Source organism: Myxocyprinus asiaticus, chromosome 31 (genome assembly GCF_019703515.2).
Source record: "Myxocyprinus asiaticus isolate MX2 ecotype Aquarium Trade chromosome 31, UBuf_Myxa_2, whole genome shotgun sequence".
NCBI classification, from domain to species: domain Eukaryota; kingdom Metazoa; phylum Chordata; class Actinopteri; order Cypriniformes; family Catostomidae; genus Myxocyprinus; species Myxocyprinus asiaticus.
Genome location: NC_059374.1, coordinates 34,432,812 through 34,646,142, shown reverse-complemented (window position 1 = coordinate 34,646,142; position 213,331 = coordinate 34,432,812). Strand labels below are relative to the sequence as shown.

The window sequence follows — 213,331 nt, the reverse complement described above, 5'->3', positions numbered from 1 at the left end:
TAATTTGTGTTCTGCAGAAGAAAGAAAGTCATACACATCTGGGATGGCATTAGAATGAGTAAATGATGAGAGATGTTTTATTTTTGGGTGAACTATCCTTTTAACTATTATGTTAACTATTGTTAACATACAGTATACAGCCTTATCGTGGTATCTTGATATGTAAGATGAAATGCTAGAAGTGCAATGCACAGTAATGGCCACAAGAGGGGCTATTATTTTCATATGTGAACATTGCCACTTTTATTTCATCATTCGAGTGAGAGAAGTGCCCAGTACCTAATTTGTAAATTGCGAGGTTCCGGAACATAGCAGGGTGACCAATCCGGCAAGTGATTAGGGGAGAGAGAAGTAACAGAACATTTGAGCAATCACATTAGCGGACCAACTCAAGTGATTAACAGCTTGCATCAGTTGCTTTTATTACAGCTTGCACATGACAAACAAACCAAAAACATAATAAACAATGTAATCAACACAAGCAATGCCACATTAAGATAATGCGCATCTTACCTTTCCTTTTAGTTGTTTAAAATAGACCATAAAACAGACATTGCTTTTTCGTGTTTTGCTTCTGGTGTCTTTTGCAGTCCTGTGTCCTTTTGAAATCCATGACCTCACGTATGGAATGGGGTTAAACTGAGATAGTGGGGGTCCAACAAGGCAGAGAAACAGAAGCGATGAAATTGTGGAGGTGTGGAGAGATGCTCGGTTGACATTGCAAATTAAGTTCATTTGAGAAAAACCCTCTTCCCCCAACCCGCCAGAGCTCTCCGCAGTTGTCGACTTGTTCTGTTCCTCACAGGTTGTTTCTTGCTCTGTGTTAACATATTAGCCGATGAACTTGCACCTTTGCTATCAGTGGCATCTATAATGGCCTGTTTGGTTTCAGACGTTGGGCCCTGTCTAAAATAATCCAGTAAATGAAGATGTCTTTTCGCCATTGTTCCGCATCTCCAATTAAAAAATATGAAACTTCCCCTCACACACACACAAATCCACCAATTACAGAAGTCGTATATTACCATGGAAATAGGAATAGTTATAGTGGTAAAATTGAATCGATCACCTCCAAAACATGGCATGGCCTACACACTGCATATAGCTCATTTCTTACTTTTATTATTATTATTTTATATTTAAAAGGTATATAGCAAGTTATTGATGACATTATCATTATTATACTTGATTTTTCATTAAACATATGTAGGCTACAGGTCAGCATGAATATCTTTCAGTGCCGCATGAGATGGGGGGATCCCCAAAACAGGTGCCGGATCTAAATTCGGAGGTACCGGATCCGGCTTGTTCTGGCACAAATTAAGCCCTGGAAGTGCTGTGTAAAATGATAACCTACTCTTGAGATTAAATAACCCAGTTTTTAGATGCCGAATGTTCCTTCTTTGAACCCTCACGATGCCACACTTATTGTGAAGGCTTTGATTTTATTTTTGAAGCAAATTGATTCATTGTTAGATGTTTATCAGTTGCTGGAATTTTGAAGTTACATGACAGAAAATGAATGTCAGAACTGACAGAATTGTTGGACCTTATTGCTATCAATGGAACAATACGAAGGCTCTCATATCTATGTAGATACCTAACTGTGGCAGTAACCATAGAAGTCTAAATTACCTAGAGAGGGCTATTTGTTCACATTTCTATTCATCTCGATGGCATTTGCTCGACTTGCGCATACAGCAACGAAAGTCTGTGACCTGTTGTCTGCCATCTTTGCTTGGTGTTTTAAAAGCTGATAAGCCTATAATGTTGCAAGTTTAAATGGTTTGTTGCGCCATTTAACCCCCCCTTTGGACTTACCCAGAGAGTTTGATTCAAAACCACACCCAAACAAATGAGCATCCTTTGCCGGTCACATTTAATTGCTCCAGTGGTGCTATTCCTAATTGATCTATTTGGCCTAAACCTGCCAGTGATGTCCCTCCATACTGTTTAGCCACAGCATGGCATAAACCACCATTTCAGCAAGCTATTCACAGGTCATTTCAAGGGCCTGTGACTTCACAGAGCTGATTTTGTTAGCACACCATCGGGTGTAACAGTCCAGTCTGATAGCCATTTATGTAATTTCCTGTCTTTAAGACCCCATATTACAGCTCTCTAAAGGTAAGGTTCTGCCCAGAGCAGAGCCCGATGAAATTGGGAGCGTTGGGTAATCTAATTAGAGGGCAGGACGGGGGTCCATGGGGCCACAGGCTGTGGTAAAGCAGGAAAACACTCGCCCTAAAACTGTGGACCACAAACTGCACTGCGGTAATGTCTGAAAGGATTAATTCTTCCGCACAAAGAAAAAACAGGACCTTTCCTAAAGGGGACAGCCCAGTAGCGGTTCTAGCTTGTATGGTGCCCTGGGTGAAACCTGCTTCAACACGCCCCCAAAGTTGTTGACCCTGGGGGGTGGGGGGATAGTATGGCGCTTGGGGGGGGGGGTCTGTGTGGGTGCCTCGTGCCACCCCCCTGGCAGATGCCACCCTGGGCAACTGCCCATGTCACCCATGCCTAAATCCACCACTGGGACAGCCACATCTCATGCTCTGATGACATAGAAAAACTATAGAAGGAGCAAACCTTTGCATAGTGAATTAGTCTTTCAAGTTAAAATGATTGGGACATTGTGGAAAAGCGAAGATAAAACAGCAAACAAGGAGAGTGAGAAAGCTTAAATGATACAAAAATATACCAATACCAAATAAAAAATAATAATAATTTGTATACATTTTCTAAGTAGTTTTCACTTAAAGAGTAGAACATTTCAGTCCAGTGGTAAACCTTTGGTTTAGTGTACAAGGGACCAGAGTTCAACTCCTGACCAAATTTAGAAATGTGAATGCATGATTTCTCCCATTTTAGAAAAAAACACTTGATTCGCTGCCATTTTAGAAAAACACTTGATTCTCTGCCGTTTTAGAAATACACTTGATTCTCTTAGAAAAACACTTTTTGACCTACAAAAATAATGCACCTTAATTATCAAAGATACAAAAAAAAATTTTATGTTGCATTTAAAATTCACTTGGCTCTATAATCTGAGGGGGTGCCTCTGAGAGCGAGGGAAGGAGAAGAAAGAGAGGGAACGACAGGAATGATTTATGTCCTGCTATTGAGAAACTAAAATAAATCCAAACGCTCTGAGAGAAAAAAAACTGACTGTAAAACACAGGACATGCTCGGCCACTTTTCCTGCCTCAACCTCAGAAGCTTGCACTCCCTCTCCGCAATGTCAAAGCCAATAATTTTTGTTTTCATCCTTTCAGGACATTGTCCAAGCCGAAGAGGACATTGTTTTTCTTCAACTGAAACTTCTTGTAGAGGGAATTGTGCATTTGAATTTTGAAGGTCTGATCTGAATTATCTAATGAGCATTTTGTCAGCACTGTGAGAGAATGTCTTTTCAAACTTTTTGCAACAATTTATCAGTGTGCTCCATCTGTGGCCTAGTACTTACCTCACATGCTCCAACTAAAAATGAGTCAATTTAAGGGAGAAACAGGTGGTATTGGGTGTACAACTTGCATGTGACAATGAACAAGAAGGAAATATAGACATTATTTTGAATTTGTTGAGCAGAAAAACAAGAAAGTAACTTAAAAGTAATTAGTAATGTGATAACTTTTCAATTAAATCATCAGTAAAATAATCTGATTACAATTTTAGAGACGTAATTAGTAATTCATAGTGGATCACTTTTTTGTAACTTATCCAGCACTGTCCATTTCCATTGTTCTCAAAGGTAGTTGCTTGGCTGACAACTCAAACTGTGACATTTCTAAACGTAAATAATTAACTAAGTTCAAAAGAAATTTTTTTTTTTCTAAACAAAATAGACAAAATATCCAATTATGAAAGCTGAAATAAATGTTTTACATCAGATTGCAAATAACAGCGTGCCGCCAAAACAGCCTTGACCTGCCGAGCCGTGGACTCTGCAAGACCCCTGAAGGTGTCCTGTGGTATCTGCACCAAGAAATTAGCAGCAGATCCTTTAAGTCCTGTAAGTTGCGAGGTGGAGCCGCCATGGATCGGACTAGTTGGTTCAGCACATCCCACAGATTCTCAATCGGATTGAGATTTGGGGAATTTTCAGGTCATGGCAACACCTTTCCCGAATAATGTGTGCAGTGCAGAGTATCCTGCTGAAAGAGGCCTCTGCAATCAGGGACTTCCATTGCCATGAAGGGGTGTACCTGGTCTGCAACGATGTTTAGGTAGGTGGCACGTGTTAAATTGACGCCCGCATGAATGGCCAGACCCAGGGTTCCAGGATTCCCAGCAGAACATTGCCCAGAGCATCAAACTCCCTCCACCGGCTTGTTGTCTTCCCACAGTGCATCCTGGTGCCATCACTTCCACAGGTAAATGGCGCACATGCACACTACCTTCCACGTATGTAAAAGAAAACGGGACTCATCGTACCAGGCGACCTTCTTCCACTGCTCCAAGGTCCAGTTCCGTCGCGTGCCCATTGTAGGCACTTTTGATGGTGGACAGGGGTCATCATGGGCACTCTGACGGGTCTGCGGCTACACAGCCCCATACACAACAGCTCAGGTCTTTACTCCTGCCCATTTCTCCTGCATTCATCACATTGACTACAAGAACTGATTGTTCGCTTACCATCTAATCTACCCAGACCTTGACATGTGGCCTTGTTAGGAGATGGTCAATGTTATTCACTTCACCTGTGTGTGGTCATAATGTTTTGGCTCATCAATGTATATCTCTGAGCTGCCGAACTGCTCTCGACAGCGGTGCTTTTACATTTCATATGCTGTCAGTCATGTACATCAACGTTTAAATTATTGGACGTTTGTTGCGTAATCCCGCCCATGTGAAATTCACAATCCCAAACCCTTAATTAGCAAATATCCTGAGCTGTGTTGTCAAAAGTAGCAGGCAGGGAAGTATACACACTGGTCTCACTGTGAATTCGGTGACTGTAGGTCGAAAAGTTCAGCTGCTGAAAATCGCTTTATGCTTACCATGCTTTAAAATCACTGCCCCCAGTGGCCAAAACTGAATGCATGGGCATGTGTGAAATCCAGTTTCCAAGTGAAATGTCCACAGAGCGGCGTCAAAGGCTAGTTGTATTTTTAGTTGTAAATTATGTAATACAGTCAACAAGAATGCATATTTTATTAGCTGTAACCAAAACCCCAACCCTAAACTTAACCATCAGTGGAGTAAAAATGTACCACTCCAAGAAAAAAGGTGACTGGCAAGCTATTTTTGAATTGTCAAAGATGCTGTTCGGGTCCAGATTGTGTACTTATGACATCTACCAGCAGTGACCCCTCGGCCCTATCGTTGAGTTGTGGTGGTCATGTGGGAAAAGATACCAAATCAAAGGTTTGAATCTGGCCTGCGCCGGGTCCTGATCTCATTCCCACTCTCTTTGCCCCATAATTTCCTCTCTCAAAAAGTTGCAAACCAACTGAAGCAACCACAAATGAAAGGAAAAAAAAAAAAAAAAACCTCCATGGCTCAGAATATTGGAAACTTGCTGATCTTTGCCAGTCTAACTTTAACCAACATCCGGGTCTGCTAACTTTTAGCGGGAAAGCACTCTTGTGAGTTGATAAATGCTAAACTATAGCTCAATCTGTGATAAGCACATTTCATCTTCAGTAATCAAAAAGAAGTTCTTGCAGTCAAAAGATAAACAGGCCTGATAAATGTGATACAGCCCATTTAGAGAGAAAAATAGCAGAGTTGGACGTTTCATCAACATTATTTACACAATTTGCCACAAGTGTGGCAGGAGCATCGTGTGTTTCTAAGGCATTTGTGTCTTGGCAGACTTCGATACACACTCTCACACTCAAAGACACAGATCATTATCTTCTTCCGCCCATCTCTTTAAACAGTGTTTATTTATGGAGATGGAAGGATAATGATGTCTTGATTACACAGCAACAAGATTTGACTTCGCCTTTGTGTGCTCTGTGACTGATGTGAAAGTGTGAGAGTGCATGTTACAGTAAATAATTCAACTGCTTAATTTGTGAAACTGTCAGCGCAGTTTGTTACTCTCTCAGGACCAGACACTAGATCTGGATGGGAGAATCTGCAAAATTCTAAACTAGTATTCAGTTATGGTTAAAAATAAGGAGAGAAAAGGAAATTTTTGTGTTTCTAGAACTGTTGTTATTACAGTTTTCCTTCACACAAAAATGAAAATTCAGACATCATTAACTCACCTTCATGTTGTTCTGAACCCACATGAAACGCATAAGATGTTAGGCAGAATGTTAGTCTTAGTCACCATTTACTTTAAAGGTATAGTTGAAAATTCTCAAAAATGAAAATTCTCTCATCATTTACTTACCCTCATGCCATCCCAGATGTGCATTACTTTCTTTCTTCTGCTCAACACAAATGAAGATTTTTTGAATAATATTTCAGCTCTGTCGGTCCTCACAATGCAAGTGAATGGATACCAAAATGTTGAAGCTCCAAAATGCACATAAACGCAGCATAAAACTAATCCATAAGACTCCAGTGGTTAAATCTCTATCTTCAGAAGACATATTATAAGTGTGGGTGAAAAACAGGTCAATATTTAAATCCGTTTTAACCATAAGTTCTCCTCCCTGGCCAGTAGGTGGTGAAATGCATGGAGAATGCAAATCACCAAAAACAAAAGAAGAATGTGAAAGTGAAAGTGGAGATTGATAGTAAAAAAGGAATTAAATATTGATCTGTTTCTCACTCACGCCTATCATATCGCTTCTGAAGATATTGATTAAACCACTGGAGTGTTGTGGGTTACTTTTCTGCTGCCTTTATGTGCTTTTGGACCTTCAAAATTGCCCCAAATTACCCATTTTCTTGCATTGTATGGACATACAGAGCTGAAATATAATATAGGTGAAGTATCCCTTTAATGGCATGGAAAAAGATTCAATGTAAGTGAATGGTGACTGAGACTAGCATTCTGCCTAACATCTCCTTTTGTGTTCCACAGAAGAAGAAAAAAGTCATACTGGTTTGGAACAACATGAGGGTGGGTAAATGATCACAGAATTTGAATTTTTGGATGAACTGTGCCTAAAGTTAATTTCCAGTTCTTACCTTTTTTCTCTTCCAAGTCTTTTGGGAATCTAAAGGGACTTTGGTAGATGTTATCATGGCCATGTCACAACAAATTAACCCAACCTGTCCTTGTGGGCTCAAATTTACAGCCTGTGGTTGCCAGATGTACCTTTGTAGCTTCTTTTCACTTTTGGGTGATCATTTTTACACACGCTTCGTGATCCCCAGCATTTCCTGTAAAATGTCTTGGATTCTCAAGTTTTTATTTTCTTTTGTTCTACTGTGGAAAGAGGACTAACACATGGTTGGCAAATGTCTGTTCAAATTTCCAAAGCCAAAGAGGGAACTCTTGTTTCATTGTTTCAAAATGCAATTCTAATGAAGCACATTCACATCCCTTTGAGATCGTCCTACGCTTTGCTTTCCGGTGAGAAGTTATTTTACACCCCCTTCTGTCTGACGAAACTCCCTATTGTTCCCTAAATCGTGAATTATATTTAAAGTCAGCCAAACAACCTGACTATGAGGGATATGTCTGTGAAGTTAAGTTTCTTCTTGCTGAAACTACGCATATATTGTGGTAGTGTACCTTCGAGTTCTGTGTAAATACCATTTTGAGTTTCTGTATCATGGTGTATATCAAAGAACCATGGTGTAACCATCCTATGCCATCACTGTATTAACCATGATACTGCCACGGTACTTTATTTGTAAAGGATGGAAGGAAAAACCTATCACAAGGAAGTATTATAAGGAAAGAATCTGCACTTCATAAAATCATTGACCATCACAATCTCTCTCTCTCTCTGTTTCTCTCTTAGTAGCCAGGCAGATGTTGGGTCATACAGGAAGTTTCCTCCTCTTGCTCTCTGTCCGTAATGAATCTCTGGAGAGGGTCTGGTTTGGGGCTGGACCTGGATCTGTCTCTTCAGTTTAAACCTTAAGCATCATTCTCCCACCCTGGTTGTTTAACTCTCATAGGCTTTGAGTGAAACTAATGTGTGTAAATACTGAGGCCAGGGCAATAACAAACCAAGCGATCATATTGATTCTTATATAAGGTAAATGGGTGAAACGTCTGTCTCTTCAGTGACTGTTTGCTCATACAAAGCTTCAGATTCATGTCTTTATTTTATAACAGCTGCTTAATTGATATTTAACCCTTTGATGCAACTGTAGTGGACAGACCTTAATGGGAATGTTCCGGGTTTATACTGTACAAGTTTAGCTCAATAAATAGCATTTGTTGCATAATGTTGATTACCACAAAACAAAAAATTATTTTGACTCATCCCTTTTTTATATTTAAGCTCTTAGGGTGTTTTTAAGATTTCCTTTTTCAGTGGCATACCCAAAATGACAGGCTTATAACTCGACAAAATGTAAAAACAAGGAGGGTTAAGTGTTTGGTATCATTTTAAACAAAACGTTATTTTTTTTTAATTTTTTTATGATTTAGATTATGATAAATTCTGAGACTCTCAGCCTAAAAAAAAAAAGAAACTTGAGCCTAAAATGATTTTTTTTTCTTATTTTTCTGATTTGACATTATATATCTCAGGGTGTAGGTAAGGTAGGTCCTAAAAAATATTTTAGTTTTGTTACCAATCATGTCACCTGTAACTGAGAAAATGTTTGTGTTGATTCGACAAAGCAATAAAAAGTTATAGCATTACAAAAATAAATTCTCCTAGTGTCCAAAAACATCTCCAGGTGTCCAAAAGTCTCTCCAAACAAATAAAACATAATAATTGTACATAAGAACTAATTACACAATAATGACTAAAGGTGTGCTCTCTCTCAAAAGCATGCAGGCATGAGTAATGAGATCTTATTCAGTTCCATTCTGTGTCATTTGAGCTATCATTGAGTCTGTGTCATGTACTTTGTGTCATCTCCTGGTGGCCCTGTGTAATTGGAGTGAACGATCCTCTCTGCCAATATTTGAATGACTTCCACCTCTTGTTGCAACAATCTGAATCCTCATTCAATTGGTTTAGAATTCCATGACGCTGGACAACATACTACATCGTTTCCGATGAAGTCATCTAAACCAGGAAAGCTAACATGTTTTTAGCCAGATAGCACATTATGTACTGTGTGCACATTGTGTTCGTGTGGATCTTCTAATGATCTACGCATCTGATTACGCTGTTTGTCTGGGCTCGTTTGAAAGATAATCATCTCCTCTAAGTAATTGTATGTGATATTTTATGTTCAGTTGAAGTTATAAGCGAAAACGCAGTACATAAGCAACACCTGTTTACATGTAACATGTATGTCAAAGACATATACTTAGCTATTACTCACTAAATTTTTTTCTGTGAATAAAACAAACCAAGCTGGTTGTATTCTACTTTTTGAGAGCTTTCCAACGACATATGACACATGGCTATTTAATCAGTTTGATGTTTTACTGATTACAATAATATGCAAAATTATTAATATATTATCAAAACGGAACACTTCTCATTTGTCTGCAAATTTCAAAGCACTTGTTCAGTTTTGGTCACAATGTCTACATGCATTGCAAAGTACAGCTTTTTAAAATGTTGATAATTATTTTTATCTCAGCGGGCCCATCCAAACTTAAAGGGATATACATTAAGAGCCAGTCCATTAATGCTAAAATACACATTGTGTCAAAAGTATAGCCAAAAGAAGTAAACATTAGACATTTTAAAGGTGCACTCAGTAATTTTTTCCTAATTTAAAAAGTTTAACTCCTAAAGACATGAATTGTAATTTTGCAATATATATAAGAAATCATGATCACTCACATTAAAATGAAGACTCCAGTCACATCTGTAACCTTATAAAAGCAGTTTTATTCTGCATGGAGAGGGTTGGCACATGGGGATACCAGCCAAATACTACTCGCTTAATCTCAGTAACCGTCCTATTATTTGACACTTTCACTCATTGATTAAAGTAATCATGGCTGACTGTGAATACAAAATTTCTACAATGGCATCTGAAACTGAAAACTATTGATTTTAAATGATGCTGCATCCAAGCCACTAGGTGTCAGTCCAAAATGACACAAAGACAAAAGTTACTAGTGCGCCTTTAACATGATTTACACGCTTACTAATCTTATCTGTGTAAAGTTATATCCAGTACTAGAATTCCAAGGTTTTGTTGTCATGGCAACGCAGTTAATATTGGATATAACTTTACACACAGTCAATTAATTTTTTTATTTGTGTGTGTGTGTGTGTTTGTGTGTGGATATAAACATTATGCCACAAATGCTGTTAATTGAGCTTAATTTGTGTTGAACCTGGAACATTTCTTTAAAATAAATTTGTAACTATGGCTGACAAAGTGATAATGCACCAAATATCTCTGGAATATCTTTACCATTAATAAACATGTTCTAAATTGACATTTTTTTTTTATTATTGCAGTGCACTACGCTGTTTATTCAGCGTCTCGCGCCCTCTTCTCCATATTTTAAAGATCTCTTAAAAGGTCAAGTTAAAGGGTCAACTTTTAAAAACGTGTCTTGAGACATCTGAAATCTTTTCCATTCCTTTCTGTTCCATCTAGCAGTTTCTGAATGCAAGACTGAATCCTGTGTGAACAGCCCCTTACTCTCTCAAAATACGTAGAGTCCCAGTATAACAGAACTGCAATGTTTTTGCGATGGATTGAGATTATATTCTTGTTTTAAAGAAGAAAAAAAAAAAAAAACAATAACAAAAATGTGTAATTTTAAAAATGTATGCATCGGAAAGTTAAATATCACATTTCTGTAAGTTGTTTGATATAACGATCGATCTCACATTCTTCAGATTATTCAGATTACATTACATTACATTTAGATACATCGTAATAGCCAAGAACCTTTAAAACACAATGGGATTTACAGATATTTTCCATAGTATTTCATAATAAGTATGGATGAAAGTATTAAACTTATGGAAATATGTACAAGTCTATTAATGTTAAGCAGGCACACACTCTCTGATGCACTTTGACATCTCTTGCAGAATGCAGTCGGAGTTGACTGAATGATCTGGCAGAGGAATTTGGGACTTTCAAGTAGATGCCGAAGTGTTTCAATATCCTTCTATTGTCCTGGGCCTGCGTCATGACCGCTGCATGAGGATGGAGATGGGATGGAGATGGAGCTGGCTACCAAACCAGAGACTTGATTAGAGGATGATGGGATTGTCTTGCAGCAAAATGGGGAAATGCTCAAGAGTTCCACTTCCCACTCGCAGACAAGAACGGCCAAAGTAATGGCTCCCTTGAGAATGTCTGTGTGTATTTGTGTGCGTGTGTGTGTTTGACCCCAGTGAGTTCAAAATATGCAGGGGTCACAGAGTTCTGTTGGGCTGGAACAAAATATGACTGACAGCGTGAGGAGGTAAACCAGACATTTTAGCTTGGCTCTGTCCTCATGGGTGATTGCATGTCAGTTTAATGGAAATTATATTTGCCATAGCAAAGAGGCATTTAGTGGTACCATATTCATCACTGTGGACAAACATAATTATGTTGTCAATCAATGTATATCATAGTATTTTCTTGGTATTTTTGCTGGTTTTTATGTTGCTTGAAATAAAACAGATAAACCCTGATGAATTGAAGAAATCCACACATTTTTTTAATAATGTATTGCGTAAAAGAAATGGCATAAATAATATTATTTAAAAAATAAACATCAAGTTCTCAAAGGGATATGAGATGTAATGGTATATTGATAGGATAAATACATTTAAATTTGTGTTTGTGATTATTCAACAGCGTTTTGCATCTCAAGTTAATATGCTTTTATTTTGTATTTTTTTTCCTAAATGTAATACTTTTTTTTTTTAGTAGTAGTAAGTGAAAAGTTGAATTGAAAATTGTCATTTTTTTGTTTTTTTTTCAACTTGGCCAATTTGCTTATTTTATTGGAAATAGTGCAGAATCTTAAAAAAATCTCTTATTAATTTTATGTCATAACGGTTCTTTTTTTATGCATTTTTCAAATGCAAAAGATTTTGAAAAGATTTTCAGGTTTTAATTAGATTTTGGATCCCAGATTTTGATATGGTGTCATACTTTTGGACTGTACTGTATACTCTACCTATCATTTATAAACTTACCGGCTTCCATATTATGGTTTCAAAAAAATCTTCTTTCTTTTTTCTTTCACATTACAAACAGTGAAGAGTGAAACAGGACTAACATATACACAAGACAAAAAATATTCAAAACTCAAATAACTAAATAACATTATAACGGTTATCTTAGTCACCTTAAGTATGGCTTTTGCTATCAGGAAGTAAGATTTTCATCTAGTTTAAAAAAGTTTAAGGATTTTTTAAATTAAGTGAATTCTTAAAATACATTTTGGAGGTTTTTAAGAATGTTCCTAAGTGCAATTTATGAAGAACATTTATAAGAAGTATTTTAGGGAATACAAAATATTCTCATTTTTTGCAATTAACAAGAATTTTTTTCTTAAGATGTTTTGTGAACCTGGCCCCAGATTTAGCAGTGTAGCCTGGCAGAACCACACACCAGTAGGTGTCAGCAAGGCCATTTACACATCACTTGTACCGAACCTGGAATATTCCTTTGAAGAAGAGCCAAGCTAGGCCCATAGGTAATGTCCATCGCATGCACTTAGATTTGAATTGCACATAAACCTTGGAACATCACATGTGGGTTTTTTCTGATAAAGTTCTACCCTCATATTGAGAATTCATTGGTCTGCAATAGGAAGAAACCTTTCAAGCCCCCTATTAAGAACTGAGAGTCTCCAGCTCTCTTGGATTTGTCCTCCGTCATAAGCACCAACAGCGAGAAGGAAGCCATTAGATCATAAAATGTTGACTTAAACTTTTTTTAAATGAAAGGATTTATTAAAACAGCATGGTGGACTAGGGGTACAAAAAGACTTTTAGTGATGTAATTGGCTGTTGCAGTATTTAAACCATACTCTGCAGCCAGAGAAGCTTGTGGGTGCGACAAAACTAATTGGACCATCTGACAAACAGCAGAAAGAGACGGACTTTACAGTTAAATACTTTTATGATTTATTAGACGCAAATTGTACCACCAACCCAAAGAATAGCCTGGCTGCTTTTTACTGCGTTCAGTCAATGGAGTGAAACAGGATGGAGGGGTGTAAACCACACCTTCCAAATCATCTCTGTGGACAAATACATAATATAACTATACAGTACAGACATGGAATCCATGATTCCTGGGTTTTGTAGTGTATATTAGCGTCCATCCTAATTGGATCTGTATTGACATTAAGACGTGCCTTGTGTAAATTTCGGCTTGGTCTTGAGCATTTTGTCACACTAACCCAAACCCTAACACTAAAATCCTTTTTGCATTTTTATAATAATAATAATAAAAACTTTATTAATGGATCTTTCTTCCATATGAGGATGTCCCAGAATGTTCCCAAGGGAGGTTTTGTCAGATTTAGCTCACTTTTGAGGACAATTTTGTCCACAAACTATACGTACTACACACACACATACATATGTTGGTGCCGCTATCATTATGAGCACTCTCCATAGACATATTGATTTTTATACTGTACAAACTGTAGATTCTATTCCCTAATCCTAACCATACCCCTAAACCTAACCCTCACAAAAAACTTTCTGCATTTTTACATTTTCAAAAAACATTGTTTAGTATGTTTTATAAGTGATTTGAATTATGGGGACACTAGAAATGTCCTCATAAACCACATTTATAGCATAATACCCTTGTAATTACCAGTTTGTAATCTAAAAGAAAAGTCCTCGTAAACCACTTAAACCTGCCCACACACACACACACACACTCTCTCTCTCTACTCCCTCTATAATGTTTTTTAAACTAATGTAATATCAGTTTTAATTCCCTTAAAACGTGATGCTCTCTGGAATCCATCGCATTGCCAATCACTCTAAATTCAATTTTGTTCCATTTAATTAAAATGATTTACATTTGGATTTATTTGAATTCAAACATAATTCAGTTCAAATGGATGGTCGTTCAACAAGATAAAATAAAATAAAAGTCTTATTATAGTACAAATCTGAAGGATATTTAAATGGTCAAAAGAGGCCCACACAATTATTCAGCACTGCGTTATCATAAAACATTTGTTTTGTGCTTTTAACTTTAAATTAATCAAGCCTACCAGACAGTTGATCTTAATTAAGAAAAGGCAGGTAAACTGATCCGTGATGATACTTTATCAGGACTGAATGATTCTCAGTGTATTTTTTTTAGAATCATATCACAGTTCAGAGAGTGTGTGGTTAAACTGTCCAACAGATGCTCTCCGAGATATTTACGGAACATTAAACACTTTAGATCTTAATAGTACCATAACTGTGTAACCCGCTTTACAGAACATAATCAATATGTTTTAAAAGCTTTTCTTAAAGATCTGAAGAATTTGCATTGTGCTTTTAGAGATTTATTTTGAATTGATTGAAGTGTAAATTATGTAAATCACCAAAAAAGTTTCCTGTTTAGTGGTTTATACAATTTGGTTATGTATATTAATAAAACATTTAATATGCTATCAGTATTACATGCTACCAGTTGCCCCATAGCTTGAGTTAAATGTACAACACAAATCTGTGTAGTATTAAACTTTTTTTATCAGATTTAAATTCAGGCAACACTTTTATGAGCCAGCTGTCTTTAAAACATTATTTTCAAACAGTGTATAAAAAGCGTTCCAATTTAAATAATTGTATTACAAAAGATTCAATTACCCAATATCAAATCAAAATATGATAATTCAATAAATAACACACACACACACACACACACACACACACACACACACACACACACACACACATATATATATATATATATATATATATATATATATATATATATATATATATATATATATATAGGGTTAGGATTATATATATACAGTATCTATCTATCTATCTATCTATATTTACAGTATATATAATATGTAATAAATATATTATGAGATGTTATTTTTGCATACATTATCTAAAGAGTTTGAAGAGTGTTTATAAATTGGGGGAAAAAACATCATAAGTGGTTTTTTGTTTTTTTTTTACAAAATGAATGCACAGGTATCATGGGTGCAAGAGAAAAAAACACGTGTTCTTCATTGGAAGTGAAATTTCTATAGTCTGTAAAGTGAGCAGTTCAGGAGAGCTAGGCTTTCAGATTTCAAAATTGTATATTTTAGTGCAACAATAGCACAAATTCATCCCATTGTTAAAGTTAATAAATTGTATAATAGTAATTTCTTCTATGAAAATTATGCAACAACTTTGACAAGCAGTTGAGTGTAAAAGCTCATTAAAATATTGTATACATTCTACTATATATGCTGTAGAAAAAATGTCAGAACATATATTGTAATCACAAAAATGTTCTGGATGAAAAAATTATAATAAAAAAATAAATAAAATAATGGACATTTGAGGGCCCAGTAGATTTTTACATTGGCAAGACAATACAGAGATATGAAACATCCTTTCAAAGTCTGCTTTTAATTCCATTTACCCATTAGGACAAATCTGTTGCAGATATGTGAAGAAAACAGATGTGATGTCACTTGACAGATAAAGAGCATTAAACATAATCCTATCTGAGATAAGACATTTCAACTGTTTGTAAATCTTTATTCTGCTATGAAAATATATTATTTAGCTTAGCTTAGAGAAAGGTTCTTATCATTTTTGCATGTATATAAAATGTACAGTACAATAGGAATTTTTCAAATGTTGAAATTTCGCTATAAAGAATAGTACAGGTTTGACTTCCTTTGTTTGAAATGCTTTGCTTTTCTACTCAGATTGTAAGGGGCTAATATATTTGTTATCTTTTCATTTAAATTAAGTTATCACTCTCAATCTTTATAGATCCTTGTTAACTGTTGCACGCTGACTGATTTAGCCTGTCCGTCAAATTCAAAGAATCTGCAAATATTCTCTTTAGACGTCTTTGTAGTTAATAGACATTTATGTCTTTTCTCTCTCACCCACTTTCTTTTTCTCTTGCCCTCTGTTGTCTGTCTTCAAATGCCAATCTTTCCCTGTCTGTCATTTCAAACGTGAAAACCCCTTCAAATCATCAGTACAGATCACAGCCTTCTCAAAGTGTTCTTGTTGCTTTGTGTGAGATCAGATCAGGGCTCTGTAAACCATGCCACAGGGCACCTCCGTAAGCATGAAACCATGGTAGATAGAGAAACCACATGCGAAAACAAACCTTGTGTGAACCACATCCACGCTCCCCAGCATGATAAATTGACTGTAATGAACAAAATAAACAGAGAATTTGGAGTACTCACCCAAGACGTTGGCAGTGTGAAACCACGCTCTGAGGGATGAGAATGACCGTCTCTCTCTCTCTTGACTCTCTCTAAATAAGGCCCTGACTCCAGACTCATTCCCCCATCTGCTAAAGCTATTTCCCCCAAGAAGGCATCTGATTTCCTTTCGTTCTTTCACCCATGAGCAGAGAAAGGCCCTGCTCTCTGTGCCGTTACAACCATTTCTGTCTCTGTAGGTGAAACCTTTGGGAAATCTTGAATGATGATGCTGCTCTGTTTTGCTTGAGTAGTGTGGGCCGCAATGATTGGTTTGTTAGTTCTATTAGAACAATGATTCACTAGCACCACAAAAACAGCGAATGTTTATTCCATTAAGAAACATTTAAAAAATGTCAGTGAAAAGTTGTTGGATGCATATTTTATAAGAAATTACAATATAATACAATAATAATGCATTATAATAACTCAGATATGAATGAATTAGAAAAGTGTGAAGGAATAATCAAGATTAGCCTAATTTGGTGTTTGTAAAGTCAAAATGAAAAAAATCATGAAGATTTTATGACTTGGAATATAAAACATTTTACACTTGATATTTTACACTTGATTTATCACATACTATTAGGGCCGATTTCCATCCGTTTTCGTAAATTGCTAACATTGCAATTTAAATGTAATTCTTTATTGTCAACTGAGAATGCAATTAGAGTCAGACATAAACTGAAACCAAAAGAATGAAGTCTTTATTGTAAAAAAATAATTGTAAAAATTCTGTTTTAATATGTATCAATAGATGATAGATAACACACATTGATACTAAAATAGATCAATAACTTTGTTAAACAATAAAACAAGGATTCATCTAAGACAACTAATATAAGCAAATCATAAATAAGCTCCATAAAGCTACAGAAAAGCATTGTAAAATAAAGCAGAAGAGAGTATGTTTATTTTTAGTAATTTAAAGAATTCTATCGTCAAATTAATTTTAGCGTGTTATTATCTTTTATTAAAAATGTATGACGTGTATGTCTAAAATGTTGTTTACACTGCTTTTGAGTTATTTGATAAAGTTATGCATATTGATTATCCAGTTGGAGAGGAAGTATATTAATTTGCATCTATCTAAAATATCAAAGTAAAGAAAAAAATACCAAATGCAAACATGTAAATGCAATTTGATGATAGATAGATAGATAGATAGATAGATAGATAGATAGTAATAATCACAGATATATATTTAAGTTTCTATTTCACAGTTGAATCTTAAATTACTCAATATATCCTAAAAGAGTTCTTGACAAGTAATTTCTAACTAAATACAAGTTATAGCTGAAAACAAGTTATTTCATAATTTCAGTTGAGTGTTTAATTCTTTGTCAATGTTGTAAGGTTTGGACCGCACAAATAATATTGAGGAGCAACGCCGTGCTTGCAGTCGTACTCCCATTTTAAAAAGATCTACTGCCAAGTGGCTTCCAGCAATGGGCCCCTGTTCTCTAAATCATCTTCACAACAGTGGAGAAAGTGTGCTAAAGATCAACAATCCATTAACACTATTAACCCCACTCAGCTGCCCCTGACCTTCTCAACAAATCTCCCTTTTGTCTTCTGGAACAAAATAATTAAAAATCCAAAGCAACAGAAAGATTAAAAAAAAAAAAAAAAAGAAAAAAGAAAGAGATTTGGAAGAAGTTCTGAGGGCCAAAATCTGAATTGAACTGCCTATTATTTCCTAACCCAAGTATTTCATTTTAACAAGTATTTATATTTATCATGCTGTCGGACTGGCCGATTCTGTGCGTGTGGACTGTTGTGGCGGTTCTGTGACCCAGCCTCCCTCTCATGTTACAGCCCTATTTATAACATCTCCCACCCCTCCTTCCTCCACAGACTCTCCTTTGCAGTCCCAGCCCATCGCCCAAAACTCCAGCCACTGTTAGGAAGCACCTTTCCCTCTCAGCTGGGCCGCAGTCTACGCTAGACTGTCAGCTGAGATCCAGCTCTCATCCTCTGAGCTGTTGCTGAGCTGAGGTGCTGCTGGCAACTTTTGGTCTCGATGTGCACGGGATTATCAGACGTGCATATTTTTTTCTTTTGTTTTGTCTTTTTTTCAAGGAGACATTGTTTGAAGTGAGAAGCAGAGGAGCATTTTGTGTGACGTTTTTTGTGGTGTTTTGTTTTTAATTACCCTTTTTTTGTCGTTCCTTTGGGAAATTGTGCTGTGGTTTTTGCTTCATCCTTGCACCGGTTTCTTGCATGCAATGGATCACACTTTGTTCGGCTGTTTGCGCAGCCCCCACGCCCCTCCACAGGCCCTGCACCCTGCTTTCACCCTTCACGGACGCTCCGAGCATCTCTCCACCTACCCTGACCTCTCCACCAACTCCCCCTCTTCTACCTGCATCGTGAGTGGGTACCCAGGTGAGGAGGGGGGACTCTTTGGGGGACACGGGCATCAGCGAGGGCCACACCTCTCCCAGCAGCATCACCATCTACCCCAACCACAGCAAATGGGCTGGCACATACCCCAGGTGCCCAGCGCCTCACCCGCCAGTGCCCGCCTGGGACTAGGCATCTCGGCCCCTGATTCAGGCTCTTCAGCCATGGGTCCCGGGGGCCCGAGCCTTTGTGCCAGTACACCGAGCCTCAGTGGAGGAGTGCCTTCAGGGGCCACCTGTGTGCCCGGTGGGGATTTGGGGCATCATACGATGTCCCCAGCTGAAGCAGAGAAAAGGAATAGCAAACGGAGAAGTGACAGCTCTGGTAAGAGACAGGCTGATTTTCATTTTGATCTAAGCAATCTTAAGTTTCAAATCAAAATATACATTTTTAGATTTTTTTTCCTACTAAATATTGTCAGATTATATTCCAAAATATTGTTCAGGATATCTCTTTATGTTTATAATTAAAATAGTCAAATTATATGAAAGAATTATTAAAAACATAATAAACTAAACTTTAACTCCTTCAGAAAGTGGCATTGTCTAAAATATTTGCCTTTTATAATTTACATAAACTCAGAAGCATATTACATCATACCTTTTTTAATACATTTCCTTCTGAACGTTTTCCACAATTTCACTCATTTTGCCATCACTGATTGGTTATACATTCCCTATTAAATACAAAATATTTTTTTGTTCTTTAGAAAAATTGACCTCTTTTCCTTTTTGCATTTTATCGAGAGCATTTTACTGTACATAATGCCTTTTCTGGAATATCACTTCTTTTTCGACATCACTGATTGCTTTCTTTTTTTTCTACATTAAATATAAAAGGTTTTTATTAATGCAGCCACGTTTGTTTTTATTGTAATTAAAAGAGATTAATGAGTCACAATCCATTTTAACAGCCCTCACAATCAGGCTGAGTGCAGAACTAGTGTTTTTGGAAAATTACTCTCCCACTGTTTGGAAACGCGGAGTGTTGTTCTTGCGCGCAAGAGTTTTGTAGGTGTTGGCTGACACGCATAGAAGCAATTACTTTTGCTAGCAAAGGGAAGATTGTAACTCTTGTGTGGGCATTTAACTGCACGCATGATTCATATTGAGTCTCATCTGTTTCATCTCCTCACTTTTTTGGCAAGCAGAAAATAAGGGTTGCGGTGCAAAAACAAATGCCATGGCGTGAGAAAGAGAACATGGATGGCTGTGTTGGCATTGAACTCCAAAAGAAAAACGTTAGATGTCAGATGTGCTGCAATCAGCTTTCTGTTTGAATATAATTTGTTCATACATTTGAATATACAGTTGGGAATATACAGATACTTTATTCTTGGGCCGAGAGATATGAGGTAAATTAAAGGTTTTATGCACTGCCAAAAAAGTTGTTTTATCTGATGGGCATCAAAACCCCCACAAATCTTTTATTTGTTTTCTCTGGAATCATTGCTGCTACTGTCAAAAATAAATATAACAATGAATAAAATGGAGCATAAAATTTATTTTATGAAATTTGAACTACATTCTGCCCTTTAAAATAAAGTTCATGTCCACTTGAATGTAGATGTTGAATTATTCTCATTTGTGCCAACCCAAAATTAACATAAAATAAACACACTTGTACCTTGGCTGGAAAGGTCTCACCGAATTGGACTACACATTACAAATTCGTGCATTCAGGCCTACCTGAATCCACAGGCCTACAAAACCAGATTTATTTGAAAATAGTTATTAACATTTAATAGGGTAACTAATCAATATTCTTTACATATATATATATATATATATATATATATATATATATATATATATATATATATATATATATATATATATATATAAAAAAAAATATATAATCATCTTTGTGTATAAGCATACACTTTGTTTCGGCTTTGCCACTGTGGTTGTGAGATTTGACCATATAGTGGAGTTTAAACTACCTGCGAAATTCCAAAAGCTGATCTTGGTTGTTGCCTTTATACTGTTTATTGCTACTGTTCATTTTACTTACTTTCCCAACAAAAACTAAACTACATTAAGACCTCAATTTATTTATTATTTTCCCACAAAACTGTGCATTTGCGACTTTGCTCATCCCAAATGCAAAATGAAAATCCCATTGCTTGTGTTGGTGGCAATTGAAAAACAAATATCAATGTTGCATGTGATTTAAATAGGCCTATTTTAATATCCTCATGCTTTCTTTCAAGATGAATTGTCACTCATCTTACCAGCCATTTTTAACTGGCATAGCTACTGTAAGTGAAAGACTGTGCTTTGTAGTGTTATTATAATTCAAATGAGCATCAAACAATGAAACGAGATGATTGCTGTGAGCTTGTAATAATGAAAGTATACTAACATATTTTAAAATTAATTCTAAGACTGTCTGGTTTATAAAAAGAATGTGTAGAAATCCCACTTGACTTTGCATATCTAATAAAATAACACATGACTGGTTTAGCTAGAAGGCAACAGCCTACAAGTTTTGTTTCATGTGGGTCTGCATGATATTCATTTTGGTTTTCTTTCTTTCACCAATAAAGCACAACCACAATGTGTGTAACTAGAATATTAAATTAAATGTCTAAATTTTCTTTGTAACTGTAGTTTTTTAAATCACCTTTGAAAGCTTAGGCCATTCCACTCCTTTTCTTCCAGGTCCCTGTTTTGTTTTTAAAGGAAAGATAAAAGTTAAGGCCCAGACCTAATTGCTGTGGTGTAACTACCATGTCATAATGCCGGGAAAAAGTTGACTTAAGTTGGAGCAGCTCTGTTCACACAAAGCTGCTTGTGTTGTTTTTTCTCACTCCACAATGGCTGTGTTGAACCCGCAGTAAATTCGCCTTTCTGCGTTTGCTTAATCGAACCCACATTCATCCAAACTCTTTGCAGCCATATGCTGTGTTGGGCAAAATCACAGAAATTTCAGATGAAAATGGATAAGATGAACATAGTCATAACTGTTGCAATGGACCATATGATGCACAAACTCTCAAAGTTTACTCAGTAGTTAAAAATGTCTTAATCAAAATATTAAGCCGAGTGTCATCTGCAAACAAATAATAATGCCTTACTAGATGTTTTCTCAGAACTAACTTTACAATTATGGTCATTCTTGCAAAGTCATTACCCTTACCTAATTGAATTGAAGAAAAGTATTTACAAGAAATGTAATGTTCTTCATTCAAATGAAGTCAGTTTCATTGAGCCAACATGATTTAGTTGGATTAGGTCAAATTAATGCACTATAGTATTTTTAACTCTACTTAATTAGGTTCGTGAAAAACTCAATTCACTAAGGTTTATTTAATAAATGTTCTTATGTTGGTCCAACTTAATTTATTTAATTAACATCAGTATATGCCAGGTGAACAAGTGTAAGGACAGTGAAACTGTTGTACTATCAATTTAATAGCAAGTGCTTAGAGAGCTGAGCAGCACTCAAGTCAAGTATCACTTGAATGTCAGTGTCCATCCTCAAACTAAGCTCAAGCGCCATTCTTCACCACAATGGTAACCCACAAAACTCCAGCATAACAGACACTTTTTTTAAACCCTTTAAGCTCTGAATGTGTTTTTAACAATTTCCTGTTTCAGTGGCATGCCCAAAATTAAAGGCTTGTAACTCTACATACAACAAAACAAAGGGGCTCAATTGTTTGGTATAATTATTATATATATATATATATATATATATATATATATATATATATATATATATATATATATATATATATATATATATATAATGATATTGATAATGATAAATTATGAAACTCTTATCATAAGAAACTGCTGGAAAAATCACTAAAAACTTGAACCAAAAATTAACTTGTTTTCTAATTTTTCAGATTTGAAATGATATATCTCAGGGTGCAAATAAGGTAGCTCCGAAAAACTGCTTTTGTTTTGTTCCCAATCGTGTCACCTGTAACTGAGTAAAAGTTTATGTTGATAAGACAGAAAAATCTAAAGTTATATCATTACAAAAATTATTCATCATTGTGTCCAAAGTGTCTCACCAAACAAAACAAAAAAACATTGTAATTATACATAAGAACTTATTACGCATGCAAAGACAACCTTGACTAAATGTTATGCTCTCTCTCCAAAGCATGCAGGCATGAGTAACAAGATGTCATTCAGTTCCATTCTGTGTCATTTGAGCTATCATTGAGTCGTGTGTCATGTACTTGGTGCCATCTCCTGGTGGTCACATGTAATTAGAGTGAACGATCCTCTCTGCCCCTTATTTGAATGACTTCCACCTCTGGTTGCAGCGATCTGAATCCTAATACGACTGTTCCAGGTGTTCCATGATGCTGGAAAATGTACTACATAATTTCCAATGAAGTCATCTGATCCAGGAAAGCTAACGAGTTTTAGCCAGATAGCACATTATGTACTGTGTGCACATTATGTTTGTGTGGATTATCTAATGATCTATGCATCTGATTATGTTGTGTGTGGGCCTTTTTACTGGGAATCTCCACCTTTAAGTAGTGGTATGTGATATTTTATGTTCTGTTTATATTTCGTGAAGTTATAAGCAAAGACGTGGGTTATCAGCAACACCTGTTTATATATAACATATGTGTCAAAGACATGTACTTATCTATTACTCCCTATATTTTTTCTGTGAGTGAAAAAATAGGCTGACTGTATTCCACACTTTGAGAACTTTCCAATAACATATTACACATTGCTATTTGATCAGTTTGATGTTTTTACCAATTGCAGAAATAGCTTACAAGCTTTAAAACGATACCTATTTTGTGTTGGTCAAAACTGTAATTATTAATATTTTGATCACAGTGGGCCAATATGTGCTTAAAGGGTTAAATACCAATGTAATACAACAATAAACATTAACAAATCTCCTCCTATTCTCCTCTTACAAGTCCCCTGCCCAGTTTCATTAATGCTACATTAACACCACTATTATGTAGTAGTAATTATGTAGTCCCAACTCAAATGGATTAAGTAAACTGCCATTTTACAAATTTAAATGGATAGAATGCAATGAAATCAAGTTGTGACATAAATATTCTAGAATTGGGTTGCTTTAGTTTATTTTAATTAATTAGCTTGAACAAGCTGCCAAAATTCTTTTTTGATTGTAACAAACTCTTGCCCAGGTTATTTTTAAGGGGATGAAGTTAGCTCCCCTAAAGTTTATACAGGCACTCGGTAGAATATAAGTTCCTCTAATGTTTGACAACCAGAAAGTGTCACAATACTTTTAATTTTGAACACTATATCTATTATTTCAAACTTAACAAACTGATTTTCGTGAAATGTTTCATTTATGCAAAGTATGTCTTTAAAATAAATACCACTTGCAATAACATTCATACATTTTTAATTGTAACTTGAGTGTCAAAATACTTTTTGGGGCCACTGTACAATTCTAGGTATTTTCTCCCTCTGTCATTGGGCGCCTGGGCAAATCTCGACCTGTAAATGATACCATTTAATAACATGCCTGGCAATGTGTTTATAGCCATCATGACGTACTGTATAGCTGACAGCAGGGATTTGACACTTCATCTGTACATCCACCAACAGTGAGTCCTGCAATGTATTTGGTGTTTAAACAGTCTTATTTTGAAATATCACACTGGTTTTCTAATGGCTCTGTACTGAAATGGCAGAGCAGGTCTCGCATTTGCGGATGGGGCCTCATTAAAGTAGACTCTATTTACAGCTGGGTTTTGGATTGCCAGTTGGATTAGCGCTCACTCCACACCCAGAGATTAATTAACACAAAAGCTTTGTTGCCCTGATGTACTTTTTGCAAGTGTGGCACGGTCTCAAAAATCTACAGCGACTTCTAATCACAAGAAAAACAAGGATGTTTCTTCAGATAATGTCACTTTAGGCCTTGTGGACTTTTAGAAAATAAACATTCTTCAGTAGTTTATTTACTAGTTTATTTGTCTAGTAACAATGTCCAGGAGTGTATATACAGGCACGACAGGAGAATTCTGTCATATTTCTGAACATGTTTCCATTACATCTTACATTCTGTATTATGTTTGATAGCATTCTGTGATGGAAATTACATTTTAAACATTTTTGGAATAAAATGGCAGACTAATTTGTCTTGCTAAGGCACATATTAGCTAGCATTTTATGTACACTAAAAACACACATTTAAATAATATATTCACATTTTTGCATATTATTCAAAATTACAGCTTGATTGGAATGACACACAATATTCTGTTGACAAAATATTTTTTTTCCCTCCCACATTTCAGATTTCATCTTATGCATGCTCTTCCCTAATACTGTTGTCTCCTTGGTAACTAAGTACACTAACTGTTGATAACAGTTTATTTGTGGCAAAATTGTTAGTCATGATGGAAATGCTGCCACAACTGAGGAACAGTCGTAGTTTTTATAAAAATTTATAAAAATATTTTTATGCAATAAATATTGAAATGGTTCATGATTATTGCACTCTTTGTTAAGATTATTGTAGTAGTTTTTCAAATGTAATAATTCATATTTTTATTTTATTTATTTTTCCTATTTTTACAGTTACAAAATCTGTGTCTGGGACAAAGATAAAACAATAACTCATAAAATATCTCATAAAAGGCATCTGATAAGTCACAAAACTAAACAATTTTAATGTGACCTTTATATACAGTATATATATATATATATATATATATATATATATATATATATATATATATATATATATAAAAGCTTTAATAAAAATCAACTCATTGATGAGTTCAGTTGAAGAAACACCTGCATTTGTCTTTTTTTATTCTTGCATTTAAAAAAAGAAAAGAAAAAAGAATAATATTTCCTTCCTGTCAAAAACAACAGAAGTGAGCATGTTTCTGAGCGATAATGGTAGGATGGATTGCTGGTTTAATCTGACATTTCCTCACTGACCTTTCATGTTTCCCATTTAAGACTCGACTTAACGGAATTGAGCTCTTGTCCAACACTTACAATAACCAAATGTAATTGTATATATGCTTTAATGTGTTCATGTTCTGTCAATTCTGAAGCTAGGCAAAGTAATTCAATATAACTGATAGAGAAAGAGGAATAAGGGAATAAGAAACACTCCACTGAAAATTGTTGTGAGTTGGCAGCTTGTGAGCCCTGGAGGACGTCTGTTAAATTTTAAGGTAAATACACTAAGGAAATATATTTTTACATATCCTGCAGTACTGTTTTGTTCCATATTAAAACAATAAGGATAGCAGATTCCCTTAACAGCAAGTTAAATTAATTCTTTGGAAAGTGCTCTGGCCAGAGCCAGCTCATTTTGAGAATGTACAGTTACAGTATTTAGCAGTATAGCAGCCAGCAACAGGCACATGAAAACTCACTGCTGGGGCAGACTTTTACCAACAGCTGGTCATTAACAATAGCAGTATCGTGGGGGCCTATGTAGTTTAGCGAGTAAAGACGTTGACTACCACCCCTGGAGTCGTGAGTTCAAATCCAGGGCGTGCTGAGTGACTCCAACCAGGTCTCCTAAGCAACCAAATTGGCCTGGTTGCTAGGGAGGGTAGAGTCACATGGAGTAACCTCCTCGTGGTTGCTATATGTGGTTCTCGCTCTCGGTGGTGCATGTGGTGAGTTGTGCGTGGATGTTGCGGAGAATAGCGTGAAGCCTCCACACGCGCTATGTCTCCACAGCACCACGTGATAAGATGCGCGGATTGACGGTCTCAGACGCGGAGGCAACTGAGATTCGTCCTCCACCACCTGGATTGAGGCGAGTCACTACGCCACCAGGAGGACTTAGAGCGCATTGGGAATTGGGCATTCCAAATAGGGGAGAAAATAATAATAATAATAATAATTATAAAAACAATAGCAGTATCATAAAAGATGATTGGCAGTGTTCCTTAATCTTCTCTGCTTTCCTTTATGACATTATTGGGATTTCAACCCTGTAGTAGCCCTGCTATTTTTAAAATATGAGAGATTGCATTGAAATGTATTAAGGTTAAAGCCTGCTATCTGTGGTTAGAAAGAGCACGACATTATTTGCAAATAGTTCTGATTTGAAGATAGGTGATAGGTTGATCAGTGGTTGCTAAGGCATTACTGAATGGTTGCTTGCTGACTCAAGTCAAAAGAGACCAATCCCCAAGTCTCAATGATATCCTGATACCTGGATACGTATGGGAACCTTTTCAATGAAAGTCTATGAGAGTTTCCAATGTTCTTTCATTTCAGGTTTGATTTTTCATTACATGTACAATTTGTAAGTACTCTAATTATCATCTTATTTTACTAAAAAATAAAGGGTTTAAAACTGTAAAATAATTGCACAGTACTACCGTTCATATATAGTTAGCGCTCTTTCCAGATGAGATTGTGTTTAGTGTGAAAAACAAGACTGTGGCAATGTTGGGGAGGTGCTGAATATCTGCTGTACTCTACAGGGTCTTTCTTGACCCAAACAAAATGGTTGCTTGGAATTTTCTCCCATAAGGGTTAAATACAGTGCAGTACCATTTCAGATTAACCCCTTAAACTCTGGTGCATTTTTGGGCTGCCACCTGCAATTTTTCACACTCAAATTTAAAAGCTCACCATTCACACATACTGTGGACTAGCTGCAAGAAATTGGTCTATTTTTTTCAGAACACCTCCCAAATAAAAAATAAAAAAAGACTCCAATTATTCATAAAAACAAATATTGTATATGTTCACAATCTTATATATATATAAAAAAATATACATATATATTTTTTGTTTGTTTGCTGTTGTCCTAACTTTGTAAGCATGTAATTCTGGTTCTTTTAACTCCATTTCCCTTTAAACAGTCCTATTTTATTCCATCAGATGACAGCAAGTACTAGAAAAAATATTTTTCCTCTATCAATGGAAGCTGCCTTCTAGTGGAATAAAATAAGGCTTTTTAAAGGAAATTTCTATCACAAAATCAGATCTGAAATATAATATAGGTGGTGCTCTAACGGATTTTAGCCCTCACAGATGTGCATGTCCATAGACATTCAGTCTAATTTTCAGTTCATGCACCGCCCCCAATGTTTCATAAAATATCTCGGCCTCTGAGTGGACTAGAAGCTCAATCTAGGTGGCATTAGAAATCTGAGATCCTCCCCTTTGCGATGATATAAAACACTTTATAACCAATAGTCGATAACACATTTTTCAGATAATTTGTTTAGCAAGCTTCCTTTACTGCTGGACTGCATATTTTGTTCTGGACATCTTAGATATAACACTAGAATATTCACCCATGAAAGCTCAGATAAAGTGTTTACAGATAAGTAAAAAATGGCTCATTTTGTAGAAAACTGCCTAAGGTAAAAGCAGATATAAAATTTTTGGCTACTTGGGGCTTACAGCTGCTTTGATCGGCACATAAAAAATACTTTTGTATTTGATGTTTTACAGAAATCATAATCACTTTGTGATTTTTTTGAAAACTGTGGTATTAACTCAACAAAACAAACTGCTCTCTTAAATATGCTGGGTTAAAAATAGCCCATATTGGGTTGTTTTTAGCCCAGACGTTGTTTAAATATGGGACAGAATGCACGTTGGGCTAAACTAACCCAGCAGTTAAGTTTGTTCATTTTAACCCAGCAAATGGCTTATTTATTCAACCCAAATGCTGGTTCATTTTTACAGGAATGCTGGGTTAATTTGATAAGTGGGTTAATATTTTTAGATTGTTTTATCCTAAAACAATATTGTAAATCACTGCCCCCTTCGGCATATCGCGGCGCCGTTTTGTGGCCTGTTCTGCATAACGTGGCGGCCCATTTCAGCTTATTGTGGCCCATTCGGCCCCGTTTCGTGGCCGGCCCTTCAGGAAAAGTTCTGGTTCTCCCGATGGCCAGTCCGCCCCTGGCCATCAGAATACTGGAAGCGTGGTTAATAAATGTAAATGTTTCTATGCACCAGTTTGTGATTTTTTACACAAGTGATTGCCTCACTGCCAGGGGTGGACAAACCTTATTTCACAGAATAAATCCTCCAATTTGTCCACACTAAGAACCGCTAACTCCTGTACATGATCCAAAAAGCCCACGTCAGGTAACTCATCAGCTGGGCTGTTCTTTTTTTCATTCTTCTGACTTTAACGTTTTAAGCATAAACTTATTTCACGATATAGCTGCCCCCCCCCCTACATTGTAGGTGGTTAGTGAATAAGTGGTAATACTTTACAATAAGGTTTTATTATTTTTTCATCTTTATCTTAATGTTTTGTTTAATGTTAGTTTTTTAAAAATACAATTGATCATTGTTAGTTCATGTTAGTTCATAGCGCATTAACTAATGTTAACTTATACAACTTTTAAATAAAAAAAATTAGTTATAAGTATTAGTATATGTTGAAATTATCATTAGCAAAGATTATGAAATGAGGTAAAATTATTGTTTACTGTTTGTTTATGTTAACTAATTTAGTTAACTAATGTTAACAAATAGAACCTCATTTTAAAGTGTTACAGAATAAGTTGCAGGTTTTTTCCACTGAAGAATAAGTGGTGTAACTCTTTAGTAAATTCACCCCTTAATTGTGTTCTCTATTTCTAAAGCAAAATTTGATGTGGAATCTAATGGATTATGGCTCAAAAAGCTAGGTGACTGTTTACCATTACTGCTGTTTGTATGTCAGAATATATGGCAATATTTTCTTTTACTCTTTTGTTTTTCTTTTTTAAGAGTCCCAAGATGGGAATTACAAATCAGACGTGAGCAGCAAGCCAAGGAAAGAGCGGACAGCATTTACAAAAGAACAGATTCGAGAACTGGAGGCAGAATTTGCTCATCACAACTATTTGACGAGACTCAGGCGGTATGAAATCGCTGTAAACCTGGATCTCACGGAAAGGCAGGTGAGTCTCTGACCGCAACTTCATACTTGTTCATCTATCATTCTGTCAGAGGCAACTGTCGTTTTTATTTGGGTTGAATTCTTCTCTGTTCAGCTGTGGCTATAGAGTTGGACTATCATATTCCAGATGTTTCTACAAGAGCTCTCTTTTTGGCTATAGTCAAATAATGGGAGAGGCAAAGGAAGTTCTGTCCACCAAGTCACTTCCGCTTTCCCGCTCCATCGCACAAATTGGTCTATGTGGGAAGGCACTTCCTACAACCATATGTAAAATAAATAGCACATGAAGCTTTATTTGGAGCAAAAGAAATATGGGACGTTCGGAACTTTGATGTTTTACAGAAAAACTTTGTAATCTTATTAAACCATTGAAGTTTATTGACTCCTAAAGACATGGCTGACTTAATGTTTGCTGTTTTTGAAATGACATCATTGTCAGATCTTTCAGTCATTCTTCAAAACACCATTTATCATCTTTGAGCATTATTAACTATTCAAAGAGCCATGTGAGGACTGTATAGGACACTGAACATGGGATAAGCCAGTGATAATTGCAAAACAAGCCCAGACCCGGGGTGATCAGGACCTCGACACAAATTATCACCTCGAAGAGGTTTTATGTTATGATAATAACTGTCTGACTGTACAGTAATTCATATTATTACATGGTTACTTACCAAAAAAGTAAATAATCTGACATAAAATATTTGAAAGTTGAAATTAGTTGGAAGAAGAAAGAATAATACAAGTACTGCAAGAAACATGAGCACATTATAGGAGATTGGTTGCCAGAGTCAAAGGGTCAAATACACAGTTTGGCGGTCATTTCATAAAAAATATTTCACCACACCATTCCATAACTGACCAATCAGAAGTAAGTATTAAAGAGAAGCATGTTATAAGTTGCAGTATTCTCGGTGAAAAATTTATTTCATTACAGTTCGCCATACCTCCTAATTTTCATCAGGCTTTGAAACTTGCCCAGGATCACTCAAGGCAGTGACATCTGTGGCCTTATATTATGATACATTCTCTCGGGATACATTCCCTAGGCTTAGAATAAAAAACCTTGCCACACGACAAGTAAGCAAATCCGTCTTGTGCAACATGATCTGTGTGTGAACCTGCTGCGGAGTTCATGACTTTCGTGACAGCAGTAATATTATGACTTTATAGGGGCCACCAACACTGTGCACACTATTCACACAATAATACTTGTCATAATAATTTCACACAGCCTAATCAAAATGATCAGATCTTTGGTTAACTTTATATTTTTGGTCTGCATTTTGTCTAATGACTTGGCAAGAGGATATTAGCTAACTTGTGAGCAGTAAATTATAGGACTATAAGTCTCCAGACTGAGATAAAAATTGCAAATGATACAGGTATATTTTAAGGGTGGCGGTCTTACAGTGCTGACAGTATGGAACTTGGGTGGCCAACTGAATAAACAGTTTTCAACCATGGAGAAGACTTTAAAAAACAATTAAGTACACCACTTGTCAAAAGTTTGGACACACCTTCTCATTCTTCATTGTTGGTATTGTCCACCTTTTAATAAAGTCATCAAAATTGTAAAATAACACACATGCCAATTTCTATTTTGGTTGGAATAAACCCTTTAAGACACCAGCTCCAACAGTTTTAAAATGTTCTGAACCATCTGGTCAGCAGGAAACAGATTTGGGGAAAAAGGAAAACAATATGCCAGAATAAGACTCAACAGCAACAAATGAATGAATGAGGACAGTGCATCGGTCACTTGCTTGAGTATGGGAATTATGTAGTGACCAATTTTTTTTATATGTCTCATATTTTAGCTTCTTCAAAGTAGACACCCTTTGCCTAGATTACAGCTCTGCACACTGGACATTCTCTCAATCAACTTCTTGAGGTATCCATTTGGTATGCTAGACACTTGTTGCTTCCAACATGATCTCATCATGAGTAAGCCATTTTTTCTTAAAGTGTGGTTCGAGCACATATACATTTGCTTAGGTTTGAATAGACACTGAAACGTACAAAACTGTCGTATTGACAACATCTAAAACGTAAATCATTAAACGAACAAACAACTTTAGAGACGTACAAATGTTTACAAATCCTTATTGAATCCATTTATATTGAATTTGTGAAATTAATTGGTTTATTTTATTGTATTAATAATTAATGAGATTTAATCGGTCACATTTAACACATTTATTTCATTTGAAATAATAACGGTTTCATTCTGTTCTGTGTGATTTCTGGTGCCGTATTCGACTCATTTAGAAGGATCCCATCACTTTAACCCTTGTGTTGTGGTCGTTTGTGCTAACACCTTTTGTGTTCCGGGTCAAAAATGAATGGCCCACTAACATTGTTAATAAATCTCTCATATTGCATAAATTATCCCAAGATATTGCATGAGATCTTTTTGTCAACTTCTTTTTTAGTAATTATGTTTTTTTGAAAGTTTGTTGGAAAGGTCTCAATTAGTAAACTGCAATGAGTACATCTGTTTCACTCAGAGGCCAAACTGCAGTGAGTATTAGTGTATGAAATTCCCACTGACACACATACTGTAAATAAAATAACCAGGAGTGTCTTTTTGTCACGTTTTTCCTTATTACTTCCTGAAACATACATATAATATAGACCACGACATATTGTAACTTACAGCAGACTATCCCAGTTCAAATGAGCCCAAACACAACATAATGTGATAAGTAGATCTTGAAATATTCCTCAAAGAGTGTACATGGAAAGACGATTAAAAAAAGGGAGCTCAACACACGTTATGTGTGCGTGCGCACATGTCCAAATATATGCTCATAAAAGGATTGGGACGCTTCTGAACATTTAATATTTCTGTATTTTGTAGTCTAATCCATTTATTTCCAAATGGCCGGTCATGTTAGACCGGGAACACCACAGATGTAACAAAGTGAAACAAAACCAATCAAATTTTATAAAAATGATCTAAAAAAAAAGCATTATGTGTTCAGATGCCCTGTGTGAACAAAGTCATGGAATTTTATTCCAACTGGATGAAATAAACTAGTTTTCAATAAACAGTTTTGACTGTTAACCAAGACTAAACTTTGAAATGTTAAAATTAATAAAAATTCTGTAATTTTTAAATCATTAGTTAATTTTAAAAAAAATTATTTTACTATTATATAATAGTATAATTTTAACTAAACTTATTGAAACTGTATATTTAACTGCCTGTTTCGCTTTTTATATAGTTGAAATCAATATATTTTTTCAATCAATTTATTGCTGATCAGCCTTGGATTTAGAGGGTATGGTTAAGGGATCAAAAATACATATAAAATAGTAAAATTATTATTATAAAAATATATTCATAAATATTTTTTCAATATTTCAAAGCTGCAAATAGTAAAAAATGTCCATATTGTACGTTTCAGTGTCTATCCATATCCAAACGTACAACAGAGTATGTTTAAATGTAATGTACAAATACCTATGAATAATAATGAGATCAGGCACCAATATCTGGTCCAACTCAAAATCAAAAGGTTTTTAAGGTCACAAGAAACATTTCTGTCAAGTGAGTCCAAACTTTTGACAGGTAATGTATGTCTTAAGAGTTTTCCTTGCGAGTCCTAGAAACTTAAACTTAATGAATCATTGTGTCTACAATTTGAGTGAAAAATTTGATTTTGAATAGACTTAATGCGACAAATAGGCATCAACCATAAACTTTGATTCCTATATGGATAAGTAACTTCAAATGACATCAGTTTACGGATTTGAGCAATATTGATTCTATTCAGCCTGGTATTCCTTTAGTCTGACTACATCTGAAGCATTTAGCTTGTGATCGATGGCGAGGCACACTTCCCCCAAAACCAAACACTAACTAAGCTTCCTCATCATGTGACCCTCATCTACAACATTATACCCAGCCAAAAATAAATGTAAGTGTATGGTGGCCTGATCCCCCAACAAGCCTTACTTGCACTGCAGCGACCGTTTAAGAAACAGCCAAATCATCATTCTGGGACACGTAAATACTGGATCTGACTTAACTCATAAGGAAAAGAAGGAAACGTTTGATGCCACAGAACAGATGGGCTTAGTTTTTTAGGCCGTGCTGATCTGGAAATAACTGCCAGATGTACAGTATAGGGGGGACCTGGTCTAGTTGTCATACTTTTTACTCCAATGAACATTATTCAGGGTAGGTGTATTTTTTAAATTCATTTTCTGTGAAAGTGTATTCCAACAATCCCACTGTTACTGTCTAGGAAAAAATATTCAGTTCATTGAACACATATTGTCCTTTTTATGACCACTACATGGGGTATGTTGTCACAATAGAACTTGCCATTAAGCAGCCTATAAACAATTATGAAACGCAAACAATTCACGAAACAGCAAAAATGTAAAAGTATAATGTACTAAAATATTAAACCATTGTTTTGGCCAACAGAAAAATAGGATGATAATGAAATTTAGATTGAAATACAGTATTTGTAAAACAAATTCTCATTTAAGACAGTTTGAACCACATAGATATTTGAGACCAACATACAAAACACTGCTAGAGAAAACTCACATTTATGTAATTGAACTTTTGACTCAAAATCTTATAGTTACTTCCCTGTGTGCCAACTAGACCCAGTCACCCATATATTGGAAATCATGTTGGAACCACTAATTTCCCAAACCTTTTCAGAGAAACATGATCCACTTAGTTAACACCTTAGAATAGCAGGACAGTCAACTGATCACATGGCACATTTACACCTGATTGAGGGATATTAGCTTACTGTGGTTTAGTGAGTCATTGCCTGATCAACTTCTCTAGCTGCTTTGCCAACAACCACAGTAAACAGATCATCTGCGCCAACCAGGCACAATTTGCTGAACTATGTGGACACCCGAACACCACACTCATATGGGCTCATTGAGCATTTAATTTCAAAACAATTGGCATTTTTAATGTGTTGGTCCATTCTAACAGCTTCCACTCTTTTGGGAAAGCTTTCCACTAGATGTTGTTGGAAAATAGCTTTGGGGATTTGCACCCATTCAGACACAAGAGCATCAGTGGGATCAGGTACTGATATAGGGGAACGGAGCCTGACTTGCATTCGCCACTCCAATTCATCCCAAAGGTGTTCAGTGGGGTTCAGATCTGGGCTTTGTGTAGGCCAGTCAAGTTCTTCTTCACCAGACTCAATAAACCATTTCCTTATGGACCTCACTTTGTGAGCGGGGATTGTCATGCTTTGAAGCACACAATTCTTTAGAATGTTGTACTGAATTGAATGCTGTAGCATTAAAAATTGTCTTCACTGGAATAACTGGACCAGCCAAATCCAGAAGCCATCTAGTGTATTATGTACTCTCTCTTTCACTGAGTGGATAACACTGTTTCATAAAGCATGTCTTTCTTCCCCACTAGGTGAAAGTTTGGTTTCAGAACAGACGCATGAAGTGGAAGCGTGTGAAAGGAGGCCAGCAGGGGGCGGTAGCAAGAGAGAAAGAGCTTGTGAATGTGAAAAAGGGGACGTTGCTTCCCTCTGAGTTTTTGGGCATTCCTGGACTCCACCACACACCGGACTCTCTTGTCAACAATGAGGACAGCCACGACAGTGACCAGAGCTCTGAGCATGCTCACTTATGATACACACAGACAGGGGCGTAGATTCCAGGGGGGAGGGGGGAAACAACCCCCCCCCAATAATCAAAACAAGCAAGTACACCCCCCCCCCCCCCCCCATTATTTATACCATAATCTATGGAAACATGTAAATGCTTCACTCTGCAACCTCCTAATGTTTGAGGCAGATCTATGCCCCTTGCATACAAATCAGCCTTTTGATGCTTTTCTGTGGTTGGACTGAGTTAGGCATTATGTTAGGTGCAGAATGTACTAAGAGTACCCACGAACAAACAAGGACTGCACAGCAGACCGCACTTGCCAAATAGGAAGAACTGCACCACATCTCCTTTCAGGAGGACAGTTCCTATGAGCGCTCAAAGTAGCTAGCCTACTAACTGAGTTATACATGCTCATAAATATGTAAAAATTTACACAGGACTGATGTTTTGTATGTGTATTTGGATGATACAGAAAATGTGTGATATTTTGAAATCAGTATTTACAAAGTGAAAGTGCCTTGCTAGTAGTCTGAGAATATGTCCACATTAATCCGGATGCATTTGAAAACAGCGTTTTTGTTTTCAAAATTGTTTTGTTTTGTTTCCATCCACACTGCCGTTTTCAAGCGTTTTCCAAAAGTTGCATGTCCACATTAAAACGTATGAAAACTCTAAAATCCCCTAACTGCACATGCAAAAAATCCCCATGTCCTCATGTTCTATCGCTGAACAGCAATTCCAAGTAAACTTCCAATCGCCTTTGAAGGAATGCAATGTGAAGGTTGTACAAAGTAACATTCATCTTTAACAACACTATCAATGTGAATAGCAGGCACAACGACGCCGCTACAACGTGGGCCGCCATCTCGATTGATTTGGGTTGAATGGATCAAATGACTGCGTCACATGACAACAAATACGTCATTGTTTTCAGATATCTCCGTTTCCCCTGTCCACAATATAACTCGAAAATGTGATTTTCAAATGTATCCACTTGGGCAGGGGCGCATTAATGCACAAGCTTACACTGCCTGAAGCCCAGGGGCTCACAACTCCCAGGGGAGCCCCTTTCACCCCATTCTCCCACATCAACATTCATGGGAGGAGCGCATCTAAATGCGTTCAGTGGAAGAAGCTGTTGTAAACACAGAGATGGTGCTCAACAGTGAAAGTCATCTGTCTAGCGCATGTTTATAGAATAACAGTCCTATCCCCCCACCCACCCCCCTGTTGGTTCGACTGGCAGGAAGGCACCGTGGAACGGTGAGCCCATGGGCCCCGAAGTACCTTAATGCACCCCTGCACTTGGGAGAGCATTTTCGAAAAGCTCTTTTTTCGCTGTCAGAAATGCAGTCTCAGTGTGAACGGAAGGCCAAAACGTAGAAAAAAGGATGTGTTTTCAAATGAAAACGTATTAGTGTGGACGTATCCTGACCGTTTGCGAAGTATTAGTGTGGACGTGTCCTGACCTTTGCGAAAATTTGTACACATTTCAAATGTGCTGCCTTGAAGGTGCTTTAAGTGATATTAGCCATTTCAAAATCCCAATAGTGTCCCGCTGTCAGATTTAGTTGTGATTTTTTTATGCATCTTTAAAATACCCTTCCACTGCTTGTTTACTTGAAAGGTGGAACCTAGCAGTATTAAAAATGACTGGTTGAATCTGGTCAAAACAACATTCCGTTCCGGTGAGAGAATACAGGTGTATGTTTTAGTTTGCACTGTCGAATTCTGTGACTTAATTGATTTCTACTGTATGTTCTTATACAATTTTGATTCAATGGAAATCAATCTCTTAAGCGTGCAGGAGAGTCAAAAACATTGCAGCTAATATTATATCATGTAAATATCAATATTCATAATTTTTATATGCACACAATACCACATGCTTCAAAAATAAAACGTTCTTATGTTGCATGGATGTTTTTTTTATCTGGGGTGAGCTGGTGCAAGACATTGTTGGAAGAATGATTTTAGAAAACTGCTACCAATTACAATGAACTGTACTGACTGCCTGTATCTAATTATTGAAATCTTTATATCAGCTCAGTTTGCTCCAGTTTATGTATTTACATGAGAACATGCATTGTTTTAAACTGTGAATGAGCTTCTCTCATGGCACTCATGAACATACAATGGACATCAGATTTTCACTGAAAATAACTTAATTTTGTGTTTTTTCTCACCAAAACCTATCGTATGGCTTCAGAAGACTTGGAATATGAAGCATTAGTTGCACAGACTACTTTTTAAATACATTTCAGTGCTTTTTTATGCTTTAAAGTGAATGAGTATCATTACAATTTTTCCTTTTGTGTTCCGCATAGGAAAGAAAGTCATACGGGTTTGGGATGACATGAGCATGTGTAAATTAGACAGAATTTTCATTTCTGGGTGAACTGTTCCTTTAATGCTAGTAGTATTTGGCTGGTCGTGTGATGTCAGTATGGTGCCTCCATGATGCAGCCTACCTCCATTAAAAATTTATATGATAGGAGTCTTTTAAAAGTTTTTGGGGTTACAATCATTGTTTTATGTGAGGGTGAATGTCAATGATGATTTATGGAGACAATCTCTACAGGGGCGTAGCAGTTATTTTAAAGTGTGTGTGTGTGTGTATGTGTGTGTGTGTGGGGGGGGATGGGGGGGGGGGCACAGTTGTCAGTAGGTGGCTCGCACAGACCCAACACTTACAGTGCAGTATTAATATATTACAGTATATATTAATATATACTTATAAATATGATATAAGTATCATATTAATATATATATGTATTATTTACTTTTAATATTTGTAGTATTTTAAAGATTCAAGTATTGCAAATTAATTGCAAAACTTTGCAGAATTAGCTGCAAAAATCTTGTGAAGCAATTGCTTCTGTTTCACACATGACAATAAAAGACTGAGCACAAGCTGGTCCTGAATAAATTATTTAATCAATTACAATAATGACAATTGTGCATGTGCACAATTTAATTTTTTCCTCTGTGCTTGTGCATTGTGGGATTTGAATGTATCCAAGTGGCTCAAGTGTTTTGACTACATTCACCAAAATTCGTTCAGATCCATTTAATGATTCATTGACCATTTCTGGTGCTGCCAGAAGGTGGCGACAAATGAGTGACTTGTGTGAAATTAGTTAGTCACTGAATCAAAGATCAGAAGAACATTTTAATCCTTTAAAATGTGTATGTCTACAGACAAGGGCTGTCACGATTATGACTGACGATTAATTGTCAAACAAATAATTGCAATTATGATGATTAATTTTCTGTTTTAGGGCTGTGACAATTAATTGTCTCAGTAAGGGCTTTTACGATTAATTGTCATATAAACTGTCATATGTGCTTTTTTCTGCTTGTTTGCATTATACACCTTAAGAAGTAATTTTTACATATTTACCTTCAAATATATAAATCAAATAAGAAAATATTGATAAACTATGATTTCATTTTAAGGCTTTAAAAACATATGAGTTACATGAGTATCAAAATATTTCTGAATTAAAATATGTCACTCTTTTTGGTCAACTTTAGTTTTGGTCAATTTTAAATTTACACGTGTTTTTTAAACTCATATTTTTATAATAATAATAATAATAATAATAATAATATATAATTCTGTTTATATTCTATTTTTTATTATATTATGCAATAGTAAAATATTTATTTCCTCATTTCTTCACCTTCACACATTATTTTAATGCTCTGATTAAACCCACAAGCCCTTATTTGTCATGAAGTAAATGTCGTGATATAAATAGGACCCAGACGCAGGAGTAAAAAATAACAATGTTTAATTGTTAAAAGTGAAAAGATGAAGTAGCACAAACAACGGAACAGTCCAGAGACGAGGTGGAAGAAGATGAAGGTGAAACAGAGGTGAGTAATCCTGGTGAATGTATGATGCCGAGCTAATCAAGCAGCGGCTGGTAGTGAGCGTTGCTAGGTAACGCTGCCGCGTGATTAACTCCGCACCAGCAACAACACGAGAGAGACACACAGAAACAAACCAGAAGAATGAATCCTCCCATAACAGCAAAACCTTTGCGATTTCGTTTCATAATTTTGTCACTCCACAGAAATAGAGTTAGCATGCCTCTTCTCCTCTTTGTCATTGCGTGTCATTAACACAGCGTGTATGAACCAGGAACATTTCAGTTTATACTTCGTTCGTTTATATTTTCGCGGGAGTTTGGCCCAAGCCTCTGCTGACAGCGCGCGCAATCAGAGCGCTTCATGCACTCTTCAGGATAGGAGCTGGTTGACCTCCGCGGTGAGGCTCAGTGATGCTAGGATGCGGAGTTCAACTGAAGGACACATGTCATTAATACAGTATATTACCGGTAGCTTAAAATTCCCTTTCCCTTATTTGGCCATTAAAATGTGATTGGAATTTGAATGCCCATTAATTGCCATTGTCTCAAACAACCACGGTTAGGTCAAATAACCATGATCAGACAGTTATTTAATAATCAAGACAGGCCTACTACAGACCTACAAAGAGACTTTAGTAGAGGTTTTAAGCATTATAAGAACAAAGTCCATCATTTCCCTACAGTTTGCGAGCTGCTGAGCATGACTTTTATCAAAAGACAATAATAGTCCTATAATAATTATAATGAGTTTCAATAACGTTTGTACGTTTTCATGTATAAAAAAAGCGTATCTACATATCTGTTCACTTCTGTGTTCTAAGAACACAGCAGATCTATCTTTTTCCTACAAATTGTCAACTGCACACACACATAGAAGTAAAAAAACAGGAGCTGATATTAAAAATAGCTTTACATATTTAACATAGATCTAGTAATCTGCCTAAATTGGCAAAAACAACCAAACTATTACCTCACAAACATAATGTAAAAAGCATAACTTAATGAAGACTCGTGCGCTTATATTAACTCCACTTACAATGTGTGCTTAAAAGAAGGATTGTCCTTTGGTTTTTTCTGCAGTGCATTTCATGTAATGCTGCCAATCAAGAACAATATACCGATAAATAACTCTAATTTGTGTTCTTTATCTCTAGATTATTAATTTAGATCAACATCAATGCAGATAAAAAACATGGATAAATGAGCATTGTTGAAAGCAACTTTGTCAAAATGAACGGAACCACACTGATTAGACTGTCTGACTGACGGCCTATTACGTTAAGGTTGTTTTGGCTCATGAAACTCACCTGTGATTGGCTGGATGGTTGCTCAATCAGCCCAAAGTAACAAAATGCAAAGAAAACTGTATACAAATCCACCATTTGGACTTGGTATGGGTTTAGCATGGAAAAGTGCAGGGAACAAAAATCACCTTTTTAAAGAGTTCGGGGGACGTGTCCCTTACGTCCCCACAGCTTCTACGCTCTTGACTACCTCTAGTAGTCAGTAATCTTTTTTTTTTTTAAATATGTAAGTTCCAGTTAGAATTTGTGTCTCATAACTAGGCAATCAGTCATAGATTGGGATTGAGTCGCTTTGTATCTACCCTTACACTGATGCATTGCCAATATGCTCTCAATATCGCTTACAAAAACCACCTTGATGGGCAATAAGGAAATCTGGAGGAACATTTCTGGAGCTTAATTGCATGCAATTGGACGGGACCATATTCGCTCATACGCAACCATTGTTGTGTATTCAGCTGTTAGTCTAATATGTCAAGAAAATTGTTCTAACCCTCAGCAACTTTAAATGCCTTAAGCTGATGGTCCTATAGTGAAATTCAGGGTCTGCGACTCATCACCATGATTATGAGTCTAATATATGCCAAGACTGAGAGACAAGCTTACATGAATAAGTCATTAAGGAAGGGGCGGTGTGCTGGTGAAGGAGAGTATGCTAAATTCAGCCTCTCCTCCAGGCAGGGTCAAGACATGTGCCTTAAGTCTAAGAGGTGGGTGAGCAAATGGATCATATTCTATAACAAAATTGTGTCTGAAATATTGTTATGGCCCATTCTTGCTGTCACCACAGAGTGAGCCTGCATTCTAATTCGTAATGCAAGCCAGGAGAATCAACACACATTTGCCCACTAGGACCAATGATTTTGTAGGTCCTGCCAAAATAATCAGTTGTAGCGTCAACTGGTTTTGACAGAACAAACCACAAATATGATATTTTGTCTGAATGTTTTTGTATCACCAAGGAGATTCCTGGAACTTCATGCACAATGGAATAGAGAGGTGATACACAAAGTCATGTAACTCTTTGTGTTTTATTGCATATTAGCATATAAGCCTTTTACTGCAGTTTGACTAGGTTTTCATTCTGGACAGGAAAAGCCACATAGTCTTGTCTGGGGCCAATAACAGCAGCAGCTCCAAAATTGTTTTCTAAAATATTGCATTTAAATAGGCTATTCAATAAAATATTTCATTATGTAATAAATATTTATCTTCCAGTTTACTAAAGTACAAATACATGCACACAAAATGCTGCTTGTTTTCTCCAACATTGCACTTATAAAACCGGGTTAAAGTCACACTGGGAAGTTGTCACAAGGACTGTACAGTATCTCAGTAAGTAAATGGTTTTGAGTAAATTCCAATATAATCATATTTTCTGTAATCTATCTATCTATGGCCTAATCATGTATTGTATAGTAGTCTAATCATGTATTGTAAAATAGTCTAAATAAATATTACTGTAAAGGTCTATTTGTATACAACTACGCTTTGTCATGTGTCATGTGATTGCGTCACATTAATCTTAAGTGTTAATACAGTGATCAGAAGTTCAAAGGTCCAAACGCGTTTAGATCTACATAAAAGCCCCAGCCGACAGGAACATCTGTTTTCATCTGGCTGTGAGAGGAGTCAGTGATCTATAGTTTCACTTTAACCCCATTTACCAAAACAATGGCGCGAGTGGAAGTTAGCAGTGTTACTGTTTCCCAGGGTGTTCGTATGATGTTCAGTCTAATGACACCTAATGAATCATCATTCGCGACTCTAGAAGAGGTTCCGAAATATGTCAATCAGGTAAGTGTGACGTCATAATGTGTTACCACATTCTTGGAAAGTAGGAAAACAACTAATATAAACGCAGCAACAGCTAGTTACAACGAGTAAATGTGTTTAAAACTAGAGAGAGAGAGAGAGAGAGAGAGAGAGAGAGAGAGAGAGAGAGAGAGAGAGAGAGAGAGCAACACAGCTCGCATGTTTTCCTGTTTTTCCATCATAAGTTGTCCTCCTTCCTCTCGTTGTTTGCGTGTGTGATGTCTGTTGTCGTTCATATGTCATATGTTTTACCGCGTTTAGCAACTTTATTTACGTTGTAAACAATGTTAAAAACAAAAGTATTGTTATGCAAAAGTGTCTCGCAGAATATAAATATCCAGAAAAATAGGCGACAGCGTTATGTTCAGACCGAACGCGTTCTTGCGCCAAAACAGCTGAAGGCAATGCAACATAATGTACGTTAACAGAACAGGTGTCTCAGTTCTTTGGGGCCGTTCACACCAAACGCGTTCTTGTGTTAAAAAAAAAAAAAAAAAAAAAAAAAAAAAGGCTAGAGGCATGGCAACGAACAGAACGTCGCCGGTTACACATGTAACCTTGGTTCCCTTTGATGAAGGGAAGGAGACATTGGTAAAAGCGTTTGGGCAATTCCTCCAAGGACCTAATTGAAGCCCTTGTATAATGAGGCCAATCCTATGATTGGCAATGGTGTTTGAGCCCCACCCCTTTAGGCACAGTTGGCCTATATAAGCAGGCACTAATCACCATTTCTTCGGGATTTTCTCACTGAAGGACAAGAGTGCATGGCTCATAACTCGAAAATCTGAAGTAGTAGTAGTGTGGCCAGCTTTCACAATGTCTCGTTCCTTTCATCTCAGGGAACCGAGGTTACATTTGTAACCGAAGTTCCCTTTCGATTATGGTTCACTCGACATTGCAGTAAACACTTTTGGGGTCCCATCACGCTGCACTACATGACATCATACCCCGAGAGATACACTTGTAAAAGAATAAGTATATGAGGTCACGGGCCCATCGGGTGGTGACTTATTACAACATATTTCAAGTGCATAGAATAATGAATAACCCCACATTGTGAAAACCAGACGGGAAGTTAATCTTATGCTGAGGATATATATGAGTTATATAATACACACAGTATAATTTAACCCCTTCATAACCAGAGGTTGGGAGGGCAGTTTATTCTTTTTGGAAGTGCTTGAGACTTTAGAGAGGGTAATTTGGATAACAGCTTACATAGGCGGTTGTATGTATTAAAATTATAACAGGTAACCTGCCCGTGATAAAGGAGCTTGGGCTCACCCGCTGGGTGTTAGGATAGTAAGCTCTCTAGACAGAGAGGACTCGTGAAGAGATGGATGCCATTTCTAAACTATAAAACCTTGTTTTGTGAAGACCATCCTGCTGCAAGGCATATGTCCTTCAGGGACACACCATTTGCCCATGCCCATGAAGAGGCCATGCTTCTAGTTGAATGCGCTTTCACACCAGTAGGGCATTTCGTACCCTGTGAATTATAGGCAAGGGCGATCACGTCAATGATCCAGTGAAAGAGACTTTGCTTAGATACGGACATGCTTTTGTGCACTGTCCATAACAAACAAAGAGCTGATCTGACAGCCTAAACTGGTGGGCGTGCTCCACATTTCGCGTGTAATGCCCTCACAGGGCATAATAAATGAGCTAACTGCTCCTCATCCGAATTAAATGGTGGGGGAGAGAAAGCTTGTAGGTGAACTACCTGAGCCCTAAATGGCATGGAAAGCACCTTAGGCACATAGGCTTTTTTCGGTTTAATGGTGGCCTTTGAAAGCCCCAGTCCAAATTCCAGACATGAACTGTCAATTGACAGTGCCTGTATATCACCCACCCATTTAACTGAGGCCAGAGACAACAGAAGTGCGGTCTTTAGAGAAAGCATGCGCGCCTCAGCGGTTTCCAGTGGTTTGAACGGAGGGCTCATGAGCGCCCTCCGCACCAGATTTAAATCCCACTTTGGGACTGTAGCAGGGCGAGATGGGTTCAAGCACCTCGCTCCCCTAAGGAACATTATGATCAGATCATGTCTGTGGTGTGAAATGCTGAGATAGTCGCTACAAAGACTTTAAGCATTGATGGAGTAAGACCTGCGTCCCGCCGCTCTTGAAGGAATGTAAGAATTTCCGTGATGGAGCAATTCACATGGTCCTTCCACGTGAGGAGCACCAATCTGCAAACACGCACCATTTTAGTGCATAGAGGCGTCTTGTGGACAGTGCTCTAGCCTGCAAAATGGTGTTTATTACCAACTGAGCCAATTCTGTCTCTACACTGTGCTCCATTCAGGGGCCACACGTGTAGGTTCCACAGCTCCGGGTGGGGATGCCAAATTGTGCACTGCACTTGAGAGTGGAGATCCCTCCTCAGCGGTATTTCCCATGGAGGGCAGTCTAATATCTACATCATTTCCAGAAACCAGGACTGGTTGGGCCATTTCGGCGTGACCAACAGAACTGTTTCCTCCTCCTCTCTGACTTTGCAGAGTGAAGGAGATGTACCAGGGGAAATGCGTATTTGCGTTTTGCCGGCCACTTGTGAGCCAAGGTGTCCACCCCCAGTGGGGCTTGGGACATGGAGTACCAAACAGGGCAGTGGGTGGTCTCCGTGGAGGCAAATAGGTTGATTTCTGCTTTGCCAAATACTTTCCAAATCCTCAGAACTGTCTGAGGATGAAGTCTCCATTCCCCCACCATCAGTCCCTGGCACGACAGCATGTCTGTTCCACAGTTCAAGCGGCCCGGGACATATGCCGCTCGCAGGGAAAGGAGATGGCGCTTGTTGAGGAGGCGTTGCGCCAGGCTCATCATTGGTAGAGATCGAGTTCCGCCCTGGTGGTTTATGTACACCACTACTGACATGTTGTCCGACCGGATCAGAACATGATGATCCGCTATGTCGGAATGCCAGCAGTTCCAGGCAGTTTATGTGCCATGCCTATTTCGCACCTGTCCAGGTGCCGAAATCCAGGCTTCTGTCACACAGCGCACCCCAGCATGTGTTGGACGCATCCTTGGTCACCACTTTTGGGGAACAAAGTCTCATCCATAGTGCTAGAGCAGCCAGACAGCTGCGAGTCAAAGTGACACACATGCGCCCTTGGCGCCAGGTGTGCCGTGGTACGTGATATTTGAGCCAGCACTGGAGAGGTCTCATGTGTAAAAGACCTAACAGTATGATTGCAGATGCTGCCGTCATAAAACCCTGCATTCTCTGAAATGACTTCAGAGGAAATGCTTTCACCAGTTTGAACTGAGACAGACACTGATGAATGGTCTGAATTTGCTTGCTCATGAGGTGTGTGTGCATGCTCACGGAGTTGAGTTGAATTCCCAAAAAGGAGATTTGTTGGCTGGGAGAAAGTATGCTTTTTGCCCAGTTGACATTGAGACTCTGTGCTCGCATAACAGAGCCTCTGATCGCCAGTCGTTGAGGTAATTCAGAACGTGCACGCCGCTTATCTTCAATGGGGCAACCACCGCATCGACATATTTCGTGAATGTGCGGGGAGCCAAAGACAGGCAGAAGGGGAGGACTTTGAATTTATATGCAGTTCCTTCAAACGCGAATCTCAAGAACAGCCTGTGATTTGGTACAATTCGAACATGAAAGTAAACGTCCTTTAGATCTATTGACGCAAACCAGTCCTGTGGGCAGATGTGCGATAAGATCTGTTTCTGAGTTAACATTTTGAACGGGCATTTTTTTGCAAGCACGCGATTCAAGCTTCTCAGATCTAAAATGGATCCCGCCGTCTTTTTTTGGAACAAGAAAATAACAGCTGTAAAACCCTTTGTGGGCATGGCATTCCGGAACAATCTGTGTCACGTTTTTTGCTAGGAGATTGTGACTTTCTGCCCATAGCAGCGGTGTGTCTCGTGACGCAACTGTGGACGGTAGAATGCCGTTGAAGCAAGGCCGGTGTGCAAACTGGATCGTATAACAATGTTCTATCATTTCTTCACCCATTCTGACACACCTGTAAGAGCTTGCCTCACGTCCGCGTAGTGCATTGGTTCGCTCGCTATAGGAGATAAAGCACTGCTCGCCATAAGGAAGCGGTTGAGCATAGTGTGTGAAAAGTGTGAAGAGAAATTGAGCCCTTCCTTTGAGAATGTATATGCGTCTCGTGCAGCTGCAACGAGTGCTTTTCTCTTTTCTTTTTGAAAGCATTTTTTATCTGTACACAACAAACAGAAACAACATCTTGCATAACATCCTGGTCCCGACGAATTTCGACAAGGAGGGGGAGTGGAACAGCTTGTGTGTTGAAGCAGGCTTTCTTTGGATCTGTGCCGAGAAGAACAGCGGGCTCTAGATTCCTCTTCATGGCGTTGAGCCGGTCAGGAATGCGCCTGCTACCCGGGAGTGTTTTTTCCTTCGGCGTGGTGTTCGTGCTGAGGTGAGCGAGGCTTTCACTTGGGCCACAGTTTACGTGGTCTCACCGATGGCTCAGTGGTGGCTCTTGGCGTGAATGAGAAGAAGCGCTTCTTTTCAGCAAAAAGTAAGTGCTCAGAGATGCCTTCCATAGCATTGCCGAAAAGGCCAAGGAGGGTGGCTTTATCCACATCACGTATGTCCGTCAGCATTAACTAGACATGCTGGTCCAAAACCACCAGATTACTCATTGCTTTTCTGATGGCCTGCGCGAGATTTTTGTAGCTTGCAATGCCAAATCTGTGGCGGTGCAGAGCTCCTTAAACACTTCAGGGTTCAGGCCTTGCTCATCTATATCTTTGAGAAGCTTGGCCTGGAAGACTTGAAGCACCGCCGTGCTATGAAGTGCAGAGCCGGCCTGACCCGCTGCCGTTTAAGCTCGTCCAGTCAATGCGGACATCAGTCGACACGGCTTGTAGGGGTGGGCGGAGTGGGCGGGGCGGGACTTCCATCCCATTGCGGTAGTTGGGCAGAAATGGTGCAGTCGTCCCTCAGAATGAGGGCAACCCTCTAGCGGAGCGTCCGGAGACTCAAGCTCTCACAGTGAGGGCAGTCTGTCCCCATGAGTGCTTCTTTGGCATGGGTGTGTCATAGGTGCCAATGAATTTGAAAAGTTTTGTTTTGGGGAATTTATTAAATAATGTTTGCCAGTGTCATATGGTCAGTATACTGTTATATACCAAACATTTGTAACTGTAGTTGGCTTTGTCCAAAACTTTGACACTACACTCTGCAATGATGCTCCTTTTGAATTTAAAGGTGATTCCACCCATGTTTTCTAACATCAAATCTAATCTAATTTCATAGGTTTATGCTGTAATTGCATATTGTACCTTTAATATTGTGATTTCATAATTTTCATCAATGTGCAAAAACAGTGGACACCATGCCTGCCAAAACTGGAAAATAAGTCGGTCACCTGTTCAGGTTTTATGCCCTAAAGTGAGGTGCTATGTGCTACCTCCTCACGTTTTTAACGGACCCATATGTGTGTTTTTGGTTTGGCTGCACTCAAATCAACACATGTTTGTTATTTGAGGTAAAACACTCAGGCCTCCATAAACACATGAACAGAGAAATTGCAATCAACCACACAGCAGGAATCCTAATTGTTGTAATTCGGTCACAAACACACACTTGTTAAATTGCCTCACTCGCCATCCCAACACAACTTTATTTGAAGTTTCTTTCTCTTGATGTGTGTGGATGAAACAATAGAAATTCTCTGTTTTCAACAGTTTCTTTTCTCAGTCAATACGCAGATCTGGCCTTTGACATTTTATATGTTTTTTCCCATCAATTCAGTTTAGTAATATTGTTACACACTTTCACCCTTTTGCACCCTGTTCATGTGTCATTGTTAAAAGCAAGCTGTTCTGCAATTAATTTGTTATTTATTGCTATAAGAATAGGGCGGGGTTTACAATATTCTCATTTACTTGTTAAAAGTATTTGTTAGTAGAGTGTAAATTGAGAGGGTTTAGTTTAAAGTACATTCCGTAAAAGGATCTGTTTGGTGATTTGGCTACATTTGTGTTTTGTAAAAATAACAGCTACACGAACCATCCACAATCTGACCAAAAAAGCTAAAGAAAAACCTTAAATACTAACATCTGCTTCACAAATGCACCCCACTCCCCCCCCCCCGGTGAGATCTAAGCGCACAATCCCAGTTTTATATAAAAATATTATGAGTCTCTCGATAGTTTGTTAAAAACCTGAAATATGTTACAGTCTGGCTAATAGCACTTTTAATTTTGTTTCTCATTGTTTTGTTGATGGCACACCGAGAAAATTGTGCTACAAGTTAAAACAACTCGTCAACAAGACACAATTTTCAAACCTTCAAAATTGAGACACACATAATCTTATATTTTAGTGGTTGAAAATTGCTCAGCTTACTGATGTGAAAATATCTTATTCCAGTATGTACTGCCATAAAAGAGGGGTGAGAGTAAAAGCTATTTGGGTTGAATTTTATACAGGCTAAATTAAAGTCAGTTTGTAGGGTTCGCAAGAAGAATAAATTTCATAGAACTTGCAGCTAGCTGTTAGCTGCAACCAGATGTGGCCAGGTTTGCGTGTGATAGGGGCTCCCAAGTGGTCTGTTCTGCTCTGGTTCATATGTACAGTACACACACACACACACACACACACACACATTTACCATTCCACCTGTAGATCTACTCTATACTGTTGCACCCTGCCCACTTACAGAACTTTAGGGTGTGTGTGTTTGCATGTGAGAAGTCTCGAGTTTCACGCTGCAAAGAGTGACCCCACACTCATTGTTGAGTACTGCCAGCACCAAATACTTGACGTTTTTGATTGGTCTTCTGTGATTTTCTCCAGGTTTAATGGGTAATCCAAGTTTAAGTACACTTAAAAAACATCCTTTACATCAAATCTTCAAAGTTAAATACAACCAGTAAATGACAAAATAAGTGTAATGTTACATGCATTACTGAATCACCAAACCATTTAAACAATATGTTTGCCAGAGGAATAGAATTGTTCTTTCTAGTAATATGAAGATGTATATGATATTATAGAGGTTATGGATTTCTTTTAAGTTATTGCATTGGGAGGACAGCATTATATATCATACAACCCAAGGATCTTCCAATTCCATTCACTCTTAGGGGCGGTTCACACTGAGTGCGTTTTTGTATCGGTCTGCAAAAAATGCATAGACAGATGTCTTTGACCATTACACCGCAATTTAGTCCAGGAGCGCTGTGTTTTTGGACACCTTGTAGTTGTTTTAAAAACATGCTTTTCTAACTTTTTTAGCGCATTTTTCAGAAATGCACAGCAAAATGGAAGGAGATGACAGTGGTCCAGTATGTTGAACATTTATCACAGGGCTAGAATATTTGCGCTTAGTTTGACATATACATACTTTTGCCTGGTATACACATAAATGCACAACACTTGCAGAAAAAGACACAACCTTTTAAATTAAAGAGATAGTTTCCCAAAAATTCTGTCATCATTTACCCTCATGTCGTTTCAACCTCATATACATTTTTATTTTCTCCCCAATTTGGCATGCCCACTTCCCAAAGCACTGTAGGTCCTCATGGTGACGTAGTGACGTCAATCTGGGTGGTGGAGGACGAATCTCAGTTGCTTCCGTGTCTTGTTGAGCGCATTAACACGGAGACGTAGCGCGTATGGAGGCTCACGCGATTCTCCGCGGCATCCACGCACAACTCACAACGCGCCCCACTGAGAGCGAGAACCACATTATAGCAACCACGAGGAGGTTAACCTAACGTGACTCTACCCACCCTAGCAACCGGGCCAATTGGTTGCTTAGGAAGCCTGACTGGAGTTACTCAAATATCTCATATAATTTTCTTGCGTAGAACACAAAAGGAGAACTCAGGCAGAATTACAGCCTTAGTCACCATTCACTATATGGAAAAAAGATGCAATGAATGTGAATGGTGACTGAGACTAATATTCTCAGTCATAATATTTAATATGCCTTAACATCTGTGTGTTCTAGAGAGGAAAAAAAGTCTTGGACCAACATGATGTTGAGCAAATTATTTTTGTGTGAACTATTAAAGGCACTTAAAGTGCTAGAGTGAAAAGTACTGTATTTCCAAAACATTGACCACATAGTGACTATTATGCAATTACTAATTTTTATACGTAGTTTCTGTCTGTGCTGTTTAGGCCACACCATACTTCATTGGTTTGATGTTGTTGGAGATTGTTTTGGGATGGTTAAAAGCAGACCACCCTCGCATCAAGATCAACGACTTCATTACGTCTGTTTCAGCAGGGATGATGTCACGTCTCCCTCAGTGAGTCAACAAATACTTCTATTTAGTTTAGTAGCAAAACTCTGATTTACCTTCAGTCCCTACAAGTAGTTATAATGGCCATTGTTATGTAGCACAACCTGATTCTGTTGACATACTGAATGACAAACTGAATGACATAAGAGCAAAACTAATATTTTTTTTGTATTTCCCAATTAATTATGCAGTAAATAGATTTCATGACACGTTGTTATCTGCAGATTACCTCACTGTATAGTTTAGTTAATCCGGCTCTTTGGTTTTCTTTCTCAGGCTCATGATTAGAAGTATGGAGCTGTCAGCTTATATCTATATCTGGAACAACTTCTGTGTATATGAGCTTCCCTGGAATTCTGCTTGGACGTGGTGGCTTGCGTTTCTTGGTGTGGACATGGGATACTACTGGTTTCATCGATGTGCCCATGGTATGTGTTTTATGTGAGTTATTATGTCCGGCCATCTGCTTTAAAGTACTTCACTGAATGTTAAAACGGCTTGTCGTAAAATTCACATTTAAATGGGATGTGCAGCTCACTTATGGATTTTAAAATGACTTTTTATTTAAAGGTGCACACAGTATCTCCTCATTAAAAAAGTTTCACCCCTAAACAAATTATGAGTATTATAAATATATAATTTTTTTTTAAATAATGTACATTCGCATGAGGTGAAGACTCCAGTCATATCAGTAACCTAATAAAAGCTGTTTTATTTTACATGGAGCGGGTTGCCTTATGGGAGCCTCCATTTTGAGATCACATAAATGCAATAAATGAATCATGGTTTTCTGCGAATAGTGCATTTACACAAAAGCATCGGTAACCATAAACTAACGGTAAAGCTTCTGAGTGCATCCACATCGCTATGTGTCAGTATAAGTTAAATAATTTATAAATAATCATGGGAAATCCAAAATTTAATGTAAAAAAAAATTCGAAATGATTTAAAAGTATGAAAAACAACACAACCATACGCATAAACACAAACAAGACAATCACAAATTGCTCAGAATTAGCTTTACACATTTAGATGATTCAGTTTCATCTGCTGTAGGATACATTATTTGTTTCTAAATCAAAAAATAAGAATTTTAGTGTTATTTTATTGCTATAATGGTAGCAATAATCAAGTTCCATGATAATACTGTTTTGGCCCTCTTTTCCTTCATGCATCATCAGTCTTGCTACTTTTGTTCATAACATGGAAAAGTAAGTCATTGATGACTGTTTTTGATCGAACTCAGCAGACTCTATTGTGAATGCCTTTAATGCTGTGCATATACAGGATTTTCCCGCTACGTTCAATAAACAAATTCATATACTGTATGATTCTGTCAGCTATCCAGAAGGGGAAATTATGACTGTCTTCAAATGCTCTTTTAGCTGGGCTTGCAACTGAAATATCAATCTGTCGAGAAGTAGGAAACTGCAAAAGACACACTTTTGTGTTGCATGAGAGTTGAGGCAGAAATTTGTAAGACATGTGTTCAAACAGAAGAAAACACTGTCACAGCTGTAATCTTTGAGAGCTGTGGTGTTTTTCTTCTTCCTTCAATTGCAGCCATCACAGAACGGCATTGCCAGTAAACATACTTTGTAACCATAAGATTGTAAATCTACTTCTCAACATCTCTCTTTCTTGAGACGTTGGATCGTGAACTTGTTGGAAGCACGAAGGCATAACCCTGCTCAAAGTTAATTCCTGCATTTTATTTACCAAAATAATATGTTACAGCCCTTAAAACTGACAGGTTTTGAAGGTTCTCAATTGGGTTTTCTTCAGGATTTACCCAGATTTTACATTGGGCATCAGCTGACAACCTGAAACAGTACCAGACAGGACTGGGGTATTGATATGGATTTTCCCAATGCAATTAGATTCTAATTCAAAAGCTCTTAATTCCATTTGATTAGATTCCATTTAGCTATATTTTAGTTATAGTTTCCATTTTACTGACATATGAAAGAAATTCTCTCTCAGCTAATGCTGTTACTTAGGGACCTTATAACATAATACATTACAAAAATATTAATATTACCAATTTTATTGTATCATTAGTTTTGATCACATTTTAGCTTAATAAATATGTACAAATTCTATCAATAAAAATGTCTAGAAATTGTTGTTTATATATATTATTTATTATACTATATTGTATATACATATATTTAGTTTCATGTTTATTGTTTACATGCAAAAACAAGTATTTACATGGATATGCAGAACAAGTGCTAAAACGGTACTGTCTCTTTAAGAATAGAGACGTTTCAGCAAGCATCTCACAGAAGTGATTTGGTTGAGTGCATTTTTGTTGTTTTTGATCAACAAATGGCTTGAAATTAAAAGATCGTTATTTGAATTTTTAGAATTGATATCGGATCATTCAAAATCAATATTTATACCCAGCACTTGTACCAAAATAGTTTATTGTACAAAAGTATACAAAAATATATTTTTTAAATCAGACAATGAAGTGTATTGTTTTTAAAATATCAATATAGTATTAAATTAAATAATGACTGAATAATATTATTCTCTGCAGCCTATTGTTTGACACAAAATAATTTGTGGACGGCACAAACCATGTTTATCCTTGTTTTGTTCATGATATTTTAGGATTAGCAACCTGTTCATGTTGGTATCTACCTTATTTGGCTAGCTTCTACCAAGGGACTGATACATTTTTGCCAAAACACAATAGAGTTTGATTGGACATTTGACATCAACAACAAAAGATATTGGAAACGTATTTTCCTCCCTTTTAAAAGTTGATAAGCCTATTTATTCTTCTATCCTAACTACAGTATGCCTAGTGTTTAATTTTTGCATTGTTTTTTTCTGCGATTTTATCACAACAGTTGTGCGACCCACCAGTTGAGAACCACTGATCTAGTACATTCTCTATTACATGCGTGTTGCTCAATACTTTGCCCCATGCCCTCTTCTCTTACACAAGTAAACATCCACAGTGTGTCAGAGGCCAGAGCATGGACTTCAGTTCTTACCACTGGAAAAAGTGGAAACAGGCTACTGCCCTTTGCTTCTGCAGTTCTCTTACCATATGCTACACCAATTCCACCCATTTGAGATTTAATGTTGATACGATGGCAGGACGTTTTTAAATTACATCTCTCCAGACTTCACTTTGGACCCTAAAGTGATGAGGTGCTTGTGGCTGTCATGTTATGTTTTCCATTGTCCGGAGTTCCTGCTTAGAGAGTCGGAAATGTAATTTATGTGAGAGGTCTCCTGTGTCCAATTTGTTCTTTTTGAAGTCAAAGGAAATTATTTGTCTAGCTTTCTGTCCCATCATTGTCCATGATGACTTCTTCTGGATATTGCAAGGCTGTAATTAATCTCTAATGGCTAAAAGGACCCAGACATAATGGCCTTTCTATTCTTTAAATTCTTCAGACAGTCATTATTGCAAGATAAACCCTGACAGGATGATTAGGAAAGGTTCAGGTCTTGTATCATCCTAAAGGGGTTTATTTTGTGTTGATGACTGGCTAACTGTAAATGATCTTCCTTAAAGTGTTACAAAAATGAAAATGTTCTCATCATTTATTCACCCTCATGCCATCCCAGATGTGTACAATCTTTCTGCTGCAGAACAAAAAATGAAGAATTTTTGAAGAAAATCTCAGCTCATGAGGTCCATACAATGCAAGTGAATGGTAGCCAGAACTTTGAAGCTCCAAAAAGCACATAAAGGCAGCCTAAAAGTAATCCACACGACTCCAGTGGTTAAATTAATTGCTGCGTCTGAAACCAAAGGAAGATGTCTTATTGCCTCATTGCCCTATCAGGCAATGACTCAACAGACAGCGTTTGCGTCCGAAGGTACCTCCAGAAACTGGTTTTGGAAAGGCTACTGAGGCAGCATAATGTCACATCATTGCTAGGATACCAGCAGCTGATTATCCCCATCTGGTGTCCACTACAGGTAACACGTCTGCTTCATTCAGTCCAACTGAACCACAATGGTCAAATAATCTAGAACAAAATCAAGAGAGTTTTGGTGATAACCAAGTGTATATTTAATAACTACAATACTACTCTCTCGCTAGAAATGGAATCAAATGTAGGGAAAAGTGAATAAAAACTTACATTTATACACATATTGGCTATCAACTGCCTCTTCGGCCGCCATTTTTTCTTCTTCAGCTTAACCGCTGTGGATCCGCACTCACAGGATTGTGGGGTTGCACAGGCATCCTACTTCTATATACAGCCTCCGGAGGCAGCATTTTCCTGGTTTCGGACACAGCCAATGTCTTCTAAAGCGATATAATCACTCTGGATTAGAAACAGATCAATGTTTAAATCTTTTTTTTACTATAAATACCCACTTTCACATTCTGAAAAGTGAAAGGGAAGATTTAAAGTGAAAAAGGAGTTATATTTTGGTCTGTTCTCATCCAAAAACCGATTGGATCACTTCAGAAGACATATATTAAGCCACTGGAGTCGTATGGATTACTTTTATGCTGCCTTTATGTGCTTTTTTTGTGTCAAAGTTCTGGCCACCATTCACTTGCATGGTATGGACCTACAAAGCTGAGATATTCTTCTAAAAATCATTTTTGTGTGAACTATCCCTTTAATTCACAGCTGCAAATACATCATTAAATTAACATGGAACATTTATTTGAGTTAAAATTATTTTAGTATGTACAAAAAGAGAAACCACAGAGTGCTATGAGACACAGTATAGGGGATTGTTTGCCAGGGACAACAGTCAAATATACAGTTTAGTAGCCATTATACAAAAATATTTGACCTCAGATTTCATTGATTGACCACTGACTTGAGATGTTAACTGTAGGGCTCTATAGTTCCCAGTTCCTTATTGTTAATGATCCCTGAATAGTTTTCATACTCAGTTATGATCTAAAAATCTTAAACTCTATTCTTTTGGGACTTGTAAGCTATAAATCTTTATTTTAACATGGAGAAGAAAAAAAAAAAGAATATTTGGAGCATAACAGCAGAAATATGACCACCATAAAACTATACTGACCCTAATTAGTGTCATTGTAAAATCTGAACAATTTTTTGATCGTTTTATGAATTTCATGTTCCCTTCCAAAGGTCAAGAACTTAGAAAAGCCACTAACTGTTAGTTAACATATTAAAGTGCTTTCAAGATAAAACCCCTTCTTTTGATACTATGAACATGCTACAAATCTGTTAAACAGTTTGAAATATATAAGCATGTTAAATATTTGGAATATTGTAGTATTGGCAACCCAGTTTTTAAACAATTTATCACAACCATCTCAAATAACATTTAAAAAAAAATTCAAGATTACATTTAAAACCTATTTGTAACATAGGTGTTTTCCCCTGTCTAAAGTAGCCATTTAATATGGTTTGAAATTCATATACTCATAAATCTCAGTCAGTGCTTGGCTTTGGTAGCTTTTGATGTTGACCAGGCGCCTGCCTCTGAATGAGCCATTTGCATGCGTCTGTTGTACTCTCTTCTGTCATTCTCAGTCACATTTTTTCCACATGTTGCCTTATTTTCCAGTTGCCTACAAACCTTTATTGCAACTCTTGGTAGTGTTTGGTCTTTCCATGTCTTTATCCAAAGCAATGCCACACTCCACTATAGCGGGGATGGCTTTCCGACCGCATGTCGGTTTTGGCAACATTAGCCAGACGGGGTTTATGGTTTAGCCCGGACTAGGTTAATGGTCTTCTGGATCCTTTTACGGATCAAGGTTTTTTTTATTTTTTATCCATGGACAGAACAGTGTATTAAAATAGCTGCGGTCCCCATTGTGCAATATAGGGAATACAGACGACTGCACTGTCTGCAAGATTTGCTTTTGTAATAAAAAGAGCCATTTTGGTTATACAGCTGATATAAAAAAAATCTTGAAATGGGTTATTCCTATTATGCTGTACCTATTGAGCTCTGTATCTTGAAACAGAGCTCAAAATCAAATTTAAGGAAAAATTTATATGAAAGAGTATACCAAACTTTCAGATATATGCACTGGTCAAGCTTAGGCACTTATAATAACACAATGACAAGAAAATTAACAGGATGCCTAACAGGGTGGAATATAAAATGGATCAAATCCAGTGCTAATACGCCTACTCATTCTTTATTTTTTAAATTTTCTACATTTTAGATTATTTTATTATAGTAAAATAATAAAAATATAACAAAATTGCTTCTTAAAGGGATAGTTCACCCAAAAATGAAAATTCAGTAATTGTTTACTCACCCATGTGTTTTTATAACCCCATATGTACTCCAGTTCAAACAAATAAGGCTGGGCATAGAAATGCATCTCCTCGTCAACTTCAAACTTTTCAGACATGTTTTGTAAGTTCTGTTCTCTGGTTTGTATGCAGCTGTGTTGTGTTTTTCTGTTGTTAATATTGCTGGTGGTCTGGTTGAAGCGAAAAAAGTGGTTTCTTGCCATCACACGAGCGGGGGATGCGTGAACTGCTGCTCTCATGCACTCTCATGAACGCTCACAGGAGATCAATGGTCGTTGAGCATTTTCACTAAATAATACAATAAATTTTTTCTCTCTCCAAACCTTATTGTATGACTTAAGAACAAGGCATGAGTCGCATACAATAATTTATTAGACTTCTGAATTATACTTTTGCGTCCTCATGAAGTTTGAAGAGGTGGTCACCAAAAGCTGCCATTATGTATAAAATGTCGATTATTATATATTGATTATTGATCGGCACGTTATTTTAGCGATACATTTTTTAGGCATCAATATATATAAACATCGGCCGACATTTAAATTAGAAGCCTAATTTTGGTGCTTTCAAATTCACTGCCAGTTGAATTCCATCTCATCTGACGTAATCACTTTGGGAGACCACAAGTGGCGACATAACATTTACTTAAGCCAGTCGCAGCATGAACAAGGGACAGATATCACACACACATTATGAGCTGATGACAGTCCAAAGTTATGAAGGTTTTCGTACTTTTTCAAGAATTAACAAAGTGATGTTGATGAATTTGCAAGTTAGTGTATAAAATTGGTGTAACTGCACAAACTAAACAATAGAAATGGTGACGTATATTATGCAATTTCCCTGTATGTAGTATTGATTAGGTCTTTCATTCAAGCTGTCAAACCACAAAAATACATACTTGCAACTGAAAATATATTGTGTAGGCTCTATGAAAGGTACTTATACACAACATATCATCTAGTAATGACTAGAGTAAATAATCTATGTCCTTTGATAATGATTTGGGTCGAATTAAATGGAAAACTATGCGAGTTAAGCTCTGTGGCGTTGCAGAATTTTTAAAAGTCTCCGGAGACAGCGAGCCTGTGGTGTTTGCATATATACCTTCATAGAAAATAACTGTTCCAATTTTTAGAACGCGCCATGTCATTGGCCAGACGCGTCCGGTGCGTGACCCACTTTAATTAATTCTGCTGCTCACACTTTACCAAAGTTGTGTTGAGAAATATGTTTGAAAAGACAAGAGGTGCGTCATAAACCGCACTCTTCTGTACTATTTTACGTCATTTTGAAGTGTAAGTAGTGCGAGTAGTATGTTTACACTGAAAATGCAACAAAAAGAAGTGTATTATGAGTACCCGGATGATGCACTTTTTCAACTGTCAAAACGGAGTGTGGAATGTTGGACACTCCGTGCACTTAATGCTCGCAGCATGCTGTACATAACGGAAGGGGCGGAGATACCTGTAGCGATGGTGATCTGGCAAAACAATTGTAAATAATGGAGAATATGACAACTAGCAAAACTTCTGTAAAGACAGCACCTTACAAAAGTAAAGTTCAATGCTTTACCATCATACCATGCTGTGTGAACAGGGTTGGGGAGTAATGGAATATATGTAACGGGATTACTTATTTAAAATACAAAATATAAGTAACTGTATTCCACTACAGTTACAATTTAAATCACTGGTAATTAGAATACAGTTACATTGAAAAAGTATTATGGTGATCATGAAGAGGTTACCCTATGTGACTCTACCTTCCCTAGCAACCAGGCCAATTTTGGTTGCTTAGGAGACCTGGCTGGAATCACTCATGGATTCGAACTAGCGAACTCCAGGGGTGGTAGCCAGCGTCTTTTACCACTGAGCTACCCTGGCCCTTTAAAATGCTATTTCTAACCATTTTACATGCACGTTACCAGGGACGATCATATTTTTTTATCAAGAAAATTCACTTTAGATCATAATTTCTTTTTTTCTAGTAAGACCTTTGATATTAGGGCAAAAATCTTATTCTTGATAATAATTTTTGTATTGTTTTCCTGTAAAAATATCTAAAAATCCTTAAAACAAGATCAATTTGATTTATCTAGTTTTAGAAATAACACTGTATAAGATATTTAGGATTTTCAGAGAATGTATTTTTAACATGTGTATTTTGTCTTACTGTACTGGCAGAGTTTTTATAGTCAAAACAAGTGAAAAAATCTACCAGTGCTGAAGAAGTAATCCAAAGTATTTAGAATACGTTACTGACCTTGAGTAATCTAACGGAATACGTTACAAATGACATTTTACAGCATGTATTCTGTAATCTGTAGTGGAATACATTTCAAAAGTAACCCTCCCAACCCTGTGTGTGAATATGTATAATACTGAGATATAAGTGTTAAACTGAGGCTGGATTGCGCACTAAAGCTAGCGGCAACACGACGCTTGGGTTTGAAATGTCACTTCCATCAGCTGTTAAACCACGAACGCTTCTGTGTTGTAAAAAAACGTTAAGTGTTCCATTTGAGACGATACTACACTTTGAAAGTTCATACACTACATGGCTGAGTGCATAGTACATTTTGTAAGTTTATAGTGTATAGTGTGTCGTTTGGGATGCAGTTTAAGACTGTTGTGCAACGTGCAGCCCTATTTATTCTGGGAAAAAAATCCGGATATATAGTATATCAATAATCATTGGGAAAATCTTCCGATTATCAATAGTTGAAAACAGCATCGATCCCAAGCCTACTAAGCACAACATTTTTTCACAAAGATAATAATTTGGGGTGTAATGTATGCTAGGCTCTTTTTGGCTTTTTTTCTTTTACCATCCAGCTTATTTATTCATTGATTTATTTAGAATTATAATTTTTTTATATTTTATTTTTTATATTTAATAATTAAATAAATTTTCTATTTACCATTGCAAATACTTACTGATGTTTTCCCACAAAAATGATGTCACTTACTGAAGGATGATATCATTAAGGAACTAGCATTTGTTAGTTAAAGGGATATAACGAAAGTGACATGACAAAAATGGCAAATTCTTTTCAAACCCAAGAAATGTAATTATTTAAAATTCACTCCACTCCATAATTGTGATAATGTGCTCAAAGAAAAGTAACTAATATGATTTCCTTCTTTAAAAATTTTTAAAAGTCTAATCCAATATTTTAAGCCATATACATGAAGATGTGAAAATGTACTGCATAACAGAAAAGGACAGAAATAGAAGAGAAAGCCAAATTTATATTCATCACTGTACAGATATGGTCAGAGTTTAATTAGATTGTTTAGCTTATAGTGTATTTTTTCTAGTGTGCAATCATTAAACATAATCAGAGGCTTTACACTCACTAGCGTTGTTGTTTCTGAAGTCAGTAGGAGAGAGATACTGTAGGATGTGGCCAGCTTGCTGACAGCAGTGGTTGGTCTGTTTGCTCTCTCTCATGCAGACTGACAAACAGTGATTCTGATCCCCAGATGTTTTAATTTCCAAAGAGCTCCACCAAAACCTCAGCTCAACACTCCATTCAAGAACTCTGATGCAGCCCGATGGACAGGGTCATAGTTGCTGCTACATTAGGGTTTAATCAAGGTCTTTATTCTTTCAGACAGATGAGATGTGAGCAATGACAGATACATCTGTTGGGAAATTCAGCTTTTATTCTGTTGTAAATAACTGCACTGCCAGTCAAAAGTCTGGACATGCCTATGAATTTTTTTATTATTGTATTGTTTACGATGGTAAAGTAATAAAAAATGTAAAATAAATTTCATGAAGTATTTACCTGGGAAGCTTTTTAAACATTATTGAAGGAGTTCCCATGTATCACGTTGGCTGCTTTACCTTCTCTATCCAATACATTTATTTATGTATTTATTTTAATTTGTTTGTTTGTTAGTTTTGCAAAGAAAATCATATGTAAGCATTTACACCTAAGCCTCTAGATCAAATGTTTTTTAAGGTCATTCTGCATCGGTGGAAAATTTCATGTGAAAGAACCGTAAATGGAACCGAAAGTCATGAAAGTGATACGGTTCCGGTATTTTTGAAAAAATGGAAACGGTTCTAAACAAGAACCGTTTTTTTGGTTCCCAACACTAACCGTAGTGCTGTGGCACTATCAACCCCAGCACCCCCCAAAAAAAATACATTGCTCTGTTTCTTTTAACATCCCAAACCAGCCCGACACAGCAACACTGGCTCAACCAGTGGTGTGAGTTTGGAGCGGGACTTTCAATTTGACCCACCAATGGCAGATGGCAGTAGTGTTCGGGAAAACAGCTGTTATTTTTGCAATTCCTTTGGTGATGGAAAAGTGGCTTATATATTACCCACCTCACTTTATTTTTTTTTGTTGGTTTTTTAACTTCAGTTAGAAAAGTTATAAAAAGAAAAAAGAACGAAGCTTTCAGTTGTAGCACAAGGGTGCAGTAGCATGTGTGTTTATGTACAGTGTGTAACCTCTCAATATCGGCAGTTCAGGATACAGTGGTGGTACATGTTTAGCGTTTATCCAGACAGCAGCAGTTGTCAAGACAAACATTTCGTTGCAACACCACTGCGGGCTGTCCCAGAGGAGGCAGATACTGGATGTTATTGTTTTCAAAAGGAATCATCATGGTGGAAGGCGGCAGGGGTTAACCCCAGGCCACGGTGGCTTCATAAATCTTCTCCTGCCTCTGGAAGTCCCCGGCCGTGCAGGTTGGAGTGCGTACAAAAGAATCAGAGCGGCCAGGATGTGGAGACCGGGCTCAAAACGAGCGCCCCCGGGACCCTGCAATAATATCAACAATGTCTAGCAAATCAGCCATTTGTGTTTGTAGGTGTGTTTATTTGAGTGTGAGTGTGAGTGTGTGTGAGTGTGAGTATTGGATGAGGCCAGACCAGGCCAGGCCAGTCTGAGGGATGTCTCTTGCTGTGTGAAGTGTGTGAAACCATACATGTGTCCAAATGAGTTTTGGTTTTAGACAGAATTTTGCCATTTAGTTTGTATATTTTTTTTCCCGCCAACAAAAATAATTTGAAAAGAAGCCAAAGCATCAAGTTTTGCATGTCACCAAGCAACGCAAAAACTAGCCTATAATTGTTCTGTTTGCAGTATATATATATATATATATATATATATCATCAAATCTTAAAGTTATTAAAAAAAATTAAAAAAAACACACTTACAAAACAGAATGTACATGTTATGTGTGAACTATCCAAGTATATTCCTCCAATTAGTGACCACTTCAAATGTTTACACTAAGCTCGCTTGGGTTCTTTCCCTGATTCCTCATGTGCATGCTGTCCGACATGAAAAATATATTGAGCTGCAGATTTAACTGTGAGCGAAGACATTGTGAAGTATTGTGGTGACAGAAGCTGGTTCGGTTGTTTCGGCTGACTGTTTGTCTTGGCGTTGCTTCTTAGCCGACAGCTTGTCCGCTCTGCCCAGACATTCACAGTTCACTGATAAACTGAGTGACATGGCATGCAGTCTCACATAATGCTGAGACTCAATGGCTCATTGAGTCCTGTGCTACCATGTGGGACATAATCTGAGGGTGGCACTAGAGCTGAATATCCCCAGTACTTTGCCCAGAATCACAGACAGCATTCATGTGTTAGATGAAAAGTAAATATTACTCATTACTCCAATGCAGGTGATGAAAATTAGTTGTTGACAGCCAGCTGTTCTTGGTTCCTTACTTGGTCCCTTTATAATTAAGTTTCTGGAACGTGAAGATTTTATCACATTAAAAATGCATTAACATTTGCAAGTAGAGATCTTGTATTTAGACTTTATTGCAATTGGCCTGGATTTTATAATTGGAATATGTATCTAAAAAAAACAAAAAAACATCTAGTCTCTGATGTTTTGTGCATTTAGTGTGATACAGTTATTATTCTTAACATTTCTGAATTTTATTTTAAATGTAATTTTAGATTTTTGATATGGTGACTGTAATACACAATGGTAAAATATATTTTCCTGTTCGTTTAACCTTTCACCTTATGTAGCATGTGTGAAAGCCTCTCACCCAATTCATATCTGTAGTTACAGATGTAAAGTGACATAATTGTTCATGAGATTGTACCTTTGATTCTGTGCCTGTACTTTGTGTCTAGATTATAGATAAGCTTTGGTTTTAAGGACAGTAGACAGCAGACCCTAAACTGAGATGGTTAATATTTTTGCATGAAATATTCCTACACGTCTTGATATTAACTAATTGTTTAACCATCATGGCATTGTTTCAAATAATTTTAATGGTATAAAATAAGTTGAAAAAAGGCACAGAGTGCAACAGTGCCTGCCTTCTTTTTCAGCCATCTCGATTCCGGAAGTATTTTTCACATTCATTTCTTCCATAGTCTTTTCATAAAAGAGTTGTAAAGCATGAACCAAACCAAATAGCTCCGATGTGAATTGCAACATCCAACAAAAACTCAAAGGTACAAGTCTGTGTGCTTAACATTTTTCAAGAGGACACGGACTACAATCCTATGAAGCATTTTGATGTACTCGAATATGAAACTATGGAAATATATAAAACTATTGAAGAATAGAGACCATGTAGTTTACGTTTTTCTTTAAATATTCTAATATACACAAATATATAAATACTTTGAGAGTGCTTCCGGTCGCTTCTGGGCTTATTTCGTGAGCTTTGTTGGCCGCGGTTCTCTGATTGGTTAAGCGTTCTTTGCTGGACCATGGGTGATGTAGTTGTTCAACAGGAATTGCACTATTAACCTCCTGAGACCCCTGTGTGACTTCTGTGTGCATTTTCCATTTCCTTTTTTGATTTGTAACTAGTAGCACCTAATAAACTAGCAAAAAAAAAAAAACAAACAAACAAAAAATTCCTAATAATGTCCTCACATGTGGACAGCGGGACTAAGTTGTGAAATTTGAAGAAATACCAAGCCATAGAAAGATTTTTTTTTCATCAAATAGTTCATTATTTGTCCAGGAGTGTTGGTTATTCATGTTTTAGAGACGTTATAGACATTACAGCTGATTTTCTAGAAAGATGAATACATAAGTAATGGCCAGCATCATCAATTCACTTCCAATCATGGTAAAAATAAAATTTTGAATTCTAAAATTCTGAATCTATGTACTGATTACCATTGTCCCATGTCTGCCAAACATATTGAGTGGTCCAAACATCATCTGCAGCCTGAAACTGAACTTTTTGTTGGATTTAAGGAGTGAATGCACTTACTAATAGTGATGAATAGCACCTTATTAATCCCCCAGCCACTGGGGGATTGCGTCAGGAAGGGCATCCGGCATAAAACCTGTGCCAAGTCAAATATGCGGATCATGGATGGTCCGCTGTGGCGACCCCTAATGGGAACAGCTGAAAGAAGAAGAAAAATGAATAGCACCTTATTGTACAGTGTTAACAAACAAAAATATAACAACATTTAGATTGAGATGAAGCAAAATTACCCACAGATTTGTTACTGTTAAAAGTTATTCAAAAAACATCAGAAAAACACTCCACAGCACTCATCCGAGTACTTTGTGTTAATCAGAGCACCAAAGCATGAAAAATAAACTAAATATTTAAAGCAGCATATCAAAAGAAACTAGAGACGCTACTCTTTACAACCAAACAGGTTTCAGTGAAAAAGAGGTTTCTTGCCAGAGGCACTTTTATTGGCACTGCGCTCATAGAAGCAGTTCACGGAAATGGTGTTTGGTCACGTGACTCCGTGCATCAGAAGTTTAACCCTTAAATGACTCCTGAGAGTGTCTTGAACAGTATGCAATGGGTTTAAATGAATTAAAATTATGCGTTGCATATAGCGAATCCAAAATAGTGAGTCCTCGCATGTGGCTGTGGGGTTGCACAAGGTTAAAGGATTTTTAAACAATGAAGTTGAAATAACACAGATGGATGGCTTCAACGGAAGCATATACCATCGATGACAACCGCGGAGCTCATGATAGGTCTGTCTTTAAAGGTTTATAAGTTAGTGTTGAAAATAGATTAGTCTATGGCAGAAATGAATGTGATTTTTACTTCCGGAACCAGACTGTTGTGCTCTGTTGGCTCCACCAACAACACCAAAATAAATCTACATTTAGTTGATACAATCTTAACTTTTAGGAAAGTGTGTCTAAAAGTGATAATGTACAGTCAGCCTGTCATTATTACAAAATAATCCCAGACTTGGTGATCAGTAATAATGATCAGATATGAAATACCAGTCTTATTGCATGGCTAATTATTGTACCAAACAAATATATGGACATGAAATATTGATTTGATTTAAAGGAGACTACAGAGTGATACTACCACAGCCATTTAGGGAAGATAATGGTAGCCTGGGACAATGGTCACTTATACAGTTTAGAGATAAACATTGCTGTAGATCTTCATATAATGTCTCTCATGAGCTCATGTTAAGACCAGACTGCTGTTTTTCTTTCTCCATTTATAGTACACTACTTTCTGTGCAACCAAATGCTGTTTACCCCTTTATCCTTGAGAAAAGAGCAGAGTCTCTGTGTCTGAGCAAACCATGGTCTTCAGGCATGATGGGAAAGTCTTTTTTGTGGCATCAGTTCTCATCATTAAAGCTCTTCCCCTCTGAATTCTGCCTGCCAAACTATGCGGCTTCCAGTTGAGCCCAACACACGAGGACACGGATTGCAATGAGGCCTAGCTGTACATACTTCCTACCAGTGACACCCCACATCAATCTTACACAGCTCTGCCCTGGGAGGTGAAATCATGGGCTCACACACACTCAAACACCGAATGCACCTCTGTGGGTGTGTTTTAAGTAGTAGTATGAGATCTTGCAATACTTCATTTAAGGTTTGGAATTTCAAATGAAAATTCTGTCATCATTTATTCACCCTCATGTTGTTCCATGGAGTGGAAGGTTTGGTTTTTACGTTCTCACCATGGTGTGTTTGTTCAGCTGGATCACGGCATCCTACCTGAAACTTCACCAGCTTTTTGATTTGACGGACCTCACACCTACACAAGGACTTTGGCTTTCTCTAAGAAAAATACTATGAAAATCTCAGTGAAAGGGATGTGATACACTTTGCTTCCTCATTAAGAAATGCTACACTTGAGATTGCCCAAAATGCTATGTAGTGACAAAGGGATACATTTTTTTTTGTGCAAAATTATTTTTACATGGCTCCCTGTATGCATCACGGCAATTTTCTGGTGAAATAAACACTAGAGGGGCTACAACAACAATGACTTTTGTTTCAGTTTCACACAGATATGAGTAAAATTGCAGAATATCATCAGTACCTAAACACTTGCTATCTTATGACATCAAAACACTTTTACCAAAGCGCATGACTTGTAAGGTGGTACATTTTAAAGTTTGAATTACATAACCAACTACATTTGCAAGCTTGTTTGAAAGATGATCAAATTGCGCGGTAGCTCAACTGATAGAGCATTGCATTTGCAAACCAATGAACTGGGGTATGAGTCCTTATGAGCGTAAGTCGACACATACTGTAAGTTGAAAGTGTCATACAAGCATCACAAAATTACATGGTTGCTATAGTGATTGCATTTTTCATCTCACATTTTCTTTTTATTTTATGACATGGGTTACATTTATGGTAGGAAGGTAGGCTTTGTTGATTTAAAACTCGATATAGCATTTTGTTCATCACGTATTTGCTTTTTTTTTTACACTGTCAGTTAAAAATATCAATAAACAGTTAATAAATAAGTTTAAGGTTTAGGGGAGGGACTAGGGAGGTAGGTTTTGTTGATTTAAAACTTGACAGAGCACTACCCTTAAAAACCAAATCTTGTTCGGGAGCTTTTATAGCCACACAGTGGACATTTCACATTGGATTCGGAACTGCCGCTACACGTGTAATGAACCACGTACTGTAATATCATTTTGAATGGTTTTTTTTTTGTTTTTGTTTTTTCTTTAGATCAGGCTGTTTTTATTTGATTCAGTTTGATTTTTACTGAGAGTTTGTGAACATTAGGTCTTTTTCAAGTGTGGCACCAATTGCAGTCATTGTGTCTGGTTATTACTTGGGGTACATGTTCAGGAAGGCTTTAAGGGTCCTTTGAAATTCTTCAAGTATAATTCTTTGGGCCCAAACATGAGAGCCTGTGGACTACAGTAATTATTGTAACAGAAATCACATCACAGTGTAAGTATACGGGTGGCCTGCCATAGCAATGACAAATCTGGACCACTCACCCAAACGTTGTAGGTTTGAACCCTGAAAAGAGCAGTCCATTAACTATCACTTTGTGCCCTTGAACAAGGCACTTAACCTCACTTAATCTCTGTAATAAGTGTGCTGTCAGTCACTATGTATAATGCATCTGCTAAATGATTAGTTGCTCTTATGTTATTGAGTGACTGCCATGATTGACAGCATTTATTTTGAACCAACAAAACTGTCTCAGTGGTTCAGGAATAGCAACAGATGTCATATAGTTTTAGCACTGGTAAACTGTAGGGTGTTTGCAATTTTTGTTTTTTGCCATGGCTATATGTTTGCTTATATCAGCAATGTTTAATGACAATTGCCTTTTCTCTCTGTTTGCGTTTCAGAGTTAAACATTCTGTGGGCAGCTCATCAGGTTCATCACAGCTCTGAATACTACAATTTGTCAACAGCACTACGCCAGTCTGCCACCCAGCAGTTTTCTTCATGGGTATGAGCTGCCATCTACCTCATCTGAGTCACTTTAATCTCACTGAATGAATAGATCTCTGATTCATAAATGTTATAACCCTGAATAAAAGAAACACTCTTGTTGCAAATATGCTTATGATACCAAATGCTTAAGTGCCATACAGAGAATTGTTTAGAGGATAGATGTGATTAAAAAATAAATATTGTGTAAACTTATAAATGAAATGAACATCCTTACCACAAATGATCACAATTCATGTTTAAACTGCAATATTTTTGACATGATAGGTGATAGATCCTGTTTCCATCTATCAGTTAATGAGCTCTAGCTTATTCTTGATTATGAAATGATAATATTTTATTTTTTCAGGTGTTTTACCTTCCATTGGCACTGGTGGTTCCTCCATCAGTGTTTGCAGTGCATATACAGTTTAACCTGCTCTATCAGTTCTGGATTCATACTGAGGTTTGATATCATATCTGTTTAATTTCACTGTTTCAAAGTGTTGTTGTCTATTTCAAACCTTTTAGTGGCAGAATACAAGATAAATTGAAGTCATTTCTTTACCACTAGTCTATAAGATGATATAATGATAACCTCGTGTGACCCTGCGTATATATGCGTGGACATGGAATTTTGGCTTCGCTATACGCTATACGCAATTCATAATTTAAATTCATTTAAACCGACTGATCTCAGTTCAGGAGACTCTGTGCTGTCAGTAAATGGTTAAACTTTTGATGCACGGAGTCATGTGACAAAACAGCATGGTGCCGACCACAGTGGAGTTTGTCTTTGGGAGAAACGGCAACAAAACTATATCTGGTAAGAACGTTTTTACATTGAAACCTGTTTGAGTCAAAAGATTAGAGTCTTTAGTTTCATCCGATATGCCATTTAAAAAATGTTAGCCAAACGCCACGCTGCTAAACACAATGTGCACTAATGTGTACTTTAGCTCAGTGGTTCTCAAACTGAGAGTCACCAGGACTGGCTAGAGGTACCGCGAAATCTCTGCTCCGTTTAATATTTTAATAGCCACCAGTTGAGAGGACCGGCAGTATCGATTACTGACTCAATTCCGTACCCCCAGTCTGTTTGTCTGCAGCAGGCAGCTTTTTAAACGCTCACATGTGTATGTGCGCATGCTCTTTATAGAACGTTCGTTTCTCATTCGTTTAAATGTGCTTTTTGACATATGTAATATGTAAACAGAGACGTTAATATATTAACTTTTATTATATATATTATTTATTAACTGTTCAACGTACAATCAACATCACAACAACCCAAACTATTTGTATAGTTAAATAATTACAATGAAATCAATTGGAAAACACACACACACACACACACACACACACACACACAGAACACACAGCCAGAGCAGAAAGAACCCCCTTAAAGAGAAAACCTAGTAAATAAACAAACAAACAAACAAATAAATTAAATTAGTCCCCTCTCTAATGATGTGTCACATGACTAATAAAGCTAACCCAAACCTGCCTGTACTTTTCGTTAGTGTTACTCTCATTAGTAAGGAGATTTTGATATTGGATGATATATTCTAAACAGAAGCACAAATGTACTTTATATTAGGCATCTTAAGACTTGGTCAAGCCATTTAAAAAACTAATCTTTTATAGGCTTGTAGTTTTGCCCAATCTGTGGCTCTGAATGCAGCCCTTAATCATAACTAATGATTTTTATATTTTATGATATATTCTAAACAGAAGCACAACTTTGCTTTTACCATCTACGTGGGCTGTAGTATCAGCTTTACATTCGAGGAAATGGATTTGGAATCACTTCCATCTTGTTGAGCTCTATTAGTGAAAACAGTCTTTACGTCTCCAATTTTCTGAAGGGTATAATTTATGCTCCCTTTATAGGCTTTTTTGATGTCACATAATTTATTGGCATCGAATTCCCAGTCCAGATCCAACACTAGAACATGAGTTCAGTCATGAGGGAGCTCTTTTCATTTAACGTAAAATTCAGCTGTTGCCAGACCTCTTATTACATGAAAATAATGGCCCACTGGAATATGGTGTTCACTTACGCTGAGCTGTTTCCATTTTGCAGACGTCAAAAATCAAACACTCAAGTTAAAAACCCGATGGTCAACCCTAACACCTGGCCGATATATGCTTCACATCAAGCTCAAATGGATGTTTATATCCTGGGAAAATAGGGCTTGGTGTGTATTAGGGGTGGGAATCAGCTGGGACTTGGCAATGCAATATTATATCGATATCTGGGTTGTGATACCATAATATCGCTGTACTGTATTAAGTGTGTTGTGATTCAAAACTGTGATAAATTGTGATCTTTTTTTTGTGAATCATATTTATTTGACTTTGATGCTTTGCACAACAAGTACTGAACTTCATGCTTGACTTCATCATAAAGCCATAGAAAACACTTGCAGTCTAGCTGTACAGTGGGTCTGTACGGACATTAAACAAATTATGGACTTACATTCTTAGCTTGTTCTGAGTTTATATTTTGATTGAATAGAAAAAATAGAATGCAAGTCTACTGAATGCCTTAGTACGTTTCGTCTTCTCATGCACTTGTTTGAGTGGTGATCAAACTCCTTTTTACTAAAAATATCTAGCTAAAATATATATTCTTGGCATCACAATATCGATAAATTATTGTGAGGTAAAATATTGCGATATTGAAATATACATTTTCCAATGGCACATGTGTTTGTGGGTGTGTATTATCAGACATATTGTCTTATTCATAGTTCGGCTGCTTGACTCCAACTTAATGTTTGTGTTACTTTCAATCTATAAATATTGTTCTTTCCATCTGGAAATTTGGCCACCTCTCTATTTCCGCAGTTAGCAGAGTTTCAACCAAGCTCATCAGATAAGAAAACACTATGTATTAATGATGTCTCCCAATACATTTGCGAACATCTGAACCTTTCAAGGTTCCACCGTCCCTAAAGAGGGCATTTCTTCAGAGTCTTAAGCCAAGATAAAGACAAGGCACTCAATGGGGAAAATTAATCACATTCTGTATGTAAGACTAATATTAATATTCAGTCTGCCTGTCCACATGAAAAAATTTAAAGAGCGGACAACGGGCTAACCCGTGATCATTTGCTTTTTTGTGTTTTGTCTGTGTTTTACATTTATAAGAATGACCCTTTGCGGTTGCCCTTTTGTGCATTAAAGGAAATAGTTATTATCAAGGTTAATATAATGATATGATATTAACTGTCTTTTTAAGATGATTATCACTCACACTGAAAAAAAAATGTTTCCATTATTAGCTGGTCAAAGATCTTGGACCTCTGGAGTGGATTCTGAATACTCCCAGCCACCATAGAGTTCACCATGGTAAGTATTATTAGTCTTTAAAGGCACAGTGGGCCTAATTCACTAGCCGTGCGTCCGCATGTATCTGTGCATTAAACTTGTTTTCACTCAGGAATCATGATTCATCAATAAGTTTGTACTTAAAATTCAAAATGTAATTCTTAATTATATTCTAAATTAAGGATTAATACAAATCAAACCATGAATGTGCAAAAATCCAGACTGATTGCATTGAATTCCAAGACAGAATGTTGAAAGTTTTGCTGCTGAAATCGGACTGTGTTTACCGAAATTGGAACCACTGCCCCTAGTGGCCAAAGCTGGAAATGAAATGTCCACAGAGTGGTGCCAAAAGCAAGTTGTATTTTTAGTTGTACATGATGTAATACAGAATACTTCTTTTACTAGCTCTACCCCTTAACTCTAGTGCCAACCCTAAACCTAACTGTCAGTGGAGTAAATGTAATTTTAGAGCGAAAATACTACCTCCGAATCACTCTTACCATTATTTATGTGATTGTGATTACTTCCTGGTTTCCATGGGACCAGTAGCTGCAGAGGGAAATGTGATCACATCTGAAACAATGCAAACATGTCTGTTGGGAGATGGAGCTTGTCAGCAGTTCGGCAGAATGGGGTTAATTACAGGGTATGTGAAAATTTGAAAGCAACATGTTGATTTTCCATGTGATCATGTTGCAGAAATCTCCTGGTAGCCTTAGAAACATGGAATATGTTAAGACGAAATGTGTTTTTAAATCTATACAATATACTGTGTATATATATATATATATATATATAAAATTATTATTATTATTGATAGAAATTGAATAACTAATTGATGCTACAATTTGTCTTACCTATTTCAAAGTGACAAAAATTATGTTTGTTATAGTTCGATCTGGGTAGGTTCTGTGTAAAAATGCAGCCAATCATGTCTAGTCAAGGCTTATAATAAATCTGTTTATTGTGTTTCAATTGGTAATGTAACTTGTATTCAAGTATTACTGAATGAGACCCAGTGAGCGGTTGCCGTGATGCATTTGTGTTGCTCCGTTTTTTATTACTGTGGGTCAAGAGCGAAGCATTTATTTTCAGTTGCACTGTCATTGAGATAATTTTCTACTGCTTATCAAGTGTATTATAATGTGACATAACGCTGATAGTACTGACTGTACCCTGCATATAAGGTAAAGCATTTTACACCTGTTAACATCAATGCAGTAGAATGCCAGATAACAGTTGTTTGCTTGCTGACAGAATTCCTGGAAATTCAGGGAAAAGGGCATAGTGCTTTATGAAAATGCATGCATCTAAATCAGTGTATTCATTAAAACTGTGACTGTGCAAAGCACTATGTTATAACAGAGTATGCCTTGCAGTCTATATTTTTCAATGAATTTATACCTTGGTTTTTGCTTGTTATGATATTGCTGTATGCTCTGATTTGCTGACTAATGGTTATGTGTTTCATGTAATAAACCATTAACAAATGAATATGCATCCACAGGCCGAAACCCATATTGCATTGATAAGAATTATGCCGGTATCCTGATCATTTGGGACAGGATGTTTGGTAAGTGTCCAATAGATGGATTTTTGTGCCTGTCTGTTTTTACTTTTTAAATTATGGAGCACATGTGCTTCAAAAATTTTGAGCTGTGTTGCTCATGTGGGAGATGCAGGTTTGAATCTGACCTGTCATGTCCAGAGTCTAGTCAGCTCTTTTTCTCCACAGAATGACCTGTACTCTTTCTACTGTCTATGTTAATAAAACAAGTAAAAATGTCAAAATGTTAAAAAAAAATAATAGAAATTTTGAATATAACAAACAAATAATATAATGTAACATTACACTTGCATTTCTGTTTTGATTTGCATTTGTAAATGATTGTGAAACTGTCTACTCTTTTTACTGTCACAGGTACGTTTGCTTGGGAAAGTGATAAAGTTATCTATGGGCTAACACATCCAATCAACACATTTGAAAACTGGACTGTCCAGGTTGGTACTAATTTCTAAATCTCAATTAATAATAAGGCTAGATGCTATTTACACTTAGTGTACTTTAATGATACCAACCAAAAGCATCTTCTTTGCACTAAGTGCAAATAGTGTTAGATGCTATTTACACCCCTAATTAAATACTAACATACAGTACAGGGGCATCACTGCAGCTTCTTTATTGTGTTTATTTAGAGTACCACAGACTCCCTACACCAACCCCTACCCCTAAACCTAACTCTGTACCTCCCCTACAAAAGTTAATCATGGTTTTACTACAGTAACCATAGTATCACAATGGTATTTTGTGGTAAAATCATAATAACCACAAAAGAAACATAGTTACTATACAAACACCAAATTAATGTTGTAGTACCATGGTTAATTGCATTAAAACTATGGCTTCCGCAATAATAATAATAATTTAAAAAACATGGTTGCAACAATATTACTATAGTAAAACCATGGTCAGTTTTACCCAGAATCAAACCTTTCTCTCAGCTCGCTGACCTACCCCGTGACTAAATCACTGTGAGAAAATCCCCTTTTATATTCACTTTTATTTATTATTATAAGTAATAGTATTATAAGGGTTGTCTGCATGAAATAAAGAACATCCACACCGTCATTATACCCCACGCTACTGCAGTGACACTGTGGGTGCAGTTTGTCTTCAATTTGTATGTTTCTACTAGACTTTTGGTGTGCAAATAGTCGTGCTATGTGGCAGGTGCTGTTTAACCTAGTACAAATAGTCACTCTGTAATAATAAGCTTTTATTTTATGTAATTTATTAATCTCTTTTGGAATTTCTCAAAGAAAGGTAGTATTTAATGGGATAATTTACCCCAAAATAAAAATGTTGTCATCATTTGCTCACTGTAGGTCATAAAAGGAGATGTTAAGCAGAATGTGAACATTCACTTACTTTGTATGGAAAAAAGATGCAATGAAATTGAATAGTAGCAAATGATGCTGAATTGAGACTAACATTTTGCCTAACATCTCATTTTGTGCTCCTTGGAAGAAAGATAATCAAATGGGTTTAGCAACAACATGAGGGTGAATAAATGAGGACAGAATTTTAGTTTTTAGATGAACTATCCCTTTAAGTTAGTCTTTTATTGGGGGCTGTTTTGGGGTTATCCTTTTAACTAGTGTTGGATACTAGTGTTATTGTAACAAACATGGACTCCTCAGTGATCACTCCACACATTATATAAGCAAATTCTACACTGTACATAAACAGAATGTTTAGATTAATTTGCCCCCTCATTCTATCAAGACCTTTGACTGGTGAAAATATCAACACAGCGAATGAATTGGGTTCACGTAATGGGTTTCTAGAGTATCGGACCGGTCTAATTATAGAGATGTAAATATCTGGCCAGAGTCAATGGGAGCCGGGCCTCTCCTCACATTACTGCGCTCGTGGAAAAACCATGCTGTAACCATAACATTATTACTTCACTTTAAACAAACGGCTGAGGAGAGCTGAAAGAGTCCAGCAAAACCAAATGGAAGTTGTGTTTGATTATTTTCTCTGCGCTCTCCTGTGGCGTCCCAGAATAAGAGCGTTCTAATGTGTGTGACAAAAAGCATTTAGACGCAAAGACTAAATGACAAAATGAGTAAGAATAACCACTTATCTTACTGTGAAATATGAAGCGTGATTTTTCTATGTAAAGCTGTGAAATGATTTTTAGAGTGAGATGTCTGAAAAATGTATAATATACTAGTCAAAAGGTCATGGATAATATTTAAAGACCCTATGAAATCAAAATTAGAGTTTTGTGGCTCTTAGCCCATGTGTATTAACTTTGAGGCCATCTATATGCTAGTGTTCTCATACAAAATTGAATGAACAAAATTTTTGATGACTAACTACACTACACAGATGCACTACACAGATTTTTGTCCAGTCAAATGCTCTCTAGAATGTAAATGTTCCTCCCACTAATACCACCAGCAACCAAACAGCAAGTCAGTAAGCAAATCATTGTTCATGATGGTGAAGTAACTAAAGCCTACTGGCTATTTAAAAAAAAAAAAAACAATAGTAACAAGACCTTTAATTTATCAATATTGGAAATACGTCAACAAAGGAAAAGAAAAACAACGTTTGTCATGTGATTTCATGGGGTCTTTAAAGGGATAGTTCACCCAAAAATGAAAATTCAGTCATTATTTACTCAACGTAATTTTGTTCCAAACCTGTATAACTTATTTCCCGGGAACACAAAAGGAGATGATAGGCAGAATGACAGGCTCAGTCACCATTCACCAAGTGAATGGGGACTCTGATTAACATACTGTTTAACTTTTGTTTTCCACTGAAGAAAGAAAGTCATAGGTGTTTGGAACAACATGAGGGAGGGTAAAGGATGACAGAATTTTCATTTTTAAGCGAACTGTCCCTTTAAGTGCAGCCATTAAGTGGCTTGCTTTAATGGGTGCATGGAGTGTTTCATTTATAAACTCATTCCTCTTTTCTTTCCTCTGAAGCTCCTTAATTACCCGTACCTGTGGCAGAGGTTCTGGGAATCTGAAGGAATTTCAAATAAGCTGTCTGTCATTTTTAACGGGCCAGGCTGGACTCCAGGAAAACCAAGACTGGGGGACATTGCTGATATTCCTGAGGTGGGAAACGTATCTTTCACACTACTGTATCAATATGTTTCTTATTCTGACAGTAGACTGCAGGGTTGTGTGCAATTCAGAATTTAAAGGAATAATTTACCCAAAAATGAAAATTCTGTCATTATTAACTCATTCTCATGTCGTTCTAAACCCTTCCGACTTTCTTCAGTGAAACACAAAAGGAGCTTTTTAAAGAATATCCTGGCCATTTTTTCCATATAATGAAAATGAATGAAGACTGTAACTGTAAAGCTCCAAAATGACAAAAATTCACAATAGAAGTATTATAAAAGTGTTCCATATGACTCATGCATTATATTCCAGGTCTTCTGAAGCTAAACAATATCTTTGTATAAGAAACAGGCTGAAATTTAAGGAATTATGAAGGTCTGTTATTACCATTACTTGAAGAGACTTTCACATTTTGTTCTAAAACATAAATTACATACAGTGATACCTCAAACGTGGATTTGTTAACAAGTTGTTACTTAAAGGTGCTGTAAGTGATTTTTTTCATGGAAAGGTATGCAAACAATTGACTAGTCCCTGAAAGATATTAATGAAATAAGTGTCCTGAACAGTGTTGGGGGTAATGCGATAAAAGTGACATGCGTTACGTAATCAGATTACTTTTTCGAATAACGAGTGTAGTAACAGTATTGTTTTTTTTAGACCATAATATCAGAGTTACTTTTAAATAAAGTAGCAGAGATGAGTCACTTCTGTTTAAATGAATGGGAAAATTGGAACGCCCAACCAAGAAGCTCTGGCACCCAACAGTCAATGGATGTAGAAAGGAAGTCCCGCCTTGCATGTAAAAGAGCCAATCACCTTTTAGATACAGACGTCACCTGTCAATCAACTTGCTAACACGCATGTTCATTTAGTGTTTCAGCGTAATATGAGGTCAACATTCCATTGAGTGAAACGTGATTGATTCATGTGTTAATACACACTGCATTAAAAAGTAAACAAGTTTAGGCAGAGGGATTATAAGACTAGTCTTCCACTGGCCACGACATGATACACAGGGTGAAATACTCGCTTAATTCACTAACTTATGCAGCCGAACTGTTCCGTGTTATAGCTCCCTGTAACTGGGAGAATGGGATGACAAAAGACTCTGGATCAGTCGCTCTGGGCAACGTTCTACATCGATTGTGTATGCAGAGAAAATGTCTTAGTTTCTAAAAATATTCAAAAAAATTTTTTTATAATAAACAAGTAGTTTGATTCATGAAACAAACCGTTTTTATGACATTTTGGTAGCATAAAAAATGATTCTGTGGCAGATCAGTTCTTAATGTGGAAGACGGCAAAATCCAACCAAAAGACTTTTAATGCAACAAAACACAACCTAAAAGTGCTTTTCAGCATAACCAAAACATAAACGTGCACACGCAAACACTGCCGCATGCCTCTCTCTCTCCCTCTCTTTTGCGTCCCCGGCTGCTCCTTATCTATCTTCCACTGATTGGGGCAACTCAGCGCCAGTCATGCACCCTCACGGCCCGGCCACTTCCTCCTCTTCGTTATATACCCCCAATGCCCGATTCAGGCCAGGGAATCAACCGGGAACCTGAGTAGGACAAGGGGAGGGAGAGGGGAGAGAGAAAGAGAGTGGGAGAGCCCAAGAGAGAGAGTGGAAAAAAGTTAAGAAAAACTCTCCGGTCCTCCGGCCCTGAACACACTGTCACATGGTCCTCAGCCAGCTGTACTGCCTCCAGGCAGATGGCAGTGGGCTCCTCCTCCTCCTGGCGGATGGCAGCAGGCTCCTCCGTCACTAGGCGTACGGCAGTGGGCTCCTCCGCATCCAGGTGGACGACAGCGGCGAGTACTCCATGACAGCCCATCAATCCTCCTTCCCAGGTTTTGGCACCAATGTGGCAGATCAGTTCTTAATGTGGAAAGAGGAAGCGGGAGACGGTGAAATCTAACCAAAAGACTTTTAATTCAACAAAACACAACATAAAAGTGCTTTTCAGCATAACCAAAACATAAACGCGCACACACAAACACTGCTGCGTGCCTCTCTCTCTCTCCCTCTCTCTGATGTCCCCAGCTGCTCCTTATCTCTCTCCTGCCGAGCGGGGCAACTCAGCGCCAGGCGTGCACCCGCACGGAATGGCCACGCCCTCCTCCTCTTCACAGATTCCATTCAAGTTGTATCAACATGCGCCTTTGAAGTTGTGCCGTCTTTACGCACCGTGGATCCACTCAAAACAAGAGTGCAATGAGATGACTTAAGTGAAAAATATTAATTTATTCCTTGTACTTGTTAGGCTGGCATTCCCCACTGATTTTTATCCTGACTTTTGAAAAACATCTTAAGTTGACTCTGACATTGTCAATGGGCACAGCACATGATGATATATGATGCAGATTCAAATGTTGGACTTTGCTGCTTTAGATAAGACAGGGGTTATTCTTCATTATTCATATTGGCTGCCATGTTGATGGAAAAACAAACCATGCATATTCTTGTTATTAATTCTTTATTATAAATATGACGTGAAGACCTACTTTCTAAATATCTATTTGTTTAGTATGTTATTTTGACATGAGTGTTGTACAGTACCTAGCATGACCTGCAATGTCTCTTGTATGCAATGCATGGCTTATTTGTATGGAATGCATAGCATAGCAGAAGAGAAAGTGGCTGTGAGAAAAAAGTAATGCAAAATAATGATGCCGGTTCGGATCCTGCTCGGAGTGGGTCGAGCAGGACCAGTTACATCTGTGACAGCTCTAGACTCTGTAAACAGAAAACAAAAACGTGTCCACGAGCCGCAGACAATGACGCTTTCTGCCTGTCAATCATTTTGCGCGTTCTCATAGTATTGTAGTTTCAACTAATTATAGGCATAATGCCATTTTTATGCCATGTTGCTCATAACAGTTGTCAGTTGAGGGTGCTATTTTGCTGCTGTTGTTTTTGACAACCGTTTCTGCTCGTGTTGGTCTCAATAAAGCTAATTTGGTCTTTGGAGTCTGCCATTTTGGGAAAAGGGGGCGTGGCTAATTCAACAGCTCAGCTTGTGGAAATTCTAGAATGGCTAAAATAACTTACAGCACCTTTAAGAACTACAACAGTTGTTCAATTCATGAAAAACATAAACTCACATCTTTGCGATAGTTGTAGTCCTTATTTAGCAACTTCTCAGCAACTGTGGTTTTTTTTTTTTTTTTTTTTTTTTACAGCAGTTTAAAATTTCATGTTTGAGGTATGACTGGCTTGAATTCCAGGTTTTAGGACTACAACCGTGAATGAGATAATTGTCCTACCATTGTCCTTAATGAACTTGAGTATAGCAAGTGTTTTAGTCTAATTCATCCCTAAATGTTTGGGGGCTGAAGCTCTCTTGTTAAGAATTTTTCCTCTCCCTTTTTGCCATTTACTACCTGCAGTTTTTGTAGCAGGAAAAAAGGTCACCCAAATGACTCATTGACTTCTCATATAAAAACTGACTCACATTTCTGACGGGCTTTACAAGTGTGCGCCAATGCCAAATTAGTCTTAACTGCCTTTGCGGACTGAAGCACAATAGGCTCATTTTCACTCGTCTTTAAAAAGCCAGCTTTTTTGGGCCCGATCAAACAGCAGGCCTGCAACAAGGTTTTGAAGTCTTCTCATCAGGAGAGTGGCGGTTTGCTTTGAAATATGTCTGACTGCGCCACATATTCACAGACACACAGTTTTACACTCTGAAAAACTCTTTCTCTCTCTCTCTCTCTTTGTTGCTCCATGTCACAATGTAAGCCACCTCAAAGTGAGCCCTGGTGATCCTACACATGTGAAGTGTGCTGGAATTTGACAGAAATATCTTGAAAGGCCCTCGATGATGAAGTCTAGGGTGTGTCTGTTGTTTCTCCTGTGGAGTAGTGGAGAGAGGGAAGGGGGAAGGCGGGTCGGATGTGTTGATTTCTGAGAGAAAACAGAACACCATGGCGGTGTAGCCACTTGGGTTCTGGCGTGAGGAAAACCCACACGTGGCTGCCGCTGAGACAGATTTAAGAATGCTAAGGAAATCAACAATGATCAAATTCTCAATGATTCATGTTCCAAAAAAGCTGTGATGTATGAAGCAGAGTTGTGTTAGGTGAGGATCCAAAGAGTGACGCAGTTGTCTTATGTACCGGTACTGTGATTTATGGGAAGGTTTGGATAGTTTTAGCTCTTAGTGTAGAGCCTTAACAGTTCCAAAAGATAGTATTTCAACAGCATTAAGATATTATGAAGAGTAGGTGCAAAACCAAATTAGGTCACAGTTTCAGAGGTATGGATATAAAGTGTATCACACACATTGTACATTTGGGGTATACATTTTATCAGTTCATGCGTTCCTTGAGAATTGAACTCATGTCAGTAGTGCCATGCTTCACCAATTGAGCTCTTTACTTTACAAAACTTCATATTACATAAATCATCATATTATTTCTCCAATCAGATTACAGGAGAGGAAAAGCCACATGATCCAGCATGGTCCCCAGCTCTGCAAGCCTACGTGTTTATACAGTTCATACTTCTGCTGGATGTGTACAACAACTTGTTAATGGATCAAACGGTTTGTACCTTTTTCTGTTACTTTTCCTTTTGCGATTGATATCCACATTAGATGCAGGAATGAACTGAAAAGTGGAGGGAAACATTACAAATCTTATCAGCTTGGCTCATGAACATTAATTAGGTGATCTAATATTATGATAACACATCTATCTACCTTTTTCCCGAACATGGAAGTGTTCCATGATTCAAAACAGAAGCCTGCTATCGTTTTCCGGTCTTCAGTGTTTTCATGTGCATCTACATACGGTATGTTTTTAGCAGATAATGTGATGTTTAGAATATTCAGTTTGTAAAAATTGGCAAATAATATGTGGCTCCATAGTGCCGATACTTTACAGAGTCGCGATGACTTTTGTCTTTTGACAGTGCCTCACACGTCAAAGTTTAATGAGTGGGTAGATGACATGAAGCAATAGTATTAGGTTAGTTTTGTTGATATTATTAACTACTTTGTGATGTAATAACAGCCAAAAACTGCATAAGTTGAGTCTGATACTCCAAATAACACTTAAAATGGTGGTTCACCATCTGCATCACTTGTTACTGTAGTTTTTACTTTGCTTCTTATGGAGATTAGAACAATAAACATACCAGCGGCAGTCAGAATCATGGCGCCACCCAGTGGTTGGTCAGGAAAACTGTAGCTCGCCACTGTCTTAATGTGTCTTATAGCTCATCTTATGTCATATGTCTGCTTGGTTGTATGAAAAATGAGATGCTGTAATTTCCTGAAGGAACTTTTCGTTTTGTTAATTGATCTGCAAAGAGTAAAAATAAAAATAAACCTAACTTTGACTTTGTTCACTCAGTAGTCCACGATGAAAAGCAGTTGGTACTGGCCAAGGTAGATTTCTGCTTACATGTTCGTTTCAGTCATAGCCAGAGGCTTTTGCTGGGTCTTAAAGCAGTTGTTCTATGTGTCTACAATGTCTTCGCAATCTTTAAATATGTTGTATAATTTCCCCAAAAAGTGGGGGGATGAACTTAGAAATGTCTAAAAGTGAGGGGGAGATGTTCCCCCCAGTTATAATTTTAATTTGCTGTATGGTTAACGCTACCTCGCAAAGTCTATTATCAACCTTGGTCTCTCTCTTATTATCCTAAATGTTCCTCTAATAATATGACCTTTAATAGTAGAGTACAGGCTGGCTACTTTGAAGAAATTTTTGTCTATTATTGTTCAACCCCCCCCCCCCCCTTCAAAAACAGAAAGATGTTCGGTTACCCTTGTCCGTTATCCTTGGAAGTCTATGTTCCCCAGGCATAGTTTTGGTTAGCCAGAATGTGCGGCCCCACCCTGCCTCCCCACTGAAATAAAACGGCCCGTTTTCCTGTGATTCCTTACCTCTGCGGTGCTCCCTTAGTTGTGGCTCTCGGGGAAGTGTCCCCTGGATCCCTCTTCCTAGCTCCGCCAGCCAATAAAACAGCCGTCATTGGTCCAACAACCAATACAAATGTGCAAAGAGCCAAACTGACCAATTTACCAGCCCCTGGAAGCCTTCGTTTTGCATCAATCACCTTCCAAGGAAAACAACACACTGAGGCCTACAGGCTTCACAATAAATAATGCAAATGCATATATTTTTACCTTGGTGTACGTTTGAGTTCTTCCATTGACAAGTTATGCTACATCATAGCTTACTGGTACTTCAAAAAGAAGGAAAACATTTATTTTTAGTGTAGACCACTTTACCGTTCAGGACTATCAATCTTTGTTGTTTGACTAATTGTTAATTACGGAAGGTCTGAGCTCTGACCTCTACAGAAATGCTAATTTTTGAAGATGGTTTCCTGTTTTTTTTTCCGCCTTGCCCTCTTGCTTTGTTATTGTTGAAACTGGATATGGAAAGGCTTTAAATATTAACAAATCCAAACATGAGAAAAATGAGCTGGCCCCTAAGGGGCGAAAGTCTGGGTTCTGTCTGTTGTAAGACTGGGAAAAGTTGGTAATTGTTTGCTGGTGTCATATCAAAGACATTATAAGGTCACTCACCTGACAATAGACACCTGACCACTGCTGTGTAATTTGGGTTAGCAAGGCCAGATAAACTTCATTAACACTGTTTTACTTAAAGATTAGCTATGTTCCATGCAGAAGTCTAGATTTTGATTTTATGTCTGTAATCGGATGTATTTGCCAGACTACCATAATCAAAATAAACTGCACTTTTTTCTCATGCCCATAGAGCCTATTTTCAACATTCATCCTGTATATACTAAAAAAAAAATAGTCTTCCCTTCTAAGAATTGTATATTAGAGCAGTTTTATGCACAGTAGGACATGCAGTGGAGGTTTTATCAAATCTGCATAAGAGGGCAAAACAGGGTTGCTTTGGTGACAAACCTAAATACGAACTCATCTTTCTCCTATAGATACTTTCTGAGATGACTGTACTTCTCATGACGGCCTATGTGCTATTGTCTCTTACCTGCTTGGGCTTCATTATAGACCAGAGGTATGTTTCCTCTATCCACTAAATGCCAAACATTCATTACATCCTTTATTTTATATAACCATCATCATTTATTTTACATATTAGTTTGTTTATTTGTCTAGTTAGTTACAAGCACTGAGCACTTTATTTGGAACACGATGGTTCTGATAAACTGCCCAATGTGATCTTCTGCTGTTGTAGACCATCCCCCTCAAGGTTCGACATGTTGTGCATTCTGAGATGCTATTCTGCTCACTACAATTGTACAGAGTGGTTATCTGAGTTACCGTAGCCTTTCTGTCAGCTCAAACCAGTCTGGTCATTCTCTGTTGACCTCTCTCATCAACAAGGCATTTCCGTCCACAGAACTGCCGCTCAATGGATGTTTTTTGTTTCTGGCATCATTCAGAGTAAACTCTAGAGACTGTTGTGTGTGAAAATCCCAGGAGATCAGCAGTAACAGAAATACTTAAACCATCCCGTATGGCACCAACAATCATGCCACGGTCAAAATCAAATTTCAAAGATCAAATTTTTCCCCATTCAGATGGATGATGTTAACATTAACTGAAGCTCCTGACCCTGTCTACATGATTTTATGCATTGCACTGCTGCCACATGATTGGCTGATTAGATAATCGCATGAATAAGTAGGTATACAGGTGTTCCTAATAAGGTTCAGCGAGTGTATTTGGTGAATTGAACTGCTGAAATTAGGATATTACAGTACATTTCAATAAAACATTATCTGGTGTGGTGTCAGTGTTTGCTTTTCCTGCGACAAAAATGTTCTGTTTCAGTTGCAAAAAACATCTTCAAGGAATATTCCGTGTTCAATACAAGTTAAGCTCAGTCGACATCATTTGTGGCATAATGTTGATTACCTCAAAAAATAATTTAGCCTTGTCTCTCCTTTTCTTTAAAATAAAGCAAAAATCGAGGTTACAGTGAGGCACTTATAATGGAAGTGAATGGGGCCAATATTTGGAGGGTTTAAATGCCAAAATGTGAAGCTTATAACTTTATAAAAGCACTTCCAATAATTTTTCTGTTAAAAATCGTGTAATATTTGAGCTGTAGACTCGTTTATATCATCGTTTTAACAGTCGTTTTAGGGTTTGCGGCATCATATTGTCATAGCAACTTAGTTATAAAATCAGATATATCAGGATATATATTGTAATTGTAAAGATATTGTTGTCACTAAGTGTTTTCTTTGCTGCTTTATGGATAAAATGAAGATGTATATTGTGTCTTTATTGCAGGGCTAATGCAGCAGAATGGGAAATGATAAGATGCCTTGTGATAATGGCTCTTCATCGTGTTGGTTATATTAAGCCTCCGGTGCCTCTTTTGGCTTTTCCCACTGAGGTAGGTTTAACTGACAAATGCATGGCACTAATTCACCTGACCCATTTTACAATGAGCAATGTTCCCTTTCTGCCTATAGTATAGGCATATTTTAATGAATAACTGGTTTCTTGAACTGAACCTTTAAAGGAATGGTACACAAAGCTATCTATTTACCTACCTACTCTACCTACCTATATATAGAAGAAGTATACATAATTATGTATATACTGTGTAGAGTATATGTGTATACAGTATATGTGTGTGTGTAAGTGTGTGTGTGTGTATGATATGTACAGAAGTATTGGGAAAGTGCATAGTGATTGTACTTGTGTGTATGTTTTTTTTTTTTTTTTTTTATAAGCAGAGTTGATCAGACTGTGTGCATCTGTGTATGCGTGTGTGTTAGTGTTAATTTGATCCTGAATATACAGTATGTGTGTTCAAGTATGTGTGTTTGTCAGATCTGGCACCGGCACACCTCAGTGATGTATGTCTCCAGATGCATGGCCCAATTGACCATAAAATTGCTGTGTGTGTGTTTCTGGCACTTGTAGCGCAGACTGTGCATCTCGGGTGACCTTTCATTAGTGCGTCACCTCTCAATCCCTCCATCCATCCCTCTCTCCATCTCCCTCTCCTCATCCTCCCTGCTTTACGCGAAAGCAACATTTCTGGAATCAATTAACCACGTCTGCGGCTCGCCATGGAAGGGCTGATTAGATTTGCACATGAGTGCTGAATCGCTCCTTTTACTGTGTAAGCATGCATCTGTAAGTTCAGGTGCTATAAATGCCCGCAGAACAGTTTTAATTGCATAATAATTGAGAGCTACACATAAGGATAAAATAAAATTTTAGGAAATGTTCCCACAGCATGTTAAATATATGTATCCATGTGAAGTGTAACCATAAACTACATATAACTGAATAGGCCACTTTTTTGTTCTATGAATGTTTAATTAGTTAATAACAATTAAATGTGTATGTTTGCTAGTGTGTTATCCACTTTCGGAAAAAGGAAAGTCATAAGGTTTGGAATAACATAAATGTGGACAGAATCTTCTTTTTTTGGTGAACTGTCCCTTTAACGGTCATTTAACCCTTAACATTCCTTTAAAATGGTTTATTTGCAGTAATACCACTAAGTAATGCCTTTAGAAACACTACGAGTAGCTAAAAATTCTCTTTATATCAGTTAGATGATGACATTCCACCATTTCTGCCTTTGCTCTTTCCATTCTCTGTTTTTTCACCCACCAAAGCTAATATTTGTCCATCTCATTTCTCAAGGGCGAAACAAAAATTATACCGCTAGAAAGACCTGCCCCACTTTTTTTGAAGGAAAAGGTTAAGATAATATTATCACACAAAAGCTCTAGTCAGCATGATCGCTGGTTATCTTTCCTCAGCACCTGACAACCGCCAGCATGCGACAGGAGACAAACTCTGGAGTTTGGAACCTGAATTAGACAGATAAGGAGATTATTAGTGAGTATTTCAGGTGATTGGAAACATTTGTTTCCACTGCTAGACCTCAGGTGTTACCAGGGAATTTGAAGTCGTGAAGGGGATTGTTTGGGATGGTATAGAAAAAATGTGTGTCAAAGCATTTTTAAAAATGCCATTAAAGCATTTTGTTTAGGGAAAAGGTAATTATAAGTGGTTAAAAGTCCTATTTGGATAGTTTTAAATGGGAAAATATGTATGGATGTTGGGTAATGTAATAAATACCAAAGCTTTGTGATTTTAATCCCTTCTAAATCGGTTATATCATAAATTTTTCCAGACTTTTTCTGGATTATGCTGGTTCCTGTGCCGGTAAAGATCACTGCATTTTTTACCTACTACAAAACGCCCAGTAAAACTAATGCTGCCTTCACGTGCTATCGGAATTATAAATACGAGTTTCCCACTCGGAAGTTGCACATGAACGACCCCTAAAGTCGTAATTTCAACTGGGAAACTCTGAGATAATTTTGATGTTGATTCAGCACTCATTTTGCTCATCACTCACATCTTCATCACTTTGATCCTCATCGCTCTCTTCCAGTGGATTTGGTGCAGTCAGAAATGGAGGTCCTTTCCACCACAGTTCGCTTTCCTTCAGGTTAGCTACAGTCTGACCTCTGGTGGGGAGATTTGCTTTGGTTTTACAGTGGAACCACATTGCAGGGTTTGTTAAGGACTGTATTTCAGCTACTCTGTTTGACACAAACTATTTCCACTTGTGAGCTGGACTACTAATCCACTGTAGCACGATCATCGAATCTGTCCACATGTGAACTTGTTGGAGCTCCATCTTCAGAGGTTTAAGCGAGTTGTTTCCTAGTCTTGCTCCAATCATTGCTCCCATCAACTCAAGATGTGGCAGTGACATCTTCTTCAGTGGGGCTACCCTGGACTTTACAAGGCATGTAGTCTTTGTCCCGTCATCCGCCTCTTGGAGCAGGTAGGTGACAGTACCATAAGCTTTCTCGCTTGCGTCGCAAAACATATGAAGTTGTTGTGCATCATGTCTGTGCTCCGATGTTATTCCATACCAACGAGGGATGACTATGTGGTGAATCTGTAGGAGTCTGAACACCATCTTTGCCATTCTTGAGCAATATCTATAGGCAGCTCCTCATCCCAGCCGAGGCCTCGTATCCACATATCTTGAAAAAGGCATTTCACTTTCACAATGAAAGGGGTAAGAAAGCTTATTCAGTTGAATATGCGAGCAGAGAGTTTCAGAACACTTCTTCATGTGTTCTCACTTTTCGCTACAGCATCCAGCAGTGCATTCAGATCAAAGACGAAATCATCTGTTTCAGTCCTCCACACTAAGCCTAGCACCTTTTGTACAGATCCTGGTGTTTCTGTCTCTAATACAAGTTCATTCATTGTTGTCTTCCATTTCTCCTTCAATGTAGGACAGTTGGTTGTCCATTTGCAAAGCTCCATGCCAGCTGTGGACATAATTTGTTTCACAGCAGTAGTTATGTGGAAGGCATTTTCCACATCACTTGCACTTGAGATAAAATCATCAACATAGAGCGATTCCCTTATTATCTTTACTACCTCAGGAAGTTGGGCTTCGTATTCCTTCAAATGCTTTCTCACAGTAGCTGCTAGTAGAAATGGGCTGGGGGACACTCCAAACACCACTCTCGTCATCCGTAGTACACGCAGCTTCATCACCTGTGTCCTCATGGGGTGGTGCTGTGAGCCAGAGGAATCGCACCGCAGAAATCTGCAGGAAAGCCTTCTTGATGTCTGCTGTAAATACAGTCGCATGCAGTCTGAATTTTATCAATATATTAAGCAGATCTGAATGCAGGTTAGGACCAGTAAGCAGACAGTCATTTAGTGATGGAGAGTCAGTGTCATGTGATGAGGCGTCAAACACCACTCTGAGCTTTGTTGTTACTTTGTCTTCTTGGAGAACCACATGATGTGGCATGTAGTATTTCACAGCGGTCAGAGATGCCTTATCCTCCAACATGTCTTCTACAATGCCCTGCTCAAGGTAATCATTCACAACTTCATTATATCTGTGACAGCACTACATCTGACTGCAACCTTTTCTTAAGTCCCTCAAATCTTTTCTTTGCAACTCTGTAGTTATCTGGGAGTTCTGGTTAGTCAGGTCGCTATGGCAGCTCAACTTCATATCGTCTGTCTTTGTACTGAGTTGTTTTTTCAAACTTGCAAAGAACCTCCTCTTCCTCAGGACTGTCTGTCTGCTGCATGGTGATACCAAGGGACTCTGTTTCCCAGAAGGCCTTCAGATGTTCTGAAATCAGTGTGTCTTCATTAATTTGTACGTGCATGCATACTGCGTCAGCAACAGAGGACATCATGACTGGGCCCTGCACTGACCATCCAAAGATGCTCTCAATGGCTACAAGTGCATCCGTTATTCTTTCTACTTGGCCTGACACTATACGCCAGTAACAGTCTGCACCAAAGTGGCGTGGTCTGGGTAATCTGCTAATTGCAAGCCTTTTCGTTTCAGCTCTGTTTGGATGTGCTCACCTGGAATCTTTATCACAGCAGTGCACACTTGGGGTGTCTCGAGTGCTTCTTCTTCAATTTTCTGCCCTTTGTTCCAGATGTTCTGCAGAATTATCTTCACTGTGTTGCGCTTTGCTGTTACTGGTACTGCAGAGCCAAAGGTATGAAGAGTTAATGTTTCTTGCTTTATCACAGGTAATTTTAAAGCTCTTACTGTATTCTCACTGACAAAGCTTCTCTGGCTGCCCCTATGTAGTAAGCAGCGAATGCTTCTACGTCCACCAGGTCCTTCTACCCATGCTCTTACAGTCTGCAGCAGCACAGTGTTGTTCTGTTTAGTGGGCTGTGTCTTTACTGAATGTGAAGCGAATGAGGAGACCACATTGCCTTTGTTGTCATCAGTGTCTGAAGTATTTGTCTCTCTTGGTGTCTGCTTCCACATACATTACAGCACACTTTGGTCTTACAGAATCTTGCGATATGCTTTGACCCAAGGCACACAAAGCATCGTCCCATTTTCATCAATTTGTCTTTTTGTGCAGCAATATCAGTATCTGGACACAGTTCTGTTTTATGTGATGCACTGTCACAGAAAAGGCAGTTCTTTATTCTTTGACTGGTAACTTGTAGTACTGCAGCTGATGGCATGTGGTGCTTTTTATACTCTTCGGCGTTGACAACTTCATTTTCCAAATCATCGGTCTCGGTCCCTTCCTCAATTCTGCAATCCAACTCCTGCAGCGTTTCCTCTTTTTCAGATAACAGGGCTAGTTCACGTAATTGGTCAATGACTGGATCTTCTTTGCCGACCTCTGTTTCTATGTCTTGCAAAAGCCTCATGGTGGAGCTGTGTACAGCTCTCCATTTCTTAGTAGTCTTTCAAGTCGCCATTTCAGTTGTTGCTTGCTAGTATCCCAGGTTTCGGCACCAAAGCATGTCATGTATATTTATCTTAGCAGGCAATAATGACCACTGACGAATAAAAACAAATGAACTGTTTACCGAGGATTTGTGCAGTATCATACAGGGATCACTTCTCTGTCGCACATACACACTCACTAAGCATTATGGGACATGTATTCTTAAAGCTGAACAACATAATAAATGGCAATTTAAACTGTTTCTGTTATCATTATTAAAGACAATTAATTAAATATTATATTAAACATTCATATCTACTATTACTCAACAGTAGTAAAGATGCTAGCACAGAAGAAAGATACAGACAAGGATTTTTTTGCACATTAAGTGCTTGTTGAGTGGAGTGGGAAGTACAATAAGTGTGGGTTGATTAAGTGCTCACGGAACAGATGTGTTTTCAGCTGGTTCTTGAATGTTGAGAAGGTAAAAGCAGATCGTGTGGAGGTTGGTAGTTCATTCCACCACAGATGAGCAGAGAAAGTGAACGATCGTGAGATAGACTTTGAGCCTCTTTGTGATGGGACCACCAGGTGTCACTCGTTTATAGACCACAGAGAGTGAGTTGGAGCATAAACCTGAAAAAGTGAATTGAAGTAAGAGGGTGCAGTTCCATTGGCTGTCCTGAAAGCCAGAGTCAAAGCCTTGAATTTGATGCGGGCAGCCAGAGGTAGCCAGTGGAGTGATATCAAGAGTAGGGTGACATGAGCCCTTTTTGGCTGATTGAAGACCAGACATGCTGTTGCATTCTGGACCATCTGCAGTGGCTTAATTGTGTTAGCTGGAGGGCCAGCCAACAGAGCATTGCAGTAGTCCAGTCTTGAAATGACCAGAGCTTGGACCAGGAGCTGTGTAGCATATTCAGACAGGAAAGGTCTGATTTTCCTGATGTTGTAAAGCACGAATCTGCAAGTGGTTGATGTGATGTGTGCATTGAAATGAAGCTGGTCATCTACCACCACTCCCAGGTTCCGGGCTGTTCTGGTTGGTATTTGTGTAGTTGAACCAAGATGAAAAGTGAGGTTGGGATCACGAGGAATTCTGTCTTGGCAAGATTGAGCTGAAGGTGTTGTTCCTTCATCCAGGCCAAAATGTCCAAGAGGCAGGCAGAGATATAAGCTGAGACAGTAGGGTCATCAGGCTGGAACGACAGGTAGAGCAGCGTGCCTCAATTACTGGTTCCAGTGATGTTGTGTACATCGAGAAGAGGAGGAGTCCAAGCACTGATCCTTGAGGAACCCCATTGGTCAGGTGGTGTGTCTTGGACACCTCTCCTCTCCAAGAGACCTTGAACGATCTGCCAGTGAGATATGACTCAAACCATCCAAGTGCAGATATTGTGATGCCCAGGTCAGAGAGGGTGGTCAGGAGGATCTTGTGGTTCACTGTGTCAAAGGCAGCAAGCAAGTCAAGGAGGATGAGGATGGATGATTTGGAGTTATCTCTCGCCAGTCGCAGGGTTTCAGCTACTGACAAGAGGGCAGTCTCTGTTGAGTGTCCTTTTTTTTAAGCCAGACTGATGTCTGTCGAGTAGGTTGTTCTGTGAGAGAAAAGCAGACAACTGGTTGAATATGACCCTCTCAAGAGTTTCAGACAGGAAGGGTAGGAGAGACACCGGTCTGTAGTTATCATCTACTGTGGGGTTATGTGTTGGTTTTTAAGCAGTGGGGTTACTCGAGCCTGCTTGAATGTATTGGGAAAGTTTCCAGTTGTAAGAGATATGTTGATAATGTGTGTGAGTGTAGGTAAAATCGATGGAAAGGCAGCTTGCAAAAGATGGGAGGGGATTGGGTCAAGTGGACAGGTGGTAGGACGGTTAGAAAGAAGCACATTGGAGACCTCAGTCTCGGAGAGAGGAAAGAAAGAGGAAAAGAGTAGCTGTGGGTGTTAGTTATAGAGAACTGGCTGTTTATGCTCACTACCTTGTCAATAAAAAATGTGGCAAAGTCATCAGCAGTCAGAGAATTAGTAGGATGTGGTGGAGGAGGATAGAGACGAGATGAGAAAGTTGAAAATAGTTTACAGGAATCTGAAGTGTTACTGGTCTTGTTATGGTAATAATCAATTTTAGCAGCAGAAACTCTAGTGGAAAAAGAGGAGAGAAGTGATTAATACTTACACAGGTCAGCAGGGTCTTTTGACTTGTGCCACTTTCTCTACGCAGCCCTCATCTCAATTCGGTGATCACGAAGTGTCTCTACTTCCAATATCATTAAATCCAAAAAAACTTAATTAAACAGAATTAAATCCATTAGAATTGAATATAATAAATAGAATTACATTCAATAAAAATAAATATTAAACTAAACAGAATTGAATAGACTCAAATCCAGTAGATTTGAATATAATAAAATCCAAGAGAACTCACTAGAATTAAATCCAATAGAAAATAAGTCCACTAGAATTGAATAAAATAAAATCCAATAAAATTAAATGGAATTGAATAGAATTGCATCCAATATAATTAAGTGGGTGTGAATAGAATTACAGCCAATAGAAGTGTGTGAGCTTGAATCTAATTAAATCCACTAAAACACCCAAGAGAATTAAATGGAAATGAATGGAACTGAATAGAAATACATCCAATAGAATTTAATAGAACTAAATGGAATTCAATCCAACAAAATTAAATAAAATGTAATATAATAAATCCAATAGAATTAAAGCCAATACAATTAAGTAAAATTTAATAGAATAAAGTCAGATAGAATACTGTAAAATACAGTAAAATCGGATAGAATTACACCCAACAGAATTGAATCCCGTAGAATTACATAGATCTGTAGAATCCAGTAGAATTAAATGGAATTAAATAGAACTACATCCAGTAGAACTGAGTGAACTTAAGCATAATTAAATACAATATAATTTAATAGAATTACATCCAGTAGAAATAAATCCAATATAATTAGATACAGTTAAGTAGAACTGAATAGAATTAAATACAACAAAACAAAATAGAATTTACAGTTGTGAATAGAGTTAAAACAGAGTTAAGTCCAATTTAATTGAGTAGAATTACATTCGATATAATTGTATACAATAGAATAACATAGTAGATCTGAATGTAATTAAATCCAATAGATTTCAAATGAATTGAATAGAATGGCATCCAATAGAATTGAGTGGACTTGAATAGAATTAATCCAATAGAACTGAATAGAATTAAATCCAATAAAATTGGATTAAAGTTGAATGGAATGGAATTTAATAGAATTACACTAGTGGCCAAAAGTTTGGAATAATGTACAGATTTTGCTCTTATGGAAAGAAATTGGTACTTTTATTCACCAAAGTGGCATTCAACTGATCACAATTTATAGTCAGGACATTAATAATGTGCAAAATTACTATTACAATTTGAAGAAAATGTTGAGAACTTCTTAAACTACTTCATAAAGTTCTCATCAAAAAATCCTCCACGTGCAGCAATGACAGCTTTGCAGATCCTTGCATTCTAGCTGTCAGTTTGTCCAGATACTCAGGTTACATTTCACCCCACACTTCCTGTAGCACTTGCCATAGATGTGGCTGTCTTGTCTGGCACTTCTCACACACCTTACAGTCTAGCTGATCCCACAAAAGCCCAATAGGGTTAAGATCCATAACACTCTTTTCCAATTATCTGTTGTTCAATGTCTGTGTTTCTTTGCTCACTCTAACCTTTTCTTTTTGCTTTTCTGTTTCAAAAGTGGCTTTTTATTTGCAATTCTTCCCATTAGGCCTGCACCCCTGAGTCTTCTCTTTACTGTTGTACATGAAACTGGTGTTGAGTGGGTAGAATTCAATGAAGCCATCAGCTGAGGACATGTGAGGCATCTATATTTCAAACTGGAGACTCTGATGTACTTATCCTCTTGTTTAGTTGTACATCTGGCCTTCCACATCTCTTTCTGTCCTTTTTAGAGCCAGTTATCCTTTGTCTTTGAAGACTGTAGTGTACACCTTTGTATGAAATCTTCAGTTTTTTGGCAATTTCAAGCATTGTATAGCCTTCATTCCTCAAAACAATGATTGACTATTGGGTTTCTAGAGAAAGCTGTTTCTTTTTTTTTTTTTTTTTTTTGCCATTTCTGACCTAATATTGACCTTAAGACATGCCAGTCTATTGCATACTGTGGCAACTCAAAAACAAACACAATGTTAAGCTTCATTTAATGAACCAAATAGCTTTCAGTAGTGTTTGATATAATGGCAAGTGATTTTCTAGGTCCAAATTAGCAATTTAGCATGATTACTTAAGGATAAGGTGTTGCAGTCATGGCTGCTGGAAATGTGGCCTGTCTAGATTTGATCAAAAATGACATTTTTTCAAATAGTGATGGTGCTGTTTTTTACATCAGTAATGTCCTGACTATACTTTGTGATCAGTTGAATGCCACTTTGGTGAATTAAAGTACCAGTTTCCTTCCGAAACAGCAAAATCTGTACATTATTCCAAACTTTTGGCCGCCAGTGTACATACGATAGTATTGAATACAAACAGTGGCGAATTCTCAGGGCCAGCAAAGCCTTCTCTGCTGGCCTAACATGCCAAATAAATAAATATATTTCATCCTTTCATTCTCAGTCACCTTTTTGCCTATGTATTTTCAATCGCTTTCCACTCTTAATTAATCTACAAACAAATAGAGAAAAACGAAAAGTTTATCCAGAATTTATTCCTTGATGCTTACAAGCAAAGCGTGACAACTGTTTCACTAATCGCATGCCTGAAGCAGCGCGTGAGTTTGAGCTCCACACCGTCAGGCCTTCAGAATTTCTTCAGAATCCCTCAACAGTGCAAATGAATGGGCAACTAAAGTCAGATTGTCAGATTCATCAGCCAGTCAGATTGACTTATTTGTTCTTGGTGGGTGTGATCTTTAGGATATGTCCTGATCGAGGCCTTCTAGCTGGCCTTGAGTGATGCAATCATGCTTTAAGTGATGTACGTAATTTGAAAGCAAAGAGCGTAAGATCAAGCTGTCTGACGAGTCGGCTGTCATCACTGCTGTTACTGCAGTTGAGAAAGAGATCCTTATGGATTTAAAAACACAAGATGTTCTGCATGACTGTGTGATTGCTTAATTTATTAAACAGGAAAGGAGGACTGATTTTCACTTCTAGCAAATTGGTAAGTGCTTTTTGCATTGTTATAGCAACATCAGGAGTTTTCTAAGTGTAAATTAAGCTGCTTGAGCATTCAGTGTCGGATCAAGTTTTGAAAAGTAGTGCTGCATCCCATTCAACTCGGAAAGTCAGATTTTCCAACTTCTTACTAGGAAAAGTGCAATGGAATGCATCATGAAGTCAGAATTACAAATTGTAGGCTCGTGCAGAAATTCTCAACTCCGATTTTGCCGAGATGCAGGTGCATGATGTTACACAAACATGTCGACACTCAGGGAGATATACAAAGTAAGTGATAAACATTCACTTTATTAAGTAATATCGATAAATGAGTTCGTTTCCACATTACATGATATTAAAACTTGTTTAACAAACACCTGCTGCAGAAACAGGTGTATAAAACATTATAATCTCTTTTGATAATCGTACACCTGAAGCACAAATGCTAGCGCTGCAGCATTGTTTATCAGTTGGGTTGCTAGGAAACATCTCTAATGAGAGTCAAACCCCTGCTAAGCTAACGGGAGCGTTGCAGTTCTGAATATCTGGGAATGGAATGCATTTATGGTCAGAGATATCAAGTAGGAATCCCAACTTGAATGGAACGCAGCATAACCGTGTACCCTGATGAAACGAAATTTATTGCAAGCAATATTTAAATCGCAAATATTATTAGATTTTCCCAGGTATTATAAACCTCCTTGGTAGATTCATATGAAAAATTATGATTTTTGAATATCTGTTTGGGAGACGTTCATTTCACAAAACAGTTATGCTGCATTTCAAATTAGACTTGCTTGAGCATTAAGTGTCATTTCAAGTTCTGGCTTTCGTGCGTGGACGTGTTTTTAAAATGTATGTTGGTATTACTAGTTAGCTGCGACATAATGTATGATGCCCAAAGGCATAGGGTGTCTTATTCATTGTGAAACTGTGTTTTCTTAATGGCATGAATCACACTGAAGGCCTAGACTTAAAATGCACGGCCCACCACTGAATACAAAATAATTACATAGATCTGACTAGAATGAAATCTAATAGAATTAAACTGAATAGAATTGTATTCGATCAAATTGAGTGGATTTGAATGGAATTAAATTGAATAGAACTGAATAGAATTACATCCAATAGAATTAAGTGGAATTGAATAGAATTGAATTCAATTGAATTACATTGAATAAAATGTATATAGAATTAAATTCAATATAGTTAAATAGAATTTATGACATTAGTTTAATCAAATTATGGACCCTTTTCACACTTCCGCATACGGAATCTTGGGTAAACTATGGCGGAAATCGGAAAAAAGTAATAACCAGTGCCACTACAGTGTTGCTATTTCCACAAATTCTAAAAGAAAATGTCCGGATTTGTGTTTCCATGAATTTCCAAAAGATGCTGAACTTTGTACGAGCTCGGTAGGTTCAGGCAATTAAACGTCAAAGAAGATAACTTCATTATTAAACGGGGAAGCACTTTCGTCTGTGGACAGTATTTTCAAGGTGAGGACATACAGTAGTCGCTCACAGGTGGAATTGTGAAACACTTTGAAATCTAAGCTGTACCATCACAGTTTCATTGGAATGATTACACATCACAACCGACACGAGAGTGTATGTTTGACATGGTTAGAAGTCGAAAGGAGCGGGACATGGGTCTCTCTACTCGTTCACATCCTGCGTTGCCCCACGTCAGGTATTAGTTTCACTAAGTACAACTCACTGATTTGTTAACTGTGCCCTCTTTTTTGCATTTTTGCAATTTATGGCGACAGATTTGTAGATCGTTCCTTTAATACATAAATATGTGCCTGTTGATATAACGCTAACCTCTCAATAATAATTTATTTTTATCTACTTACCTTTGTATTCGTGCAGATAGCCCTCAAAAAACAACTTGTAACCTTTGCTGAGTTCAGATTTAACTGTTGATGGACGATGCAGTCAGTGTCTCCAAACTTAAATCCAGGCAAAACTTTTAAGGACTGTGAAAACACATACACATAAGCAGCGGCCATAGTTGCATTTACCCAACTATGACGACTTCCGCTTCACGAATGCTGACGTGTGAAAAGGGTCCACTATCAATATTGTCAATATCCACCATCGGGCCGAACAGTCCTCGTTACGGAAACATTGGAGTGAGTTTGCTATTGATGATCACATATTCCAGCTTTAGGAACCTGAATTATACTGATAAGGAGATTATTAGCGAGTATTTCAGGTGATTTGTTTAGAAAATTGGTCTTTTGACAAGAGGCCAATCGTGAGTCGCTGCATTCTAAAGCCATTTGACTAGCATGATTGAGAACGATTAGCTAACCGTGCTGAGAAATCTGTGCTGAGAATGGTTTGTTATCGTACTGTGCCAAACCACGATAAGGAGAAAATGCTATTGGAACTGTTCCTCACTCTGCTCTGAACCCTTCAGCCCGATGGTGGAAAAGCCCTAAATGTGAAATAGTAACAAAATAGGGGAAGATGGCAACTTGCAGTAGTAAAAGATTCCTGCCCATGAATGTGTTCTTGAGATTTCCGTGGCTTTGGGTTGCTAAGTTGGCTGCCAAGGTGCACTGAATGTTCCTTACAAAGTCCCAGGAGCCCCATCCATCTTCACCCTGGTCTCTGGAATACCATTGAACTGATTTACAGAAAGTCCAGTGAGAGTCATTCGCAGCCCCCACAACGCCCTTCAATCCTGCATCAAAGTGCTCAGAGCTGGACTGAGCCAGGCTTGGATCTCTCAGTTTCATTTCAAAGAACCAAAGCTCATTTGGCTGCCAAAAGCAGAAGGGGTTTTCAGTAATGGGTCACTATTACCACCTCAGCTCACAGAGTCACACACAAGTTGTCTAACTGCTTAACATGTTTTTTACATATCTTTGTGTGTGTGTGTGTGTGTGTGTGTGTGTGTGTGTGATAAGCCTGTGTTTCTTAAAAGTATAGTGGTTCTTGTATGGTGGAATGGTGGGAACCAAATTTTGAATTTCACATTAGTACACTTATTTTTCAGAGTTCCCATGGTCATGGAAAACCTGGTATCAGGGAATTTTAAAATTGTAATTTTCAGGCCTGGAAAGTCATGGATATTAATACATCTTAAAAAGTCAGGGACATTTCTGTAGCGAATTTAAATTTTTCTAGTAATGCTTCTCTCTACAATATTTCATTGCTAGAAATGGTTGATTATGAGTGCAATCTGTATAAAATTATTTTTACAAATCCTTATCCAGTAATCCATTGGATTAAGAAATTCATTGCTCTTAAGGTGTCGGAACCCTGATACTATTTATACTTTTAAGGTACAGTATGGCTTATGGTGTGTTGTATGTGTCATGGCATTGGGTGTGTTGAAGCTTATCGGTTAAAGTTCTAGATTGGTAACTGAGAGGTAGTTGGTTCTAACCCTAAAAAGATACAATCCATGAACCATATATCACCATTTTGCCCTTGAGTACATCTGCAATGTGAACCGTCCTTGTAGTAAAAATGCTTGGATAAAAGTATCAGCTAAATGACTAATTTTTAATAGTGTGATTCAGATGCCTGTGTGGTGCTGTGTGGCTCTCATATGAAGTTCATGGTTTGAAAATATTTAATCACAATCTAAAGGAAGAATATAGAGCTTTAAAATTCATGTGGACATTGATTGATTGACAAATGTCTGACTTTTGGGTGCAGACTTTGGTACCTTGACCAATCTGAGCACAGTTTGTGACATTGTTGAGACTCTTCTGAAACTTTAGAGGAGACACAAGTGAAATTAAAGGAGAAACATCTGAGAAGGAGGAAACTTATGCAAAAGGGTAAATTTGCTCTCCTTTTAATTTCATTGTTATCTTGGACAAAATTGAGAACTCATTGATTATTTTCACTCCTATGGGTCCTGTCATTTCATATATTTGAGAGTTTGAACAAAATGCATTGGCAAAAAACATTACATTAGACAGATCAAATGTTTTTTCTTTCCTATATCCAAGGTTTGATGGGTGGATTCAGGTAGCACAGGGTCAGGAAGCACTGGGATATTTTTTTCCTTTCATCTCTCTCTCTCTCTCTCTCCACCTCTCTGTCTGTTTTTAAGGGCCGCTCTTTTCTCTCTCTTTTCTCAGAGGAAAACAGCTGTGCTGCTCCTGAGAAAATTGTAATTCTTTCCCATCAGAGAGTTAGTTCTGATAGAAAGAATATGATTTTGGACTCTGCTTAGAGCTCGGATGCAGTTTATGGTCTAGAACACAAGGAAGGAGGGGCAGTTACGATTACAGTGTTTTGGCAGAATTTCACTATTGGCTTGGTTCCTCAATGGCTTCTGTGAACCCCACAATATGATTCAAATGCATCATGGGAAATTCTTGGGTCACATGATTTTTTTACTTTAATTCTTAATTTATTTGGTGTATTCTCCTGGTATGTGACATTTAGGTCTCACACAATTCTATTTAAGAAAATATTTTGATCTATGAAATTCATGAAAGGCCAGTTTAGTGCACAGGTGATATTGTGCACATAACTTAAAATATTGGATATTGTTTTACCTGTTTATATTTTTGAATATGTTTACATCTCTCTTTTTATGCAAATCACCTTTATTCCACTCATTCATAGCTTTCTTAATACACATATTTGTCATCCATTAGCAGCAATGCTATTATTGAGGCATCTAGAGTAATTGTTAAATGTAAAAAAAAAAAAAAAACATTTTGCTTCTGGAAACTACTACTTGTCTCTGTATCTTGATAAAATGTTAAACAATGTTGTGAACCATGTTTCTTAAACTGGCACTTGCCTATAAATATTAATAATAAAAAAAATTAATATACATTTAAACCTAAACATCTTTTTGTTTTTCACAGGCATTTGTGTTAATATCTGCAGTCTACTGGATTCTGCAATGTGTGAACCAGCTGACTAACAAGATGAAGAAACAAAACTAAAACATCAGCTGTCATAAACAACAACCTCACAATACAGGGAACATTTTCCCCCTCATATTACTAGAAAAATCTCATAAACAATTTTTCTTAAAGATTCTGACAAACTGATACAAATGTAACTTGTTTAAAACATTTTGGGAAAACATTTTTGTTTTAGTCTAGCAGTCAAAAGGCACTAAAATGGTACGAATGAATGTTAAGACACTAAAGACATAGAAAGACTATATGTCTCCTGGTGTTCAGAATGGTACTACCAGCTGAAAGCTCAAGTTTTCAGCCATACAGTAAGCACTTGTAGTTCATGATGTAGATTAAAAACTGAAATATATGACAGAAGCACAATTTATTTTGAAGACATTTGTCTAAAGTTTCAAACTACTGTATAAAACAGAATCTGCTTTTTTTTTTTTTTCTAAGAACAACTTGTAACAGTCTGAATAAACCAATAAACTGAATGGTAGCTGTGGTCTAATCTCCTTTAATTCTACAAGTAACCACTGCTGGCAGAACCCCTTAAATGATCTGGACAAGGCTTTATATTCAGTAGCGAACGTATGATTATTGGTAGCTAATTTCATTGACACTTAAATGAAGAAAAGTGCCTATTTTGTAAAGAAAAAAGTTCTTAAGACAGATAAATTAAATACAAATTTTAACAGAATTAAATAGAATAGAATTAAACAGAATTATAATTAAACAAATGGAATACAAAATAATTAAATAGAATGGCATTAAGCATAATTAAATAAAATTCTATTAATTTAATTGAATTATAATTCATTAATTCTGTTTTTATTCTATTTAATTTCATTCTATGCAAACTATTTGATTACATCTGTTTAATTCTATCTAATTCTATTCTATCTAGCTCTGTTCAGTTCTATTACATTCATTGTGACTATTCTATGTAATTCTATTTGATTTCAGTAAATCTATTTCTATTTTAACTATTCTGTTAATTATATTATATTCTGTTCCATTAATTTTGATTCTCTTTTCTTTAATTCTGTTTTTAAGAAAGCTGTCTTTAAAGATTAGTTCAGGGTGTATTAAAAATAAAAACAACAGTACTAAATAAGAAAACCCACAGAATAAAAAAATATTCTGCTATTTAAACCCACAGATGTGTTCATATGTGTATAATTGTGTATCATAAAATTATATACTCTTTAATGTCTTACAGTGTAATATTAGCAAGACAAATAATGCAAACAAGCTCCCATGAGAGGATAGAACTAATCATACAACAATAATTTAAAACTTTTAAGTATTTTCTTAGTCAAACACTCATTCAGCAGCTGTATAACATGATGTCTTGTTTATCACTTTTTCATAATTTCATAAAACACGATTTCACTGTTTCATAACAGCTGCTTCCCCACCTGGGATTAAATGAGGTGGTGTGCTTAAGTGGCGTAAATAATTATTGTCAAATTTGTTGGATGTCTCGCTAACAGATCCCTGGTGGTGTGCTGAATTTGCTACGTTACTTAAATGTTACTGCTCATTAAAGTCACAGCAGCAGATTTTACCAGTAATGTGTAAAATATTATTTCATGTTTATTTAATGTTTTTAGTGCCAACATGGTGAAAACATCAATGACAAGCTCTGAAAGTCATAATTGCCTTGCTTAATGTATTGTGTAACACTTATAAACATAATATTTACAAATATTCAATATTGGACAATATTACAAATATTCAATATAAAATCTGCATTCCAAAAAATACAATGCAATGCATTAGAGAAAATATTTAAAAAACTTGATTTTGTAAAAAGTATAAAATGATGAAAATAACAGGCTTGTCCTCCATGCAGCATTCATCGAAATGGGAAATGGGTCCTGTTAGGCTCACAAATGTGGTATTCTGTTGCTAGACGAGACCTCAGTGACTTCTGTTCAGACTTATAGCATTGGAATGCTTGCACCAATTGGCAGCACTAAAAAGGAATTGGCCCAACCTTTATGGTACCTTGGCATCCTTTTTGAAGCATGAAAGCTCCAGTCTACATTCACTGTAGTAAGTAGTTGCCAGTGCATTCTTAAAAAAAAAAAAAAAAAAGTCAGAATGAAAAATATAATTTATATTATTTTGGGTTTAAATTAGATCTACCAACACCAATTTGTGAGATTCATCCATAGCCAAAAATAATTTTTTTTTAATAAAAATTAAAATCCATGAAGCCTTACAGCATAGACTTTTCAGTTCTTTGTGTGTGGATGGTTAAAAGCATTCTAAAATCAAGACGAGTGTACCAAAAATGTTACTTTTATTTACAGCATTAATGTGTTTTTTACTAGATCCAAAAGCTCTCTGTCTTGATAAATACATCAACCATTACTGTGATTAAGCTCTTGAGAATGACCCTCTAAATTCATCAAGCCCACATGGGTCTGTACATTACCATGCAGCATAGCCTTCCAGAATTGTATCCTAGAACCACTGCCTGTTACATGACCATATAGATCCCAACCAGAGGAAGGGAGGGGGAGTTTGTGTGTGTGATGTGAACAGAGACACGAGAAATGATTGTTGCAAATGAGTAGCGGATCACTTGCCTCACTCCATCACTCGGCACTCTCAAGCTAATTTTCTGAGGCACAAACACAGTGGTATTCCCTTACTCAACAGAGAGAAATGCTAGTAGGTGACGTCCCCTCCAGGCAATGCAGCATGCAGGTACCATAAGAGAAACTAAAATGCCTGTTAGATTACAGCTGACGACTTGAGAAACATCAGGTGAGTGGAATTCTGGTTTGTGTATGTGTGTGTGTGTGTGTCTGTGCAAGATAAATAATTAATAAGAATTATCGCTGCATGGAATGTCCAAACTCTTCTGGACACAGCAGAAACATCTGAGAGGCCCTGCAGAACAGTTCTTGTGGCCCTCGAATTGAAGAAATACAATATTGATATTGCTACCCTCAGTGAAACCAGTCTACATGGAGAGAACTCTCTGACCGAAGTTGGTGCGGGTTATACCTTCTTCTGGAAAAGGATGCCTGAAGGGGTACATCACATCCACGGAGTTGGCTTCGCCATAAAAACGCACTTACTGAAGAACATCCCTGAAACTCCCATTGGCATCAATGAGAGATTAATGACATGGCGCATTCCCCTAACTAAGGGCCGCTTTGCTACCATCATCAGTGCCTATGCACCAACTCTAGATGCAGAACAGGATGTTAAAGAGACCTTTTACAGGTCTCTTGACTGCATTATACAGGAAACTCCAGCTGCAGACAAGCTCATCATCATGGGAGATTTCAATGCCAGAGTAGGAACTGACTACCAAATCTGGAACAAAGTCCTGGACCAGCATGGAGTGGGGAAAATGAATAGCAATGGCTTCCGACTCCTCTCCTTATGTTCAGAGCACCAACTGGCAATCACTAACACCTTCTTCCAGATGAGGAACAAGCTAAACTCCACCTGGCAATACCCCCGTTCAAAACATTGGCATCTTCTGGACTACATCATTATTCGTCAAAAAGACAGATGTGACATACTTATCACCTGAGTCATGTGTGGAGCTGAGTGCTGGAACGATCACCGGATGGTCAGATCAAAGTTCTGTATGGATATTCAACCCTGTCTCCACAAAAAAGCTCCAAACAAACAGTTCACCTGCCCTTATAAACCCCTCCATTAGGGATAACTTCAGCAGTCTTCTCGCCAACAGGCTGGATGAAGTTACGGAGGATTGTACAAACTGGCCAGCCCTGAGCTCCGCCATTCACAGTGTCGCCTCAGAAGCACTCGGCTTCTCTAAGAAGCATCATCAGGACTGGTTTGACAACAACTGTCCCACTATTCACCCACTTTTACAAATAAAACACCAGACCCATAACAGTCTCCTATCTAACCCTTAATCACCCACACTAAAATCTGCTTTTGCTGAGGCAAGAGCTGTGAGCCAGAGGGCTCTCAGAGAGATGAAAGACAATTGGTGGATGAACAAAGCAAGGGAAATACAAGGACTAGCAGATTGCAACAACATGCAGGGTTTCTATGATGCCATAAAAACCCTGTATGGTTCTAGAAAACACGCTGTTGCTCCAGTTCACACAGCAGATTGTGGCTGGCACCCCCTTTTGAAAGACTGGCACCAGATTTAGGCCAATGGGTAGAACACTTCAAGAATCTTCTAAACCACTTAAACCCAGTTGACTTACAGTCTCTAAATAAACTACCAGATCTACCACAAATGTATCATCTTGGTACCCTGCCACAGTTCTCTGAAGTCCTTCAAGTCATCAGAACTATGAAAAACAACAAAAGATCTGGTCCTGATGGGATTCCTGCAGAGATTCTAAAGAGCAGAGGCTACCTCCTCACATGTCACCTTCACTTACTGATCACAAGTATCTGGCAGTCAGAGACTGTTCCTCAAGAGTGGAAAGACTCCAACATCATGACCATTTACAAGCAGAAGGGGGACAGAGCCGTATGTGGGAACAGTCGGGAAATTTCCCTGCTTTCTGCTGCAGGAAAGGTGCTGGCAAAGGTCATACTCAACAGACTAGTGATCCACCTTTCGGAACACACTTTCCCAGAGTCTCGGTGTGGCTTTAGGAAAGGCAGAAATACCACTGACGTGATCTTCGTCATAAGGCAGCTACAGGAGAAAAGTAGAGAACATCACCGAAACCCCTTTACATGGCCTTTATTGACCTCACAAATGCATTTGACATCATCAATTGAGAGATGCTCTGGAAATATCTTTTGCAACTTGGAGTGCCACCCATCCTTCACCAATTACATGATGGAATGCAAGCCAGAGGCCTCCAATCAGAGCCTTTCGCCGTAGAGGTTGGGGTCAAGCAGGGCTGTGTCTTGGCTCCTGTTCTATTCAACCTCCTGCTGTCAGCCATCACACACCTATTCCATCTCGCCCTTGGAAACACGGAGGGTGTTCATATCCAATACCGCCTAGATGGAAATCTCTTCAATGTCCGACGGCTCCAGGCTCACAGTAAAACCCTGACACGGCAGATATGCGAACTGCAATACGCAGATGACTGCGCTGTCGTAACTCATACGCCACAATCGATGCAGCACGCTCTCAACATAATCTCTAGCATTTATCAGTCCTTTGGCCTCCAGATCAACATTCAGAAGACAGAAGTTGTTCTACATTCCACAGGACACCCCTCCACACTTCCAACTTTCCACATTGATGGTGTTCCACTAAAAGTGAGTGGGTAGGTTTACCTACCTTGGTTCCACACTCTCCTCAGATTGCTCTCTTTCCGATGAAATACACAACCGCATCAACAAAGCTTTCACAGCCTTTGGGCGGTTACGTGTGAGAGTCTTTGAGAACAAAAACTTGAGAATGGCCACCAAGGTTGCTGTTTACAACGCAGTATGTGTTTACACCCTCCTTTATGGGGCAGAGACATGGACACTGTACAGACGATACATTACACTCTTGGAGGGCTTCCATGTGCAATGTCTCCAAAAAATACTTGGTCTCTCTTGGGAGGATCAGACACCCCACACAGATATCCTTGCTAGAATTAACTCCCTCTGTGTGGAAACAATGTTGACCAAGCGTCATCTTCATTGGCTTGGGCATGTCATCCGCATGCCAGAGCATTGCTTACCACGGCAAGTCCTCTATGGTCAAATCCCTGCAGCAAAGTGCGCTGCTGGTAGACAGAAGAGGTGATTTAAGGACTGTACCAAAATAATTCTAAAATGCTGTGGTATTGACCCCACTCATATTGAGACCCTAGTTCGCGACAGGCCAGCCTGGCATGCCTCCTGTGCCAAAGGGATTGAAGAACTGCATCCAACATTCAACAGTTGCAGGACAAAAAACACGATCAGCGTCACCGGAGGACAGGAGGCATTGCTTCAGCATCAGGGCTCTCCTACCCCATTTGCAATAGAGTGTGTGGCACTAGGATCGGCCTCATCATGGGACACGACTGACAAGCAAGAGAGTGTGTGTGTGTGTGTGTTTGTGTGTGCAAGAGAATGACTGATGTTCCGTCTGTTATTAATAAAAACATGATGACTTTATTTGCATTGCTTTATTCCAGTGATGTTGCTTGGCATGTTTTGCAGAGAGAGATTAATTCATTGATGGTGACAGTGTTGAACAAACACTGAATTATATCATCTTTTACTCAACCTCAAGTCTTCCAAATCCATATGACATTCTTCCTTTTATGGAACACTAAGGTAGACAATTAGCCTCAGGCCACATCCACATTAATCCCTTTTCGCATGAAAACTCAATTTTCAGTGTCATCATTTTCCAAGGTATGCGGTAATGGAAAGAGTTTTCAGAAATATCCATTTTCAGTGGAGAAAAACAGCATTCTAGTGTGGATGAGAGGCTTAAACTTAGCGAAATCAATGCTTTTTCAAATGAAAACGTATTGGCATGGACGTGAGCTCACCATTCTATGACACCTTAATAAAAAAATAAAAATAGGTAATTCTTCCTTTGTTTCTCACAATTGTAACTTTTTTCTCATAACTGAGACATTTTTCTCGCAATTACGACTCTATTTTTGTAATTGTGACTTTATATCTTTATTTCTTTCTCTCCACAGAAGCTGAGCTGGTGGATCTTATATTGGGATGTAAATAAAGGCAAAGAGAAAGACTGGAGAGCATGTCTAATGAAGAAAATGTGGTCACTTTGAGTCCAAATGAATTCTCGCTCCTTCAGGACTACACACAATTCTTTATTTTTGTTGGTCGTTAATTAAATCAATTCCTAATTCAATCAAATTCTGTGGATGAATTATGTGATATATTTCCCAAATAACATGTCTGTGATAGAAGAATAAAATAACACGGAATGATGGACTAAAAAGAAGAAGCTAAAAAAAAAAAAGTAAGAGAGAATTGTAATGAAAATAACATTTTCCATCTAATCCATTATTCATTCAAGCTTTCAATTTATCATTCACATGTTACACTTTAGTATCTCCCACTAAATATCCTCATGGAGACATGTTGACACTGACAGGCTGCCAGTTCACTGAATGAAAATCTAACCATTTAACACCATTGTGCATGTGTCAATGTGAAATGTATCACTTAAGGAAATGTCATTTCCTGTCTGGAGCTTAAGGTTAAGACTTCAGTATAATTCAATCATTACCAGACTACGAGGAGAGAGAAAATACTGACTGACAGTTATTAATTCCACTAAATACATAATCCATGATGAATGTTGATTCCTTTGAGTGGTGATACTGCTGTGGGAGTCAGTCTGACTGAGGTGTCACCTGTAAACTATTTTGGTAGGAAACTGATAGAAAAGCCCCATGTTTTCTGTCAAACCATGCAACAGTAGACCATTATATATTATATTTGATGTTTAAAATAATTTTTTTGAGCAGTTTAGCAGCTATAATCTGTTCACACACTAATCCAGAATTCTAGATAAAAACTCTTATGATTTATCTGAATCACCACATTCTTGCTGTATAAACCTGTTATAAAAATAAAGATGAGAAAACACAAACATCTGAACTGAACTGGGCTTTGCTAAAATGGTCAACCAGGTAGTAACTAATTGTTCATCTTTCTTCATATACTAAAGTTTTTAATAAATACAGTTTTTAAGTTATCTTGCCCTGTGTGCTTATTTGAACCTGTTTAAAATGTTTACATGAATTATAATTCAGTGGAAATCAAACACACTTTTGGTTAAACAAGGCATCACCTTATTAAATTGTGGTGGTTAAACGATAACATTTCAAACAGTAGGCTAGTAAGATACGTTGTTACAAATAACCTCATCAAGTTGCATGTTAGTTCTGTAAGTGGCGTCCAGATATCATCTTAGAAATGAAAATGGTTATTTTGCCAAAATAAATAAATAAATAAATAAATAAAATAAAATGTAATGCTGTTTTGTGTAAAATAAATAAATAAATAAATAAAAATCCAAAAATAAAGTAAAGAAAGAGATGTTGAAACTATGGTTTTATTTTACTTTATTTTCACACTGGAAATGGAAGGTCAAGTCAAGCACATTGCATAGTGGGATCCAGTATTCCTGTTGTATACTGTACATTTTGGCAAATGTAGTACAGATGGTTGTATTGGTAATATATACACAGAAAATGTGCACAGTATACTTACTATATGTAGTACTGCATGCTATTCTGAACATAGCCATTCTTCTACATTTTTTAGCTAAACTGGTTAATTCTAAGCTGTCTTCACAATTGTTTTCCTCTTGTTTTACACTTCTGTTGTAGACACAATTAAGATACTACAAGATGCTCTTCAAGAGTTTCATGGAGATGGGATTCTTTTGACCAAGTATAACCCTGAAGAAGTACTGCAACCCTTTATATGCTGTATCTGATCATATATCGCATAAATGGTTCTGCTAAAGATCTTGTAAAGCACACTGTTACTTTGAGCATGCTGAGCTCAGAATGGTGTACTTGACTGAATTTTATGAGGAGATAAAATCAACTGAAATGAGGGTCATATTTTTTGATTGTTATTTGGATGATGAAATCATTGTCGTTTCCATGACTGTTTGGTGTCCATTTACTGTCGTAAGGTGTCTCCTGCTTGCCGTTTTATGCTGCATAGAAGCTGGAAATCTTCTATCAGGTAATTTGTCAGTTTTACAGCCTGATTATGCTGTTACTAGGAGTATTAACTGAGTAACAGTGGGAATTGCCTTTAGCAGGAAATTGACTTTGAGGGCTTCAAGATCTTTGTGGAGACCTTCTTGAGAATGAGCATGCTGAGGAGTTCTGTCAGCATCTCTTCTTGAGTTTCTGCAACAAAGACCCAAAGGCAAACCCCTCCATGACAGACAAGCAGAGAATCATGGGTAATTTCAATTACAATTCACAGTTTAAAACCATATTAGACTCTAAAAAAGTAAATATATTTGTAGAAAAATGCTAATTTAATGCAATATCTAGTTAATAAACCACAACTGAATTATCTGGAAGAATTTAACATATGGTAGAGTCTTTATACTGTAAATAAATGAGTTTGGCCACATACTATGTATGCACATATGAACACAGAGAAGATATATATTGTGTATTCCATTCACTGTAATTCTACAACACTGTCACAAATAGAGTTTACGTGGACATGCAGCCTTTTTTCTAGAAGTGCAAATATACTATTGTCTTAGTTAATATTAGGTTGTGGAAACAAGTATAATAATAATATATTATAAATGTACAGATGAAGTCAGAAGTTTACATACACTTTTGTTGAAATCATTCAAACAAATTTTTTAACCACTCCACAGATTTCATATGACCAAACTATAGTTTTTGCAAGTCGTTTAGGACATCTACTTTGTGCATGACACAAGAAATTTTTACAACAATTGTTTACAGACAGATTGTTTCACTTTTAATTGACTATATCACAATTCCAGTGGGTCAGAAGTTTACAAACACTAAGTTAACTGTGCCTTTAAGCAGCTTGGAAAATTCCAGAAAATGATGTCAAGCCTTCAGATAATTAGCCAATTAGCTTCTGATTGGAGGTGTACTGAATTGGAGGTGTACCTGTGGATGCATTTTAAAGGCCTACCTTCAAATTTAGAGACTCTTTCCTTGACATCTTGGGAAAATCAAAAGAAATCAGCCAAGACCTCAGAAAAAAAATTGTGGACCTCCACAAGTCTGGTTCACAATTGGAAGCGACTACCTGAAGGTACCACGTTTATCTGTACTGTACAAACAATAGTGCGCAAGTATAAACACCATGGGACCATGCAGCCATCATATTGCTCAAGAAGGAGATGCATTCTGTCTCCTAGTGATGAACGTAGTTTGGTGCGAAAAGTGCAAATCAATCCCAGAACAACAGCAAAGGAGCTTGTGAAGATGCTGGAGGAAACAGGTAGACAAGTATCTATAGCCACAGTAAAACAAGTCCTATATTGACATAACCTGAAAGGCTGCTCAGCAAGGAAGAAGCCACTGCTCCAAAACCGGCATAAAAAAAGCCAGACTACAGTTTGCAAGTGCACATGGGGACAAAGATATTACTTTTTGGAGAAATGTCCTCTGGTCTAATGAAACCAAAATTGAATTGTTTGACCATAATGGCCATTGTTATGTTTGGAGGAAAAAGGGTGAGGAACACCATCCCAGCTGTGAAGCATGGAGGTGACAGCATCATGTTGTGGGGGTGCTTTGCTGCAGGAGGGACTGGTGCACTTCACAAAATAGATGGGATCATGAAGAAGGAAAATTATGTGGATATACTGAAGCAAAATTTCAAGATATTAGCCAGGAAGTTAAAGCTCGGTCACAAATGGGTCTTCCAAATGGACAATGACCCCAAGCATACCTCCAAAGTTGTGGCAAAATGTCTTAAGGACAACAAAGTCAAGGTATTGGAGTGGCCATCACAAAGCCCTGACCTTAATCCGATAGAAAATTTGTGGCCTTAACTGAAAAAGCATGTGCGAGCAAGGAGGCCTACAAACCTGACTCAGTTACACCAGCACTGTCTGGAGGAATGGGCCAAAATTCCAGCAACTTACTGTGAGAAGCTTGTGGAAGGCTACCCAAAACTTTTGACCCAAGTTAAACAATTCAAAGGCAATACTACCAAATACTAACAAAGTGTATGTAAACTTCTGACCCACTGGGAATGTGATGAAAGAAATAAAAGCTGAAATAAATCATTCTCTCTACTATTATTCTGACATTTCACATTCTTAAAATAAAGTGGTGATCCTAACTGACTTAAGACAGGGAATGTTTTCTATGATTAAATGTCAGGAATTGTGAAAAAGTGAGAGTTTAAATGTATTTGGCTAAGGTGTATGTAAACTTCTGACTTCAACTGTAAATATAAACAAATATAAATATACTGTATGTAAAAAAAAATAAACATACCTCTTAAAGTGTAGATCTTTGCAGATATTTTGCAGATTAATTGCTCATATTTTCACTCTATATGTGTTTATTGCATCTTTACATCTGAAGTGTTTTAATTCCTTCTCCAGATTATTCTTGAGGAAAAAGTGAAAAGCCCTATGCTTTGACAAGCACTGTTTCTGCTATCCTTTAAACAAAGTAATCCTCAAAGACTCAAATTGACACAAAGTAATCTTATTTTCTGCATTTTTATCAGGCGTGAGCATTATTCAGCAAACTGCACTTCAGCTCCCTGTGGTATGAATAAATTATGCAAATGACTATGTACTGCTCATAGCTTTACTGTTTGCTGATTTTATTTACACTGCTGTTATTTTATTTGTTTTAACTTGCAGTTATTTGTCATTTTGTGATTATTCAGAGCTTATCTTAGCCTTAATATGTTGTCACCATTACTGTGATTTGTGTCAAAAAATGAGGTCCACATGTGGTATGGAGTTAAAGCTCATGAACGATAATACACTACAATGAGTTGAAAATTTCAAAATAAAAGTTTTTTAATTTTTTTCAAAATAAAAGCTATTGTATTGGCTTAATCTTACAGAGTTCATTGAATATTTGCGCTGTAATGGGGTCCGCGTGGGCATGTTGGAGCCCAGGACGGCTGCCTATTTCGCCTGTAGGACCGGCCGGTACTTGCGTAGAAACGGGCCAGCCCAAATTACCCAGCGGCCCACCGGGAAAAGTCCCGGTGCTTTCGATGGTCCGCCCCTGTACAGAGCCATACAGGTGCATAAGCGGAGGTTGTGATGCCAGCGTTGAGAACCCCTGCCCTAGAGCAACCTTATGTTAAGAGCCTTACTCACATTTGGTTTTGTGGGTTTGACCACTAATGTAAATATTGTCAATTCTCGATGTCAGTGATGGTGATGTGGCCATTCAAAACTTGAACATTTAGATGCAACCGTTTTCTATGCTAGATTTAAAGGGATAGTTCACCCAAAATTTAAAAATCTCTCATCAATTATTCCCCCTCATGCCATTTAAGATGTGTCAATATTTACAATAAGTCCTTTTTTTTTTTTTTTTTTTTTACTATCAATCCCCACTTTTATTTTCAGTTTAACATTCTACTTTTGTTTTTGGAAATTTGCATTCTTTGTGTATATCGCCACTTACTGGTCAGGGAGAATAGTTTTAAAAGGACTTTAATATTGATCTGTTTCTCACCCACACCCCTTATATCGCTTCTGAAGATATGGAATAGTGTGGATTACTTTTATGTTGCCTTTATGTGCTTTTTGGATCTTCAAAGTCCTGGCCACCATTCACTTGCGTTTTATGGACTTACAGAACTGAGATATTCTTCTAGAAATCATAATTTGTGTTCAGCAGAAGAAAGAAAGTCATGCACATCTGGTGATGAGAGAATTTAAATTTTTAGGTGAACTATTCCTTTTAGAACCTGAGGCTGTGCTGCAATCTACTGACAAATATAGCATATTTCCTTTCTTTGTCACATCTGTTTGATGATTTTATCATTGCAATTCTAGGTTGCTTATCTCAGATCCCTGTCTCAAAAGGGAGGCATTGCTGCTGGTGTTAAACTGTAGCAAATGCTGATAACCTAACAGTTGTCTTCCTCATGCAATGCAAGAATCCTTTTGAAATGCCCATTGATGCTGTGTCAGAAATATTACGTGCTATTAACTGTTTGTGTGAAGAACATCCATAATAGACTAGTTTTTATTAAATTGAACTAAGCTTGATTAAATTGTCTTCTTGAGAGACTCAGTCCTTAGCGACACCTGTTTTATTATGCCACATAAAACAGCTTAGACTTTTGGAGTTCTTTTCAAACAAAACACTCAAAACAATGTGAATCTGAGTATTCAGTTAAATCCTAATTGCGTTGACCTCAAGTACTGTTGTTTGATGATTTTCGTCATTTTTTTTTTTTTTTTTTAATCTTTGCAGTTAAAAGCAAAACTGGGAAAGAAATCATAATTACTCTTTACAATAAGGTTCCATTCATTAGCATTGTTAATGCATTAAGTATCTTGAACTAACAATGAACTATTTTTTTACATAATTTATTAATCTTTGTTAATCTAATCTAAGTTAATAAAAATACAATTTTTCATTGTTAGTTCATATTAGTTCACAGTGCATTAACTAATGTTATTAAACACAACGTTTGATTTTAATAATGTATTACTATATGTTGAAATTAACATCAACCAAGATAAGTAAATGCTTTAAAAGTATTGTTCCTTGTTAGTTCATTTTAACTAATGTTGTTAACTGATGTTAATAAATGGAACCTTATTGTAAGTGTTACCTAAATCATTGTTACCATGATAATTTAAAATTGGTTATCAAAATGATAAAGGCCTATGTTTTGCTTCATTCTTCTCCCTGAATATCTTCTCACAGATTTTCCAGTTTTAAAGAAGAAATTGTGTTATTGCTAATGGCATTACAAGACTGCGATTTCTCTGCAAAATATACAACCAGTTGTTCATCAGGGAATAATGTAACAAGAAAACATTCTCTAGTACCTAACCTTCTTTATTTATCTTTCTCTGTCTATCTCTCCTCACAGTCATGTTTAGGCTTTGACACAGGTGTTAATGGGTTTTTAGACAGTAAGGTAAAAGACCTTATTATTCTAAACCAAACTTTGTTTCTCCAGTTCATATTTGCATTGTTGGAACAACAACAAACCTAGTGGTTAGGTGCTATATTGTTTGTATTCACTAAATCAAAGGTGCTCCGTGTCACTCCTAGAATTCTACCTTGCTGTTTGGTTCCAGACCTGCCTGCTGTTTTCAAGTGAACCCGAAGACCTCGATTTGCTGGTTCTAGAGTTGGAATTAATCTTTTGTAGAAAGGTAGATCTTTGGGAGCTGGACTGAGCACTCCTGTACATTATTTTGGTGTAGCTGTTTTTGCAAGATCCTTGTTATATCAGTGATCATTTTTCCTCACTGTTTTTAATTGGAACAGGAACTGGAGCACATTATCTCTCAAACGATGCATGTTGCAGAATATGTGGAGTGGGACGTCACAGAACTGAAGCCGGTAAAATAAACTAGAATTTGACCTTGGTCTTTTCAATACACAATCACCAGTAAGTCTAAATGAGTCTGTCGGCCCATTGTAGAATGTAACCTAATTGTAGTTTTCTGCATTGTATCCTGCACATTTATCAGGCTGATCCAGCCATTCTTGAATGAGGAATTTAATCTCATCAGTATTGAAAAATCAAAACCCAGCATTCAATTTTCCCACTAGATGGAGTCCTCCACTCATTTTAAATGTCTTGCAGCTTTTAAGTTTAACTGTCAGCTGCAGCCTGTAGTCTGACACTTTATGTGCCCAGTATTGCCATGGCATACTGATTGTTAAAGATGTAGATTTGAAAGAATTCCTTTTTCTTCCACCACCTATAAAACCCTGTATGTGCAGAATGCCCTGTTTTCCTCAGTTTTATCTTTAAGTCTTTGCAGCTGTCTTCCTCTATATCTCAGTCTTTCTCTCTCACATTCTTTCTCTGTCTTGCAGAATGTAAAGGATGATGGACAGCATGTGATGTGTGGAGACTGAAGCACTTCAGTAAACCTGTATACTGTAACCTTTGTCTCAAAATGCTGATTGGACTGGGCAAGCAAGACCTTTGCTGCTCCTGTTAGTACAGCGCTAGTCAGAGATACAGTACAGTACTGTTCCATTAACCACACAATAGATTTGTTATTTTTGCCTTTTTGAATATCAGTGATATAATCCCAAATGAATAGATATGTGTAAAAAACAATATTCTAATGTGAAATATAAATATGCTAATGTGACCTCTATTAAATAACCTAAATGTCTTAAGACAATGATATACATATAACAGAGATTGAAACCAAGACACCATATTATCATCTGAAAATGTAAATATATTTTGTCTATACTATATTGAGTCTCACTTCCTTAAGTTGTTTTAATGTTTTCAAGAGAAATCTTAGAATTTTAAACATGAAACAACAAGAAATAATTACCTGATTCATTAAATGTATTTATTTAGAAATTTACAGACAAGAGACCAGTTATTTTGATGTCAAATTATTCAAAACCAATGCACATTACTGACAACTATTGCATGTTGCTTTGTAAATGAAATGTCTGTCCCTCTGTTTTATAGTCTGTAAGTACACCGTTCACGAGAGATGTGTGGCTCGAGCCGTCCCGTCCTGCAAAAGCATTTGTTGCATAATGTTGATTAGCACAAACATGAATTTCGACTAGTTCCTCCTTTAAAAGAGCACAAATCGTGGGGCCTGGGTAGCTCAGTGAGTATTGACGCTGACTACCACCTCTGGAGTCGTGAGTTTGAATCCAGGGTGTGCTGAGTGTCTCCAGCCTGGTCTCCTAAGCAACCAAATTGGCCCGGTTGCTAGGGAGGGTGGAGACACATGGGGCAACCTCGTGGTCTCGATTAGTGGTTCTCGCTCTCAATGGGGCATGTGGTAAGAAGAATATTCTGAACCTCCACATGCTGTGAGTCTCTGCGGTGTCATGCACATTGGACGTGGATTGATGGTCTCAGAAGCGGAGGCAACTGAGACTTGTCCTCCGCCACCCAGACTGAGGTGAGTAACTGCGCCACGACGAGAACCTAGTAAGCAGTGGGAATTGGGCATTCCAAATTGGGCAGAAAAGGGGATAATATATATATATATACACACACTGTATATAAAAAGCAAAAATCAAGGTTCCAGTGAGGCACTTACAATGGAAGTGAATGGGGGCCAATTTTTCAGTGATAAAATACTCACTTTTTCAAAAGTATAATCACAAGATATAAAGGATATGTGTAAACATGTGTAATGTTATAGCCAATTTTACAACTTCGCTACCATGACAATGTAATGTCAAAAAACCCTAAAACGACTGTAAAAATAAAAATTAAACAACTTAACAGCTCAAATAATACACAAGTTTTAACAGAAGAATTAATACAAGTGCTTTTATAAAATTATAAGTTTCAAATTTCTGTATAAACCCTCCAAAAATTGGCCACGTTCATTTCTATTGTCCCCATTCACTTCGATTGTAAGGACCTCACTGTAACATCGATTTCTGCTTTTTTTTAAGAAAAGGAGGAATGAGTCAAAATACATTTTTGTTGTAATCAACATAATGCCACAAATGCTATCGATTTAGCTTAACTTGTATTGAACCCGGAACATTCCTTTAAGTCCAAGAAAAACACAGATGTGTGTCAAATTGTAGTGTTTAAAAACCAGCACGCTTGGATCACCATTGCTTCATGGGGTTTAGACCAAGGGATTCTTTTCAGCTAATGAAATTAGAAACAAATTCAGCAATGCTAATTACAAGATTAACCTGGTTTAAAGGGAGTACACCAAATACAGCAATGTCTTAATCAACGCTTTTGCTTATTTGTCTGTTTTTCTTTCTTTCTTTTTTCTTTTGTTTCAGGTTTTGTTATCTACCTACAATGGCAAGTAAAATTATATGAATCCTTACAGTTATGCATACATTTGTCTTAAAATCTGGTTTGATCATCTAAGTTACAATAATGAACAAACACAATCTGTTTTAACTAATAACACACAAATTATTGTATTGTTCTTGTCCATATTTAATACATAATTCAAACAGTCACAGTGTAGGTTGGAAAAAGTATGTCAACCCCTAGGCTAATGATGTCAATAAAAGCTAATTAGAGTCAGGAGTTGGCAAACCTGGCATCCAGTTAATGAAATGAGATTGGAGGTGTGTGTTAGAGCTACTTTGACTTATAAAAAAACACTCAAACATTTGGAGTTTTCTATTCACAAGAAGCATCTGCTGACATGGACCATGCCTCGCAACAAAGAGATCTTTGAAGACCTACAATCAAAAATTGTTGCTTTGCATAAAGCTGGAAATGGTTACAAAGTTATCTCGAAATGCTTATTCATCTGTCTAACTGTGGTCTATAAGTGGAGATGATTTAGTACTGTGGCTACTCTTTCTAGAAGTGGCCGTCCAGCCAAGATGACTCAAAGGGCATACCGCAGAATGCTCAATGAAGTAAAAAAGAACCCTAGAGTGACAGCTAAAAACCTGAAGGAATCACAGGTTAACATCTCTGTTCATGAGTGTACTATATGGAAAACATTAAACAGGCGTGGTGTCCTGCTATGGATAGAATAGAAGGAAGCCGCTGCTTTCCAACAAAAACATTGATGTGCACCTGAAGTTCACCAAAGACCACCTTGACCCTCCACAACGCTACTAGGAAAAAAATTTGTGGACTGATGAAACGAAGGTTGAATTGTTTTGGAAGAATGCACAGCACTATGTATGGCGTTAAACGGGCACCGCATACCAACATGAAAACATCATCCCAACGGTGAAGTATGGTGAAGGGAACATCATGATTTGGGGCTGCTTGGGGGCCTGGACTGCTTGCCATCATCAAGGGAAAAACTTTAATCAAGATATCCTACAGGATAATATCAGAGTGGTACCAGCTGAAGCACAGTAGAAGTTGGGTGATGCAGCATGACAATGACCCTAAACATTTTAGTAAATACACTACAGAATAACTTAAAAAAATAAATAAATAAATAAATCCACCTTTTGGAGTGGCCCAGTCAGAGCCCAGTCCTTAACCCAATAGAGATGCTTTGGAATGACCTCAAGAGAGCCGTTCACACCAGACATCCTAAGAATATGGCTGAGCTGAAGCAAATGGTCCAGAATTCCTTCTGAACATTATGCAGTTCTGACCTGCAGCTACTGGAAATGCTTGGTTGAGGTTATTGCTGCCAAAGAAGGATTGACAAGTTATTAAATGCAGGGGTTTACTTACTTTTTCCACAGCACTGTGAATGTTTAATGGGATGTGTTCAATAAAGATATGAAAGATTACAATTGTGTGTTGTTCGTTTAAGCACATTGTGTTTGATGAAGATAACATTCTACAACCAATTAATGCTGTAAACCAGCTAATTCCAAAGATTCACATAATTTTTCTTACCACTGTATATACATTTAGATTATCTTCACATATAAAATTTTTTACATATTTTTTAACAAATTCACACACATTTATTACTGTGTGTGTGTGTGTCTCTCTCTCTCTCTCTCTCTCTCTCTCTCTATATATATATATATTAATGACTTTTGTTTTTATTTTTATTTTTTAATTTTTTTATAGATTATGCATAAATTCTAGGTTGAGGAGGGAAACTGTCCAACCAAGTGCCATAAATGTCACAAAACCATCAAATTGTACCAGGGGTTTACAGGCCTTCACTTGTCTGGTGCCAGATAACAGAGTTTTTTAACCTTAGTCTCATTAAACATGATTATTACAGTTTTGGGTGCATATAATTAGGACCATCTGTTATTACTGGAGGGTTTAAATTATTATAATCTGCTATTATTAAGGTTTTTGTAACTTTCAGTATGTAGTGTACTAAGTTATTGGTGTACAACTATTGCAGAGCAATTTGTACACAGTGTAATTTTAGGTATACTGTACAGGTAATGCTATAATATAATTTTGAACATTATGCTGTCTTATTTTAATATTTGTATTTAGATGGCAGTGGTTCTAATGCAAAATCTGGTTCCATTTTTTTCCATTATGACAAATTCAACATATACGTAAGCATCTAAATATGTAAGACAATCAGTCTGTATGTAAATGATAATAATCAGTTATCTGATCTGTTGTAATATTTTGATGGTTTTCCTCTATCCTGCAGCTACACAACAAGTGAGCCTCACTCGTTAAACCCGAATGTGACTGCAGATCACTGAGAGATCACATACTCCCTCCAAACACATTATGTCCTGTTGTACTGGTAATATTTCATATTTCTTTTCATATGTTATTTTTGGAATTTGTTGTTACATAAACCTCAGCTCTTATAGAACTTGCATTTGACATTTAACTACAGGAGAGGCCGTCTACTGTGAGAAAAAACTCCAGCCTGAAGGCCGGGGGAAAATACAAAGGACCAATTCAGTGTCAGTGTATAGACAGGAGTTACAGGAGATCTATAAAACCCTCTAAAGACTTATGCATTTATAATTTACTTATTTATTTACTTAATATACAGCTTATACATATAAATTTTGCCTATGTCCATTTCCTGACAAATCTGAAATTAATTGTTGGTAGTTTTAAGTAGTCAGTAATGATAAAGTGACTGGTAGTGTACCCTTCCTGCAAGTAGATAGAGACAAATACAATTGTGCAGTTAAACTGTGCTTCTAAAGAGTTAATTTAAAAGTCAATTTAAAACTCCTTAATGCTGTCTGTCAGTCATAATAATCAGTGCCTTTTGGGGGCTCTAAGCAAAACTTTGTGTGGGGCCCCTAGCCAGTTTTTTTGCAACCCCCAAAACAATTCCCCCATCCCTTAAGCCTTTCTCGCCAATATTATGGAACATTAGTATATATTACTTTTTTATACTGACAATAAGGCAACAGTATCTAAGGTGCCAAATTTCAATAAACAATAGGAAAAGGAATATAAGGCCAGTCTGCAGTGTCAGTTGCCAGGGCACTTGCTGGCTGTACATTACCGGGGTCTGTGCTGGTGTTGCTGGTCTTACTGATAAACTTGAGAATTGTCCCTGAGGGCAGCTATAAAAACAATTTGATTCTTCATTTGAAATGGCCTAACACAGTGCTAAGTAATGATATCAGCTAAGTTTACATTGATGACACATTTTTTTGCATTTTATTTTGACTTTTATAAGCTAAAACTTTTTATAAACTTTTATAATCTATAAACTATAAGAACTAAAACGTACAACAGACCAAAAATAATAAAACAATGAACAAGAGTAAATGAAAACAGGCTAAAGACAGATAGAAACACAATAATATGGCAGTCAGACAAATTAACAATGAAATAAATGCTCGCCGACAATAACACTCTAGACCACCTAGCTTTCTGAAAAATTATAACACGTGAGAGAGTTTCACATCTGAATGCTTTTTGATGGCATATTTTACCGGAATTTGATATGAAGGAATATGAAGTAAGCATATGAGAATCCATCATTATTTCTCTAAATGTGCAAAATTTGGACTAAAAGTTCTTATACTGTAGATATTATTTTTTGAAGCATTGACATGACATTCAGCAGAGCTTACATGATTGAATATGTATGTGCATCTTTATTACATTCTAAAACAAATATGTCTAATTTTGATTTTGCATGCTTTGATACAAATTAAAAAATTACTTTTGATGTGGCATTGTAATTTCGAAGCTGGACACCTGGAGTATGAGCTTTGCAATGATAATGTAAAGATTAAATAATATTTTATATATGATAAATAGTCAATTCATTTTTATTTGTAGAGCACTTTTCACAATACACATAATTTCAAAGCAGCTTTACAGAAAAATTATGTTACAACATCTGTAATGTCTTAAAGTACTTCTTGAGTAGTTTCATTGAAAAAAAGTCATTGAAAATCATGCCTTAAAATAATTATTAAAATTGCCTTAAAAATAGTACATACCTTCATACTCTCTCTTTTCACATTCCTGCCACATTTTCTCATTTTTTCTGCTCCTGACCGACTGGTAGCTTCAATTCATATGTTATGTGTCATTACCTGGTACTGTTAAACATCTTTGACAGCATGGGGGCCCCCTGGTGGATCGGGGTCCCTAGGCAACTTGCAGAGTTTGCGTTTAGGGAGGACCGGCACTGGTCATAATACTTGATTTTTCAGCACATTCTGTGAACAACTTGGAATTTCCTTGTAAAATCATCTGTTATAGGTGAAGTTTTAGCCAAAATTACATTTATATCCAAAGAGATAACCAAATATTCAATATTAGGGGGGACCAAATGTAGCAAAAGTGTAAGAATCGGTCATTGGAAAACCCTTACTGATTGACGGCTAATTTGAAGAATGGGGGGATATGTCCCCCTCAATGTCTAAGGTGGTTACGGCCCTGTTTGTATCTGAAAATCACGTTTGCTATGAAGTTAGTAAACATTCATAAATCATAACAAGGCAACAGTTACACTGCAGTGACCTGCCATGACTGGGCGTTGTCTTAACATAGTAATGACAGAAGGAAAAAAGACTAATCATGTCCTGGGTCATCCATCTTGGCTGGCGGCGGCTAACCAGTGTAATAATCAGGATTATTATTTATAATTAGAGGAAGTAATGGATCACTCCTCGCCGGACAAGCAGCTCATTAATTCACCTGGGCCTGCTGGGATTGTTTCGATGGGTCCTGTTTTAAGCACTTCATCTGTGTCACTGTCCACCGGAAGACGACTCACACTTGCTGGATTAGTTTGTGCGCGTGTCTTCCGTTCCAAAACCCCACAATAATCATGCGGCATCCAGGCAGAAAAGTGACTCATGGTCAAAGCCTGTCATTAATGACTAAATATGGAGATGATTACTTTGCTAGCTCCAACTCATGACGTTTGTTTTCATAAGTAGCGCATCATCAGGTTTTACGACATTTTGGAATGAATTATTTTCAGATCTGTTTGACCTGAAAGCGCCCCATTAGTGTTCCGGTGGTGTTACGCTGTAGGAAGTAGGCTTCTGTTTTTATAATTATGAAGAAGGGAGAGAGAAAATCTGGGTCATAAAGCAAAACAATTTGCAAACCACTGCCCTAGAATCTATATTGACTCAAAATGTTTCTAAATTTTGATATTTCCCAATGCTTTTTTTAATTACTGAAATGTTTAGATTACATCGTCAGAGGGAACTCATTCATTGTTGGTTTTTGTCAACCCTAAAAGTGGAGGCAAACAAAGGGAGAGGTGAGAATTGATAAAGATGTGGTCACCTCTTAATGAGAAGTTTACAACCCATTTATTTACATATAACATTTTAATCTAGCTGCATATTTTTTTGTCATATTTTATAGGTCACTACAGTTTGCTTGACAACAACCGCATACTCTACAATCTGCAGCATCAGTCAAATGAGCAATATACTGGATGTGTTTGTGGTTAAGAGAGAATTTTTTTTTAAAAAATCAAACTCCAGTTCCAATTCCAGGTTTTATAAAAAAAATTAAATTCTAATCCGATTGATTTTCATTTTTGCCATTTTATAGATGCAATTAGAACTTTTTGGATCCTATTGGAGGATCTAACCAGATCAATTTAAATTTGAATTCCATTTTTGGCATCCTATAGATTTGATTAGAGCTTTTTGGATACTAAATGAGAATTTTATCAGATTAGTTCCAATTTGAATTCCATTTTTGGCATTCATAGATCCTTTAAGAGCTTTTTGGATCATATTGAAGTATTTTACCAGATCAGTTTCGGTCCGTATTCCATTTTTGGCATCCTTTGGATCTGATTAGAGCTTTTTGAATCCTAAATGAGTATCTAACCAGATCAGTTAAAATTGGAATTCCATATTTGTCTTCCTAGGGATCCAATTAGAACTGTTTGAATCCTAAAGAAGGATCTAACTTGGTTAGTTTCAATTCGAATTCCATTTTTAGGATCTTAAGGATCAAATCAGATCCTAGGTGAACATTTTCCATGTGGATGAGATGGTATTGGTGGCCAATATGTTTTTATATAACTTTTCCATCTTATTAGGTGACCAAATTACCAAATTCTCAGTTAATTTTGTTTATTCATCCACTACTTTTCTTTGATAACTTATTTTTCAAACCCAAGGGTTCCATCTAACCAGGATGTTAAAGTGACTAGATAATTTGAAAGTTAAATTGTTTCTAACTTCTGCCCTGTCCATATGGCTAGGATCCTTTGAAAGTTACAATACCTCCTGAACCCTGGTCAAGTGTACAACCTGGCCAAGAAAGTCCCCACGCCTGGGTGAGTTACATTTCTTAAAACACATATTACAGACTGTCTAGCTTTCAAGGAAATATATTGTTGTGCAACATTCTCAGCCTAAGGTGATAACGGTTAAAGGAATAGTTCCCCCAAAAATTACGATTCTGTCAGTGTTTACTCACTGTCCAACCAAATCCATATAAGTGACTTTCCTCCGAGGAACACAAAAGGAGAAATTCTGAAGAACGTACTGGTCTCGCTTTTTCCATGCAATTACAATAAATGGGGACTGGTTCTTTAAAGCTTCAAAAGGGATGCAGAAGCACTATAAAAGTGGTCCATATGACTTGTGCACTAAATTCCAAGTCTTGAAGCTGTACAATAGCTTTGTGTGAAGAACAGAACAAAAATTAAGTGGTTATTGATTTGTACAAATAAATGCATGGAAAGGGGTCAACAGTACATTCTTCAAAATTTCCCTTGTGTTCCTTGGAAGAAAGTAATACGGGTTTGGAATGACATGTGGGTGAGTAAATGACGACAGTGTTTTTATTTTTTGTTGAACTATTCCTTTAAGACAACCCAGTGTTAATAATATATTGTATATTCAGATGCTGATTGATAATAATGCACACTAATTCATGCAAGAGAGTCTCCTCTCTCTCTCTGTGTTAGCTGTAAAGGCAAACATTATTAAAGGGTTAGTTCCCCCATCACAAACACAGCAGAGAACAAAGGCAGTGTTTGGATGTCTCTAGTGCTGACATTCAGCTGGTAATAATAGATACATGTTAGTGTTAGTGTGTTGCCACTCTCAGGGCCTTCTGTGATCATGCATACCAACAGTGGATCACGCATACCAACAGTACCAACAGTCAATCAAACGCACGACATGGGGCTCTGTCATGAGTGACTGAATTTGTGATTAGTATGCCAGATATGTGGTCACTTTTGAGTTAAGTGCATAGCTGTCAAGGTTGTGTAAATATTCAATGATGCTATATTTCGAAAATTGAATTTTAAAGAGCAATAAAGCAGAAATGTTATTGTGGGATGTTTCCATGGAAGTTATACAGTACATAATTCTGTAGATGACATTAACTTTCAACACTGTGCATTTAAGTATAGCTGTCAAGATTTACATCAGAGAAACATTACAATTTTATTGAAGTAGATGTGTCCAAATACTTTCTCCCAACTTAAAATGCAGAAACAATTATTAAGTAAGCTTTTGGTAGGTTGATTTTCATAAATATTGTGGTGCTATCAAAGCATTGCTCTTGACCATAACTTGACATAGCAATATTGGCTCAACCAATGGTGTAAAATTAGGGCGGGACTATCACCAAAGGCAGATATGGGACATTTTTCAGGGAACCTGTTTGAAAACACTTTTTGCAATACCTTTTGGTGATTGTAATGGCGCAGACTTCACCTTTAAAGATAATTTTCAAGATAAATAAAAAGGTGGATCGACTTTATTGATCCCCGAGTGGAAATTTTAAATGCGACAGGCATAAAGGCAGGTTTTTGTCCCTCTATGCCTCTGATAAATTTTTTTCTGGGTTACGAATATTTTATAAATACCCCACTGAGTGCCAAGACACACCATTAAGTGACCTTGTCAACCAATTTTCTTTTGAAAGTATTGATTATGGCATCTTTTGAAGTCCTTCTGACTAGGTCAGGTGTAGCCTATGTATTGACGTGTTCTGCTAGACTTTATGCATTCGCGGTCGCATCTGTTGAAATAATGCATGACCTTTGCATAGTCATGTGATGATAATGTCTCATTCCTTTGTCAAGGTGACTGTCAGCTATAGCTTGTGGTGGAGATTGTACCACTGGATGGATTCTGGACGTCATTGGTTTGTTCCGATTATGTGAAAATGGAAACACAAAATAATAACAATTTTAAATTTAGCACTGGTTATTTGGTTAAGAAAACAGGGACCCGTTATGGTCTCCTAAGCAACCAAATTGGCCCGGTTGCTAGGGAGGGTAGTGTCACATGGGGTAACCTCCTCGTGGTCGTTCTAATGTGTTTCTCGCTCTCAGTGGGGCACGTGGTGAGTTGCGCATGTATGCCACGGAGAATAGCGTGAAGCCTCCACATGCGCTATGTCTCCACGGTAATGCTCTCAACAAGATGTGATATGTGATAAGATGCTTGGGTTGATGGTCTCAGATGCAGAGGCAACTGGGATTCGTCCTCTGCCACCCGGATTGACGCGAGTCACTATGCCACCATGAGGACTTAGAGCGCATTGAGAATTGGGCATTCCAAATTGGGGAGAAAAAAGGGAGAAAAAAAGAAAACAGGGACCCATAAGTTAAGTACATTACATTTTCTGTTTGGGTTCATTTTGCAAAAACAACTGGCTGACCAGGGCCACCAGTTGCCCATTCCTCTCTTTTAAAAGCTGGAGTCGTGTGTATCGGGGCTTTCATATTGTTGCCATGTTGTAAATTAAATCCAGGAAGTTTTCATTATTGGCTTAATAAAAACAGCAAGCTAAAGTAAACTTTATAACAAAGACATCTTGAGAAAATACAGTAAGAAATGCATTTTCCCAGAAACATGTTTTCTTCTTGTTTTCAGAGGTTTTATACAGAAGTGATTTTGTTATCTGGCGAAAAAGTAAAATTTTTATTTTTTGCAGAACTAAATCCATTACATTCGTACCTGTATTTTAGATTCAAAAAATAAGATGATTATCTTTCTTCTAGAAATGGCATATTACTTATATAATCTAGAGAATAGTCTCTACAGGTGATTTTTTTTTAGATGACTGTGTCCTCATTTAGTCCTTTATTTGTCAAAAATTGCCTCAATTTTTTATCAATCAAAACAAAGGCAGAGTAATAGACAGAGAAATGTTGTGAAGATAAGGCCATAGATAAGACAGGAGAATAGCTTTTTATGTTTGAATGCTTCAGAGTGGATAAAAAGTGTGTGACCTGTTTGTTTGTCAATGCCATTTTTTCAATTCTACATATACATACAGATATACATAAACAGTGGGGTCCATATCTTTTAGACAATCTGTTAAAATGCTTCTACTTTGCATTTTCTTAATTTAATAATAATGGAAAAAAGGCAGTTTTAAATGAAAAATATATACATCTTGGTAGCACTTTATAATAAAGTTGCATTTGTTAACATAACATTGTAAATGCATTATATATCATGAAATAATAACGAAAATATTATTTTACAGCATTTATTAATATTGGTTAATATTAGGAATATACAATTGTTCATTGTTAGTTCACGTTAGTAAAATGCATTAACTGATGTTAACACACTGTATAGAACTTTTCATTTTAAACAAACATTAGTATATGTTGCCGTTAATATTAAACAAAATTAATGAGTGCTCTTCAAGTGTTGTTCATTGTTAGTTCATGTTTACTAATGTAGTCATGAACACAACCTTACTGCAAAGTTCTTTTGAAATTACAAAAATCTCATTCTCAGTGTGACTTTTGGTCCTTGCTGTACATACTGAACATATACGGTAAAGGAAGAAATAAGGTAAATGTATAGGGATTTGACTGTACTATATGTATTTGTAGGGTAAATTCAGGGAAATTGGGCCACTATTTGGTATTGAGATGGAAAAAGTGTCCCAGTTTACCTGACTTCAACTTACATACAGTATACTGTAGCGAATCCCTATAAAAGCACTTGAGATGTATTCCCTTGAGCAGCGGTAAAGTAACAATTCTTTTCTCTGCCCTGAAAAAAGTAACCTTGTTTGGAATCATGGGACAGACTCTTCTGATCTGTTGCATCTTTTCCTATAGCTCTCTGAAGTGCTGTTCTTTTTTCTAGGTAAAGCCAACTTTGAACAGAATTCTCCTGTGTGTGTACTTCCTCTCGGCACAGGAAATGACCTCGCCAGGTGCCTGCCTTGGGGTGGAGGTAAATTAAATTTTTCTTTTTCTTTCATTTGATGGTGCTATTAAAATGAGGCTTGTAGAAATCATCTGGAGTCATGTGAAACTTCTGATAAAACATGTACCAATGTAAATACTGTGTTATTTTCACTGCTGTTGTTTTTGCATTTCATATGCTCATTTATGACTACTTAGAACAAATAGTACTTTCATAGCAGTGCATAGAGTATAAATAGCAGCAGCCCATTGGAGCCAAACCCTGATACACCATATCAGTGTAGATTGAGTAGCTGTAGTGCGACCTTTGGGTTTCAGGCTATGGGGGAGAAAGTCTTTTGAAGACCCTTGATAAGGACATTTAGAACAGTTATGAAGTGATTTTTGACAGGTGGAAGACTGACATCGCTCCTCTAGACAAAGAAGGGGGAGGAGATCCAGCCCCATGCAGCATCGTAAACAATTAATTCTCTATCAGCGTGGTTAGTCATTGTATGTAGATTTGCTTTGCTTGTTATGTGGCACTATAAAAGCTTATGTTGAAATATAAGATGAAAAATAGAAAAATGTGGTTTCATTTTTGAATGACACATCCTGTTTAAGATTCAGGATGTTTGAAGATGTATAAAGTCCATTCATCTCAAGTTTGCATAGATTAATTGCACAAATATTTGACAACCTGGAAGTGTCCAAACATTTATTTTGTCTTTATTTTATATATATATATAAACATACAGTTGAAGTCAGAAGTTTACATACACCTTAGCCAAATACATTTAAACTCAGTTTTTCACAATTACTGACATTTAATTGTAGAAAACATTCCCTTTCTTAGGTCAGTTAGGATCACTACTTTATTTTAAGAATGTGAAATGTCAGAATAATAGTAGAGAGAATGATTTATTTCAGCTTTTATTTCTTTCATCACATTCCCAGTGGGTCAGAATTTACATACACTTTCTTAATATTTGGTAGCATTGCCTTTAAATTGTTTAACTTGGATCAAATGTTTTGAGTAGCCTTCTACAAGCTTCTCACAATAATTTGCTGGAATTTTGGCCCATTCCTCCAGACAGAACTGCTGTAACTGAGTCAGGTTTGTAGGCCTCCTTGCTCGCACACTCTTTTTCAGTTCTGCGCACAAATGTTCTATCAGATTGAGGTCAGGGCTTTGTGATGGCCACTCCAATACCTTGACTTTGTTGTCCATAAGCCATTTTGCCACAACTTTGGAGGTATGCTTGGGGTCATTGTCCATTTGTGACCGAGCTTTAACTTCCTGGCTGATGTCTTGAGATGTTGCTTCAATATATCCATATAATATTCCTTCCTCATGATGCCATCTATTTTGTGAAGTGCACCAGTCCCTCCTGCAGCAAAGTGCCCCCACATCATGATGCTGCCACCCCCATGCTTCATGGTTGGGATAGTGTTCTTCAGCTTACAAGTTTCACCCTTTTCCTCCAAACATAATGATGGTCATTATGGCCAAACAGTTCAATATTTGTTTCATTAAACCAGAGGACATTTCTCCAAATAGTAAGATCTTTGTCCCCATGTGGACTTGCAAACTGTAGTCTGGCTTTTTTATGGCGGTTTTGGAGCAGTGGCCTCTTTGCTGAGCAGCCTTTCAGGTTATGGGGATATAAGACTCGTTTTACTGTGGATTTAGGTAGAAACTTGTCTACCTGTTTCCTCCAGCATCTTCACAAGGTCCTTTGCTGTTGTTCTGGGATTGATTTGCACATTTCGTACCAAACTACGTTAATCTCTAGGAGACAGACTGCGTCTCCTTCTTGAGCGGTATGATGGCTTCATGGTCCCATGTTAATACTTGCGTACTATTGTTTGTACAGATGAACGTGGTACCTTCAGGTGTTTGGAAATTGCTCCCAAGAATGAAGCAGACTTGTGGAGGTCCACAGTTTTTTTCCTGAGGTCTTGGCTTATTTCTTTTGATTTTTCCTTGATGTCAAGCAAAGAGGCACTGAATTTGAAGGTAGGCCTTAAAATACATCCACAGGTACACATCCAATTGACTCCAATTAGCCAATTACCCTATCAGAAACTAATTGGCTAATTGCCAAGGCTTGACATCATTTTCTGGAATTTTCCAAGCTGCCTAAAGGCACAGTTAACTTAGTGTATTTAAACTTCTGACCCACTGGAATTGTGATAGTCAATTAAAAGTGAAGTAATCTCTTTGTAAACAATTACTGGAAAAATTACTTGTGTCATTCACAAAGTAGATGTCCTAAGCGACTTGCCAAAACTATAGTTTGCTATTATGAAATCTGTGGAGTGGTTAAAAAATTAGTTTTAATGACTTCAACCTAAGTGTATGTAAACTTCTGACTTCAACTATATATATATATATATATATATATATATATATATATATATATATATATATATATATATATATATACCATTTTTAAAGAAAACATGAGTGAGCAGGCCAAACACATTTCTTTTATTTCTTATGGGATTCATATTCAACTGTAGGTTATAACAGAATGGCACAATCATAAAACAAAACATGGCAACAAAGAAAAAAAATGAAATTACCCCTGTTCAAAAGTCTGCATACCCTTAGTTCTTAATACTGTGTATTGCCCCCTTTAGCATCAATGACAGCATGCAGTCTTTTGTAATAGTTGTCTATGAGGCCCCAAATTCTTGCAGGTGGTATAGCTGCCCATTCGTCTTGGCAAAATGCCTCCAGGTCATGCAAAGTCTTTGGTCGTCTTGCATGAACCGCACGTTTGAGATCTCCCCAGAGTGGCTCGATGATATTAAGGTCAGGAGACTGTGATGGCCACTCCAGAACCTTCAACTTTTTCTGCTGTAACCACTGGAGGGTCAACTTGGCCTTGTGCTTAAGGTCATTGTCGTGCTGGAAAGTCCAAGAGCATCCCATACGCAGCTTTCGTGCAGAAGAATGCAAATTGTCTGCCAGTATATTCTGATAACATGCTGCATTCATCTTGCCATCAATTTTCACAAGATTCCCCGTGCCTTTAGAGATCACACACCCCCAAAACATCAGTGAGCCACCATGCTTCACAGTGGGGATGGTATTCTTTTCACTATAGGCCTTGTTGACCCCTCTCCAAACATAGCGCTTATGGTTGTGACCATAAAGCTCTATTTTGGTCTCATCACTCCAAATTACAGTGTGCCAGAAGCTGTGAGGCGTGTCAAAATGTTTTTTTGTGACATTGGCGCAGTAAAGGCTTCGTTCTGGCAACTCGACCTTGCTGCTCATTTTTGTTCAAGTATCGTCTTATAGTGCTCCTTGAAACAACCACACCATCTTTTTCCAGAGCTGCCTGTATTTCTCCTGAGGTTACCTGTGGGTTTTCCTCTGTATCCCGAACAATTCTTCAGACAGTTGTGGCTGAAATCTTTCTTGGTCTACCTGACCTTGGCTTGGTATCAAGAGATTCCCAAATTTTCCACTTCTTAATAAGTGATTGAACAGTACTGACTGGCATTTTCAAGGCTTTGGATATCTTTTTATACCCTTTTCCATCTTTATAAAGTTCCATTACCTTGTTATGCAGGTCTTTTGACAGTTCTTTTCTGTTCCCTATGGCTCAGTATCTAGCCTGCTCAGTGCATCCACGTGAGAGCTAACAAACTCATTGACTATTTATACACAGACACTAATCGCAATTTCAAAAGCCACAGGTGTGGGAAATTAACCTTTAATTGCCATTTAAACCTGTGTGTGTCACCTTGTGTGTCTGTAACAAGGCCAAACATTCAAGGGTATGTAAACTTTTGATCAGGGCCATTTGGGTGATTTCTGTTACCATTATGATTTAAAAAGGAGCCAAACAACTATGTGATAATAAATGGCTTCATATGATCACTATCCTTTTTTTTTTTTTTGCATGATCAGTCATATTTTCAAAATCAATGCCAAAATGTCACAATTTCTGCCAGGGTATGCAAACTTTTGAGCACAACTGTATATACACCAATCAGCAACAACATTAAAACCACCTGCCTAATATTGTGTAGGTCCCCCTTGTGTCGCGAAAACAGCGCCAACCCGCATCTCAGATTAGCATTCTGAGATGATATTCTTCTCACCACAGTTGTACAGAGCGGTTAAATGAGTTACTGTAGACTTTGTCAGTTCAAACCAGTTTGGCCATTCTCTGTTGACCTCTTTCATCAACAAGGCGTTTTCTGTCCTCAGAACTGCCGCTCACTGGATGTTTTTGGTTTTTGGCACCATTCTGAGTAAATTCTAGAGATTGTTGTGTGTCAAAATCTCAGGAGATCAGCAGTTTCAGAAATACTCAAACCAGCCCGTCTGGCACCAACAATCATCCATGCGATTATCTAGTGGCAGCAGTGCAGTGCATTTGGGTCAGGAGCTTCAGTTTATTGTTACATCAACCATCAGAATGGGGAAAAGATGTGATCTCAGTGATTTGGAGCGTGGCATGATTGTTGGTGCCAGATGGGCTGGTTTGAGTATTTCTGTAACAGAACGCTATTCTGAGATGCGGGTTGGCACTGTTTTGGCGGCACGAGGGGGACCGACACAATATTAGGCAAGTGGTTTTAATGTTGTGGCTGATCGGTGTATACTGTTTATTAAACCTCCAATTAATTGGTTATCAGCTGTCTTTTCTTCTGCTTTCGATCTTGTTTCTGAACAACAATTTAAATCGATCATATGATTTGGTGATTATAAACAGCTCCTTAATGTTTCAGATAAGGAGCCAATGTCTACTAAGTCAGTTTTTTAGTCTGGAGCCCTGTGTGTTAGAGTTGAAAGTTCAAAATAACTAACATGTTTTTTCTTCTTTTGAGGAAATGCAGTGCCAGTTTCCACATTTGTGGACATCATGTTTATCAAGGCGCTGATGTACAAAAAATTAACAGATTTTTTAAAGCGGCATATCAAATGAAACTAGAGACTGTACTCTTTACAAACAAACAGGTTTCAATGAAAACTTAGAGATTTCTTACCAGAGGCACTTTTGTTGGCACTGTGCCCATAGGAGCGCTTCAAGGAAATCGACGGCATGCTGTTGTGTCACGTGACTCAGTGTGGCAGAAGTTAACCTTTTAAATGACAGTCTAGAGTCTTGTGAACAGTATTCAATCCGTTTTTATATTTTTTACTATATTTTAACTCAAATATCTATTATAAATAATTTGTAAATAGTTTAACTAGTATATTTTTTTTAACTTATTTTTTGTGAAATGTTTGGTTTAAATAATGTGTATCTTTCTTTAAAATACAGTTTTGAAAGTTATCTAATGCAGTGACTTCCATACATTTTTAAGTCTGGCTTCTGTCAAAATACTTTTTAGGGCCACTCTACAAGAAAATAAGATTCCTTAAAATCTAAGTATATACTACAGACCCACAACAAAAAGAGATGTACTCACAAAAACACTTCTGGCCAGTGCACTAGTCTTGTCCTTTAACCAAGATTCAGTATGTGATGACTGTGAGTGGAGTTTATGAATGAAGAAGTGAATAAGGCCCCTAAGTAATAAGACTAAATGAGCTAATCAAGAGAGCTGAGTGCTTTTTGAAATGCCAAGAGCATCTATTACATTAACAAAGTCATCGCTCATCACTGTGGTGAGGAGCAAAGCTTGCCAATTGACAATGAAATATGCCGTAGACGTTACAGGGCTCTCGTCTTACTGCATGGCGATCAAGCACGTCATGTGTTGATGCATCTTGGACCATCTGAAATCTAATGATGCTTATTACGGTGACCGCATGTCAGCCATTATCCAGAAATGTCAAGGGAAATATGGTAATTGACATTTACAGGTTTGATGGCTCTGTTTTATTTTAGATTTGTACACGTCTTTAAAAAAAAAAGAAAAAAAAAGGGAATTGTAATAAGGGAAACATGCTTGCACAAATGTTAGTCAATGTCTTGTTAATAAGGGAATTGAGGGATACTGGTATGTTTTGATTAATTTAAACTTTCAGTCCAGTGATCACCTTTATGTAATACAAGGGTGAGAGATACATGAACATAAAGGACATGTTTTATCATAGGGTTTAGTTTAGTGAACTTAAATTGAATTAAAATTCATAAATACAAATTTAAACCATTAGTTTAACCAAAAAATAAAAATTCTGTTATCATTTACCCACCCTTATGTTGTTTCAAGACTGTATGACTTCTATGAAACACAAAAGGAGATGTAAGGCAAAATATTAGGGACTGAAAGCTTCAGTCACCACTCACTTTCATTGAATGGAAAAAAGAGCAGCATCAACATTCTTATAACTAAATATAATCTTATGAGAATTAATCATTTTCATAATTTCTCCTTTTATGTTCCATGGAAAAAGAATGACAGGATTTTCATTTTTGAGTGAACTAACCTTTAAATGTTCACATTATGTTCATACCAAAACAGTGTGCTCGGATTTGAGAACAACACCAAGACATCAGCAGCAGATCCTTCAAGTCCTGTAAGTTGCAAGGTGGAGCCACTGTGGATCGGACTTGTTGGCCCAGCACATCCCACAGATGCTCAATCGGATTGAGATCTGGGGAATTTGGAGGCCAGGGCAACACCTTGAACTCTTCCTCATGTTCCTCAGACCATTCCCAAACAATGTGTGCAGTGTGGCAGGGTGCATTATCTGGCTGCAATAGGCCATCAGGGAATACCATTGCCATGAAGGGGTGTACCTGGTCTGCAACGATGTTTAGGTAGGTGGTACGTGTCAAATTTGACATTCACATGAATGGCCGGACCCAGGAATTCCCAGCAGAACATTGCCCAGAGCATCACACTCCCTCCACCGGCTTGTCTTCCCACAGTGCATCCTGGTGCCATCACTTCCCCAAGTAAATGGTGCACACGTACACAGTTATCCACGTGATGGAAAAAAAAAAGTGACTCATCGGACCAGGCGGCCTTCTTCCACTGATCCTAGGTCCAGTTTGGACACTCGCATACCCATTGTAGGTGTTTTCGATGGTGGACAGGGGTCATCATGGGCACTTTGACCAGTCTGCGGCTATGCACTGTGTGTTGTGACACATTCCTCCCATAACCATCATTAACATTTTCTGTGACTTGTGCCACAGTAGACCTTTTGTAGTTTCGGACCAGACGGGATAGCCTTCGTTGCCCTCACGCATCGATGAGCTTTGGGCACCTAACACCTTGTCACCGGTTTGTGGTTTGACCCTCCTCAGACCACTGTCGGTAGGTATTCACCACTGCTGACTGGGAGCCACCCACAAGCCTTACCGTTTCAGAGATGCCCTGACCCAGTCGTCTGGCCATAACAATTTGGCCCTTGTCAAAGTCGCTCAGGTCTTTACTCCTGACCATTTCTCCTGCATTCAACACTGATTGTTCCCTATCTGTCACTCACTCGACGTTGTGTCGATGTAGTGACACTAGGGGTCACTCTTGGGAGCCCGAGACACCTCTGGTCTTTGATAAAAGGCCAATGAAAATTGGCGAGTGGTATTTGCATGCCACTCCCCCGGACATACGGATATAAAAGGAGCTGGTATGCAACCACTCATTCAGATTTTCTCTTCGGAGCCGAACGGTCATGCTCATTGAGCTGAATTCTACTGTTCATTCACCTCTGCTGGATCTGACGGCGCATTTCAGCTGCTTCTCCCTCCTCTGCACTGGTGCACTGCAGAGAACGCCCCTGGGCGCTTCGGCAGAAAACAAGAGAGTATATTTTCTGAAAGAGCTTTTTTCCTCTAAAAGAGTATATATTTCTCTAAAAGAGCGGCACACACGGAACGTCTTTTTAAAGACGCGTCTTTTTAAAGATGCCTTTCCGATTGTGTGTTATTCCTGGTTGCGGTCATTATCTCTCAACTTTGGATGGTCATGATTGCTGTCTTTCGTGTCTGGGCGCGACCCACATGGAGGCAGCGTTCTCATTGTGAGAACATGACCATGGCAACGTTGCAGTCACGGCTTGCTTTCGTAAGAAAGCAAGCCACCCCAGTGGCTCCCCACCTCGGTCCTTCTACCTACGGGTATGAGGCCAGCGTGGCAGGCACTGGGGGCGATTTGGGGACCCCAATGGGATCGTCTCCGCTGGGTATCCCCCCGCGGACCTCCCATTCCCCAGCACGCTCGTATGCCTCAATCGGGCTTCCGGATGAGTTCGCCGGCTCATCTCACGGCGAGTCTGGCTTCTTGTTCGGAGCCCGCGAAGATGATGAGATCTCGAGCGCAGCATCGGAGAGCGGGTTTGTCCAGTCGGACGCAGAAGCCTCAGCTGGGCTTCCCCCTTCGGAGACAATTGCCCAGTCACAAGCCGATGCCGAAATGATGGACATGCTTTCCCGGACGGCCGTGAGCGTCGGGTTAGAGTGGAACCCTCCACTCTCCCCTGAACCCTCGCGTCTTGATGATTGGTTCCTGGGCTCACGGCGCCGCTCAAAGCAGCCACGCCCCGCTCCAGTGCCATTCTTCTCGGAAGTGCACGAGGAGCTGACGAATATGTGGGAGGCACCTTTTACTGCCCTGCCCCGATTCCGAAGTTCCCCCGCTCTCACTACCCTCGATGGCGGGGCGGCCAGGGGCTATACGACGATTCCCCCGGTGGATAAGGCGCTCGCGGTGCACCTATGCCTGCAGAGCGCCGCCACCTGGCGCGGACGCCCTAAGCTCCCGTCCAAGTCCTGTAGGCTCACGTTGTCCCTGACGGCTAAAGCCTACAGCGCTGCTGGACAAGCTGCCTCTGCCCTGCACGCCATGGCTCTCCTGCAGGTCCACCAAGCCAAGGCGTTGAAAGAACTGCATGAGGGTAGTTCCGCCCCAGATTTGATGCAGGAACTGCGCTCAGCGACCGACTTCGCTCTCCGAGCGACGAAGGTCATGGTGCAGTCTCTCGGGCGGACAATGGCCACACTAGTGTTCCAGCAGCGCCACCTTTAGCTCAACCTGGTCAAGATGGGTGAGGCCAACAAGATACGGTTCCTTGCTGTCCCCATTTCTCAGGCTGGCCTATTCGGCGACACCGTCGAGGACTTTGCCCAGCAGTTCTCGGTGGTGAAGCAGCAGATGGAGGCAATCCGGCACATCCTGCCCCGGTGCGACTCAAGATCCCGCACCCTGTCTGCTCGTCGCCACGGGCGTCCCCCTGCAGTGACTGCACCAGCTCCGCCGCAGCCCGCCCCTTCGGCCCGGCCCCGGTGTGGAGCCCACCGCAGGAAGCAGATGCCACCCGTCACTGGTCACAGCCGGCGCCTCAGGACCCACGGAGGTCGTCAAAGCGCCCCTGAGACGGGCGACCCAGAGACGAGGGAACCCACTCACCTGGAGCTGGTAAAAAGACCACTCCATCCCCCGGTGGAGGGCCAGGCGGAAAATCTTTTATTGCCTTTTTGTTTAATTTCGCCGCATGCCCAAGTGGCTGCAGTACCCAACAGTTCAGCAAAAGAGCGGCTTCCTTCCTCCCTGGGTCACATACCCGGTGTGCACGGTCGTCACCACGACTACCGTCCACGGGTTTTTTCTTGCAGGATTGGCGCTCCAGCGGTGGCCTTTCTGCCCCTGAGCGCCCAGTTGTGGCACACAGCCTCCCCCGATATGGCAGTCTCCACGGGTTACGAGGACAGGCCTCTTCCTCCCCCGTCCCAGGCTGTTCCGGTGGTGGTCACAAGGAGCCAGGTAAGTGCTTCGAGTTCGGTCCTGGTTACTCTCACGTGATCCTGAGACCCCGACTGGGCTATGTGCCCAAGGTTCCCACCACCCCTTTTAGGGACCAGGTGGTGAACCTGCAAGTGCTGCCTCAGGAGGAGGCAGACCCAGCCCTGTCGTTGCTGTGTCTGGTGTGCGCTTTACGCATCTATTTGGATTGCACGCAGAGCTTTAGAATCTCTGAGCAGCTCTTTGTCTGCTTTGGTGCACAGCGGAAAGGAAGCGCTGTCTCCAAGCAGAGGATCGCCCACTGGCTCATTGATGCCATAACTATGGCATATCATGCCCAGGACATGCCGCCCCCGGTAGGGCTACGATCCCATTCTACCAGGGGTGTAGCAGCTTCCTGGGCCATGGCCAAGGGTGCCTCTCTAACAGACATTTGCAGAGCAGCAGGCTGGGCAACACCCAACACCTTTGCAAGGTTCTATAACCTCTGGGTGGAACCGGTTTCATCCCAGGTAGTGGCACGCAACACAAGCGGATAAGCCCGGGATAGCCGGCCGGGTGTATCGCTTGCACATTACGCCTTCCACCTCCTTTTGAGCTAAAGATGTGTGCCATTAATTCCCAGTAGTGTTCACAAGTTTGTTCCCTGGTTGACTTCCTCCGAGCCCTGTGGCAGTCGAGTTTTCAGAGAGATTCGCTGCCGGCCCAGTACACGTGCTAACTAAGAGTCCTGTTCTGAGGTAGGTGCTCCACATATGGCGGTTCCCTGTTAGGCTAACCCCATGCGATATATATCTTCCGCTAATTCGTCTCCCTGTTGGCAAACTGCATCTTCCTTGGGCAGAGCCCCTCTGCCCCAGGCTCCATGTTTATAGTAACTCCTCCCCCATTGGGCAGGATCTATCTTGAAGACTCTTCACATGGCTGGAAAGACCATGTGACGTATCCTTCCACTTAAATATCACCCTCTCTTTGGGCGAGGTGTGGTCTCCGCTGTGTCTTCCCCTTGGGAGGGACACCCCCCGACTAGACCTGGCAGCCCAGTCGGATAATCCCCCTTCTTTTTTAGGGAGTGGAAAAAAGAGAAGGGGAAAAGAGGCCACGACTGGGTTAAGCCTGTCTCTATCTCTTGGGTAGTCGACTTGTCCCCAAAAAGGGCCGTTCGACACTCATAACTATGTTGGGGGAGGTTAAGTGTCGACCTGGTGTGCTGGCTATGAGGCACACAGTAGTCTGCCCACCACACACCGGCAGTTCACGTAACACAGTTCAGCCAATTGTGGCGTTTCGTATAGGGACCCCTAGTGTCACTACATCGACACAACGTCGAGTGAGTGACAGATAGGGAACGTCGTGGTTACTTGTGTAACCTCCGTTCCCTGATGGAGGGAACAAGACGTTGTGTCCCTCCTGCCACAACACTGAACTACCCGCTGAAATGGCCGGACCTTATATCGGCTCCTCAGCATAAATCCTGAATGAGTGGTTGCATACCAGCTCCTTTTATACCCGTATGTCCGGAGGAGTGGCATGCAAATACCACTCGCCAATTTTGATTGGCCTTTTATCAAAGACCAGAGGTGTCTTGGGCTCCCAAGAGTGACCCCTAGTGTCACTACATCGACACAACGTCTCATTCCCTCCATCAGGGAACGGAGATTACACAAGTAACCATGACGTTTGCTTACCATCTAATCTACCCAGACCTTGACATGTGGCCTTGTTAGGAGATGATCATCATTATTCGCTTCACCTGTGAGTGGTCATAATGTTTTAGCTCATCTGTGTAGTGTGTTGCCTTCTTCAGCATCAATGAATGTTTGCACCTTTTGCAATACAGTAGTTTCTGTATAAGTCCCTCAATTATTCTCAGGTGTCAAAAGCTGGATATAGCCACACTTTTTTACTCAAGAACAGAGGGCAGTTTCACTGCTCGGGACAAAGCAGGGACTCATGCACAACTGTCACAAATTACAACACAACACACCATATTAAGAACCAAGGGGATATAAACTTTAAACATGATTTGTGAGTTCAGTTATTATTTTGTCTTGTAGAATATACAGTATGTAAATATCTGTCATGTCAAATACCATAGCTTCATTAGGGCAGTACTAAAAAAAAATATGATCCCTCTTATAAAAAAAAAAAAAGAAAGATAAACATCTTGCAGATTCTGCAAGGGGGATGCAAACTTATGCACTCAAGTATATATATATATATATATATATATATATATATATATATATATATATATATCACATAAACTGTAGTACATAGAACAAGAGTAAAGACGGCACAATAATCATGTTTCATTCAGATCCTATCATATCCAGGCACAACAAGGCCTATTTCTCACTAAGAATTTGAGGAGGGTGTATTCAGTAATGTGTTAATGGAATTTAATTTTCAGCATGTTGACTAATTTAGTTGTTTGTTTGGATTATGGAGAAGTGCAAATCTTGGTGGAACTGAGTGTTATTTTTCTTATCACATTTTACATCAAAACACAAATTCCGTTTTGAAAACAACTGAAAACCAATAGAGATTACAGAGCAAGTCATGCTCATAATTACTTTGCAGATTATGCAAATGAAAAACAGTGTCTTCTGTAATGATGTATTCAAATTGTTGCACTAAGGAATTTATAAGCCAACAAATGCAGCTGTTTATAAACAAGATGGTTTAGGAAACATTTTAACATAGGGAGGTATGTTACTCCTTACATAGTAGTTAGAGGAGTTTAATTTAAATAGGTTGATACCTAACTTTTTAATGAATGTACACTTTAACACAAAATGGTATGTATTAGTCTTGTTCTGTACAGGAGCACTCTTGCTTTTGTGATTTTGCTCGATTCACAAAATGTAACAAAACATTGGCACGTTTATAATAAGTTTACAATTAGGAACGTGTGTCGATTTAAGAGCGACATAAAAAAAAACCTCTCAAATCAAAGCTGTTCCATATTAAGCTCTGTTTCGTTGACCGATCGCCTTGTCAAGTGATATTTTGGGTAATTAGGTGCCATTTAAATACCAAAGTTGAAATATCCCTCTCTGTTAGACAGAGGGTGTTATCATTTCGGTCAAAGCCAGAAGCTAGAGACAGTCCCTAATCACACAGGATCGCCTAAGATAATGTAGTCTGACTCCTAATAACCCTGCTTTCATGTCAAAGTCATTATTCTCTTGGTGAAGGCAAATCATCTGCCTGGACAAGCCATAATTGGACTAAATGGTGAACTATGGGAGAACATTACACATGTCCCTTTATTAATTTGGGATGAGAGTTTTGCAGTGGTAATTATCGGGAAGGGGTGGACAATGGCAGATGAAAGATATCGAATGACAGACTGGTGTAACTTTTACTTCAGAGTCAATGAAAGGAAATCTGGGCCCTCGTCTCTCGATATGGTCTCCATGAAAGCTGCCTGCATTTAAGCACCGGCATCAAACCAGAGCCAGGCCGAGAGGAGACCATACCTTTGCTCTCGTGTTTCTATTTATTGTGCAGTTTGTAAGAAAAGAGAAATACAATCTTTTAGATACACCTGTCATTTTGCCTTTCTTCTTGTGTAGCGTTGAAGAAAACAGAGCCTTGTGGGACCCGGGTCCTCCCTTTGGTCTTCATCTAACAGCGGCTTTAAAAGATGTCAACAGTGAAGGAATTGATTTTTTTGGCTTGCACCAAAATATTTCAGCCGTGAGCTAGCAGGGGGTCTTCTGTGTGGAGTTGGTTCTTTGGAGGGGCTCGATTCAGAAGTGATCCTAACAGTGTTTGGAGCTTGGGGGAAAGAGAGGGAGGCCCGCTTGGAGAAAGTAAAAACTGAAAAAAGTTTCTGCAAGTTTTCTGCAAGTCTTATCACTTTCTGAAACACAACGAAGTTCACTCACACTTTTTCATTTTCAAAAATAGATGTTTTTTCTACATTTTTGTGAACTTTTGATCTTCAGAATAGTCATCTCTTTTTGGATAAACCCTTCTTAATGATTTTTTTACCAAATTCAGTTTTTATTTTTAGTTCTGAAAGCTTAACAAACAGTGGTTTCTTCTGTTAGCCATAGACCCAGAATTTATGAGCCAAGTGGATTTTGAATGCAGCTTCCAATAAATTATTTGTATCTTTGATTATTAAACTACACAAATATTGTAGGCTAAAAAGTTTTAATATAAAATGGTCAGTTGGCCCATCCAATTGACCCTTCACTAAGTGCTGCCCCCCTTGGTTACTGTTGCTTGCTCTGACAAGCTTTGCAGAACTTCCTATATGGAATGAATAGGAGATTTCCATGAACGACTAAATGCATAATATTCTCATAAACTAAATGCATATTATTTTTATGTGGGTTGGAATGAAAAGTGATATTGCAAAGCATTTTTATTTGAATTTTTTTTAAGAAATTGTTAAATTACACTGTAATATGATTAAAAACTGTGTAAACTGTGAATCAGAATTGAGGCAAATGATTATCACAGTAACCACAAAAGTAAAAAGTAAATGTGAAAAGTGAAAACAATTACACACCTGATAACATTAGTACAGTTTAAGTGTATAAGTGCATTATCCTGCTCAAAGAGGCCACTGACATCCTGGTCTGCAACAATGTTTAGGTAGTTGGCACGTGTCAGATTGACGTCCACATGAATGGCTGGACCCAGGGTTTCCCAGCAGAACATTGCCCAGAGCATCACACTCCCTCCACCTGCTTGTCGTCTTCCAACAGTACATCTTGGCGCCATCACTTCCCCAAGTAAGCAGTGCACACGGACCTGGCTGTCCACGTGATGTAAACAAAAACGGGACTCATTGGTCCAAGCGACCTTCTTCCACTGCTCCTAGATCCGGTCTACGGCAACCCAGCCCAATACACAGCAGGGAGGTGTACTGTGTTTTGTGACACATTCCTCCTGTAACCATCATTAAAATTTTCTGTGACTTGTGCCACAGAGGACCTTCTTTTGGTTCGGACCAGATGGGATAACCTTTGTTGCCCTCGTGCATTGCTGAGCATTGGGCGCCCAACACCCTGTCGCCGGTTTGTGGTTTGTCCCACCTCGGACCACTGTTGGTAGGTACTCACCACTGCTGACCAGGAGCACCCCACAAGCCTTGCCGTTTCAGAGATGCTCTTTACTGGTAAAGTAAAGATGGTCTTTACTCTCGCCCATTTCTGCTGCATTCAACCCATTGGCTACGAGAACATGTGGCCTTGTTAGTAAATGATCATTTTTATTCGCTTCACCTGTGAGTGGTCAATGATAATAATGATAATTTTTAACGCGTTATTTTTTATGTAATTAATCGCACTGAATTAACGCGTTAAATCGATAGCCTTAATATAAAGTCAGATTTGAACCAAGAACCTCTTGCGTACTAAACAAAAAATGCACCACTAGACTAAAATGTCTTATAACAAACTACTATGTTGTTAAGTGTTTTTTTCCCCCTTTGATTATGTCTTATCTCACCTAGGGCTCCAAGTAAGCAAGTACTTCCACGCCCTTGCACAGACCTACACTTAATCTGGGTGTTTTGCACAGTGATCAAGGCAAAAATCTGTATTGCTTTAATCAGACTTTTGCAGGCCCAGATTGCATGAGTACCTTCTTTTTCGTCCTGTAAAGTATACAAGTGTCTTTCTTTTTCTTCCCAACAAAATATCTGGCCTTCAAAATCTCTGTCATCAAGCCACATATTTGCTTTACATCAAGACTGCAAATATTCTCTATACATTACCATAGCAACAGATCATTTACAGTACACAAAGTATATGCGTACAGAGAACACCCGAGTGCATATGAATGTCTTACCCACAGGGGTCAGAGAGGAAGAGTGCGGTGACGGTTGCCAGTAGAGCCGCCAGCATCCTGTAGACGTCTGGAACTCTGATTACGTGCAATGTGTTTGATTAATTAGCCTGCGCGGAGGAGCCGAATCACGTGTTCAGTCCTCTTGTCAATACTTATCATCGTTGGCTAGAGCCCCAGCGAAGAATCACAAACACCTTATCTGTTAAAATGCATGCATATGCATGGGGCCCAAGTTGTTTCCAGTAGTGTGGAAGGGCGATCAGGCCTGTAATTTGAGCTTGGTGTGGGGGAGGAATTTGAGCTTTCATCTGAGTTTTGTCTGGTTTTAAAATACATTCATCTGGTTTTAAAATACACACGTCTCTGTCTGAGGCATCTTTGCGAGGAGCTTTTGTTCATAGCTAATGGTCCATGATAAAACCATCATGAAACGATTAAATAAAATCCTCAATCTGTTGTCTTTTCATGTTCACACAGCTGTTTTGATCATTTCAAGATTTTAAGGCCCAAATGCACAGAGAATGAGGATAGAATTTAACACACCAGTATAATATGTCAAAAGCTACTAACGAACCATTTTCAAAAGCTTATGCAGATTCAATGCATTGAATAGGAGAGACTAGGGTGAGTTGTAACACCACCAGTTTGACCAATTAGAAAAATAGCTAGAGGTGTGAAATCACTGTCATTAATATAAAAAATGAAGGATATACAGAGCAAAACATATTGCAGTAAGAGAGTAAAATTTCATGTTAAAGAATGTTATATGAATTAACTGAATCAGCAGTTATGAATCAGCAGGTTCTCTCATTTAAAAAAATATCAGAACTATGATGGCAGGCCAGACGGGAAGGGGTATAACAGTACTTTCCAAAGTGCTTTTTTTTTTTTGAGCCCATGAAGATTACACAAAATGGAACGGTGTACAGGCCTACATTTGCCATAGTTCTGAGAGTGTTATGTGTTTTGTCACATATTTATTATACAGTATGACTGTGATAAATTTGTTTGCTGCTTTGAATTAAAGGAATATTTCGGGTTCAATACAAGTTAAGCTAAAACGACAACATTTTTGGCAAATCGAGGTTAGAGTAAAGCACTTACAACAGAGGTGAATGATTTAAGTTAGCTGATAAATAAAAGCATTTATATTAATTCCTCTGTTAAAACCTGTGTATGATCTGTAAAGCTATTTAAATAATAGTTTTTACAGATGTTTAAGAGTTTACTGTGTTATGACGTCATTGCAATGAAGTTGTAAAATTAGATATAACTCCACACAGAAAAGTTAAGCAATTTTATCACAGTAAAATTATGTTAAAACGCATATTGTATACATCTTGTGGCTACATTTTTAAAACAAAGTATATTTTAATGTTTATGGATTGGTCCCATTCACTTCCATTGTAACTCACTGTATATTGTATATTTTGAACAAATAAATTTGACTCCCTAATTATTGCAATTTACACTTGTAGTGCAGTAGTTTATAACAACAGCATTCTTTGTATTTGACACTGATTTACAGTTTAGGGATAATTAGTGGATTTCTAAACTACTTCAATTTGTAGCAGATAAATATGGGAATATTATAGCCATATTTGAGACAAATAGTGCAAAAAACTAAACAAAAACAGAATATGTTACAACACTGCTTTGTCTCCTTCACAAGGATGGAATTTCGGTATGCATGGAAAACAACTGATTTCCTTTTTCTTCTTTTGTAGGATGCCTCTATTGCCCATTGATTCCAAATTATGAGAGAGAAACATCCAGAAAGGTTTAACAGCAGGTACTTCTCTCTGTGTGTGTGTGTGTCTTAACACCAAACACTTGAGCAACACTGCATTTTAACTCCCACTGTTTCGGCTCTCATCTCAATCTGTGAGCTTGCCAGCGTGTCTGTTGGGTTTGCAGTGAGTTAATGCACTGCTACCACTCCTTCCCACCTTAGGTGTGTCTCAAAGACTTCTGCCATGCTTTTATTCCCTAAAATTGGAGGAAGGCGTAGGATTGTATTTATGGATTACAAAATCTGATCCTAAAATCTTCTTAGAAATCTAAAGAGAACTATTTTAATGCACTTTAAAAATAACTATTTACGGTAGTTTAGAGATACAGATATTGGTATATTTTATCAAAGCTGCAATCACATATCCACATTAAATGCACCAGTTTGGTGCATATGCATATTCTTCCTTTTTTTGCTTTGTAAGATTGTCTTTACAACACATTGAAAGGCTCATCCACTTCAACCCTTTAAGTTCAGATGGGCCCTCAGAGAAAATATTATTATCAGCTTAATAATAACTACAGTCTTGACCAACACAAAATAGGTATTGTTTTAAAGCTCAGAATCTGTACTTTACAATGCGTGTAGGCATTTTGACCAAAACTGAAAAGTGCTTTGAAATTTGGAGACAAATCAGAAGTGTTCCGTTTTGATCATTTATTTATTTTGCACTGCAGATATTGTAGTTGGTAAAAACATCAAATTGGTCAAATATCCATGTGCCATATGTTGTTGGAAAGCTCTCAAAGAGCAGAATACAACCAGCTATTTGCTTTAATAACAGACAACAATATAACAAGTAATAGCTAAGTATGTCTTTGACATACGTTACATGTAAACAGGTGTTGCTTATATGCCGCATTTTCATTTCTAAATTCATGAAAAATAAACGGAACATGAAATATCTCATAACATTACTTGGAGGAGGCGATTATCGTTAAAACGAGCCCACACACAACATAATCCGATGCATAGATCATTAGATAATCCACGCAAAGCACAATGTTCACACAACACATAATGTGCAATCTGGCTAAAACACGTTGGCTTTCCTCAATCAGATGACTAATCATCTAAATGATGTAGTACGTTGTCCAGTGTAATGGAACCCTTTACCAATGGTATTAGGATTCAGATCACTACAACCAGAAGTGGAAGTCATTCAGATATGGGCAGAGAGGATCATTCACTCAGATTACATGTGGCCACCAGGAAATGGCACCAAGTACATGACAGACTCAATGATGGCTCAAATGACACAGAATAGAACTGAATGAGATCACGTTACTCATGCCTGCATGCTTTGGAGAGAGAGCATACCTTTAGTCATTGTTGTATTTGCATGCATAATTAGGTCTTATGTACAATTATTAGGTTTTATTCATTTGGAGATGCTTTTGGACATTAGGATAAATTATTTCTGTAATGCTATAACTTTTGATTGCTTTGTCAAATCAACACAAAATTTTACTCAGTTAAAGGTGACATGATTGGGAACAGTTTTTTATCTTATTTACACCTATAATGTCAAATCAGAAAAATCAGGAAAAGTTTTTTGCTGCAAGTTTTTTTGTGATTTTTTTTAGCAATATCATAATAAGAGTCTCAGAATTTATCATCTATATCATAAAAAAAGTGAAAGGTTTTCTTTAAAATGATACCAAACACTTGACCCTCCTTTGGTTTTTTTATTTGATTTATTTATTTTTGTATTGAGTTATGAGCCTTTAATTTTGGGTATGCCACTGAAACAAGAAATTTTTAAAAACACCCTCAGAGCTTAAAGGCTTAATAATTGGCAAAAAGCCTTTACTTGACATGATGGCCGTGAACCACGATGTACTACTTGCTATTGTTAGTCAGAGGTAGGTGGTATAGACCTTATTCATGGTAGCACCATCTTAGGTTTTTAATGGTAATGACAACGAGGCTGAGGGATAGACTTGCATCTCTTCAATGGCTTGCACGGTATAAAGCTGTAAAAAGCTCCTAGATCACATCTGATTTTCCACAACTTAAGTTGTCTGGAGTTTTCTGTCTACTGAATGTTCCTGAAAATATGTTTTTTCAGTGTTTTGTCTGCAGAAAGATTCAAAAACACTAAACTGCAATACAGTCCATTGAAGAGACTGTACGTCTATCCCTCACTGCCTCATTGTCATTCCTGTCAAAAATCAAAGATAGTGCTGCTGTGAATAAGGTCTATTAGGGTAAGGGAACATTTTCATTCTAGTGAGCATTTTATTGGACAAACATTTGTGCAAGCCCCTTAGTGCAAGTTGAGTCATCAATAATTTTGGTCCATTTTCCCAGAAGATAAATACTATAAATTTTAAATGCGTGGGTTACTTTTGCCAACTTTTAGGAGTACACTAGGATATAGATGCCCTTAAGATAGCAGACATTAACTAAAAGCTTCCTATTTTGGTTTCATGGAGTCTGTAATATATTTATTGTTATAGTTGGACAATCATTCCTTTAAAATCCCATATCAGTCAACCACTAATATGAATATTGATGGTGACATGCCTTCCTCAATGTCTGTGGTTGTTGTGCCCCTAAATTTTTTTATCTCACTGTATAGTCATTTTTGAATGATTTTGATAGCTTTTGGAATAACATAGGAACATGTATGCACATATACATTCATACATGTATGCATGTACAAAAAGTATTTTTACGTTATTAAATGCCTGTTATGAAAAGTATGGTTGTGCAACAGATATACACTCACATAGTGCTTTTAAGAACACTATGGTCCTAATAAAGTGCCTGTGGTCTTCTGCTGTTGTAGCCCATTCGCCTCAAGGTTCGACATGTGCATTCTGGGATGCTATTCTGCTCACTACAGTTGTACAGAGTGGTTAGAGTTAGCATAGTCTTTCTGTCAGCTCAAACCAGTCTGGCCATTCTGTTGTGCATGAAAGTCCCAGGAGATCTTACTGAAATACTCAAACCAGCCTGTCTGGCACCAATAGTCATGCCACAGTCGTAATCACTGAGATCACATTTTTTCCCCATTCTGATGGTTGATGTGAACATTAACTGAAACTCCTGACCTGTATCTGCATGAGTTTATGCATTGCTGCCACATGTTTGGCTGATTGGATAATCGCATGAATATGTAGGTCTACTGGTGTTCCTAATAAAGTGCTCAGTGAGTGTAGGTGCTCCTTTGTGTTGGTAGAGATCGTTTTATTCTTCACTGAAGGGATCTGACTGATGTGGAACATCTGTGATTAGCCCACAATGTGTGCACCTTCTAATGATGATCAAATTTGATATCTATGCTCCCATTAATATTTAATGTCCCAATAAGTCAGTACGAACACAGGCAAGTAATTGGTTGGGTAATTGAATTTGCTTGGGTAGTTTGACATCATTTTTCCACCACCGTAATGACACAAGACCTTCAGGAGAGTCTTTTAATAATCAAATGATAATTATACTTTGTACGTGTGATGCTATGTTTCAAACCTGCTGAGAAGATAGCATTTTAATTTCTAGAATAAAGCCTTCAGGAGATACAAAGAGAAGGCATGAATGCTTTTGTTTATGGCAATGTGTTGATGTTAATTCATATCTGTGTGAGACATACAAATAAGATATAGTATTCTGATCACAAAAAAGCATGTGTACAGGAAGCGCAGAGAAACTGTTTTATTCTAATATTGCTTTTGAATAATGATTAAGATATTTTAAGAAAATTATACCATCTGTTATTTGAATTTGATAAATAATTCACATGAGAGAATGGGTTTAGGATCTCTCTATTACATAGTATCTTTTCTCTCTTAATAATGCATGACCATAGTTAGGAAGGTATTGCAGATTTTTTTTTGTTGGATTTATCTAGGTACTTTTATCTTTTACAAATATATTGCTGTTTAATATATCATCATATTACGGAAGCAAAGGCCATAAATATCTTGCACACAATTTCAACGCTACTCTCTAGAAAAGCCAACCCAGTTTTAAATCTAGTAACAACTGTTCTCTGTGTTTTTTTATTTCTTCATAATGTTTTTAGACCATAAGCCTTATTAGCTAGGTGAGATAGCTTGCAAGCTGATGACTCTGGTACATACATGGTATGCTAGGCCTAAAAATATAAGAATTGTGTGTTTTTGGACTCCAAAACATTGGTACAGACTACTTGCTTGTTTTTGCTTGATAATTATGCAAGATGTTTATGTAGTTTAAAGGGGATTTACATTTCTATATAAATATTAAAAGATATACTTATTTCTATTAAATTCTAAGCTGTTAAATTCCATTTCATTCTGTTGTTTTTAATTCCATTTAATTTTATTCAATTCGATGTAATTCTATTTTTTATATTCTATTTGACTATGTAAATCTATGTAATTTTATTTAAATTCAATTTAATTCTTTGTATTGCAGTTAATAGAATTTTTAATTTAATTCTATTTAATTTAATTGGATTTCATTCAATCTAATTTTATTAAATTCTGTTCAGATGCTGTTGGGCAGACGGGTGTTCGGGAAACCTGTTTGAAAACGTCTTGGTTACTGATGTAACCTCTGTTCCCTGATGGAGGGAACGAGACGTTGTGTCGATATAGTGACACTAGGGGTTCGATCTTGAGAGCCCCAATCACCTTTGCTTAAAATAGAAAAGGCCAATGAAAATTGGTGAGTGGAATTTGCATGCCACTCTCCGCCCCGGACATACGGGTATTAAAGGAGATGGCGTGCATCACTCAATTAGATTTATGCTGAGGAGCCAATTCAGGGTCCCTGGCCTGAGCGATCGTGTCTACCACCGGTGGCGGTGCTAGGTCTTCCATGTCCTGTCCAGGAGCCAGACGTGGAGATTCCAGAGGTCCGGCCGCAGGTGCTGGAGCATGCCCTGCACCTGAGTGAGAAGGTCCTGCCTCAGGGGAATGCGCCAGGGAGGTGCTACTGTCAGGAGCATCAGATCCAAGAACCGGTCCGGTTGGGCCAGTACGACACAATGAACAGGACTTGCTGCTCGTCCTCCCTGACTTTGCACAGAGTCTGTGCAATGAGGCTCACAGGAGGAAACGCATACTTGCGTAGCCCCCGAGGCCAGCTGTGCATCAAGGCATCTGTGCCGAGGGGGGCCTCAGACAGGGAGTACCACAAGGGGCAGTGAGAGGAGTCTTGGGAGGCGAACAGGTCTACCTGCGCCTCCCCGAATCTCTCCCAAATCAGCTGGACTATGTGGGGATGGAGTCTCCATTCCCCGCGGAGCGTTACCTGTCATGAGAGCGCGTCCGCTGCATGGTTGAGGACACCCAGAATGTGAGTGGCCCGCAGAGATTTCAAGGTCTGCTGACTCCAAAGGAGGTGGCGGTGGGTGAGTTGCGCCATGCGACACGAGTGTACACCACCTTGGCGGTATATGTATGCTACAGTCGCTGTGTTGTCAGTTCGGACCAACACATGCTTGCCCTGAATCAATGGCCAGAGCCTCCTCAGGGCCAGCAATACTGCCAGCAACTCAGTAAGCAGTTGATGTGCCACTGGAGTTGGGGCCCCATCCAGAGCCCTGACACTGCCAGCCTGTTGAACACGGCACCCCAGCCCAAGTACGAGGTGTCTTTCATGACCACAACGTGCCTTGAGACCTGCTCTAGGGGAACACCTGCACGTAGAAACACCAAGGGCTGAAAGTCTGATGGCACTGTGGCGTGAAGATCACACACCGGGTGCCGTGGCACCATGCCCACCTCGGGACTCGAGTCTGTAGCCAGTGCTGAAGTGGTCTCATATGCATCAACCCGAGGGGGAGAACCGCCGCCGAGGATACCATATGCCCCAGGAGCCTCTTTAATTGTTTCACTGGCGCCGTTACCTTCTGCCTGAAGGTCTTCAGGCTGGTCAGCACTGACTGAGCACGTTCGGTTGTAAGACAGGCCCTGTGAGTGACCGAGTCCAACTCCATACCGAGAAAAGAGATGCTCTGCACAGGGGAGAGCTTGCTTTTCTCCCAGTCGAGGTGCTGAAGCACAAGGTCCCTGTGCGCACAAAATAGATCTCGCGAGTGAGCTAGGATTAGCCAGTCGTTGAGATAATTGAGAATGCGAATGTCCTTCTCCCTCAGCGGGGCCAGGGCAGCCTCTTCAACCTTGGTAAAGATGCGAGAAGACAGGGACAGACCAAAGGGGAGGACCTTGTACTGGTATGCTCGTCCCTCAAAGACAAACTGAAGAAAGGGTCTGTGTCAAGGAAGGATCGATACGTGAAAGTACACGTCCTTCAGGTCGATGGCCACAAACCAATCCTGAAGTCGTACTGAAGCCAGGATGCGCTTCTGCGTTAACATCCTGAATGGAAGCCTGTGTAAGGCCTTGTTCAGGGCACGCAGGTCCAAGATTGGGCGCAACCCTCCCCCTCTCTTGGGAATGATAAAATAAGGGCTGTAGAAGCCCTTGCACAACTCGGCTACAGGGACGGGCTCTATTGCTCCCTTCGCCAGAAGGTTGGCAACTTCCACCCAGAGGACGGAGGCACCCTCGCCCTGCACCGCGGGCGGGCGTTTGGTGAACTGGATCGCGTAGCCGAGGCGAATCGTCCTGATGAGCCACCGTGAGGGGCTAGAGAGCTCTAATCAGGCCTCCAGTCTCCATGACAGCGGCACCAGGGGGACGACTGGACTAACTGTGCCCGGGCAGGGTGGTTCGCGCCAACACAGAGCAGGCACCCCACCTGGAAGATAGCCTAGGGGGGATGTGCTGCTCTGCAAGCCCGCAACGGTGGCTGGTGACTGGGGCGGGCGAGCAGCACTAGAGACCAGCACACTTACCTGTTCGCCGGCTAATCCAAGAACCCCAGACAGGCTTTGAGGCGGTCCTGACTGGTCTGGCCCGGGGCATCTCTCCAGCCCCATCATCGCCCCTGGGCCAGCGCGTGGTGAGTATAACATTGCCGAGTGCCCTCTGAGCCTGAGCCTCAATCAGGCGAATGCGAGTACTTCCCGTTCCCTCGAGAACGAGGGAACGGGAAGTACTCACGTTCACCTGATTGACCAGAAAGACTTCCAGCGCCTGGCTGTTGTGAGTGTGCTGGCCCATGGAATGAGGAAACTGCTCTTTTATTGACCATGTGGGTGCCGAGGCTCAGAGGGCACTCGGCGAAGTTATACTCACCACGTGCTGGCCCAGGGGCGATGACGGGGCTGGAGAGATGCCCCGGGCCAGACCGGTCAGGAGTAGTCGCCTCATCCCTGGGCAGGCCGTGTCAGGACTGCCTCAAAGCCCATCTGGGGTTCTTGGGGGCCAGCTGACGGGCAGGTGGAGCTGACTTCCCACAGGAGGATCTTTTTCTCTGAGGCCGGCGTGCGGGCTCCGATGGTACAGGAGCCGGGGCCGGCACAGCAGGGAGAATGGCTCTGGTGAGAAGCAGATGGGGTGCGGGACCTCGGTGGCCTGATGGGCGAAATCCTCTACGGTGTCATCAAAAAGCCCCCCTTGGGAGATGGCCGCATCAAGAAAGCAGACTTTTTCTGCATCACGCATCTCCGCAAGGTTGAGCCACAGGTGCCGCTCTTGGAACACAAGAGTGGACATCGTCCGGCCCAGGGTGCACGCCGTGATCTTCGTCGCACATAAGGCAAGGTTGGTCGCAGTGTGCAGTTCCTGCATCAGCCCTGGTTCGGTCCTACCCTCGTGCAGATCTTTTAGCGCCTTGGCCTGGTGGGCCTGCAAGATGGCCATAGCATGCAGGGCGGAAGTGGACTTATAGGCCTTGGAAGGGAGCCTTGGTCGGTCGCGCCAGGTGGCTGCGCCTGAGGGAGCTCGACATATCCCTTAGCCGCTCCGCCATCGAGGGTTGTTAGAGTGGATGAGCCTGCGAAGCGTGTATGGGCAGTAAAAGGTGCCTTCCATGACTTCGTTAGCTCCTCGTGCACTTCCGGGAAGAATGGCACTGGGGCGGGGTGGGGCGCGGCCGTGAGTCACGCTCCGAGCCCAGAAACCAATCATCCAGCCGTGAACGCTCAGGGCAGGGTGGAGGGTTCCACTTCAGCCCGATGTTCGCAGCCGCCCGGGCAAGCATGGCTGCCATCTCAGCGTCCGCCTCATCCTGTGCTCTACTCTAGCTCAGAAGATTCGTCCGCTTCCGATAGCAGAAGCCCACCCTCTGATGCCTCGACCAAAAGCTCATCCTCGTCGCGAGCCATGAACGACACATTAAACCCGCCCTGAGGCAGACCGCCTGCATCGCTCGACAGCTCGTCCGGACAGAAAGAGCGTGCTGGGGGATGGGAGGTCCGTGGGGGTTGAGCCAGCGGAAACACTCCCATGTCCACATCCAGATCGCCCACGGTGCTTGCCGACCTGGCTGGCTGAGCGTCAGCCCAGGACGGACCAGGTTGGGGAGCAGCCGCGGTGGCTCCTTGCTTCATGAAGAAGCAAGTGAGTCGTGACCGCAATATTCTCATGGGTATGTTCTCGCAATGAGAACACAACCCTTCCACGAAAGCCGCCTCGGCGTGCCGGCGCCTCAGACACTCGAGGCAGATTTCATGGGTATCCGGAGGGGAGAGATAATAGCCACAATGAATTGTACAATAATTGATGATAATATGAAATAAGTAATTATTTTTGAAATTCTGTTTGGTGAAATTACACTGCAACTTTAAGTCTCAATTTTGGCAGTCTCTTAATTTATAAGTCATTTTTAGGGCTTCTTTGGCTGATTTCTCAGTGCAACTTTTCCAATCTTTTAAATTTTTTTTCAGTTCTCACTTTGTCTTTGTCATTGCAATAACCTTAGTGAAGTCACAAATTTTTTATCGGCTTAATGAGCAACCCAACAATGGTCAATTGGTTTTTAATTATAACGCCGCATTGTCTTGTTGATAACGGACGAGAGTCTTGAGTGAACCCAGCTCCCTGGTTTTATTTGCACCTCGGCTGATTACCAGAAGGAAGGTGAGAAGATTTGACACTTTGCAGATAGATTAATTTACTGCTGGAGTAAGACCAGAGGGTGATAATGAGGTCGAGGATTAAAAGTAGACAATCAGTGTGGCATCATGCGGTCTCGTTAAAGTACACTTTCTCTCTTGTCAATGATCAGTCGTGCAGTTCTGAGCTAATCTTTATTTTCAAGATTAAGTTTAAAAGGAGAAAAGAAAGAAAAAATTCTCCAATTTGTCTTTGGTTATGTGAACTTCAGTATTATGTGTGGTCTTTATAGATTTGCAGTCATCCCATTTTTCATCAAAAGAAATAATTTCACTAAATAACAAAGATTTTGGTAGAGTTTGCCTATTTATTTATTTATTTTACAATAGAAACAATGGTGTTCTAATGAAAACTATGGTTACCATGGGTAATTGTTGTATAGAGTAGGTTAATGTCTTTCCATATAAGTGACTTTTAAAGGGATAGTTCACCCAGAAATGAAAATTCTGTAATTATTTAATCAACCATCATGTTGATCCAAACCCATATGATGTTATTTTTTCATAAAGACCCTGTTTACACCTGGTATAAAGATGCGTCTCGGGTGATCCGATCGCATGTGGTCAGGTGAGACACATCACTGTTTACACCTGGTCGTTTAAATGCGTCTCCTATGATCAGTTGTGTTCGGATTTGGAGCGGAGGGTCTTTGTATCATGACGACATCAATCACTATGTCAGTGTGTTACTGCATGATAATAAAGTGCAACAAACTCAGAAAAGACAAAGCGTGAAAAAAAAAGTTTCTTCCAGATGCGGTTGCAATTTAATCTAAGCACAAAGCAAAATGTCCAGCAGAATTATCCATTATTTTAGTGTATTATCTGTATTAAAGGAGCTTCAGGTGTTCGTGCTTGTCATCTGTGTTGATATTTGACACAATAAAGAAGATCTGTGAAGCTCTCTTGATTTTGTATGTATCCGCTTATTTTACATTTTGCGATTGGAAGTTTAAACTCTTGTTATAGCACAGCGGTTGATTGACAGGTGAGGGGTGGCACTTCACTGTCTCCGGGAAGCATACAGGACGGATTAGCGTTTACACCTCAGATGCAATGTGTTCACAAGCGTTTTTGACCACATTCATATGTGGGTTTTGTGATTCGATCACAAAACGTTTTAGACCCCATTTAGACCTGTATTTAGGGCTGACAAAATGTGATCGGATCACTCGAAACGCATCTTAATACCAGGTGTAAATGGGGTCAAAAGGAGAATTTTAGAGGATCTTTATGTAACTCTTATCTTGCTGTGTTGATGCTGCCTTTTTCAATCTGATTACGGATGTGAATGACATTTCAGAGCTTTTAGGATAAGATTATCAGTGAATAACAATATCCTTTCAAATCTGTTTGACCTGCTGTTTCCATGGAACACAAAAGGATATGCAGAATGTTAGGGATTGGCAGCCTCAGGAACCCTTCACTTTCATTATATGTAAAAAAATAAAAAATAAAAATAATAATAATAATAATGCAATGAATGGTAAAAGAGGCTAAAATTCTACCAAGCATCTCTGTTTGTGTTCAACAGGGAAAGAAAGTCATGCAGGTTTGGTACAAAATGAGGCTGAGATGACAGATGATGACAAATTTCATTTTTGGGTAAACTGTCCCTTTAAATACCAGTCTGTTCTTCAAAGCTATTTTGATGACTTCAGTACACTTTAAATACTGTATATTTCAGGAGTTGTACTGACTAATTATTGCGTGGTTGGCATTTCAACATTCATGGCAAGTGTGAAATAAATTAAAGTGTCATTAATGTGTCATTAATATTAGCCGTATGATACTGACCAAGGAGCAGCACTCTTAAGCTCTACTGGGCCTTCTTTGAAACTGCCTACCGCTGACCAGAGTCTCGCCTTAAGGGTGACACGTTCAGCCTGAGGCTCTCTTCTTTAATTATTCTCTGTTTAACCTTTCCTCGAGTCAGAGGGAGGTTGAACCATAGAGGGCCGTTTAGTGTAATGAGGGTCCTCATCTAAAAGCTATTGCACAAGCGAAGGCTGTTTGACCCACTGCTCTCTCACACACATACACACACTCACACACGCACACACACACACACACACACACATAAGCCATCCCACCAAAGCCCTGGGCACCACTGCTATGCACACTGCTCCTCATCTCAAATGAAATGGTTGGTCTGACTGGGGTGTCATCTATAATTAATGGCCACTTCAGAGTGTAATTTATTGAGATCTCACCTGTGGCCCTGTCCCCATCCCTGCTGGACTTTAAAAACCCCTCCCAGCTCCACACACCACCTCATGCTCACACCCAACATAAGGCAGAAACAGCAGATAAAATGTACCTGATGTTCAGCACTTCACACACTGAATGTTAGATGATGTCACACTTTCCACAACCATGTCATGTATCAACACTTTATATTAAAAATACAACATTATAGACCATTATAGACACCATTCACTTTCATTGCATCCTTTTTTCTTCTTCCATATAATGAAAATGAATGATGACTGAGTCTAACATTCTGCATAACATCTCCTTTTGTGTTCTACAGAAAGAAAGTGAAATGGGTTTATAACAACATGAGCACGAGTTAATGATGACACAATTTTGGGTGAACTATACCTTTAACAATACCAAGTTCATAATGCATAAAAGCGTACTTTACATCTATGCAGAAAATACTTGAGTCACAAAACCATTCATTATTGGCTTTATTGGCCCTGTTGTGTTTGATTTCAGGTTGATGGCCAGCAGCCAGTTCCTCTACGGTTTAGTCTCAGTTCATTCCCTCGTAGATGTGCCAGGGCTTGCTGTCATCTCATTACCTGTGTTGCATCTCTTAGACTCAGTTGGCAGATGTCTGTCTCCATCTGTAGGGACTGTGAGACCATCCCCATCCTTACTAGAACAGAATTCCTCAGGGAATACCCTTACTGTACAGAAGATAGTGTGCTATACACATGCTGCAGTATTCAGTGACTGTTATGTATCATGACCACAGGGTATAGTTTTCCAAAACTGAAGGTTTTGTTTTTCTATGACTTTTTATGAACACAAAAGTAGATGTTAGGCAGAATAACTCTGTCACCATTCACTTTCATTGTATGGAATAAAAGATGGAATGAAAGTGAAAGGTAACTGAGACTAATATGCTGCCTAACATCTCCCTTGTTTTCCACGGAAGAAAAAAGCCTAACGGGTTTAGAACAACATGAGGGTGTGTAAATTAAGATAGAATTTTCATTTTTTAGGTGAACTATTCCTTTATTGTAGTTGAGTTGTAAGCAAATCTCAAGTTTATGCCGATAGATGGTTAGTCCTTTTGGCTGGTGCTCCACTGTTTCAGAGTTAGATGGAGCGCAGTGGTACTAGCGAGTCCTCCCTCTCCAGCCGAGTTCTCCCCCACCTTCACAGCAACCACTTCAGTACCCAAAGCCCCATGTGGAGGCACTGACTCCTGCAGGGCTGCCAGCTGTCAGGGAACCTCTCCTCCTTCACACTCTCCAGCCATTAACCATCACCCTGAGTTTGGAGAGCCTACTTTACACTTAAACTATTCACCTGCATTGACGGTCAGTAAAATTTTAAGTGTCTGTTATATTTGGAAATATAGAGTAGTGTAGAGGAATGAAAATATAGTACACTACATGCAATGATTTAATCAAATATTCAAATTTAGAAAATTTTGCTATTGAATAATGCATATGTCCCTCTTAATGTCTAGGGTGGCTACAACCCTGACTACATTGCCAAAAGCAGTGATTTTCTAACCTAAGGGTTCCCATGTTCATAGAAAACTTGGAAAGAATCAGGGAATTTTTTAAATTTTGATTTCCCAACCTGGAAAAGTCATGGAAATTAGGTTAATCTTCAAAGTAATGGACATTTTTTTCATTGAATATAGACTTTTCTAGTTATGCTCAGCTCTAAAATATTCACTGAATAATTGTTTTGTCTAAAGAAATTATTTTTTCTGAGTGCATTCTCTATTAATGATGAAGTGTGTAATTTCTGTGCCACTAACGCCACCAAACGGAATTGCAATAATAAACATTGTTTTCAAACAGCTTACATGCAACATTTTCTGCCATTGGTCAAACAAACTATCCTGCCCCAAACACACCCCATTGGTTGAGTCAATGTTGCTGTATTAGGCTAGACGTGCCATAGAGCCACAGCATTGACAGTTTTGGGGAAATCAACCTACGAACAGGTTTACATATAATTGTCTCTGCATATTAAAGCTAGGATAAGAAAAAGTATTTTAGTGTCGAAAAATTTGCACACATTGTCTTTAACCTTTTTTTAAAAAAAAAAAAAAAAGCAATTATTTGGAAGTCTTGAACGACTGTAAAAGTCATGAAAAAATAATGGAAATTCATCAATAAAAAGGTGAGGGAACATTTAAAGGGATAGTTCACCCAAAAATGAAAATTCAGTCATTGTCTACCCCTGTGTTGTTATAACCCTATATGACCCTATATGGCTTTATTACTTTTTCTTAACACAAAAGGTGAAATTGTGAAAAGAATTTGTGCTCAGTGATGTCATACAATGACAGTTTATGGTGATCACCTCTTCAAGCTTCAAAAGAACACAAAAGTATAATTCAGAAGTCACTAAATTATTCCATGAGACTCATGATTGTTATGAAAGCATACAATAAGGTTTGGTGAGAAACAAACCAAAATCGAATGTATTATTTCGTGAAAATGTTCACTGACCGTTGATCTGTGCATGTTCATGATAGGGCACGAGAGCAACACTACACACAGAACCCTCGCAACACTGGGCCCTTCAAGCGAAAGCTAATTTTTTTAAATTAAAAACAGGTTTGCCACAGCGATAGTGACAAGAGAGCACAACACAGCTGCAAACAAAACAGAGAACAGAACTTACTAAACATGTCTGAAGAGTCTACTAAATAGTCTAAGAATTTATGCATTTCTATGCCCAGCCTTATTTTTTTGAAAGTTTTTGGACCAGTGCCAGTTTACAGTGGATGAAGTTACCCCAAAAATAGAAAACAAGCGATCAATAGAATGTACCATCGCTCGTCACTGCTGGTTAGGACAAAAACTCTGATTACCATAGAAATATACCTTTTATTGCGTGTCGATTACCGTCAGGTTAGGAAACGGTGCAACTGTGGCTGCCTGTAGCCTCTTCTATGTTTCTGTTTGATTTCTCAGTACTCTGTTAAAAAATAAGGCTGGGCATAGAAATGCATCAATTCTTTGGCTACAAACTCTTCAGATATGTATAGTAAGTTCTGTTCTCTGTTTTGTGTGCAGATGTGTTGTGTTTTGTTGTCACTATTGCTGTGGCAGACCTGTTTTTAGATAAACAAAAAGTTTTCACTTGAATGCCCCAATGTCACAAGGGGGCTGCGTGAACTGCTGCTCTCATGCCCTATCATGAACACGCACAGGAGATCAACAGTCAGTGAACATTTTCACTAAATAATACATTAGATTTCAGTTTGTTTCTCACTAAACCTTATCGTATGCTTTCATAACAATCATGAGTCTCATGGAATAATTTATTAGACATCTGAAATATTTTGAAGCTTGAAGAGGTGATCACCATAAACTGCCATTGTATGACATCACTGAGCACAACATTTTTTCATATTTTGGATATCTCTTTTATTTAACACACCTAATATTCAATTTATTGATATTAAACAAAAACCAGAATCATCCCCAACTGCAGTATCAACTGATGTTACTCAAACTTTTTTTCAAGCCCATCTCTTCCTCTCCCTCTTAATGTCATGTTCTACAGTGCATTGGAGCAGTCCTGACAGAGGTAGTTATAGCAATGTGATATTTATCACCTCAGAAAAAGAAGAAATTAGTGCAAGAATGAGGTCGTAGATCACTGCAAGTTAGATTGTGTCAAAGGAAAAAATCGATGGCAAAGCCACGTTTGCCTTCCTCAGACACAGCAGAAAGCAGCGAGAAGCAAAGTAGCCTCAGGTTGACTACGCCACCGTGACACTTTGCCTTAAGTTCTGTATTTGATACCACTTTGAGTCTGTAAATGCACAATAGAAGCAGCTTCCAAACGCTCACCATTTATGTACATTCTCAATACTTTGTAAGATAAGCATCTTGATCTCTCACTATGTGAGTAGTTCGCAAGAAATACTTTTGTAAAGTTGACGTCCTGCGGTGCGGCATGCTATACTCCATCTAAAATTATTTTATGCAACGTTTTGCTAATTCTTTTAAAAATATTATGCATGCAGCTTTTTTGACCTCATATTACAGGGTGAGCAAATAGTTTCCCTAAAAGTTAATGGCAACATATATGGACAGCAGGACTTAGTTGTGAAATTGTAAATAATACCAAGCTATAGAAAGTCAGATTTTTAAAAATGCTTTTTTATTTATTATGTTTCCAGGAGTGCTGGTTATTCATGTTTTTGAGACATTACATACATTCCATCAGAAATTAGCATAATTAATTCTGATTCAAAATAATAGCCAGCATTATCCAATCACTGCAAACCATGTTAAAATAAAATTATACATTATAAATTCTGAATCTATTTAGTGATTACCATTGTCACATGTCTGCCAAAAATGTTAAGTTGTCCAAACATCATCTGCAGCCTGAAAGTGAACTTTTGGTGGAGTGAATGCACTTAGCTGCATGGAAAGCTATAGGATGCTCCCTATTTAGTGAATGACTGCATGCTTTTTAGTGAATGACTTAATCTCCAGTGTGCTGTCCGTCTGTCTGCGTACCTTTGTATTGTTAAAGGGATAGTTCACCTAAAAATTGTCATCATTAACTCACCCTCATGTTGTTATAAACTCGTATCACTTTCTTTCAGTAGAACACAAAAGATGTTGTACAGAATGTTAGCCTCAGTCACCATTAACTTTCATTGTATGGAAAAAAGATGCAATGAATGTCTCAGAACAGTTCGAAATGCACCTTATTTTCATCCTAACATTGGATGACTTCATTAATTCTCAATGTGATAATGCACAGTTAATATAAGATTTCTAAGGAAAAAATTTGCTAAAGTACATATTAGTGTAAATTGTGTTTAGTGGTGTGTCGTTTTGCAATAAAACCAAATTTTACAAATGGCATATCTGATGAGACTAGAGACTCAAACAGCTCAAACAGGTTTTAATGTAAATACCTAATCAGGTTTCTTACCAGATGTAGCTTTGTTGGTGTTTCTCCCAAAGACAAACTCCACTGTGATCAGCGCCATGTTGTTTTGTCACATGACTCCATACGTCAAAAGTTTAACCCTTTACTGACAGCCCAGAGCCATCTGAACTGAGATCAGTTGGTTTAAATATATTTAAATTATGCTTTGCGTATAGCAAAGCCAAAATAAATACAACGTCCACGCATGTGTACGCTGGGTCGCACGAGGCTAAAAGACTACATGGTAGGACCATTTAAAATGATCTAGTGAAGGCAAAAAGGTGATTAAAACTGTGAAAAACCATTTCAAATAAATGCTGACAAGTTACAGGACCTAATATTTACACTTTCCCTTATGCATTCATATAAATTTTAACCTTAAATCTTGATGCTGATTAAAAAAAATAAAAAATGGACACATTATGCATCAACTACCCAAGAAACAAGATTATATCAGTGACCTGTTTTACACCTGTTTCAATTAAGAACAATCCATAATTTCATTTTAATCCTTCGTAGTGTCTGGATACATCTTTCCTATAGTCTCGAGTGCAGCTATGACCCTGTCTATCAGCCCTGCTTGTGTGTCCCGGTGAAAGGGAATGGAACAGATGGGAATCCGATTGTAGAGATGAGATACTCCTAATTACCTAATGAGCAAAAGGATGGCTTGATTTGTCGCTTTAGCACTCTTGTTAGGTTAAGTGGAGGGAATCGACTAAGGAGCCATCTTGGCTCAATCTATCCTGATATTTTGCTTGAAATTCTGCAGTGCTGGAACTCAAGACTTGAAGTCAAAGGGGAAGACACATTGCAGGTGCTAATTCTTTCGGAAGCTTTGCAGATTTGAGATCCTGTTAAACATATTTAATGGGGCTTTTCTTTATTTAGATTAGTCTTGTCATTCCAAACTCAAATGCTATTATTTATGTGCCATCCCCCCCCTCACCCCCATGGAACACAAAGAGAGAAATTTTAAAGAATCTTCATGCAGCTCTTTTCCATGCAGTTCATAGTGACTACAGATGTCGAGCTTCAAAAGAACAAAAACAACATAAAAGCTACATTAAAGAAGTCAATATGATTCCTTATGCACTTTATTCAAAGCCTTCTGAAGCCATACAATAGTTTTGTGCTAGGAATAGAAAAAAAATTGAATAGTTATTCACTGATAATCTTCCCATCCACCAAAACTCTGAAATCTCATCTGCATTCAAATAAAAAAGTTGAGCTTCACACACTGTGCCAGCTTTGATTTCATTAACATAGTTTCCATCCACTTTTCGTGCTGTTTTGTTATCAACAAAGTGAAAATGCGTAAAAAAATGTTTGCAAAATTTTCCATTCAAATGGCCTTTTATCGATAAAAATGGTGTGTGTGATGACGTCATGCTTAAAAAAAAAACACCTTCTCACATATTTGGTTTATCGCAAAAAATGTTTGCCCTTAAGCCGTTTCCATACAGAGTATGTGTGTATATCACTATTTGTGTACCTTTCGCCTCCCTGATGAACCATCCATCGATGTGTATATGCTGTGTGCACAGCTATTAAAGAAAAACTGATGCGGTGTAATATCAGGGTTTACATATGATACAATCCTAATATTCAATAGGCTATTTTGAACAATCATCTAATTTAAAGCATTGCCATCTCAACTGCATTATGTCCTGCATATTTGTCCAGCAACTTTTAACAACCAAATGAACTTTACTGCAATTTACATTTTCTGAAGAAGCTCATCAGTTTTAAATGTTCAAAAGCTAGTTTTCTGAAAGTGAACTCAGCATTGGACAAATAGTTCTGATAGTTTGTAGTCTTGACAAAAGTCTCGCACATTCTGAGAATGTCATTCAGCTGACTTTTTTTGTCTACAGAACAAGGTAAGGCTAATTTAAGTTTGTGTAAAGAAAAGGCAAATATATAGGCCTAACAATATAATTTTTTTGTTTGGTAATTTTTTAATTTTATTTAATGCTTTATTCATTTGGTCATTTATTTAATTGAATACAGGGAATTTTGTCTGCATATTTTCAAAAGTAAGCTAAACAATAATTTTATAGAATTGGGCTATATGTTAGTGTTCCAAAAAAGCACACTGATGTTTTTCTCCTAGTATTGTGTATTTATTTTTAATTTAAAACATCTTTGTGCACAGAAATTATGTTTTTTTAAATTTATTTTTTTTATTGTGGGCTAATTCCATGACTGCCGTCTATTATTTTGAATGGTGTGTAAAAGCAACTGTAATAAATAAATGGATGTCTACCGCGATTAAATTAATCGCAAAGAGTGGCCATTCATTTGTTCTCCATGCACTTGTTGATGACAATTGCATGATAAGAGATATTTGTGTTGGCACTCCTGGAAATGTCATGATGCAGACGTGTTTGCAGCATCTGTGCAGGTATGCCATTAAGACCAATCCATAACAGTGCGAGTAATGCTTCATGTACAATAAATTGCCTTTTAAGGATGTATACCTTGTCGTCATGATTAACACAGGCTAACGATTGGGGTAAATTCTGTCATGTGACACAACATTTTTGTATTAATGCTAATTTTATAGACAAAAAGTGTTTCCAACCCAGTTTTTCGCAACATTTGAAGTATCGACATAGAGTTTATGTGCTAGAGTTAAATGGAAAAATATGTCAACACTTGTGAAATTTTAGTGATAATTTGCGTTTCCATCAGCTATATCGGTAAACTTTTTGATGCACTACACCTTTTGTTGCAAAAAAACCCTTGGATGGAAACGTAGTTATTGACACCAAAACGGCATAAGTTCTTGTGTGTCACAACTGAATGCAATGCACAAGTTCAAATACCGTATGCAGAATAGAAAATTAGATTTGAGAACTGCAGCGATAGAGAAAAATTTCAGTAAGTAACAATCTAAATGTCAGTCTATTCCTCACACAAAGATATTGTATGGCTTCAGAAAACAAGAATATAGATTCATATAGACTACATTTATGGTGCTTTTATTTTATTTGTATTTAGTTATTTTTTTGTACTTTTTGAAGCTTGACAACCCAGGTCACTATGAACTGGTGCTGTATGGAAAAGTATGGAGCAGTGTGAAGATTCTCCTTTTGCATTCCACAGGAAAAAGCAGCATATTGGTTTGAAACAACACAAGAGTGAGTAAATACTGACAGAATTTTCATTTTTGTATGAACTATTCCTTTAAGTGAAATATGAAATCAGTGGGCTATTTGGGTGAAGTTCACAACACACAACAAGGTCAGTTACCTGTGACTGTTAACCCTCTCATTCAGAAAAAAAGTATGGTTTGTGCTAACGACCCATTACTCATTCTGCTTTAGGCTTTAATCCATACCCAGCTTTTAATTAGCAGTCCTTTAATTAGCAGTCCTATCCAGACATATAGGTCCATATGTTAAAACTAGGCATCCGGTATGTCCTGAATATGTGCTATAACATTAAGTACACTCTTAGAGGAGAGTTTTCAGTTGATCTCCCCCGCCACTATTAAGTAGTGTGTTTGTACATGTAATTCATATTTTGAGGTGTGTGTTATTACATATAGATTCCGCTCTCAGTGTGTGTGCTGTGTTTTTTCACATCCAGTCTCTTCCGCGTCTCCCCCCTCTATTGACCATGTTACACATTATAAATCAAAGGCAGCATGGTTCTCCTGCAAGTAGCTAGTGAAAGCTCATTTTTTACATCGCTAAATGGTCCTGACAAAAAGTCTAATGAGGAAATCAATAATTCAGCGATTGTTGTCCTGCTTATACTAATAGATCCAGGTTGTTTGGGGCTGGGATCTAACAAAGAGGGGGCCATTTTTTATTGCGCAGTTTCTGCACATCAGCGTGTTTTAAAAGGATTTTTTCCCATCGAAGAGCCCTGATTGATAACCTGTTGTGGATTTGCGACTGATGCTACAGTAGGATTTTGGTCAGATTCATGTTCTGCACACTTAAGAGGTGCTGCTGCCATTAATATAAATTTAATCCATTCTGTGTGAAATTAGGTGAAAAATACCTGTCACCTTGCTTTTAATTAAAGAGGCATATATTGATGTTTGAAAGATAATGCTTCAAAACAGCTTTTCTTTATTTCTTATATGCAATATTACTGTGAAGCAAATGTTTGTTTTTCAAACTATGATGCCAATAATCACTTAATTAATTAATTAAAACTTGATTATTTACACAATGGCAAGAAAATTAATTTCTTTTATTAACAGGATCGAACCTCACATGATGGAAAATATTAATTGGCTACATGAGGGTGTCACATTTAAGTTCTATATCTTTTATTGCAATCTTTTGAAATTTTGGTATACAGATTTTAGTAATTGTAACAGACAGGATGGAAGGTTTTAAAGTGAGAAAACCAAACTACTGGTAATACCACAAAACATTACACAGTTCATAAACATATTAAACGTATGAATCCCTTACTGATTCATTTAAATACTTGGCTAATATTTACTGATGTGTGTGCTGTTGTTTGCTGACATGGTCATTTCTTAAAGTATGATGTCATTAAGGAACTGTTTTTTACCTTTAAAGAGAAATTATGAAAAACTAACAGGATGGAAAGTGTAATTAAAAGAATAGTTCACCCAAAAATTACAATTTTCTCATCATTTACTCACTTTCATGCCATTCCAGATGTATATGACTTTCTTTCTTTCTGCTAAACAAGATTTTTTTAAAGATTATTTTAGCTCTGTTGGTCCTTTTAATGCAAGTGAATGGTGGCCAGAAATCTGAAGATCCAAAAAGATAAAGGCAGCATAAAAGTAATCCATAAGACTCCAGTGGTTAAATCCATATCTTCAAAAGTGATACATTAGGTGTGGGTGAGAAACAGATAAATATTTAAGTCCTTTTTACTATAAATCTCCACTTTCACTTTTACATCTGAAAGTAACATGTGGCGCCTGTTTAGTTTTACTTTCACATCTGAAAGTGAAAGTGTTGATTGATAGTAAAAAAAGGACTTAAATATTGATTTGTTTCTCACCCACACCTATCATATCGCTTCTGATGATATGGATTTAACCACTGGAGTTGTATGGATTACTTTTGTGCTGCTTTTATTTGCTTTTTGGACCTTCAGATTTATGACCACCATTCACTTGCATTGAAAGGACCAACGGAGCTGAGATATTTTTCTAAAAATCTATGTTTGTGTTCTGCAGAATAAAGTCATACACATTTGGGATTTAGACATAGATTTAGACATATGATGGGGGATTTTGTTTTATTTTATTTCATTTTTATTTGTATTTTGTTTTCACACCAGTTAAATTGTCTTTCATTCATTTTTTTATTTTATTTTTTATTTTTTAATCAGATTCCATTTTTATGACTGGGATTGTATAATTTTCTAAATCTATAAACCCTTGGTTTTTGGTGTTGCATAAGGTTCAGGTGTGTGAGTGCACTGGTAATGAAAACAGATGGTGTGTTATTCTGGTGAGGTCACTGATCATGATCTTGGTCCCAGAGGTACTTTGTGTGGGGTGGGGGACAGGGGTCCGGCTCCACAGCTCACTTTTAATTGAAGGGGCAGTTAGATTACCCTCTACAGGTCCCAGGGATTCGGTGATAGTAGGGGTCTGTGCCATGTGTTTCAGTCTCACTTTTTAAGTTGTCCTGGATGTCTATCATTTTTATAGCATGAGCGAAGATTAAAACCAGAACAGACAGAACTTTGAGTCGTTTTTTCAGTGAAAATGTTCCCTTCTGCCGTAGCTTCTGTTTTAATACTCCGTTCATGCTTATGTTCAGTTCGAAACATTGCAACATACCACAATTAGTCACACACAAGAACCAGATCTTTAACCACTATTCCACATCACCACCTGCCTTAATGATTGCCTGATCCATGAAAAAGTGTCATTTTCTTCACGTGTTCCTTGTTTGTAGGTTGAAGAATAAACTTTGGTACTTTGAGTTTGGAACCTCAGAGACCTTCTCAGCCACCTGCAAGAAGCTGCATGATTATGTTGAGGTGGAGGTAATGAGAATAAGTGAGACTCCACATGCTGTCTCACTTTTCTAACACTTACACCCCCACCCCCCCGCAGAACCTCTGGAAACAAATCTGTAGCATACTGTCTTCAATACAAAACATTATATTTTCCAAAAGATCCTGAATTGCTCTGATTATCTCTTTTAGATATTCGAATCTCTTCGCTACCAATTGTTAACTGATGATTTTTATAAGGACCTTATAAAACTTCAATAACTTCAATCTGCTAGGTTTTGCAACAGATATAGTAGTATATATTATTTAATCTAATGCAAATAAATGTATACGATATATATACACTATACACACACATATTTGATTGATTGATTGATTGATTGATTGAGCCTGATAAGTTAAAATACCCAAAACCTCTCAAAAATCAGCCAATTTATTCACTCATTTATTCATTAATTTCTCATTGATTCTGTAACACTTTACAATAAGGTTGTATTTGTTAAAATTAGTTAGCAACATTAGTTAACATTAACTTACAATGACCAACACATTTTCAGCAGTTATTCATCTTGTTTAACATTCATTACAACATACAGTACACTTATACATTATTAAGTTGTATGTATTAACATTTTTAATGCATTATAAACTAACATGTATCTTTATAAATTAACATTAACGAAATTTATAAATGCTGTATAAAATATATCATTAATTTTTAATGATACCGAATGCATTTATTAATGTTAACAAATATAACCTTATTGTAAAATGTTACCATTGATAAATTTACTCAGATATTTAATATTATCCATTTAAAAAAATATCAAAATGTATACTTATGTACATAATACTTATGAACCCATGTTTGTGAAGTGTGATGGCATAAACCTGAGCCTCAAAAACATATTATTGGAAGGCATCGCTATTCTGAACTTTCCCAGCATGCACAGAGGCTCCAACCTATGGGGGGAGAGTAAGAAACAGTCACAATTGTTGACCCCAAAGAACTCATGTTTGCTGTTCAAGGTAACTCAAACATACTCTGTATATAATTTCATGTTCAACCATTTAGTGCTGATATTTGATTAATGGGGGAATTCACTAATTATGAGTTAAACTAGCTGATAGCGTTGTTTATTTTCATGCTTGGCTTGGGATGTTTTAGCAGCTGATTAACTAAAAGAATTCATGCAAGATGCAAATCAGGTAATAGTACAAACTTGCCCAAAAATGAGTGCTGAATGCAATTTGCACATGCAATTCCCCATCTTGCAGGCCGGTTCTAAGTGTTAGATTGTGGAGGATGCAACAGATTACTGTGATCTGGCGTACTTTACTGAGACTGTAAACACTGTGATCCAGACACCTAAACCAGCTCTTTAAAATGTTGATACTGTGCTCATCTACTCATCTGGATATATACATAAATGGCTATAATGCTCCTCTTCATCATTTGATAAATTACAGCGGCCATGATCAATAGCAATTGCAAATAGCACTGACTTGGCATTGAAATACAGCATGCAAATGTGGCAGCATTTCGGCCCATTGTGTATTGAATCTATTTGCATATACAGTTTTTATTCAGAAGTTAATTAAGAACTAGTTAAAATGATAAATCTCTCTACATTTACTTACCCTTATGCCGTCTTAAACTGGTATGACTTTCTTCTGCAGAGTACAACAAAGATATTTTGATGGTGAAATAATATGAATACATCTATACATTGCAAGTCAGTGAGGTCCAACACTTCCAAGCTCCAAAGAGGACAAAGGCAGCATAAAGGAAATTTATACGACTCGAGTGGTTTAAAGGTGCTGTAAGCAATTTCAGCCGTTCTACTTCCATAAGACTGAGCCGTTGGATTAGCCATGCCCCCTCTTTCCAAAATCCCGAATTCCAAAGATACCAAAATTAGCTTTATTGAGACCGACATTGTGCAGAAATGGTTGTTAAAAACAACAGTAGTGGAATAGTGCCCTAAACTGACAATTGTTATGAAAAATGCAGTATGCCTCAATAATTCGCTGCAACTACACAAAATGCCTGACAGGCAGAAAGCGTCATTGTCTGCGGACACATTTTTGTTTGCTGTTTATAGAGTCTAGAGTTGTCACAGAGACCGGTGAGATTTCTCAGGGCACAAATTTCATATCTTTCATGGAGTATGAAAATTTTTTGCATACCTTTCCATGAAAATATTGCTTACAGCACCTTTAATCCATGTCTTCTGAAGCAATATGATGGGTGAGAAACAGACCAAAATGTAGCTCCTTTTTTTTTTTTTTTTTTACTATTAATCTTGCCATCTGCCTAGGTGCAATCATGATTTGAAGCTCAATTACACTTCCTTGCACTTGATGCATGCACAGTGTGTGTGTGTGTGCATAGGCAGAGTATATGTACAGCACTCTGTGCGTGTGTAAACCATTCCTTTAAAGATCACCTTACTGCAACCTTTTTACAAAACCTTTCACTGTCCTCTGAAATGGTTTGAAATGTGTTAGAGCAAACTCCTTGTCCTCATACCTGATTAATCAAAGGCAACTTTGGGGAAACTTTACTTTCATGATGAATATTTCACCAGTGACACATTGAATCATGGCAAGAGGCTTTTGTTTGCGATGAAGGACCAGAGTTTAATGTCAGTGTTTGGGATTGTCAGTCGCTCTGTAATGGCTTGTGCGAGCGTCGGTGGACAGACCTGTCTGATCGGAGCAGACTCAAATGCACCACAGTAAAACAGGCTGATTGGGATTTCAATAACTGCAGGGCTGTATTTTCTAAAACAGCAGACTTACAGTCACATAAGTCTACTAGCTAGTCCACTAGCTGTGCTTGGGGGTAGTTTTTACAAGACTGAAATGACTTCCATAATAAGTCCATTTTCACATACCATAACATTGTACTCTACAAAACAAAATTAATATTATCATTCAACAACAATTCATTAAAACTATCGAAAAAGGATGAAAATCCTAAGTGGAAATATGGTAATTATGTAGCGACCAGACAATGTTAACAAATCAAATCTCTCATAAATTTTTCCATGCTTTGTAGCCACGCTTTTCTTAGATTGTAGTACTGCACACTCTGGCATTTTTCTCATCCAACTTCATGAGGTTTCCACCTGGGATGCTTTTAGACAATATTGACGAAGTACCCATGTATTCTAGTCACTTGTTGGCTGCTTTTCCCACAAAGAACTAGCAAAGACCCTTGTTGTTGAGATAAACACATAGATGGTCTCTCTCTGAAGAATTATCAAGGCAGAAACCTGTTCACTAATCTAAAAATGTGTATGATGGTTGTCACCACGTTGGGGAAAATTCATGTATCATGCCTGCTGTGAGTGCATTGATCGTTGTTTTACAGAATCTCTTTGGGGTGTTATCATGGGAATGTTTTGGATCACAAAGAGCAGAATGAAGGGTGAAACATGTGAGCTTGTTAGACTCTTAAAATCAGAGTTCTTGAGGTTCCCTTATGAGAAATCACCCATTTGAAAGAGATTGTCAGTTACACACAGACTTTATTGTTTGCGGAGGTAGCAGAGTTTAGTTGTCCTTTTTAAGATCAGTGTTTCCGGGTTTTGCAGATTTTTCCAATCAATAAGGGTTCAAATGATATGTAACCTATTGCAGTTTTTCTCAACTGGTGAGTTGTAACCCAAAAATGGGTCACAGGTCTGTTCTGACAGGGTCACGCACAGCAGGGAAAAAACAATACTGAATGAAAATAATAAAATGCAACAAACTATTTAATCGCATATACTGTGGTCACGGGAAAGCAAAATAAATAGGCTTCCTATATACACTGATGAGCCAAAACATTATGACCACCTGCCTAATATGCTGTTGGTCCTCCGTGTGCCGCCAAAACAGCACCAGCCCACAGAGGCTTGGACTCTACAAGACCCCTGAAGGTGTCCTGTGATATTTGGCACCAAGACATTAGCAGCAGATTCTTCAAGCCCTGTAAGTTGCAAGGTGGAGCTGCCGTTGATCTGACTTTTTGGTCAAGCACATCCCACAGATGCTCAATCAGATTGAGATCTGGGGAACTTGGAGGCCAGGGCAACACCTTGAACTCTTCCTCATGATCCTCAAACCATTGCCGAACAATGTGTGCAGTGTGGCAGAGCACATTATCCGCCGAAAGAGGCCACTGCCATCAGGGAATACAATTGCCACGTAAGGGTGTACCTGGTCTGCAACTATGTTTAAGTAGGTGGCACGTGTCAAATTGACATCCACATCAATGGCCGGACCCAGGGTTTCCCAGCAGAACATTGCCCAGAGCATCACACTCCCTCCACTGGCTTGTCCTCTTCCCACAATGCACCCTGGTGCCATCACTTCCCCAGGTATACGGTGCACACGTACACGGCCGTCCACGTGATGAAAAAAAAGAACGGGACTCATCGGACAAGGTGACCTTCTTCCACTGCTCCAAGGTCCAGTTCCAATGCTTGCATGCCCATTTCAGGTGCATTTGACGTTGGACAGGGGTCATCATGGGCACTCTGACCGGTCGGCGAATACGCAGCCCCATACACAGCAGGGTGCAATGCACTGTGTTGTGACACATTCCTCCCGTAACTATCATAAACATTTTCTCTGACTTGTGCCACAGTAGTCCTTCTGTCGGTTCTGACCAGATGGGATAGCTTTTGTTGCCCTTGTGCATCGATGAGCCATGGGCGCCCAACACCCTGTCGCCTGTGTGTGGTTTGTCCCTCCTCGGACCACTATCGGTAGGTACTCACCACTGCTGACTGGGAGCACCCCACAACCCTTGCTGTTTCAGAGATGCTCTGACCCAGTCGTCTGGCCATAAAAATTTGGCCCATGTCAATGTCATTTAGTCTTTTCTCCTGCCCATTTATCCTGCATTCAACACGTTGACTACTAGAACTGATTGTTCGCTTAACATCCAATCTACCCAGACTTTGACATGTGACCTTGTTAGGAGATGATCAACGTTATTCGCTTTACCCGAGAGTGGTCATAATGTTTTTGACAATTGGTGTATATTTGTGAAAGATGTCACAAATGTCACAAAATAAATATTTTTATATATATATATATATATATATATATATATATATACTGTATATATCTGTCACTATGTAGAAGCGAGTTCAAATAGGCAGATTCCAAAATGGATAGGTTGCATAATTTTCTTGAAAGCCATGAACAAAACTATGCAAGGTTATAGAATAAACAACCCAGAATACATTAAATACGGGTTGTGCCAACCACATTGTGTTTTGTGTAGTGAACTATTGACAGCCAACAACATGAAACTATCACAATTCAAGAGACATTTAGAAACAAACTCTGAAAGTCACTAAGTGTGAAGTTTGAAGACAAACTATGAAGACAGTATGTTAACATGCAAATTCATATGCTGATAATTAACAAAAATCTGCTTATTTAAAAAATCAGACCACGCAGCGTTTACATGAGACTTGAAATCATCAGATTATTCTCTGCTTTTGACGTAAAAATATACGCACTTGCACACATTGGACAAACCGGTAAGAATGCCTGTTGAGGTGTTTGCATTCAATACGAAATCAGGGTAATGGCAAAAAATGTATGTGTGCCAATCGTTATTTTCTAAAACCATTTATGACCTTAACAAGATAAAGGAAAACCCTTTTTACCTTAACTTTTATCTTGCATGTCAGCTTATAAAGCATAATCACTGTAAGATCGTGCATGTAAACCAGTTTTCCCATTCAGCCTGTTGTGTTATTAATTCTGCATATTGTTGGGCCAATACAGTTCATGATAATATTAATCAATTTCAGTTTTTAATTTGTTATATTGTTGTTTAATCTATTACAATAAACAATTTTGGTACTGTGTTGGGTCGCCACTTGATGCCCAATATAAAATCTGTGGTCTGAAGCAAAACCAGTTGAGAACCACTGGCCTATAGTATGAGTATATACTCATTCATGTCATCTTTTTTACAGTACAGTATATCAATATCTGTACATTACAGGCCATAGTATCTCATTCATTAAACGCCTTAATCTGTCCTCCTCAGTTAAACCCTAATAACCAATCCATTATTTCAGGACTTGTATCGTTAGTCTGTGGCCATCTTTGCAGTTCACTCAGCCCCTTGCACTCTTTAATTTCAGTCAATACGAGTCAACTGCTGATAAATGCATCCATTTGTATCATGCATGTTCGCTCTAATATCCTGCTGCATCTTTGGCTTCTCTGCTGCGTCTCTCAAATGGGCCAAAGTGGGAGCGGGGCGCTTCGGAAATAAAATCGCTTTAAAAAAAAATCAAAGCAGAGCTCAGCATCAACCCTTTACGCTCCTTTCTATTCCATTTACTCTGGAAGAAAAGATTAATTGATTGGCATGAAAAGGCAACTGAAAGCCCAGGTTTGGACCAGAGAAGGCACTTAGCCTGGGTGCTTTGCTGGTGGTTTTGAAAGCCTTCCTAGATATCCCTTCAGCTGAAGGAGCTCTGAAGGTGAGAGTCCTGGGCTTGTCAGATTAGACAAGGGAGCATTAGCGGGATGGTAAACAGGGAGTGCATTAGCCCCTGAGGCCTGGCTCTCAGATGGGGTAGAGTCTGACCTTTTGGGAGCAGTTGAGTGGCCCCGCTGGTGACGCTAGGAGACAGGCCTCCTCATGTGGAAGGGAATTGAGGCGGGCTGAATTATTCAGCATGTGGGCTGCACTAGGGGTACTGATGTCCCCTGACACACTTTGTGAAAGCCCCCCCACCCCCCCACACACATCAGCCCTCCCTACGTCTGTCACTCCGTGTGCGTCAGGAGTTAAGCTGGGCTGTTCGATCATACAGAAAAAAAAACAACAGGTGACAAGAAAACACCATTATCAGGTGCACACAGCTTGGGTATGTGTGTGCATGTGCAAAGAAAGAGGGTTTAGGTTGAAAAGTGAGGGCTTTAAAGGTGATTTGTGTATTTTTCCAGATTGTAAAATACTTTCTCCCATTGCACCTAATTAGTTTGCTTTAAGTAAGCCATGTGTTGATTGATTTCCCCAAAAAGTGTAAACAATGTGTCTGTTTGGTGCTTTCAGAATATTGCTTTGTTTGTTTGAGCATTCTGACCAGCCCAATACAGCAACATTGGCTCAACCAATAGCTTGTGTTTTGGGCAGGGCTACTTGTTTGTCCAGCCAATGGCAACAGGTGGGGTGGGGTGGTTTTTAGAAAAACTCTTTGAAGACATTATTATTTGCAATTTTGTTTTGTATTGCTAGATGTGCAAAAACTGGTTACATTACTTAACCTTTAAGTTTAAAATTTGGGGTCAAGACATGACCCTTCAAGATGCATACCAATACCAGACCAACTAAGACACAGACTATACCCTTCTAGACTAAAGCCTGGAGGCTTCATTCGAGACCAAAACTTAACCCATTAAGGCCTAGATCCCCAGACCAAGACTAAACCCCTTGAGGCCCAGTTCTAGACCAAGACTAAACCTCTTAAAGGCCCAGATCTAGACCAAGACTAAATTTGTGAGGCCCAGATCTAGACCAAGACTAAACTCCTTGGGGTCCAGATTCAGACTAAGACTAAACACCTTGAGGCACAGTTCTAGACCAAGACTAAACCCCTTGGGTTCCAGATCTAGACCAAGACCAGTGGCGAATTCTCAGGGCCAGCAAAGCCTTCTCTGCTGGCCTAACATGTCAAATAAATAAATATTTTTCATCCTTTCATTCTCAATCACATTTTTGCCAATGTATTTTTAATCGCTTTCCACTCTTAATTAATCTACAAAGTTTATCCAGTCAGAATTTATTCCTTGTTGCTTACAAGCCAAGTGTGACAGCTGTTTCACAAATAGCATGCCCGAAGAAGCGCGTGAGTCTGAGCTCCACCCTGTCAGGCCTTCAGAATTTCTTCAGAATCCCTCAACAGTGCAAATGAATGGGCAACTAAAGTCAGATTGTCAGATTCATCAGCCAGTCAGATTGACTTATTTGTTCTTGGTGGGTGTGATCTTTAGGATATGTCCTGGTCAAGGCCTTCTAGCTGGTCTTGAGTGATGCAATCATGCTTTAAGTGATATACGTAATTTGAAAGCAAAGAGCGTAAGATCAAGCTGTCTGACGAGTCGGCTGTCATCACTGCTGTTACTGCAGTTGAGAAAGAGATCCTTATGGTTTTAAAAACATGAGATGTTCTGCATGACTGTGTGATTGCTTAATTTATTAAACAGGAAAGGAGGACTGATTTTCACTTCTAGCAAACTGGTAAGTGCTTTTTGCATTGTTATAGCAACATCAGGAGTTTTCTAAGTGTAAATTAGGCTGCTTGAGCATTCAGTGTCGGATCAAGTTTTGAAAAGTAGTGCTGCGTCCCATTCAACTCGGAAAGTCAGATTTTAAAACCTCATACTAGGAAAAGTGCAATGGAATGCATCTTGAAGTCAGAATTACAACTTGTAGACTCGTGCAGAAATTCTCAACTCTGATTTCGTCGAGATGCAGGGGCATGATGTCACACAAACATGTCGATACTCAGGGAGATATACAAAGTAAGTGATAAACATTCACTTTATTAAGTAATATCGATAAATGAGTTCGTTTCCACATTACATGATATTGAAGCTTGTTTAACAAACGCCTGCAGAAACAGCAGTATAAAACAATATAATCTCTTTTGATAATCGTACACCTGAAGCACAAATGCTAGCGCTGCAGCATTGTTTATCAGTTGGGTTGCTAGGAGACATCTCTAATGAGAGTCAAACCCCTGCTAAACTAACGGGAGCATTGCAGTTCCGAATATCGGGGGATAGAATGCATTTATGGCCGGAGATATCAAGTAGGAATATCCCACATCCAACTTGAATGGAATGCAGCATAACCGTGTACCCTGATGAGACGAAATTTATTGCAAGCAAAATTTAAATTGCAAATATTATTAGATAGATTTTTCCAGGCATTATAGACCTCCTTGGTAGATTCATATGAAAAATTATGATTTTTGAATGTCTGTTTGGGAGACTAAACTCGGGAGCAGTTAAAATTAGGCTTGCTTGAGCATTAAGTGTCGTTTCAAGTTTTGGCTTTCGTGCGTGGACATGTTTTTAAAATGTCAATTGGTATTACTAGTTAGCTGCGACATAATGTATGATGCCCAAAGGCATAGGGTGTCTTATTCACTGTGAAACTGTGTTTTCTTAATGGCATGAATCACACTGAAGGCCAAGACCAAGACTAAACTCCTCGAGGCCCAGATCCAGACCAAGACTAAACCCATCGAGGCCCAGATCCAGACCAAGACTAAACCCATCGAGGCCCAGATCCAGACCACGACTAAAGCCCTCGAGGCCCAGATCCAGACCAAGACTAGGCCCAGATCCAGACCAAGACTAAACCCCTCGAGGCCCAGATCCAGACCAAGACTAAACCCATCGAGGCCCAGATCCAGACCAAGACTAAAGCCCTCGAGGCCCAGAGCCACACCAAGACTAAACCCCTTGGGTTCCAGATCCAGGCCAAGACTAAACCCCTTGAGGCCCAGATCCAGACAAAGACTAAACCCCTTGAGGCCCAATTTTAGACCAAGACAAAACCCTTTGTGGTCTAGATCTAAACCAAGACTAAACCCCTTAAGACACAGATCTAAACCATGACTAAAACCCTTGTGATTCAGATCTAGACCAAGAATAAACCTCTAAATGCACAGATCTTGACCAAGACTAAACCCCTCGAGGCCAAGATCTAGACCAAGACTAAACCCCTTGGGGTCCAGATCCAGACCAAGACTAAACCCCTCAAGGATTAGATGAAGACCAAGACTAAACCCCTTGAGGCCCAGATCCAGACCAAGACAAAACCCCTCGAGGCCCAAATCTAGACCAAGACTAAACCCTTGGAGCCCAGATCCATACCATGTAGTCTTGAGAGGTCACAAGATCGAGATAATCTCTCTGCTGTGTACACAGACACATGAACAATACACACACACACACATACACTAATTTTCACACTTTTTCGGAGCCCAGCAAGGCCTCTTTCACAGGTCTCCTTGACAACAGTGTTGCTACTATATTCGAAGGCATTTGTGTTACCCTGTTGACTGTGGTTGCCAGACAACAGTAACACTGTTTTTTATACTGTATTTGTTTTGCCTTTAGATATATTTAGATAAATAATTCTTGCATTATGAACATTTTATGTACTTGCTTTGTAACATACACTCACTGAGCACTTTATTAGGAACACCTGTACACCTATGTAGTGAATTTATATGTAAATAATTCATTCATTCATTTACAAATCTTGGCCGCATTCGACCACCAATATATGTAGGAAATTTGGTAGTATAAATGTACACAGGATGGATTAAAGTGCCCGCGTACCCCCAACATTATATGTAAGGAAAACAGTATGTGTGAGCTATGAATTAAATTAAACTGTTCTTATTCTAAATTATTATGTAAGGAAATTTATAATGGAATTAATCGCGTTCGACAACCATTATAAATTAGATAAATGACACATAACTAGATTATTTGTCTGAATAAAATTCTCCACCTTTAAAATCGTAATACAACGTCTCGTTGTATCCACTCACAATTTCTATTGTAAGGAATTAGCTTTAATAAGGGGATTATGATTAATTCTCTTATTGGAGTAATATTATTTTCATGGCTTATTGAAAATAATATTACACATATTTAGGTATAGCTTTAAAGCGAAATCTTTTAAAAACAGGGATGAGATTATTTATCAAAATATACCATAGTCAAATTATCCTTGAATACAGACAAACTTTATTGCTATTCTAAACATAAACTAATCGAACACATAAAACATGAAACAGGTTGGTGAGTAGTGACAGAAATAAATGATCAATACAGAGAAAATGATATTTATGGAGTCTGGTGACAGTGCCTTAAGAACCATTTATCCTTCTTTGAGTCTACATCGATTTGCAGTCGGATTGCCCAAAGTATTTAACTAATACACCAGCACTTGAGCAAAAGTCTGGAGATTTACTTGCGTTTCCTTGTGTTGCGTACTTTGTGTTGCTTGGTTCTTTGTCTCTTTGTAGAAAGTTCGTTCCGTCGATGTTTTGAACTTCTGTTATGATCGGATAGTTATTGGCTGGATGAAGCGAGGCCTTCTGCAAGAAGGACTCGTGACTCCCGTTGGATGTCTGAACCGTAGAGCAGAGAGTGAGAGGCTTCCTCGGGACTTTTGTGTTCCGAGTTTTCCTTGGACTCTACATGGCATGGAGGATTAGGAAGAAGCAAGAGAGGAGACCAAGCGACGGTTCCAAGAGAGGATTCCAAGAGAACAGAAGACAAGAGAGAAGAAGCACGTTCTTCCTGTTTAGGAAACATTTGAACTGAAATTGGCCGCACCTCAAAAGGTGTCCTGAGCCAATCAGAAATGACTTTTCAGAGTCACATGGTCGACTGGTCTGTCCTTTTCAGAGTTAATTTACGATCTTTTGTGTGCAAAACTCTCGCTCAAAAATAGTGAATGTTTAATCATGAACTTTTATATCTTGAAAGCGTTGCAAGAGACATGACATTCGTTGTCATCAACATTCTCTATGTAAACAAGCAAGCATTTACATACTAAATGTGACATACTTTCATATATATTACATGTGTAAGTAACAAAACATGAAAATCCCTGATTACCAATCATACTGGTTAATTCATTGGTTTTACAACATGGATAATACATTACACGTTATGAGAAACCTGATTGCCGGGGTATTTTAACAGGTGAAGCCTTGAATAGTACAAGATTTAAAGATTATAATCATCGATTTGTTAGTTAGAAGTGATTACAAATCACTACACATTTTAAAAAGTACATCGGCTATAATCATTAATTTGTCAGTTATAAAAGTAATCACAGGTCAAAGTCATTTTCAGAATTATCTAGCAAGGCTAGGTATAGTGTACATTGTGGATCTAAATTCATTCTGTACATTTTACAGGGTTGACTCAGTGAAAGTACAATGTTCATGGATTCCTTCACGAGTCTCCGTTTCCTGATATGGCCGTGGATTTATGCATTTAAGGTCACATGGTCTTACTTGGCCATTTGGTCTTACAGAGGGTTTAAGTTTGTGGAACAAAGAAGGGTTGTCCATATGGGTTAGCTCTGTCATTACAAACCTAGTTTGAGATTAAGCAGGAATGGTAGAGACTGTCTCCTTCAGCAATTTAGACACCATGGATTCATTTTATGACTCTCTAATGGCTTGGTGGGGGCTCTCTCTGATCTGTGGAATTTGGTGTTGTGTTCATTTGATGGCTTCGTTCGTGGATAATCCTACACCTACTTATTCATGTGATCTAATCAGCCAATCGTTTGGCAGCAGTGCAATGCATAAAATCATGCAGATACAAGTCAGGAGCTTCAGTTAATGTTCACATTAACCATCAGGATTTTTATCTCAGTAATTTCGACCATGGTGTGATTGTTGGTGCCAGATGGGCTGGTTTGAGTATTTCTGTAACTGCTGATCTCCTGGGATTTTCACGCACAACAGTCCCTAGAGTTTAATCAGAAACAAAAAACATCCAGTGAGCAGCAGTTCTGCAGACAGGAACTCCTTGTTGAGGAAAGAGGTCAACAGAGAACGGCCAGACTGGTTAGAGCTGACAGAAAGGATGTAGTAACTCAGGTAACCACTCTGTACAATTGTTGTGAGGGGAATTGCATTTCAGAATGCACAACATATTGAACCTTGAGGCGGGTGGGCTACAACAGCGGAAGACCACATCGGGCACTTTATTAGGGCCATAATGTTCCTAATAAAGTGCCAAGTGAATGTATATGTATGTACAGCACAGAAAACACATCATATCTGTTTATAAGAGAGATTATTTCAAAGTATAATATGTGAGAAATGGCCCATCAACTGTATATTTGTTTTTAGTGATAAGCCCACTCGCCTACGGAACAGTTGAACTGAAATGTAAAAATTGGTAAATATTTGGAAAATGGAGCCATTTTCAAAAAAGGAAAGATTTTAGAGACGTGGTCTAGTAGTTAGTGCATATGCTCTGTAATATTAAGCCGTGGTGCTTATGTGGGTGGCAAAGGTTTGAATCTGGCTTGCAACATTTCCTCCATCTCTTTGCAAACCCTAAAAATATAAGTGGTGAAAAGGCCAACATTTTAATTAAATAAAGGAAAGATTACAGAGGAACAAATAACTGTATGGACCTTGCACTCAGTAATGCTTGCAGTCAACAATTTGTGCTTGTAGTTGACCGTTGCTTTGTGGACTGAATGACACTGTGTGTGTGTGTGTTTGTGTGTGTGTGTTTGAGGAGGAGGAGGAGGAGAGGAAGACTCATAGGAGCTGTTACTGAACAGATGGTCCCAGCGCGACACTGGACCTCCGACCGAGGAAAAATCAATGCTCATAACTTCAAAACAAAAAAGAAATTAATAAATATGGAGGAACACAAGATTGCTTTGCATCAGTGTTGCATTCTAATTAATAGGTGTTTTGTTTGTGGGTTGTTGGTGTTTTTTTCTCCCCTCCTTTTCTCCAACGGTGACAATTTATGCTTTTTTAGAGCGGAAGGCAGACTGTGAAGATTCCAAATCAAGCTTGTCTGCTTTTTTTTCTCTCCTTCTCACACGCTCCCCCTTCCGCCCAAACACACCTCCACTGTCTGCTCCTCATCTTCTCGTTTGGTGTTTCTCCTCATAATATTTTCCCCCAGACATTCCCCCATGGGTCAGCCTTGAGAGTTTGCTAGAAGGCGGATGATATAACAGGCTAACACTTTTTGACAGTGATATTGATATAGGTTTGGTGTGTTGAAAAGGAGAGGACTTCCTGTATGGATTGGTGCAGGCTGCGTTATCTTACATATGTGAATGATAATATTTATAATTAAATTTAGGCATTAGCGTTTAAAGAGTTTTGAGGGGGTAATTTCTGCGCCACTTGCGTCACCAAGCAGAATTGCAAAAATAATGACACTTTTCTCACAGATTTCCTTGAAAGACTCTCCTGATCTTCCATTGGTGGAACAAACAGATAGCCCTGTCTCAAGCTTAGCCAATGTATTTGGTATACTCTAATAAACCGAGCAATGTTTTGATAGAGTTTTACACTTTGGAGGGGATTGAACCAACAAATGGCTTTTTTAACATCTGAAAAAATCCACAAATCACCTTTAATTTCATGCAAATGAAAATTAAACCGTGAGGAACAGAAGTACAGTCCATTCAGTTTCACAGTGTTTCGTTGTTGGGTGTTGTACGTTCAGCTGACTAAACATTGAAAATGTGTCTTTCCATAAATACATACATGCTGGTCTAGGTTGTTTTATGTTGGTTATTGCTGGTTTGCTGCTGGTCTAGCTGGTGGACCAGCATAGAAATGTTATTCACTATCAAAACCTAGCTGGTGGAAGCTTGTCGACCAAATAGTCAAGTTTGATTAAGCTAGTTAAAAAGCCTTATGGGGTGTTCCATGTTTGGGATCAGCATCCAAAACACAACATTTCATTAGTTTCTCTCACTGTTTCTCTCCCTGTCTTTGTCTTAGACCCCACTGATCAGCTGCTGGAGGTGGTGGGGTTAGAGGGGGCAATGGAAATGGCAGATTTACACGGAACTGAAGAGTGCCGGCAGATGTCTGGCCCAGTGTTCCTCCATCTCTATCAGGTGTGTGTGTTGCAAGAACCTATGTGCATGTGTCACCATATAATAGCACTTTGAAATTAATCCCAATCAACACAATAGCTTGCAAAAAATATGGAATTGTTCTGTATTCTTATTTCAAATGTAGTGAATTTGGATAATGTTTACTTGGTTCGATGAAGTATTATATAGCAATGTTCCTTTGACAGAACCTGTAAACGCCTCCTTATGCAAATAGATGGCAAGCCATTGATGCAGAGCCCATGCAAGGTAAGTGTTATATCATTACTTTAAAAAAAAATGATAATAAAAGAGACAGTTCACCAAAGAATAAAAGTTATGCCATCATTATCTCACCTTCATGTTTTGAAACATGTTTGACTTTCTTTCTCAGGCACCATTCACTTTCATTGCATCTTTTTCCATATAATGGCAGTGAATGGTGACTGTGGCTAACTTTCTGCCTAATATCTCTTTTTGGTGAACTATCCCTTTAAGGCTATGTTGTTTGATTTAACGACTATATTCTTTGTGTCAGCCTTTTCTGAATTTTTAAATGTGGAAATAGTTTTTCCTCTAGGAGCAGTTTGCTAACATTCCTCATAGATTAGCTTTGTTGGGTCACTCTTAGATTCTCCTGATAGCTTGTATAAAAACCATGCCAGTATCTTGCATGAAAGCAGAAAATATTTTTTCAGCCCACAATGACCACCTCATTTGCAAGATTGGAAGCTTTGTTTGCTTTTAATTAAAGTTTCTCTTCTCTGAAAGCATCTTTTCTGAAGTGCAGTGTTCATTTGCATGTACTTCATTCCACTGATGCCTGGAATCCAAAACTCATGACAACACAATTAATTTGTAGGTGCACTTGTACCTGTAGATTAAAACTCTGGCTAAAGGTAGACACCAACAAAACTGTTATTGTGGCAGGGATCTCCATGGCAACCTATGGCTTTGTTGATGCTTAATTAGTGTCAGTAAACGTAAGAAATGCTTTTGAGACACTACAGTCAATATTCAGGTGTTTCAACTTATCGTCAGCAAAAGCGATTATGCTAATCCATTTTTAGGTAGTGATGTGTTGTATTTGTTAGGTTGTTTGCACATGTACACCCCAAACTGCTGTTAACATTCTCATTATTTGGAGAGAACAAATTATATTTACCTTTTTTGTTGTTCTTTTTTTCACTATTTATTCCACCTTACATTTTACAGCTGAGATTATTGCGTCATTTAACAATTAAGCATCATTTTATTCTTTAGAGAGTCATAAAGTCTGAAAATCTAATGACACCTAATCTTTTTCTCTCTATATTGCCCCAGAGAGTCTGTAAAAAGGGCATGGTTCCAATAAATTTGCATTATATATGAACACTCTTGATTTCACCCCACATGTTCAAAAAATGCCATGTTGACTCTTCCTTATAATTAAACCTAAAAGCTCAAAAGGTTTACTTTTAGAGGTCTTCAGTACCATTTACTTTCTTATTGCCATTACTGTGTCTGAATACTTTCATGAACAAAGCACATGGGTGAATTCAAAGAGAAGAGGTTGATATTTATCATTTCCTTTGATGTGGAATTATAATTAACCTCAAATAGTGAATTCAGCACCCAATTAAATGTGGCAGGTCCAGAGTTAATAAACAAGATTTTTAATGGTGCTTACACTTTACATTCTGGCCCATTAGTTCTCTGCCTGTTTGGAAACAGAATTCTTGTTTAGTGTGAAACAACCTCATGGAGTCACTGGCATGCAATGTGCCTTTATTTGTTTGCAATTTTACATTGCATAATTACATATTGTGTGTGTACTGTAAGTTGGAGTTGTCCAGACCTTTGAGGTGAAGTATGTAATTTTTGCACCAATAGAGCACAACAGTCTGGTTCCGGTAGTAAAAAACCTATTTAAAATTTTCCATATAGGGCAACTGAAGAGACATACGATGAGTTCCAGGGTTGTTTATCGATGGCAAATGCTCCTGCTGAAGCCATCAGTCTGTGTTATTTCAACTTTGTTTTTGTTTTTTTATCTTTTTTTCTTCATACATAAAAAAAGGGGTTTAGATTACATTTAATTTGCAGAATTTGTGGTGAATAACTACACTACTCATGAACCTGCAGAGAAAGTTCCAGAGAATTGCTGCAAACAAAGCACACCAAAAGAGCTATGCAGCAACCACTTACTTCAATAATGCACTGTGAATGGCATAAGTTTAAGTACACGCTCTTGTACCTTTGTCTTTTCGTCCAAATTTCAAGTGATTTTTTGCTTTAAATCAAATTTTGTAATTTTGTGATTCACCTCGTAGCTGGTTGGTTTGGTTCATGGCTTAGAACTCTTTTATGAAGAATTTTATGAAATTCCTATAGAAAAACTTAATGGGAAAAAATACTTACGGAACCAAGATGGCTGAAAAGTGGGCAAGTACTGTTGCGCTCTATAGCAGCACTAAACAAAATTGCAACAACGAAAAACAACCTAATCCCATAGAATGAATGTTAGTATAGCAACATTTTTGCAAACTGAGTTTTACGTGCCGATTTCTAAATTTTGCTGCAGTTTCCTGGTGAAATAAACACTAGAGGTGCTACAACAGTTGTGCTTTTTATTCATTTTCACACAAATCACGGGCAGTTTATGACTTTATAAAAACGTATTTTTCACCCTGTTACTTACACCCTGCTGTTATGATATCGAAACACTTTTACTCTAACGCAGCATTTGAAAAACAATACATTTTAACGCTTGTATTACAGACCCACCTCCGATCGAGTGTTGGACTTTGGACTTGGAGACAGAGCCTCGAGCCCAGCCAAGGATGCTCAAAGTGAAAGTGAAGCAAAAGTGCCATAGAAGCGACACAAAATCATGTGGTTGCTTCAGTAAATGTGCTTTAATGTCAAATTTGCTTTTAAAACACTATCGGTTAGGTTTAGGTGTTGATTTAGGGTAAGGATGTCTGTTTTGTTCACCTCTAATTACATTTTTTTGAGCACTAATGGTTAGTTTTAAGTTAAAGTTTTAGGATAGGGAGGTATGTTTTACTCATTAAAACATCCATCAAATATTCACCTTAAAAACCTAGTCTGATTACATCATTTCACTCAATTTTGGCACCCCCTGCTGGACATTTCACTGAGAAACTGCAGCCAAACGTGTGAATGTTGCCATTGTCACGTAAATTTAATGAGAACAGGCTGCTTGTTTTCAAACAGGTTTCCTAAACACTCCCCCAATCTTCCATTTTTCAAACAAACAGATGACCGTGCCTCAAACTCATTCCAGTGGTTGAGCTTATGTTGCTATGTTTGGTTGGTTGGGATGCTCAAAAAAGAGCAAGTTTTGATAGTGCCACAGTGTACAAATTTGTACACTACAAATGGTTTATTTATGGTTCACTAGTCCACATTAAAGGAATAGTTCACCCAAAAATGAAAATTTGCTTATAATTTTCTCACCCACAGGCCATCCAAGGTGTATCTGAGTTTCTTTCTTAATCAAAACAGAATTTAAGACTTTTAGGATTTCATTTCAGTCCTCCTCCTCTAAACAATGCAAGTGAATGTACTCCATTTTTTGACGGTCCAAAATGCATATTTAGGGTGCATCAAAATAATCCACACGACTCCAGTCGACAAATAAAGTTCTTCTGAACGCAAACGACTGATTATTTTTTAGAAACAAAACAATACTTATATACTTTTTATGTATAAAAATGTTTCTCATGATCTTAAAAACCTTTTGATCTGAAGGCAGTTTTTTCGACAAAAATATAATTACATAAACATATTCATTTATTTCATTACAAAACTAAAATTTTATAAAAAAATTTTAAATAGATGACTTGGACCGAATAATAAAGAAAAGCAGCCAATAAGTGTCCAACATAGATGGGAACCTCAGAAAAATGGCGAAACATGCCTTATGAAAAAATGGTATTACATGTTTTCTATGTGCTTTATATAAATTTAGACACATATAAAGTTTATTTACATCCCTCCCCTAACTGTCTGTCTTGAATTTATATAAAAAACATTTTCAACATCACATTTGTTTTTGCTGTGTCTTCCAGATTAAAATTGCCTACCAGAATCAGGCCCATATGCTAATGCACCCTCACTATGGGCTAAAATGCATATCTGCAATTTGTCTAAAAGTTGTTTTAAGCCAAAGTTTTGGGGGATAATGTTCATGTGTTGTAATGCATTGCTGCCAGAACTAAAGTAAAAGTGTGACTGCACCTTTCCTTTACTTGCGAAAGCAGCAAGTAATGATGTGAGACACTATTAAACGTCCCAGTAACTGAAGTCTTAAGTTGCTGATTGTACCTTTTTTCTGTACTCAACTCATTTAGTCCACAGTTCATAATAGGTGGGTTTGTGCAGTGAATTTAGACAATGAATTAGCTTTCCTGATGTAGTTGCTTTTTGAATAGAGACATAACATTTAACATCTTTAGTGGTTTAAAAGGGACATTCAATGTCATTAGAGCTTTAGATTGAGATTTCACTTTGATTGACCAAAATCTACTTCTGAACTGAAATTGACATGAAACTGGGGCTTGTTGTCACATATTTTGCTCCAGCAAATATTTATCAGGGTAGATTTGCTTTTAAAAGTCAATTTATGTAAAAGCCATACCTTAAAATTTATCAGAATCAGAATCAGATTTATTGCCAAGTATGCTTACACATACAAGTAATTTGTCTTGGTGACAGGAGCTTCCAGTGTACAACAATACAAAAACAATACAAAAACAGCAGCAAGACATAGATAATAATAAAAAATAAAAAAATAGTTATACACATATGTACATACACACACAGACACACACATACATACATACATACACATATGTAGTGCAATCTAATACAAATCTGTTATATGTTATGTACAGTGCAAATACAAATCTGTTATGTACAGTGCAAATTTTTTTTTTTTTTTTTTTTTTTTCTCAGAGGAATGAAATGGCAGAAGAGGTTGGATGTTTTGGATAAATACAAAAAAGACTAAACTGTGTATTGCACGTTATTGCTCAATGGGGCAATTTAACTGTTCATGAGATGGATAGCCTGAGGGAACAAACTGTTCCTGTGCCTGACGGTTCTGGTGCTCAGAGCTCTGAAGCGTCGGCCAGAAGTCAACAGTTCAAAAAGGTAATGGGCAGGGTGAGTGGGGTCCAGAGTGATTTTTCCAGCCTTTTTCCTCACTCTGGAAGTGTATAGTTCTTGAAGGGGGGGGGGCAGGGGGCAACCAATAATCCTCTCAGCAGTCCAAATTGTCCTTTGTAGTCTTCTGATGTCTGATTTCATAGCTGAACCAAACCAGACAGTTATTGAAGTGCAGAGGACAGACTCAGTGACTGATGAGTATAACTGTATCAGCAGTGCCTGTGGCAGGTTGAACTTCCTCAGCTGGCGAAGGAAGTACAACCTCTGCTGGGCCTTTTTCACAATGGAGTCAGTGTGTGTCTCTCACTTCAGGTCCTGTGAGATGGTAGTGCCCAGGAACCTGAATGACTCCACTGCTGCCACAGTGCTGTTTAGATTGGTGAGGGGGGTAAGTGTTGGGGTGTTCCTCCTAAAGTCCACAATCATCTCCACCGTTTTGAGTGTGTTCAGCTCAAGGTTGTTTTGACTGCACCAGAGAGCCAGCTGTTCAACCTCCCTTCTGTATGCAGACTCATCATCATCTTGGATGAGGCTGATGACAGTGGTGTCTTCTGCAAACTTCAGGAGCTTGACAGAGGTGTCCTTGGCGATGCAGTCATTGGAGGGAGAAGAGTAGTGGGGAGAGCACACACCCCTGGGGGGCACCAGTGCTGATTGTACAGGTGCTGGAAGTGAGTTTCCCCTGTCTCACAAGCTGCTGCCTGTCCGTCAGAAAGCTGGTAATCCACTGACAGATAGACATGGGAACAGAGAGTTGGTGTAATTTATTCCAGAGAATAGCTGGGATGATGGTGTTGAAAGCCGAACTGAAGTCCACAAAAAGGATCCTTGCATATGTCACTGGTCTGTCCAGATGTTGCAGGATATAATGCAGTCCCATGTTGACTGCATCATCCACAGACCTGTTTGCTCGATAAGCAAATTGAAGGGGATCTAGAAAGGGTCCAGTGAAGTTCTTCATGTGGGCCAACACCAGTCTCTCAAATGATTTCATGACCACAGAAATCAGGGCGACAGGTCTGTAGTCATTAATTCCTGTGATTTCCTATAGCCCAGAAAAAAAATATATACCTTGCACACGTTGACAACATGCCCCAATAGTGCCATAATACAGTTGACCCTTGCCGGAATGTACGCCAGTGTGGTTTTATTGTGTTCAATTGTTTACCCAACAATTAAAGCAAATATTGTATATAATGATATTGTAATTGTGGTTATTCTAATTTAAGAGGGCTTTGAATGGTGTTTGAAACCAACATGCAAGAAAAAACAAGTGTTTGTGTAATTGGACTCAAAACATTTTAGTGTACTGAGACATTGCAAGTGTGACAACTAGCCCTGGTCTCACTTAAAACTCATGCAGTCATATTTGATCAACATCATTTCTCCAAGTGAGAGGTCTCTGTGGGATCACAGAGAAAAACAAACTAACTGGCAAATGTTTTAACATTTCGAACCTTTGACCCCAATTTATAAGAGTTGGACAGTTTGCACCATTGAAAAGATGATTGGCTGAAGCAACAATTTTCTTCATTTATTCAAAGAAAGTATGTTATATTGTGCCATATGCTGCCCTGGTAATTTGTCCGTTCTTAACTCTAACAAACACACACTCTTCACCTTTTGAACCCGCCAGCTTGCCAGCTCACCTTTTGACCTTACATCAAATGGATCCCTATGGTTGTAACCTTTTAATGTTAACCTGTCAAATGAACATCTATACCTGTCCAGCATTTCTGAAAGCTCACGGGATTATACACTGCACTGTGAATGACTTAAAATGTCAGTTTATGTTTCCATCAATTGCCATAATGGACACCCCTCTGTTTATGTGACTACCTGATCCTGCAAAAGTGACATGTTAGATGTTTCTTAATCATGCCATCAGCAGAGCTGTGACACAAGGGACCACCGGAATGACACTTTTTGCATGCATTGAATATTTTGCATGCAAATGGATATAATGAACTGTAACTCAAATGTCAGTTTTTAGGTGTGAAAATGGGCATCTATAACTGTAGGTGTTATGAGGAAAAACTCTCATGGTATAGTTCTTGACCCCTGCATACTCCACATGGTGTATAGCCAGTACATATTTTTCCTTGAGGTGTGTATTTGTTCTTCAGAGTAAAAACTGTAATAAATGTTTGTTCCATGTGTTTGACTGGTAAATTACCTTACATGTTTTACATGCATTTAGTACAAAATTGTCAGTTTTAATATTCGGCCCATTCTAACACAAAAAAAAAAAAAAAAAAAGAAGTATTGTTGCTGCTTGTTCAATTTACTTAATTAAAATGACCTAAAGCAACAACTTGATTTCACCGCATTCTATCCATTTCAATTTGCAAAATGGAAGTTTACTTAATACATTTGAGTTGGGACTACAAGAATACTTTTTGTGGTGTTAATGTAGCTAAATCAAACTGGGCAGTTGATTTTTGGTGGTTACCATTATTGTGAAGAGTGGAGCTTGAGTTTACGATGAAGACAGGTAGATGTCAAACATGGGATTAATTTTTCGCTTTGTTGAGCAATTGTTTTGCTAACCATAGCATAGTTAAAACTACACTCTGTAGTGCTTCCTACCAGCATGTATCTAGTATGCTAACATTCACTTTGACTAGTTAGTACATAAAGAAATAAAAGAGGTTTATGTGAGTTACACTGACATGTCTGATTTTGTTGGTTTTACCCAATTCAATTAGGTTCTTTCTACACAATGTGTTTCTGTTGAGATTACATAGTAATTTTAAGTTAAGAAATCTCATTATAAACATGTGGAACCACTGTCCACGATTGAATCAAGTTCAACCAAAGAGCTATTTTTTGAGTGAGGAATATTGTTTGGGCCTCACTCAAAAAAATAGTCCTTTTGCTGAACTTGATTCAATCGTGGACAGTGGTTCCACGTGTTTGAAATTACTTTTCTTAACTCAGCACAAACACTTTGTGTAGAAGAGCCTAATTGAATCGGGTAAACCCATAAAGTAGAAGTAAACCATTTTACACATTTAAATGGACAGAATGCAATGGGGAAAAAAAGTGACTTAATGTTCTCAAATTGTGTTGCATTAATGGAAAATGGAACTATATATATATATATATTATTATTATTATTATTATTATTATTGTATGCAGTCCATGGTAATTTTACTACATTTTAATTGTATGCACATGTTTGTTTACCTTTGTATATAATATAATATTTTAATACTATGTTGGGTCACTGCTTGATTCAGTTGTAAATTGTAATTGCTTCATTGTAAAATACGGGTTGTGCAAAGCTGCTTCAAGCTAATTCAAATATTATTAAAAATAATAAATCCATATGAAAACTCCATGAACAGTTACCATAAATATTCCCTGTTTGTGTTCATTTCCATCTCATAAAGTTTATTCAGACCCTTTTTTTTTTTTTTTTTTTTTTGGCATGTCAAAAACCAAATTTCAAAAACCAAAAATTTCCAAAACATCTTGCCACAATAGAGATTACAATGATGTCATATGTTTCTTATAAATCAACATCTTTTAATTACAGTATGAGTTTTGGATATTGCTATTAATGAAGGAAGAATAGCCTCTTGATTGACGGGTGGAAATCTGATCCGGCGCAGCACAGTGACAGCCAATGAGAAGCGGCGCGCCGGCTGCTTCTGAAGGGAGGCCCCCGGACCAGCAGCTTGTGTTGACTTGCTCGCAAAAGCTGCAGGCGGAGGAGAGACGCGAGTGCCGACGACACACCCATCAATGAATGCGGTGAGTGGACACGCTTTGAGTTCTCCATCACCTTTGGCGTTACGGTTAAACGTAATTAGAAAAGTCTAGTCCAGGAGGAGCGCTTCACACTACGTTTAATATAATTACATTTAGGTTTGGAAACTTTCCATGCAACTTTATTTACTTACTACGGAGCTGCTCAGTTTAATACTTGAATTCTAGAATTCGAAAACATAAGGGGCTGAGGGTTTAGATATGGGTATTTTCATGTTCTGAATTATCCCGTCACTGTTTTGCGGTGTGAGAAACCGCTCCAAACGAGTCAGTCCGCGCGAGAGGCTACCGAACGATTCCGAGTGATTCGCGAACCGATTCAGACTGCTTTGCCTTTCCGTATTAGAAATGCGAAGGAAAAAAAAAACGACTCAAAAGAGTGAATCATTTTCGAATCGTGGATCGCTAGTTCTGTTTTTAAACGTTATTTTTAAAGATTTCCACAGTTCAGTCCGTCTTTATGAAATAACTATCTTACTAAATAACAATATCCGAACAAAAACATACGGCACTAGACTAAAATCATTTTGCCCTAGCGACATCCCTGTAGCCCAGCGTCAGTCAAAATCAATAGGCTGCATGTTTATGAATGGACCCACTAAATGCGCCTCCAGTGCGCAGCAAGTTCATTCATGTTCCTCTCCATATCCAATAAATCGCTTAAAGTCAGTCTCCTTCTTCAAAGGGTGGTCGGACAACGCACATCAATTCAAGAGAATCCTAACGCTGCAGAATGGATGGACTTTACGACCAACAAGTGCCTTTCATAAATTCTCGTGTAAGTCAGATGAAGGTAAAGTGGTGCACTCCCTTGTTGTAAATGGATGTATCTATGTACAGTATTTCTTTTTCTTTTTGAACTGTTAATTTATAAGTTTGTAGCCTAAAGTCGGGCTGAAAATGTTCGTTTCTTTGTATTAATACTGCACTGTAAAAATAAAAGTGCAATTGTTTCCTTAAGGAGCTAATTCTACCTGATCTGATCCTGAGAAATGACTGAAATGTCAGGTTGATCCATATTAAAACATTTGAATAAAACTAGTTAATTTAGATGCCACAAGAGAGATTTTAATGATGCAGTGTGTTTAGATTAGACTTGAATAAAAGCAGTTAATTTAGGTGTTACCAGATGAAGAAAATGTTTTAGGTTACCAGTCAAACATTACCACGATTGTGCGAAGCAAAAGTTGTGTGAGCCGTCTTTCAAAAGATAGCACACACACCATCTTCATTTGAGACAATTGATCTGTTGCTTTCTGTTTAGAATCCTCGGGGGGAAACGTCCAACACGAGAGCAGCGAAAGACAGGAAACGAAAATTCATTAACTCGGTCCTGGCGTTGGACACCGAGGGTAAGCGCTCAGGTGTGGGTGAAAAAGACAATGTTCATTTCACGCCTTCTTAACATTTCACAAAATGCAATATCGCTTGTGGCCACCTGCAACTCGGGGCTTTAACATCTCAATCACCACAACTGAAGAAGCACGGTTTTCTGAGGACTTCTTCAGAAGCTCAACCTGAGATGCGTTCTTCAGTCTGAGTGTCAAAACTTGAGCTTTCCTTGATTGTCTGCTCATAATTAAAGCTTTGTACCTGTTGTTTCACCATCTTAACTCTATATTGTCTTTGTTTCAGAGCTTTTTCAAGATCTCAGTCAACTTCAGGAGACCTGGCTCGCAGAAGGTAAGCTCCCGTCTGTTTTCTTGATTCTTGCTGAAGATTTGTCGGTGGATGATCACGCTTTTGTTAAAAGCTGAAGAAGACAGAGTGCATGGGGGAGATACAGGGGGACATTTGGGGGTGGGGAACAAATATGCCTCAAGTTACAGACCTAATCTGCAGTCCAATTAATGCATCTGTTGCAAAGACACTTGGTGTGTCATGCATACATTAGAGCTTGAGAAGAGCAGGAGTCTAGGGGGAGACCGAGGAGGTTCTACACTGAGTGTCATCACAGATTACCAGAAGAACTTGCTGTCTTGCTCACTCTGCTCTGCTCTCCTCCGCTTTTGGCAAGAGCTACGGCAGACGAGCCACCAACACCGCCACCTCTCTCTCTCTCTTTCTATTGCACACACAAACGCGCACATGTTCTCTCCCTCACTCGTATTCTTTTTCTTTCCAGCATGATACTTTTCATATAGAGTTTTGAGTTCTATAGTTTTTTCTTTGATGTTGTATTTTCTTTTTTGTTAAACAAATGGGCATCTTTTGAGAGAGAGTTGATTGACGGTAGATTGCTTCTAGAGCCTCAACTTTTGCAGCTCAATTTTTTTCTAACTTTTTGTTTGTTTTGGCAATTTTTTGGTTTCTCATGGCAAGACATGCTGATTGTGGTCTAACTCAAACGTGATGCTTCAGGAGTTAAGCGCGAGTGTCTTCTTCCCTCCTTGCTTGCAGCACCGACCTTTAGGTTAGTAAATGGTTTACTGGCACTCTTGGGTTGGTTATAGATTTGTATTATATGTGTTCGGAAATGTGTTTTTAATGTGATATATTTTCAAAATATCTAACTGTGTTTTAAAATGAAAATTATCAATGGACAGTTTTGATGTTAGGATTTCAGATTTTTTTTTTTTGTCTTTGAAGTTAGTAAATTAGTGCTTGTAGTTTTACTCTAAAGTGTAATATTTAGTATTGCTAAATTCTGTAAACATAACTTAGAAGTAGTGATTGGTTTTCTAAATTCGTCTCTGAGGCTGCAAAAAGTGAACAATTTTGAGGGTTTTTGGGGACTAAACAATAATGAAAATTGAGGACTAAAAATGTATCAATTGTGGAAAATAAAAGTTATTGTGTTTGAACTGATATTTGTAATTGAGCAGTTCCTCCTTAATTCTGTAACAATAATGTAAATCTGTCTTTTAATTAAATAACTTTTAACTTTAAATATTTTCTAAATATTTGGTGAATATAATATTGTGATTTTTGCATTTGTAGTACAGTGCAAGTAAGCTTATCATTGACGTTTATTAATGTAAGCAGTGCAAAAGTTTAACGCATTTAACACAAACTTATCAGGTTAGACATATTTGTCTATTTATTGTGCAAGCAGTTTGGTTGCAAATTTAAAGAGGAAAAAAAAAGTAGTTGGACATCATGCAAAGTAGTTTGTAAAACCGAAGCCAGTGTTTTGCATGTGTGCAATTGTAGGTGCATTTTAATTTGCGGGATGAGTTTGCCTGCATTTTGGACAAAAGAGGAAATGAAGATGAATGTGTCTTGTTTTCTTATAGTGATCACAATCCATCTGGTTTTTGTGTAACTGAAATTTTGACATGAGACATATAACACATGATGATCTAGCAGCTAATTCAACAAATTTAAGCATCTTATTTTTTAACTTCTCAAATGTTCACACAGCTGCATTACAGGACATTGTTGTGTGTATTGTACATCTTGTAAAGAGCCAAACATCTAAGGAAATAACTAGATCTGTTCAGTAGAGTAAAATAGAACTTGGCACCTGCATCGGAAAAGATAATCTCAATATTTAATAGACCGCTTTAATTTGATCTTTAATATACTTATAAATGCTTGCAGTATTATTGTGGATTTTAAAATTACAAGTACGCTTTAGAACAGATATTGGACTTTACTGTCCTTGTCGCAAGTTTGATTATGCCAAATCCACCCCAGGGCCTCTGAAAGAATAAGACATGACTTAAATATTTTACTGTATCCGGCAGGGGAAAAAAAGTGTGTGGAGAAAAAAACTAGTCGCTGGAGTAGATATTACAGTGAGGAGTACAATTCAACCTGTCTCACATCCATCAGCCTCAGCGCCCAAAGATTAGAGATAAATCGTAGATAGATTTAATATATGACTTCCTGTCCATTAGAACCCAAACGAAGACCTGGTGGTTTCATTTTAGAGATTTACTAGCTCAGGTAATTGGAAAGAAGAGGAAGACGTATGAGCGACGGACAGAATTTCCGGCAGCGTAGACTGAAGAGCTGATGGGTCATCATTTGACATACATATGTCATTTCAGCCAGAGACAGGTGGCAGTCATTTATCAGGGGAGACCGGGGCATGTTGTCACACAAGGACGGGTTGTATCTCAGTAACTAAAAGGTTAACTACACAAATGCTTGTTGTCTCTAGCAGTGGTTTTGTATGTTGGTTTCAAACACCTATTTAAAAAAAAAAAGTTAGAATCATTTTGGTGAATTCTGTTCTTCACACTAAAATACAATATCATCATCATTTTTGTTTTGTTTTGCTGTAGCTATTGTGTATACAAGCAAACACAATAAAATCACACTGGCATAGGGTCAACTATACAATGGAAATTGATTTTTACCCAAAGGTTTATATGTGTTCTCAGGACAGGGATATTTTACATAATTGTCAAGTCAGGGCAAGTTGTCATATATGTTTTAAATGTTAGAAATGTATACAATTCATTAATTAACATATTTGTTAGGCAAAAAAAATGGTTTGATATTTTTTGTTACTACCTTTTTTGCTGTTCCATCAAATTGCTTTGTGTTTTATAATTCTTTTACTGTTTAAATTTAGCTAAAAAGCCTATAATAGGCTATTTAATGGCAAGTTCCATTGTGACAACTTACCCCAGTGCCCCTGCAATAGGGAATCTCCCATTTGTTTTTTTTGTTTTTTTTAGAAAACTAAGAAAAAAGACTCCCTATATCCCGTTCCCTTTGTTAGGCAAAGAGGTGTTTGGGGTCTATAGGTGACTCTTTATGTAGTTAAGTTTGCGCCGTTCGTGGCCTGTTCTGTATTTGAAGCACAGCAGTTTGTCCCTTTTTCCCTCTTCCTTTTTTTCTAAAACTGGTGGACATGCTCCAACACTTTAGCCAGCCTCAGGATTGGTGCTGGGATCAGCTGTCCCATTCACAGGTTGCCTCATTCACCTTGCTGAGAAAACTGACTTCAGCTCACCACTTCCTCCTCAGTCTCTCTCTTTCTCTCACCTTTTCTCTTTTTATCTGATTTTTATGCTACTTTTTAGGCTCCTCATGCACTTTGTCTTTTCATTTCTATTGTTAACAGTTCTGATCTGGTATTGTGTAATATGTTGAAAGGTTTGCTAATGTTGTTCAGTTGACAGCTGTGCACAGCTCATGTATTACTAGCCTTTACAAATGCACCCCAAAACTGGAAATTATTTTAAATGCAATTTGGTCCTGATTGCCAGACAACTTTCTGAGTTTGAGGTCAGTACATGGTTTACAGTTTGTGTGTGCTTTGAGTTAAATAATATGTAGCTTATTGAAATTTTGAAGTGGTTTTCTTTTTTTAAATACTCTCAAATTTACATTGGATATGAACGTTAACAACTGTGCACAGAAAAATTAGACAGGGGTAGTTGACGCATAGCATGTCCACTGACGTTTTTTAATCAACATTTTAGGTTAAAATTTAAATGCATGTACTATATAAGAGTAAAAGTCTTACGCCCTGTAACTAGTCATCATTTCCTTTTATATTTTAAATGGTCCTATGGTGTAACAAATAATTTTTAAAAAGTACAAATATAGTCTTATACACTGATCAGCCACAACATTAAAACCACCTGCCTAATATTGTGTAGGTCCCCCTCGTGCCGCCAAAAACAGCGCCAACCTGCATCTCAGAATAGCATTCTGAGATGATATTCTTCTCAACACAATTGTACAGAGCTGTTATCCGAGTTACCGTAGACTTTGTCAGTTCGAACCAGTCTGGCCATTCTCTGTTGACCTCTCTCATCAACAAGGCATTTCCGTCCACAGAACTGCCCCTCATTGGATGTTTTTTGTTTTTGACACCATTCGGAGTAAATTCTACAGATTGTTGTGTGTGAAAATCCCAGGAGATCAGTAGTTACAGAAATACGCAAACCAGCCTGTTTAGCATGAACAATCATGCCAGGCTTCAAATCACTGAGATCAAATTTTTTCCCCATTCTGATGGTTTATGTGAATATTAACTGTAACCTCCTGACCCGTATCTGCATGATTTTATGCACTGCACTACTGCCACATGATGGGCTGATTAGATAATCACATGGTTGATTGTTGGTGCCAGACGGGCTGGTTTGAGTATTTCTGTAACTGCTGATCTCCTGGTATTTTCATGTACAGCAGTCTCTAGAATTTACTCAGAATGGTGCCAAAAACAAAAAACATCCAGTGAGCGGAAGTTCTGCGGATGGAAACGCCTTGTTGATAAGAAAGGTCAACAGAGAATGGCCAGACTGGTTCGAACTGACAAAGTCTACGGTAACTCAGATAACCACTCTGTACAATTGTGGTGAGAAGAATATCATCTTCAAATGTTATTCTGAGATGCGGTTTGGTGCTGTTTTGGCGGCACGAGGGGGGCCTACACAATATTAGGCAGGTGGTTTTAATGTTGTGGCTGATCGGTGTAGTCTTTTAATTAATATGTGGTCATAAAAGCTGTAATGAATAATAATGATAAAAGAATTCGCAAAATGCTGTTAAAAAAAATTTTTTTTTAATGGACTATAGCGTGTCACATTCCAGGAAATGTCAACTTTCTGAAAGTATGAATTTAGGCCAGACAGAATTTAGGACACAGTTTGTCTCATTTAATCTTTCAAAACACTTCAACATTTTTGCTGGAAAAAGCGCACAAAAGCCAACAAGCCAAGCAAAACTTGTTGCCTTACAAAAAGCAAATGTTGATTTGTGCATATTGCGTCTTGTTACTGTTGTTGTGAAAATGAAAATCCAATTTTAGCGCAGAGGAATAAATGTGCTAATAGCCCCGTGTAGTGAGGTCTCTTGCACTGTTCTGCCACAGTGCGTTTTCAAGATGCAGTAAACAACAGAAGTCTTGCAAGAGTGTAAACGCATGTGATATAAACATGAACACACTTAATCGAGCTCAATATGGTTTCATTATTTTAGCATTAGCTTTTAGAGAGGGAAAGGTAAGGGAACGTGTGTTGTTTGGACGGCAGCCGACGCGGCAGGTACAGGTGCATTCACCAGTGGGGATGTGTCCCAATTAGACAGTGTGAACAATAGGTGTTTTCTCGCTGCGTGGCTATCCTTCTGAAGACACAGCATAGTTGTGGAAAGCACACATGATCAAAAGGCTGCTTTGTGAAAGGAAAATCTTTTTTGTTGACTGGTATTTTTCTCAATATTTATCGCAAAGTCTAGATTTGTGTTTATTGTTTGTTTTGAATTCTGAAAGTATTTTAAGCATGCTTTTGTTTATTAACATCAAGATTTTAAATCACCATGTCCTTTGAGTTTTTCACAATTTTAATCAGCTTTTTTCACTAGTTTATGTCCTGCGATGTGACAAGTGACTTTTTTAAAAGCACAAATATTCTATGTAGTCTCTCATTTAACGAGGTCATGAAAACTACAAACATTTATAAAATAATGATCAAAATTATAAAAAAAAAAATGTTTTTAGATGGAGTATAGCATGTCAGCTGACCTTCCAAAATTATTGTATGTAAACTACCAACATATGCTGAAGGTGGATGTTAGAAAGAATGGGAAAGACAGACAGAGAGACAATGTGTTTCACACGCAAGAGCCTGCTTTGCCCTGCAAATGAAGTTAAAATTAAATTATGGACATAATTAGCGGATATGTTTTCTCTGTTTTAAACCAATAAATGTCTTTATGGGTTGGTTTGAGAATTTCAAATCATTAGTGTTTCAATTATAGGGGATTATTATAGGAAATTGCTAGTTTAAGTGATTATTGCAGTGCAGATTGCGTTAGCTGTACTTGTTAGCCACTGGAAATGTAACACAATAATTATGAAAGAAAACATTTGTTTACCCTTGTCTCTCTTCTCTCTTTTTCCCCACAGCTCAAGTACCTGACAATGATGAGCAGTTTGTTCCAGATTTTCAGAGTGAAAACTGTAAGTGTAAGTCTTTTTAGAGAAACATTTATGGCTCTTTAATATACAAAACAATCTATTTTAACAGAATTTTCAAAACATTACACTAATGTATAAGGTTCTGACTAAAACAACAGTCTCAAGTTAATTGAGTTTTTTTCCCCCGTTTGCATGATGCCTTTACAAACGGAGCTATATGATTTCAAAACCTCTCAATTTTAACATTTAATACATGTTGTCGTTCGCCGCTGTTGTTTCCGTGAATAAACAGAGGGAGTGAGAGCAAGCGGCGTGTGTTCTCTAGGTTGTGTACCTTCTCAATGAGTGCAGCCAGAAGCAATAGGCCTTTAAATGGGCATAGGAAGTAAAGTTGGCGCAGAGTGGTCGTGGCAGAGCTGGTGCCAGTGTCGGAAGTGGCATGGACTGAATGAGGCACAGTGGGGAGCGAGTCCAGCTTATGTCTTAAAGAGGAGCCAAAACAGACTCTGCTACAGAGGATGTAGGAGAGAAAAAGGGGGGCTTTGTCTTTCTACAGAAGTCAAGCTCATCAGCAAAATAAAATATAGTACTGTTTGCGGATAATGGGGTATTGTCCTGTACTCCTTCCATAATGTAAGCTTTATTGTGAGTGTAGTCCATCAGTAAAGTGATCGTGTGAAATATTCACAAAAGACTTTAATCGTGTTTAATTAACCTGTTTATTATGCGACCTGATTGTGTCCATATATCTACGATGGCCGTGTAGTCCAAAATTGTAGCAGATCAACTTTTTAGATTGTGTTTGAAAATGATCATTTAAAAACTGATATATTCTCTATATGTGAATTACAAAATATTTAACTATAATTGAAATATTGATATATTAATAATAAAACCAAAGATTTTTCTCAATGCACCTATTTCAGTAAGTGAGGGGGCTTTCACACTGTGCACCTTTGCTGTGGTCCGATTCTGAGTGCGATTGTTCCCGGTGCCCCCCGCAGCGTTGGTCTGGTTTCACACTCACTTGATTCTATCGAACCCTGGTCCATTTGCATTCATCTTACGTCATCACAAACAAGCATGGAGAACACAACGCGACTCATCATACTTTTTGTTTTTTTGTTATTTTGGTGCCATTATGCACAGCAGAGTGAGCGACAACTGCGTATACGTGCACTTCGTGGTGTAACTCATCAGATGTCCAGGGGAAGGCGACTTGCTGCTGCTCACAAACGGCGTTTTTTGAGGAGACAGCTGATTGCAAGGAATTCATTTGCATCTTTGTTTACACTGCACGCTTACTCACGCTCGTGTCCAAGGTGAAGTTATCGCCACTGTCATCTCCTATTATACCCTATATTTATTAGTCGAAACTAATGATGTCGTCATCGGCTAAAACGCATGCGCAGATTACTTTACTTCCTGAACAAGTGCGCACCCGAGTCCGGGTTGCTTTCACATTCATGCGAATCACGCTACAGTTACAATGCAACCGAATTCAGACCACCTCCTACAGGTAGTCTCGGGTTCGGTACCACGGTGCGCTCCCCAGACCGCATGACAGCTTTCACATTACCAATTTTTCATGCGAACCGTGCTCTGTTTCGAACTAAACTGCCAGTGTGAATGCCCCCTAACACTCATCAAGATTACTCCATAATTCTTCAAGGCAGAAGTGTACATAAATTTAAACAAAACGTTAAAATAATAATTCAGTGTATTAGTTGGCGTAGTCGGCGGGATAAGGGAGGAGAGAAGGGAGAGGCAGATGGAGGGAGAGTGAGGGCACGGCAGTGGGGCTCCTGAACGGGCATCCTGGCCCTCCCATATGGGTGTGAGTTGACAATGCCAGTGGATCATTTCCGTTTCATGTGGCCCATTCCTAAAAAAGCATGGAGAAAACGGATATACGAGGAAAACAAACCCCATTAAAAATACTCCTTTCAAACTGCTGCATGGTAGATGCATTTGACACAAAAAAGTTCATTTGAGATTTTTCACATTTGCAATATACAATGGGGTTCAAAAGTCTGAGACCACTAGTGAAAATGCTTCTATTTTGCTTCTTTTTTTTAAATTTTTTATTTTTTTTATTATTTTTGCATTCCATACTTTCAGTGTGGTCTCAAACTTTTGAACTCCTCTGATCAGTGTATTTTGAAAAATAACATCATATGCATTTAAATGTTATGCATTTGAAATCGCTAAGAGAATGGGTTTTGTACCTGTAAAAAGATCAATAATTTATAACACTCTGTGGTTTGCTGGCTAGAAGAAGTGTGATCAAACAGTGATTATTTTACTTGCTAGTTATTTGCCCTTTTGTAAAGGCCACCGTAATTCAAGCCTAGGGTTTATAAAAAGAAGGTGTGACTGAATCTATTATCAGTGAGTAACAGTCAGCGAAGAGGTGAAAGTGAGAGACACGAGGGTGAGGAAATGCACGACCATTACAGAAGGAAAGAAAGACATACCATGGCACTTAGAAACACTTGTTTCTAAAAAAAAAGCCCTTTTTACGTGACACATGGGGTTTTATAGCATTATAAATGGGGGTTTGTGGAGAAGCAATGTTGTTTTTTGTACTAAATGTTGCTTTAAATCAGACACTTTAAGTTCAAGTAGTTATTAAATAGAAAATGAAATAATAGTATTAAATAGTAGAAAATTAAAGCTATCAGAGTGCGGCTTTAAAGAGATAGTTTACCCAAAAATAAAAACTCTATCGTCATCCAAACAATTATGACTTTGTTCTGTGAAACACAAGAGAAATTTAGAAGAATGTTGACGTTGCTCTTTTTTTCCATACAATGAATGTGAATGGTGACTGAGGCTTTGGAACAAGGGGGGGGGCGTAGTTCTGTACTTTTGAAGTATGTGAATGGTTGATTTCCAGTTTTGCATCACAATAACGAAAATAATTTGTGACTTTTTTGCTTAAGAAATGGGAAATTGTGAATATTTAGCTATACTCAAGGCATCCTCTTGTTTTAATTAGAGCTTTTTTTTAAGGAGTGATATGTTTACTGCTCTTATTATTGTGTTTTCTTTTTTGGAGGAGTCACCCACTTAAAATGACGTTTGGCGTGCTTTTGAGGTTTCAAACGCATGTCATAAATTGCAAGGATACAAATAATGGCAGTAAATGTCATAAACGAGTTCTTCAAAATAATTGTCCGTTAACACTAATCAATGCATGTGTAATTGTTGCAATCCTCGAATGACATTCTGCGTGTATGGCATCCTGCGAAATAAGAAGAGGCTGCTAACGGATTTTGTATTGATTCGTTTACTCTTATCCCTTTGCGTAAAATTAATTATGACATTTATTTCTTCTGTCTGCATGGTCTCAATCTAGTCCGTCAAGAACTCTTTGCATGTATAAATTATTAATTTGTAGTGCTACTTTTAGAATCTACTATCATGAACAACATATTTAAGGCCATTTACTATGTTGAAAAACTGCCAAATATATCAGAAATTTGTACTGTAGACATTATTATTTTCCTAAGAAAGACATATACATTGAATGTTAGTTGACTACATTATACACTAAGATCAATTTTTTGCATGCAGTATTAAAACATTAGTATCATTTTGTTTTGATTCACCATGCCATTAGATGTATAAACAATTGAAAATCTGGTTATATCTCAGACTGATAGGTACCCCCACCCCCCCACCAAGTAACAGAATGCCAAGATATAGGAAGATGCTGTGAAAAAAAAAAAAAGCACCAGGAATAATGTCAACAGTTGAGAAGAATTTGTTACTGAATGGAAGTGAATTTGACAGCTTTAATTAGGCCAAAAGATAGGAGTAATAATGCGTTCCAGATTAGTAGTGTGGCATTCATTCACGGTGCTTTACAGACAGACTAATAATTGTTTCTCCAAAACTAACCCGGTTAGCCTTGATCTCTTCTCAATATGACCAAATTTAATCAGCAATTGTTCCTACTGTAAGAGTGCTGTGTAGAATGTTTGGAGGTTTAGAAAGAGAGTCAAGCGATCAATGATCGTATAAGTCTGTGAGGTATCAGTTAACACTGTAAGACATTAAGACGTTTTAAGTACTGTACTTTTAAAACAACCAAACGTTTGCATTTTGAATGTTGATCTCCGTCTCTGTTTCTCTCTCTCTCATTCTCAGTGGCGTTCCACGGGCTCCAGTTGAGGATAAAACGAGAGCCCCACAGCCCGTGTACTGATCTGGGCTCAGCCTGCAGTCAGGAGAGGCCCTTCAGACTCCACTATGGAGAGAAGTGCCTGTATAACATCAGGTACACTGCAGTGTAACGCAGAAACCCATATATACACACACATTCACAAAGACACTTACTGTTCTTCCTATACTACCTACAAAATCCATTTAATTAAAGCAACAGGGCACAAGAGACCATGCGTTACTGTGATTATTTTTTTTTTTTCTCTTCTCATGGTTTAGGGGTGTTATGACAGGCCTATGAACAGCAATATGATAAAAGATACCAATGTTCAATAAATAGTGACATTTATTTATATTAATAATCCGGACAAACAATTATACCAACAAGTAATATATTAGTATAACAAGTAAAATATAAGCCTAACTGTAGGCTGTATTGATATTGAATGTGTGTATGTGTTTGCGTTCTCATACAGAAAGAAGCTAAAATTGCAAGAAATCATACCTGTTTGTAAAGCAGTGAAAAGCTACACTGAACTTAATCTTTTTAGCTGTCAGAGAGACTAATATCACATATTTTGGTTTGCAAATTTGGGCTCAGCAGCTGGTGTGAGAGTTAGGTGATAAATGGACCGAATATGTCTACATACATTTGCAAATCATATGATACAGTTTAACAGACTATTTTTATCCAATCAATTTTTCCAAATTGCAGACAAATGCGAATTTTTCTGAGTGCGGATTTCACTTAAATAAAGGCACTGTTCAGAAGTGTTCTTTTGTGGGTGTGTATTTCACCTTTTATACATGGCAAAAGAATAAAAATAAAAGCAAAAAGGGGTCAGATGAACAGGAGTTCAACAACCCTAAAGCAGATTTTTCAGTTAGAGCCAAGAATAGCCTTGAATATCAGCTGTATTTATGGATAGAAATTTTTTTTTTTTTTAAATAATAACAGTTTTCCTTTAGTTATTAACTCAGAGGCAACTGTACTGCAGGTGCTGTTCGAAATGACTTGAATGAGATACACCTGAAATTGGAAATGGGGGAGAAAAAAAAAAGAAAGAAAAGAAAGAAATTATGGTACGGTGCATTTAGTGCAATAAATGGCTTTTCCACTTGGACAAGCGTCTATGGCAAACACGGTTGCCTGGTTACAGTCATCTTTCTATTGATTTGATTTTAAATTTATGACATTTCACTTGGATGTTTTATTTCACTGGCGGAGCCAACCTGCCCTCATGTTGCAGATGGCACTCGAACTGAACCAACAACCTCTGTGATAATGATGTTCTCTTCAGAGGTGCCATAGAAGTCTGTTCCTTGTCTTTTAGTGTTTTTGAATAGAGTGTAATTGCGTTAAGGTTTAGATCTGACAAGATATCAGATGGTGGCTCTTCTTTACCTTGTCGATTGTGAGATGTTGAGGTGGGAGGGAGTTAAATGGGGATAAATGTGGGGTATAATTGTGGTATAGATAGGTTTTCTTATTGTTGGATTATCAAACTAATCAACAACTGATGCATATCAGGTGGAAAAAATTATGGTAACACTTTACAATAAGGTTCCATTCTTTAACATTAATTAATACATTAGGTATCATTAACAATACATTGTTTACAGCATTTATTAATCTTTGTTAATTTTAGTTAATAAAAAAAACAATTGTTCATTGTTAGTCCATGTTTGTTCCTTGTGCATTAACTAATGTTAACATATACAACTTTGATTTTAAAAATGTATTAGTACACGTTGAAATTAACATTGATTAATAAATGCAGTAAAACATTGTTCATTATTAAGTCATGTTAACTAATGTCCTTAACTAATGTTAACAAATGGAACCTTATTGTAAAGTGTTACCAAAATTATATATGATACACGACATATGTTTTTATAAATATGGCAGGTGCTACTTGCACCCTGGTATAAATAAAGGTAGATGCTATTTACACCCCAGACCCCAGTACAAATGATGGTTACTGACAAATATTATTTGCACCCCAACCCTGGTGCAAATCATGGAAGATGCTGTTTGCACCCCAGTGCAAATAATGGCAGATACTATTTGCACCCCTAATTAAACACTACCAGTATAAGGCCATAACTGCAGCATGTTTATTGTGTTTATTTAGAGTCTCACAGACACAATACAACAACCCCTACCCCTAAACTACTACTAACTATACCATGATTTTACTACAGTAACCATAGTATCACAGTGGTATTTCATAGTACAATATAGTAACCACAAAATTAAACATGGTGACTATATAAACAACACCATATTTCTGTAGAAACACCATTGTTAATTGCATCAAATCTATGATTTCCACCAATAAACATGGTTACCACAATATTACTATAGTAAAACTACCTTCATATTCATTTTTATGTATTATTATTAATATTAAAGAAAATATTAAGAGAGGAGACAGGAAACAGAATGGGGAAAAGAGTGAGACAAACGAGGAATCGAACCCGGGTTTGAAAAGGCACAGTTTAACCATCGTTGCACCCCAGACCACTGACGCGACACTCACAATGTAGTTTGTCATACATTTCTGTTTCCAATAGACTATTGGCAGATAGCCCTATTTACATATATACACTGATCAGCCACAACATTAAAACTGATCAGTTGAAGTGTGAAGTGAATAACATTGATTTATATTGTTACAATAGCACCTGTCAAGGGGTGGGATATATTAAGCAGCAAGTGAACAGTCAGTTCTTGAATTTCATGTGTTGGAAGCAGGAAAAATGGGCAAGCGTAAGGATCTGAACGAATTTGACAAGGGCCAAATTGTGATGGCTAGACAGATGGGTCAGAGCATCTCCTAAACGGCAGGTCTTGTGGGGTGTTCCCGGTATGCAGTGGTTAGTACCTACCAAAAGTGGTCCAAGGAAGGACAACCGGTGAACTGGTGACAGGGTCTTGGGTGCCCAAGGCTCACTGATGCAAGTGGGTAGTGAAGGCTAGCCCGTCTGGTCCGATCTCACAGAAGAGCTTCTGTAGCACAAATTGCTGAAAAACTTAATGCTGGCCATGATAGAAAGGTGTCAGAACACTCAGTGCATCGCAGCTTGCTGCGTATGGGGCTGCGTAGCCACAGACCGGTTAGAGTGCCCATGCTGACCCCTGTCCATCGCTGAAAGTGCCTACAATGGGCACGTGAGCATCAGAACTGGACCATGGAGCAATGGAAGAAAGTGGCCTGGTCTGATGAATCACGTTTTCTTTTAGATCGTGGTCTAATCTTCTTTTAGAGATGGCAGCAGGATGGGAAGAATGGGAAGAAGGCAGGCCGGCAGAGGCAGTGTGATGCTCTGGGCAATGTTCTGCTGGGAAACCTTGGGTCCTGACATTCATGTGGATGTTACTTGGACACGTACCACCTACCTAAAGATTGTTGCAGACCACGTACACCCCTTTATGGCAACGGTATTCCTTGATGGCAGTGGCCTCTTTCAACAGGATAATGTGCCCTGCCACACTGCAAAAATTGTTCAGGAATGTTTTGAGGAAAATGACAAAGAGTTCAAGGTGTTGACTTGGCCTCCAAATTCCCCAGATCTCAATCCGATGTGATGTGCTGGACCAACAAGTCAGATCAATGGAGGCCCCACCTCAGAACTTACAGGACTTAAAGGATCAACTGCTAATGTCTTGGTGCCAGATACCACAGGACACCTTCAGAGGTCTTGTGGAGTCCATACCTCGATGGGTCAGAGCTGTTTTGGTGGCATGAGTGGACCAACATGATATTAGGCAGGTGGTTTTAATGTTGTAGCTGATCGGTGTATATTATAAATATAATTTTTTTCTCTAAATAATCCCCATACTTTCATTTGTATTATTCAGTAGTTTTGATGACTTAACTATTATTCTAAATTGTGGAAAATGGTAATAATAAAGATGTGTCAAAACTTTTGACTGGTATTGTATTTTCCTTGAAACACACAAAATCCAAGAGACATGAATTCTCAATTTCCAGCCATGTTCTTGAAGTACCAGTTAATTATGTATGAAATGTCATAGAAAAAGGCAGTTCATTTATGTTTTTTTATTGCAATTAAGTCTAGCACAATCCCATAGTAATAAATGTAAATTTTAAAGCCCCCAAGGATAAACTAACTTTAACTGCTCTTGTTCCCTGGTGACTGCAGTGCCTATGAGCAGAAGCATCCCACGGGAATGAAGGTCTCCAGCCCAGTGTCTACCCCCTGCAGCACGCCTGTGTCACCTGGCCAGCATGTGTCTCCCACCGCCGCCCCCACCCCTAAACCAGACAGAACATACCCTCACCTCGCACCACCCCAGCCCCTCCCTGACAGTGCTTACCCCATTGACCACAGGTACTGGGAGTTAATGCGCACATACCAAAAATATGTTGCATGCAATGGATTTGGAATACAAAAAGTCTAGAAAAAGGTTTTAGATGTTGAATGTTAAATAGTTATATTTCAAGGAATTTGTCTGTTTTCAGTATGTAAACATGCACTAGACGGACATCTTTGACCATTGCGCCATGCTGCGCTTTGCTGATTTTTCAGCATCTTGTGCAGGAGCATCACGGTTTCTAGATGCCGTTTCAAGTTAAAAAGAACTTCAACTTTTAAAAACGTGTCTCTTGACACATGAGTTCTGTTTTAGTTGTTGCTGCCTTTAGCTTTTTTTTTTTTTTAGCGCAAGAATGTGTTCAGTCTGAACGACCCCTAAAACATGTGACAAAGTAATAATTAGTTAAATGAGGATATATTGTCCAGCCCGATGAATCGTCTGATATTTGGACATTTTGACATTATCGTCCCATTACTGTGCTTATCGGTTGGCTTGTGTGAGTTCCAAGTACAGCCTTTTAAACATTAGACATCAATGCATTATAAACATTCAATGTGTTCACTTCTTTTTTGTGAAATATTGTGTGAAATGAAGTCTTAATTTTAGCAGTCTTATTTGCTATCATTAAAAAAGAATGTATTTATAAAATATCAGAATTATTTTGGCCACCCACTCTAGATTTTTACATTGGCCATTAAAAAAACATATTGGTCGATCATTAGTGATGATTATGATAGCTCATTTTGGAATACCACAAATAGATTTCATGTATAAGACTTATTCAGCGTTATTTGCTTCAGATTTCGGCGGCAGTTGTCGGAGCCATGTCATTCGTTCCCCTCTCCTCCTTCAATGTCGCGGGACGGACGGCCCATGTATCACAGACAGATGTCAGAACCCAGCATCCCCTTCCCTCCTCAGGGGTTCAAGCAGGAATTCGCAGACCCCCTCTTTGAGCATCCGGCCATGGTGGGGGCCCCTCTCCCCCAGACGTACCCGCACTCCATGATGATCAAACAGGAGCCCCGTGACTTCACATATGACTCGGGTGAGTGTCATTTCTATGCGTTGCCTGTCTGCTAAAACATATGCAGCTTCATATTGCATAGTCTGTAAATTGTTATGGGAATTCTACACAGTAAAAATGGCCTCTTCTTGAAACAATGAAAATTATGTTTAAGTCAGAAATATTACTTATTTAATATAACTGATTTAACCTTAATACATTAGGTTACACTTACCAAAGTAATTCTTTAAAGGTCAGATCTTTAGCTCTTTAGGGTAACAACTGCATGTTTTCACATTTTACAGTGTAGATGTTGAGTAACAAAAACAGAAAAATTTAGTCAAACATCCATATTCAGATACAAAAATCATGTTTAGTGTAGGTTAGAAGAGAAATAATTGTTTTAGTGGTTAAAACATGTTATGTTTGTATTTAATATCAGATACTGTATCTACTCCCAGCCACTGACCTAACATGACTCAGTCAAACAATCCTCCGGAAAATGTTTTTTTTTTTTCTTCCTTCTTTTTTTTTTTCTTTCTCGGTACTACACATATAGGCAAATAGCAACTTTATTAGGGATGGGGAGATTGATAGAATTAGTGTTATTATTAGAAAATTTGGGTCTGATCTCATTTCCTGAGGGCCTGTCTGGAAAAGGGGCCCCTAATCTCTCCCCCAGGGTCCCCAGGCTGTCGGCCCAGCTCTGGCATGAATGAAGAGGCTTTTGCTTTTCATTCATAAAAAATGGGGGTGGACTGCAGCAGCCTGTCAGGAGAGACGCAGTTCTGCCTCTCAGCTGTTTCCTGTTCATTATGTGAAAATGGAAAACAGAACCTGAGTGTAATATGGCCTTTTCTGTTATTTATTTGATGTCAACACAAAGAATTCTGATTTATTACATTTATACAGAATGCACTATAGACTTTTTGCTTGCCAAGTACATTTTCTGAAGTGTAAAATTCATTTTGTAATGCAATAAAATTACAGTAATTCATTTATTTTGAAACATTGTGATTATAGAATAAAACACCTTAAAATTACTACATTTTGTAGGTACTGTACAACTTTCACATTATAAACTGATGTGACTAACACGAGTTATTTGTCTGCGTTCCTTCTTTACATCAAGGGAGGAGAGCATTGATATGTTTTGCATCCCCTCCCAGCCATTTACAAGAATTTATTATGCCTCATAAAGGAGCTTGTTTGTTGTGAGCTGTGTAAGGACTGGGCAGTCAGTGGCTAATTTAATCAGCTGTAATTTCCTTGACAGGCCCATTACTTGAATGAAACCCTGAGAGATCTTTATAGGTCCAAATAAACAGGGTTAGATGTTTTATGGAGCATTCACTTAAGCTGTCTTGCTTTGCTTTGATTGAATCACAGCTCCAACAAACAACATGAGTGACATGGAGCAGACAGCATCAAGTCCGGTTAATCGTCACAAATCTTTTGGCCATAACATTTTGGTCTACTCTATTGAATATAACATATGTTGACATTTGTTAATATTAATCTTTAGACTTGGTTATTGTTAATTTGTCAAAATACTATTGTTCATTCTTTGTTCATGTTAGTTCATATTACATTAACTAATGTTAACTTGTCCTAATAATTTTTTTACATTGAAAGAAATGATAATATTTAATGATAAATAATGGTGTAAAATTATTGTTCATTATTGTAACTAATGTTAATGAATACAACCTTATTGTATAATTATACCAAATAAATTAATTTATATAAATTTATAAAACAACAGTTCATTAATAATATTACTTGTAATCGAATAATAAAAATAAAAAATAAATAAAAATTTTTTAGACAAACTAATGCATAACAACCAAAATCTAAAATGCTTGCTTGTTTTGTTTAATTTTTATTTTCAGAAGTGCCTAGCTGTCACTCTGTATATCTGAGACAAGAGGGATATCTGGCCCACACTAACAGAACAGAGGGTAACTGTCTACACAGAATCATGTATTTACAACATCTAATATTGCTTCTTTATTTTTTTTATATTTTTTTTTATATGAACAATTCTGTATATTTATGTATGTGCCAATGTCACATTTCCATAGGCTGTATGTTCGACAAAGTTGCAAGGCACTTCTATGACGACACATGTGTGGTCCCAGAGAAAGTGGAGGGTGTGTTTTTTTACACTTTTGTCCTGAGTAATATTTTTTTTTTTTTTTTTGAGTAACTCTTTCATTTAAGACTTTTTAATGTCATCTGTGGTCTTGTACTGTATATGAGCAACCAGACATCTTTTATACAAAGAACAATGTAATCTCAGATATAGCCATTTGTAAATGTACTATTGCTTTAACCATTGTGAAGGCCTGATGATTTTCTTGTATAGCTTCACAATGCTGCTGTCTTGCCCGTGGGCATTACGGGATTTGGCTATGCGAGTTAACCATTTTTTTTTTTTACTTTCCACCCACAGGCGACATAAAGCAGGAGGCGGGGCTGTACCGTGAAGGCCCGACCTATCAGAGACGAGGCTCGCTGCAGCTCTGGCAGTTTTTGGTCGCTCTCCTGGATGACCCTTCAAACTCTCATTTCATTGCATGGACTGGCCGGGGCATGGAGTTTAAACTCATTGAGCCTGAAGAGGTACTAGCCTATTATCAGTGTTACGTGCAATCTAATTACAAAGTAATTAGTTACTGTAATCTAATTATTTAATAGTAAAAAAAAAAGGTAGTGTAATGCATTACATTTTAAATTCTTGTAATCAGATTACAGTTACTGACTTTTAAATTAAATATTTTCAAGTACATTATAGGGTTATGCTTCTTTCTAATATATTATTTATGTAGAATACATTAATTATGGCCCCGTAATGAGTCACTGTGAAGGAGAAAGGTGAGGTGCTGTGTGTATGACTTGTGTGTAACAATGAACAAGAAAGAAATATAGACATTATTTTGAATTTGTTGAGTGGAAAAGTGTTTTAGAAAGTAACTTAAAATTAAAGCAATTTGTAATGTGATTAGTTTTTCAATGAAGTAGTTAGTAAAGTAATCTGATTACAGTTTGAGAAATAATTTGTAATTAGCAAATTACTATTTTTCAGTAATTTACCCAACACTGCATATCATTTCAATTGAACAATTTTCATCCAAGATATTATCTGTATGTGGTGAATTTATTGTTGCCACCCTAACCCTAACTTGATTAATATACAGTCAGTCATGTGCAGTCACAGGTGTGCATTTATCAGCATTTTACAGTGGCTTTGAATGGAGCTCATTCAATCAGAATTTAAGAGTCGGAACTAGCTGTTTTATATGGTGCCTTAATCCCACCACAGAATTAAAAAATAATAAAGTTAATTCTGACTTTATTTCTATAAAGATAAGTTGCAATTGCAAGATATAAAGTAAAAGCACAATTCTAACTTTCTTGCAATTGTGAGTTTATGTCGCTATCAGTGTCAGGTGTATCCGATTGCAAGTAATTAGTTACTGTAAGTTAATTACTTTTTAGTCAAAAAAGTAATGTAACATTACATTTTAAATTCTTGTAATCAGATTACAGATACTGACTTTCTTTTAAGTACATTACTTGTGCTAAAGTAATATTTACCGTATAATAGATTTAAAATATTATTCATATGTATGTCTGTTAGCATTTATGTGACAGCTGATGGGTGTGCGACAACGAATGACGAGGAAATACAGACATTTTGAATTTGTGCGGAAAATCAAAAACTTTTCTAGGAAGAGTGATTTAAAAGTAAAATAATAAGTAATGTGATTATATTTACATGAAAATGAGATTTTCGGCAGATTGTTAGCCTCAGTCACCATTCCCTTTCATTGCATCTTTTTTTCCATACAATAAAAGTGAATGGTGACTGAGGCGAACATTCTGCCAAAAATCTCATTTTGTGTTCCTTGTAAGAACTTAAGCCATATGATGACCAAATTTTCACTTTTGGGTGAACTAGCCCTTTAAATATAGTCTCTATGGTAAATAAAATATTCAAAATATTTAAATATAAGATCAAAGTACTTCTAATTTAAGTTGAAAGGCAAGTTTTGATTCCTAGAAAGAACCTACATTGTATGTACAAAATAGTCTTTCATGTCCACCCAAACAGGACTCAAAATATTTCAAAATGTCAACTCTCCAAAAGTCATAGCTATGATGACAACCTACCCAAAGTGTTTGGAAAGGGCGGACAGAGGTGTGTTTGTGTGATGTGTGACAAACTTTGTGTGTGTGCGTGTGGGTATGGGTCTATGTGTGAGTGTGAGCATATTGGCATTGGTCCACCAGGCAGCTGTAGGGAACAGGGTAGTTATTCATGCCATCAGGTGATTGGGGGCTGTTGGGATTGACTGGGCGAGTGCAGGGCGTGAATGAGCTGCAGTAGAGTGAAAAAGGCCCATGGCACTGGGCTCTGAGAGAGTGGCGGGAGAGAGATTTGAAAGGGGGGGGACACAGGTGGGTGGTCATACGGACAGGTGCAGGAACATCTGCCACGATCTGCTGTTCCTAATGAACACATCTCAAACTGGAGGTGTAAAAACACGGCTGTGTCCAATCTGAGGCTGCAGACCTGATTTACACCCACAACAAGGTTAAGATGCAGCCTTTTCAATGCTTTGTTTTTGAGAAGGGCCCCCTGTGTGGGCTAGTTTATTCTTGATTAGGCGTCATGTCCCATTTTTGTCCATTTGTTAAGAATTGAATGTCTGAATTTGAGGGAAAGTTCTTTGTCTGTGTTTTAGATTAATAAAGTACTTCATTCTGTAACAACTTGTTTCCTTTGCTTCAAAAGGTGGCACGACGTTGGGGAATTCAAAAGAATCGGCCGGCCATGAACTACGACAAACTCAGCAGATCGTTGCGCTACTACTATGAAAAAGGCATCATGCAAAAGGTATGAAAGCAAAGTTACCACCACTCGAAAATTAGAAGACATTTGTCCTAATACTTGACTTTTCTTAATTTTTATTCTTTGTGCATATCACCACCTACTGGGCAGGGACGAAAGTTTATAGTAAAAAAGGACTTAAATAATCTGTTTCTTACCCACACTTATTATATCACTTCAGAAGACATGGATTTAAGCACTGGAGTCATATGGATTACTTCTATGCTGTCTTTATGTGCTTTTTGGACTTCAAAATTTTGGCCACCATTCGCTTGCATTGTATTTAAAAATTAACAAAACACAGAGATGCAGTACAACAGTCAAAGACGTCCATCTAGCACATGTTTGTATAGAAAATAATTAAAAAAGCAGTGCAGATGGATGCAAATACACGTTTGGTGTGAACAGCCCCTTACAGAATGTTTCGATGTACAACTACACTGCTAAATTATGTAAAGCAGGTCTGTGGTTAATAAAATAAAATAAAAATAAAAACGTTTAATTTTAATTTAGTTTTTTTTCATCAGCATTTCTAAAAGTTCTCTGTATTTTATAAATTTTCCCAGCACTGTTGAAATATATAGTAATATTGTGGTTTCTTGGCTCTTAAGGTGGCAGGTGAAAGATATGTGTACAAGTTTGTCTGTGACCCTGAGGCCTTGTTCTCAATGGCCTTCCCTGACAATCAACGTCCAGTGCTGAAGACCGACCTGGAGCGACAAATCAACGAGGAGGACACTGTGCCGCTGTCACACTTCGATGAGAACATGGCGTATGTTCAAGAGGGCGCTTACTGCAACCCGCACCCATACAGTGAGGGCTACGTCTACTGATGACTGCTAAACAAAAACAGTGTGCTGCGGCCGTTAAAAAACGCTCTGAACTTTCAGACTTTTCCCTAATTTCCTTCTCAGTCATTCCCCAGGACAAAGAGTGCACTTTATGGACAGAGGATGGCAGTGTGTAAAGCTACAAACTTACTGGTGTAGTTACGTTAGATGCTCCTTTTGGTGTTTTTTGTTGCTTTTGAAGGGGATGGGGTCAGCATGCCGTATTCCCACAGCGAAAGACTCTTGAGGGGAAATGGCCTCCCTCTGGACAGTTGTGGTTTATTTAGTCAGTCTGGAGCACGTGGGTGGATAATTCCCAACCTCTTTGACCATTGAAATTCTTCTTGGATTGTTTGTGGAGCGCTTCGTTATTTTCACCCATTTTCACCGCATTTGTTTTCTCTCCCTTGGTGTCATACTGAGTAACTAAGTAAATAATACAGTGTATTACTATGGAAATAAAATCCTTCAAACTCTACATGTTGATATGAGCACATATATGAACCTATTCACTTTGTATTTGGTCGGTGAAAAATTCCTTAAAAGGGATCAAATGAAACTTCTGTCATCATTTACTAACTCTCATGTTGTTCCAAACTCATATGACCATTCACTTTTATTTTCACTTGGGTACTGACTGGTGGCTATATACTAGCACAGTTACAACAAATGACAGATTTGTTATTTGTGAAGGGTTATTATACACTAATATTATACCCGTATATATCTCAATGAATTAGCGCAAGAAAAAAAAATCCATGACAGCATGATTTCTTAATACTACATGGTGATTCAAATTATACTCACAATTTTCTTGAGACTTATTTAAATAAACATCTTCAATAAATGTATACTTATGGAACTTGTATGAAAGATATCTGACGCCATATTTCACTGAATATGACTTTTTGAATAAAACCGCCTATAGATATAAATTTTTTTCGAGGTTTCGAAGCTTCACACATGTCAATGACATCATTCTATTAAAGTTACATTTGTACTATTAGATTGACAAATTGCTTTTTACATTAGAAAACAAAAAAGTGGATGTTGGTCTATTACCCGCTACCCCATGCCATCTTTGAACATATAAACATGTATATTCAGGTTAATGCACCTCAATGCTGCTTTTTGTTTAATTTTAGTCACGTTTGATCAGATGGCAGCTATGGCCTGTAGTACGTTCATTATTATTATTTTTTTCTTCATTTTTTACATTGGAAAAAAAAAAATCAGTGTTTATTGAATATAAAAAATGTATACATAATTGCAAAGAGAATGGCAATAGCTACACTTCTGTAATAAAATAGTGAATAGTTGAAATACAGTTGGGTTGTTTTATTTTTTTCTCCTAAATATGCTCTGAGAGGGTTCTAAGAAGTTAACTGAATGTGATTTTTCCGAATCAGTAACACTTTACTAAAAGGTTCTATATGTTAACATTAATTAATGCATTAGATACAATATTTTTAAAGCATTTACTAATCTTCGTTAATGTCAATTTATAAATATGCTATTGTTCGTTGTTAGTTCATGTTTGTTCATAATGCATTAAATAATGGTAACGTGTGTGTGTGTGTGTGTGTGTCTAAATATATATATATATATATAATCTTTTAATGTTAAAAATGTATATGTAGAAACTGACATGTTACCAGTAACTATTGCATTAATGCATACAATTTGATACCTTATAATCTTTATTTTGTTTTATGTATTTATTTAGTTATTTTTTTACTTTATTTATTGCCATTTTATATTAATAAAAAGCTGTTAATACAATACAAATTGACGATGTAAACAAAATGATCAAAATCCTGGGGGCCTGGGTAGCTCAGCGAGTATTGACTCTGACTACCACCCCTGGAGTTGCGAGTTCGAATCCAGGGTGTGCTGAGTGACTCCATCCAGGTCTTCTAAGCAAACAAATTGGCACAGGTTGCTAGGGAGGGTAGAGACACATGGGGTAACCTCCTCGTGGTCGCGATTAGTGGTT

The 213,331-nt window shown here is 38.1% G+C and overlaps 3 protein-coding genes and 1 pseudogene across 12 annotated transcripts; all 4 read left to right on the top strand.

Moving 5' to 3' along the window:
- The first annotated feature begins 18,254 nt into the window (after positions 1 to 18,254).
- LOC127421873 (homeobox protein MOX-2-like) lies at positions 18,255 to 37,833 on the top strand. Its single transcript, XM_051665060.1, has 3 exons — positions 18,255 to 19,105; positions 29,476 to 29,648; positions 35,070 to 37,833. The coding sequence occupies exons 1-3, from the start codon at positions 18,604 to 18,606 to the stop codon at positions 35,289 to 35,291; spliced, it is 897 nt and encodes a 298-aa protein (XP_051521020.1). The 5' UTR covers positions 18,255 to 18,603; the 3' UTR covers positions 35,292 to 37,833.
- A 4,213-nt stretch (positions 37,834 to 42,046) lies between these two features.
- Positions 42,047 to 99,198, top strand: LOC127421870 (alkylglycerol monooxygenase). Its single transcript, XM_051665054.1, has 13 exons — positions 42,047 to 42,248; positions 50,409 to 50,539; positions 50,810 to 50,961; positions 67,355 to 67,458; positions 67,810 to 67,905; positions 70,730 to 70,796; positions 72,286 to 72,351; positions 72,700 to 72,779; positions 75,285 to 75,419; positions 79,868 to 79,984; positions 82,360 to 82,442; positions 83,687 to 83,792; positions 98,652 to 99,198. Exons 1-13 carry the CDS (start codon positions 42,126 to 42,128, stop codon positions 98,730 to 98,732), a joined length of 1,341 nt encoding a protein of 446 aa, XP_051521014.1. The 5' UTR covers positions 42,047 to 42,125; the 3' UTR covers positions 98,733 to 99,198.
- Positions 99,199 to 105,366: 6,168 nt separating this feature from the next.
- LOC127422168 (diacylglycerol kinase beta-like) lies at positions 105,367 to 183,503 on the top strand (annotated as a pseudogene).
- A 4,635-nt stretch (positions 183,504 to 188,138) lies between these two features.
- On the top strand, positions 188,139 to 212,662 carry LOC127422371 (ETS translocation variant 1-like). 10 transcript variants are annotated; one of them, XM_051665842.1, is made up of 13 exons: positions 188,139 to 188,247; positions 188,948 to 189,040; positions 189,527 to 189,614; positions 189,898 to 189,945; positions 196,076 to 196,129; positions 200,243 to 200,372; positions 204,428 to 204,616; positions 205,403 to 205,650; positions 207,501 to 207,569; positions 207,693 to 207,761; positions 208,064 to 208,233; positions 210,410 to 210,511; positions 211,117 to 212,662. In XM_051665842.1, exons 2-13 carry the CDS (start codon positions 188,996 to 188,998, stop codon positions 211,336 to 211,338), a joined length of 1,434 nt encoding a protein of 477 aa, XP_051521802.1. In that variant the 5' UTR covers positions 188,139 to 188,247; positions 188,948 to 188,995; the 3' UTR covers positions 211,339 to 212,662. The 10 variants fall into 10 exon arrangements, with proteins under 10 accessions (XP_051521802.1, XP_051521800.1, XP_051521799.1 ...); XM_051665840.1 differs by having other exon boundaries at positions 196,076 to 196,135; XM_051665839.1 differs by having other exon boundaries at positions 188,948 to 189,055.
- The last annotated feature ends 669 nt before the right edge of the window (positions 212,663 to 213,331 follow it).

Excerpts from the sequence above, each read along its gene's own strand:
- LOC127421873 (XM_051665060.1), top strand. The coding sequence starts at position 18,604 with ATGGATCACACTTTGTTCGGCTGTTTGCGCAGCCCCCACGCCCCTCCA. Across the intron at positions 19,106-29,475 it reads ACGGAGAAGTGACAGCTCTG|AGTCCCAAGATGGGAATTAC; the intron begins GTAAGAGACAGG and ends TTCTTTTTTAAG. Across the intron at positions 29,649-35,069 it reads TGGATCTCACGGAAAGGCAG|GTGAAAGTTTGGTTTCAGAA; the intron begins GTGAGTCTCTGA and ends CTTCCCCACTAG.
- LOC127421870 (XM_051665054.1), top strand. The coding sequence starts at position 42,126 with ATGGCGCGAGTGGAAGTTAGCAGTGTTACTGTTTCCCAGGGTGTTCGT. Across the intron at positions 70,797-72,285 it reads CCACCATAGAGTTCACCATG|GCCGAAACCCATATTGCATT; the intron begins GTAAGTATTATT and ends ATGCATCCACAG. Across the intron at positions 79,985-82,359 it reads ACTTGTTAATGGATCAAACG|ATACTTTCTGAGATGACTGT; the intron begins GTTTGTACCTTT and ends TTTCTCCTATAG.
- LOC127422371 (XM_051665837.1), top strand. The coding sequence starts at position 188,996 with ATGGATGGACTTTACGACCAACAAGTGCCTTTCATAAATTCTCGTGTA. Across the intron at positions 204,617-205,402 it reads GCTTACCCCATTGACCACAG|ATTTCGGCGGCAGTTGTCGG; the intron begins GTACTGGGAGTT and ends TATTTGCTTCAG. Across the intron at positions 208,234-210,409 it reads AACTCATTGAGCCTGAAGAG|GTGGCACGACGTTGGGGAAT; the intron begins GTACTAGCCTAT and ends TTGCTTCAAAAG.